Below are 288358 nucleotides of genomic sequence, written 5' to 3' on the forward strand. Positions count from 1 at the left end.
ACTAAAATTTTACCTCACATTAAAGCACTGCATTATCATGCACGCCTAATAAACACAACAAAACAGGTGGAAGCTAAATGAAGCATACCCAAGACAGCTGTCCCTAATGTATTAAAGAGAACATGAAGCTGATTGCAATCCCAGCAACATACTTTCCTGCAGTTTATAATGTTTAGTTTAATGGCAGTACTAAAGAAATTGTTGAAGTGGGATATTGTGCAGCTGAAAGAAATTATAATAGAAGTGCCTTGGGTTACATAGAAAAAAGCTAAATCAAAATGAGAAAACAATGAGTAATAACAGTATTTTTAAGAGAAACTATTATTGTGTGTGCTTTATGAAAAACAATGCAGTTTTTACCCCCAAATAACTCAGTATTCCACCTCAATTTGAAACGCTAAATTTGAATGGCGCCTCACCACTGCACCCCACTTACTGATCAAGAGCACTGAAGATCAACAGGTAACTGTTCCTGCTGTCAGTGGCCTCTCTTTACCCACTAACCCATCTTAGAAAGTGCAGAGCCTGAGAACGGTACAGCTGATCAGTCGTGGTTGCTGAAGTGCGGGAAGGTACAAGCGCTAAGCGACATTCTTTGATATCTCTGAAGGAGTGGAGTAGCCAATGCAGGAGTCCCCATTCTATACCTGCAACTTGACGTCAGGGACCCTGTGGCAGGGTAGGGCACTGCATGTAAGTTTTGTGGGGTATTTTGATGGTGGTTGGCAGGATGGGGTTAGTTTTCTATCCCTCTCAAAATATATGTGTTATTTTGTTCCTGGTTATCTTTTTTCATCGTGCTCATGACTTATTTTTGTTAAACCTTTTTAATTTGCTCTGTGAGCAGTGTTTTTGGATTCACTTTGTTTCATTAAAACGCGCAGCCACTCTTAAACTGCAGGCTTCCTTGTCTCCAAGTCTCTGTTCCTGCCAATACCACCTGGGCCCACAACGCTAGCCTGTCAGACCCTTTACATTCAATTTCAATAGTAAACTGAACAGACATACAGAGGGCCATGAACATTACCTCTGTGCTTAGTTAACACTGTCTTTTAACAAGCAAACAATTTATTGAAGTTAAAGAGCCACATAAATAATGTAAGAACATTGCTTCTTGATAGTGATGTACGATTTTCCGGTTTGTTCTTTTTATTTCACAAAAGTGCCATGTTAACTGTTTTGTAAATGTGACCCATGCTGCTTTGTTACTCCCCACTACCTTTGTATTGTTTCATTTAGTAGGTGACACAGTAATGTATTTTATAATGTGCATGATTTAAACACATTCAAAACCAACATGAAAATAATTAACAATAAGGGTTAACATACAGTCCGTGCTAAACTTTATCAGTGCCAAATACTGTATGTCTGTTTACCATGCAACAAAATATAGAATACTGTGACAATACTCACTCTGAAAACCAATACTGTTTCTTGCAAGTCAATAGGTTCATAGCTTTAAAGTCTAGTTATTATTTTATTTTATTATATATAAATAAATTTAGATTATGTTTCAAAGGTACAAAATCAATACCCCTTCTGTTAATATTTTCAGACATTGCAAATTGATGACATCCCATAATTTATCATTTGACAACCATAATCACCAGCCCGAGTACATTATTAGTTGTAAAGAATCAACACCAAGTTTAGCCTAGCACCAGCCCTTTTTTTCATGGAAAAATCAATGCTTTTCCATGCTTTTTAAAACCCTCTTAATCTTTTTTTTTTTTTTTTTTTTTTTTTTCAATTATAGTACTGCATTTGCAGAAGCTCATAAAGCTCTTAGTGCAATTCCAAAAATATCGACAGCAAAATGATTTTACATGATGGTTCTGGCTGTCCATTACAGAACATATATATTTATACTAAGTTAAGAGATAATCACATGGATTCAACATGCCAATTTATCATTTACAAATTGCAAAATAGACTTATAATTTTTTGTACACTGGCATGTATAAGGCAATTCATGCAAGGAGGGGCTGATAAACAGCAGGCCTTTCTGAAAATATTAGCTGAAGAAATGCAATGGTGTATATGATTTATTAATGTATTTGTTCACATCTGTTCCACCATGAAGTCTGTTTGTCTCGGTGGATGTGAGCCAAACCGACACAAGTAATCTGCAAATAATAGATAGGATTTCACGGTGTAAAACTCAGATGTATTCTTTGAAACAACGAGGAGCAGTAAAGGGTAACCTGATCATTTTATTTTAGTTGTATGCCATTTCTGCTTCTTTCTCTTCCTGCTTTTGTGTATACAAAGCAATGCTTATTTTCTGCAACCTCTTCCATAAAAAAAGCATCTGTGCTGTTTGCTTATAGGAATCACACCACCGTAGTATTACCAGAGAGTGGGTGACTATAAAGAATGTTCAGTTCAAAAATAACTGCAAACATCTCATATACTATCTATATGATGGTTCTTGCAACATCCATGTGGACCTCATGGAATCTTTATCAGATTACCATTTTAAGATGTATCGCATAATAGTGGTTATATCCCTGGTCCTGTGTATTGGTATATGACAATACATTAAATTGGTGTTACCTCAGCACCTGCAGTGGCCCTATGTTTACAATGTATCATTTCTGAAACAAAATCGGTTGTATTAATATACCTGCTAGCTTACTCAAGAGGAAAGCTTGCACATCATGTAGTACTCACCTACAATTCCAGGCACAATATCAATGCCCATTTGTAAGGCAGAGTTGGAAGAGGGTTTAGATGAGGCTATATAAATCAGAGATATTGATTACATTATTAATGATTTATCTAGAATCCCCTCTGGGTGGCTCATTCCCCACTTCACTTGCCATGACTGAAAGAATTAGGTTACTTAAGTTCACACAAGTTATGGTAATTGCATGACCACCAACATCTCTCACAAAATACATGGAAATACAGCATATAAGACACCAAGGAAAAATGCCTGGAATTAAGTTACCAATCTATCATCAAAACTGACAGTGGGTGTCTAAACCAACATTGTAAAACCTCACATCTTCTTTTCCCATGCTAAGTTTGGTAAAGGTTAATAATGGTGACAGGCTTATTTTGAGCCAGTTTTATAATGAATGTACACTGCACTATCATATTTAATAAGTCATGTCACTGTTTTACCTTTTTTCCCTTCCTCCTCTGCGATGTGCAGTTCAGTTTATTGCTTCAGTTAATATATTTATACTGTTACTGGGAAAAGTGCTTTGCTAGTTTTCCTTTTATCAAACCATTTAATGTCACAGTCCTGAATTTCTATCCACAATATACAACAGGATGTATGATGAATAGCATTGACTATGTATAAAAAAATAAATGATAATAAGTAAGAGGCCTACATTTAAAGGGATTGCCGCCTTTAGTGTGTTGTATACAACTGCAATCTCTATCACTTCTAATTAACACTGACAGTTTAAGAAATCACCAGAACAGACTGGTTAACAGTAGACTATTTAAATAATGTGTGTGTTAAAGCTGTGTGATCACATCCCATTGTTGCATACACTGGGATGTGATAGTTACTTGATTTGTCATTTGTAGGTTTTCTCTGTGAGTATGTTTTATCAAGTTCTAATGCCATGACCTTTTTTTTTTTTTTAAACCCTATCCTTTTTTTAATGGAATGCTATAAACCATTTCAGTTTTTGAGATAATTAGTTGACAAAAATAATATTTTTGTAATGACAAAGAACATGTTCCCATTATTTATTTATTTATTTATTTGTTTTTATTCTCAAGAATATTTCTTAGAAATGCACAGCATACAGTATTTATAAATATGTAAGCAAACACACAAGCTGAAATCAACAACATTTACAAGCAACTAAATGTAAGAAAGATGCACAATTATCACAGGGCATGTAGTATGTGTCTGGGGTTGTAACTGTCAAATAACCTTTGAGGAACTGACCTTTAAATCAAACTGTTTTCTTAATTACTGCAGGCTGAATTCAGTTCCCCATGTCATATTAGTCTATTCAAATAGGAGTCAGTGAGAGAAACTGCAGATATATATAGCAGGTGTGAGGTAATCCCAGAGTTATTGCCAACAGAAAGCTTTACAGCTTGCATTCAGAAATAAATTCTGTATGCTTCAGAAAAAAAAAAAAACACTTGTGCATAGAGCCATTGAAATGCAAGTTTAGCACCTTGGAGAGCGACACAGTCTGTTGCTGCTCTTTTAAGGTATAGCTGCTGTAAACTCAAGATTGGACTGCTAGTTTCATGGACCCTGCTTAGCACCCATTTTATCTGATGTTACCTTATGTAAGATAATCCAAAATTATTGATACTAGGGGTCTGTCAAACCAGCTGTTACAGTGTTTACTGTACTGTGGCTTAGTTTCAAGCACAATTAGTACAATACTTCACTTGCAATACTGTAGAAAGAGTATCACAAACAAATATAATGGTAATGAACTTGAGAAGTAAGACTTTAATTACCCCTTCAAGAAACCATTCCCCAGATTATCGTTTGCTGACAACTCTATAAACCGTCTATGCTGTGGAAATTTCAGCTCTAAACCACCTTCACTGATTGAACTTTCCCTACTGTTAAAAATACAAATACAAATCTAAACATTGTCATCTGTCACCTTTTATTCTTTATTGCAATGCTTTGATAGAGAGCCTCTGCTGTAGCACTGCTACAGTTTTGATTTATGCAAATTGGTTTTCATTAAAAGGAAATAAAAATGCTTTTAAATACCCAGGATCTTTAGCAATCCAGCCTCTCTGTACCCATTACTCAAAGCGTGCACAACAGAACAGTATTTATGTATCTACAAATGAGACACAGAGGAGCCAAAATGTCCATAATAAAAATCAAGCAGCATCTACTGTATTTATTTATTGCTGCCACTCCCATCATTGGAAAGTAATCTCAAGAACATATTTCACATTGAGTTCTAAGCATCATCAGAGAAGTCTTGAAATCTGTTTGACCTGCTTATAGTTTCCACAATGTACTGGGACCTGTGGGTGTTTCATAATCAGTAATACATCTGGTCTCATCTGGATCTTTTTCCTGTATGAACAGCATCAAGAAAACGGCAGACCACAGGTAATATAGATGTACACTATCTACCATTCATAAAGTCAACGTCTAAGTAATTTCTGACTCTGTATCTTGCCAATGAGATCCAATCCAAAAAGCAACTCTTGGCACAACTACAGGATGATTTAGTTGGTATATTGTATACTTGAACCCTGCCATGTATACTTATATACTAGGAAAATATATTTCAGCAAAATATTAATTTATACAATAAAAGAGTACCAAAGTGGAGAATTTATTTAAACACATAATTGACAGAACACCTTTCAAAATTAAAATGGATGCACTGATTGTGATTTGTATTTTCCTAGATTGAACACAACCCACAATGTATTTTTAAGATTCACCAATAAAGTGCACTAAAGTTAAAGTACATTTCGACTGCCCATTTTTCAAGCTGCTTAACCTCCTGTTTTTGCAGTTAGCTGTATGTCTCAATGTGTCCCTTCACATCATTTTCCCATCATCTTCCAGGCTTCAGTTTGTTTCTTATGCACGCCACATTTCTTTCCAGTAAGCTAAATAAAGTTCTCTTGTGTTATGACCTCATATTTTATTTATATTAGGTTGCATGCGAAATTACTTTTGGCTACAGAAAGCTATTTTAAGAATGAATGTTTTAACCTGCATTCACAGAGACTGTTAGGAATCAATGACTGGGCACTGTAAGTGAACATGTGTACCAGTGGAGGTAGAGGTAAAGCATTCTACAATGAAATCTTGTTTTAAGAGATTTTAGAATTACAATTACAATTTGGATTCCTCTGAGCCTGAAAGACTGGGGTAATCAATAGTCCTAGACTTCTATCTCCTACTTTATCATCTCAAATGCTATTTGTGAAAATCACTCGTCATGCAAAAATCATATGAAAAAAATAATAATCCTTTCTTTTGACTAACCAATGTAATTATTCAGGACTAGTGATTTTCTTTTCACACTTTCATCTTTTTTTTTCATTTGCGAGTCACTGTAGATGTTGTACTATCCTATCCCTTTATCCTAAAGTGTTATGTGAGGGAGTGAAGCTAAATTTGCCAAGCAGAACACTAGACAAAAAAAGAGAAATAAACTGTTATATCCTAGCATCTAATGACTTAATTTGTGTATATCACATTGTCTGGTTGCTGCAAGACCACTGGAGTGAAACTCAGCTACAACACAGGGTTTTGTTCCAGGAAATACTAATACAGATGGTGACTTCTCCCTCACATGGGGCAGAAGTTATAGGAAGGAAACTTGTATCTCCACTGCACCTAGAAACAAAACTTTCAATGAACCATGGCCAAAATCCTGACACATGGTCCAATCAAAACACTGAACTCACTAGATCAAACAGCTATCCTTTTTAAAGGAGTGTAAGCTGTGGGAGGAGTCAGGAACAAATTTAGACCCAAAACAGATGATTACAGTGCTGGGTTTCCCTTTAACCCTTAGCAGTCCATTTATTCAGCGCCTGTCAGGCACATCAGGTCCAATTTATTTTCACGCAAGCTGTTTATTTTACACACACTGTTTATTTATTTTTTTTTTCAGAGTAACGCAGGTTTAAAAGGCACTGAATCGCAAAAGGACACTCAGTACTGCAGCTCCAGCCAAGCCCCACCCCTTGTTCGCTGTATTTATTACATACCTCTTCATAGTTGTGCATACTGATAAATCATCTCCTAATCACTCTTTTAATCACCAAACTCCTCAATAATGCAATTTCAAAAAGATCTGCAAATGTCTGTGATATTCTTTGAGTGCTGGATGCGGAAGCAGCTACCTCCTTTGTTTGTGTCCTTGTTATCACTGTGGTGCAGCGGGCTATCAGTTATGCACTTTTTTTTTCAGCTTCATTCGGCTCCTATCGGTCTCACTCGGCCATTGAGAGGTTTTATCAGCTGACATAGGACTGCAAAGGGTTATGGTTGTGCCTGAAGCCTCAAGTCAGGCCCTTAGCTTATTCCACAGAATGTTTTATAACACATTATTTATTAGCCTGCTTTATATAATTAAAAGACAAGACCATTATAAAGGTCTGTTTATTTAATGAAAAATATAAGAATTATTGACAGGTTTAAAATGCAATTGAACAATTTATAGCCATTCAATCATTACCCTAGTTTCCCATTACCTGTAAGCATTGTGTATGTAGTTATTCACATTATTTTCCAGTCAGACTGCCATAATTATATGTATATCTCAACGCAAGGAGGTGTAGTCTGACTATAAAGGTGCAATATGTTATCTTCTTCAAACTAAACTTGGAGGTTGGATAAGCTGCATTAATTAATCATTTTCTATTCGAAAATAAATTGGAGCCAATGAAAGAGAGGTTATACAACCAGTTTAAAATTCTACAGCAGTAATGTTTAAATTGATAGGTGGAGACACTGAAACAGTCATATAGAGTGTGAGAGGTTAAAATAAAAGTTAATAATAATGCAGGCTGCAGGAAAGGACAGGTTATCTTAAGAGCCATTGAGATAACATCATATTGAATTATTTAGCAATCTAACCTTTAGTTAACTGTTAGTACAATTTATTTTGACCTGTATTCCACACCTCAGAATTACAGTCTGTAGATGGTCGTTTCAGCCTCTCACGTGACCTGTGTAATGTTGCAAAGGGGTATAGTCTGTGACGGTGATTAATAATATCACTTACATTATGACTTCAGAGCAAATCTCCAATGAGGCCTTTGTGAAAAAACAGGCTTGCCTGATATGAAAAAAATATAGAATTTGTGCTGCCAGTTCTCTTTAGAAGCAAGAGCAATATTTATCACAAAGGGAAACAGCAGCAAAAATAATTAAAAAAAAGCTATGCAGCTAAAAAAGGAATTCAAATCTCGTGGCATGAACCTCACAGGGGTCACAAGCTAAAGCGACTCAACCAGAATTAATAGAGTGCAGTCTGGGAGACTATACAGCCCTTATGCATCAATTTTAGTTTCAAGAATAAATCAATAATTAAACACAATAAAACTAAATAGACAAAAGTTGCCTACAGATAGACTTTATATATAAACTAAGCTCAATGTGCCAGAGCCTTGATACTCTTGGTTTCCTAGCTGGAGATAGCACACACTCACCCCCCTCTCCCCTATGTTCCTTCCTGAATATCTGCTCCATGTGTTTTCTAATCATGAGGACAGGTGAAATTAGAAATCAATTAACCAATTAAACCTGACCACCTGCCTCACCTGGCTTTCTTCAGGAATGTTTATCTTTAACTCAATCTCTGCAAAACTAAAAGAAAAAAAAAAAATATATATATATATATATATATATATATATATATATATATATATATATATATATATATATATATATATACAGTATAATCGTAAATCTCGAAAAACTACTCACTTCTAAATCTTTTGTAGTCATTTTTATATTACTTTAGTATAAATACATGTTAATTTGGATTCATATGTTGTTTTTTTCTGACTTTATGTGAACAAAAAGACACCCATTTGCCCGTTTTCCCATTGGAAATAGTGATATTTTGAAATATCACTGTCCTGGTCACAAAAGCAAAGTTTGTGGGGAATAATAACTATTTTCTATACTTTTGAGGCATAAGCAATTAGGAAATAACACTTACTACCCAGGAACAAAAAAAAAAAAAAAAAAAAAAAAAAAAAAATTGTTACACAGTGTTATCAGTAACCACTTCTTCCTATAGAGCGCTGAGGTGAGCCAAATCACCCAGGAATCGAATGAGGGACTCTGGAGCTGGGAGGCAGCAGCGCTAACCAGCGCGCCACTGTGCCGCCCACTAATACTAATACTAATACTAATACTAATAATACTAATAATAATAATAATAATAATGATGATGTTTTGGAGATTGCACACATGGAATATCAGTAAATGCTATGTTTTCTTCACCCCAGAAATACCCTATTCAAAAAAAATTCTGGTGAGTCGCTTCTCATTGAAATGGTCTGCAAGTAAGAGGGTTCATCTGTCATGCTGCCATTCTGCCATGGTATTTCCTAACTGCAGTTTTAATGTTTAATTTTTTGTTTGAAATCTGTTGAGAATAGAATAGAAACACTGGGAATTTCAGATCTCTTTATGTATTTCAGTTAATCGGAAGCACTAGACATAAATCAATCGACAATATCCACATGCATATTTGAAACTTTAGCTTGTTAGACTTAATTCAAAAATAACTAACTTGAGACCTAATGCAATAAAATGTAACAATCAAACACGCACATATATACTGTATATATTAGGGCTGTCACTTGATTAAACATTTTGAATGGTTAATTTATGGGCATTAGTTGATTAATTGGTAGATTGATCCATGCACATTTTTATTAAAGGCAATGATGTTATAGCGGCTGTCCTGCATAGTAATGCTAAAAAAAAAATAATCTAAAAAAAGGAAAGGATTGTTGAAAAGGATGTGTGATCCAAATTTACCACAAATAATGTTTTAATAAAGTATACATTCGGAATCAGTTCATATGTACGGATACTGAAATCTTCAATTGACCAATATTATAAGTTGACTGGTAATTCCATATGTTAAACACTCACTCATAATATCTCAATACAAATTCTTAGCCCCTAGAAAAGTTGTGGGCTTTCTGTCTTCCTCTGTAGTAAATGTCAGTATTTTTATCAATCCACACTTCTCAGGGACATTGACACCCAAGGCTGGCCAGGTCATCTGATATTTAATTTGTCCTAAAAGAAATCAAAGAAACCTTTCTACTGACCAGGTACATTATTTCTTGCAAAACTGTAGACAAAGATTTTTTTTTTTTTTTTTTTTTTATCCAGCAGGGAGATGAGAATATTACTATAAAGTACATTATTTTACACTTTGTAACAACCTTTCTAGCTATACTGCATACTGCGCTGAAATGTAACATGTTTAATAATGGCTTAGTTTTCAATTGAAGTATTCTATGAGCTCATTACATTTTTCTGTGGGATAACGCAGCCTTTTATACAATGCTCAGATGCCTCCAATGGCGCTAGTCCACATTAAAATCACCTTCAATGCAGCAATCTCCTCATTATAGCTTTCAACCTGCAGTGCTCTCACTAAGTGTGCTAAACTCCCAGTTCCCATCAACGGGTAGTAAATATTCTTCACTCTATATCTTGTATTAAAGGAATACAACATTTTGAAATACAGTTATCATGCGGTGCAGCTCGAAGTGTTATGCTAATGCTTCCTAATGCTTTTAGGAATGGTCTATATACCATTTGTAACAAGATGATTTCTGCTTAGGGTTTGTATGATACTCCCCTTCCTCTTGTGGTGCTTTAATAACCAACATACTTTCCCAGGCCCATATTAAATGCAAGCTGTTAGTTATTTATTTTTATTTTTGATCCTATTGTAGGAATGGGACAGGGTGTAAATACACATCTTTCATTGTTGTAAACACTAAACAAACATTTTGCTTGGGTTGCATTAATTTTGAACTTAATGAAAATTAAGCTAGAAAAAACATGCATTTTATCACACAAACAAAAGATGGGAAAATATGCTAAAACATTAGGTGTGAATATCTAATCTGTTTTCTTGATGTAAAACAGACATACAACGTGTGTTATATTTATAATGCATTTGGTTTGGTTTCAAAACCAAAGTTTTTTAAAGTTAATTTCAATTGCAATAATGTTTGTTTCTTGTAAAGGTATGGTGACATGACATTATGTGGTGTCTGCCCAGGATTTATATTGTATTAAGTTCTAAAGAAAATCAGGGGACTTTTCACAAATGTAGTAGATGCATGTTTAAAAAAGGAGTTTCTGTGGCAATGGACTGGTAGCTTGGGACTGTAGCACTCTCTTTAGAGTGTAGATTAAAGGTAACTGGCCTGACTGATAGTCAATTGGAAGTGTGAGGGAGCCCCTTTTTTGTTTTTAAATCAACACATTATGAATGGATTTCTAGAATAGCTGCTTGTAAATAATCAGATACGACAAAAAGAGAATGTTTGCTTCATGTTAGAGGAGATACATGTTACTCCAGGTAAAGCAGTACACCCTTTTCAGATAGGGGACTAAATCTCAATGGAAGTCCTAGCTATCTGTTTGATCACACAGGTTGAACTCTTGCGAACTATACAGGAGCCTACCATTAGGAACAAAGTAATTCAGAGTTATTGTTTTGTCGTCTGGTAGCAAAGACAAGTTTACAGTCTGTGACTGGGAATTATACCGAGGTGATGCTATGCTGGTCTTCCCTGCTATGCTTTTTAAACAAGCATGATGTAAGTGCACAGATTTGTGGGTCATGGGTCAATTCAATGCCTCCGCAAAGCATTCATTTTAAAAATCTAAGCAAGTTTGCTACATTCACTTTGAAATATACTGTAGGTCAGAAAAGGCTCAAATGATTTTAGCCTGCACTAGGCTCAAAATAAAAACAAAATGCAGCATTGCTTTTTTCCTTTTTTTAAAATCTGCAATCCGTCTTCAGATTTCTCAGAAACAATGCCAGACACATCACAACTCAAGCTCAGCAAACCTTAAAAGTATAAACATGAAACAATCTACCTTTATAAATAAAATTAAAAAAAAAACAGCATTTTGTCAGCGCTAAGGACATTTTGTTATTGTACATGCAGCCACATCCGAACCCCTTTTAAGCAAGAACACGCATTTTAAAATCTATAAAATATCAGATATTAGCAATCAAAAGAAAGACAATCAGTCAGCTATTTTATGGTCCTACAGCAGGGGTACTGATCGTCTCTATGCATGAGTCTGCAGCAATTCCTTGTTTTGCAAGGCACCACAGGCATCTTGTTAAGAATGGCAGCTGTCAGCTGCTTGAGCTGAGGAACTGTATTCAGGCTGAAAGGCAAAAGAATAATGAGTCTATGCAAGAACCAAAGTGTTTATAATTCAAAAACCGATTTCCTATTGAGATTTCAATGACAGGGGGTTGTCCTGCTATGATTTCTTGTTCCAGTTTCAACATTACTGTGAAAATAAAGTAAGTATAAATGCTATTATTGTTTTCCTTTTTATTTGCCCTACATTTACACAGACAATTGCTTCCTCTGTTTATCTGGGAAGCAAGAATCCAATTTAAGTTATATTAAAAGACTATTATTAAAAAGCATGGAATAGAATGGAGACAACAAAGGGGATGAAGCAGTGTGTGAGTGATATACAGTAGTGTTGTCTCATTCGTAAAGCGTACTATCTCTCTGGTTGTAAAACACTATTATCTGATTTGTTAAAATCAGCAAATGTATTGTACGCAACACTAATCATTTAGCTAAATTTCTGAGAAAAACAAACAATGAAAGTTAAACACTGCATCAAGCTCTATTTAGATTTTGAAAGGAATTCAGTAGCAATGATAGATGTAGAGATAGATTAACTGGAAAAATGTTTGCACTCAGTGTGACCACTGATAACAAAGTTTCAAAGTGCTGCTCACTGATTCATGAGAAGAACACATTACAGCTTTAATGTGCAAATTCACTGTAATTTAAATTAGTAATATAAATTAACATTAAAAAGGGAGATCTGCAGGGACATGATTCAATTGGCAAATGAGCAAAGAGTATGAGTTACTATTTAGAAAATGATTCAGTACCATCAGCCAATCAGCTTCCAGCTTCTATCAGACAGTAGCTGTCTGCTGAAACGTTACAATTTAAAATCAATCTGTGCATGTGCCGGCTCTTTCATTTTGACTTGCTGTAATGATCTATTGGACAACAAATACTAAGCAAAGACACAATTGGTCAAAATTAATTTTATTATCCACCAAATGCATGCAATGTACCAGCAACTGACGAGCCAGCCAATCACAGCCTATCAGCTCAACTGGAGCAACAACAACAAAGCGAGACATGAACAATTCAGTAATGTTATTGCTTCAATCAGATATCTGGCAGTGTCCAGATAAACTACAAGTTATCTGTTTAATAAAGTTATTTATTTGTTTCTCTTTCCGTATGTGAACCTTTATGAAAAAAACATGTCTGGACTATTTTCCTAAAACTTTTCTTTGCGGAAGGGTATCCTATGAATCGTTACAAGTTCCAGGTAAATTAAGGTTTTGAAGTGTTCTTTCTTTTAAAGAAAATAATGAGAAAAAATAATTTCCTATAGCAATAGTGCCCTCTCAATGAAGGCTGCAAGCAGTGGGCACTACTGCTTAATATAATCTGCGAACTTGTTTCAGTGTTATATGTGCAGGCTTGTTTGTACTGAACTGGATCAGAAATGATGGGCTATGTCATCTCAGTAGCTGGAATACTTTGTAGTTGTTCAATTACTGCATGTGCACGTGCAAAGAGGCAGTAAAGAAATTTCTCAGTCGTTATTTAAGAAGGTTTAGAGCGACCACAAAATATTTTCAATTTCCCTATGAGGGATATAACTTATTGGCACCTTTCATGACAAGATACTGCAAAAGCCAGCAAATATCAATACATTTACGTGACAGCAGGAGTGGGCTTGGTTGGTTTCTCCAGGTTCATTATGCAAACAAGGACACTAGGTGGGGGATTATGGTTAGAGTGCCTGTTATGTTGTATTAGTTGTCTTTCTCTGATGTCACCAGCTTTATCTCCTTACAGGATTGTGCCAGTAATATAACAACGTGTGTGTGTGTTTAACTTAAATTCAACTTTACAGTATATTACCATCTGGCAATCCGTCAAATGCGTAGCACGGGTGTGTGAGAAAAAAAAAAAAAAAAAAAAAAAAAGATACATGCCTGAATTAATTATCTGAACTTGCTTTTTACTTTTCTATTTGTTGCTTGGTTTCAAGGACTGTACCAAATTATGCTAATCGTGGTAGTTCTTCAAAGTGACATTTACAAGAATTTTAAGCAAGCCAATTTCACAGGCTGGGCTTTTTTGATCACTTGAATATTCACACGCTGCACATTCTTCAGACTGGAAGAAACAGGCTAATTGAGGGCACCGTTTTAACAATTGTTTCCTAATATAAAGTATGGCTGTTTTATAGTTACCATGACGTAAAATGCATACATTTTACATACATTATGCTTGAACAGGAAGCTAAATGTGTTTCAAAGTTTAAATATTATATTACCATACCGACATATTTATTTATTTATTAGATGTGGTACAGTACACCTATATATATATCACTTTGTTTTCTTGTTCTATTTCCTCATTACACAGAGTATTAAATAGGGATGTGCAGAAAATACTTGTCACTCATCCTTGTATTGTCTTTAAGAAGTATTTATTTATCACCAGGGTTCTATAAATCCAAAAAGTTTGTCTCCTTGAAATGTTCTCTCCGTAACCCAACGAGTCAGTGGGCTGTAACGCACAAGTCTGCTATCATACACTGGATAGTGCAGGTGCCTTGCTGCTAATACCTAACTCTCTACCCAATGTGTAAAATAGCATATCTGAGCTATTTCTGTATTTGACCTCTGCACTGTATCACTGTCAGCGGGAATAAATCTTGTATCAAGCAAACTGGTTCACTTACTTTTCAAATGTGTTATCACTTTCAGCAGTATCTACAGCTTTTAGAAACCTGTCAAAGAAAACAGTCTTTGAATGAGATGATACAGAACTAAAACTATTCATGTATATATGTATTTAAATCATGAAGATATGCACTTGTGTGTATGTATATGCAAATCAAACTGTTGAATTGGCTATGCAGTGCTGTGTTATGGTCTGTGTTAAAAGTTAATTGTCTATCTGTGCTACCAATGCACTTGCAAGCAGGCTTTCACCAGGTAACAGTATTTCACAAAATCTTTACTATCAGCTATAAAAAAAAGGTAAAATAGCAAAATCTTTTGAATTGGTTTAACTTTTCTGGGTACTGACATGAAAGGCAAACAGTTTAGTTGTTATTCCTTTTTTTTTTTTTTACTTACCACAGCACAGCTTACAAGCTCCAGTGCAGTACATTTAATATATAAGACTACACATGCCTCCTGTAGTGAGGAAACACAAAGAGACACAGAACAGCTGTACAAATCAATGGCAATACTAAGCATATCAAAACAACATTTTGGATTTACATAAAAAAAATTAATTCAACAACAAACAAACAAACAAAAAATGCTGCAGCAATGAAAAAATATCTGAAAAGTTTCCAGATTTCTGAAGTGCATCCTATTGTACAGATAAGGCTGTAATTGTGTAATTGTATCTTGAATTGTAGCTTCCCTGAACAGAAGCAGCAGGCTACCAGTCTTTCTCTTACTAAAGTGCTCAAGAGCCGTGTTTCGTGTTCGGAATAAACACATTACTAGGGGTGTCCTGAGTACCAGGTATTTGTTATGAGTATGCTGCTTTTTCCAAGTGCAAGTCTAATTAATCATATTGTTTTTTGAGCACTACTGGTTTTAGTCTTGCATGACAACTGTGGTAAAAATACACATACGTTCCAGTCTGATTTGCATATGACTTGAATGGAATGAGAAAGGGTGTTCCATACAGGCACAGTCCAAGCCAAGTAAAGAGGGATTTTAGAAAAACATTATGATAATTACATTTTGGAGATAAATATTTTAACATGACATTTGATGCTTCTTGCACTTTAAGAATTAACAGCACCACAGTTCTGTTGTGCACAAAAACAATAATTTAGTAAAATGATTTGTCAACACCTTATGGAGCAGTTGATTAAGCTCCATAAGGTGTTGAGTTTTTACCTCTGGGACATTGTGCCTCTTCAAAGTGTCGTGAATCTGTGTGTAAGTCATGAAGTAAAAAAGCACCGACTTGCAGGTCAATCTAACATCGCTGCATTTTTTGTGTTCTCTTTTATGTCCAGATTTCAGTTTGTTTCATCAAATAACATCCCATAGCAAAGCCTTCAAAGACTGCCAAAACACACTGTCTCACTTCAGTCCTTGTTTTGTTTCATCCCAAAAATATTTATTTTATAAAGGCAATAAATAATTCACAATCCATCCAATCATAGTTCACACTGCTGGTTAGAAACAAACAAACAAAAAAAGAAATGGGTGCATAGTTAGTCCTAGTTGCCATGTTGTGAATGACATACATATTCAAATTGGAGGCTTGCTGATGTTTAAGCAGGAGATAAAAAAAACACACCTTTTCTTACCACAGGTACTAATGGTTTGTCAATTCTATATAAGCTTACCTATTTTTATCCCTACTTCAACATGTTCATCTAGTTGGTTTTTGACTCCTCCATGGCTGTGCTTTGCTGCACAGAAGAATCAATACAGAAATTCAGGAATCCTTACAAGACTATTTTGCTGTGAAAATGAGTATTGGAATACCAGGGAGTAATAAGAATGCCATGTAGAGTACTGAAACATATAGGGAGTTTTTTCAGAAAAAAATGCATTTTGTACATTATGCAAGAAATATCCCAATCAGATATTAATAGGAAATCACACCCTCTCCGATGAATGCTGACACCCTTGACCACAGACATTAACAAAGAGTGCATCCCTCTTATTCTACAGAAACAACAACGACAAAAGTCTATGACAACAAAATGAACTGACTGACTCGGGAGCGGTGAAGGTGAACACACACTGTACTCTGAAGCGCGTGCTCTCAGCCAACTGTTACTTTTCACTCTGAACAAAGACATATCGCACCTCTGGTAAATGTCCAGAAGTTCTGCCAGAAATTGTTAAAAAATTGAGTTCAGAAATGCAAGCTTGGGGTTGTGCATCACACTTTGCTGAAATAAAAATGATGTAGATTTCAGCTTAATGGACAAACAGGCAGGAAACATTGCAAATGTTGTAATCCCCAGACATGCAGGATTTTTAATAATTGAAGACTGAACATCAGAATTCTGCTGAGCAAATGTTTCCTATGATCATTTGTGAGGACACATTTTCAGATACCTTTGCAACTGACTGGTTTAACCAATAGACAGGGTTAATCATACAACCCCAGGAGCCTCCTTCTCCCAATAGCAACCCCGGTTTGTTTCAATTGTTGTTGGCTCTATTGGTTTCAGTTTGAATGTCTCAGATTACACAAACATCAATTGAATCAAATTGATTTAGGGCACTGTGAGGGTTATCTAGCTCAAGTTCAAGCCAAATGAACTCAGCTATGAAAGATGCAGTGGTATTATTAATCTAATAAATAAACTCAATTAAAATACCTGGGTTCACAGAAAAAGAACTTGGAAGCAGCATTTTTTTTTAGATCACTATAGTTTAATATTGTTTTATAGAAAAGTGCATGATGCACTTGGAGAAACTTTCTAATTAAATTTAAATTTATAGATTATATTTCACACATTTTGTTCCATTTGACTGTGAGTGAATAATAATAAGTCAACTAATTTAAGTGAATCCAGTGTCCTTTTTTAGATGGGGTTAAAGTAAATCAGCTCAGTCTAATGCACCTTAAGTATAACTAACAGAGGTCTAATCTGTCTAGCCGCATTACCATATGGGTGGTTAATAGTCTATTTGGAAAGCAACTTGGTATAGGTCTTCTTTAGCACAATTTAAGTGTGATGTTCTGTAACAGAGTGGTAGCTAGGCGTGAACTGGCTACTGGCACATTCTTTATCACTATGCAAATAAGCCAGGCTCGCCTGCACATGTGGGTATAGGGCTTTCTAAATGAACTGAAGATAATTCAATGCTTGGTGGTGGTGATTGGTGCATCACATCCAATACTGTTGAACCTTTTCAACAGTACGAGAGGTATTTTGTTTTCAACAGAGCAGGTATTTTGTGATTCAGCATGTGGCATACTATATATTGTAAGTATATGTAGAGTGCATGTAAATACACACCGTATAGCAGAAGTTGTTTCTCAGTACATTGCAGCACTCAGTATACAGAAGATTTAAATAGTGTACTGTGTGGGTGGTGTATTTTACTTACATTTCTTATTATTATGCATTTATTGCTTTTAATGGAGTGAAGAGGCACAATAGAAAGCAAGGTTGAGAAAGCAGGGTGATGATATTGCACATCTTCAGCAAAGTAAAGCTTTTCCTGCTGCATCAGCACAAGTGAGCATTACATTCTCCATCTTGTCGCGTTCTGTCATTGTGGCTGTTTCTGAGCTGACACTGCAGAGGTGGATGGCAGTAAGCACAAACAGTATTGGTGAGCTGGTGATGTGGGTCCTTGTTTAGTTACACCTTTTGAATCCAGGCTTACCAGATGTGAGACGATAATGATTTTCAGTATTCATGACCAATTGGAGAAGAAACAGACAGCGTGTGGAATAAAGCATCAGGCAGAACACAGGGTACAGTCACTACAGTAGGTCAGTAGGTACAGATGTGTAGGGTAATCTCTCAGATCCTTCAAAATAACATTACTTTTAATGTTGTAAATGTGGTTTAAATATGCTGATGAAAACTCATATCAGATTTACACAGGATACATGGTAACACTTGACATTATTTGTCTTTAATTACTGTGTCTTTATTGTGCAGGTATTAGCAATAATAATAATATCTTTATATAGCACCTTTCATTGTGGAACACCATCACAAAGTGCTTTACAGATGTTGTCTCTGAACTGTGCATTTTATGCAGAGTCACTTACAATAGGACACTGATTTAACATCTCATCCACAGGATGGAGCACAAGGAGGTGAAGTGACTTGCTCAGGGTCACACAGTGAGTCAGTTAGTGGCAGAGGTGGGATTTGAACTGGTGACATTCTGGTTACAAGCCCAGGACTATAACCACTGGACCACACTGCCTCCTATTATCCTATTACCTACTATTACTATTTAATGGGCTATATTTTTTATTTATCTACACCAAAATGCATTGGCAGGTGCCTACAGCACTTATACTGTACCTGATAAAGGTCCTAAAGTCTGACTGAGTATGTTAATTTCCAGGCTTGATGCTGCAGAAAACAACCATTTTCAGATGTGTGTTTTTTTGATTGGCCATTAAAAGAAAACATAAATCTGGCAGGATCTTTATTTTAAGAATAATAGGTCGACAGGGTTTGCCTTGTGATTTTGATTACTCTGAAACCTATTGAAAGACTGTAATATTTGAACAGTACTTCTCGGGTATTATTCTTTGCTAAGTGTTTTCAAAAGGCTTTTGGTATTGTCACATTTATTGGAATTTGTTCTCTATTTTATTATTTTGTACTGTTTTGCAGCTTTCCCAATGCTCTCAAATAACACACATTGACAGTGGCCATCACTTTATCGAATGTATTGTTTTTTAGGGTTACACTTTACATTAAGTGTCTCTAATTACTATGTATTTACATAGCAGTAAAATAATTCACAGACATGTTAAACAAATAAGGTAATTACTTATCTGTGGCGGGGAGTGGGACAGGAGGATAAATCCTGGAGATAAAAATATAAAGTAGTCGTGTCCTCAGTTGTTTTGTTTTGCATCATAAATGCTGATGTTCATGTAAAAATTCAGGTACTAAAGACTCCCTAATGTTTTGTAAGTATTAGATCTGTATCATTCTGACACCAAAATGTCTGTTGATGGTAATATGGCAGCTGTATTTGTTAACACATCAGAGCAAAGGGTACTTTAGATTTTGTTCAAAGAAGGTCCATAACATTGATGGTAAAAGTTGAAATACAGTAAAAGTTGATATACAGGCAGCAGCTTCACATGTAACAACCATCCCTTGGGAAATAGCTCCACCTCAGTGGTTGAAAATGTTTATTTTAAATATAACATGTTATGTTATGCACGCACAATCATTTTAACTTACAAAAAGTGTAATACAAGCTACACTTATCAAATTGTCACAAAATGCCATTTGCTACATTCATTTAAACAAATAATTTTTGCTTCTGTACTCAGAAATTGTATTTTTTGCCTTTACCTGTTTCAGTTTCCAGTACATTTCAGAAACTTAAGCCCAAGGAGACCAAACCTACTTCAGCATGTTTGCACCCACGCTCGCTACGTTACATTTCGCTACGCTCATAAAAGTTCACTGGCAAATTAGAATGGTTTAGCTTTTTATACCTGAGGGTTTATGGATTTACTAGTTTGTAGAATGCTTCCGTGAGATACAGAGGTTTTCTTAGTTGTTCTATTTTTTTTGGAGATAAGAATCTATGCACTAATCCCCAAGGACTGCTTGCAACAAAACTAACAAAGCCTCAATTTACAAATGAACATTGAAGGCAGAGCTTATCACATTGCCCTGGGTGAAATAAAATGTATTAGTATAATAGCATGGAAATGCTGGTGCATTTGCGCCTTTAATAATTTCAATTACCCATGCTCTGTAATGGAAATTCAGTGCCACTGGTGAGTAACAGTTCAAGACATCTTTTATATGATGGCTCCCTGTTATTATTAATCATTATTATTGAAAAAAAAAAATCAGTCGCTTAGACTGTAAAAGCAAATTACAACTATACAAAAAAAGGGACAAATTGTACAGTACTTTTGTAAGTGGAATATTTTGTTGAAAGCATTGAACTTGCAAGTTTTTTTTTTTTTTCATTAAATGTTTTCATTATATTTGTAGAACAATGTATAATATCTGCAAAGATAACTCCAAATATTATTCCCATGCAAGTCTTCAGAAAGGGAGCATTGCTTTTGCCTTTGCCATTGGCTTTATATTATAACTTTCCAAAATGCAAAATAAATGTGAATCGAATGAAACAAATAAAATGCATGGTTTTAGCAGAAGCCTGTGGTAATTGGGTCCAGTTTCTGGGAAAAGCAGGCTCACTTTTACTAATGAAAGTCAATCAGAAATAGCGCCTAGGCGCTTTTATCTGAAATAAGGACTCAGGAGTTGTTTTAAATATTTCATATTTCAAAAAACAATTTGAATTTTAGTGGTACCCAGTAGAAACATAAGAACATATAAGCATACCAAATTTACGAACAAGAAGAGTCTTGTCTGGTTAACATGCCTACAGAGTGTATAAAATAAAGAATACATGTAGAGGTCTGTTGCATGTTTTTAAATAGACAGTGGACTCATTTGAATGAGGTGGGGAGTAGTTTCTTGTAAATACTGAAAAGCAATGGAACTGCAAACAGTATTTTCTGCAAGCTGGAGCCAGATGTGAGTGGTAATATCAGTCTATAATGTATTAAAATAACATTACCAAACTGGAAAACCTTTTCAAATGAAGCAGTGAAATGTGAACATCATTAACATGAATACATGTCATTTTACACTGGCTCTTCTGTAAAAAGACTGTCGTCACCACTTAAATAGTCAACTCACATTTCAGGAGGCGATTGGTTTATTATGTTGGTTCATAATCCTCATTAAATAACGTTTTTAATTTTTTTTTTCTTCTGGTCAGGGGTAGGGAAGAAACTGACGCAAAATTGCTAAAGCATGTTTGTTTGTTAATTGTTTATTTTTAGCAGCTTTTTCTAACTATTTATATTTTTAAATAGAGTACTTTAGAGACCTTGGGTTATCCTACTAGTCATACAGTACATACTAAATTAGTTATTCTGTATAATCTTCAAGTAAAAAAATAAAACGTGTCCCTACAGAATTGCAGAGCAGATGAGGAACTGCAGGGAGCAGACAATCTCATTATTACTGCTAAGATGCACTTTGTTTAAACAGTTAGCTGAGTATTATTGAAAAGCATGGTTGGTGAAGACGTTGACCTTGTGCAGTCAACTGCAAGGACTGCACGCTTTCAATAACAGTAATGCTGAAATGGTTCAGAGGACAGCGGGAAGAAAAAAAGACAAATATGTTAATTAGGCATAAGAAACTTGCCCAGATTATTTTAAATAAGAATCTTGTCTTGACATAGCATCTCATTGATTCCAACAGTTGTGTGCTGTCAATTCCACTGTCCAAATATTGATCACCCTCAACAACTATTTAATCCTATAAATATTTGGTTAAAAAATTAAAAGACAATTAAATGAAAAGAAAAAAATGTGTTGGCAAATGGTGAAGATTAACACTTGTAGGTCACTTTTGTCTAACACTCCTGGGAGTGGATGAGGCTGGGGGTATTTGGAATTAATACGCTGTTACTAAAGCATTAAAATACTCATCCAAAAATCATGTTTGTGTATAAAGACAATTTCATTATAACAACAAGGTTTTTTTTTGTTTTTTTTTTACTTTTTAACACCTGGATGTGCAGTCAAACTAAACCCTATGATTTAAGAACACAAACCTCATTTCGCTATTGAAATGTAACTATTAGGTTCTTATAGTGTTCCTGTGCATAAAACAAAAACAAATTATGCTAAATCAGAAATTGCTTTTGTTTTTCTCGTTGCACTGATATCCCATTATATTGTACTGTCTTCCTTATTGATGTATATGACTTCAAGAAGTGATCAGTGCTAAGACTGAGGAATGATTTGCCAGGTATAAAATGCACATAAGGTGCATCCAATTCAATTGCAATGTAAGTTTCATTCGGGACTGTAGTATATGTGCAGGGCTACAACTATGGTTGAGGGTGTAATTACATGTTAAAACTACACATTTAGCAGCATAACTGCATGGTTGAGGGTGTATTTACATGTGACAGTATGAAATGTGCTTTGACCAGTTGAGAAACACGCCCCACAATATAGCCATGCAATAACCATATCTATGCAATCACCTCTTGGAGAAGACCATGCAGTGAGTGCCCATTCTGTAACTCTCATAATAAATAAAACACTTAATTTTCCTTTGCAATCCACACAACATCTTTTGAAAGCATGTAATCCACTGCAGGTAGTGAAAACAGGATTTTAAATTGAAATTTAAATAGAAAAGGAACACTTGATGGAGCTAATCTACTCATTCAGCAGATGCATCCATCCAGAGGCAATTTCTAGCACAATGCAGTCAAATAAAATGGAATAAAATGCATATTGGATAGGATAGAGGAAATCTACATACTGTAGGCTAACTGCAGATCATTTAAGATATGTATATTTTGAACTAAATCTTGTTGTGTGGCAGGCATTCAGATACAAATTCTATAGAAGGAACGTGGAATGTAGCTAGTCCTAAAAATGCTTTCAAATTTTTATAGCATTTTTATATTAAGGGTTCCATAAAAATGATTTATAAACTATGTACCGTTTATGAGTATGTTAATGAAAATGCTCCCCATTAACAATTATGGTGTCATCTGTTCAAGGTTTATTAACTGCTGATTCAATGCAACATCTGATCTCTGCATTATTTGTGGGAAATAAATGATGTGTGTATTGTCTATTGATCATTTATATGGCACCCTTAATTGAACTAGTTGCATAATTGTTTAAAGGAAGCAGTAATAAAGATGATTACAGGATGCTTACTGAACCATACAAATCATATTACAGCTATTATTTTTGTGAAAATAATACTCAAATGATCATAATAACACTACTCTGTGTGTCTGTTTATGTAGCTAAATAACTCTTGTAGAATGCAATTCCATTACAAAGAACATCCTCGGAGGTAACTCACAAAAGGTATGATGCACTTTCAATTTGTGGAGAGCGTTATGATACCGCAAACATGGTTCTTACTCAAATGATGGCACACAGGTACTTATTCCCATGCCCCATCTTGTAAGTTGAATATGTAGCCACTGCAATAATGATACAGAAAGAATACTTGCAAGTACCAAACAAAAATATATTTCAGGATTGCCCCCCTATTCATTCATTTCCACAATAAACATGTACATACTGCCCTTCTTTATAATGCAACCTTTGAAACCCCAGCCTTCTACTTTTATAATGGGGGACTAAGCATCACATAAGTGATTTTAATAGGATTTAATGACACAGAGAGCCAAGGAAAGTAGCATTGTATTACTGTTAGCTCTCTGGCAGCAGGCAGAAAAAACAGAATTCTAAGCAAATGCATAAGAAATCTAAATCTAGCGCTAGTAACTTATGAAGATCACAGGTTTACGTGTCAACTATAAAAAATCCATTACAGAAAAGAACTCACCCAGACCACTTGCATTTGTCATTGTTATCCTTTGCTCATGCTAGCAGATATTAATGAAGGTAATTAAGTTCATTATGCCAGATCCCATTGCTGAATTATTCACTTCCTTACCCATGCATGTTTTAATAAAGCTACCGTTTTCCTAACATGCTCAATATTTAGTAACATGCATGTATGGTGGTGCATTATGAATAAATTAATAATTAATATTTTTTAAAAGATATTTAAAAAATACAGTCTATATTTACCCAGGTTTTCTCCCAATTTAAAATAGCCAATTATTATTAGGCTCAGGTTACTGCTACCACCCCCGTGCTGACTTGGGAGTGGAGAAGACGAATACACGCTGTGTGTGCTTTCAGCTGACCACTTCTTTTCTGCAGACCCACTGTGCAGCCAGCCCAGAGCTACAGCATCAGAGAAAGCAGCTCACATGCAGTCCACAGGATTATATTACTATATTAACCATATGGGTAACACTAACATATGGATAAGGTGCTACTTACTAATGTTTTATAAATATATAATCTATGCTTAATAACTATGTCACATAGTGTTAATAAAGCATTATAGATGGTTTATAACAAAGCAAAAGCCATAGAGGGAATACATGACTTATAAAGGGCACAGTTTTTAGCCACCTATTCTACTTTGGGATGTTTAATCGTAATTCCGTCTGTGACTATTGCATGGTTATAAACTAGGTACAATGCTTTATTAACACTCTGTAGCATAGTTATTATGCATCTGGTATATATTTATAACACATTTATAAAACATTAATAAGCAGCACCTTAATGTGCAGTGTTACCACTATATGTTTTTTATTAATTATCACCAACAGTTAGAACTACTGAATTATTTTATTTATTTATTTATTTTTTCCCAGATGCTGTTTTCGGTGAAAAATATTTGGGACTTTGAATAGAATACAAGATACAATATGTCTGGCAAACAATTACTGTATTGTAGCTGTGCCATTTTTAGAATTACTACCTTCATAATACATCACAAATCTAATGAGTCAGTTATAGAAGTATAAATAGAGACTTTAACCTGCAGGTAAAGTGCAGTATATTGAGATAAAGTGCTGTACCTGAACAAAAAACAAATGGGTAGTGGATGGATAATGACGTCAAAAGTATTTTAAGAGTAAGAATTGGGTATACAAAACTCAAAGTAAGATAACAGTGTCATTATTATGTGTAATGAAGAACTGGGGTGGGTGCTGGGGCTATTAGGAGACATTATCCAGTATTTCTATATAGAATCCACTTTTCCCACTCTTCTGTCATTGCTCATGACCTCTGAAGCATATCACCTTCATTCTCACTGAAAGTTAGAAAAGACATTTAAGTGGTGTCCTGGTATCCCATTAGAAAACAGCACACAAACACACACACACACACACACACACACACACACACACACACACACACACACACACACACACACACACACACACACACACACACACACACACACACACACACACCTGCAATGATTCTCTAAGTGGATTATAGGTCTATCAGTCACCTTCAGCACAGGCCATGTGTTAGAGTATGCATCGAGTATTCCAATACATCTGCAATGCATTGAATCAAGCTCACAGGGTGAGAGGGAGAGACAGGGCCTGAGATTAATCTGACCCCTTGCATAATGAGGTTGTTGTGCGCTTTCCCTGGTGAATAAAGAGCAATGCTGTTGTTTGTGCCACTTTGTATCCCAGGATATTCATTCCATGCAGGAATCTCATCTGCCAACTGACCAGTCTGTAAAAGTAAAATAAAGTGCCATTGAAGGAAGCCTATTTGAATTTATTTTCAAGGCCGCTGAACACAGTCCCATGGGTAGAGCTCTGAAATGACAATGCTCCCATCTTTCCTGACAGGGGTCATTTATCCGTACAGCAACATTTCAAAACAAAGAGATAATCCCAGTTAGCACAGCTCACTTTAATTCCAGACATTCTCTGGAATCCTCATCCGGTGAATTCTGTGTTACTGTAAGCTTCTGGAGCAATAGTCATCAGCAGGAATTCAATTTTCATGTCAGCAGCCTTGAGATAAGGATAAGCAGATACAGTAGGAAGGGTTGGCTTTTATAATGAACAATGCACTGAAGCCATTCTTTTCTCCCAGTGCAAATTAATCTAGCACTTTCAATCTCATCTCCCCTCCACACACACACAACTACTGTAAAAAAATTAAAAAACTACTGATAATTAAAAAAGGTGTTATTATAACTAATGAAATCCTGCTAGAACAATACCATGCACTTCCATTAAAAAACAGCATCCAATAAGTATGAGACGTAAAACCAAGGTCCTATTGTAAGTGACTCTGCATATTTCACCCCTTAGCCATGTACAGTAAATGCATATTAGAAAATATCTGACACCACACTAGGATTAAAGAAAGCTCACAGACAGCATTCAGGCTGTCTGTCTGTCTGTCTTCTACACATGAATGTTCTTGGTCAACACACTTCAGCAATGTGTTGAGATTCAAAGTATGTCACCATTAGAGGAAGCAGCTGGTTGGATAATGACTGGAATGGACTCAAAAGGAGACTTAAAGGTGTATAATGCATTTATCTCTCCAGGTGAAGTGACCTCGGAAGTTTCCAGTATAGCAGTCTGCCTGAGCTGGTATGGTCCCAGATATCATTTTTAAAAATGAAAACGCATGTTTGAAGTAACATTTTTGCAAAATTGCACCCACATATCAAATGGAAGAGCATGACAGGTCCGATTTAAGGAATCAGCTATAAGTAACCCCGTTAATACATCTTTACACATGTTAGTTAATATCGTGGATCTTGGTTTTGCTTCTTAAGAAGTTAATCCATTCAGTTAATAAAGATAAATAAAATGCATTTTATCATTACGTAAGAGGTTGAATTATAATTGCACATCATCTGTGTAATAACTGCAACTTAATGTGAAGTGCAACCTCTCTTTCCCTTCATAGCTTTAATGGTTTCTATTTTCAGTCAGTTACCACTGAGACAAAATGGAACGTCCATTGAAAGGAAGATTTGACTTGGCACCAAGTGTCTCAGAGGGCAAGACAGAATACCAAAATTCAGCTGTTTTCATTTTCAAATACAAATGTTGATTTTAAGTTGCAAAAGTTGTCTTGACAAAGGGGACACGATCAATGGAAAAAGGGAATTTATTTAGAAAACTGTCACCATATATAACATATACAGCTGTAGTCAAAGGTTTACATACCCCAGTGGAAATGTATAATTTCTAGAAATTTCTCAAAAACAAATAATTATAGAAAAAATCTTCAGTAGCAAAAGTTTTGCTTTTACAAATAATAGATGTCTACCGTTATTTATTGTACACAGCATTTTTTTTTTTTTTTTTAAACTCAAAAAATGCTAATTCAGAAGTATTCATGCCCTTTGATGCTATGATAGTATTGTCTGCAAGGTGCTAGAAATTTCAATATAATGACAATTCTAGAAAAGTCTAGAAAACTCTGGATTGTAGGAGAACATTCTTAGAGAGTATAAAAGGGTTAGGCATAGGATGGTTGCTGTCATTACCAATACTTCAATATGTGAAAAAGTAAAGACCTATCTGAAGAACTTAGGCAGCAAATTATTTATTGTAATAAAGCTGGAGAAGGATACAAGAAGATTTCCAATCATTTGAGTATCCCAATTTCAACTATTGTTTCTATTATCAAGAAGTACAAGACTTATGGTACTATCACAATGCTCCTGTGGTCTGGAAGAAAGAAGGTTCTTTCACCATGAACAAGTAGAAGAATTATGAGAAAAGTTAATAAAAATCAGATATTGACTGCCAAAAATATTCAGTGAATAGTCTGCAAGTGGAACTGGGGTTTCCATATATTGAAATGTCTAGTACCTTATAAACAATACTATCATAGCATCAAAGGGTTAACATTTTTTGAGTTTTGCAAAAAAAAAAAAAAAAAAAAAAAAATGCTGACTACAATATATTTCTTCTAACTGTTTTTCCTCATCCACAAAAGCAAAACTTTTGCTACAAAAGGTTTTCCTATAATTATTTGTTTTCGAGAAATTTCTAAAAACTATACATTTCCTTTGGGGTATGTAAACTTTTGTCTATAATTGTATATTTAATGGGCCAATGTCTCTTAGAAGCTATTTCTTTATAATGTATATACTCATGTGGCTCGATACAATATTGTATTACTAAATATCCATTTTATTTTCATAGCACTGAAATGCATGTATTTTAGTTAGAATTAACAGTTAGTACGGTGTAGTCAATTGATTAAAAAAAATTCAAATTTGTGCAACAAAGTTATGAAAATCAAACATGTGACAGTGCATGCAAATCTCTGTATTGCATTTTGGTTTGTAAAAAAAATAATAGTGAAATGCCAGAAAGGGTCCTTTCATATTGTATGGGGAAAAAATCAAACAGCATGCCGTCCGATGTACAAAAATACATTTATTTTCAACAATTTCAAAATGACAATCTCTTTACAATAGAAATATCCAAATAAACAAGAACCCCAAGAACAATATATATGAAGATGCATGCATTAATTGTTTGTGTGTACAATAATGTTGCAACTGTTTGCCCACAAGTCCCATTATTTCAACCATGAAGCTGTAGTAAAAGCAGGTGCTGAAAGTCTCTTTCATTACTGTAAAGTAATTGTGTTAAAATATTATTTAGCCTGTGGTTATTTTCTTTGTGGTGTTGTGCAATTCCCATTATAGATCTAAAACTGGAAAACCACAATGTATTGCACACTAACAATACATTGCTAGGGCTGTTTTTGTCAACACTTGTCAGTGTGATACATCAAAAACAGCAGGTTCACAGAACGAGGAAGAAAGCCAGCCAATGCAATATTCACAACCCAGTTAGTATCTTCAGTGCTAAAAGCTATTCGGAGTTTGTACTCAATGAAAGGTCAGATGGCATTATCTTACTGGCAACAGGTTTTTGTCATTTGAAATCAAGCATATTTTTACATTGAGGTTAGATTTAATATGGTAACATTTTAATGATGATAGTTCAGAAAAAGCTCAATTCTATTAATAAAAGAAGAAAAAAAGAAAAAAAAAAAACCATCAGTTTGACCTTTAACTCCAAACATAAGTTCAATACACATGTGCAAGACAGAGAGTAAGAGTGGATGCAACTTTTAATCTGACCCACACTTTAAGGTACATCTCGTCTCAGACCTCTCCTTTCTTTTGGTTCTGGTACCAATTGACCAGTCAATGAAATTAAAAAGGCCACCGTTTCGGGGGGAGATCTTTGACCACTGAGGAAAAAAGCAAGGCAGTTTTCCAAACAGACAGTTATCAGAGAATGAGATCTTCCACTGCATCTGAGACACAACATTTAATTGTGTGCCCATGAAGCTCACAACATTTCATTTCATTCAGTACTTTACAAGTAAATGTATTTATTTATTTATATTTAATTTTCTTTCAAAAATGTTGCAAACCCAGTCATCAAGAAGTGGACAGAAATGACTGGCTTTCAAGACATCTAAACTTATTTTGAGCAACCTGCCTTTCATTACATGTTTGGAATGTGAAAGCACTGGTATACAGAACGCTGCATACAAAGGATTCTAATACATCTTTAGATTCATTTAAAAAACAAATCTCTATTAAAATAGTAATCTGCTTTGATATCTGCTATGCCCTTCAAAACAGTTTCAGAAGAGTGAAACACAAACAACCTCAGGTGGGTATTTATAATTTTTTTTTTAATTTTGTGGCAGGGGGTGAGCATTTTTATTTACAGATGCAAAACAGCCATGAGAATCAGACTTTTCCACCTGCTATGCAGAGTGATCAGCAGATATAATTGGAGGTTGATTTCAAAGGTTGCTAAATGTCATTATAATGAGTTGCAATCTGGCAACGTCAAGGGTCCTTGGAAAGACGTAACTGGGATAAATTAAACATACAAGATCTTATTCTGAGTTCTGGTTAGCCGGTTGGCTTTTTGTAATTTATAAAATGTATGCAGACAGTTGCTAAAAAGGGGCACGCAACCAGCACTCAGGAATCATGACGGACGGATTGATTTTGCTTTTGTTCAGTAATGGAACTGCAATGGACACGTATATTTAATGCTAGGCTATGCTATTTCCTTTGCCTTTTCCCCCCAGCTAGCATATTACCAGACCTACTATTGTATTGCCTCCCTGTTACATCATTACCTGTCAGCAGTCAGTGTAATGACATTCTCCTTTCTTCTGCAAAAACACATCTGGTGCTTGCTGGTCCTAAGCAGACATATTATTCTGATTGCTTGCTGTTCTCACTTCATCCTGGTTGGATATTTTCAGCAAACATTGGTAGAATCTTGTTTCCCATTCTACTTTGCATATGTAATTAAATTGGAGTATCTTTATCCACTAATCATTCAGGCTCTTTTTAATGAAAAAAAAAAAACCATCAAAAATGACCCCCTAGCAAACAATTAGCAACTTTTTACAAGCAGCAGAAATGAACCATCTGAAACCTACTCTATAGGCTATGCAGCTAAACCATTAAAAGCAGCAATTGATCATTTTTGCTTGGCTTTCGAGTTGCCCTAAGGGTCCTGTATTTTCATTCTGAAATGAAGACATATTTATCACTGTATTATTTCTATGTGTGTATTATTTGTATATTTTATATTATGTATTAATTTTACTTCAATGAAAAATGTAGTTAAATATGCATTACAGGTTTATAAATAGAAACATAAAAACCAGTCAATCAACCTTGGGAGTCTTTGAAAGTTAATGCAGTTTACATAATGAATGAATGCTTTTATAATTAACTAGAGCTCCAAATAATTTTATAATAATACAAAATTAAAGCCAGGGCAAACAACTGAAACATCTTTAAAGATTAAATGTGTAAACTTCAGATAAAAGTCTTTTTTTTATTGTTGTTTTATTGTAAATGTATGTAACAGTTATCGTTTTTCAGAGAAATAATAATTGAAAAAATCTATATACAACAGACTTGTTTATCTACAGTATGCCATCTGTGTCCTCAGTCTTACCATGCACAAGTCCGGGACCTCATTTATAAATCTATTTCTAAGGTAATGTGGTGTTTTAACCCTGCAAAAACTGATTGTATACTGGTGTGCTCATTTGCCAAGATCACTATGGGGAAATTCAGTATTTACAGAGAAAACATAGGAATGAATATCTATCCATCATGTTCCATTACTTTAGACTAGGCGTTTGCTTATACAGTAAACAGCCCACTGTTTTACACTGGGGCATGGATATTATACAGAGCTGAAGCTCCTTTACTAATATAATGATTCCCTTATTAACACCACTGAAGACAATACAAGTGAAAGTGGAAATGCAGTAGAAAGAGGTCAAAGTTACATTGGTCTTTAGAGCATTAAAATAAACCAGAGTGAGCTGTGTTCTAGGCACAACAGGGAGGCTGCAGGTGTACAATTCAGCAATGCCTGGCCATTATGAGTCACAATTCTGCAGGTCAAAAAGAGTTTCAGTAGAATATATCTAGTGAACAAGTCACTCCCATGCAACGCTTTATAAATGAGGTCCTTAAAAAACTATTAACATTGACTGTGTATTTTAGAATTACAAAACAGAACTCCAAAATCTCAAAACTTCTGTACACGTTGATGCATCGTAGGTTTTTTAAACGCTGGTGCAGTTTGGAATTTCCCTTGTGCTTTCGCTCTCTCCATCTGTTGCAGTTCCTCCTGGAGAACAAAAAAACAAACAAAAAAGACCAGGAATAAGCAAGGGATGAGTCCAACTGCACAACATTCAAGATCCTCGCTGTTAATTAGGAAGGTACTGTAGTCTTCCTTCATTTACATCTCTCGCGATCTTTAAGAACTGGAAACCTGCATTAATTAATTCGACATAAACAAACAGTGCTTTATCATTTACATTTTAAATAGCTCTAAAATTTGAACAGAATACATGAATACATGAATTTGATGACACACTAAACCTCTGGCCTTCATTTGTTATATTTTTGAATTCCACACCTGGTTTTGTTCAATGATAAGGAACTGACTGCAGTCACTGGCAACTTGCAAGCTTGCTAAACTAGACTTAACAAAGGTGTCCCTGTATATTCAGGAAAAAAAGTATTTGCAACCCGTTTGTCACAAGGTCAGTCCACACATGTATAGATAAACACATCGGTCTTGCTCTTGGGGTGTAAGATATGTTCACACTATATGTTGAACCCAAAGGTTAGGGAAAATCAATTATATTTTTAGGGTAAGAAACATTTTCAGAAAAGAATGTAACACTCCTTAAATTCACCAAACTGTTAGTATCCTTTAGCTGGCTTTGTACCCTAACATGACAACTTAGACTGCACTAAAAATCAATCTGAGCAAATGGCTTTTAAAGGTCAGCAACACTAATCACGATTCCCAATGGTCCTGTCTATAGCTTGGAATGCTATAGAGAAATCATGGAGGCATAGATTGTTCTGTACACCACAAAATCTTATAATAACCAGACAGGCTGATTATTGAATAGTAGGATAATCTATTGATCTGCTCCTTCACCATAGCTTTCCTTTCCAATATCTGTGTCTTTCACTTTTAAATTCCCTGAAGGTGACCCTATGTTTATTTTGAAACTGCAACACTGCACACCGTATTTTAAGCATCATTATTATTTTCAAGGAAAAGCAATAAGAATATACACCTAGCCAAAAGTTTTGAGTCACCTAGAATTTTAAGATTGAGACATAATTTTAAAAAATAAATAAATAAAAAATAAAACTATACGAACATAATTCTAATCAAAGAAACCACAAAATTATATCACAAAAGTCTACCAGAAGCCATAATAGTTGTACAGCATTTCATGTTAGATTTTGAAATGTCTTTTTGTCATTTTTTGTCAGTTTACGGAAAACATCAAAGCAGTATGTAATTCAATATGATAACATAACATTATTCAACATGTTAGAATCAACTTTATGAAACCAAATTAGTTAATTCTATAGGGTTATATTTTAATGATATTAAGAGTGTATATGTGTACAGTATGTGTATGTACTGCATGTAAGCATATTAGTAAAGACAATGCTAATGATAACAATACACAAATAGTACCATACTTCTTGTAAGCAAGAAGTTCTACAAAAACCATAAAATATATAAAACCATTACCTATGACCCTGGTCTCTAGTTCCTTTTCCAGCTGTTGCTCGCGACTAGTGAACTCACTTAGTATAATTGTGGGCGTGGTCTCGCTGACAGAGCCAATCATCTCTTGTTCTTTTTCATGGTTGACCTCCGCAAATATATTTATCCAGGGGATTTTTCTGCTCAAAGGAAAGTTTCAAAATGGCTACCCATTACTTGAAGACACAGCAGTATGAAAATCAGATCAACTGGCCCTCTCTCTTTCAAAGCTGGGCCCTGCAGTGATATGAAAATCAGATCAACTGGCCCTCTCTCTTTCAAAGCTGGGCCCTGCAGTGATATGAAAATCAGATCAACTGGCCCTCTCTCTTTCAAAGCTGGGCCCTGTAATGGTTTAACCCCTTAAGGTACACAAGGAATTGAGAAGTTGTCCAAACATTTTCTTAAAATACATTTGGGAGTGACTGAGGTATCACGAGGAAACTGACAATTTGGATGAGCAGATCCAAACTGCCAGTACATTTCAAACCTTGTTTCGTGCACCTCATTGCAAAAATAAGAAAGTTAGAATCATTTTTATTGGTGAGACACATATGTCATTTGTACCTTAAAAGGTTAAAGCTATAGCAGTCAAAGTAAATACATTTTTTTTTAAATCACCACAATCTTTATCGAGATACGATTAAAATAATTGAGTTTTGCTCTTCTGGAAAGTCAAGTCACCAGAACTAAATCGAATTACAGCCTTACTATGGACAGTTATTAATGATTTTAACTGTGTTGGTTTCACGTACCTTTTAAACTTGTAGATTAAAAAAACTGCTAAACCCAGAAATACAACTGACAGCAACATCAACATGGCAGAACTGCTGAGTCTTGGACTGGAGTCGACAAGGGGAGCTGAAGAAACAGAAAGAGAAACAGAGGAATTAAACATATGACCTTGCTCAGCGTTCAGTTATGTAATGCTTACTGTTTTCTCCAAGAACAGTGGAACTCCAAGTTTACTTATTATTCTGCCTAGTGTACTTCAAATCAATTGTCGTTTTTTGCCATAGATCATAATATATATTATATCAGAATATTATTGGGCTGCTAGGCACAGTTAACGAATGCTTGTTAGCAGTAATTGAAAGGACTGTTATATACACACAGCATGTAGCAATATGAAATTTAGAAGACACAATGGATATATATATATTTTTTTTAATTTATTTTTCTGATTGCTAGCAGTGAAATTGCTTCTTCAACAATCAGCCAGTTTATTATTCTCGCGGGACAAAATATCACTAGCATGTTACATACCACACATGATGCTGCAAAAGCAAGTAGTGGGCATGTTGTGGAATTTAAGGGGTATCCATTTCAGAAAGAAGGCAAGCTTTTCTTATATAGGGTTCAACGGTAGGCAAGCTTGTTTTAGGTGTTTGATTAAACCAAGCCGTGTGGAGCTCTCCCACCTAATACCACGCTTGTTGATGCAGATGTAATTGTATTTGAATCTGCTTCCAGTTTTCAAAAGCTTTCAAAATGGAGAAGTAGTGAAATCACAATGTGCAGGGCACAATGTCCCTGAGCAACAAAGCTAAATAAGTTTTGTTCCAGTTCTTTTTGGATTTCTTCAATTTGGAAATAGCCTGCCAAAGAACAGAAGTTCCTGCAGAGTTAAATAAAAATCCATTAAAAACCTGGAAAATGAATTGATGTTTATATAGAAACTAGTTATATTTAATTATAGCAAAAACAAAACAAAAAAAACCCAAAGCACAGTATTTCTTTTTCCTCACAGTTGAAGTCAGTCACATTTGTCTTCTCCACATTACATGGCTGTTTGGGAATAAACATTAAAAAGAAAAAAGAATTGGTGAATTTAATAATATTATCTGTCAAGGGATAGTTTATGCATTTTCTTTGTTTTCTGTTGCTGTCTCCAGTAAATAAATGGCAGCCATACTGCAGGCTTTCTAAAAGTATAAGGAATTACTACCCATGGTGGTAGTCTTAGAATGCTGTACAAGCTGGCCAAGGGGCTTTAAAAATTCCTAATTTTAATAAGGCAGAGACTGGGTGCAATTCTAAGGTTCTAAAACAAATGCGACAGTATCTTAAATTACTGTGTTATTTTTATGTTTTCCATTCAATTTTGTTTAGTGCAGAACAAGAGATTAACTAAATTATTGATAAGTGATGTTCTAATTTCATGAAAACAAAGACAACCTTGTGAAACCCTGTTAGCACAACAATACAAAAATAAAAATAAAAACCTGTCAGAGTATTTCTTCCAAATGTTCCTAAAATGTATATAGGTTGCATTTGGAAGAGACATGCTAAATATATCATGCTTTTCTTTTGGTGGCCTGCATGCATCATTGCATTATTTATTAAAGTAGCACTAAGCTTAGCCAACTCTGTCAAGTATGGACCGAGAAACAAAAACACGAGGACCGATTAAGGGGAAGCCCTCTTATGGCTCAAGAGCTTTAATAAAACAGTCCTGGAAATGCAATTTAAGATCCGGCGCGTTTGAAATGCACTGCAGAGAAGGGTCAGGTCATTTACCAGCAGCTGTTTTTCCTCCATATAAGTTGTTTATGAAAAATGTAGTTATTCGTGAAGAGGCTGTATTATTAGAGTGCTAATGCGTATTGGTTGAGATGTTTTCTGACAGACTCTGGCAACACAAAATATGAGCTGCAAGTACCTTAAAGTCATACTTCAGTGTTTCTATAAATTGCTTCCAGCTTTGATTAAATGAGTTTTTGCTTCCCAGATCATTTGACTATTCTTCACTCAAATATTAATAACGCCAGAAAGTTTATTCATAATACATTTAATATTTTTTATTAAATGTTCATCTGGATTTGGACACCTGCTGGTGAGATGAACCTGGCTGTTTTGTGCCGCGATTAAGAAACCCGAGAGTACATGGTGGCTGGGTTCGTGGATGGCTTCAACCCTGTTACATTGGTGCCGTGACTCATATTCTCATCTGCTTCTTCAAATGAGTCTGGCTTGTGCAGCGGTTTAGGGAGCAAGTGTGTGTCGTTGTTTACAGCAGCCTCTGCCCTGTTACCCATGAACTGTTCATGTATGCTGATTTGAGCGTTTGATGGAGGCTCTTGAACTGCACTCATGAATGTTCATGTGGCATTGGGACTCCTGTCGAAACTTCTTAGGAGAAACACTAATTAGATTTATTTGGAATAGAAACAAAATTCTATGAGCCAAGTCTGCCAACTTTAGGAAATCAGCTCCAATTCGTTGTTGATTGGTGCACTTGAGTGCCAATGGCATTAGGTCTGAACTCATTTTATGTACAAGATCTGAAAAGCCATCTGATTAAAATAATGCCCAGCAAAGACAATTAGGAAAATAATAAGGACTGTGTGTGCTGCTTTCTAAAAACTAGGTGCAGAGATAATAAACAGACACAGTGGGATACAACCAGAACTAGATATTCAGTTTCCTGGAAGGCAAATCATGATGTGTCAGAAGGTGGGTGTCAAGGTGTATTACAGAAAAAGATGATTTATTTTCATTCTTTACACTTCGGTATCCCTGGGAGGCAGCCTACAGTATGAAATCACTGACCTTTCAAGAGGAGCTTAAAGCCTCTTAAGACCTTTCAGTATTGAAAAACAATCCCAGTGACACATGTACTAGCTTTAGCATCTAATGCACTTTTACACACTCTAAGTACCAGGCCTCTTCAGAGATAAAATTTAGCAAAATAAGTTGCCGATATGCAGGTTTAAAACTTAAATAAATTTGTTTGAAATATACAAAGGACAAGCCTAAGCTGATTCAGCTTTATTGCAGTCACAAATAAAAATGTACAAGAAAATCATACAACTAGAATTAGCTTCCAGTTTATTTCCCATGTTGAATTCTGTACAGGCGTAAGTTAACACAAATGCAGCCTAGATACCCTCATTTTCAACTTGAAGAACACAGAATTCGAAATCATTCTACAAGTTCAGCTACACATATTGCAATGGCAAATGGCAGACTTGTTAATAATCCACACAGTCTACGCACTGTGCATTATGGCTGTGAACCAGATGCAATGTCCCTTACCATTTCTGTATCACTCTTTAAACCACCTGGATGGAGCCCATATTTATATAATAAAGCTTGCATGAATGCTGAACATTTTGCTGTGTAAAAAGCTTTTTATTTTGTTTAAAAGGTACTCTATGAAGGCAATATAATGGCAACAAAGTGTTAGGTTTTGACTGAAAAGCAATAATGATCTCACTGCCAGATGGTGTGTTTGAAAAAAAAAAGTACAAACCAAGCGCTCAAAAGTACTAATAACTTGTTTGTTGTGTGAAAAAAAAAGTAGTAACACTTTACGTTAAATGCCTCTAATTACTGTGTATTTGCGTAGTAAATACGTGTGTGCTTACACATAAGTTCAATGCTATTATTATTTAGTCATTTAGCAGATGCTTCTATCCAAAACAACTAGGGGGTGAACTATGCATCGCAACTGCTGAGTCACTTGCAATAGGACTTTGGTTTTATGTCTTACTTGAAAGACAGAGAACAAGTGACTTGTACAAGGTCACATACAGTGAGGCAGTGGCTGGTTGGGCAGTGCGAATGACTGTGTTATGTTCTGGTTGGGCAGTGTGAATGGTTGTGTGATGTTTTGGGTGGGCAGTATGAATGGCTGTGTGATGTTCTGGTTGGGATGTTTTTAAGTGGAGAAAACACAACTACAAAACGTGCTTTCTCAGAACATCCCTATATGAAATGGTGCATTCCTCACAGCATCATGAAACTGTGTGGTTTTGATAGCTGGAGGTTTCTATGTTCCATAGAGGCGACACTGCAGCTAGTGTTGCCTCTGTGTGCTTGTGTACTCCTGGGATATCAGCCTGCCATCTTTCGTCCATGTGACCATGGGGGAGGGAGATCCTTTAACCTCACAGGACAGCAGAGGTGGCTGATTGACATTCGCCATGACCAATGAGGAGCCAGGCTTAATCACCAGTACAACGTGTATGCATAGTTACAATGTACTTAACGTGTAAATCTGTTGGTATGATACACTGTAACTCTAACCCTGATCCTTTACAATTGTGTACTTACATATATTGTGCAAAAAAGATTTACACTTTAAGTACATTGCAATTATGCATAGTAACATTGTAATTATGTGTAAGTACACATGCATTTACTTAGTAACTGCTATGTAAATACATAATAATTTGAGACGCTTAATATAAGGTATTGCCAAGTGAATAATTCACATGTCAGACACCACTAATAGAGAACATATGCTAATCTCAATCAATATTAAATAGTATGAGCAATGAGAACAAGGTAACTACTGAAACTGCACTTCAGTGTAGAAAACAAATGAGGAAGAAAGCTGAATCCAAGATGTTACAGATCAGGTTAATCCATATTAATATTTAAAACTTCACTCTGTGTAGGAAGAAAGGGCATAAATGGAAACATATTCAGAACAGAAGGTGAGACTTATTGTCATGCATAGAATAATAAATGTATGGAGTTATTTACAAGGTGAAGTTAAACACTGGGGTTAATTAAAAAACAAACTATCAAGTGCTGCCCTGTGGCTAATGTTAAACTAGCAAGGGACGGGCCTCGATGAGCCAATTTTTAGTCACATACTTGTTGTGTTCCTTTCTGAGACATTTAAGACAACCATACGTCTGTTGCCATTATTATCCTAGATTTTATTCCAATGGCTATTTTTTTTTTTAATGATCTACTTAGCGGCAGATCTTTAGCTCTGTAGTCCTGCTCATCTTTTTCACCCCCGTTATTCAACACTGTTTAGGCCATTCACTGTTTAGGTAATTTTAGGACTCACCTAAGGTGAGTTGTGTAATATAAACAATCACTCTAACTCCAGGCTTCAGCTCAAACTCCACCACATTTTGATTCAGGGCACTGACCAGAATTCTTGAAATCTGTTAGGAAGAAAAAGTCATTTAAATAATTGAACACATCCATGATATCATACACAATGCATTCAAGGTCGCTAGGAAACAAATGTGTAATGCAAAATCTCTTTAATACTGAATCTTTGTTGTCTTCAGATTAAGCTCTGTGTACAGCGATGGCCAAAAGTTTTACAACATCTAGAATTGTAGGATGGAGACATCTTTTTTTTTTTTTTTTTTTTTTTAACTATATGAACATAATTTAGATCTTTTATTTACCACCATGTAATCAAAGAAACAACAAAGTTGTCAGTTTTTCATTATGTATATGGAAAACTACAAAGCAGTATGTAAATCAATATTTATTCAGCAGTTTTCATTTGACTTTATGAAGCAAAATTAATTAATTATATAGGGTGATGTAAAACTTTTGGCCAGAACCTCCAAACGGGAAGCACTAGATGAAAACACCCAGAACCTCCAGATGGGAAGCACTAGATGAAAATACCCAGGAACTCCAAATGGAAAGCACTAGATGAAAACACCCAGAACCTCCAAACAGGAAGCACTAGATGAAAACACCCAGAACCTCCAGATGGGAAGCACTAGATGAAAACACCCAGAACCTCCAGATGGGAAGCACTAGATGAAAATACCCAGGAACTCCAAATGGAAAGCACTAGATGAAAACACCCAGAACCTCCAAACGGGAAGCACTAGATGAAAACACCCAGAACCTCCAGATGGGAAGCACTAGATGAAAACACCCAGAACCTCCAGATGGGAAGCACTAGATGAAAACACCCAGGACCTCCAAATGGAAAGCATGTGCTTACTTGCTCTAAGTCAGCCTCGTTCTTTTTCCTCTCCTCTGTCAGGTTGTTAAGTGGTAAAAGAAAAAGCTCAGCAACAGTGGGGATGCCTGGAAGCACAGCAACTAAAAGCTGCTCTTCTGGAAAATCAGACACCTGCAAAAACACAACAGGAACATCCTTCTAAGCCCTGTATATAATGTCATCTTCTCTATTTACTCCTTTCCTTCAGGAAGCACCAAACCTGAATAACAATACCTGCTGGGTGAGGCAAGATGGGAGCCATTGTGTTAAAAGCTGCTCCTTATTTAGTTGCATGCACTTACAGTCATTATCATTAGCTATCAATGTCCATGAAGTAGAATTACTAGTGTACCAACTAAACAGTTTTAAATGTTTTATTTTAGCCATACTTTATATCTTCATCCACTGGGACATATATATATATATATATATATATATATATATATATATATATATATATATATATATATATATATATATATATATATATATATATATATCAATGACAATATATAATACACACAATCAAATGCACATCAGGTTTCTTCATTAACATTTCTTAACATGTTAGTAAAATAATTTTCCTCATGTTCCTTAAATTGCTTTCATTATTGGCATATATGGATTATTCCCTTCACATGCAGGTGTAGTCCCCAGGTTTAAAGTCATCGCATTGTTTCAACAAAACCCTTATTTCTGTATACCAAATACCACAGCTGGTTAAAGGTATTTATTCAATTCAAGAACTTTTGGAAAAACTTCAAAGGTATTCTGAGTTATGTTGTTCTATTATAGCATGGGCCACTAAGCACATAACCTCTGAATGCCAAATGCATTTGACTCAAGTCTGATTTCATATCTGTCTTCTAGAGCTGGGACTATGTACCACTGGACACGTGTTAGATTTGAGTGACAAGTTTTAAATGTGAAAAGCACTATATTAGACTATTTGCATACTGTACTTATTTTCTATTATTCATCCAAATATTTTGAATTAAAAATAAACAACTAAATAAGTCTTAATGTTATGGAACTTTTTTTTTTAAAATAAATACAGTAGTCTTTGTATAGGAACACCTCCTAAGAGAACACTGTGCCTAAGAGAACACCCTTGTGGTGAAACTTTCAGAAGCTGGTACCACAGTATTGTAACATACAAGTCACAACCCTTGAGTCAGGCTGGACACTACTTCTTCTTTTTAAATGCCTTTAAACTGCAAGACGTTTATTTGTTTATTTTATTTTAATGTTGGCTGGCCTGGGAAGGAGACCATTAACATGACTTTAGCCAAATATTTCAAAGTTAACATGACACACGGCTTCAGAAGCGTTAATGTCAGCTCAAAAGCCTTGGGTGGAATGATTGAATTGCAATGTTTATTTCGTAAATTGCTCTTCACTGCATTGGCAATTATAAAATAAATCACCTCAGAGACGTGTAACTAACTTGAGGCCGAAGTACACTGCCACCTCAATGGAAACACTCAGATATTCCCATGATCAATATTGAAGATGGGGCCTGGACCGTAAAGGGTGCCCTGATCATTATTTATTTACTCCCTTGGTGTCTGCTGGTAAACATGCCAGGGAATGGGAATAATCACTGTAAAGAGAACCAAATTAATCTCAATTTGAGATGTGAAAAAGCATATACAATATAACCCAAGATGAAGTTATTTTATAAAATTTTATATTGGCTTGTGTTGATTTATTTATAAAAGAGAAGCCCATTCCACAATTAAAGTGAAAAAAAAAAAAAAAAAACATTACACACATTTGCAGCACACGAGACTCTGCATATGTTTGCAGTTTACAAGAAATACATGTGAACAGATCATTTAGAAAAATCCCAATTAATTATCATGAATAATTTCACTTCACCTGTAAACATAATGTACTTAAACACAGGTTTAGAATTTGGTTTAGAATTAGGTAGGGTTTATATTTGAAGTCTGTGTTAGGCTTCAGTATAGTTGATTATAAAATGGAAATAGTAAAGGTTTTTTATTTTATGTTTTACAGTAAATATCTTCCTAATTAATGCAGCTAATCTGTGTTTTCGCTACTCTGGATGCAAATATTTATTTTGTTCCATCATAGGACTAGAATTTCATGTTAGAACAATGAACCAGAATGAGTTGCATTCATGTAGCCAAATACACTTTTTGATATATTAATGCAAGCTTTCTGAGCAGCATTTACAATAGCTAGTGACTGTACAGTCCCAAAAAGAATAACATTTAGTTTGCACCCTGAAAAGAAACTACAACAGAGTGAATGTATACCCTCTTAATTTGAACATGCACTGGAACTGGAAAGGGACAGAGTGAAGCAGTTTATTGAACTAACATTTTCTGCTCTGGAAAACCTCCATTCTGAATGTGGTTTAGTTTGCCAGTGGGATGGACTGACCTCCTCACCCTTTCATGTAATAGGCTACTCTTCACAGCAGAATGTTCAGGTAGAGACCAGCAAAGGCAAACAAATATCCCTGAGCTGGTGTCCAGAACTGAGAATGCAGATAAAAGCCTTTCATGCAGGAGTTGCATCTCATAATTTTTTCATTTTAACGTTCAAAGCTATGCCTCGGGTATATAATACCTTGTGAAATCTGCTGCTTAGCACACTTACTTGTACAAGAGCCTTCTTAATGACTTTACTGACATCGTCTCTCCATTCTGGGATATCAGGGTTATACTCATCAAGATTGGGAGAAAAGGACAACAGCAGAGACTTGAAGAATTCTGTGGATTTAAAATGTGTGGTTTGAAAAGGGATTGATACCAGGAGGTTCTGTTTCAAATCGTAAAACGACTTAAAATCAAAACGTAAAAACAAGGTCCTATTGTAAGTGACTCTGCAGCAACAGTTGTTGAATCATAGTTCACTTTTTAGTTTATGTAGGTAACTTTGGATTAAAAAAGTGTCTTAAATGACTAATTAATAAAATAGTAATTACCTAATTAATTAAACTTGATAACAGAGGGTTTGAAACCCATTTACAATGTGTCTCTGCAACATTATCACTGGTCTGTGCTTGCTTGTTTATTTGTCTTGTTTGCTTTATTTCCACGGCGAGAATGAAGAGTGATAATCATTTTCTTACCTGTCAGTATCACTTTCAATATGTACACTAGCTCTCTTTGTCATCTGTTATAAATCTTTTTGTTTTGCTTGTATTTTATAGCTGTTAGACAACACTCCTGGTTCTAAATTGCTTCATGTCCTGCTATCAGGCCATGATGACCTACCACACAAAGTGATTAGTTACTTGTTTCATTTATATCTACACTATTGTACTTGAAAAATCTGTATTTCTTCAATATTTCTGTTTCGTAAAAACTATATATAACATTTAAATTTCAAAAGTTCGATTTCTGACCTTAACAGTTGCGTTTATGTACAAACATCATTATAATAATTAAAAACTAGTGCTACACTGTTGACTGTTGAGTAAAGATTATTTCAGGTGTGGATCATCTTGGCCATGAATCCTATTTAACAACATTGCTGTGAAATCAAGGGATTCAACTAGATCCCTATGTCTGCATTTAATTGCAAAAAGAATAAATAAAAAAATTAAAGTAACATTTGGACTAATCTTCCAACTCAATCAGTGAGACAAAATTAGCCAAGAAACCCTAATCCATTTACTTTATCAACCTCAGTATGTCAGGAGTATTGCACTTTATCGACCTACACCCATCAACACCCCCCCCCCCCCCCCCCCCCCCACCACCCCCACTAAAAACTGACTTCTATATTAGAAATTAGACTGTCTTTGTTCTGCAGCAATAATTACATTCTTTCTACTGCATAACCCAAATTCTTAAATTGACTCTTAAATTGCCAGTCAAATTATACAGATGTATTGGGTCTGAGACATCCAAATTATGAGTGACCAACTTTGTGATGGTATTTGTGCAAACCTTAATGGCAATGGATGCTACAATAGCTATCAGTTAATTGGTAGATTGGTATAGGATTTGCATGTTGAAGTGAATCCTCACCATGAACTGCGATTGTCTTTGAGTCCTGCAGTATTGCATCGCCAGCAGAGACTTGCACTGTGACAGTGTTCATCCCCTCCACCATGAAGGTATAGGATACACTTCCTTCCAGCGTGATCACTGGCTGGAATAGAAAGATCCAATGAAATTGGAACAGAAATGAAGCAAAATGATGGTTCTGGTAGGGAACAGTTTACCTTAGATCAAATCACGGAAATATCAAGCATGTGTTTCCAATGCCAGTGTCTTTTGGCCATTAACTTAAACTTATCGATAGCAAAACATAAACAGGAAGTTATTTGTTATGCAGGTTACTGATACGGGGGGGTGGGGGGTGGGGGGTGGGTCGGAGCTTCATTGTAGAACATGGAAGGGCAGCTATCCTGCCTTCCTTTCCTATGGCCAGCCTCTCTGCTTATCTGAGAGTGAATTTATGGGGAAGGGTAGAGTAAAATATGAATATTGTAGTAGTGCTGTCTACTCTGACTGGTGCAATCTGACACTAAACAGTGTGATAATTCATATAAAAAACAATTAGGAATAACAGCTTTTTTTTTTTAACCTGATAAAATACAATGGATTACTGGAGGTCCATGGGTTTTTGTTTAGAATTAGGACACAATCCTCACTATTATTAAGTAGGAATTCAAGTTATACAGCAATTGTTACCACATATAAGACGCATCAGTGGCAGCTTATTGGCATTCTAAAGAAGCTACTAACCTCAGTGCTGTTTTCAAACCACCAGAAATAAGTAATTGTTCTGGAATGACTGGGCCACACCATAGCAGTGAGGTTGACTTCTTTGTTCTTTATGACAACGATTGGGACAGAAAGATGAATGCGTTCCACTGGACCTGCAAAAATAATTATAAGACAAAAAAGTTACAAAACTAAACCATAAATAAACTGGGCTATTCCTGTGTCAAAGCCATTATTTGCTAACATATAAAGAATCAGGAGCAAATAGTTTGTCTAAAGCCCGTCTAACGAGCTTTTAGCGTAAGGTTTTAAAACGTGATATTCTTAGTCCTCGCTTTATCACAGAGCAATATTCATACGATCGGCAAAGAATTTTTATAATTGATATCTTGAATCACCTTTCAGGACAATATTTAACCACGTGGGGCAAACATTGGCTCCTCTCCTTTGTACTGTTCATCCTGTTTTACTGGAACTCCAGTATAAAATGTGGATCTTAACACATATTGCTAGAAATGTGTATACCTCTCTTTAAGACTTGTAGTTGTAGCAACATCAAACATTGTGTTAACCATGTAGACGAGCTAGACAAAGTGGTTCCAAGTTAATTTTAAGTATAATATATATATATCATATATATAAATATATAAATATTATATATAGATATATATATATATATATATATATATTATATATATATGGCAGTATATATATGGCAGTACATACATGTTATGTGCAGGTAAAGGGCGGCGCTGTCTGACCCCAGGCTGTTTTCTGCCAGAGCGCCCACTCGGAATATGCCAGAGGTCTTGTAAACGTGTTTGATCCCACCCTCTATGAGGCTGAGATTGGAGTAGGAAACTGCAATGCCATCTCCAAAATCTAACTGAATATTTGTCCTAAGAGAGTCGCCCTGGGGAAAGATAACAGCAGATATATTTAATGATTTAATGGCAGACTTATTATGATTCATTACTGAAAGCCTTTGGGATCACTAGGTGTTTGTCCTTCTTTGGAGGTGGTGTTTTATTTAGGTTGGACTGTGTAAAGTATACAGATACAGAGCTAGCACATCAGTACAGTCACTCACTGCATGAAGTTATTAAAGCAATGACTGCTAATGAATTCTTACAATGTGCAGACTTCCTTGGGGCTAAGTCTGCTAGCCGAGCACAAGCAGAGGAACTGGTGGTCACAGCTGGAATAGGCTGAAAAGCCTGACTCCTCTGAACCAGTTTGCAAATCTAAGTTTTCCTTCAAGCACACTGTAACACAATCTGATTGGGATATTAATTTGTGACACTGCACTATAACAAATGCAAATCTTATTTGTTTTAAACAAAATGCTGGCTTTCAAACACTACAGAGCATGAAAACATGACAATTGCCATGACTGGCTTTGAGACTTTTCATCCTATCTTTGTTAAAAAAAAAATTAAAAATATTAAAAAATAATCTCCAACAAGTATTATGGGAGCTTTAATCTTCACAAAACAGACTCAACCTGGGGTTAACCACATTGAAAGGAGGGCACTACCAACAGTACCCCAAACCCTAAAACGTCACCTCTGTTACTATCTTTCTCAAAGGTTAAGTGTGTGCTGCCTACTGTGCTGCCAACTTGAATCCATATAGAAGAAAAATGAAAAGAATCGACTAAGCATTTATTTATTTACTTTTGCTTAACATTACCTTACAAAGAACAGGACACATTCACTGACATGACACTAAAAAGGTTTTAAATATAAATGTTTCTGTTGAAAAATAAGACCTGCATTTCATTACTGATGTTACACTTTTTGATATAAAACTGCAGGACACAGCTGCTTTTTATCGCCTCTGCTTTCCTACTCAACTGCATGTACATTTTTAGAATCTGCCCTGCCAGACCCAACCGTGTAATAAATATTTAAGGCCATTAGCTCAGCCCACGTATTGCCACCATCTCTGGATTCATGAATATAAATGAAAGCTCAAATCAGCTGGAGAGTTTCCAGATGCATAGAACTGCAAGTGTGAGGACTATTAGTTTTTTATATCATGACACCCTTCTCTTTAGGAATGAAAGCTTCCTCATTCCCGTAACTCATCACGCAGTAATATGACAAACCTGCCACTGAGAGACCCCAAGAGGGAAACACTTACCTTGCACAGCACAGAAAGAGTACAGTCTGAGAGGTATTGCAACATCACTGGAATAGGTTCCTCTGGTTTAATTTAGAACAGCGTAGCACCACTTGGGAGCAGTATGCCCTGGCAATATGCAGCTCCTTTATTTAATAACAGGGTCCAGGTGGGAGGGCAAGTGATTCAAATAGTTTGGTGTGGGTGTTTCGACATGTCAGGCTATCAATTTCCAGCTTTTTGGAATGGAAGTTTGATATAATTTTGGAAATGATGTGCTGCTTATTACAACTTGCTTCAAATCACTAGAAGGCAATCTGCACTAAGAGTTCCCTGTCACAATACAAGTCAAGGGGTGGACATTAAGACTTCAAGGGCATTCATATGGTAGGTCTGTGGTATGCTTTTTTCATCTGTTAAATGACACTGCATTGATTCTGTCACTATTAGCGGTTCCTCATTGTGAGGAGTTTGTTGTGGCTCAATGTGTTAAACTGGACACTGGTGCGGTATATAACAAACAGGCAAGTAGACACATGTTTAGGCTAGTGCCTTCATCAGTGTAACTACACCAATAAATTACATTAACGGTTCTCTACTTGGCTTAAGAACTATACCTGTTGTCCAGAGACATCCTGTCACTAGATATCAGGGACATACTGTACGCCCACTGAACTGTAATGTCTATGAGTTTGAGCGAAAGTGATTTTTAAATTTGTCCTAGTTTTGGGTTTTTTCCATTTTTTGCATCTCCCAGTTTTGAGAAATGGAACTAGACAAATATGCTGTTTGGTTGATTTTTTATACAGTTAGGCCTACCTTCTATAACATGTTAGCCTGTTTCTCGTGCTGCACAAAATAAGCATTCTAGAATATAAATAGTTAATTTATGATACATAATCAATGTTCATTGTTTATCAATGTTTGCATGCTGAATGTAACTTTGTACCACTATCTTATGATTAAGAGTTAAATAAACCAAAATAAAAGTTTATGCTTGACTCACGTCTTCCAAAAAGACAAGGAAGGTAACATTGCTCCCCTGTGAAGAAATCAGCTTGCCATCGCTAGTGACAACATGCAGGCCCCGGGGAGCACGACGAGGGCACTGCTGCTTCCTGGCTGTGTAGATCTCCTTCACTCCTGCAGTGCAGTTATTGGACACCACCTTCCGGTACCTGCATTCAAGGTGTGTTGCTCAGCCTCCAATAATGGCAAATAGTGATTTACAGATAAAGCTTGAAGCTTTCCCTTAATCTGACCCACACGTAAGTTTTTGTTTTATTTTTTATTCCATAATAATCCCAATAATTAGATTGCACACTCAAAACTCTTTTTTTAAACTTTATTTTTAACTTGGTCTCCTGGTGCTGAAGTTGATGAGAGTAGTAGGCTTGTGAATAAATACAGGCTCAGCGATCACCAGTGTGCAACATGGTTCATGCAATTTACAATTTACCACTTCACCACTCTAGCGGTGTGCTGGCCAGTCCTTCTGCAAACATTTTAATCTATTCCAAGTCATTGAAGGTTGACAATATCAGAGCTATTTTACCAGTTTCTGTGTTTCTGAAAGTAATGTTTACGGTGTGCGTTATCAACACTTTTGAAGTTATACTTAGAAAACCTAAAGAGACAATTTCTGAAACTACTGGTGCTCATCTGTGCTTACCCAGTGCTGCTGAGATAACTCTGTCCAAGGCTGCAACTTCGGGATACAGTAGAGGGGTTGAACCAGAAGGCAGGCAAACACTTCCCATCTCCACGACGCTCATACCCATAATCACTGATTTGGACAATTGAAAAAGAGAATGCAATAATGTTAAAATAAATGTACTAACCTACTAATATACTATGGGTCTGATTCACTAAACAGTGGTAACGTGTTTTGCACACAGAAACCTCTTTACTGCTTGTTTTCTACACCTGCTCTATTGACTAACTAGTGGCAGGCAACTTAGCATGTGGAAATATGCCCATGGAAAAAGTACCATGTTCGAGTCATTTAAATACAATGAATAATGTTTACAGATTGAAATGAATGCAAATTACATCACTAAATACCACGAGGGAAGAATTTGATAGGCAGACCACATTCACTTGAGGGTGCTAACTTTATTAGGTGCATCTGCATGTGTTAAGTACCGCTTATTGAAGCCAGATGGTGTAATTACTAAGTCACATCATAAACAGGGCAGACCACTGGTGGTGCAGTGTGTGTGAAACAAGAAGGTGGCACTGTGTTACAGAACCAGGAGAAGAGCACAATGAGAGCAGAAGAGCTGCACAGGAGAGCGAGAAGAAGAGTCAGGAAGAGAGTATTCCTGACCAGGCAAACATTACTAGGGCTGTGTGAGGAGGAGATAATAACTAGATACAGATTGAGCACAGATCATACTAGTCTTATATGAGGAGATCAGATCTGATCTACAGCCAGTTACAGATAGGAGTCATGCATTGCCAGGTCTAGTGAAATTGCTGTGGACAGCCATACATAGCTTAGAAAGCTCGTATAGGGTCTCATTCACTAAACGGTGGTAAATGACCAGAATTACCGCGTGGTACGGGGAAGCCACACCACGTGCAAAAATGAAGCAGCAGCCGTTCTATTCACTAAGCTAATTATATGCACAAATAAAGCAAGCTAAACGATTAATTTGCAAGTTGTCACATCGCAAAAAAAGCTGAGTTCCCAGAAGAAATTTCATTGGGAAAAGTGCAAGATAAATTTTTTGGATTTAATTATAGGAATTGGGCTGATCTAATAATCTTGATTTCAGTCAATGTCACTAATGAAGGTTCATTCAGGAGAGCATGAGCGCGCTCTCAACAAAATTTTAGACAGATGGCTGACCAATTAGTGCATGGTAACCATGAATGAGCTACCAACCCAAATGCTTGGTGGGTTAACGGTGCCATTGTGAAGTACTGAAAATTCATAAAAATATCTAAACGCAATCATTTTAGTGTAGGTACTGACTCTTTAACAGCTTCCAAACCAAAAAGTACATGACAAAAATCACGACGGGCAGCTAATTAAGTTAGCGATCAAACAAACATGTCAAAGTTAATTATGTGCTAAATACAGGGGTCTACAGAACCCCTTCTTGCAAAACATACTTTAATTACTCTGAAAAGCCGGACTGTGGCGCAAATGTGTTAAAATCCAATCGATATTAATACTGGATATCATCCATATTCTAAAATTAATCTGCAAAACAGATTCTAACAACCTTGTTCTTGAAGGTAATGCCTAGCTCCCTGTGGATAGATCATTTCAATTATAATTGTACTATCCCCTGTGGAGCAGGCACTGGGGGGGTTTGACCATCCTAAGAAGGGAATTTAAATAAATCCACAGATTCTGGAGCGCAGTAGATCTGATTGAACACTATAATATGCCCTCACCCACAAAGGGAGGCAGAAAGTTCATTAATCCAAGGAGAACATACAAAAAGTACATTTGCATACAGAATAGAAATTCTGTGGAAAGTTAATGTTAGCAGCATGATTACACTTGGCATGGAACAATTACAAAATATCTAGGGACTGGACTCTATTTTTGTTTCTTTCACATTTGAAACAACCTTCCACTGTACACTATCTGGTTTACTTTAATTAATCCACTTCACTTTCATTTTATTTTTTTCAAAAAGGCTTTCAAATCAGACAGTTTTTTTGGGGGGTTGGAATTAAATATATCACAATTATTTAAAATAGAGATTTGACCTTGAGTGACATTTCTTGGTGTTTTGCAAGCTATTAAGAGCAATTGTGCAGATTATGCACATAAGGTTAACATATTAAACTTTTGACATTTTGACATTCACAATAAGAATATATTATAACTTCCGGTCATTTTATTAATGGAGTAATGGTAAATCCTACATATTGACAGCTTTGAAAAAAATGTAAAATTAAAATCAGTCAGTTATACCCTATTAGTAATCTATAAGGGACAGTTACAGAGCTTACCCTGATTCTAAATACTTAAATGCTTATGTATTAAATTACAAATCAATTCATCAGATGACTGAAAAAAAAAAAACCCACCCCCCCAAAAAAAAAACATTGCACTCCCATATAAAGTAGAAAGACTTTGCGTAAGACCCAAAGTAAGATCTGTGGTGGCATTTGCAGGATGGTAAGTGAAAACAATATATCACAAGACACAAGTCTAAGAAGGAGTACAAAGAGCAGCTGGCTTCATAACAGGGCATACTGCAACAGGCAAGAGGCCCTGCACATGTGAACAGTTTTGTATTTTTAGTTGTGTAAACAAAGTTTCAGATGTTTAGAATTTTAAATATGGCAGGGATTGGGTTAAAATCCCCCAGAAGGGGGTTCCGTGAAGACGCCGCCAAGCAGAGAAAGCGGAAACGAAAGAGAAAGAGAAAAAGAAAAACCAGCCTTGATAATACATAACCATTAAAACGAGTGATACAACTGTTCAGTTCACTGTGCACTGCATTGTGCAAAAAAATAAATGTTCAGTTCTCAAAATCCTTGAACCTGATGCTATGAGATAGGAATTGCTATGTTTGGCCATCCTGCTTTGTCAGTTGTCACATCAGTGAACCCACGTCTCAAATGCATGCATTATTTCTTTATCTGGTCACAGCAAGTTTGCATAGTTAGTCGCATATCCTATAAGGCAATGTGTTCATTCACTTACCATTCAAAATCAGAGGCAGCACAGATACATGGCTCTGAGGACAATATTCTGGAATAGTCCTTTCCCAGCATGCAGTGGTTTCCTGGCCTGCGCTTCATGTAGCTCTGCTTTTCTCCCATTACACAAGGTTCACCCTAGTAAAAAACACATGGTTGATGTTATGAATTGGCATACTGTTATAATGTGATGACAGTGATAACATTATGTGCCCTATTCACAAAACTTTAAGGTCTTTTTTAGGAAGGTTTTGTTAAGCTGTATTTTTGAAGAGCTGTTTTGTAGGGACACATTTTTGGGGGCTTCCTATTTGTTTATTTATTTATTTCCCTATGTTCAGAGGAATGTACAATATCTGCAGGTCAGTAAACTGAATAGAAGCAACAGCTCAGCAGACATGATCTTAGTAAAGGTGTAACTTTGTGATGTGAACAGAAACAGGTTTTTGGAACTTCTCCTTCCACCAAACAAGAGAAGGTTTGCCAGATCATATTGTTCACGTCTGTCCGGTCTTTTCAGTTTCACAAAATAATGGCTGCAATTTTGATTGGATGTCTCCGACACAACTTGCCTCCTTCTTATCTCATTGGCTCCAGGGTTTCCCAGTATTTTACAAAGTTCTACCATTAGAATTACACACAGGGGGTCAGACAACAGTACACTATACTATCCTCACCTGGTTGTTTAGATGCCAGGTCTGATAGTCTCCCTCCGTGCACCTCCTACTGAAGATGGACTTGTAGTCAATCTTAACGAGCTGCCACTCAGAGCGATGACTGAAGTGTCCAAAAAACCTAAAATAAAAGAGGGAAAACAACATGTATTTTTCTCTACCGAAGATACTGTGGCAATTAGACAGCTTCCGGACAGTGACTTACCAGCACATGAGATTTATTTGGTTTATAATAGCAAATCTGAACTGTAGCCATGGTCATTTATTATGCAGGTAATGACTGCTGCATTGCGTAATACTGCAATGCTTAATAAGTAAGTACTGCTATTCTATTTTCATGCAGAATATAATAATTCCACGTTATGATGTTTGTCAACCTATAATTAAACCAACAAACCCAGATCTGTTTTTCCCTAGATGTATGACAACTTTGGAACTCATCTAAGGAGATAAACTAGGGGTTTGTCAGAAAGTAGAATATTATTATCATTCAAAGCACACATACGTCATTATCTGACTCTCTATTCCAGGCTCCACCAGCACTCCATCTACAAACAGTGGGGCCAAGGTAAAGCTGTATTTGCTCCACTGTTTCCCCTCATCAAAGCTTATTCTGTTGGAAAAATAAAATAACTTTGTATTTTCAATCATTCAAGCACAAGTCAAAATATCAATTATGTGACATTGAACTGTCATCATCCAGTTGATTGTTAATTATTAGGGTACACACATAGGGACGGACACCTCCACTACACCCAAAATATATGAATTCCCAGCTGGATATAATAAAGACTGTATAATAAAGTCACAGCCCTAGTGTATTTGATCTTTGATCTTATACTTGTCTGAACTGAGAACAAATATATATATATATATAAACCATCTCCTGATCACTTGTTTTATCACCATACTCCTCAACAATGTGATCCAAGTCATTATTTTATTACTATAACATCTCAAAAAGCTGGGCAAATGTCTATGATATTCCTTGAGTGCTGAACGTGGAAGCAGCTATCTTGTTTGTTTATGTCCGTGTTATCTGTGATGTGTATTGTATCTGCCCCTTTTTTTTCAGCTTCTCTCAGCTCCTATCGGTCTCACTTGGCCACTGAAAATGACCAGAGACCTGTGGTTGACGTCTTTTTGATGATGTTGGACAGGGTCCAACATCGGACCGGAAAGGGAAAATTTTAATGTCAGATCTGGCGGTCGCAAAGGGTTAAACCCTGTATCATGCCCTTGTTCTTTGTCTTGTGTTTTTCATTTTTCCATTCTACCTTCCTCCTCCACTACGCTGCTCCACATCTGCAATGGTCTCCCCCTGGGGGCAAATGAAGCTCACTTCCCAGCATCAGAGGCCCAGTGGTGCTGGCCTCATCTGCCAGGAAGGTTCTCTGTGAGCCAGAGGAGACCCCTGGCCAAACCTATAATAATAATAATAATAATAATAATAATAATAATAAATAGTCTGTAAAATGTCCTTGAAACAAATCAAAAAGTTTTAGTACGAAAACAAATCACTAAAAAATGTAGAATATTCACCTTTATCTCCCAAAAAGAAAAGGTGGAACTGTCAAACTGCAAAGCGTTGACATTAATTATTTCACAGGATGTTAGGATTGAATACTTTGATGCTTAATTTGCTGGAGGATAGACAGCTCCTTTTCTAAGACATGTCACCTGAGCAAGCACCACAAAGTGCCCACAGCACTGCTCTTGAACTGTTAACAAGAAAGACTACAAACATTGCACTCCACTGTGAAAAACTCCAAGCCTACCAAACAACAGCACTGTTACTTTTCTGGCAATGGGTACCTTGCATTGAGAAAAGGGCATAAACTGACAGACAATAAAAAGCCTAGAAATGTCCAAACCTCTCTTTAAATTATAAAGAGTAATACAAATGCCATCTTTCTTTTAAGTTCATATAAAAAAAAAAAAAAAAAAAAAAAAATACACAAGAGCAAATTGCCATTGCGTTACACTGTATTTTGTGTAATAGTAAGTATTTAACTGTTATTCAACTACCCGTTTATTGAATTACAAATATACTGTAAGTCTGTTGTCTGTTTATTAACATGAATTTCAATAGAATGGATAATCCAAATGAAATACTTATTTATGACGTACAAAACAGTGCATTCATTCAAAAACAAGCAAACAAAGAGTGTGTGTGTGTGTGTGTGTGTGTGTGTGTGTGTGTGTGTGTGTGCGAGAGTGTATGTGTGTGTTCTCGTCTACCTATCTAAGTGGGGACTTAGGTGTGGTTACACATCCACCAAGTGGGGACAGAATTCAAGTCCACACTTGGCAAAGCCTTTAAATCCACTTAAAATGATGCCTAGACCCTCTAGTGAAGTATTTTTTAAATGACCAAGTGGTCACCTGGGGGGACCCCAAGTGTGTAAAGGTTTCTCAGTGCTGCCCCTGTAGGCTAGTTGTGGTAGTGCAGTGACTTACACACACATGTGGTTCACACACTCCGCCTTTGATGTTGATGGCTGAGAGCCTGAGCCAGCTGGAAAACCAGCTCATTAAGGCCCAGATTTATAAAAGGATTGTGCATGTTTTAGACCATAAAACGGATGCAGATGGTTCTGAATTCCTGGATGGGATTTATAAAGCAATGTCTGTGTTTGTGTGTGTGTGTGTGTGTGTGTGTGTGTGTGTGTGTGTGTGTGTGTGTGTGTGTGTGTATAGAAGTAGTGCATTATATACCAGGGTTTTTATATTCTATATAGTACACTGGTGTTTTTATTAGATAAATAGGTGCATGTTATACAAGACTGTAACCCAAGGCTACTCAATAATGCGTGTTAAACATGGAGTTCCGCATATATGTTGGATACACATGTTATACTTAAAATTACAGTACTTGAACAGCATTTGTCAGAATTAGCAAATACCATAACAAATCAAAATAAATGTGCTTATACTTACCTCATTAAATTCACTTTTTCTTTGAAAAAAATCAGAACACACTGTATTTATGTTGTTTGACATGCTACATTTAGACTTAACTTTTGCGGTTAACAAAACTAGAGCAAGTTATTATAGCCATATAGTTAAAGAGAAAATTTGATATAAAGTAGATAGCAGTAAAGCAAAAATGTTCCAAAAAAAACCCCAAAGTAGTCTTTACTCAAATGAGGACAATGGCATTTAATGGGTTAAAAGTAATTTAATGTAATGGTTCATGCAAGGAAATTATAGAACTTACGCCAGATGTCTGATAGGCAGTGATGTCTGTTTAATAGCAATCAGAGCTCCACCCTTATCCAGGAACCAGATACTGTGCTCTTCATCAAAAATCTAGGAGACACACAGGAACACTTTTCAGAAACTTCAACTTATGCAAAAGTACTAAATTAACAGGGAAGCTCAATGTATTGCTTGTATGAAGTGTTTGGAGTGCAGAAAGGCTGCTCAGGTGATTCTTCCTGTCATCATCTAATCAATAACATATAATAGAGAGTGAACTGTGTGAAGTGACCCATGATAATTGACCCTACAGTTCACTGTGTACTGCTTCCACATAAGCAGCACTGTCAGTTTAAACTCAAACAGCCTGCTACTGTCCTGTACACAACTAAAATCCATTAAAACATTCTACAGGAACCAGAGCATGCATTACCACCCAGATTACAAGATTACACATTTCTTTCTTTTTATGATGTAAAATGTCAACATCTATGTATGCCACCACTCTAGTTTGATATGTGTAATTCATCTGCTCAAGTTTAAATGAACACAATTTACAAATAGCGCTTATTTTATCAGCTATCTGGAGTTTATTTAGATGGTTAAATAAATATATGTTTAAGAAACATGCTTTATGTTTTCTAACCCTAAGGCTAGGTTATTAGTATTTAGTTATAACTATTTTCTTTTGTTATTGTTTTATGTAGTTAAAACTTTTTTTTTTTTTTTTTTTTTTTTATAAACCTAAAACTATAACACACTATAGTTCATATAGTATCTAAAAACTAAAACAAAAATATTGTTTCAAAGAAAAGAAACCCATGTGCAATTGTCAAGTACGAGAAAAGCAAACTATGTATTTTTTATCACACTGTTGATAAAATTATTTCCAATTTTCCAGGTTACAGATCCTCGTTCCAGAAAGATCTTAGCTTCCTATAATGATAAAAAACCCCAATTCTTACAGCAACCCCAGTCTTACCTGTCTCCAGCTGTTCCCCGCATCAGTGGATATGAACATTCCAACATCGTTGAAGGTAAGTTCAGTGCCTACATTACCTGTAGAAAACACACACAATGTATATACCCAGGGATTGCAGCGGAACCCAGATCCAGTACCCTTTTTTGTCTGACAGACGAAAATTAAACAATTTTCAAATGATGAAAAAAAAGAAAATGCTTTCCTGTTCCATGAATTGAATGACAAAAGTGTAATAATATATTTAGGATGCAAACGTTTAAGTTGTATTAAACCCCAAATGGCAAAACACCTAAAAACGAGTTTACACATGTTTTTATTTTGAGGTTCATTAAGGAGTAATGCTAAACATTCTTTTTAGTTAAGTGGAATTAATTATTAGCACAAACGCAGGGTCAAAAGACTATTCTCATTAAGAGTCACTATAATCAAATACTGCAGTACCATTCAAACAAAACAATATATCAAATAAGGAACTACATCTATAATAGCTTTTATATTCACACATTGGCATGTTTTTTTCTAGTCCTAAAACCTTTGAAACTGAACTGGCACACTGTGAATACAATCCACTGGTGGTCTCTTAAAGACATCATCCACATGAGCATTTGATCTGCACATAGCTGTTTTATATGGGAATGTGGAGTTAATACAGTGTATTACACTGTCATCTATGAAATGGGTCTCATTTCTCATGTGTGAAAGTTTCTGCATTTAAATTGAGCACTGTGATAAATGGTGGTAATTAAACACACTTTATTTGCATTTATGTCCAATTTAAATTATTCATATTAAATCTTTTTTTTTTTTTTTCCCCCCCACTAAAGTTTGTCCATCTGTTATTGTGACAGTGTTCAGAATGTTTGTAATATTCTGATTCTGGTGTGTTTTGTAGGATTGATCTTAAGAGCAGAGGTGGCAAGCATGTATAATATTGAAGAGGGGGATCGATGATATATAGATTACTGTACAGTATATAAATCACATTGACCTGCTAGTTCACCTCTTGCCTGGTTAAAACAAAGATTGGCAGGCATTACAGTTCCAATTTTGATGTACTTTAACACTGAATTGTGGAAGGCACAGACAGTCAATGTCTTCTGGAAATTGAGAGTTAATTTCACAATCACTTTATGAGAATCAATTTTTAGTCACGCAGTGATTTTATCTGTATTATATTTTTTTTGTTTGTTTGTTTCCAGCAACTAAATCAGGATGTTGCAAAGGAAAACAAATGCCCGAGCAGTCAGAGATTGTGAACACTATGTGCTCTGCCAGGTGGTGAATGTGTGAATATTAAGTTGTTATGCCCATAGATTTGTGTGATACATTTTGTCAGAATGACTCTGAAACAGATTATTAAATGAGACTCTTTGCTGAAGCTAAGGCATCCCTGATTCATCTCACCAAAACATCACAGGCATCGCTAAATAATGCTTTTATGTCTATCTAAAGGGAACTTTCATTAAAAAACAAAAAAAACATTGGCATGCATATGTCAATTATTTATATAGTTCTACACAGTGTAATGCAAAGCCTCTCATGACTACCTTTTTACACATTTAATATGATACAAAGTGTACATATTGTGGCATTTACCCACTTTCCAGGAATTACAAGATGCTTTAACCTTTAGGGAGTAAATTTACCCATCAAAGCCTTATAAAAATTCAGCTCAGCTGTCTTGTAAAATATATCAGTAATTTCACTTGAAAAATAAAAGAGCAGTTTGCAAATGAAATAAAGGGTTGTTTCTTTAGAAATCATTTGAAAAAATAAGCAGCTGAAAGGGTTTTTTTTTTTCGGTTATAAAAAAAGGGATGGAGAGACAAATATGTGTCAGTATATAAGAACAGGTCAGTTACCTGAAGCCACTATAATCCCAGGAGCAGACACCTTGCTTGAGATGCTTCCAGAAGTATATGGATTCTCTGAAACTTGCAAGTGTAGGTGCAGGGAACAAAATGGCTATGGAAAACAAAACAAAAAAAGCAATATATTTATATTCCACCACATGGGGTCCATGCATACAAGCAACACTGGAAGGCCGTTAAACATCATGACTTAGTAACAGTTTAGTTTAGGTATCCAATTATAAACAATCTAGAAACATGTTATTACTTATGCTATTTACAATTATAGAATATGATTAGAAATAATAAGACTATTATTGTACACTTATCCCATTGTTTTGTTGCTATTGTTTATAATCACTTATAACAGATATAGTTTTTCAGGTCTGTTTGTATATAGTCTGTCTGTTTGTCTTTATATGTCTGTCTCACCAATTTTATGGGGCTGCTTTGTTTTTGCAACCCTGTTGATCTGTCTATGACTTTCCTATTAAGGACACCCACGACAATAGTACTGAACATCTTCCTTTAAAAAAAACAAAACAAAAAAAAAACTCATCTGTAATTACAGTCAAATAAATGTATGATTACATACGTGACCTTTATTTCTTCTTTCCCAGCTCCAGTTGTCTCGTCAATTAGATTGGTTCTGTGCTATTAACCCTTCCAACCCTTCTAGATCTTACTGTTATCCATTACACACAATATCAATGAAAAGCTTTTAAAAGGGAAAAATGAACAACTGAAAGAAGGGGGTCTAAAGGGAGAAGCCCTCTAAATGGGGTGGCAGGTTAACAGGAGAAAGAACTAGATGAGCAGGTTGCTATGGCTGCCCATTTAAAAACACTGTGACACAATCTTTATTTGCTGGAAGTTCTCCTCCCTTAACCCTTTCAGTCCTGAATTATTTTTTGTCGAGCTGAAGAATGCAATATTAAGTTATACGGTATAATTGAAAAAGGCACTTGTTTATTGAGTATACATGAGATATATGACCATATATATACACACATACATTATTATTATTATTATTATTATTATTATTATTATTATTATTATTATTATTATTATTATTAGTTTTATTTTATTTTTTACATATATTTTGGTAAATGAAACTTTAATTTTCTTTCAATACTTTAAGAAATCTAAACGGCACTAAGATAGGGCTACTTGCAAAATCATACTCTACAGGATTTACTAAAAAATCAAACTTAATAAAGAGGGCTTTGAGTAGATGGGTATACTGTAAAGATGCAACATCATCTCCACAGCCTACCGTATTAGGTGATGATGTCCTAAGCTGCCTGATTGAGACAATAGTTCAATAGTACAGCACAGAGTTCTGTTGCCCAACACAGACGTAGTACAGGTAATCATGGTCAAGCCAAGACTGTTCTGAATTTGTTGTAAGAATTAAGATAAGATAATATGTACAGTAGCTTAGAAAAAGTTGCTCACCAGAACACAATGTATGGGGTTTCCTCTCAGGTCTGTGACAGGTGCCTTCAGCAAACGCCAGTCCCTCCCTTTATTGTATGTGATGTAAGTCTTCACTTGGCCTTCAAGCTTTTTGTTCGCAATGAACATTCCTTTTATCCCTGCTACCTAGGAAAAATTGACACAGTTAAATATATATATATATATATATATATATATATATATATATATATATATATATATATATATATATATATATATATATATATATACTGTATATGAGCCACTTTTTGTACAGCATTGTGAGATGGCTGTGAACACATACCTCATAGAGCTCAATCATGATGTTCCCCTCCAGTCCTCTGCTGGTCTTTACATGCTCCAGTGCAAGAGTGAAGTAGATCCCTCGGGTATCTGATATGTACAGGTTATAGGTGTCATTCTGGTACCACTCCTGCACAGCCGCAAACACCTGGTTCTCATCCGTACTGATAATGTGCATGTCCTGTCAAAGGAAGTGTGCGCTATCAATTGAATCAACTGGTTTAAAGTCAAGAGTAGTGTGGGAAAACGGACAAACAAGCAACCACTTAACCAAGGCATTAGAACTACTTGAGCATCAAGATGACAGGGCAGAGCAGAATACAATTCAATGAAATGACAAAGCTAGTATCACCGAAGCGACATTGTTAAGCAAATTGTTAACAGAACCAGACAATTCCTGGCTGACAATCTTTTTTTATTATTATTATTATTTTTATAAATTAACGATTAGTGTTACAGAATTCCAGTTACAGAATGATTCATGTTACTGCTCATATCAGTGTTAAAACAGTATAGTTAGAATGAACCAATAAATACAATTTAACATTGTCGTTACCTTTGGCAGTGCGTATTTTGGTAATTTGATTTGAATGAAAGTCTCTCTTCGATAGGACACATAGTAAGTGGCCCTCCCACCTGTTGTAACCTAGAAACAAAAGAGTTGGCAAGGTTGGATCATGTATAGAAAGATCAAGAGGCGCATGCAAGAACCAAATGATTGTTAATGGCAACTATAATCTTGAATGCATGTATCTGACAGTGCAGTTCCATAGTGTTATTCAGTTTATAAAGATGGATGTTCTGAATTCAGTGTACATATTCACCAGCAGTAAGAGGTACTGTAGGACTGCAACAGTTCCAGCAATTGATAGACACCTAGCTTTTCTTTCCTTGTCAAATATTAAGTAATATGAATTACTGTCCACAAGCGTATTCATTTTTATCCAGTCATACTGAACAGAAATACAGTTTTTCAAGTGGAAGACTTTCGCAGGACACTGGAGTCAACATTCTTCTTCTTTGTCAAACAAACTCTTTAACCCTACAAAGAGAAAGTCAAGTCTCATTTGAAGAACGTTACCATTGGTGACACAAAACATCTTACGGTGCTGGTGGAGTACACAGGACTGAGGGTTCACACCTGCCACAATTACTAAAATCATTAGTACACAACTCTATGTGTTCTTTCCCCACACACAAGGTGTTGTCTTCTAGATATCAATAGGGACACATTTATTTTCATTTCCTTTATTGTCTCCCTTATTTAAATGCTAAATCCACCTAGTAGAACAATATCAAGTCCCTGGCTTTGGAACATTCAGATAAAACAGGTTAATCATTTTATGTCTGATTTAGTTTAGTTTTTTAATGTGCTATTAATGTATTGCTCAATAACATGAGAGGAATGTAAGGCTGCTGTGTTTAACACTGCATAGTCTTCCACAATAACTCTGTCTACAATCGAGTGCAGAAGATAAAAATCAATGAGAACCAGAGGCATTGTGAGGATTGATTTTTCTTACAAGAATCTTTCAGCTGCAACCCAACGTAGTACAACCACCATGGTGCAAATGTACCCAATGTCATAACTCGAAAAGAAGATATGCACCCAAGATTGATTTGACTGATTAGTTATTATGTTTGACAGAAGGACCAAGAGAAACATTATACCTTTTGGTCCATGGTCTTGTCCATGTCCTGTGTGTTGGCTGACTGTGAGATAAATAATCTTGATGACAGCTATTGCCAGCAGGCAGGAAAAGTGGCACTCTGGGACAAGTTCCCCCACTCCACGCCCCCCACCCCAAGTGTGACTGTGGTGTAATGATTATTGACAGTTACTGTCAGCAGCAGGGCAAGTGGCAACTATAGCCAACAGGCAGTGAGAGGCAGCCTGGAAAAAGCATGCTGCAAGATGGAGGCAGGGGAGGAGGAGGATCCTAATAAATGACAAGGAGGCATAGACAAAGGGCTCTCTATAGGAATATTTTTATTGCGTATGTGATTAGCCCCTCCAAATCCTACCCTATGCCTCAATGTGGTCCAACCAGGCAGAGAAGGCACTAGACACCCAGTTAAATAGGGAGGTACCGGTCCTAGAGGCCCAGCAAGCCAAGGGCAGGTCAAGCATCAGCTACGACAGCGAAACAAATGGGCCCCAGTACCCTGCACGTCCCTGCGCCCGTTCTACGGCGGCGGAGCAATCAGGCCAAGGACGAGTGGCTGCTAAGAATCTCAGGTAGTAGGCCGTCTTCAGGAAACCGACCACGGAAACGGATCACCAACCTCGACATCGCCACCTTCAACGCCAGGACCATGTCGAGGGAAACCGACCTGGTAACCATCATCGCCGAAAAGGCCAACATCAGGTGCGACATCCTCGGCTTGTGCGAGATGAGGCGTCGAAAACTGCTGCACGTGCGCTGTGAAGACGGGTCGACAGTCGCTCTAGGCGCCGGCGAGGGGAACAGGACTGTCGGCGGCGTCGGTTTCATTGTCTCCAAGCGATGGGCGTCTGTCATAGACGAGGTCGACCTGACCAACTCCCAAGTCGGTGTGCTCACACTGCTGCTGCCCAACAAGACCACCATCCGCATCATGCAGGCCTACGCATCAACGGCAGCTGCAGACGACGACGACATTGAGCTGTTCTACGAGGCTGTCGAATCGGCCATCGCCCATCGAGCCACATACCACATCCTGATGGGCGACTTCAACGCCAAGGTGGGCCGAGGGCTGGACAATGAGCAGTTCATTGGCCCGTCCGGCAGCGACGACCGGATCGAACGGGGCGAGCGGCTGGCAGCAATGGTCGAGTCCAACCGGCTCTACATCGGCAACAGCTTCTTCCAGAAGCGCCTCGGCCGCCGCTGGACGTGGCTGTCGCCCAATGGGGCGACCAAGAACGAGATCGACTACATCCTCTGCAGCCACCGCCACATCCTCCAGGACGTCTCGGTCATCGGGAAGGCGTTCTGCACTGGCAGCGACCATCGACTGCTCAGGGCCAAACTGGCCATCGACGCCAGGGTGGAGAAGCGCGCATTGGCAGCCAGCAACAAGACACAGCGACAGCGGCAGTCCACCACCGACCCGACCGTCTTCAGGCACATCGTCAACAACACCAACTGGTCGCAGACCGACGATGACATCACCAACGACTACGACCAATTCGCGAACAAGCTCCGGTCAGCACGCGATGCAGCTGCAAAGCCGAGCACCAACAACCGAGCCAACCGAATATCGGACAACACCAAAGCCCTTCTTCAGAAAAGGCGGCAAATGCGGGCAGACGGCGCAGACCACGTCGAGTATGGCCTACTCTGCAAGCTGATCCGGGCGCGGCTCAAAACCAACATGGAGCAGTACAAGAACAAGCGCCTGCTAGCAGCCGCCGAAGAGCGAAAGAGCCTGAAGAAGTGTAGACAGCTGATGCATCAGAAACGCGGCCAGATTCCAGCATTGAAGACAGCCGACGGGCGGACGACCAGATCCCGATCGGGCATCGAGGCCGAATGCAGCCGCTTCTACTGCGACCTCTTCGCTAGCAAAGTCCCAGTCGACCCGCCCGACCTGCAACACGACACACTGCCAGCCATTCCACCGGTGCTTATCAGCGAGGTCCAATACGCGATCGAGAAGACCGAGAAGGACCGAGCGCCCGGGCTGGACGGCATCGAGATCGAGCTGTTCAAGGAGGGCGGACAGACGCTATGGGCAGCCTTGGCCAGCCGTTTCAGTCGCTACTTTGCACAAAGAAAGATCAGACCAGTGGAAGACGGCCAGGACAGTGCTGCTGTATAAGAAGGGTGACCGCGAGCAGCTCAGCAACTACCGGCCCATCTGGCTCCTGTGCACCACTTACAAGATCTTCACCAAGGTGCTGCTCAACCGACTGGCCAAGCAGTTAGACGAACAACAGCCACCCGAACAAGCCGGCTTCAGGGCTGGCTACAGCACCATGGACCACATCCATGTGCTGAACCAACTGCTGGAAAAGAGCCGCGAGTACAAGACCCCCTTGGTGTTCGCCTTCGTCGACTACGAAAAGGCCCTTGACACAGCCGAGATGAACGCCGTGCTAATCGCCCTCCAACAACAGGGCATCGGTAACGAGTATATAGCCCTCTTGCAGGAATTGAACAGTGGCTGCACCACCGACATCAACCTATTCGACCGACCACTGCGCATCACAGTCGGCAGTTGGTCAAGCAGGGTGACCCGATATCGCCCAAGCTTTTCACCGCCTGCCTGGAGCACGTATTCCGCCAGCTCAACTGGGACAACACCGGCATCAAGATCAACAGCCAATGGCTCAACCACCTGCGCTTTGCCGACGATATCGTGCTGATCGGCAGCTCGGTGGCCAACGTGCAGTAGCGACTGACTGAACTCAACCAGGCCGGTGCCACAGTCGGCCTCAAGATCAACATGGCCAAGACCAAGTGGATGCGAAACGCACAGGTCGTCGACAACACCATTCACATCGGCCAGAACCAAATCGAACAGGTCGACAGCTACATCTATCTGGGCCAAGAACTGACGATGGAGCACAAGAACAGCCGCGAGCTAGCGCGCAGACGGAAGGCTGCCTGGATCAGCTACGCCTCCATCGCCGAGGTGGTCAACAACATGGGCAACAACGTGACCCGGCGCGCCGAATTGTTCAACAGCACCGTGCTGCTGGCGATGCTTTACGGCGCAGAGACATGGTCGCTGACTGCGGCCGACCGGCTGAAACTGGCCGCCACCGAACGGGCGATCGAGCGCCGGATGGTTGGCGTCAAGCGGACGGACTGGATCAGCAACGAGCAGATGCGGCAGATGACCAAGGTCAAGGACGCGGTCGAGTTGGCCGACAAGTCGAAGAAGCGCTGGGCCGGCCACCTGGCAAGGAGGACCGACGGCCGATGGGCACTGGCCGTGACTGAATGGCTGCCACTCGACATCAAAAGACCGCTCGGTCGTCCAGCCACTCGGTGGAGAGACCAGCTCCGACAAGAAATGGGACGGAATTGGATGTGCCTGGCACGAGACCGAAAGGCTTGGGTACTCCGCTATGGTCTGCGTCGACCAGACTAATAGCTGGCGACGATTAACAGACCGATTGACATTGACGTTGATGTGATTAGAGGTGGATCCTCCTTTCAGAAACATAACATAGTTTCCATTCATTTACTATCAATGCAGAATGACTGGGTGAGATGTGTTCTTTATTTTGCACAACATAAAAGGTTTTAAAATGGTGACCGCCAAGGCTAGCACACATAAAACTGATTTCTTAAAAAGACTAAATCGTTTAAGTTGCTTTGGCATGTATTGATATAACTCATCATTGCATTCTAGGGAAATTACCAAACACACATGCTCTAAAGACTCCTAGAATAAGAAACAATATAAAATGAAGAATAGGCAGATTATTAATTACAGAAATTACATACAATGATGAGTAGAGCACTATTGTGTTTTATTCACATTAAAAACTTAATCTTTCAGTTCTCTGAAAATAAGGCCTGTCAGCAATCTAGCCTTGCACAATAAGCTAAAAAAGATTACTGAGCAAGCAGAGAATCAGGGGTTTACAATACAAAGTTCTTTTGATTGGTCTACACAGACAGTGAGATTATTTTGAGTAATTCAATAATAAGATGGTTCGGTATTTCTCCTAAGGAAGTGTTTAATAGCATTGCACCAGCTTCCAGCTGTGAACTTGTGTGAATAATATATCTGTTTGGTATATAAGTAAAGAATGCCAGTTAAAATGTGCTTATGATAGACAGTGATGACATATACCCAGAATGTAATTAATGTAATAATGTTCTGTGTATATTCAACTTACAGTGCCGAGATGAGCAGCTATACCTTGTTGAGTCTGTAGTAAATCAGTAAAGCCTGTCTTCCACGATGATATCATTTGTTTAGCCACATTTTTTATTATTATTATTATTATTATTATTATTATTATTATTATTATTATTATTATTATTATTATCTTACCTGAGCTAGATTCAAGCCCAGGCTTTCAGATGTGAAAGTCAGCTCTGCTTCCTCACCCCCGTTGCTTATATTTGTAACTCTGCTCAAGTGCAATACCTGAATGAACATATACTCATCCTGAACCACGAGGGAACTGCTGTCAATGTATCCAGGGAAAGGGTGGCTTCTGTCCAGCTCAGAACAGGCTTGAATCCTGCAGGTAATGTATCGAGCATCTGTTGTAAAAAAAAAAAAGAAAAAAAAAAAGATGAAAGAAAAAAGAAAAAAGAAAAGATTAAAACCACTACAGGCAATTAGAAATTCTCTCAATGCAATTGGAATTGATCAAAATAGCATCCTACCCATGTAAAGATAATTAATATGGGACAATTGTGTACCAAGGTTTGGGAAATTAAACATCTAACAGATGTGCAAATGTAATCAATGCCATTCAGTTAAATATATTATATCTATTGAACTATTCTTGAATAAAATATTATTATTATTATTATTATTATTATTATTATTATTATTATTATTATTATTATTAATTACACCACAAATAAATGGGAATCTGAGGATTTGACTAAAATAGATTGTGTTTCCTTAGCGTTATTGCTTTGGTTTCTTCATAAGTGCAGATGGCTATTCCCAAAATGAAACCTTATGGAATAGATGGGAAAACGAGGTTGTTCATAGATCGATCCCTATATCTTTATTTAAAGACAAAGGTTGAGATCCCTGGAAGCAGAAGGGAGCGGTAAGTAGGACAGAGTGCGGGCTAGAAAGGACCAGACCTAGGAAAGAAGAGCAGGCAAGGCCCACTCTAGTAACAGACCATCGAAGCTGGACATGGAAGCTTGGATAGAAGGCGGTTACTGACTGAGGGTGGCGATGCCGACACGAGCCCAGGGGCAGAGGACCTAGCAACCAAAATCGGATAGAAGGATGGTCACAGATTAAGGGCGGCGATGCCGACACGAGCCCAGGGGCGAAGGACCCAGCAACCGAAGACAGGAAACAGAAACATCTAACAGATGTGCAAATGTAATCAGTGCCATTCAGTTAAATATATTATATCTATCTATTCTTGAATAACAATTATTATTATTATTATTATTATTATTATTATTATTATTATTATTATTATATTATTATTAATTACTCCACAAATAAATGGGAATCCGAGGATTTGACTCAAATAGATTGTGTTTCCTTAGCGTTATTGCTTTGGTTTCTTCATAAGTGCAGATGGCTATCCCCAAAATGTAACCATATGGAATATATTATTTAAAGACAAAGGCTGAGATCTCTGGACAGCTTCCAGATGAAGTCAAGTCCTGCAACCGTACTGTACCTTTAAAGCCCCAAGAGACAACTGCTGATCCATCAGCTCATGGGATAAAGTTATAGGGTGGAGTTCTTCTCTAATTACAGCTGTTCACAGTGGGTTAAATTCAATCTGAACATTGCTGAATTTGGGAAATTCACTATTAAATTAAATACAAAGGAAAGCACATAAATCAGAATAAAATGTGCACTTTCAAAGTGTTTTTCTTAATAACGTGCATTTTCAAAGTGTTTTTCTTAATAAAATGTGCATATTCTAAGTGTTTTTCTTAATAAAATATGCACATTCTAAGTGTTTTTCTTCAGAATGACCATACTGTTCCATTGTTCTAAAGGAGGTCTTTGTTATCATTTCTGTGTCACTGTTTTGCTTTCAGCAGCTTTTAAATTACAAACATCAAAAATGCTTATTAAATCTGCTATAATATGGGGGAAAAAAGTATTTGAAAAAGCTAACGAATATGAATATGAATTTTCAAGTACAAATATCACAAAGCATTTTGTCTCCCAATCAGAGACATTAAAACTTTGGAATATGCTTGTTCTCCAATAGAAATAAGTGGGAGAAACACGTACAACAAATGGAGAAAAACCCAGCTGCCTAACTATAACAGTGCCTAATCACATTTTAGTGATCCACATTGCTCAACAGTTGTTTCAGAATTACTATTTTATAAAGGATCTCTAACCTACAGTTCACGGGGCGTGAGCTGGGGGGTAGGGATAGGGCAGAAGAAGCAGAAGGGAGCGATAAGTAGGACAGAGTGCTGGCTAGAAAGGAGACCAGTAGCAGACCAGCGAAGCTGGACATGGAAGCTAGGATAGAAGGTGGTCACAGATTGAGGGCGGAGATGCCGACACGAACTCAGGGGCCAAGGACCCAGCAACCGAAGACAGGATACAGAAAGTGGTCACTGACTGAGGGTGGCGATGCCGACACGACCCAGGGCCAAAGGACCTAGCAACCGAAAACACATATGAGGGTTATGACTTGGGGAGCCGTACCTCAGAGGAAGACAGTCCCGGAAGACCAGGACATGAAAGGAGATAGAGAGGGAGAGGTACCCAGCGTCTGAGACTTCTGTAAAGGGGCGCTTGTTAGACCCCAAATTGGCTGAGACTTCACGCTTTCTGGGACCTGAGATAGAGCAAGGCATAGAGGTTAGTACGGGACTCGAGCATGAGTAGCCATGTCCCGAACTGAGACAGAGTATAGAACAGAGCCTTGGGTGAGGCAAGATAAGCACAGGTCTGCGAAAGAACAAAGTGTGGCCGGGGGTCCGCTCTGACTCATATGGTGAGAACCCCCCTGAAGGTCAAGGGAGGCTGAAGCCTGCCCTGAGGTCGGGGAAGTGAGATCACTTGCCCCCCAGAGACGACCGATGCGAAGGCATGTATGAGAAGGTGGAGAAGGGGAGGAGGAGGAAAACGAAATGCTAGACAGCGAAGGTGCAAGTGATCAGGGCTTAAATAGAGAATAGGTACTAATTGACAGGAAATTGGAAGCCCCCTGCTTCACGCACCCTGAACTATGCAAGCTAACATTTAAATAATGCTGTTCTGCATATTCGTTGTATTATTTTCTTATTTTAATACTAACATAGTGAGTTACAGGATGCACTGTCTTGGGTGGTATAGTTGCATCCAGAGTGGAAGTAGCTCTAACGACATTGCTTTTTTGTCTCTTAAGTTTGCATCTCATTGATTTGCCCCAATAGATATTAGCAACATGACTCTTCTAGGGGTAACCCCCTCACCCCCCCTCCTCTCTGAATTATGTTAAGCACCCTACTTGAAAGCAGTGCAGCAGAAAGTGGGAAATGATGACAAAGGTTTCTGGCCCCTCTAGCGTGACACTAAGCTGTTTTGACAACTTTGCTTTCTCATCTGCAGCCAGTATATACTGGACTACTGGTCTTGTTTGAAAAAGGGCACGCCATAAGGAATTAACCATTCCCCACTGGATTTATAATTTGCATGGATGCTACATTCCAGGGTTACTATTACGTTTCTTCAATGCAATTTTAAAATGTTATTTTTTTTCTTTTAAGCGTTCTGTTTTGTTTAGCATCTTTCTAATCTTATAAAATTCCAATACAGTACATATATATTGTGTGGCTAACACTACTTACCCATTAAAGCCATTGTTTCCCTGAATAATCAATTGATGTACGTGAACCTGGTCGTAGTTGAGTACAATCATACTGAACAGAAGCTAACAGTATGGACACTGTTAATATGTAGGCAATTATTTCTGAAATGGATAGCCTTGCATATGACATACTGTACAGACCTTGATGGTACTGACATACTCCTTAGTCATACTGACACTTAAATATACAGTGTAAGGGACAATAAGAAAGAGACCATGTTAATCAACAATCAAGCAGTACATTTATCAGATGTCTTATCCAGTGCCATACCCTTGGGACACAGTTCATGCAGAATGGATTCTTAGTTTCCCTGTTTGACCTCTAATGCATTATGAAGAAAGCACTTTTAGAATTACTCACGCCCATCCGCAGTCCGTGCCTCCATGTGTATGAGATCTGACTCCTTGTCTAAGCCGATTACTGACCTGGGATGGAATTGAAGGAGAACAAACAATGAGACAAATAGGCTTTGGGGAATTGAGCCCCGGTAATTGACAACTTTATTTGTGTCCACTTGAACATATCTGCAAACACTTGACTTTCTAGCTGTTCTTGGTTAAATGTAATCTATACCTTCCACCTGGCAGCAATGTATCATAGATCCTCATTACACAGACACTCTTCGTGGGGGGGGGAACTGTAATTCTACTGAAGCATTAATTTTTTAATAAATTGTGGCAAACAAAGCAACCCTAAATTTGCTGTTTTTCTTTTAATAGTGGTGTTTCCTGCATCCAATTTAGCATTGTTCCATCAGGTACTCATTCATAATATTTTCATGAGTGTATCGATTTAAAGACGCTTGATTTGTATTTGATCAGTCTCAATTCCTTACATACCCTGGAAATGGTTGCTAGGATCATTATTTATAGAAGCATAAAAAACCAGCGGAAGATTAAACAAATACATATACAGTAATCTTCCAATCCGTGTGATCTTTAGGGGTTGTCTAATAAATAGTAAGCAATCAGCAATACCTGTCTTAAATATACCATGATATTTTTAGGTTGGTTGGTTCATATTAAACCTACAATGTATGTATGTATGTATGTATCAGCAATGGCAAAACAATAGATTTGGGACACAAATTGCACAATGTTCCCGAAATAGTCGTACTGATATGCTATCATGGTACTTAAATAGATTACTAGTGTAGTAGAGAAAAGCTTCAATCAGAGCAAAGTATTTAGCAGATTCTGCTCTTTACAAGAAAGAACTTGCACTGTTATATAACGCTGAAGCAATCCTGGAAAAATCCTGGAAAAATATCTAAAACAAGGAAGTGAAATATTCTGACATCAATGGAACAAGCAAAAGAGAAAAGCAAAAGACCCCAGAAGCCTTAGCTAAATGTACAATAATTTAGTCCATAGGGCAGTTACATATTTACTTTAAAATTTGCTTCAGCTGTGAGCAATTTACATCCAGATAACAGTCTGTCTCAAAGTGCATGTAGCTCAAAGGTGTCCCCTCACTTGAGAAACACAGCTATCACCTGCAGCTGCTGTATCTGTTCCTACTTCATGAGCAATAATGGGTTAGTAGAAAGTAGCAGGTACATAACTCTATATAACACACTGATGGGCTTTTTAATGTCCCTTATTCATTATTTATCATTTTTATTTTTTCCCTTCAACTCAGGATGTCTAAAGAGAAATATAATAAATTAAATATATTTCTCCAAGAGGATAACTTAAAGTCACGCTAAAGCAAGTGCCTGCAATTCTCTAGCAGTCATGGGGAGTTGAACTCCAGCCACTGGAATAATGAAAGATTGATGCACTTAGGCACAATGCATTGAGCCACTTCTGTAAAGTCTGATAAAAACCTGTCACCAGGGATGATGTCATAATCTGTAATAGAAGCCTGAGGGTCCATTGCCCAGGAGACCTTGGTAAAAACATTATAAATGCATTTAACATACCAAAAGCCTAGAGCAAGAAGAAGATGGTAGCATACTGGAAAGCACATTTATTATTGTGCCAACATAAAGACTATACACAAGTATATAGTGCTGTATTGTTCCACTTACTCATACTGGGATCTAGAGTAATCTAATTATGTGTCATTTAGATCATTTTCCTACCTCTGTTGCAAAAAAAAAAGGAAAAACCTCCCTTTGTGGGAAATGTTACAGCAATTTTATTCCTAAAAGACTATGACAGTTCCATGAGTGCTCGGTTAAGGGTTTTCCACTGTTGCTTGATGATCAACGCCATAGGGTGCCATCAGTATGCAGTTTTTAATAATACAGAATACATATATGGAGGGCACTGCACCATATCAGCACCAGATATCATGCATATTACCTTTAAAATGTGAAGATTATCTCCTCTGTCTACAAAATGACTCAACTCTTCCTCTGCTGTCCTAAATGTGAAGCATTCGTAATTACAGACTACAGTGCTTGCCTGTAACTGTGTCCTTCTATGCAAAAGGAGCATAGCACATGAAAGTCAGTTTTTATTCCATAAATGTCTTCAAATAATACATATCAGTGAATTAGTCAGCTTCCTTAATGCATAGCCTTCTGTATATCAAACTACTAAATGAATCCAAATAGAAACACACATTAAATAGCTTCTACTTTATAAATGTTTATTCTGCTACTAACATGAACTGGTAAGGAGCAGAGCTACAGGGTTCCTTCCAAGCTGCCGGGAGTTTGAGCACCAGTATTTTTTAAATGCCATTTCCCTGTGATGCTAATGCCTTTTGCTGTCAAAATTCACACACACACATACACACACACACACACACACACAAACACACACACACACACACACACACACACACACACACACACACACACACACACACACACACACACACACACACACACACACACACACACACACACACACACACATGCACGCACACACACACACGCACACACACACACACAGTTGAGTGGCTTTAACCCATCAGCATCCTCCCATCTGATGAACAGTTATGTTGTGCAAAGCACTGCAGGACTGCACCCTGTAAATCCTGTCAAAAAAGCTTTGCTTTTTGATTTAAAGAAAAAAAATGAAACCTTAAGAATGCACTTAAAAAATGTAATGCAAAACTTACCAGTAGAATCTGTTGGGGTTGACATTCTCATGTACCAGCTGCCATTTCCTTCCAAAATCTATAGAACTGTATAACTGAAGCAGGAGAAAAAAATATAATCAATTTAGACAAGTGAAACATTTGTAGGCAACCCAATTCCCAACTGGAGCTATTAAACTGATTTGTGAGTTTTGGTCCCTTAGTCATTTAGTTTCTATTCAAATAAAAATTCTATATGTTTTGCTTTGGAACAGAACCTATCACAAATAATGAATTATTGCTAGGCTTAGCTTAGTAGTGTTGATTTCTTATTATTTTAAGTAACAGGTTGATACAAAAGGTTACAAATATTTGAAATGATTGAAACACCTTAAAGTAAATTAATGAAATTGTATGCACATTAATAAAAACATCTGATTATTTTAAATGCATGTTGCTTATCAGTGTTCGAACCCAAGATACTGATAACACAAGCTCTGAATAGACCTCCAGACAGGAGCAATCAGACACTGTCAATTCAGTTTCCACACATCAGCAATTTTCATGTGTGACTCAGAATGTATACAAAACTGTCCTCAATTAAATTACTTTTGCTTGTAACTCACAGGCAAACTTATTACAATAACATTTTGATGTCAACAATGAGCATCTTGATGCACAGGCTTTTAATGGGCTTTCAAGGATGCAAATTGAAATCCAGACACAAAAGTTTAATGACCATGTTACGTGAAGCCTTATTGAAAAAGCAAAAGCAAGTTTTTAAAAATGCTTTCTGCTAACCATGCCTGCTAGACAGCACCTCCTATAGACGTTCAATGCTAGAAAGGTCTGGATTTAGCAAAGTAATGGCAAATGATCAATTATGAATAAACCTTGCAGTTGCTGAGTTAGGAACACATTGTTTACTATAGCGTTTGAAGTAAACCTGTCAAAAGGAAGTATGTCATGACAACCAGAAAAAATAGGAGCCTTCTCAAAGTAGGTGTAGATGATCCAATTTCAATACAGTTTTGTACAAATATGAAGCCCAAACATGGTTAATAATAGTTTTCAAGTCCTGGAGGGCCTTTAGCGTGGCTCAAGGTCTGATTTGTGTTTCAAAATTAATATCTCTTGCTTTGCCCCCTATAAAATTTAGATGTAAAAATCATTTATCACAACAGCGTCCTACTTCATCTCAGATTGTACCATTGTACCATGTTCACACTCAACAATGACAGATTGTGTTACTGAGTTACCTTACAACCTGATACTATTTGTCACAATTGTGACATCCTAAATTCCAAACTTCTTTGCTGTCATGGAGAACGTTATCTAGTTTCCTACTGTCTGCCACCCATACATCATAATTTGGAAAGTCAGGGAGAGAAACCCAAAAAACAGGACAAAAACAGATTATTAATTTTGGTTTAGAAAGGCATTATACAGTGTAGACGCAACACATATTTACACCCCCCCACCCCCCACCTTCCCACACACACACAATGCTATCCATTGTGCACTATGGCTACAGGCAAAGTTATACTGTATTAATAAGCCATTTTGTAGATCAAGTTATAATTGGCATGACCCTCAAGACACATATTGTTAAACATATTCATAATGTGGGTTTCCACTCTGGGTCTGTATTCTTCTATATACACAAAATACTAAAGCTTACTGAAGATAGAAAAACTACTGTTTAGAAAGGTAAGTGTTTCTCAGCTCCACAGATGGTCTGTAAAACACAGAGGTTATGCAATAGTCCCATTCATGGGCTGTGTTATACTGTACCTTACCCAACACCCTGCGTGGTGCTTGTGATAGTATGCAGGTGCTACAGTTTACAAGGTGTCTCATGCTAAATAAGGCTGGTTATGTACACATGAACGCATGATGGAGCAACAGCCTGGCAAAGTCCGTACCCCAGCACTTTGACTGACATGCAATTACACAATAACATGCCACCTTAATTATCTGTCTCTAACAGCCAGGCTCATAAGCATATACCTTTCAATCTCTTAGCCATAAAACTTTTTATAAAATCAATAGGTGCATTATGGGAATTGCATTCATTTTGAAAAAAAAAAAAAAAGCTGATCTGACAAAAGAATATGTATATATTTAAACATTTGCCAAAAAAAAAAAAAAAAAAAGTTTAAAATAGCAATATTTGTGATAAATGCAAAATCCTTGGTAGATATATATATATATATATATATATATATATTTAAAAAATAAATAAAGGTTATTTTGTAGGCAGTACAAACAGTTATTATCATTCCAAACATTCCTGCAAGTACAATAACTCTGGGAAATAGATTCTAAATGAGAAATAATTATCACATTATGCAATCAGATCTACACTCTTATCACTGGGCAAATAACCTATACTGTATACAGTACTAAAATGCATTAAGGCCCCCAAGACTAGAAATCAAATATTAAAAATAATTTTTCAAAAATATATTACAAGTGACATTATCATTCAGACCCCAGCTCCCAGCTTCCTCCAGAATGGTCCTTTTAGTCTTCCTCCTCCAGCTCGAAGGAGGTCCTCCAGGAAATGGTCCTTTTAGTCTGTATTTTTAGACCCCCCCCCCCCCCCCCCCCCCCCCCCCCCCCCTGTTGACCGGGAGGTGGTGATGTCTCCTATTGAGGGGATACAAGTTCACACAGAAACAGAATAAGGTCAAGTGCTTCTAGGGTTGCTAACCAAAGAAGAGCGAGGCAGAATAATCTGAGTCATTGCATTATTGTAAGTGTTATTCATCTACCTCTTGAAATGTGTTCTCCGTCTTTATTGAGGTTCAAGGTTTCGCTGTTTCAATTGCATTTCAAAAGTATTGCTCGTTTACGGTACAAAATTGACAGCAGTTGAAAATGATGTTTCATGATTTTAACCATAAAAAATATCCTCACTTTCCCACATGCTGTCCTAAGGGGAAAACCTTTTAACAGAATAAGAGGGTCTTTCTGTCTCCATGCCTATTACCTCCTTGGATTTGAGCAATTTCTAGCAAATTAACTGTCAAAAGATATTCCAGTGACCTGGTTTAAAAAAGAAAACAATTTTATTTTTATCTTTCTAATATCAGTTTCAGTTGTGGCATTTAGATTGCTGGAAGGCTCCATACAACCTTTTGAAAAGTTTCTTTTGTTAAGTCACTTTCAGTGGTAAAGCATATTTCTCTACCACTCAATGTCGCTAAGGTGAAGCCTCTTTTCATACAGTCGACTACACAAGAGCTCTGCACTGCATCTACTTGTAGCCTTTTTTTTAACTGAAAATGCTATGAAGTAAGGTTCCTTGCTAATCAAGCCGTCAGTTAAAATCTCCAATGAGCTGGATTGCGTGAAATTTCTGGATTAAAGGATCACCGATATTTACTATTCGAATGTTCATCTCGTCTTGAAATTAAAGCTGTATCTCATTTGCCTAATTTAAATTTATTGTTTAAGAAAAATGCACTTGACAAATTAAAGTTTATTTTTTTATTTTATTTTATTTTTTATTGTAGATGGTACAAAACACTCTGTGGTCCTGACTTATAAAAGGATTGTGCACGTTTTACAACATGCAATTAACATGTGATTTGCGGAGGCAATGTCTCTGTGCCCTTTAGCCCTTGATAGGTAGGTAATTCTGTATATGCATATGTACAAAACCACTAAAATTGGGAGGGGATTTTGTAAATGAGGTCTATAAAATATTCTGTTTAATTCATGAAAGCTGCTGGTAATTGTGGGCCTCGTATCTGCTTGATTATTTTAAGAACTCTGAAAAGCAGCCATTAATTTGCAGCAGTCAGGCAGGCTTTAAGCTATATACAAAGCAAGGTAATGTGGGAAACTTGTCTGCAGCAAGAAGGAGACATTGTTTTCAAGGACAAAGAAACATTTAATAACATTTCGCAAAGAGCTCATTTTTTAACCTTTCTGATCAAGTCAGTTTGTATATTATGGTTTAAAATACTGGTACTGTATTGTTTTGCAAACTCCAATTTTCAACACATGTTTCACAGCTTATATGACAAAACAGAAAGTCTGCAATAGAGAATATAGAATCCATGTAAAAAAGGTTCTTAGAAAAGCAAGGTTCTAACGAGACCCTTTACTTCTTATAGTGTAGGCATTATTAAAAGAATGGTGGAGGAGATTAAGAAAAGATGGAACGATACCACCTCCACCGTAATTTTAGTAATGCCTACAGAATTTATAATATGGCATGCTATTACCCTAATCATATCTCTAACCCTAACCCTAACTCTAAACCCAACCCTCATCCTAACCTTTAACATAGCCCGGCTCCAATTGTAATAACACAGTAAGAACTGGGAAATGCATTGATTTGCATTGGCCGTTTTATGCACAGTATTATTGTTGTTGTTGTTGCTGTAGTTGTTGTTGTTTATCAGTTTCAATTATGATGTAATCCAAATATGGGTGTGGTTAAAAAAAGAAAACACTTAGGCGCTATGTACAAAAACAACTAAACAATCCAGCACCAGAACCTATGCCACCTTGTGTCAAGGCTGTGGTTTGGACAAACAGTGGTCTGACCCAGTATGAGGTACAGATCTTAAAAGAAGTGTCCAGGCATTCTGCAGCATGCTCAAAACATGAGCACACACTGTCTCAGTTACATTTCCTTTTATAAACAAGGGTTGGCATGTATTTTCTTACACATGCTCTCACTGCTAGAATATTGATCACAAAGTTTGTGATGCGTGAGGATGTGTTTTTGGAGCGAATGTAAGATAAGCCTGGCTGGAGGGAGACATTTGTATTGAACCTTTTAAGGTGCAATCAATTTGTATGGGGAATAAAATACAAACAAAGTAAAGGAACACATTCATTTCCATAAGGAATTGACCTCTAAGCATCATTCGGGCATGACTTGAAGGGATGAAAGAGGTTAGAATTAAGATATTCCAATGGATGAAATGTGAAATATATTGCAATTCACTTCAGGAGCAGGAAAGATTCTTTAGAACAACAGTACAACTATGCACTTCTCCTTTTCTCTTTTTTTGTCTGTCTGGCTCTCATTTTCCTAAGATGTTTGAGCTCATAGCCTAAAACATGTCATGCCAATTATACCCCAACACTCAAAATCCTAATCCTAACACTTTTGCCTAAATGAAAGGAGAGCTAAATATTGAAAACGAAAAATTAATCTGTAAATTAAATATGTAAAATTGTTATAATATCAATAAAGGCAGCAACTCTGTACGTTGTGTCTCTAATTGCCGTGTATTTACATAGCAGTAGCTTAGTAAATGCACATATACTTATATATAATTACAATGTTATTATGCATAGTTACAATGCACTTAATGTGCAATTAAGCACAATATAGCTCTAACCCTAATTCTTTTCTGATACAATTGTGTACTTACATATATCGTGCAAAAAGATGTACAGGTTAAGTACATTGTATCTATGCACAATAACATTGTAATTATGTGTAAGTACACATGTATTTGCCAAGTAAATGCTATACACAGTAATTAGAGACACAATGTAAAGTGTTACAATAAAAGTTTACTGTTTTATAATCGCTTTAAAAACCTGATTATTGGGCATTGCCTTTAAAAGCTGATTATAGGGCCTTGGTGGTTGACCTTGTCTGTATGGTATCAAATACCAGGTGGTAATGTCCTCTAAGCAGGGTTTTATATCTTTAAAAAAGGACCACTTGGTACAATAGTTAAATTGTGTGTTTTATTTGAACATCATTGCGAAGTTGGCAATCAGTGTGTGTAACAAATTGCGTTAGAAATTGATACATTCATTTGCTACACAAGGTAATGGTTACAGGAATCAGCACTGGTATTTACATTTACTGGATCAAGGATGACCCAAGCCATAGTGCATTATTTGTCAGGAGGTTTTGTCAAATAAAGCTCTTAACACTGCAAAATTGAGACACAATTTATCTACAAAGCATTCAGAATGTGAAAAAAATAAACAATTTTAAACAGGAACTTTGTCATCAGCAGCTTTCAATGTGTAAAATGGCAACATTCCTTGCTGAGCTGGTAGTGAAGATTCAAGCCCAGGAATCTCATTAAGTCAGGTACGTTACATAAATACTTAACTCTCTGCAGGTACTTCTACATATACACATACAAGTTAGTTTCACAATGCTGTTGTGAAAAAATGTGTGGCAAGTGGTCTGTGGGAAAAATCCAAACCCCAAGGTGGTCCCTGCATTGAGAGAGGTTCCGAATTGCTGGGCTACAAGGTTCTACTGTAGTTCTTCTGTCGTGTCATAGACCCTTTTCCTGCTGTCTGTCCATGAACATTTAAGCAATGTAGGACTTATACCGCTTTCGGACTAGTCTCAACACCAAATGAATTACTTTGGAAGTAAAATAAATAAATTAATAGATAGATAAATAACATGGAAGTGTGTTTGAAGGCAGGTGCAGTGCGGCAGAAAGAGCCGTGGAACAGCATTGCAGTGCCAATGCTTTTTTAATTCAAACTATAACAGCTTCTAAAAACAAAGAAAACAATAAGAATACTCCAAACATGAGGGGTATTAAAACACCAGCGTTTGTATAGGTACAGCATACTGCATTACAAAGTCTAATTATCACATTTGTTTTTACCTGTTACTGTTATCATTACACGTTAGCATATATTGCACAGTATTTATCCTACGCCTTTCAAGAGAGAGCATGTGCTTGTATGCAAATTAAACACCAAAGCTTTGCATTGCGGTATTCAGGGCTCTAGTCTAATCAATTAGGCTAAGCCATAAGTTGTCAGTTACACCTGTACTCTCCTAATGGTATAACATGTCCTTAATTGCATTTTTATCCAAAAACTGAGCTACACATTTAGATTCCCGGTATTAAGAACTTGTGAAAGACTAGCACTGGCTTGAACAGGATAATGCTACTTTATTTAATAAAATCTGTCCCACTGACTTTTTCTGTCTTAAGCTCTTACTGGTATATAATATCACATAGGGTAATTATCTCCTAATCACCAACACAGTGACATTCAGAGATTCACAGCCTCACATATTTGGAACAGCTTATCTCTTTGAAAAAGAACCTTATGACAATTCTCAAGGTTCACTCGAAGCAGTATTTATTGTTTGCTGTCTGACATTGACATTGCGATAACTGTAATTCTGATTTTAATCTTTGCATACTTCGGATAGCAAAATCCAAGTGTTAGCTTGGTGATATGCTACTCCGATTAATTTGTAGCTACATTAGCACACAATATAAAGCTAATGTCATTCACATGCAAAGTGTCCAAAGCCTAGATGTTAAAACCAATATTATGCATTACTCATGAACTCATTCTTGGTGGGTGGGGGGGTAGGGAAGGCTAAAGATTAACATCCAAAACAGGCAGATTTTACTGTAATGTATATTTATCGATACCTTTTGTATCTGCAAATGAAGACAGCCTCTGTAAATGATAAAGGTATGTGTGGCTGGGAGTAGGAATCTCCAGTCCTGTTCAGGATGATGTTGTGGAATAAGGACCCAATTAGGCTTTACTGTTATTAAAAATATAAACACACGGCTGTAGCCTCACACCTAGTGCTGCTTCCACCTTGCATAAGGCTCCTTCAGGTGTAGGATGGCCAATGGTTTGGTCTGCTCTTCTTTCTGGTGTCATGTATGTTGTTTTATATTGGATGTTGTGGTTATTCACAGACGGTCTGGCCTTATATTCTTTAGGTTGCAGCCCTGGTCTGCCTTTAGAGTGCAATACTGTTTTTTTTAGCTGTTTTCAGACTATTATATAAAATTATGTTTGTGTTCTTGGTTTGGAAAACAACACATGGTTCAAAAAGTGAATTCTTGAAAAGCATGTATCCTGGCAGCTTGAATGCCAACAATAATCCTGCCCAATCTTGTGCAAAACAATGGAAAAAGTTCACAATTTAACATAGTTGACATTCAAATTACAGCTCAATCCTGATGAGGTCTCCTTTCAAATGAACAAATGACTGCTCAACAAACTAGAAATGCCAATCGGCTCCTGGGAGGATAAAGGGTATTTGACACATATCACCCTTTTGGGCCTTCTGCTCTCAGAAACATAAAAGGTCAGGTTCAAGGCAAAATACCACAGCGCTTGTGTAAGATTCCTCCTGGTCATTGTTAAAAACCCCACTGCTTTAGAAGACAGCTGGTATTAAAAATAATTGTAGCAAAATGTCACTCAAAATCAAAGTCCTCAACAATTGAAACCAAGTATTAGTTTATATTCTATCTTGTTAAATCAAGTTATAGTATGTTATATTTATTCTATATATTTAAAAATTTAAATTAATATATTAATTATCAATATATAAGTATATATTATATATATATATATATATATATATATATATATATATATATATATATATATATATATACACTGTGCAGTGAAAAGGGAAAGGGTAGAAAAAAAGGGGGAGGCTTACAATAATTGCAGAAGTGAGGCTCAGCCGACTACACTAATCCTACTGGCTCACCACTCCTATAATGGTCAAGCTAACCTTCCACTTTCTCCTCTCCAACCTCAACACTGGGTTTCACCTCTAACCGTTAATCATTCCAAACTACATGAAAGAAAGCTTTGGAGTGTCCTTTTATACATACATCTAATTTGTGATCCAATATTTAATTTAGGCAACACTTCACATTAGGTCTCTAATTGCTGTGCATTGCATAGTACAATGTTATTATGCGTAGGTACAATGTACTTAATGTGCACATCTTTGTGCACAACATGTAAGTGCACAATTGTATCTGAAAAGGGTTTTATCATGCAAAAAGATGTATGCATTAAGTACATTGTAATTGTTTAAGCACACGTATTTACTAAGTAACTACTGTGTAAACACACAGTAATTAGAGACACCTAGTGTAAAGTGTTTCTGTAATAAAGACAAATAGGCATAGGCCTTGTCCATCTAATTATTTCAATGTATTTGAATCAAACAGCTTTCTATTCAATTGTTATGTTTTCCATTCCTGGCGATGCCAAGCATGCATATCTGATTGAACTACACTGAGTTTGTGCTCTGTCCTTTTACAGCCTGGGTCTGTGATTCACACATCAAAACATGAGGAACGCTCTGCCTGGAGACGTTCCTCTTGAGATAGAGCAGCATAGTACATTTCAACTGAAGTGCTATGTATCAAGAGGGCCTAATAACTCATTTTAAACCGAGGGAGGTGTATTTATTCTCTGTTGTCTACACACAACAATATAAAGAGCACTGGACAGTAGTAATGTATTTTAGGGACATTTTCTACCTATCTACAACCTGTATTAATTTTACAAATCAAACACAGACCACTAAGAAATCAAAAACCTGTATTATCTGCAGGGGACTCAACCATGTTTGATGATGGTGTGGAGAAACTTGTCCCTGTTTTCCTAAAGCATATTCTCCATGAAGATGACTAATACCCTCTCGACCACAGTCAATCGTTTACAAACACTATGGATAGACATTAACATGACAGACATTGATAAAGAAACTTTCTAATTATTATTATTATTATTAATTAATTATTATTATTATTATTTATTATTATTATTATTATTATTATTATTATTGCTAAATTACTAAGCACCATGAAGAATGTTTACATTTGCTTCTTATAGGGAGCCACTCTGACATATCACATTTTCCTCTGGAATACAAGATTCTAAAATAGGAAAAATATTATCCTTCTCCAACAATGTACAATTCAGTACATTAAAGCTAGCTGGCAAGTACAGCATGTAACCTGGCTTATGTGGTTTAGTTCTTGAAAAGAATAACCCCTATTTGTTAAGAAAAAAAAAACAGACTGAAAGAAATCTGATACACCAAGTCCCAATAGTCCTTCGTGAAAGTAATAGGATTCAGCCAATAGTGTAAGCTATGGAAAAGTCTTCAGAGCTGCTGCCCTCTAAAAATTCTGACCCTCTCCTGTACAAATATGTCCAGAGCAATCAATTTCAGTGTGCCTGGACCAAATAGCTGTAGTACAACTTGGTACTGAAATGATGTTTTTACCACAGAGGCTGAAACCTTCTTAAAGAACTCCCACTGCAGAAACTAAATGCAGAAAAAAAGCATCAAAACAGTTCCACTGACTATGAAGGACCACACTACCAGCTGAGAGTACACACCATAACCCCCAGGCTGCAGATTGGAATACAGAAATGCAGATATGCAACTAGGAGTGTAATAAACAGACCTGAATGTATTGAAGGAGTCAAGAATAATTGAGTGTGTCAAGGGGAGACAAAGAGTTCCTGTCAATCTTTGCAATCCCTAGAGTCCCTGAAACAACTGAAATTAATTACTGTACATTTTAAATAGAGACCATTCCTTGAGGAAACCTTTTCTATTTACATTCAGTAGACATCAATCTCACATCTATTCTTCCTAGAACATTCATATTCACAAAAGAATAATCACAGCTTATTAAAATAAAGGAAGTCTATTTAACAGACTTTTGTTTTAAAGCATATAGCACAATGGTTAGTTGTTGTGTGCTTTGACTTGGAAACAACAACATTGCTTAATCAGCCTATAGTGGACAGGTTATAACCATATTGGCTTTCACAATATTCTCCAGATATAACTATCCTCACTAATATGCATGACCTTAGGCAGAAAGATGAGGGTTTGGGTTTAGAGGATACGTATATTTAAGTGATGACAAAGGTTTGGTTCAAATAAGGTCTAGGTTAGTCATGGTGTGGCAACATGCCCCAACGTTGGGCTATTTATTTGTGTTGTATGTTACGTGTAGTGTGTTAATGTTGGTGTATAGTCATTGGTACATGAAATAGAAATGGGTCTGTGTAACACGAGTGTATATTTGTATTTAGGCACGAGGATTGCACTTTTATTAATTCACGTGCAGTTGTACCAAGACTCCAATTGAATGATTGATTAGCAGTCGAGTCTCGGTACAGCTGCATAAAAGCAGCATGTTTTCACTCACTTGGGGTTGTGTGTTTAGTGAGTGGAGAACGGGTGAGGAGAGGAGAAAAGTAAAAACGTAAAGTAAATCTTAATTTAACTCAACGTGTTTGTCTGTGTAGTTCGTTTTGTTTGTCTCTTTATTTTGGCGAAAGTGCCGTGTCCTGTGTTTTGTTTGTCTTACAACCTTTTATTTTCTGTCTGTTTCATTATTAAATGCTGAGAGAAACAAATCGCTCAGCTTCACAAAACTCCACCTATCTGTTATTTATTTGTTGGTTCCTTGTTCTGGCCTGACGTCCCTCACCACAGCTGTCTTTGTGACACATGGTTATTCCCATTTCTATTTTACCCCATTAGTTAAAGGTTAACCCTCACCGACAAGGCTATTAAAGTCAAAATAACAAAACAACTGCTTCGGCTTTGTTTCACTCTTTTACTATTCATGCTGTGTATATGTGTCCTCAATAAAGGAATTGTGTATGTAAATATAATGCTTCAAACAGCTTTTTAATTATTACACTCAGAAAAAAAGTAAACTTTTCAAGATTCACACATTTTTTGCACACAGTTAGAAAGTGAAATATTTCAGCATACTAAATTTTACATGTGGTGTGCCCATAACTTGAACTGTAATCTGTAATAATTGTACTCATATTGTAAGAGTGCACAAATGCAGCTTATTTTCTTTTTCTTTTAATCATGTTCAAATTATATTTAAAGATGATTGGCTTTGGCTTGGCATTCAAGGGAGTAAGATCTCGAAATCTCCTGTAGCCGGTTTTTCAAAACTTCGGGAATTGGATTTCTACGTTTGATCTGGATTATATTGTGCAATTGGGTTTTTCAAAACATCGATATGCGATGGGGATTGCTGTGATCTGGATCTTGTTTTGGTAATCCGATCACACTTTTAATCACAATTAAATGTTGCAAATGGGTTTTTCAGAATTTAAAGCAGAGATTAGGATTACTTTGATCCAAAACAAAAGGATTATTGTGATCCTACTGCTGAGGTGGATTTAGCTTTTAAATGATCATAGAACAGTGATGTTTTGTTTGAATTGTCATAGCAAACACACACTATACATACAAATAGAGTGTTAGAATATAATATTTGCATATTTATTTAAGTTTTGTATCCATGCAAGCAAAAGGGAAAACATTTATTTAATGGTATAGCTTTAATTAAAAGACATAAGCATACTCCTCCTTTAAGCTTGTCTGAGAGATGCTGGACTCCCGACCGACGAGGAAGATGATGAAGATGTAGTTATTTCATTTCTGCTAAGTAGGCATAAATAAAATAACCATTATTTGCATGCATTATATCTGCACTAACAATAAAGTGATTTAGATTTTGTTAAAAAAAATATATATATATATAAAACAAAATAAATAAAGTTGTGTATTACTCATTAATACCACAATCTTATGTATTTTGTTAAATTAGGTTATATCATAAATAAGGTCTCTTTAAAAAAAATAATAATAATAAAAAAAATTAAAAACTAGCCTATTGAAAAACTGGATTTCGTTTTTGCAACCAGATAGGCGCTCCTATAAGCGGCGTGCTGGTCACAGAGAAGGCAAAATTACTGTACCAACAAATGTATCCAGCGAGGTAAGGCAGATTTCTAAGCAAGTACAGGCGATTTTACTAGGAATGTTTTAGTTTTAAACAAAGCACAGTTGCAAAGAAGCCAAGCTGCAGGGAAGCATTTTGTTCCTGGACGTTTAAATCTGTGTTTTTGCTAGTTACGATTTCAATGGTAACTTAAATGTAGCCTTTTTTACATGTATAATATTGTTTTAAAGACTTTAGAACCATAACAATTTGAGTATTGCATTATTGTACTGTATTCTTGTATTATTCGCCAGATTGAGGGTGTAGATAGCAGGTGTCCGCATTTAATAATTAGACAGTAAAGATCATACAAATGTTAACCCATTAATAACTTGAATAATATTCCCCATGTGTCTTCCATAAGGGAATCAATATATTCCACTTTCCTTTTCATGGCAGACTTTTTAAAATTTAGTACCCAATAGCAACTTGACAGTTCACCTTTTGGTCGTGGCTGTAAGACAGAATCCAGTCTTCATGTCTTGGATGAAACAGCAGGCTCAGAATGTAAAAGTTGAGACGGAATTTCTGATAGCTGGCCCCTTCATCTGAACTGATGAGTAGACTGCTTTCAATCTCTGGATCACTCAGAAGCATTATCTGTGGAAGACATGAATAACGGCTTTTGTTCACAACATTGGTTTGTCACACTGGTGAAACTCTGCTTCTTATTTTAGCAAGGAGAAAAAATGTAAATGTAAAATGGTATATAATCAGGAAGAAAAAAATTCAGAATGTGAACCCATGTTATCTTGCTAGTTCTATAATTTAAAAAAAAGTAAAATGTCATAATGTAATGTATTTGTAATAATAATAATAATAATAATAATAAATAATAATAATAGCATAATTCTGCTGTACAATCTTTCTATGACAGCATTGGGGTGCAGATGAGTATAACAAGCACAATGGGCTGAATTTACTTTTCTCAACAAGATTTGAATTAGAAAAACGGCAGCACATTTGTCACTCTCCTCTGTTTCTGGAGCAGCAGCAACAGATCCTCCCGGGCGGTGATTTAGATAAATCGTTTTTCATTAGGAGCCAATAAACAGGCTGCGGATTCAGAGGCAGTTTCCCTTGGCTGGGGCTTCCTATTTTGCCATTCATTATCACTATGGGGATGGCAGGAGTACCCCCTCCCCCCTCAATGTCTGTGGGACTTGTCAGATGTAATTTATTGGTTTTTAAGGTTAATCATTTTCCATAATATTGGAGTAAGTGACAGCATTTATTATGGAGGAAAATTACATTTCACCTTGCTTTTTTGCTTCTCTTGCCTCTGTTCCACACTAACACGTGGAAATCCTGCACAAAGTCCTTGAGAGTACACTAGAGAGTACAGTATAGACCAAATATATACCTGATGTGCCAAGTTGCCAGGTTGGGCATTAACTTGGCTTCTCAGTGGTTGCCCCTGAGCTTTAATTCTCTACTATGGTATCTCAAGAGACTCGGTCCAACATCTGACACTTATCTTTAGTTTACTCTAAAATGCATATTATTCCCATGTAGCAGGGAGAGATCTGTGCTGACTCTGCTGGCGTGTTCACGGGCTGCAGGAAGAGGGCGGCAGTCGTCCAACAACCGCCTGTGAGTCATGGCAGTGACACGGGGAGGTGGGAAAGTGGGTGTGTGGACTTTCCCCCTCTCTGAATGTCTGAGAGGCGAGTCTTGGGAGATTGTTGGTCCTATAAAATAACGCTCTGCTGTTTCCTCAGGTCTGCCCTTATAGACGCGCTGAGAGTGCGTAAACCAGCCGGGAGAGAAAAAGACACGAAAGTGTCACAGTGAGACAGTGAGAGCGGGGAACCCTTGGGCAGACCCCTTAAAAATATAACAGAGCAGGCTAGTTAGCCGGCAGCGTAGGACGGAGATCCGGGTCGCACAGGCAGCTGCGACCGGGATATTGCTGCAGAGTGCAGCACCTTTTATTTGTAGTTTTGTTATTGTGTTATTTTTTTCCCTTGTTATTTTTGCCTTCTGTTTTTCATTATTATTTCTTTGAGCACCTGCAAGGCGCCGGTATTGTGTACCATCGCTTGGTATGCCCGTGGTTCTGTTTACCATCGTTGGTAAATAAGACCACGGACCCACAGCGCCATCTGTTGGGTAAACTTAAAAATAGCACCCGAGAATAATACTGGGCACCTGTGCGGTGTTGCCAAATCCACCTGTCGGCGTCCTGTGTCAGTGATTTACCCACCACCCTTCCACACCCATGATACAACTATGTTGAGTTTTTGCAAATTACACTAGAAATGCTTGTTATACTTTAAGTATAAAACTAGATCAAGCACTTGACATCAATGTAACTCAAGAATGCACTAGAAGTTAATATGCCCTACCTGCTCTAAGAAACACCATCACAAGATTAAAATAATTGCCTCCTCGGATTTTGTCTTTGTTCTTCCATCAAAAGTGGTTTGTGAGGGTCAGATTAATTCCTGTGCAAATCCGAGGCTGGTATTCAAACCCAGCCACTTCTAATTGGTAGTCCAGTTCACAAATCTCCCATTCTTAAATTCTTACCAATACAAATTATTTACATTAGGCCATAATGGAGGTTAATCGCTTTAAAAACAAAAGGACAACATAAAACGTTGATTTACTTTCATTTATATTTGCTATCTTAAAATTACAGAATATAGCTTGTACATTAAACTTCCTCTTAATAATTCTTGTGTGTCACCTGAGTCTATGTTACAAACTATATTTAGGATTGCTTAGTTTTTCTTTGGACTTGACATGATGAAAAATGAGGCCTCTAAATAAAATGAGCTTGTATTGGTCTGTCTATCTGTATTATAAAGCTAGCAGGACCCTTGGGATCTACGCAGGCCTATGTCTTTACAATGGCAATACAATTGTCAGTCTCACAGTTCAGGAATAAATAGGTGTTCATGCTTCCACATGTCAGCCCATGTGGGATTTCAGGAAGACCAAAAAATTGTCCATTAAAAAAAAAATCAGCAGCCCTTTTTTGATGCCTGTGCACCCAGAGCCCTGTATTTAAAAAAAAAAAGGGCTGTCACTTAGAATTTCAAGTATTCCGAGGTGAACAATACACTGGTTGGGTAATAAACAAATGAAATAATATTTCCCAGTTCAGCTGTAACAAACTTCAATATGAAGCAGACTCTGGTCAAAGCATACATAAAGATAATTCCTTTGAAAAGCAAACCAGTTTATCACATATCCTTTGTCCTTTTCAGTTTTCTTTTTTTTTTTTTACTTTATTTTTTATGTTAAATATGTTGTTTTTTGTTGTTAATTTGGACTTTGTCTTTTGACATAGGGCTAAATTCAATTGACCTTTTTTAGCTACAGGGGGATGTTAAGTACATGCAATTAACATTTATTTGAATTCCATTAACACATTATCAATGTGGATTATAGTTTCCTTAATGTTTCCCCTCAGCTAAAAAAGACAATTGAGTTGAAACATTGATTCCAATGGTCCAAGCTGGTTACTAATTGTGATCTCATCTGGATGTATGGTACCTTTCTAAAGACTCACAATGCATGACATAGATCATGCCTTAAACTGAATTCCAAATATAAGATGGTGAGCTACTGGGCTTCCACTGAAAGTCTACAACTTATGCCAAACTCACTCATTATTTTTCTTAAGATTTAGTGACAAGGCCAGAGACTGGACTCAAAATGCTCTTAAAGAAAAGATGACACAGGGCCATTGGAGGGAATCTGCCTGCTCTTGGTATGCTGTGAGGGCCTTTGCTGAGTATAGTCAGATTATCCTATAAGCATGATTTTTCTTCTTGAGTCACTAACACCAGTAACACAGTAGTTCTGCAGTTTTCCCATGGTTGTATTGTATATTTACCATTGTTTAGCATTTATTTTGTCAATGCTTGATAATTGTTAAAAACAGGGTATTTGCGGAAAACCAAAATTTTTGCTGTAGCATTTCCCTGACAGTTGAAGAGAAATGTTTATTTAAGGAATAAGGGAATGAGTTAAGTGATAGTGGGAAATCAATATTGGTTTGAATAATGAGCTCTGGAGGTTACCAGCAGCATGTACCACTGGGATGGGTATGCAGAACTAATCTCCACTGAGAAACAAACTGCACACTCTCAGGTGGGAGGCTGGGATTGACTGCACAGGCTATTTAAAGACAAAGGCACTGGAAGCTTAATTGAAAATTAATCATGTCACAGCTGATTTAAGAAACAGGTCTCCTACAGCAGTCAAGAGGAATGTAAGAAGAAACATATACAGCATAACTGATTTTAATACGGTGTACAGAACACTTGTATGGTACATTTACATCTGGTACAGTTTGCAGGAGTTACTCTTGTCTACAATGTATTGTCATACAGGGTCCAGGAACATCAAATAATGCCACATAAAACAGTACCAGCCATTTTTTAGCAAGTAACTCCCTTGAATCGACATGTTATTACATTTCTAATAATTGGGTAGTTAATTTAATAACTACGAATGTGCAATGTGAACAGCGTTTTTACTGGATATAAGTACATGGTAACACCACAGCACAGACCAATTCCATGTAATACATTTATTCCAGCAGTAGTTACCATGTAAGCACTGGAAGAATTGCTAGTTGCCCAGTTATTACTATGTTGTTTCATGGTTGCCTAGTTACTGGTAATGTTCTAGTTATAATAATCTAAATTGCTACTGCATATTATGTTAAGGACTGTTTTTTTAGGGTCCGCGTTAAAAAATGGGGACACTTGTGGGCTAATCTGTCCACCTCTCTGTTACAATCCACATAATGAACACAATAACACTAACATGATTATGCACCAAAACTTTTATTTAAACATTTGTAATTTTATGAAACTATAAACTCTCCATTCTAAACACATATTTGTAACCCTCTGTATGTCCATGGACTGGTTAAAGCTAATTTTGATTTAAGAAACAGTTTCATAGAGGGTTAGAAGTGTATTCCCATTTCCACAGCATCTTTTAATACAAGAGAATTATAAACACTTTTCAAAATACATTCATTTTTTAATTTTTTATTTATTTATTTATTTGTTTTTTGAAGTCCTTAATTTTTTTTTTTTTTTTTTTTTAAATAGGGCCCATAATATAAATGTTTATAATATGAACTTATTAAATCTGGAGATGAAATAGGATTGTATATCTGCTTTCCAGTTAGAATCCTTTCATGTACACAATGATAATGGAGCCATTTATCATTGAATAGTTATTCACAGGTGTAAAGGCAGTTATTCAAAGTGCTATTGGCATTGCAGAGTCTTGAATTAAGAGCTGTTACTGATGGCATCTGTGATACAGAAGGATACTCTACCGAGGGATGGTTTGATATGCAAAGAGTGAGCGACCCATTGCTTTAGATAAAGTAAATAGAAATGTCCCTGAATGAAGACTGTGGTGATATTGTCAGCCACACTGACATTCGGCCCCCTCAGTCCTCGTGAATAGTATGTCTTGAGAATGTGTTTTTCAAAGTATCCAACTGACAACTAAAGGCAAGCTACTTCAGTGACCTGCTATTCTGTAATTACTAAATTTCCCTAAGAACTGATTGGAAAAGAGGGGATGAGGTGGGGGATGACTTTTATTCATTAACTGTCCAAACCTCTTTAAATCCCCCTTTTTGATTTATGGGATCAGATCACAACGAATGCATTAGCTGTTCTACTCTCACTTAACTATGTCATTATGTTCATTACTTACCAACTGACGGTCCAATCCATCTCCAGAATACCCATATGTACAAATTATATATAAATATATATGTAATTTGTATATGTATACCACAGTATGTTCCATATGAGAGCTGTTCAATGAAAAGTATATTTTTTTACATACTGATTATGGCAACTTGCATATAAAGGGAACATATGAAATGTATGTGTGCTTCACATAAGCATATGCAAAGCAGTTGATTTTGTCAAGGTTCTCACAATTTCACTTAAGTGAAAATTATACCTGTCCTTATATATTTCATACAAGCAAACTCAGGCTAGTATTATATATTTCATAAAAGCAAACTCAGGCTAGTATTATATGTTTCCTAAAAGCAAACTCAGGCTAGTATTATATGTTTCCTAAAAGCAAACTCATGCTAGTATTATATGTTTCCTAAAAGCAAACTCAGGCTAGTATTATATGTTTCCTAAAAGCAAACTCAGGCTAGTATTATATGTTTCATAAAAGCAAACTCAGGCTAGTATTATATGTTTCCTAAAAGCAAACTCAGGCTAGTATTATATATTTCATACAAGCAAACTCAGGCTAGTATTATATGTTTCCTAAAAGCAAACTCAGGCTAGTATTATATGTTTCCTTAAAGCAAACTCAGGCTAGTATTATATGTTTCCTAAAAGCAAACTCAGGCTAGTATTATATATTTCATACAAGCAAACTCAGGCTAGTATTATATGTTTCCTAAAAGCAAACTCAGGCTAGTATTATATGTTTCCTAAAAGCAAACTCAGGCTAGTATTATATATTTCATACAAGCAAACTCAGGCTAGTATTATATGTTTCCTAAAAGCAAACTCAGGCTAGTATTATATGTTTCCTAAAAGCAAACTCAGGCTAGTATTATATATTTCATACAAGCAAACTCAGGCTAGTATTATATATTTCATACAAGCAAACTCAGGCTAGTATTATATGTTTCCTAAAAGCAAACTCAGGCTAGTATTATATGTTTCCTAAAAGCAAACTCAGGCTAGTATTATATATTTCATACAAGCAAACTCAGGCTAGTATTATATATTTCATACAAGCAAACTCAGGCTAGTATTATATGTTTCCTAAAAGCAAACTCAGGCTAGTATTATATGTTTCCTAAAAGCAAACTCAGGCTAGTATTATATGTTTCCTAAAAGCAAACTCAGGCTAGTATTATATGTTTCCTAAAAGCAAACTCAGGCTAGTATTATATGTTTCCTAAAAGCAAACTCAGGCTAGTATTATATGTTTCCTAAAAGCAAACTCAGGCTAGTATTATATGTTTCCTAAAAGCAAACTCAGGCTAGTATTATATGTTTCATACAAGCAAACTCAGGCTAGTATTATATATTTCATACAAGCAAACTCAGGCTGGTATTACATGTTTCCTAAAAGCAAACTCAGGCTAGTATTATATGTTTCCTAAAAGCAAACTCAGGCTAGTATTATATGTTTCCTAAAAGCAAACTCAGGCTAGTATTATATGTTTCCTAAAAGCAAACTCAGGCTAGTATTATATGTTTCCTAAAAGCAAACTCAGGCTAGTATTATATGTTTCCTAAAAGCAAACTCAGGCTAGTATTATATGTTTCCTAAAAGCAAACTCAGGCTAGTATTATATGTTTCCTAAAAGCAAACTCAGGCTAGTATTATATGTTTCCTAAAAGCAAACTCAGGCTAGTATTATATGTTTCCTAAAAGCAAACTCAGGCTAGTATTATATGTTTCCTAAAAGCAAACTCAGGCTAGTATTATATGTTTCCTAAAAGCAAACTCAGGCTAGTATTATATGTTTCCTAAAAGCAAACTCAGGCTAGTATTATATGTTTCCTAAAAGCAAACTCAGGCTAGTATTATATGTTTCCTAAAAGCAAACTCAGGCTAGTATTATATATTTCATAAAAGCAAACTCAGGCTAGTATTATATGTTTCCTAAAAGCAAACTCAGGCTAGTATTATATGTTTCCTAAAAGCAAACTCAGGCTAGTATTATATATTTCATACAAGCAAACTCAGGCTAGTATTATATATTTCATACAAGCAAACTCAGGCTAGTATTATATGTTTCCTAAAAGCAAACTCAGGCTAGTATTATATGTTTCCTAAAAGCAAACTCAGGCTAGTATTATATGTTTCCTAAAAGCAAACTCAGGCTAGTATTATATATTTCATACAAGCAAACTCAGGCTAGTATTATATGTTTCCTAAAAGCAAACTCAGGCTAGTATTATATGTTTCCTAAAAGCAAACTCAGGCTAGTATTATATGTTTCCTAAAAGCAAACTCAGGCTAGTATTATATGTTTCCTAAAAGCAAACTCAGGCTAGTATTATATGTTTCCTAAAAGCAAACTCAGGCTAGTATTATATGTTTCCTAAAAGCAAACTCAGGCTAGTATTATATATTTCATACAAGCAAACTCAGGCTAGTATTATATGTTTCCTAAAAGCAAACTCAGGCTAGTATTATATGTTTCCTAAAAGCAAACTCAGGCTAGTATTATATGTTTCCTAAAAGCAAACTCAGGCTAGTATTATATGTTTCCTAAAAGCAAACTCAGGCTAGTATTATATGTTTCCTAAAAGCAAACTCAGGCTAGTATTATATATTTCATACAAGCAAACTCAGGCTAGTATTATATGTTTCCTAAAAGCAAACTCAGGCTAGTATTATATGTTTCCTAAAAGCAAACTCAGGCTAGTATTATATATTTCATACAAGCAAACTCAGGCTAGTATTATATATTTCATACAAGCAAACTCAGGCTAGTATTATATGTTTCCTAAAAGCAAACTCAGGCTAGTATTATATGTTTCCTAAAAGCAAACTCAGGCTAGTATTATATGTTTCCTAAAAGCAAACTCAGGCTAGTATTATATATTTCATACAAGCAAACTCAGGCTAGTATTATATGTTTCCTAAAAGCAAACTCAGGCTAGTATTATATGTTTCCTAAAAGCAAACTCAGGCTAGTATTATATGTTTCCTAAAAGCAAACTCAGGCTAGTATTATATGTTTCCTAAAAGCAAACTCAGGCTAGTATTATATGTTTCCTAAAAGCAAACTCAGGCTAGTATTCACAGACCACTGGTTTAGACTGTCCTGCTCATGTTATTAAAGGACTGGAATTTGGGGTAAATGTAGGAAGTAGCTGCTTCTGTAAAAAAGATCGTAGCTCAGCCCTGCCACTGATCTGAGACTGACACCCTACCTCATTTTGACTATTAAAACATATACTTCAAATATATGATTCATATAAGCAAAATTGTTTAAATCATATATGCACTGCAGGGCAAATAAGGCCAGTTTCTTATCCTTTCAGTTATACAAGACAGTACTGTTTGCATAGGAACCCTATAAGTATTGTGAAGAGAAAGGGCTATATGGATTAGTAAAATACATTTATTTTCAAATGCAACACTTACAAAGTTGTGGAAATTTGAGTACTTCATTATCATGACAGCGTACTCCTATTTTTGTTTTTAACAAATTAGAGACTCATTTTACAACTAAAATGCTTCCTTTTTATAAAATGATAGATTATTATTTTAAGTTTCCTAAACAAGGATTTTAATTGTTTATGCTTTTAATACATCTACAACTTGTGTTGCTTTTTTTTAAATAACAGGATAGGACCAAGAAAAAACATAATTTAAAACATTTTACTTGTGTTTTGTTTTCACTATAAAGTAAACTTTTGACCGTATTGACTCTCTTATGTGTCAGCAAATATGCATTACTTTGATAACGGAGACCAGTTTGTAGTTGTTTGTGCTGCATTTTAAAACAAATGTTAATATGAAATAATGATAAATGCATATTCTCTTTGAACCACTGCAAGTATACTGTGTTCTCATTAAAAATCCACAAAGTCATTTACATATCCTTATCATGGCTCCAGTAAGTATTTGTACACTTGGTATGCAAATCCTTATTGTATCCAGTATACCAGTATGAAAGTATGACAACTATACAAACTTCATACGATGTCCAGGTAAGCCCTAACATTAAGCAGTCATATATGAGTCAACATATAAAATCCAACGTGTCTGTCTTACATGTTGAATTTTTCCTTGTATGTGACAATGTTTATACTTGTATGATAAATTCACAACATATATGTTAAATACATTTTACATACATAACAAAGAAGAAGCTTGCATGATTTGTATATAATAAAATGCTACAGGAATCGTGTGAGACGTGTTAGAAGCTGTAAGATAATGAGTAACAGTTCACGTGTGAGTCATATGAGACATTTTTCAAAGCATTTACTCCAGTCTTAAATTACATTTTAGAAGGAGAAAAGAACTGTTAATACATGCCTACTCTATGTACAGTATCTAGATATTTTAGTATGCCATCATGCTATAGAGCTCGATAGAGTTGCTTAAGGACTTTAACTTAGGGTCACAAACCTGGGATGACAAGTAAGTGAATAATAAAACCCAAAAAAATAGAACCCTGACATCTGCTAAGGGAATGTAAACATCAGTCTCCATTGTATTATACTTATTAGAGAGGACAATAGCAATTGCACTATAACCTTCCCCATAATACTAATATGGAACTAGATGAATAAAAACAACACTCTCTGTGTAAGTGTCGGTGGGGGGTGGGGGCCAATAATTAATTCCACTTCAGCCTTTTTTTGGTATTACACAAAACTGAGATTTTAAATCCATGTTTAGCAAAGTGATGACTTTACACTCATTGCAAGTGTTATTGATGTATTATTCCTTTCATATAATTGAGCTCCAACATTTTACTTCCAGGAATTGCCTTCATTTGATTCTGAAACCCTGAAAAGCTAATGAGCTCAGGTGCAATTGCTGGAAGAAGCTGGATTATCTCTTGTTGCGGCCAAACCAGCTGTAGATTGTTCTGCAAGGTGATCTCTTTCAAGCATAGCCCACCATTCTTCCAGCAGAAATGCTGATGCACATGGAATAGCAGCACAGCACAGCAGTTTCAATTCATATTTGCATATAACAAGCAGAAACTGAAATTAATGGGGTCCCCCATAGAGAATGTGCAGACACTGAAAATGAACTCATGCACATTATTCCACCTAGCATATGAGACGCCAGAATTAATTGCAGGAAACAGTCTGACAAAAATCTTGATCAGCCCTCTGACCAGTCCCAACAGGGGGTTCCCAAGCCAAATTCAAAGGTTTCTGATTAATCAGCAGCTCTTTATGTTATCAGTCATAATAGCACAGTGCAATACCACCCTCCCCTCCCACCCCACCTCATTCCTTTGCATTGTGCTGTACAATAGGAATGCAATGTCTTCTGCTGTATAAATACTTTCTAAATGCAAAGGCAATGTGGTCACTTCCCTGGTCATGGCCTTAACAGGAAAAGGCAAACAAAGACAATTCAATGAGAGATCCTAACAGTTTAACAGCCATCTACTAAAAAGGGATCTCACAATAGAATTCACAGTGGGGATTCAAAATAGAATTCATGCTTTGACAGTACTCCTCCTGGCATTTTACAACAGAACCTCTTTTTTTTTAAATGAATATTTAGGTTTTCATCGATAAAACATAAAGAAAATGCCCATGGTTAAATTAGGGACTGGAATCAAATGTAAGGCTCCCAGAAAAGCTGACCTAGCAATGGGAGTTCACATTCATAATATTAGAAAGGTAGATGTTGATTTTAGAGTCAGAATTTCCCAGTAGATTTTCAGTTAGATATAAGCCTCTCACCTCTGGGGTGGCAGGTAAATTCTGGTCAGCATTATTAGAAATCAATTTCCCCAGATCGGTTCAGGTCAATTATCTGGAGGCTGGGTCAGCCTGGATACAAGGTTAAAGCTTTAAAGTTGGGTTCTTTAATAATTACAATTATATATATATATATATATATATATATATATATATATATATATATATATATATATATATATATATATATATATATATAAAACATGTTTCCAAGAAAAGCACAGTTCAGCACTAGCTCAGCATGCTCCTTTTTGAAGCTGCCTTAAAGACATCCAAGCTAGGAAAGTGCTTTCCATAATTCCATTTGTCATATTTCTTACAAAAAGAGTTTTATAAACCAATGGGAATAAATGCAGGCTTTCAGGGAAGAAGAAAGGCAAAAGTGTACACAAGACTTGAAATCAAAGCATTTTTTGTTTTAAGTGTACAGTACTACCAATGTTAAAAACAAGCATAATTTATGATTAAAATCACATTTGTGGTTCATCATAATTGAATTACCTTCAACACCTTTATGATCAAGGATCCTATATAGTATTATTATTATTATTATTATTATTATTATTATTATTATTATTATTATTATTATTGTGGGTATCTTACCTTCCTTTTATTGCTTGGGCAGACGTACAGATAGCTCAAGACAGTCTTCAGGCCCACTTTGTCGTTCAGCTTTTCATAAGTAGCTCCATAGTCAGTTGATCTATAAGTATAGATGGAACACAAAAATTGAAATGAGGTTACACCGCCTGAAGATACTGGCTGTGACTCAGTAATATTAGTAGCAGTACCTGGGTCATTGTAGCACTGTATATGTCATAATCCTAAAAAAGCATTCACAAAAGTTCAGCATCATAGGTAATTAGCATCAACATAGCATCATATTGTGTGGATTTTGTGGATTGCATGCCAGCAAGTGAATCTGGCTTGCAACCAACAATAAATAACTAATGGTGTTTAAACTTGCATCTACTGCAGTCACCATCTACCAGCAGGGGACAGAATACAAAATCCTCCTACTGTGTCTGAGATTAATCTTTATTGACTTTGCCTTTACTGTAATATTGACTTTTTAAAATGGTGGTGTGCAAACATCTGATTTGAATATTGATGCAGTGAGCAAGAGTGGTTCAGTGTTTCTCTTACAGGTTTAAAAATAGATTCATGAAAGCAGAAAGATATGGAAGACGCCATCAATTTTACAATTTTATAAAAGGAATATAAAATTTACATTGGACACAGCTTCGGAATATGGTGTTTAACGCAAGCGTTGCGAATCTTAAATAAATTGTAATGTCATGTCAGTGTTAATTGTTATGGTTAAACGGTTCTGCTGAGCCTTCACGGTAGTCTGCACTGTCAATGCTTCCTTGTCTTACTCTGCATACAATACCACAAAAATTGTAGTAGCTCCAATATGTAATATTAATTTCAATAGCAATGCATCTCTCAGATAAAACAGCAAACATAAACAGTCTTTGCAATAGAACTTGGTTTCAAGGGAGCTTTTTGTCCAAATGAGATTTGGTAGCTATATGCCTCTAATAAAGTAAGAGAAACTTGCAAATGAATAATATAATGAAAAGGTGTGCATTGTTTCAAGCACATACTCAAACCCCTTATTAGAACCCCAATCAGCTCTTGTGGCTGCAGCGAGTACTGGACTAGAAAAGGAAGCTGTGTGCTGTACATTGTTTGGTGACTGTGATTTAGTGGAAGAAACAGAACAGTCTGCCTCCCAGACTTCACAGAGCACGGACCATATACAAAATCATCTTAGCTGGTGGTTACAGCGATCTCCGGGAATTCGGATATCTGGCAAAACCAGCACCAAATTGTAATACAAATCCTCATTGATTCCATGCCCTGGTACCTACAGACTTTAAACAGTAGTAAATGATCGCCAAATAAATAAGATGTCCTTCCCTAGTTCTGTTCTGGCTACATTCACCGATTCATATTAAGAACTATATTTATGGTCTATAAACCAAAAAACTAGGTGGTATACAGTACATGGCTGTAAGTAATAGCTTCAGATTAAGCCTTGTTATTGTGAGGTGTCACTCTTGTTCTGTGACAGAAGATAGCATAGGAAAATGCTGTAATGAGAGCCTTGCTAAATCAAAATTGGCAATAGTTTCAGATAAATGTCTGCATTTACTGGCCTAGACGCTTTAGTCAGCTGGATTATATATGGATATTAAATTCAGAGAGTTTAGGGGTCCATGAAGAATGAATCCTCATAATCTGATTAGTTTTCCATTAAAATGTGCATCTCGTAACACACGCAGCCTTTATGTCCGATGAAGAATTTTACAATAGTACTGTACATTGATGTGCCAATGACATTTTCAAATATAAACAGAAGAAACTAGACATTGCAATGCGTTTGTTCTCTGGTCTAAATATAATGTATGTAAATATAATTTTAAGCTTTACTTTACAAACTGTGCATTTCCACCCCTTTTCATCTTGTATAATATGATACTGCAGTAACTACTCAGTTTATTTTTTTTTTAACTGTTTTTTTTTTCATATGAAATTACCACATATACTATAGGACCATATTTTTTAAGCACCTCTTTGATAAATTATAATTGATAAATGATATCAAACTGAGAAGCAAACAGCTTTAATGGGTAGAAAAGGCCATGAATAGCAGCTATACTTATGTTATTTGGTTCTAGTTTTATACAATTACCAGATTTTCTTCCTCCAAAAAATAAATAAAAATAGGAGTTAATTAAAGACACTGAAAAGCCCACAGTTTGTACTGTGCTACACCCTGTTTAGTGTATCCATTAGTACTTAGGCCTTTTCCACTTACTGACTTTCAAAACTTAGTGTCTGTCGCCCACCTAGTATGTGCTGCATGTCCATATCTGCTGCTGCTGTATCATAAGTGATTCTAACCAAATATGAACTGAAAGTAATGTGTTTAGTATTGTAATGTAATCCAATCCAATCTCAGTGGTATTTGCCCTGGCAAATCTCATCTCATTCCAGCATCCTAAGAAAAAGGGAAACCTTTAAAATTATTTACTAATGTAAAATATATACTTATATACTGTATAACCCCTCTCACATAACAGGTGAAGAATTCCATCTTTTATTTTTATTTCAGAGCAGCTGTAATGGTTTTTTTTTTTTTTTAAATCACATTATGATTTTACTCACTCAGGCTATTTCCCAATTGTGTCCCATTTAGTTTCTGAGAGCCCAGTGATTACAAAATATAATATAGATAGTAAGTGAATGCAGTCCGTGTTCAGTTTTCCTGGTGATATTACAGGAAAGCTGCAGCAGCAGTACAGACCAATCCTGATAAAACGTGAACCCTGTCTATTGTCCTGGGAATGTAGTGTGTCACTAAATGCCCTAATGGTGTTCACAGTATTATAACCAAAGTGTTCTTGGTAATAGTTTTCCTGGCAGGGGGAAACTACAAAAATAATTATGTAGAGCTGTTAATAGAAAAAGAGCTAAATCTGAAAACTGGATTGCAGCAGACTGAACTGCAAAACCAAAACACAACAGTTAATGTTATTAACCAGGAGTTAATAACCCTGTTTAAAGTTTGGGTTAAACAAAGGAAAAGTGTGTATAACATGTGCCCCTTGATTCTGAAGAGTTAGTTGACGACTTGTATGAAAGTCAACACAGAGCAGCTGATCTCGAACTCAGATATTGTGTAATTGTAATGTAGTGGGGCAGTTTCTCTAGACTTATTTCTTGACCTTTTCTGTACTTGAAAACAACAAACTCCTCATCCAGAAGAAGTATAATGCGACACAACACACTGGGCCTGATTTTCCACCAAGGACAAATTGCTCATGTAATACCTTTACTGTGGAGTGGGCAATTTTCCTCATATTTGCCCACAGTGGAAAATATAGGCTCATAAATGGCTGTAACCCTGTTGAAACCCTGTAACCCAAGGAGAGCAGCTGACATGTTTTGTCTATGAGTAAATTATAATGCTGTACTGTTTAACTACACTGTATATCCTTTATAATGTATAGTGTTGTATTGTTTAACTACACTGATTATCCTTTATAATGTATAGTGCTGTATTGTGTATTGCTCAGTTAAATAACACAGGGTTCAGTCCCAAAATAATAAACACAGTATAAACACACACAGAACACAAACACGGTCACAAGTCCAGAATAAGTGCTGTAGTGCTCATGGTAAAATACAATTTACTTGTGCACAACTGTGAAGTGTTATCCGGTATTAGTGCTGGCCTGTAGCGGCAGCTCCGGATCGTCCATAAACAAAGGAACTGATCATCTAGCTACATCCCCTATTTGACCCTTCAGTCACGCCCCCTTGGTTAGCGAGTGCAGCTGTTTCTCCTCCAATCCACGGCTGTCACATCGCTTTCCCTCTGGAGCTATGACTTAATGTACCGCAGCTGATCCTCCTTTCTAGATGGCCAAACACTCCTTTACAACCACAGAGTAGTTGCGCTCCTGGGGGAGCATATTCTTGTTTTATTATTAGTTTCACTTGTTTAGTTGTAGTTTATATAGTTTTTAGGGAAAGCTAAACAAGGCAAAGGGAGTGAAGTTGGTTTGGAGGATTTCGATACCAGCTACAGTGATGCTGACTTATCACTCAGGGATGATGATGAAGAGGATGTGGAGCCGAGAACAGTACAAACTGTACAAACAAAAGAGCATGCAGCTACTTTACAGGCAAGCCAGCTGCAAACGGGAAGCTGTTTGGTTTGAAATGGCAGTGCTGTGACGAAATACTATCAAAACACAGCACTGGGTACAGGCAATGCGGCAGCCAGAACCATCACAATGCCTGTGCAAAGCAGCTGTGTACACCATTTGTGACTATCCCTCCAACACAAAGGAAGCAAAGACTGCAACAAAGGTGCAGGGTCTGCTACGAAAATGAAAGCAAAAGAAAGAACACAAGAAAAATGTGCAGTGGTTGCAAAGGCAACCCCGGGTTCTGTTTTATTAAACATTTCAATAAATGTCACAGAGCAGGTCGATAATGGCACATGTTTTTATGTTGTTTGATTTTTATTTGATAATTACTGTTTAGTGATTATTATACTTATTAGCATTATTAGCAGCTTTTTGGTTTTCATTGTTCAAAAAAGCCTGTTTTTATCTCTATGTTGAATATGGGTGTATAGTACACAGCAGCATTCAGGGTAAATGAAAAACACAGTTTAGGTCATGTGTTTGTGTTTTATTCATCATATGTTAACATTTTATAGCAATTACAGGTTTGAAAACATTATTATTATTATTTTCTTGGTTTCATTTTTACATCTGGAGTTGAAGTGGTTAAACACTCAATTCAGAAAATTGAAAGTCTGCTACAGCACCTTTACATTCTGGAATGCAACTGCAGTCTAAATAAACACCTTCAAGAGCCTCTTCATGCAGGATGCCCATGGCAAATCAATGGATACCCAAGACATATTATTACCATATTACTACAGAACTTAATTAACCTTCTGGCTGCAGAGATTGTGCTAGAAGCTTTGGATTTGTTAAAGCTTATCTTCAGTCTGATGTGGATCTAGCATGCTGTCAAAAGAGATTACCAATATAATACTCTCAGAATTCACTAGCCAACCATCTACTACAGTGTACAGTATGCTGAGCACATATCTAGTCAAGCCATGACCTGAGTTTCACTAAAAGTTCGGAGGTAACTTGTTTTCAAAGATTTGAGTACATTTGTTCTTTAGTTTTTTTCTGTAATTTATAAAACCTTTAAGCTCAGTTAGACCTGGCAACAGGTGGAACACTATTTCAGGGGAGCACAGGTTCACGTCCTGGCTGTGGGAAGTCTCTGGTCTTTTCTGGGTATTTTGGAGGGAGTGTTGCATTGGCCTTGGTGCTCCCACAGGTTAGGGAGGCAAACCAGGGCTGGCAAACCAACAGGGCTGGCCTTTCTCCTCCAGATGCCAGTAGCTCGCTGGCATCCGCTCTTGAGTTCCTGGATGTAAAAGCGGAAGCTGGCTTGGTCATGGGATAGGAGGATGCTCACCGTCTGTGTTGTGTGAGAAATTATTGCAGTAAAGAAGGTAAAACAAATATTGAACATTCTAAATTGGGGAGAAAATCAGGGGTATAATAATTGGACACTTGATTAACAAAACAAAATAATAATGACAATAGAAACATGAGAGAATGTGTTCTACGTGTACATAGGTGTGTAGTAGCCTTCTGTATATAAAACATCCATAGTTCTTCAGCAGGGTACTTGCTATTTGGAAGATGTCACAATATTGGCTTTTCTGCGGTCACAATAATACAGAATAAAGAATAAGCTTGGTTCATGGCTCATTAAAAATATATACACACTCAAGGAACCTTGTGGTTTCTACTGCATATTTCATTCATGTTGGAGTGATATAGTCATGGCTGTCTATGATAATCTGAGCTCGTCAACATTATTTGAAAGCAGTGGCTTGACATACAGAATCAGGATCAAAGAATTTAACAATTCCAGTCTCATTCTCTGCCTTATGTTATAATAATAATAACAATTTTTATATAGAGCCTTTCAAAGTGGACCACCATCACAAAGCACTTTTCAAGATACAAGACTAGGATGTGTGAACAAAACATCAGCTGCAGAGTCACTTACAGCAACATCTCACCCGAAAAACGGATAAGTGATTTGCTCAGGATCACCCATTGAAGTCAGTGGCCAGGGACCTCCTAGTTATAAGCCTGTTTCTTTAACCACTGGACCGCACAGCCACCTAAATATAACATCCTTGGTAAAGAGCCCAACTGAGATGCCGTTTTTGGCCTTGGAAAGAGGTTCAATGAGGTTCCCAGTTTAATATAATAATTCAGTGGCTTATTCTGCTGTCAAGTATGATGGTTTCATAAAATCATTAACTTAAGCTTCATCACACTTTGAGATACATTTTTTCCATGTACTTTATGCCAATAAATGTGCACTGTATGTAAAACAATTGGTTCATTGTTTATTTGGGATAACCACAGTTTAAACACAGGTTAGACTGCAGTTCATATTATGCCATCAAGGGAGATTAAAAAAAAAATATGAATGCATACATAAATAATCCCGTAGGAACAGCAGCATCAGCGGTCTATACCAATTCTTTCATTCTTGAATTCATTATGCATGCAATTACTCATGGAATGCATCAAAATGTGCCCTCTGATGATGGGTGGAATGTTCTTCAAAAGAGTTTGAAATTAATTACTTTTGTATCCCGGTCTAATTTAGTCAAGCTATGTATGCATAAGGAATGTGATCATGTTGGCAGGGGTGCATTGTTTGCTGTTTACCACAAGCCTGTGCATGATGTTACAGTACAATCTCACTGCAGCTGTGGTTATATGATCTTAACCAACAAGGCCCTGAACAAGATCTGTTATAACTGTGCTGCATATTAGCTTCAGCCGGTCAGTGACTGGCTGTATTTTGATTAGCAGTATTTATGGTATCACTATGGTATTATCTAAGACACCTTTTTTTTTTTTTTTTTTTTTTTAGTTAAAACTCCCAACACTACTTTGACAATGTTTAAATCATATGATACAGTAGATATAAAAAATAATACAGAAAAGATATCCAAGAAACTTCTTTGCTTTATTCCAGCAGGAAAAGCTTTGTAGATAAGCATAACACAATAATTACTTCCCTCTGATCTCTCTCTCTCTCTCTCTCTCTCTCTCTCTCTCTCGTGGAGGATTGTGGGAAGGGCTTGCAGAGAGGTGGAACGCCGGTGCGGTAGGACCGGGAAATTTAAAACTTTATTTATTTATCTATTTATCTATTTATTTATTTATTTATTTATTTATTTTGTTTGTTTTTGATAGTTACTTAGTTGTTTTTTTTTTGTGTGTTTGTTTGTTCGTAGGTTAGTGGTGTGTGTGTGTGTGTTTGTTTGTTTGGAGGGTGTTTGGAGATCCCGTTATGGGGTCTCGTTCAGGAGGGCTGGGGGCTCTCACCCGCCGACACGGGGTCCGTTGCCTGCCTGACCCCGGGGTTTCGGTGGAGGAGTGCCTGCTGGCAGTAGGAGAGGTGGTGGGGTTTGAAAATATTATGTCGGCGTCAAGAATGAATAAAGCGCTAGTAATATTTTTAGTGGAGGTGTCTCTGGTACACAAGCTGGTAGAGGAAGGATTTACAGTGAAAGGTGAATTTGTTCAGGTTTCCCCTCTAGTAACCCCGGTTACGAAAGTTATTATTTCTAATGTGCCTCCGTTTTTAAAAAATGAGCAATTAGAAAAGAATTTAGCTCGTTTTGGTAAACTGGTGTCCCCGATTAAGGGAATCCCGCTGGGGTGCAAAAATAACAGTGTTAGGCACGTCATGTCGTTTAGAAGGCAGGCGTTTGTCTTACTAAATGATCCTAACCAAGTCATTAATGTTGCCTGGAATTTTAACGTGGAAGGGATGAATTGTGTAGTTTTTGTCAGTTCCGAAACGATGAGATGTTTTTACTGTGGAGAACAGGGACACCAGAGGAAAGCCTGCCCGAGAAAAGAGGCTAGAGCGGAGACAGGGCAGGATCAGGGCGATGCTGGCGGGGAGGAAGTCGGGGGTGTTGGGGGTGAGCGGGAGGAAGAGTCGGCTCCCCCAGCGCAGCCGCAGAGCGAGCCCGTGCTGACCGAGGAGGGGGCGATCCAGAGGGAAACCGGAGCAGAACCACCAACACCACGGCCTCGCACAAAGAGACCCAGCCGCAGCCTGTCACTGACGGGTTCGGAGGATAATACCGCTACTACTGAGAATGGTGAAGAATCATTCAAGGTAGTAGCGAAAAAGACACGAATTCAGCGGAAGGCTGCAGAGCTGCCGGATGGCAGAGCGCAGCCAGTGCAGAACTCCGAACCCGTGCAGACAGGGAGACTGCGGGCTCCAGGCGGGGCGTCAGTCCCTCCCAACGCGGAGGAAGAGAGCACAGCGCAGGGTGAGCCGGGCGCGGTGCAAGACTCTCCGCTAGCTGAATCTCAGCCGCCTGAAATAGTGCCGGCTGTGGCAGAGGCCGGTGTCGAGGAGTCGGAGGGAGCTGCGGAGGAACGGATTCTCGGGGGCGAGCGAGAGGACAGCGCGGGTGAGATGGAGGGGGAGCTCTCTGACTCCTCGCTTATCTCAGACATCCCTGATAGCCAACCCGTCAGTAAGAAAAAGTTATACACGCTTGAGCAGGTAAATGATTTTATGATAGAAACAAAAGGGAAAAGGGGAGTAGAAATAGAGAGTTTTTTCCCTGATCTAAGGTTATTTCTCCACTCCGCTCACGTTATAACAAGGAAAGCCACAATAGAAGAATTTGATCAGCCAAAACGTTATAGATTAAAAAAAATTGTTCAGAAAATTAAAAAGGATCTTAAAAGTGGTTCAAAATCTCTTGTTTAAAAATGGCTGTGTTTTATGAAACTTCTTTTATTACTTGTTTTAGTGTGTTAGTTTTTTTAGCTATGATGGAAAGGTGCGTTTTTGTTTCTTTTAATCTAAACGGCTGCAGACAGTCTTTTAAGAGGGCGCAGCTAGTCGGGTTTTTAGAGCAGAAGCAGGCGGGGGTGGTGTTTCTGCAGGAAACGCACTCGGATCAGGAGAATGAGGAGGCGTGGCGAGCGGAGTGGAAGGGGCTGTGCGTGATGAGTCACGGCGCTAGTACCAGTGCAGGAGTAGCCGTGCTTTTTAAACCCAGCCTGGGGGCAGTTTTACTAGATATGGATGAAATCGAGAAAGGGAGGATTTTAAAAGTAAGAGCTAGGCTGGGCAGTACAGTGTATGTTTTTATTAATATTTATGCCCCCAATAGAGGGGGCGAACGAATTTTATTTTTTAAGAAATTAAAGCAAGCTCTTTTTAATATTAATAATAATGATGTGGTGGTAGTAGGAGGAGATTTTAATTGTACTGTTAATTTTAATATTGATAGAAATAATGATGAACCACACCCTCAGTCCTCCAGAGAGTTGGCTGCATTGTTAGAGTCCAGTGACCTGGTTGACATATGGAGATGCCTGCACCCCAGTTCAAGACAATACACCTGGTCTCAGTATCACACAGACTGTGTATATAGAGCAAGACTAGACCGGTTTTATACTTCTAAAAACGATTTAAATAAATTTATCAAAGCAAGAATCATCCCCAGTAGTCTCTCTGACCACCACTGTCTATTAATTACAGTATTAATTCAATCAGAACCCCACAGAGCATCTTACTGGCATTTCAATGTAAAATTATTACAAGATGTAAAATTTAAGCAACAATTCAAACTTTTTTGGATAATTTGGAAAAAAGAAAAAGCACAATATAAAGATTTAAGACAGTGGTGGGACATTGGCAAAATACAAATTAAATGTTTTTGTCAACAATATACTATAAATGCAACCAGGTCACTGAACACAGCCGTGAGAGAACTGGAGTCCAAAATCCTCCTCCTAGAGGAAAGTTTAAATTCAGAATTTAAAGAACAGACCCTGGAGAACCTAAAGGAGCAGAAAATCGCGCTGGGGAGCTTGCTGAAGGAAAGAGTGAAGGGGGCGATTGTGCGTTCCAGATTCATGGAGTTGAGAGACATGGATGCCCCCACTAGTTTCTTCTTCAACCTGGAGAGGAAGAGAGCGGACAGTAGACAGCTGTGTTGTATCAGGACTCCTGGTGGGAAAGAACTGCACACCCGGGAGGAAATCAGCAGAGAGGCGGTGCGTTTTTACAAGGAACTTTATAATAAAGAACTGTGCAACATAGAGGACACTGAGCGGCTGCTCCAGGGGTTACCCAGCCTCAGTGAGAAGGAGCAGATTCAGCTGGACGCACCGCTGACCCACCAGGAGATGACCGCCGCTGTCAAGCAGCTCTCCAGCGGAAAGGTTCCCGGGATCGATGGACTGCCAGCAGAATTTTATAATAATTTCTGGGATATAATGGGGGAGGATTTGCTCCAGGTTCTGAGAGAGAGCCTCAGCCACAGGGAACTGCCTCTTAGCTGCCGTAGGGCAGTGGTTACACTGCTGCCCAAGAAGGGAGACCTATGCCAGCTTAAAAATTGGAGACCTGTGTCAATTTTATGTTCTGATTTAAAGATTTTATCCAAAACAATCGCTAATAGATTAAAAAGTGTTATTGGAACTGTAATACATATGGATCAAACATATTGTATACCGGGTCGCTCTATTTTTGATAACTTGTTTTTTATTCGAGATTTTTTAACTGTAAGTGATATTTGTGATTTTAATGTAGGAATGGTCTCCCTGGATCAAGAGAAGGCTTTCGACAGAGTCGACCACACCTACCTCTTTCATACACTGGAAGCCTTCGGGTTCGGTCCTGGTTTTATTTCTTATATTCGGCTTTTATATTCCAACATTTTTAGTATTTTAAAGATCAACAATGGGCTGAGTCAGCCCTTCCCAGTGTGCAGGGGTATAAGGCAGGGCTGTGCCCTGTCTGGTATGCTGTATTCACTGGTTATAGAGCCCCTGCTGCACCTGCTGAGGGTCAGGCTAGCTGGATGGACAGTGCCCTCCTCGCCCTCCACACCCTCCTCTGCCACAGTGAAGGTGTCTGCCTACGCAGACGATGTGACTGTGTTTGTGAGGGGGGATGCAGATGTCCAAGCGCTGCAGCAGACTCTAAATGAGTTCCAGAGAGCATCTTCTGCCAGAGTAAACTGGGCAAAATGTGACACCTTCCTGTCAGGCGGCTGGGATGAGGGCACCCCTCCTTTCCTGCCTGAGGGGCTGAAATGGAACAGAACAGGTATTAAAGTGTTGGGGGTGTACCTCGGAACAGAAAACTACATGAAAAAGAACTGGGAGGGTTTGTTGGATAGGGTGAGGGGGCGGCTGCAGAGGTGGAAGGGACTGCTGGCTCAACTGTCCTTCAAGGGCCGGGTGCTTGTTATTAATAATCTGGTGGCCTCTAGCTTGTGGCACAAGCTGGTATGCTTGGACCCACCCCAGGGCCTGGTGAAGGAGATCCAGAGAGTGTTGCTGGAGTTCTTTTGGAGCGGGAGACACAGTTTGAGGCCGGCAGTCCTCTACCTCCCTAGTGATGAGGGGGGGCAGGGGCTAGTCAGCATTGCCAGCAGGGTGGCAGCCTTCAGACTGCAGGCGGTTCAGAGACTCCTGTACACTGAGGAGGAGGCTCATTGGAAGAGGCTGGCCTGTTTCCTTCTCAATAGATTTGGGGGGCTGGGGTTAGGAAAACACCTGTTTTTAATTGAGAACACCAGTTTTAGTAAAGCAGGACTTCCTCCTTTTTATCAAAGTATTTTAAAAGCCTGGCAGCTGGTGAGGGTGGAAAGGGATGTGGAGTCCTTGACAGGGCAGGACCTGTTTGAGGAGCCCCTATTTTTTAATCCACTCTTTCCAGTTAAGTTCCTCCAGTCGATGACGCTCTGTGCCAGTTTTTTAAAAGCAGGTGTAACCAGGATGGTCCACCTGTTAAACCTTGAGCTCTCCTGCTGGCTAACTGCCTCCCAGCTAACTGCACAGCTAGGCTGGCACTCAGAGAGGCTTGCAGAAAGACTGATGGGTGAGTTGAGGGGCTGCCTCTCCCCGCGGCTCAAGGCAGTCCTGAGGGAGGAGTTGTCCAGAGGCACAGAGCAGAGACAGCTTTCCTTATTTCCAGGGATGATCGTGTCACCAGCAGTAGGTGAGGAAGGTGAGGGCGGTGGAGAGAATGGAGGGACTTTGCTTAAATTGCAGAATGTGGAGGAAATTATCTTTCACACAATGAATGGAAAACAGATATACAAATTGTGTGTTAAAGCCACAGAGTATAGTAGGCTAAGGGGTCTGGTAGACTCTAAGTGGCGAGCTTACTTGGCTGTAGAGGAGGGGCACAGGCCGGTGTGGAGGGTGCTGTACAAGCCGCCTCTCGCCAAGAGAGTGGGGGACCTGCAGTGGAAGATTCTACACTGCATTGTGTCCACAGGCAGGTTTCTCCATAGAGTGGACCCCAGCATCAGTGAGCAGTGTGCTTTTTGCTCAGCAGAGGAAACTCTCTTTCATGCCTACAGTGAGTGTGAGAGGCTGCGGCCACTTTTTAATTTACTGCAGGGAATCCTGAATAATTTAGGGGTCATTTTTAGTAAGGAGCTTTTTATTTTTGGGGTTCTATACAATTTTAAAATGAAAAACAGGTGTGTTCTTATTAATTTTTTAATTGGACAGGCAAAATTGGCTATTTTAAAGACAAGGAAAAATCAACTCTCTGGTTCTGGACTGACCAGTTTAGTGGTTCAGTTCAGGGTGCTCGTGGTCAGCCAGATCAGAGTAGAGTTTGAGTATTTTAAACTGGTCAGTAACCTGGAGGACTTTCAGGAGAGGTGGTGTGTGGGAGACGCCTTGTGTGCTGTGAGTGAGGAGGGGGAGCTCCAGTTTTTGTTCTAATTTTATTTAATTTTTGTTTGTTTTACAGTGTTTAAATTTTTGGCTTTTATCTGTTTTCAACTTTAAAGAATTTTAATGGAAAATAAAAAAAAAAAATGTTGTGTCTCACTCTTTAATATTCTATTTTTTATATGATCCTTTTATTTTGTTTATAAGGAGAACACGATATATTTTAGGATTTTTTAAATTTTGCTCAGGCAGTAGGAATCTTAACTTTTGTTGTGTTTTACCTTTATTTGAATTTTAATGGATTTTATTTGGAATATTTAAATAAAGGATCTTAAAAGTCAAAAGTCTCTCTCTCTCTCTCTCTCTCTCTCTCTCTATATATATATATATATATATATATATATATATATATATAATATATATATATATGCCATACAATTTGTATATGATTAATGTATATGATTAACAAGCAGTTGTAATGTATTGGGGCATGCAGTGTGACAAGCAAAAGAAGGGAACTAGAATTAGATAATTTAAAAGAACCTGTGCATTGACTAGACAGGAGTGTAATCACAAGATAAAAAGTATGATAAATAAAAAATTTACTGTAAACTTACTGAAGATTTAAATTGAGATTTAAAATGTTTGTTTGTTCTGCCAGGCAGTGTAAAAACATCAATATACTGTATCTCTGTGAACTTTCCCTTTATAGCCATCACATTGCAAAGAGGCCCTCTAAAAAGTCTGTCTTGACAATATATAGGAACTTGAGATAGACTTTCTACACAGATCGTTCGTGATTATCATGCTCACTCACATGGGAGTCTATTCAGCTGATATATTATTCAACTATACTGCTGTAGGTTAAGTGATTGAAGGGTTTGTGGGGCTTTGTGAACCCCGGCATCACTAACAGTGTGTATGAGTAACGTAAGTTAATTACCAAGCTTGGCAGCATTTTGATATTTAAACGGTGGCTGTAGTTAGATCAGACACTATTTAGACTGATTGAATAGATCTCATTGTTTGATCCGTTTGCTTTCAGACCCACATTTTAATGACAAATGGGATCATGTTTCAGCTCTGAATCAGAATTCGAGTCATGTACAGTATACACCACATTCTGAATGAAGCAGCATCATTTTCAACGCTACGATTCTTAAAATGCGACCAGAAATACCTTGTCTTGAAGACACTAGAGAAAGATGTTATTTGTTCTAGTTAATGTTATATCAAGATAAAAAGTATATAAGTGTTTAAAATGTAATACAGCATACACCAGCGTGCAATAAGGTCAGTGATGTTTTCAGTTAACTATCTCTGAAGTACAGTACCATGTCTTTTCAAATGTTTTTCATGAATGCAGAATTGGTCTTGCCTGTTCAAATAAGGTTGTATATGGCCAACTTCATGACTGTAATAAGCACAGCACCCTATGGATGTTCATGGAGTATTCTGCAATGTATGGTAAAGAATGTTTGTTTAGTATGACTAAACCTCAATTAAGCCACTCAATTTGGAGAATTACATTCCTTTGATCAAGCTCTGAATTTGCATAGAAAAGCGAAAGAACAGTCAAATTTGCATGGTAATTCTGTCTCTTGATTTGAAAAATGAAAGAAGATGATAAATTCAGACAAGAGACCACTCTGCAGAGTTCCATACATGTGATTCACAGCAGCCACATGTTATTATTACCTGTCTCATAAACAGGTGAGAGGGAAGGATGCCTGGAGGGTCAGGCTTGCACTGTAGCTAACCTTTATTGGTAACTGAGGAGCTTCAAGGAGCCATCCAGGCTGGCAGTGTCCTTGCATTCACATGCACAATCTATTTAGTTTGTGAAACAAGTTTTGTTCCTACATATAGAATACATTAATAGGAAAAGATTGTCTTGACTGTATGCACATGTCAAAATATAAGTTTGATGTACAAACAGAGTTGGATGGGCAGACAGACAGCCTCCCTGTCGCCTCATATTCTGATAGGCTCATTATTTTTTTTTCTAAAAAAAATCCACTCAAAGTTTCATCGCAACTGAACAAGCGGTTACCTAGACACATAAAAACATGCAAGTGACATACAACAGACAGTTAGAAGGACAGACAGACAGCATTTGTTAACCCCAATAGACTGAGCTGATTCAATTACTAGAGTGGCATACAGACAGGAGGACTCCATAACTGCTACAGTAGAGACACTGAAAACCTTGCTAATGGAAAGTCGGATATCCTCTATGCTGAACTCAAGTGTGAAATATGTTTATGTAACGATGGCATTCACTATATCACCTCTTGTTAGCAGGAAGACATTTCCCAAAATAAACCCTCCTTAGTAATTTTATTGTAAAATGTATGGACGGTAGATTTCCTCACATATACTATTCAATCTACGCTTGTTTGAGGTCACATGTTAAATCTGGAGCAAGGGTTACACATTACCTTGTAACTAGAGGTAAAATGTTCATGTTTTTCTTTTCTAATTTCGGTATCCTTGACACTGGCAGGTTTTAATTGGTTTCCACAGTAACTATTGAAATCTTTGCTGCATTCACTGATTTTTCCTCTTAACTGTAGAGATTGACTATAGAGATAGAGAACTGTACATGCAGTTTATATCTGCTATGCAGGTAAGCAAAACACAGTCTCGACACTATCATTACGTGCTCTTACTTCATCTTAAAACTGCAGTTGCATTCCATCTTTCAGCTTATCTTGCTAGCTGTAAGTTGAAAGAGTAGCTATCTTTACCCACAAGAAAAAGAAAAAAAAAACATTCATGCATTATCTTCATTCATCTTCTGTTTTCTCCTGAAAAATGAAATGCTAGTGTAGATGGGTTATCTAATAATAAATTACTTTGTGCCTTGCCAAACAGAGGCTGAAGATATATACTGTATATGTTTTCTGAACATTTTAACCCTCTTGTAACAATGTATACAAATGGAATCACAAATCTAAAATAATTGCATAATTAACAAAGATATGAAATTCTGCTAATACTGTATATGTCAGGGTTTTTTTATGGGGGGGGGGGGGGGGGGGGGGATGATAACCCTGCCACCACCTCAGTCCTGGGGAAGGACCTCTACCCTAACCCTGGAGCCCTCAAAACGAGCTTTCTTCCATGGAAAATACAGTTTTTAATTAGAAGAGGCACTGATAACCCCAGGCAGAAGCAGCAGTCCCATACACACACTTGACACCTAGCTGTCACTTTATTACATGCTTAATGCAAGCACAGACTATATCCCTTGTCAGTCTCCATGCTACTGCAGTTACCATTCCTCTAGGAACCCTATTGTTAAATATAATCACAGTGGCACTTAAACATTTAGACACTTGCAATAAGTAACTCTTATAAAGCAGTTTTTTTACCCTATTTACCCATGTGTATGTACCCCACTTGGAGTGGGGTTACTGGAGCTAATGGTGGTTTGCCTGAAGATCCTCTCCTTTCAGAAGCACTTCTGCAGAAAATAATCCCCAAATAGGATACTGGTCTTGTATTGTGTCCTATTTTTACCACAAACAGACTTGGCAAATATATATATATAATATATATATATATATATATATATATATATATATATATATATATATATATATATATATATATATATCAATATTTTCTACACCACATGTGAGTCTCAGTGTCATCATTTGGAAGCTTATATACAGAGGCAGATATATCAGTACCTGAACAGCAAGCACGAAAATAAAAATACAGTACAGCCAATGTCTCCGTGAAACAAGGCTGGGTGGGTTGATAATGGATAAATGATAATAATGGATACATGATAATAATGGATAAACGGTGTCATGCTGCAATGTAAAACACTCAATTTAAACTTCTCGACAAGATTGGTTGTGTGTCTGCTGACTTGGACATTAACCAATGGCCACCACATGTTGGTAAAGATATGTTGAAGCCATAGGAAACTTTATTTGTTCAACAAAAGGCTTCTAAATGTTATCCACTGACACTGTTGATTCATTATAGTGCATGTGCAATCCTAATCTGCCACTTAAAATAACTGTTTTCAGCCTCAATCAATTATCCATGCTGTTACTTCATACTTTCCTTAAGTGTTCAGATAATGATTAGTACTGTACAAATCTAATACAAACAGTAAATTGACCGTACAAAACTGAATTATGCTCACATATACCTCTATCACAACTAGGCATCCCATATGGGTAAACAAGGTTTGGATTTCAAGGAGACATGTTCTCTCTCTCTCTCTCTCTCTCTCTCTCTCTCTCTCTCTCTCTCTCTCTCTCTCTCTCTCTCTCTCTCTATATATATATATATATATATATATATATATATATATATATATATATAGATCAGGGATCAATACAGATTTCTAGAGAATGTTTAATTGTATTACTCTAGCATTGAAAAGAAGAAAAGAAAATATCCATTTGGGATCCAGACAACTGTGAAAGCATGGAGATGTGATTGTAGTCGGTTTGTATAGCTTGTTAACAGGGCTGTTGTTTTATTTGTATAAAGACTACACACATCACTCACATCAGTTGTTGCTTTAATCAGCATCCCAGTCTTACTGTTTCCACTGACCTGTAAAAGTCACATTGGCTTCAAGCACACAAAACATTTAATACAATCTGAAAGGATGTCATTCCACACCCTGGTAATGAACTTCTTTGGCAAGTTCCATGCATTGAAGGAATAGCAGGGGGCACTCCACTGATGCAGCTGGGTGCCCCACTCTTCCTGCGGGATCCCTCCCTGCCACCTTATTTCAGAAGGCATTACTCAAGCACTCACACAGACTGCAACACTAATGCTTTCTGACTCACCACTGCATTTTTTTCTTTTGTCAGCAGAAAACCCTGTCCCTTAAAATCAAGTTTACAAACTCTTATTATCATCCAAATAGCCACCTAGTGGTAGTACTTACATATAATTACAATGTTATTATGCATAATTGCAATGCACTTAACGTGTACATCTTTATGCATGATATATGTACACAATGGTATCAGAAAAGGATTAGGGTTAGGTTTAGAGTTTGGGTTAGAGTTATATCCCTGTTGATGAGAATAGGTAACATGCAAAGTGTTAGTCAAGCTCCACATTATTATATACAGTACAACATACTAGAAGCATATCATACACATATTATACACTACAATCACATACCATATATTAAACAGTAAGCCAAACATTACTTTAATGTACTGAATCATTCAAACACAATTTGTCACAGAAATAATATCGTTTCATTTACAATTTCTTCCCATTATATTAAAAATAGGCACATGTGAGTTGCAGCTGAGCGGCTGTAAGACACTGCCATTTACCCTATAATCAAATCAGTTTGCTCAAGTAGAAAGTAGTATGTGTTCAGTATGTCTAGCAATTTGGCGGCTTTCTAATTTATCAAAGTTGCATACGTCAATTATAAGTAGGGGTTTACTTAAATCACCGAGTAGGTTATGGAATAAAATTAGGATTTTGCTGACATTTCACGGACCTGTTTAAAGATTTCATAACCCTAAGTAGATAATATTTCAGAGCACTATAAAAGCTTAAAAATAGTGGTACTTGCTTCCTTACTAAAACTGAGTAAAATATCCCCTAGCAGTTGCTGGCAACATTCTCTGTTTCTGTGGTGTGAAGACTTGCCCATACATCGAGACTGCATGTCAATTGGTTGGAAGTGTAAGGCAAAGCTTAACCAGGTTATAAGATGCGGAAACCGATTAGAAACACTTCCAAAACTCGCTTACCCAAGGGCATCTGGCATTCTTTAATAAAGACCATATATTCAGCATGTTTGTTGTCATGTTGTTTGTCTCATCCAGGAATTTATTTTATTAGTACTGAGTACAGGTCTAAAATTCTTACCGCGTTTAAAAAGTAAGCAACAGTTTGAACCAAGGTGTCTGTGCAGGATCATACCTGTAGTATTGATTTAACTTGGCTACAACCAACAGGAATGCTTTTACTCTGCGCTGACTTCCAAGTTTCTGTTTCAGAAAGCTGTTGTCTGTTTTAACTTCTGTTTAGCAACCTCTATAGTAGCCTTTCATTTTATCTGTGATACTTAAGCTAAATAGCAATCAACCGTATTTTCTCCAAAGTCACATTACAAGATGTGCAAAACAATTTACCTCTATCTGCATGTAAAGTTTCTTTGGGAAGTGTCTTGACATGATCCTCAGCCAAAATATACTTTTTTGCTTTGTCGTCCATTTTTGGTATTTTGCCTCCATTGCTGAAAACTAGATTTTAGCAACTAAATCAAAATAACAATGCAACGCTGACTTTGTCCTACCTCCTATTGTACAGTACAGGTCACAGGTCAAAATGTAGTACAGACGCACTTATATGCTGATTTAAAAAAAGAAAGTTAATCGCTTTGGAGTATTTTTTTTTATAGCCAAATGAAGTGTTCACGTGTGGCAGCAATTCACTTGCGAAATTCAGGCAGTGACGTCAGCTCCCTAGCAACAAGCCTATGTTGGGAGTGGATTCTTGGATTGGTTTGTGCATTTGAGAAAGGAGAGGAAGACTCATGAAATGAGTTGGAGACTGAAATTGATGAGAAGCAAATTTTTCCGATGTACGAAAAAAAGGCGTGCTGATTTTTATACAAAAAATGAGAAAAAGCAGGTTGCGTAGAGGTATTTGTTATTAGCCAATTTGTTTTTCTATGGGTCTCTCACTATATCGAGGCCCTCGATATATAGCAGATTTATATTGGACCCCGACACCCGCGATATATCGAGTGGGTGTGTGTGTGTATATATATATATATATATATATATATATATATATATATATATATATATATATATATATATATATATATATAAATGACATTTTAACCAAAACCCTGAATTCAACATTCCTATATTAACAGCAGGCTCCTCAGAGGAGGAGTCTTCATTATGAACTCCTATCTGCTATTAACTACGGTACTAGCAATGACAGGTGACGTATTCTGAGCCCTGGTTTTAATTGGAAGAGCAATTCTTTCCGTCCCACCCCATGCTGAAGCTCTGTTTACCGTGTGCTCAGTATGAGTGAGGTGTTGAATAATGGAAATTACATAATTCGGTTTCATATTTCACTTTTCTGTAGGATATCTTTTAAGTGTGGCCAAATAGGACAGAAGGACAAATGTTAAAACTTGACAGAAAGTTGAATACAAAGCCACCATGCTGTTGACATGTGTGGAGGACGTGAGTTGTTGCTTTCATCCACATTTCAAAATGTACCAGATAAACTACTATTCCAGAAGACTTTAAACAAACACATCAAAAACATTAAAATGGAAGGTAACTTCAAATATATTGTATATTGCTGGGTTATTTTTTTTGATTGACCAGACTGCAGTGTTTTTTAAAAAATCAACACGTGCCCTAATGTACAGATGATTAGATTTCAATATGTTATCCAGTTTTTGTAATCATTAAAACTGAGAACGATAACTTATTACATGCATCACAACCATGAGTCTTACTTTGCTAGTTTCACACTCTCCTGCTGAATAACTCATGCAGTCTTTTGAGTATATAAAGCGCAGTGCAAAAACCTAATTTATTACGACCCTGTACTCATCTTCAAAGCTCCTCCTTCATTTGCATAACATCACGAGAAATATCATTCTGAATGCGAACTTGTCACAATGAATTGTAAACTACATGCACACTGTTTTCATCATGCTAATATGAAGCTTATCTCAAATTTAGTAATACAGCACAGCATGACAGTATTCGTATGATGAGTTCTCTACATTTAAACTGCACAATTGCACCCATGAGATACAGTATCAACCAACCACTGTGAGGAATTAGTAAAAAAAACATTGCAGTGCTCCTTATCTTGGGTATAGATGTCATCCCATGCATAGAATATATGACACAATGCCAAAGTTAAAAAATAAATCATTTTTAGGTTTAGCAGTGCAATCTTAATTGTACTACTAATCATAACACAAAGTCAGAATCAAATGTATTTTCCAGCTGTAAAAGGCAAGTAAAACAAAACCTAAATAATTTTTTTGGTATATCTTGCTTATAAATATCTTGATCTAAATTGTCAAATTTTCTGATTTATTATTATTATTATTATTATTATTATTATTATTATTATTATTATTATTATTATTATTATTATTATTATTATTATTATTATTATTAGTAGTAGTATTATATTTATTAAGTATTATTATTAATACTACTACTATAATAATAATAATAATAATAATAATAATAACCTGAAATTACCACAATTACTTTGACTGTAAATAAGTTCTGCCTCACAAAAATAACATGTTACATCTATCGCATCCAATAGCATGCCATATCTTCTGTAATGGATAACTCCAATGGCCTACATTAGAGTGCTGTATGGTGTACCATCTGGCCCATTCATTATTCTTTGATGTACTACATACAGAAGGCTAATTATACAAACTTTTCTAGTACACCAGGTAGACATGTGCATGATTCAGTGTCTATCGCTGCATAATTCCCAGGTTATTTTGCTAATAATGTCAAGTCCCAGATACAAGCATGTCATGCTGTTGCAAAATTTAGGTTGCAACTAGTTGACATGGAAACAGGAACTGATGTAATATCTGATGTTGACAAAGGCTGATTCTGAACATTTCCCCTAAAATTACATTTGATAACATATTTAAACACACAATGTGAGAAACAAATACAATGCAACTATTAACGCTTTCCTAGCAGAAAAGAAAGGAGCAATGTTTTATTCTATTTATAGCCACTTCCTGACATTTTGTTTTACACTTCTTTTCAAGAGTCTTACTCAACAGATGTACTCATTAAGTCTCACCTGTAATCCATTTTTGAAAAGCTTTGAAATGAGATGCACAAGATTTTTCACAGTAAGATCAAATGAAGTGTCTTTAATATGTAGCAAAGGAAAAAGGAGTACAAGTAGGTACAGGAAAGACAGACATAAACAAAAAAACGCTGTTTGTCGACTGCCACTGGGTGCTGTATCCTTTTCCACTCTGTAAGCAATTATGAGTTATTATTTTACATGTGCATTAGACTCACTCATCCCATTTGTAGTGTACTAAAAATGCTTTGTCCAGTCTTCGCTTTGTGTTTTTTACAATTATATTTCAACAAAAATAAGTAATGGCTGTTTGCATATAAAATGGCAGATGACAATGACAGTGTCTTGTCTGATAGACTAAAGGTCACGCAAGGTTCTAATGAGACGGCAGATAGAGGGAGTTGGGTGTAAATGGAGGACTCATGCTGGGTTTTTCCTTTCCTCCTTTATTATGTTATCGATGTAGAGGAGGTACACTAAACACTATATGTGTATAGGATTGATACTGCTACAGAAGGGACCTGAGTTATGTGTCGCTCATGAAACATAATAAAAGTCTTAAATTGAATTCCCTGAAACACTGCATCTCATCGAACCTGCAGTCTGTTGTATTAGGATTCGCGTGTCACTAGTTTTATATAAACCTTTATATTTTTCTACCTGTGCGTGCGTATGTGCTCCTTTGACTGAAAAAGACATGATACAACTGAATGAAATATATCAATCCTATACCAAACCACTTCTCGGTGAAGACAGTTACAAGCTCCCGGAGGTTCTTAGATATTTGTTTTTGGATTCATTGCTTCAGCTGAGGCTACAACTGTTGACCCTATTTATCCATCTGACCATCACCTGTCCTTGGAACGAGAATGCTTTGATTGACCCGTTCTGAAGTCAGTGTTTGTAGTTATTGTCTAAACTTATGCCAGAGAAGATAGAGGGGATATTGGATGGAAATCCCCTGTAACACAGGAAGTGAAAAGAGAAGATGCCAGCACTATCAACCCATATGTGTGCTGGCAGTTCAATGCTGGCTCTTAAGCAAGGCCTACTGCAAGGGTTAAATGTGAGCCCATTCCAGAATAGTGCTGTCCACGCAGTTAATTAAAGACTGCTATATATGATAACGACTCATCTGCTCATTTAATAAAAAGGCTTTTAGTTTCTGTTTGGATGAAGAAGCCAGTCCTCAATAAGCCTGCTTTAGGACATTTAAAGACACCTGACAATGGAGGAACCTGTGTTATTTAGCAAGGTAGCAAGCAGGCCAATAGAACCACGTCTTCAAATCACCATGCTAATTGCAATTATCTGTGACAAATCTCCAGTCTTTTGGGATTACATACAATGATATCATTATTTTAACAATGTAATCAGAATGTCACAGAAAACCTTTTTTTAAGGTTGTTGTTTATTCTGCAAAGCACAGTCTTGTAAAAAGGAAAACAAATCAGATAGATTATTAAATCTGAGGCTGATGAACAGAACATGTGCTTGTACCTGCTTGTGTTATGGTAGAGCTTCTTTGGCTAGATATACAATGATTCCCAATTATATCTTTATACCTCTCATAAGGTGTAACCTTATCTTATCAACAGTTAGATCATCTAAAGAAAATATTAATTCAAGCATCAGTTGTGCTACATTTTGATCAACTGCACAGCAGATATGAGTTTCATTAATATGATGTATATGATGTTTTAATCTGTTTTTAATCTTGCCCCCCACAAATATGAGACATTTACAGATCAGCATATCTGGAAGCACAGAGGGCACAATACAACTGAGAAGCTTTATTGAGTCAATACAAGCTGCAGTAATGACATAATAGAATACCTAGATTGTACCTGTCAAGGGATGTAACATTACAATGTACATATAGTACAATGTATATTAAATAAATAGCATGGAAACATGCTAATGTTACAGTTAAAGTTTTAAAGATTTAAAAGTTTTAAAAAACAGTAAAGTTGCAGATCTTGTCTGGGAAACCAAAAGGAGAGCTACATTGTCCCTTTCACTCCCATAGGCTACGCAGATAAATCATCTTGGGTTGGTTTAACTAACAGCACCACAGTAACCTCTGCAGATAAATTGGAGACCAGTCAAGCTGAACTTCAGCCTCCAAGGCTCAGCAGCTTGGCACCATCCGTTGCTTAGGTTTTCCCTTGCAGCATCTATGGGACGCTCTTTTTGTGTTATAAGTATAAGGATTTACAGTGCCTTTCCGAGGGCCAGACCTGCTGTAGAGTATTTGTTAGGACCTGTGCCTAAGCTTAGTCATCTTGTGCTAGGAGTGGAACCGGGTTTGCTCATTCTAAATTGTCTTTGGTAGATAAGGCACACAGATGCAATGCTGGGAAATTAAAATGTCCTACTTTCAGTTGTTGTTTCAGTGACTGCCTATGGTTGTTCTTTTGATTGCCAAATTGTGGAAAGACTTGAAGAATAATAACATTTCAATATTCAAAACTGCTTTTGTGCTTTTGAAGATACCGTCAGTCTGCCAAACCAAGTGACAGTCTACAACACTTATTGAGAGGCCTAGTGATCACAATAAACTAATAAAAAGTTATTTACGACTGTGCCATTAAAACAAGAGCTATGGAGTGAAAAGTATATGCTAATTAGAAATAAACTAGACAAATCCCATGTAAACTGCAATTAGGGTCTTGTATCTGCTAGAACCCAATTCTGTTTTGCAGTGGTACTGCTTTAATAAATCAACAATCTAATGTATAATCTAATACTTTTTTACCAAGGTACACTGTTTACTCATACCTTTTGAAAAATAAGCTATAATAATGAATTTTGAGGATGATTAGATGAAAAATCCAACAATCAACAGCAAATGTGTTCAGACACCACAAGGCTTGGGTATATATATATATATATATATATATATATATATATATATATATATATATATATATATATATATATCTTGCCATTTTAAATAGAGTTCTGATTTTTAGTAATGAATATTTAAATTAATATATATGAGTGATGTCTTTCTGTCTGTCCAGACAGACAGGACAAACACACATTGCCAGCTTGCTAAACAAGCAGTGGGATTCATATAACCCTGTTGACCCCAAGCAGCATGATAACTCTAAGATTGAGTGAGTGACTGAGCATGTAGAATGAATTCATTTGATCTTGCCTCTGTCCAGACTAGAAAAAAAAAATCATAGCACTGGGTATGGTGCCAATATGGACCTGAGCCCTGTCAAATCCTGCTTAATAACCTTATTATTGATCTGCATGTCAACTCTGCTTTGAAAAGTTTTCAAAAGATGCAATTCTTTGATGTATGAAAAAGCATCCAGAGGTCTGAAATATACTTTACCTTGAGCGCTTATCTTTCAGTCCAGTGCACATGGGTGGAATTAAACATTACAATATTTATTTATTCACTTTATCGTTTAAAGGCAGGGGCATTGATCTATAATAAGACAGAGACGATTTGTTTCTAACCCGACAACAATGATTTGCTAAGACTGCTAATGAAGGTTGGGCTTGGTTATAGCTTTGAATGCAAGCCTCGAAGGAATATGACGTGCTGTAGAAGAGGGTGGTTGTGTCGGGTGCACTCGTCTGTTAAGTAAAAAATAATGTATTGTATAAGTGACACTGAACTGCTGGGTATGCATTATGGGCTGTACCTTCAATAATTCAGTTCCATAGGCATTTTACAATTCTGCATATCACGATGCATTGCAATGTTACTCTGCTTGTAAGATATGTTTTAAAACCCTTTTAAAAAGCTACAACAGATGTTGAAGCCATACCGAGTGCCACCTTTGATAGGACCTGCGTTGTCTGTGACGGTTTAAAAATCTACTGATCGTGCAAGATCTAATGATCAAGCAAGATTGAACAAGATCTAATGTACAAGCAAGATTTAGCAAGATCTAATGTACAAGCAAGATCTAACAATCAAGCAAGATTGAACAAGATCTAATGTACTAGCAAGATTAAGCAAGATCTAATGTACAAGCAAGATCTAACAATCAAGCAAGATCTAATGATCAAGTAGGATTAAACAAGATCTAATGTACAAGCAAGATCTAACGATCAAGCAAGATTGAACAAGATCTAATGTACAAGCAAGATTAAGCAAGATCTAATGTACAAGCAAGATCTAACGATCAAGCAAGATCTAATGATCAAGCAAGATTAATGTGCTATTGCACTTGCTAGACTTTCATCTTACCTCCACAAAGAGCTCTCAGTGACACTTCCCAGGTTAAAGTCATAGAGCTTCGTCAGGATGAGAATCACCTGCAAAACAGGAAAAGAACTACACTTAGTAATGAGGCAGTGTCCCTGCACTGAACCAAAAGATAACTCAAGGCTGTCACATATCAGGAAGCAATGGTAGATCACAAAAATCACAGACATTTTGGGCCTTAAATCTGTTCTGAAATTCTGAAAACTGAAATCATTTTGGAGAGTGTTTGAAACAGCATTTATTTTTTTAATAAATACATTAAAAAACCACAGAAAGGGTGTTTCAGGAGTCTAGCTATAAAATTATTAGCATACTGCAGATTCCAAGGGGTAGATCAAAAGAGACTCCCAAATATCTCCCTACATAAATAAATCAATTTTTACAGTCACATTCACAGCACAAATTCAGGCTTCAGAAGTTTGTTTTTTTAGATTTCTTTTAAGCCTTACATTGCACGGCATTGAATTCTGGAGTAGTTACAATAACACCCTTTTGTCAAAACATTTCACATGAGTGCTGTTCCATCAGAACCCAGGACCCATTTTGAAGCCAGCGCAATAATTGAACTGCTCCTTCCAGCTATGACTTGCTAATCCTTTGCTGTTAAAATTGTTTTATTCCACTAACAAAGTTTGCTTTTACCTTCATACTTAGCAAAATATACCCCATATTAAATAGTGTTGTGAGTATTGGTGTTGTTATATGAGAGTTCATACTACAAATAACATGTAATACAGTAATAAGGAAGGTAAAATCGTTTATAGAAGACTGATTCTCTGTTCTATTGCTGCACCTACTGTATATTTGGAAAATTAATGAAAAGTTTATGAAGTTTTGAAAGGCCTCCACATTGGGCTCCCGGGAAAAATATTATCAAGAAAAGCAATATGTGGAAACTGCCAGCAACATGCCACACAGACACACATCTGAGAACCATCTCATCCCAGGAGAAATCAAAACTCCATCACAACTGGAGAGTTTGTGATACTTTATTGAAAGGTAACTAGCAGATTCTTTTTTATGGTCTTGTATTGTTGCTTGTATATGGAATACAACAGACAATCACTAATGACTGTAGTTATTTCTTTCTCTTTATAATTGTAATCTATCCTGGTAACCCCTGCATTGAGGTTTCAAATCAGCCAGTAATTCCAGAATGATGTAGTGTCAAAAGAGAAGGGTTTTTTTGTTTGTTTGTTTTTTGTTTAAGGTATGTCACCTAGTCTTTTGAAATCACACATGCTTGTTTTTTTTTACACTTAGCTCAATCATTGACTGCTCCTTTGTGCTGTATCTATAACAACATGAAGAGGTAAATATTTTAAATAGTTCCTTAATCACCGTTATGTTTTCAAAGGGTGCTTGCAAAAGTAATGTTATGGAAATGATCTCTTTGCTGCTCTGTTGCCATATTAAAGGGCATTTTCCTCACATACTGCATCTTCCCTTAGGCTGTACACACTTCAACCAGCCCACACGTTTATGTATCCCTATAGCAGACTCAGGGCTCCCTGAAAGGAAGCTGACCCCAACACGGGGGAAGATGGGGTCAAAGCCTAGGGCTTTGAATAGCAGATGGTCTGGACCACTTTAGAGGCTGCTGGCGGGGGGTGGGTAACGAATGGAGTGTAGTCATGGAAACTGAACTTATATCAAAAGTGTACATTGTTATGCATGATAAGTTTATTAGTCTGGGGTTTCATATGATCTGCAATACAGTAGATGAAAACAGCACAAGAATACAGTTCAGTTTATGTAACCGCAATGCCCGACGGGGTGCAAAATATGTTATGAATTCACTTTCTTCTGTGTCCTTTAAGATGTTCAAAGTGAAACTATAGCCCATAATACAACAGCAATGCACTTTTTGTGAAGAAGCTCAATACTCATTCGTTTTTTGACAGCTCAAGGATGCCTTTTTCAAAGGTGTACCAGGGGGCTCCAGTGGTTTAAATTGTTCATACATTGCACAACGACGAGCCATGTGGTGACATTGCAGTATAAATCTGCAATGTGAGTTATACGGCTGGTTTCACAAACCCCGATTAGCCCTAACTTTGACCTACAATAGCATCAGGAAGTCTCATCTAGGCCTGTGAATAGCGAATAGGCAAGAGCAATCCGTTTCTGTAGTTCAAATTGCTTGGCCCCAGAAGGAACTTTTTGCAGACAAAAAACAGTTTGTGTTAAAATCACAAAATGAAAATGACATGTTAAGACCAGGGTAGCCATCTTGGGCTACAAATTATGAGTCTGCTGGCTGTGATCACTGAAACACTGTGAACACATCACCACTATTTACCAATAGAGGGAGCTGATCACACCTTATAACACAGTCCTGCACAGGTTCGATTTTTATGACCGTCTTCCCACCCTGACCCACTACTACAGGACCCGACTCGAACCCGCAACCTGTTGCACACTGTCTTCTTACCTGCAACCCGACATGAACCAGTGTTTGTCCTTTGCCTACTGCTTGAGTCGACTGACTCTCACATTCACACACAGATATCTCTACCATTCTCCACAGATTTAGTTTATACAATAGGCTATACAGCGTGGTAGCTTTCTCTAGTGGTCTGGATATATGACTCCTCCCTAATCGCCTCCTGCTTTAGTGCAGGAAGTACCGGTAAATTTACCCTATAATATGTTATTTGGGAAAGCGTTACAGACGAGTACGCAGAAAGGACAGAAAACAGTCAAGTCTTCCGCTATCCTTCCAGTGTTTGTTTATAGTGTCACAAATGTTCTTAGCAACAGCACTTAAGACTAAGGAGCCAGTGTAAGGAATCATGTAAAGTGATTTGCGGCTGCAAAACACCCATATTGCTGCCAAAAAACGTGTTTAGCTGGTTTAAGTGGGACTTAGCGGTCACTAAAAATGCAACGTATATAAAGAATGATTTTCACTGGCGCTCTGCACCTGCTTTCAAATGAGCACTTTGCCACCATGAATCGTTTTTAAGGATATTGAAATGTATTCAAATGAAGAAAAGAACATGGAATTCAGCAGGGATCTGGACTACTAAGCAAGTGCAAACATTATAATGAGATGCAAGGATTTAGCCTTGCATTTGGGCAGTTGCTGACCCTTCAAAAACTTTGCACCTCATCTGACAAGGTGCAAACCATTGTAGAAGTGAGTTATTAAAAGCTGTATAAAACCATACACCTTCAGAGACCTGTCATTGGCCTCAGGATGGCTGCTGTGGTGCACTTCATGATGTGGCGATGTTTGGCTCTTGTTGAGGTCAGGCAGGAAAACCTGCAGAGGAGAAGGGCAAGATGGAGAAGACCTAGTATATTCAAGCCAGGGTCACTTTATTTGGAATGGATTGTCCTCTCTGCTTGCCTCTCCAGTGGTGTCAGCTGTGATGTGGATGTGCTCCACGAATCTCATTCAGTGCCTGCTTTAGAGTAAGTCACGACGTGAAAAGACTGATGACTGACCGATGCTATCACCTAGCGACACTGGCTACGATAGTCCGTATTGGACAGCGTGTTATGCTTTTTGATGTGATTTTACAGGATGTGCACAATCGAAAAATTAACACGCTCGCAGAGTAACCAAAATGTGCTAAAGTCAGCCGAGCGTCTCTGAAATTTTTGTCTCAAATTATAAAACGCAACCACTAAGGGACAGATGTTTAGCGTTGGTTAACTGGAGAGTGACATATGTCTATTCTCTCTTTGTATATATATATATATATATATATATATATATATATATATATATATATATATATATATATATATATATATTTATAATTCTTTCTACAAAGCCTCTTTCAGAAAAAAAACAATTCTATTGATGCTGCATGCATTGAACTTTTTTCATATAAACAAGAGCCTACAGACACTGTAAAACTCTCATTAATGAAGATGTTCCACCTTGGTGAACAAGAAATCTATATTCCACATGATCACCAAGCCCTTTCTCCCCAAGCGTAGGTTTTAAGCCATCTTGAATCCACAAGATGCTTGAGAATTGCTACAGAATGATGATGTGGTTTTCCGAAAATACATATCTTAAGAGTTATGCACTAGAATTGCACGCACAAGCTTCCAGAATCTATTTTTCTCTTTCAGGTTTGGTTTGACATGGATGTAGCAGTTTATTATCAGCAAGTTTTGTTGCTTCATTTAGTTATATGAGTATCAGTTATGTTTATATCTCAGGTCCTCAAGAGACACATTCTTATAAAGTTGAAACGAATATTAAACAAAAGACTAGATCATCCACCTTCTCTATCTGTATGGGTAGGCAGACTAAGAGGTCTGTTTTTCCGGCATTCCCAGGTTAGGGTTGTGTCAACTGTCAAGTGGGAGTGTTTGTCTGGTGTCAGAGGTTCATGTCATACTTACTGAGTAATATTGAAAGTGAACCCTTAAACCCTTGTACACCTAGATTATGCAATTATTAATTGCTCTAATGAGACAAAAATAATGGTTTTGTGTAGGTTTAATGTTTACCTTGAAATCTGGTTCCTAAAACTTAGCAGTTAGAACTTAAGAGCATCAAGAAAAGGTAATTGATTGTGCTCCAATATTGATTAAACTATTAGAGAAGCCATTAGTTCTTTAGAGATACACTAACTGATTTTGAAATCATTAAATCTAGTCTCCTATAAATTAAGAACTCCTTTACGTTATCAGATTGCTCTCTTTTTAGTGCTTTAATCCTGGAGGAATGTTGGGAGCACAGTCTCTGGACTTATTTTCAAGCGAAATTGCTTTACTTAGGAAAACAAGAAGAAGATTTTTCTTTGTTTTTTAAAATTGAGTCAATCTTTGTACAAACTATGGCTGTCACGATTTCTCCCTCATTTCCACAATCTTTGTCAGTGTGCCTTGGGTTATAATTAAATTGACAAAGAAAGGTCTAAAAAAATGTTTCTAAATGTATGGTTTTGTGTATTTTATGGCTATGTATGAAGTAAAGCTCATAATGGTACACATGGTTGAGCGAATAAATAAGTGAAGCACATTCAGTAAATGTGTACATGATAATGTAAATGACTTACAACAGAGAATTATTCATCTTGATGGAATGCTTTATCCTGTTGTGTATTCATCTTATAACAAAGTGTCCCCAATTCCCTTTCTATACTGGGACTGAGGCCCACGCATTTGTATATAGTGTGTAGTGTGTTTTCCACTCTGTCGGCAGATTACCCACAACCTCCTATCACAAGAATGTAATTATTTACATGCTTGTCAAGGCTGTATTGTGTATAACAGTTAATTAACACGCTGGATAATGTCTTTACTTAAAGCCTTGAAGTTGCATTAACAGTATGTATCTCACCTCTTGCACTGTCTTAAGAGTCTAATGCTCTTTATCTCTTCTGGAAGAGAAGCTTCTCAGTCCTCAGTGACAGAAAGTTCAGCCGCAAACTGTTACTATAGCAACAGAAGAGCAGGCTTTGAAAATACAGTTTTCTGTTGTAGGCAGACATTTCATCTAAATGCACTGATCCCACACAGCTCCTGCCTATTCCATTAAACAAAGAACAGGTATTGGTGGTGGCATGAATAACAAACAGGTTCCCGGTCTCCAAGTCAAACACCTCCATCTTTCTACCTGCCACACTGTATGTATTTGATACAGCTCTTTCTTGAAACAGGTCCTCTCAATGATAGGTTTCATTCAACGTTATGCAAATGTTGGATTTCAAATGATAATGTATGTTCTGATGCTGACACTTTAATCTCTGTTTATTCCACATAAAGATTGATGGGCGATGAAACAATCCATCTCTGCATGTAATAATACAAGTGAAAAGCACTTTAAGATAAACACATGTAACATGATGTGGAAAGCACCTTAATTTATATGATTACTCATTATACAGTCATACCCTTTATTTGTTGCAATAGCTTTTTTATTTTGAGTCAATTTCCAAGATATAAGTTATCATAAAAATAGGTTTCATAAGCTTACTGTTTATTCTCTCAATTAATCCAAAAACTAACCAACCTTTTCAATTATGGATAATATAAATATTATTATTATATTTTAAAAACACCTAATTTATATTGTATTGTTATTTTATTAAGTCAAATACATGTTTATATTGATTTATTGATTCATTTATAATACATTACAGAAGGCTATCGAATGCAGGACAACATATATTTTTAATTAGAGAGAAAATTACATTTACCAGAAAAAAATTACAAAAGAACCCCAATTTCAGAAATGTGTTTTAAAGCACACATTTCTATATGCAGTCAAGAAGAAATAAAGCCCAACTGTCTAGAACTCATCAAGATACCTTCTGTTATCAAGAAAAGGAAAATAACCATCCTAACCTCTGAAGCTATCCCCATCTAAATGCAATCTCCGGTCTTCATATGCTATGCTGTTTACACTGCCTTGGTTTATAACAAACCTCGGGTGAAATGCTACATTCAATATAGATGGTCTTGCGGAAACTCTTCACTTGGCTCTTTTGTTGTTATTTTGTCTAGAAAGCACTAAATTAAACCATCTTTAACTCTCATCCCTGTGCTTCCTGGCTCACAGTCACTTCAGACCTGCTAAAAGTTACAGAATCCCAAATACCAGGCTCATAATTAGTTCTCATTTGAGATTTAGCAGAGTCATTAGGGCATTATAATGTGGAAAAAAAGCACAATTTGCAAATAAATCTGTGTTAATTAAACATAAATTATGGACTAGGGTAAAACTATGGAAGATTTCCAAAAAAATTATTTCAAGACCAGTAACAAATAGGATGAACACATTTCCTGAGGAAAAAGCCAAACTTTTTATCCAAAAGCTGATTGTTTTAAAACAAACATCCTAAACTACATTTCTGTGGGATAAATCCCAAGCTTCCTTGTCTTTTTTCCTTAAAATCACAGCCTGTGTTCAAGGATGCGGTGTAGTGTTGTGTTGTGTGCCGCTGAGATGAAATACAAGCACTACTCAGCCTCTACCATGTTACACCCACCTATATCACAGTGTAATAGTGCTGTAAGAATGATCTGTATTTGTTTTTAATTGGATTCACTCTCATCTTCCTAACCGGTGGTATCTGCAGTAGGATTAAGCTCTACGGCCAACAAGACACCTAAAAAGTAGGGCATGACTGTAATAGGCTTGTCCCCTGTTCTATAGGCTAAATGAAAACCAGCATTTGTCAAGGTTTGTATACAATCTCTCTCATTTGGTTCCACTTGTATATAATGGGATGTACAGGGATTTACTGTCAGATGTACTGCCTTATCAAATGAGAGAATGACCGAGAATTGTATAATTCATTTTCATATACCATCTGTGCTGCTCTGACCAGCTCAAATGTTGCTGATTATCTGAGCACTAGAAATGATTAGCATCAAAGCCCAAATTGCCCTGAGGCATTATTACATCTTAACAAAGTTTACATTTAACAAAGTCTTTTTTTCATCTACATTATTACTATGTAAATTCTACATTTCCCTTAGGATGAACCAACATTTATCACTTTCATATGGCCATATGCTATTGACCATAACTTCTGGTGTGAAGCAGTGACAGAAGGACTGGTGATTATCTCAGCGCACTATCTGGAACTCTTAATTAAGTTTGAGGAGCCTTCTGTCAGTGGAGGATAACTAAGAAAATAGCTTTTTGAATTGAACATTGTAGTGCAAATAGCATACTGCAGCTTAATTCACAACCAGATGCAATTAAAAATGCAATATGTTGTCTCTTAAGTGCTGTGAGATATGGCTCCTCCCTGCAAAAAGACACCAGGCAGCATTCACAATTCGGCTTTAGCTGCATGATCCATGAGTTCTGAATGATGAATCCAAACAGTTATGTACAGTGTGACTCTGAGGTGATCTCCATTAATACCTGACAAGAATGTGTCAGTGGTAAAGGTTACAGTTCAGATCCCAGATGTTATCTATTGTATGGCAACTTGATTAATTGTGGGCAATCTTCATCCCAGTGGGTTTACAAAACATGCTTTTGTTTTTTCTACTCGTGCAATTAAAATAGCTGAACTTAAACAGTAAAGAAAAGCTTAACCTATCCTGCAGATAGACAGGAGCTTCAGCTAGCCTATCCTGGGAATTGAAGCTGCCCAGGCTTAAATCAAAACAAGCTAGTACATTCCCAGCAGGATCTCCAAATGAGTTACAAGACTGTATAAAAATGAGACCAAATGATAACGACAGATTCAGATCCTTGCTTGGCCAATTCCATAAATGTGAAACATTTAACTCATGAGTTATTTTTATTAATAAAATACAGTTTGATATTCACAAAACTGTTCTATGTTTATATTGTTGTTGATCATTATAAATCACATTCCAGATGTCAGTAGTTCTAGTATTACTTTTACAGGAAACAACACAAGAGTTATTACATCGGGGTATATCAGATAAAAGTTCTTGTAAATATACAGTGTAAAACTGTATGTATATATATATATTTTGTGGCACTACATATTAAAGAGTACAAGTTATACAAGTGATGGTTTGGACACAGCAGAAGTGCTGGAAGCTTACCTCAGCACTAAGTCAGCTTCGTCTCCCACCTGTAATGAGTTCTACGCATGCCAGCTTCCTGTCACTACCTCAGCTAACTCATGCACATGTCCTTGTAACCCCCTTCCAGTAATCTATCACATGGGAACTCAGGTACATCCTCACTTGGAGAGTCAGTGCTGTTCAGTTGGATGGCTCACTGAGTTCTGTTGAGTCAGAAACTAACCTGAGAAATAGGGAGCTACTGGCAATTAATGACTTCATGGTTGGCAGGCTCCAATCTGCCTCATAAGAACATTATCTAATTTGTCCACCCAAAAGACCTAAAAACAGTTTTAGCGTCTGTCAAATGTTAGTGTTTAAACCGTCTCCAAGGATCAGTTATATATTATGATTCTTAGAATGTCAGCTGGTTCATTTTCCCTTTATAATGTCCAGTCTCAAGCATGTATTGGTGCACTTTAAGTTCAAACTAAACTCTGGGGCTCTGCTTCAATGGAACCTTTTAAACAAAAAAGAAAAACCCTCAACAAGCTGTTTTATGGCTGTGGACTTCCATATAGTACTAGGGTAGTCATGACAGGCAAGGTATAGTTAATTCTAATGTGATGTCTATTTAATATGACAGTATGCCCTTTGTTTCAAAGCTAATGTTACTTCAACAGGAGGTAGATTTTACAGTGTGGGGTTAAGTTACTTTGAAGGAGGATCCTGATTTCACTATTGCCCACAATACACCTGGCCTTCAGAACCTAATTTCCATCAGTTTGCCCATGATATATTGTACTCCATCCAAATACAATACAATAAAACAGCAAAAAATAGAACAGCTAAAAAAGCAACTGTATATTGAACAGACATTTGACATGAACATTGTTAGCATGGAATATATGGGCTGTAAAGCCCATTCCAAGGCAACAGTGAAGGAACACAGTACGAATGAACAGATCTATTATAAAAAAGTGCTTGTATAAAGTTACAAAAATGATTTGTTACAAAAATGATTTCCTTATCTTCTTAAAATATATAAATATATATATATATATATATATATATACTATGTCATCGTATATATATATATATATATATATTATATATATATATATATATAATTATATATATGTAAGCTATCATTGTAGACTGACCTGAGGAGATGTAACCTCGCATTATCAGTGTGTTACTGCTTATCCCAACTTTTCCAGTTTGTGGGACTGAAGTCACTGCAGGTCGTGTAAGAATTGAGATTTGTTCTAGCCATTAGACCTCATTAACAATTGCTGCCTGACATTCTGCCTCCCCAAAAATGCTCTCTTCCCTAAGTCACTGCTTCTGTTCTGTCTTTCATTAACAAGTAAACAGCACCACAGGTTTATCTCAGGAACTCCCAAACTCTGTTTCAAATTTAAAATTCAGATTAGCTTTTTGCCCAGACTGGAGCCCTCAAGTAAATCTCTGCAAGCCTTCTAGTGGCGCTCAATAGAAGAAAAAAAAAAAAAACGGTCCCATAGATAAACTTCCACCTCCTCGTGATTGCTTAATGAGCCAAAATGATTCACAATCTGAAGTGTTCACTGCTCCAGACTACACCAGGGACCTGTGCATAAAGAAAATGCTGGAATTAATTTTTTTTTTTAAATTATAGAATTACACCCCTACCCTATTTGTATCCCCTGTTTGCATTGCATAATTTAAACAGCCCAAAGAAAAATTAAATGTATATCTTAACAGTAAAGGTAATATTTACCTTGTTAAAGTATTTTAGCACCACTGTGAATATATGCAACACAGAAGGTCAATTTCACAAGGACAAGCACTTAACAGACAGCAATCATTACCACACCAAATACAAGCGACAGCACATTTATGCATCAAGAACACTTTAAATAAAATGGACAACGTGCAAAGCAAACACAGACTCTGCTGTAGCCCCAGGTAGCCTTTTCAGTGAAGTCCTACTGGCTAGCCCTGACATTGTGTAAATAGGAACCTGACAGGGGTTAATAAAGCTGTCAGAATGCACATTAAAGAATGGCTGTTATAATAGCGTGTGTATCCATTTAAATAATTCATCATTCCGGCTGAGGGCTCATTATCATGAGGGGAGTACATTACGTCTCGCCTCTCTGGAAATACCTTAAGGTCAGGTGTAATGTGAATGAGCACGAGTGTGGTGCCTGGCCAATTAGAAGAATACGCTTCATTCTGAATTCCAATTCTTTTCTTTTAAAGATGAAAACTTATTCCATGTTTAGGCACGTAGTGAGAGATAAAATATACACAATAACCAATCTATGATATGTGCTTTTCAGTATTATACTTAGGGGTAGATGTGTTGCGTCTGTCAAACCATATGCAAACCAGTTTGAAGTGTAGCGTGAAATGTGCTAAACAAATGCAAGCTGTTAGCGTCATGTTAACGAATGCTTTGCAGCCGCAGTTCTTATTTGCGCTTTAGCCTTAAATGAATATGTAATTCTGGGCGTTCCTGCATAAATTTGCAAAAGGGGGTAGAGATTGTAAGAGCGCAATTGAGCGATAAAAAATATTGTAATGAGATAAGCTGCTGACAAGTGCCACACTTACAGTTGCATCAGTGTATTACACCCAAGTGCCCGTCTGCATAGGACCATGATCTATTGTGTGTTCATTGCCTAGGCTACTAATTAGACCAAGTTAAAAATAATAATTAAAATAAAATAAAAAAACCATGACATTAATTAAGTTTCAATTAAAAATTATATTTTATTTGCATTGTACTCTAATGTGTACAATGCAGCTGCATGATTTATTTTATATTATCAGTAGGCTAAATTAAAAAAAAAAAAAAAATAGTATTCATAGGGTTTTACATTTGATTTTACTACTGTATGTATGTATAGTATATATATATATATATATATATATATATATATATATATATATATATATATATATATATATATATATATATAATATACGCACAGCTCCTCTTGCATATATATATATATATATATATATATATATATATATATATATATATATATATATATATATATATATACAGTGAAAAAGTAATTTTCCCCTGTCTGATTTTCTGCATTTTTGCATATTTTTGACACTGAATGTTATCAGATCTTCAACCAAAATCTAATATTAAATAAAAGGGACCCTGAATGAAGAATTAACACAACATTTTGCAACCAAATGATTCCTGTAGTTATTGATCAGTCTCTCACAGTTCCATGGAGGAATTATGGCCCACCCTTTCATGCAGAACTGCTTCAACTCAATGACATTTGTGGGTTTTCGAGCATAAACTGCTCCCTTCAGGTCCTGCCACAACATCTCAGTAGGGTTTAGGTCTGGACTTTCACTAGGACATTCCAAAACTTAAAATTTCTTGTTCTTCAACCATTCTGATATAGACTTGCTTGTGTGTTTTAAATCATTGTCTTGCTTCAGATCATGGATGGATGGCCTAACATTCTCCTGTAGAATTCTCTGATACAGAGCAGAATTCATGGTTCCTTCAATGATGTCAAGTCGTCCAGGTCTTGATGCAGCAAAGCATCCGCAAATCATGACGGTTCTTACTGTGGAATGCAGTGTTTGGTTTTCGCCAGACAGGACGGGGCACATGTTGGCCAAAAAGTTCCACTTTTGACTCATCTGTCCATAGAACATTATTCTATAACTGTTGAGGATCATCCAGGTGCTTTTTGGCAAACTTGAGACGAGCATTTATGTTCTTCTTAGTGAGCAGTGGTTTTCGCCTTGCTACTCTGCCATGAATCCCATTTTTGCCCAGTGTCTTTCTGATGGTGGAGTCATGAACACTAGCCTTAGCCAAGGCAAGAGAGGCCTGCAGATCCCTGGATGTTGTTCTACGGTTCTTTGTGACTTTCTCAACGATTTTACGCCTTGCTTTTTGAGAGATTTTGGTAGAGATTTTTGAGACTCTTGGGAAGATTCACTACTGTCCCAAACTTTCTCCATTTGGACAATATGGCTCTGATTGTGGTTTGGTGGAGCCCCAGAGCCTTTGAAATGGCTGTGTAACCTTTTCCAGACTGAAAAACCTTTTTTTTCCATCGGTCTTCAGGAATTTCTTTTGATCGTGGCATGATATGCCTCTAGAACCTGTGTGCTGACAACTTCACTCTGATGGTAAGGGCCAAAGTTAGTCAGATTTATATTGGGCAGAGCTGGCCCAAATTAGGCCTGATTGTTAACCAAAGTATTCAAACAGCCGACCCTAATTATCCCTTTAATTGGGTTGAGTTAACTAGAGGGGGCAATAACTTTTTCACACCTGAAGATTGCATGTTTGATTACCTTGCACACCAAACAAATGAAATAAGCATCAAACTTTGGTGTCATTTTTTTTTTTCTCTCAGACTCCCTCTGTATAATACTACAACCCACAAAAAAATCTAATCAAATTCAATATTAAAAATGTGCAAAAATGCAGAACTTTGCCGTGTGTGTATATATAAATATATATATATATATATATATATATATATATATATATATATATATATATATATATATATATACACACACACACACACACACACACACACACACACACACACACATACACACACACACATATACAGTACACATACAGTACACCCTTGCTATAACACCTTCATTATAATGAACCTTCAGCTATAGAATCTGGCCCCTGGACCCCAAATTTAAAAAAACAGAAAAGAAAACACACACAGTCGATATCCCGGTCTGCACACATGGGATGCCACCTCCGCAGTGAAGTCAACTCTTTTGTCATAATAAAAAGCATCCTCTGTGTAACTGCCTCCAAAACGAAAATCATTTTATGTTGCAACAAAGCTGGACTACATTGATCGTTTTGAAAAAAGGAGTAGCACAGGCATATCTCTGTCATGAATATAGGTTGTCAAAAAGCACTCTGTTATTTGGCTTGATCAGCCACTATGAACAAAGCAAAATTGATAATAAATAAATAAATACACTTTAAAAATGGAAGATCTGTCTCGCCCCAGGTTTGGCTGTTGGAGCAGGGCTGGAGCGAAGCTGAAGCATCTCATCTCCCGGAGAAAGCCTCAGCTCCTCTTGCAGTAAATACATTAGGAAAGATAACCACGTAATAGGCCTAATATTTATTTATAAAATTAATGCTGAATAAGATGTCTGTGTTATAAAGTGCCAGCGCAGCTTTTCTTCAGTTCAGATACTGTATCAAAAGGGAGAGACAGAAACGGAAGATGTTCACAGTTTGAACACCAGTACTGTATTTACTGTAGAAATGCTGCATGAATCACTATAGGGAATTGGAGGACATGCTGTAGGAACTTTCTATCCGAGGCGCATTAGAAACTAGAGTCTTATAGCGAGGGAGCACCGCAATTATTTTTTCTACACATTGATGCGTTTCTAAGTCATACCCCGCTGGAAAGTACTGGATGAGTTCCATTCATTGATCTCACAGCAGTTCATTTTGCTGAAATTTTAAATTCAGACCAGTTCGCAGTAAACAGACCCTCGCTGGAGGCATCAAAAGTTCAGCTTGTTTTACATAAATTATTAATATAAGAAATCTTAACTCCTTATCTTAAATCCCTTCAAGTCTTAGGTTAGTATGTTTAACCTTCAAAGTTGATTAGGGGAGGGCAGTGCCCCGCCTCCAGCACCACTGCAAGTTAAGCAGTTACTGTAAAGTTATCTTTGCTTTTGCACCTGCTACCAATAATAGTTGGTTAGATTTTTTTGAAGGTCAATTCAAGTTTTGGTGTTGACTATTGCATTCGTCTAGTTTCACGAGTGTTTTACAATTCTGTTTAAAAAAAACACTCTGCCGTACTTATATTCTGTACAAAGAATTTGTTTTTGGCAAAATATCAACTACTAATTGTAACTTTCCTAGATCAACCCAACACAATATTGGCACAGAGCATAATAAGAAAAAAAGCTCTTCACAATTAGTTTTGTCATGAATAAGCCTAAAAAAAAAAGAGTCAGTAGCCAAGTCCTTTGCATATACTGTATTTTGGGAACAGGTCAAAAATATCCTTCTGCAAGCTTAGTGCTAGTTGGTTCTTATGCAGAGCTCATATAATCCCTGGGTGAGTGGCAACCCTCCATATTTACATGCTATTCTCACCATATAATTATCAAAGAAAGTCCTTCTGGGACTATTTACATCATTGTGTAAACATTCCAGATGGCCACATATTTCAGAAAACAGCAGTTTTCGAACACACTATTCACCAGTTCCCTACATGTGAACAGACCCCCACACCTTCAACAGCACACACAACTACACTACAGTACAAAAGCACCACAGACCTACACACCTTCAATAGCACACACAAACTGATATTTTCATTTAGGTGTTTATTTATTATTTACATGTACAAATGTAATTTCAGGATTGACAAAGGCAGAGCAGGTAAGGAGGAAGGTAGAGAGGCAGCACTTCTGCATGATGCACCATCTGTGCCAAACACTGGTGCCATATACAGTTAGAGGAAGATTATTAAAGGATTGATTAAATATTCTTCCTGCTGAAAACATTTTCTATTTTTACGTTTATGTTCCTTTAGTTGTATTTTATTCCCAGGATTAACTTCTGTTTCTGTCCACAGGTGTCCCAGGTAAGTATTTAATACTGGCCACTACAGGTGAGTGAAGAGTACTGCCAGTGATTTTCTGTTTCCAGCCTCCTTTATTTATTAAAGGTTCTGGCGCCACCTTTTGGCCACTACTATTTAAACATCATGTCCATGTTAATAAATAGGTTTTGAAAACACGATTTGTCGTGCGTCATTTGTTAGAGTCCGTTTTGCACACAAAACGGGTAAACACAACAACAAGTTTAAAAGTGAATTCACATTTGCAATTTTAGAAAATAGCTCTTCGCATGTGCACCTCAATGCGAACACAGCAATATCCCCGTGCTTTGCAATCTTTGGGTTCCCGCGTACTGAGGCCACAGTGGCAGTATTTGAATCTGCGTTTAAACTGATATGTTTTCTCAGCCATAAAAACATGTAAAACACACACAATAAAATGGGAGTTTGTATTCTTTGTCACAGTGACACTTGCACTGTATTAGACTACACAACTTTCTTAATCTTAAAACTGTTCAAACTAACTCACATTGTTAGGTCTTTCTTTCTTTCTTTCTTTCTTTCTTTCTTTCTTTCTTTCTTTCTTTCACTACCAGAGAAACACTTCACTTTGTATCCTCGAATTTCCCGTTGTAGCAGGTCAGCCTGTGCTAGGAAATATGGGACATGTAGTTTTTACTCACAGAGGCCATTTCACACAGTGATGCTATTTACAAATTTGAATACAATATAGCTACTCCCTTTTTATACTGTGATAAATAATACAGCTATTGTTGTCCTATACTAGAAACCCCCACTGTTTCTATACAGATTAATACTCGATAGCTGTCTATTTGTCACACCTCATATAGGGGTTAACATTAGGTTGAGGGTTAAGGATAGAGTTAGACCTTTTCAGTTATTCACATGCACATTATATATATATATATATATATATATATATATATATATATATATATATATATATATATATATATATATATATATATATATTAGCATTTTGAGCTAGTAATAAACAGCATTTGTTGAAAGCAGCAGCTGAACCATGCATTAACAAAAGCACACAAAGAGGGCTGCTCTCACTTATTCCAGCTGTACAGCAAATCCACCTAGTGGTTCACCATTGAGCACAGAGCAGTGACATTTTTATATTAGTGAACACTGATTTCCCATTTTATGTTAAAACTGAATGAGCTTTACATTCTAAAACTGACTGCTATCTGTAAAATTGTTGCCATTGAACAAGACTTTTGTGGGCAGGACAACACTAACACTTAGATAGTAACTTACAGTGAATAAGGTTTTGGCATGCAATCATGTTCTACATATATAACAATCAAATGTTAAGGATTTAAACATCTGGGTATAAATACAATAACATAAATGAAGTATTACAGAGCTCTGAAAGCAGTGTATGTATGCACTCTAATGTTTTATTAATGCAGAGTTTTGCCTTTAGGGGATCTGTAGAAATCATTTTAGCTGTGTCCTTTTTATGCAGGGTATCAATCATTTTCACACGCTAATAGCTCTGTATTAACGCAGGGAAATCATATTTCTCAGTGCATTTCCCTCACAACAGCTGGGTCAAAGCCACAAATAAGTAAAAGGATATCCACAATGTATATTAAAACCTTAATCATTTTGACTAACCCAGTTCACTCTGGTAATCCATTTGCCACTTAATTTTATTATGCATTGTTTTAAAACATAACTCTTCTCCCTTTTTCTAGCTAACAGGCACAATTGATTAGCACAGTACCTTTCTATAATACTGCATACCTTCAAGCAGATAGTACTTTTATTGTTTCTTATTCTAGCTAATTGGGTTCAGCTGAGTTCAGATTTGTTTTTTCTCAACTTGTTAACTGTTAACTTTTATTTCTGACCACTGGTGTTGACTTGCATAGGAATGATATTGTTATAAATGTACTTGAGTTAACACCTTGCACAGCACTTTTTTGGTATTAACTTACAAATGAGAGAGACAGTTCAATCTCAACCCCATTAGTCTGTCCAGTGGTTTCGTCTGTTAAAGTAATATACAGAGCTCTGCTCTCCCTCGATAATGCTAAACTCTGGAGACGTATTAGTTATGAGGCTTTATAACTAGAATGAAAGTGCAAGAGGGCAAATGGGAGCCACAACCAGGCGTCTTTATATTGGTTCTGCAATTTACACGTCGACTTTGCATTAGTTATTCCATTTATTCTAACTTCACAGACAGAAAGTTCATTCCATACCATATTAGTAAAAGTGATAGGAAGAAATGCAGTATTAAAAAAATCAGGAGTGGGGTTTTGGAAGAGAGAATGCTATCCACTTACTTTATTTCATTTTCCAGTTGGGCACATTTCTAAATGTCTCAAGGAGGAAAAGCAAACTTTCAAATCACAAAACACCGATAATCCCTTTTAGAAGCTGCAAGAAGAAAGACTAATTACCTTTGCTTTTACAAATGCTTGTATACACACTCATATAGTTTATAAGAAGCAAGAAGCAAGAACATTTTATAAATGGCTAATTCAAACTGATATTCTGGCTAGAATACCATGGGAATAAAATGTTGTTTTTATGATGCCTAGCGTTAGTGGCGATGGAACAAGCTACATTTATTTTTGGAAGACGATTCTAATTTTGAGGTGACCACTGGCGTTCTAAGATTAGTCCGTCTGCAACTTTGCTAGGTATAATATCTCATTTTACAGGAATCATAGACCAATTCCAACATATTATTAGGAGGCAGTGTGGTCCAGTGGTTAAGGTCCAGGGCTTGTAACTCAAAAGTCATTGGTTCAAATCCCACCTCTGCCACTGACTGACACACTGTGTGACTTTCAGCAAGTCGCTCAACTTCCTTGTCCGGCAGATGAGATGTTAAATCAATGTCCTAGTGACTCTGCATATAGTTCACAGCCTCTCTCTGAAAAAGTGCTTTGTGATGATGGTCCACTATGAATGGTGCTATATAAAAATAAAGTTATTATATTATTATTAATGAAGCCTTAAGCATCGCATCCACTATACACCGTGTCAATCTTTTCAATATCTTTGTAGGGGGTGTGGTGGATTGTATTTTTTTAAATAAAAATTTGATCACAAAAAAAGAATCAGCATCAGCATCGCATCAGATTATCCTTTTTGTACTGCAGCCTGAATTACGTCCCTCTGTCTCTCTAGCTCGCCCTCTCTCTGTTTATCGACAGTTCAGTATTGTTAGGGCTTGGACTTTTGGGGTTTTATTTTCCAAATCCCTTCCTCCCTTTAAATGTTAATTAATGGTTGTTAAGATGTCTCTGCATCTTAATAAAGAGAAAACTATTCATTACAGAGTGGGTTTAAGATCATTCTGCTGCAAATCATGGAGATTTTACTGTGTATTTCATGCTGAAAAGACAAACTGTCAGGACAACTCTGTCAAACGAGTGAAAATAACAAAAGCACAATGATAAACGAGGCGACTGCAAAAATGAAATGCAATTAGGATCAGCCATGAGCAAGTCACGTAATTTGTCACCTCTGTTTGAAATAAAAATAAAGCAAAACAGAATCAGACTTAGTCATAACCTGAAGGTAAAAATAAGTGACATTGTTTCAGGCATTAACAGAGTTTAATTTGGAAACAGAATCGTCTCAGAATAAGTTTAAGGGGTGTTGTGATCAGAAATAAAACCTGAAAATTTCAAGCCCTAAGTATTATCCAGGTTTTGGCTTGAGCCACATCTATCTCAACAGAAATACATTTATTACAATTGGAGATAATGAGATTTTCTTTACATATGTCTTTAATTTAAACACATTTTTTATCTGATTTGACATTATGAACATATAAAGTACTCTAACTGGTTTAGCATATGTACTGCAAGCTAACACAGGGGATATAATTACTGCTGTGATCTTATTTCAAGGCCTTTATTACTGTTTTGTTTTTTTTGTTTGTTTAAGTCTCAACCAGCACATAATTCCACTATCCATCCACACTTGAAGATTTTTTTTTTTCCCCCCAGATGTTTGATTACGGCATATTTTAAAGTCTAGTTAGCAAATGGGTTAGTACATAGGATGTAATTATGTAATTAAAATACTGTCAAGTTTCATAATAGCACACACACTTCTGATTACATTTGATCAATTTGATTTCACATGACATTTGTTTTAATTAGATGTACACCTGGCAAGGTACTTACTTATCTGATGCTGAGAGGCTAATGCATGCCTTTGTTTCATCTAGAATTGATTATTGTAATTCACTTTTTTCTGGTGTCCCAAAACGTGTGGTATCCCGCTTGCAGCTTGTTCAGAATAACGTCGCTAGAATTCTGACTAAAACCAGGAAAAGTGAACATGTTACCCCTGTTTTGGCCTCTTTACACAGGCTCCCTGTGCACAATAAAATTGGTTCTAGAAAATATTTTGCTGTTAACTTGCACGGCCTTGAATGGATTAGCACTTAGTTATTTGCAGGAGTTATTGACCCTGTGTCTTCCAAACCGCACTCAGATCACAGGATGCGGGGCTGCTGGTTATTCCCGGGGTCAACAAAAGCAGCATGGGAGGAGGGAGGGCTTTTTCTTGTAGAGCTCCTAAATTATGGAATGCTCTGCCTTTGTTTGTCAGAGAAGCTGGGACTAAAAACACACTTTTATAAAATGTCTTTCTTATCTTAGTGGGTAAGAATGTAACTTTAAAATTGCTGCTTTTGTATTATGTGTATACTGTTATTTAAATATGTTAATTTTAATATAATTAACCAATTTTATCCAGAATATTGGGTAGTTGGTATTATTACTAAACAAGAATACATGTCCTTCATGGTGATTTGAGGTAGATATCTTTAGTAGGCCCTGACAAAGTCTTGTGTAACAGAAGGGGGGCTTTGGAATGTTGTTTAGGTGAGTTCTTAGACTAAGAGGAGAATGTATATATGGAGGTACTTGGAGGTAGTGCCCTCAATTTTCATTACTATATGTGTATATTGTATCATATACGAGTAACAAATAACTCTCTGATACAAGGTTTTCAAGTGTAAAACATTTTGGCGGTGTTTTGTTTTACGGGTTTATTGCCAGACATGAAGGTTCTTCTTAAGTTTGAAAAGCCCATGTTCTTATAGAGATTTCTTTAAAGAATGCCATTTAAACTAAACATCAACAAAAACACTCTGGTGCTAAGCCTGGCTAGGTAAGTATGAAACTTTACTGCTGAACTTAACGAAAACCAACACATAAAATAAATAACAACTATAATTAAAGTAAATCAAGCCTGTTCATAATTAGAATGCAGTAATTAATATGTCTCATTATGTTTGTAACAGTAAGAGACATTCAGTTGTCTCTTACTGCTATAAATGTATTCACATAATTCATTTGTGGGTAGTTGGACACCGAGCTCAGCAATAATTTGTATTTTTATGAGGTTTACTTTTGCAGGCAAGTGGGTAGGTAAAGCCACGCTCCCTTGTCAAATTTACCAATCACAATGCTATGGTAAGTTTTATTTTGGCATAACAAATAATGAAAAATGGCTTTACTCTTTATTTCATATAAGAACCATCCATAAGGCTGAAAACAGATTATGCTTTGAAATAGTATTATTTTGTTCAAAAACAAAGCACTTTTAATTAGTTAACTAATAATTTGTTTCTTATTTTATTTAATTTAAAAAAAATAATAATGTCAATCCCTTTATGTACGCCACCCCTTTTACTTAGGCAAGCTCAAAGTGGGATGCTTGCTGTTGATATATTTTCCTGAGAGGCTGATAAACAACATGTAATATAGAAGAAATCTCCTGTCTGTGTGAAAAAAAGGTCGAAGTTGGCCCTAGGCAAAGCTGTTAGTACATTTCTTCATGCTTCAACAACTTGGAAACAGTGCTTCACAAAGCTTTGACCTTGTAAAGGATGCTAAAGGATTTTTTTTATTTTTTTTTTTATCATATTTTGTAATGGCTTTGTAAAGGCACATTTTTAATTACTAGTCAAAATATAGTTAGAATATCCTTTATGTGTTATTTAGGGGTTTTATGTGGGCTTGAGTCTGTGGTGACACTGTATATTACTGTATTCCAGGGATCATAGCCACTACCCTATTGATAGTGCAAGGATGGTATAAAGAATATAATGACAGCTGGGGTATGCATTACTGTGGGGTTGGTTCAAAGCTGCCAATCTTTCTAACATAAATAGTAGGGACTTTTTATTGTTATTATTTTGTATTACTATTACTTTTGGTAGAAATTTCTTCTGAGTCAATTTTAAAGCAAAACAAAAAAAATAAGGACATCCCAGCTCTTCCTCATGGTAAATTATAATAGCTGATAGGGGAACAAGGGAAGGTTAAAATGGAGAGCTGACTGTCCATGTTAAGTAGACACAGCCACTTTAAATCCAAAGCTTGATGCTATGGAATTTCTGCACCCATGTTCAGGTACACTTTTTCTTGAATATCCCTACCCACAATGCAGTGCTCAGTAGATATTGGCATGACCAGGGGTCAGCACCATATTAAGTGTGACAGACATATATTAAAAAAAAAAAAAAAAAACATCTTGGCAACGGACAAACAAAACAGTAGTTCTATACAATTAGCTGCGTGTGTGTAATAATAATAATAATAATAATAATAATAATAATAATAATAATAATAATAATAGTAACTATTATTATTATTATTATTATTATTATTATTATTATTATTTAACACATTTGTTTTCATATCATCATAGAAGGTAAAATTGCTAGGAAACGTTCTGGTTCAGTGAAGGTAAAAAGCAAACATTTGAAATATTCATTATGAATTATTTCTACTTGGAAAAACTCAGTACAGATCCAAAGAGACAGCTCTCATGGAGAGATTTTGAATGCATATTTTATACCACGTTTCTTTATTACAGGCATATGAGCAGAATACACATTAACATTAAGATGTTATATGTTATTAACGAAGAAGGAACTGTCATTTGATGGATTGTGTTTCTGGTAATATTCAACCAGCTCAGATTTCAAGGCACCTACTAAAAAGGAAGCAGAACATTTGTGGAGTCCCAAATCAGAATTGGTATACATTAGGTGTTCTGTTTAGGTTAGCTAAAGTGTGCCAAATAAAGGCATTAGCAAGTTCCGTCACAATTGGCCTAGCTGATCTCAAGATATATGCAAGCTCTAATGTGTAACATGTGTGCAGTATGCACAGTGCACAAGCCCATCTATACATTAGCTCTCTGTAGATATGCAACACTAGTGGGAGATAACAATTGTCTTTTTTAAGGCTTAGCTGAGAACTACTGCTTTCTAGTTGTATTTTACAGGAATTTTACATTTGTGTACAATTGTACTGAAATTACACCTTCAATCAATGGATCGAACCAATGTCTGAGATAAAAAGCAGCCTTTTAAATATAGTCTTCATATAGCTGGATACCTTCCCAATTCAGCACCAGTTTTTTTTTTGTTGTGCCCCCAGATAAGAAAGAAGTAAGGCCATGACAATTCTATATCCATTCCCCCCAAAATTGATGAGGCATCAGTGTGGTCCTTTAAATGGATTGGGTATTTTTAAAAATCCCATTTCACATCACAAATGGAAAATGGGGTTCACTGTTTGTATTTGGTGAAATAGCACTTGTGTTGTAAAAATACAGCTTCACATACGATTACATCTGTGAAACATCCTTAATGAACCCTATGAGCTGGAATTGTTTCAAAGCTCTGTAAGAAGACCTCCCCCCACAGCAGTCAACTGGTTTAATTAATTTATTTTAAAAGCTACTGTACTGCATATAATAGAAGAATATCAGATCCTATGACATCTGACAAGGCTGTGGGTTTATTGGTCTAAAGGTTTTCTTTTACTTTCCCTGACTAGTCTACAGCCTAATCTTATTTTATCATCTATCAAGATGCATCTTACCTTTACTTGTGCCATAAATGAAAGGGTTAATTAGCATTTACTCACCTTTCTAAATCATTACTTAGCATCTTTTACATCCCATGAGGGCCCAAACAAAAACAGGTGGCATACACGCACGCACGCACGCTCGCACCTTAATCACATGATGGGCATGGCGCATCCATAGCAAGTTGCATCACTATTGTATAAGCAGCTCTCTCCGAATGTATGAGTTAGATATGGGAATCTTGACCCGGGACAAGCCTGCCAGCCAAACAGATGGCTGATGTGAGTTCACGTTCATAATGTGCAACATTGTAGTCCCCAGTCGTGGAATCCCACACAGCCAGCTTGGTAATGTCTGTACAATGAAAAATAATGTGTAGAACAAACTGCAGCATCCACATGAAAGTTTACATTTGATAAAAATGCAGAGATTTGGTTTATTAGCTGATCAGGTATTATTTTAGGCATCTAAGTGCATGAAACTTCTGGGCCACAGACCCTTTCTTCCTCATTTCTAATGTTCTGTTATCATTTTAAAAATGTATTTTATCTTTGTGCATTGCATCTTAACTGAATAAATACATTTCCCTGGCTCTCTCTCTCTCATCCTCCTCTCTTCTCTAATATGTATGTCTTCATCTTACAGCAGTATTATTAAATGATTTCACCTCTTAGGTCACACTCCCAGTGTATATGCTGTATGCTTGGATTCATCTGAAGTCATTTTTCTCCTACATTTATTTTATTTTTAAGCTTCTTCAAACTGTTTTTTGTGTTCCTCTGGGTGTGCTTCTTGCCATTTGTAATACAATGTACTTATTGTTTTATCTTTTCAGACTATAAATTATTGGAATCAAAGAGCAGTTCCCTAAAATTTGTTTTCCACTGTCCATAGATTAGAATGTAACTAAAGGGTTTACTTGATTAAACTATATTTAGCAGGTTAACCACAGTTACATTGTTTAACCCTTTAAGGTACAAGGGACTAACAAATACAAATTATTGTAACTTTCTTATTTTTGCAATGAGGTGCACAGGGTTTCAAATTTACTGACAGGTTGGATCTGGTCATCCAAAGTTTACTTGTAATACTTGAGTCACCCTTGTGTACCTTAAGAGGTTACAGTACAGGGGAATCACCCTGGATTGCATCAAGCAGCTCCCCGTGGTTATCCTGGGATAAACTTCTAAAAATATGTGGATTCTCTGGTTCTGTAAAATGCTATAAAGAATCCAGCTGTGAATTATGTAAGGTATACACACGCTTGGGTGGTGATTAGGGCCATAGTGAAGCCAAGGCTTCTTAACCACCCAGAAGTTTATGTCTTACATAAGTTTGGGGGATGAAAAATAATTAAAACCCTTTTTAAACCAAAAAAATAAATACACTTTTATCATGTGTACATCCGTAGTGTTATATAGACCCAAAGGACAAAAACATTCGATTTGCATTCAATAATTCGTTGTAAGTTTTACTTGTTAAAAATAAATTGCACATTCCATTTATTGTGAATTTCTGCATCTCATAAGTAGAGGGCTGTATACAAGCCGGTGAAGGGTTTTTCTGGGCGGAGTTTCTTGAAACTAAGGAAGGAAATGGCTCAGCCGCAATGGAGTTTGGATTAGAGGTGAGTTGGAGTATAGAATTGAACTTTGCTGTTTTCTGTTTTGAAGTGTTGGGGTCCAGTAGCTTAGCAAACTGCTTTCAGATCGATGTTCAATTACAAACATTTCAACAAAACATGAATTCCAGACAGGGGGATGCAAAAGTAGTTCTGTGGGGCAGGCAGTGTTGAACTGATGGTTAAGAACTGAGGGCAAACTACACGTTTCTACTTTCACTCTGATAAATTGTTTTAGAAGCAGGAACTAAGATAATTTAAATGCCCCATGAACCTGGGTAATTGGGCAATTGGGGAATGTGGTGTATACACATAAAAGCTGCATCTCGTTTCTCCCCGGATGTGATAACTGGTGATTCCTCACAATTCCACCCTATAGGGTTTATCTAGGGAGAAGGGAGTGGAACACATGGTGACTTTTATAATCATACACCCACAGGTTTCTTTTCTTTCTTCATCATCAAAACAAATCTTATTTTTTTTAGAATTAACAATGGACTGCATTCTGATCTTAATGACAAATAATATGTCCTTAGATGAGTGTCTGCTTATATTTATGCCATTCAAATCTACCTTGATAAAATACTCAGGAATAATTGACTAGGCTTAGCTTTATCTGAATCGATGTTAGGATTAGGTTTTTGGAAAGGATTTCTTGAGAATTAGTGTCTACCAGGTAAGCACAGGAAAGTGTAATCCATGCATTCTTCCAACAATTTAAAATGCATGTATTTGTAATCTAGTAATCTATTCATAATACAATCAAAATCCTGTAACAGATGGCGAATGTGTTTTTGACTTCATTGTAATCAGATTTTGTAGCACGTGCTATGATGAGGTATTAATTTTGTATACAAAAAGTAAGTACTTGTACTTCTATAGTTATGGATTATTAAATGGAGCAATATATTTGATAATAATGAAATATAAGAAAGACCATATATTTCCAGCAATATGGCAAATGTGTTCCTTTAACTGTAAAACTGGTTCATTGTCATATGAGTCAGAGAGCCTGGGTGGTAACTGGCTACCTCACAGTCCCAACGCAAGCACTTAAACCCTGGTACAACAGCGGTGGCATATCTCACTAACTCCCCTCTCCTGTAGAGGGCAGCAGTAACATTATAGCAGTACACCTATCACAAAACAGAGCACTGTCTGTTGAATCTACAGTCATTTTTTTCCCAAAAATACCGTTGGTTGCTGTAAAGCTTTATTCATTTATTATACACCAGTGGGGTACTGAGACTAGTCCAGTTCCAGATAGCCTTAAAATACCTAGCAGGGTAATGCTTTCCTTAAAATAAAAGCCCCCCCCCCCCCCCCGAAGGAAATGATGCTGAAACTATTCAACAGAAAATTGTGTAAAGTCTTTTACAAACACTCCTTCTGTTAACCAGCTACCCTATTTCAAAATATCAGCTGATGCCAATTATCAAGGGCAGAGCTTGAGGATTGTTAATCTACATGACAGCCTCAGGGCACCCCTGAGAATGATCATTTATTACCGTTTCAGAGAAGCGAGACTTGCATCCCTTCTTTACAATTGCAGAGATCTGTGTCCCGTTTTTGCTGAGCCTGTAATCACAGTCTTGTGAGATTCGAGCCGCTCAGCTGAGTCCTAAGATTGTTGTGCTTGCCAAAGCCTTATTAACCAGCCTTGGATATTCAATATAAAAGGGAAAGATGTTTGAATAAATGAATGGCTTTTGTAGGGAGAAAAAGAAAACAAATGGAAACATTTGAAAGTATGGTAGAAGCTGCTGTCACAAGGGTTTGTATCCAATCGATCTAGAATAATTCAATGTTGTCTTCCCAACTATGCACACAAAGTTTTTACTTTAATAATATGAAGCAGAGTACAAATAGTTAAACCAAAAAACTGCTTAAACTAATTTCATAATTGTCTAATCTTGCCTAAATCCCCATATTGGTTTTACCTTTTCTTTCTACGTATATTTAGACTTAGAAATAGATTGTGATGTGTTCTGTATTCGCAGTATGAAACATTCAGGTACATTTTTTAAAGAAACGGTACAGAAGTTGTAAATAAAGGGCTGCTTTTTGTGCCATATTATTAAAGACTGTCATACTTGAATATACAGCGATACATGCTTTATACAATTTAAAGAAAGATTGCAACTACCCATTTGTAATTACTATTTCACATAGAGTGTAGGTTATTCTTTATAAATAATTCTGAATATATTTTCCCAGCTGGCAACATTTTCTACAGATGTTTTTTTTGTTTTTTAATAGGGGAGAGAAAAGCACCCCAGACAATAAAAAAAAAATTCAAAATGCTGCCAGGGTTTTAACCCCACACTTAGTGGACCATATAAATATAAACTGCTTTGAAAATGTACACTTGATACATAATCAGTTAATATAGAATTACAACATGGATTCATTTTGGCATGTTGGTATCCATATATTAATATGAACATTTTGGTTGGCTTAGCAATATGACAATTGTCACATATTAATGGATTATATATTTGAAGAATGTCGTGGGGCAGAACAATCCAGGTTTTCAATGTTTAATTAAGTTCGTTTTATCAAAATAAATGATATTGGGAGTGTGATTGGTCAGCTAGAAAATGCAACTGATCATCTTAAATTAAAAAATATTAGATAAGACAAAGGAAATGTTATGGAGAATATATTTTAATATCAGCCACCTGTGTATCAAAACATAACATTACAGCAATACACATCAGCAGTTTTTATTGAATTTAATTTGTTACTGTTTTTAACATATATCAACTTTAAAGCACATGCACAATGCATTTCCCCCTTGTTGAATGCTGCATGCCACAGCGACAGCAAGCTCCACATGCAGTGTGTAAGGGTCCTTCACTATAGTGCTCCCTCATTATTTCACTATCAGTGGAAGTCATATAGTGGAACTATGAATCCCATATGAGAAAATCAGTTAATCATTGTTAAGGATTTGTCAATGTCACAGATGCACAGAGTTAAAAAAATAGCCCTTTTGAATGTTTATTGGTAGTTCCTGGGCACACTCTTTGGTGTTAACTTTAAGCAGCCAGTTTTGCTTTGCAGTCCATTCATTGCAAACTGCATGTTTGACATATATCGTTAACTAATTGAACTAATTTATTGTTTCCTCATTTGAATTTGTATTACTTTTTATCTCTTGTTCAGGCACTAACTGCAATAATGCCATGCCATAAAAATATTGCCCATTTTTTATTGAGGATTCCAATTTTTAGGAGAACAATGATAGGTTAAAATAAATCTCAGTAATATCACAGCAAGCTCCCAGTTTGTGTGTGGTATAATTAATACATGGCAAGTTAATAACCTCCATTTATCTATAATATATACAATATAAAAAAGCCATCCAAGTAAACTGTACTCCTCTTGGTGTAGAGAACATTAATTGAATTGCAGGCAAACTGTGTCAGCTGCCAAAGACGTCCTGGAAACCTTATTATTAATTAAAAACAAAGAGCTTTTTTATCTTCACCTCATTTGTATAAAAAATGACAACCTTGGTGAACCACTGGCAGCTTCCAAGAAAAGTTGAACAAGTGTGGCGTCAGGCCAGATCATTGATTAATTACATGACTGGTGTGAAAGCGTGTCTCTAAGCATCACGTACTGTTCACTTGGACCCCTCTCAACATCCCAAGCCCCGCAACAGCAGTGTGTGCAGCGGCAAGTCTCCCCACATGGCTTTTCCAAGGCTATAGAAAAGGTTCATCTTCTCTATGAGCCTCTTCTGAGCCTAGACTGCCGACAAGCTGAGCAAGCTATGTGGTCGTTGTGTGACATTGAAAACAGTTAGCTGAGGATCGGACTGAGATGAAGGAACACAACTTTAAATCTGTACCGTAGCATTAAGCTGAATCAATAAGTGGTCCTCAAGGTATCATGCTGGGCAGCACACTGTTAATTCAACCGTGACATCATTCACTTCATTTATGTGTGCTATAACAAAGCCTTAAAATACTGTACTGACTTTTTGTTGTCATTAATTATTTCTATTTGCATGTGAACAATTCAGCTCAGCTGTTCAGACCCATGGATACCACAGTGCAGTGAAGTTCATAAAGGGAGACTCTCTATGTAGGCTTGGGTAAATATTTAAACCAGGGGTTGCCCAGATATGAAGCTCTGGGGATGAACAGAGGTGACACTCAGGCTAGAAGCATTGCCCTGTAAATCACTGGTAATGGGGCGGGTCATTCGCAGAGCCCTGCTTTCTATTTGGGGATTTCTATAGAATTTATAGAATTTATAAGAAAGACATAATGCAAAGCACTTCTAGAAACAGAAAATCCACAGTACTGTGTGTATAATAAACTGCCATGACAAAGAAAAAGTGGATAAGAAATGTTCGTGAACAATTGACATTCTAAGGCCCTTCGAAATACCTATTCAAATAATAACATGTATTCATGACACACACCACTCCTCTCTATGGTAAACCCGGAATTGAAATGAGTTTATCATTCATAGGGACTTGTTTTAGGGGCGCCAGTACCACCTTTTTCATCTGAAGTCAGACCCGTATGTTATAACCAGCAGCAGACTGATTAAGTGACTTTCTATTCAGACCATGTGCCCCAGGTAGTATTGTCCAGTATAATGATCTGCTGCTACTGTTTGTTTCCATCAGCAGGAGATTGTGATAAAACAAAATCAATTGGGACTCCCCATGGAAGTTACAAAGGAAACTAGACAATATATAAACCTTGGACAGAAAAGACTTGTAGCAGAATGGAGGACTAAAGCAATAAAGAACATTGGAGTGTACATTACGTGATGATTTGAGGATTGTACAAAGCACTGTGGGACAAGACTGCAAGTCCTTCAATGCCCTCAAATCCCACACAATGAGTACTTTGGTGATATGTATTGCTGTTCAATCATTTGACACTCAGCGACACACAGATAGAGTCCCTATCTAAACACACACACACACACACACACACCTAATCTTTTTGCTGTGCAAGTTTGTCTCTACTAAGGGAGCCCAGCAGTTAAATTCAAACCCACGAGGCCCGCTTCTAAATAACAATCAAATGTAGTACCTGTCCACTGTGCTGCCCTTCATGCTAAGTACAGAATATAGAACTGCACTGTTTAAACACAGTAAATAGCATCGTGACATTCGTTTTAAAGTTTGAATTAGGTAGAATCGGGGTCCAAAACAGAACAAAAACAAGGAAAAAAAAGAAAAAAAAAGTTTGTCTGCTTTGTTATAGGTCATTTTATGAGGTACCAGGTTTATTCTAAAAGTATATTTAAATATTTATTGGATGTTTTAAAAAGATTTTTCGAACCTAAAACTGTTATTGCCCTTCAAGCTCACTATTGATATTAAAGAGATTACTAGGAACAGAGGACTCTGAGTTGGTGAGCTCCATCTGTTTCCTGATGGAACAATTCACACACCATTGGACAGCCTCTGTCACGCTGCTGCAGAGCAGCAGAGAAAGCGATGATGCTCCCAGGCCCCAGTGTATTCAAATGTTTAAAATGCATTCATCAGCCTCTTCCCAGCTTGCCTCCACTTCTTTCTGATTGCTCCTTTTCGTTGAGACAGCTGGTAGCAAGAGGGCAGTTCAATACTTTTTTGTTATCATTCTGTTCCCAGACTGGCTTTAAAGAATGCAATGCTAGCGATGTTAAGCTGTACTCCTGTCCAGGTCTTTAATTGACATTGCGTTGTTCAGTACTTCAAGAATGTTAACGTTTTTTCAGCAAACTTAAACTGCAGTCTCACTACTCTCAATTATGTATCTCGGGTTAATGCACTTTCATTTCAGTTTAAAGGAGCACATGAGCCAGCACGATTCATCAATATGTTGAAGAGCAGGACGTTCAAATAGAAATCTCTAGCTCCTTCACATCCAGAGATATTGCATTGACATGATCCTCCCACATTACGGTTATGGAATATTGGGCAGAGTCAGTTAGATAGTTACTAAAGAAAGTCCTTAGCAAGCTTTATCACACATGTAAAAGCAGTTCTCCAGACACCAGAATATGCAAAACTCCCAAATACATGGCTGCACTGTATCTCTATCTGCAATGATAACCTGTCTCCTGCATACACATTCAAAACCACACAAACTTTAAACGTAGAGGAAACGTACTAAAAACCACACAAACTGCAAAAACATATAGGAAACAAAGTTTTCAAATTAAGTTGTATAAAAAAATGATTGTGAAACAAATATAAGCACTTTATTTATTTATTTATTTATTTTTTAAATGATAGTTGTGTTACTCTGTTGAGAATACTCCCAGAAGATAAAATGGAAAGTTCGACAAGCTAACAGCAACACATGCTTCTACAAGAAGCATAGACTTCTCCTCCTTTTCAATGTGTTTCTTAATCGCAAGACTCCCTCTAGTGTTTAGAAAAGGCTCATGCCAAAAGTAACTTACTGTGAGCCTATGAAGGCACGTTGCAATCCTTAGATACTAATATTGACCTCAGGTTTCCTGTTTCAGATAAATGAATTCTCAATTAGCCCTTTTATGGGGCAGTCCTATCCATTTCTAATTCATACAGCACAGCATATAGATGTGACATGTATAAGTACAGGTAGAGAAGGCAAGGCTTGTCCTTATAATTGCTTTCGTGGTCTGAGCACAGAGAAAGAAACTGTCAGTTAAATCAATATGCAATCAGTGATAGGTTATATATTTTCTTGGCAGAGCTAGTACTAGTTTTAAATGCTAAGCATATGTTAATGTGTGACTGCTAGTGCTGGATATATGTTATGGTATATTTCATGTAACTTTAAAAGTTCTACTTTTGTATTATTATGTGTATAAGGTTATCTAAATATGTTAAATGGTCTGTCTGTGGCAGTTGTATGGGTGACATGCTATACAAATGTATTGTGGTTTGTTCTTTTTTTTGTTATGTACTGTGCAGTGCTTTGCGATACTTTTGTATAAAAAGTGTTATATAAATGCAATATTTAAATCAATAAAATATAATGATTTTGTGGAAAGATCTCGAAAGACAACATATTTTTGGAGATTATAATCACTTAGAGAGACTTCCATTAATAACTGAACATAGAAAATACTAACAAAGAACTAATATATGGATCTATGTGGATTTCAATTTTCAAAGTATCCCTGTCTCAAATGTAATTGACTTGTTGAAAGATTGGCCTGTATTATATAGCAATAAGCAAGGGTTTATTGATTTGCTAGGCTATATGAAAGTTGTCAGAAAATTAATTAAAGTGGGAAAGAGTCATTATTAAATGCTCTTCACAGCCACACATAGGCATGGAATGTGAGGTGAGACAGACCATTTACATTTCAGAATATTTCTGTTCACAACCACTGAAACCACTGAAATGTTAATAATGCAAGCCTGCAATATCTCTTTGCTCTGCACCATAGAATAGACACATACACAGGCTTTCAGGTTTAAAAGTACACCAATAACAACCACTTACCAAAATATCTTTTGACCTATCTTTTTTTACTGTCTAGAGCAGACCATTAAAATTCTGGAAATCGCTTGATAGCAAACACATAATCCTAATATATGTTGTATGTAACTGTCTTAGTTTTGATAAAGGTTATACAACAATTGATTCCATTCCATTGCTATTTTAAACAATCTTGCTGATTTGGAACTTAAAGGCTTACTTTTGAAGTTCAACTTTAGTTTCCTATAGCTAAGCAAATTCTAAATACGTGGCTATGTTATCGTGGATGCCTCATTGAGTGTTTTTTTTTTTGTTTTTTTTTAAGTATAACTCCAATTAACATGTCTGTGCTGCCAAGAACCACATGTGCATACCTGCAAACTGAGTGAAATCTAGCCTTAGCAGCATTCTATCGAAACGCCAGCACTGATTTGAGGGGCAAGAGAACAAACAAGTTCAACGACACTTTAGTCAATGCTACATACAAAAAAACAGCATTTTTTGACTGTCAATCAATTCAAATATTACCCAGTGATCCTTAAAGAGCCGACTTTGATGGCTGGAATTGTATTCCCAGGAGCTAAATTGAAAATGTATGAAGGAATCGCTCGGGTAAGCCAGAAGGAGGCGGGTCTCTCCAAAATTGGAAAACGGGAAAACACAGCTTGTTCCGGTAAGGAGTTTACAATTGAAAAAGAAGGCATGTACAACACAATAAAGGTCACACTATTACACTGGATCTTTCAAACATTACAGCTCACATAAATAAATAGGAAATACCTGCTGCACAAGTATCACATTTTCAACATCAGAAGAAGAAGAAGAAGAAGAAGAAGAAGAAGAAGAAGAAGAAGAAGAAGAAGAAGAAGAAGAAGAAGAAGAAGAAGAAGAAGAAACTAAGGGACACCTTTTGGAAGTTCTTACAATAAAGCATATTTTTGATGTACAGTCTAGTGCACTGCAGGTCTTTTACAGACAGGTTGTTTTAATAATTCAGAAGACTCATTGCAGATGTTGTGCTCCACATTGTATCATTATGCTTAAGTACAGCATCCTTAAAATCCTTGACAATGGCATCAATAATTCAAATGCAATTCAACAAAAACAATGTGTTTGCTTAGTAACTGAATGTTATCATTGCAGCAGGTAATATATTTCAATGTTTTAATCTGGCAGACATGACCATGCCCTTATTTACAATGTATTTCAGGAGACTGTGCCCCTCTGTTCAGATTTCTGCTGAAAACATATTTAAGAAGTAAACACATTGTAGGTACAAGAAGTGGACAGCCACAGGCACCAATTTGCTATTCTTTTGAATGTACAGAAGGATTAAAATGAAGTTGCTTACTCAGTGGTTTTGTCCGTGGAAGGGGGGGGGGGGGGGGGGGGGGGGGTGGAAGGGGGGGGGGGGGGGGGGGGGATAAATTGATGGAATTAAATGTGTCAACAATGCATATACATAAGAAACAGTGCTTGTTAAATGAGCATACTGGAACATCATTTTTTTGAGTGTAGGAATCCACCAATGCCACGCCCTGTCCGGAATCCTAAGTGAAGAGCAGCGACTTTGCACTGCCATGCTTTTACACAGTGAGCTCCTGAGGAACCCCTACTCTTTCATTTATAATATATTTTGACCTGCCTTTTCTGGGGCCATATATTAGTTGAATGTCCTGTATTCCATTCATTTTTTTTTTTTTTAATTTGTTTCTGATTTGACGATAGATTATTCTTTTCTAATCTTGGGTGGCTAACCAAGGCAAATGCATCAGCGCTTAGAAGCTCTGATTTTAGAAGCCACACTGGATGCTCATGACAAAAAGCTCTATTTTTCTTTAATACAAGAAGTTTCAGGAGTGTTTTTCTCTCTGCACTGTTGGGCCCAATACCTAAGACTTAGTTGAGTTTCATCTCCCTGCAGCTAAGTGTGAAAAGACAGAGACAAACAAAGGGCTTGTCAGTTTATCCTTTCAAAGATGGTTCTCAATGGCTGCTATTTGAACCTTGGGCTCTCAGTAAAGAACCTTGCAGTGTAATTGATACATTGGAAGGGGTCCCTTTTGATATCTGGTACAGCAGATGTTCCTGGATGCTTAGTGCAGGACTAGGTATTGGCAACAGCTTTCATACAATCGTATAACATAAACAGTGGGATCCATTTTATATTAAACACGGCAAATGCTTCAGGACTGATTTACTTAGAAAGTCCTCCTGATCTGTGTACAAAGGTTTGTATTTATGGCTTAAATCAGTGTTACATAAAAACCCTAAAAAGAAATCCTGGATCACATAAACCAACTAAGTGCATCCTCAGTTATCCCTGGATTATCCCTAAAAATAGGTGGGAGATGAAATCCGGGGGGATTTTCCAGTGCTGTGACAATAAAATCCTGGGGAGACATTCCATTGGGATATAAATTGATGAAATCAACCTCTGTATTCTTTGATGTATACTGTTAGATCTTTCAAAGCAATAAGAGGATGCGTCTCTTGAGGATACGATCTCTGTGTCACCAATTCAACTGCAGCCAGGTTGGTCAATACCATCTTACAACAACTTTGGAACCCTATATTAAATGAGTTGGCTCTGCTTCCTATTGTAAGACATCACTTCACCACTATCACTATTGACATTGATTGGCCTTGCTGAAAGCAGTCACACAAGAGAGGTCAATGACTCAATGAGAACAGCAGCTAAACCCATCTTCTTGTTCCCCCAGGAGAGTGGTCCCTCCAGCCAGCCGAAGAGATCCATTTTGCACGGCAGTGTTCAGAAAAGCAACTCTATTCCCTGATTCCTCTCAGATAAACAGTGGACTTTCAGGGTCCATCGCACCAATCACAAGCAATTAATACATCACAAATCCAATTAAGATAAAATGCTACATCAGGAACAAAGGTTGGTCTGCAAGCTCCTTATGAGACTAAAGCACAAATCTAATGGTGGGTGCATGTGTTTTGCCTCACAAGGAGATCAGTGCCGCACCACAGAAGCCTCCCCAAAAAGTATAATGAGAGCTAATGTGCCAACAACTGAGTGAGACCATTTCAAATGAATTTTTGGAAGTAGATTGGTAACTCATAATACATGACAGTATTATGAGTTACCAACCTATACCGTGCAAATGTGACAGTTCAGTGAAGATAGGTAAACAATTTAATGAGGCTGTTTCACATGGAAGACAAGAGGACAGGTAATTGTTTTTTTAATGTAGGATATCTGAAATTTATTGGGCAGACGACTCATATTATGAATCCCCTTCAGAGTTTATTCAATCGCAAGAAATGTCAAGCATATTACAATAAATCAGGAGCCAGACATCCATAAACTGCTCTTTAATATTTTCATTAATTAACTATTTCAAAAGAATAGATGTTGTAGTAGTAAAAAAATATGTGACAGTTGTTTTGGCTGAACCCTTTGCTGTACACTTTATTCAAATTGCTTTAATAATTTCCAATTTCGAATTCCTTCCTGATTCAACAACCATGTTGTCAATAATATGGTGCAAGAAATAAAAGAGTGCATTTAAAAACTGACACATCTTGCTTGAAAAGTACAGTGCAACCCCAAAGCACTGCAACACAGTCATTTGAACTTGTTATTGTAACATGAGAACATCTGAATATTTCCTGGAAACGCAATGTTAAATGTATTAAACCCACTGCGGGCATCAATTCAATCAATAGCAATTAATATTATAAAATACAAAATACTATCACATTTAAAACAGAAAAAAGGAAGCTTTAAAAAAGGACTGATTGTACTCTGATTGTCTTGAATTGATCTCAAATTACAAGATGGTTGAGTTCCAGACAATAGAAGACACAGTTCAATGTTAATATCACCTGCCTCTAGTGTCATAGTTATGAGCACTGTGACAACCAACCCCAGTCTTCCCTACCCATATTACAAATGTGTTACTATATGTTTAAAATACTGCATTGCATCGCAGGTTTTACTAGTAGTTTGTGCTTGAAAAATGACCATTTAAATTGGAACATAATGTAGAAATAAAACATCATACTGTAGTGTTACCTGTTCAAAACCCCAGTTCCCTGGAATAAACGTGCAACAAATCTACCAGTTTGTTATTGCTCAAATGAACGGTGTAAATGACATCATGTATTCGAACATCGCCCTTTTTTATAACAAGCATGTTATTAAAAGCATATAATGTAATCTAATGCATTGTATAAGGAAAAGAAAACGACATATATATTCTCAACTGTATCTTGAGTCAGCTTTTATTGATTTAACATGTAAAAAAAAAAAAAAAGAAGATCCTCAGGCAAGTTGAGATTGGATTGAAATGGAGCATTGTTTTAGGCGCGCTTGGGGTGTTTCTCTCGCAAAGCGCTTCCTATTGCAAATCCTCTAATGCCAAGCCTTTTTATTTCAGTTTCATCCATAGGGTACTTAAGGGGGAGATTACAGTCGTTTCAGTTAAAAAAAAAAAAAAAAAAAAAACTGCTCCACCTTTTGGTAAAACAGTGTATTTACAATGCAAAACCATGTCAATAATAAACAGGGGAACTATACTGTGTATGTTGTTTATTGCAATTACGCCTTTCCTGCTTGAGAAACGTTAAAAATGAAGAGGATGTATCATTAGAATCAACTATATTTGCCCAGGACAGCAATCAGAATTAACCTTCCGAGTTTGCTTTTCAGAAAGTGTCCTGTTGATTACTCAAAATGTGTTTGAAACAAATCACTGCTGTGTTAGGACTATGCTGCTACACTATAAAATTGTAGAATTGCTACAAAAGCCCATCATGCCTGTGAAACCATCGCAGATACGTGGAATACACTTTTAATTGTATTGCAGTAGCCATTTGGATACATTTGTTAGAAAGGAATACATTATTCCAGAAACAACATTAAAATGATTCATCTTTAAACATTCGTTTTACTCGAAAGTAATTTGTCTTTAAATGCCGCCATGAAAAAAGCAATAAACAAATTTTTGTTTAATAAATAATCATATATATACCCCATATACTATATATAAGATATATATATATATATATATATATATATATATACTTTTCATTTAAGTAAGCATAGTGAACATTATAGTATACCGCAGAAGGCTGGACTCTAACGTTTGACTTCTAATGATCTTACTGTATGCTCGAGTACCTACCGATTTGTCAGAAAATAGTGGCAATCAATCAAAGAGTGTTTTGGACTGTTTTTTGGTAACTGATCGATTTTCTCTGTTAGTCCTTCCTTACTTTTTTGAAAATAAAAGCGAGAACGTACCAATATAATACCAATATAATATTTAATACTGATTACTAGTCTGGTACATTTATTAGGGTAGTGCATTAGAAGTTAATCTGTCAGCATCAGTTTGACAGCCCACACACAAGTCTATTGCTTTCGTTTAGCAGCCCACACACAAGTCTATTGCCTTCGGTTTAGCACTTGTCGTCGTCATTATACTTATCAGACAAGGTAACTGCTAAAACACAGTCATTAGTCAACAGAGTCAATTACCCATTGTCTATTCCCTGCTTGACCGTTACCGTGGCTGAGAACTGCGGAGCCCGAGCTCTGCACTCATTCAATACAAAACAGTTTTCATGGAAAATGAACGATCTTTACAAGTTTGTGGACAGACATTGTTGGTTTTTAATAGAGCCAATCTGTACAGTGAGGGCATTTTCACTGTTCCACTTACCTTTTTAATTTCCATATAGTGTTTTCTCAATTACTATATTTCCACGATACTATTATATATATATATATATATATATAAGATATATATATATAATATATATTATATATATAATAATATATATATATATATATATATATAATAATTTTGTCAGTTGCCAGTGAATCTCGCTAAAGCATACTGACACAGTGTCCTGTTTATAGAGAAATTGCATTTGTCCTTATTCTGGTATTCTGCTGCTGAAGGGCATAATTTGATTCTTGAATTAGTTAGAGAAGGGACTGCCAGCAGAGCCAACTATATTGCAATAAATAAGCATTGCTTGGCGGCTCAAACAAAATGTGTAGCAAACACAGAACACATACCATAAAATATAGAATGCGCATAAACCATCACCTGTTCCAAACTCCCAACAACAACAATGTTTTAAGGTACATTAGTGTGTCGTTTCAATGGGATGTTAAGAAAACACACGCACTGTGCAAGGGAAAAAAAACTACTTAGATGAAATTAGGTATTTCATGAATTGTTAACAAAAGTGATCCATGTTATAGAAATATTACATTTATGATTAGTATCAAATGGTTGAACTTACACTGCTGTTGTGTCCTGACCAGTGCACCATGGCTTGGTTATGAGCAGAATCCCCGGTCAATGCAAAGGTGGTGCTGGTAAGTTTCAACTCCTCCTGCTTGGAGTTGGTCACTTTCCCGTCATCTCTGGTCCATTTCAACTCTGCTCTGCTTAGTCTTTGTCCGTCCAATGTGCTGGATCGGCTCCGCTTTGCCCTCAGCAAGTTGTCACCGTATATCACATTCTTGCCATCTGTGTGTATAAATGTGCCCCTATCTGAAACTGCTTCCCCACCATTCTGCCCTAAATCAACCGGTTTCTCCGCATCCATGGTCATCTCTCTCCCCCTGACCACATTTTTCTTGCCCCCGGCCTCTTCTATACCAGGACCTGTCACTTTGGAACTAGCTAGGGACTGGGGTATTACCACGCCAGTGTCCACTGACTTTACATTACCGGGAACACCCGTTACATCCGAAGCAACCGAAACTCCTAGCCCCGAATAATAAGGCTCCACAGACCTTTCCAAATGCTTCGTTAGAAATCTTGTCCCGGACTTCCCCGCGTCCATCTGCAGGTCCAATAACACACCCCTCCGGTGCGGTTTCGCCGGCGATGGGCACGATGTGCAAGTTATCTCACCCTTGGCAACAATCAGAAAACAAGCAGAGAGCAGAAAGCAGGTCCATAGAGCCGAGTGTAAGCCTGGGCAGAAGCCAGCCCCCCTCTCCATCGCTTATTAGGAATTGGGGGTTATTCTTTGCAATACCCACTTAACGTTTTGGGAGCCCACAACTCTTTGGAAGTTAGGGAGATTGTTGTCGTTGCTGCTGTAGTCTTGATTTTTTTTTTTAAAAAAATGCTTTTCAGCGAAACTGTTCACGTTCAAGGATTTGATCAAGTGAGCTGCCACACGGGGGAGGAGCTGAGGTGATGCCAAGCTGCCAGAGAGAGCGAGAGAGAGAGCGAGAGAGAGAGAGCGAGAGAGAGAGAGAGAATGAATGTAGGAGCAGTTTTGTAACTAATCGCGCAACGATGCTGCATTTGAATAATAATTGCTTGGTTAATACTATTTTCTTACGAATAATCAGTACCCCTATTCATTCAAGTTTTGTCAGCTTGAAACCAATTACAAAGCATTACTTAGGGCGAATGTTACAGTCTAGTAACTATGTATACTACATGTAGGATACTCTAAACAACTAATAATAATAATAATAATAATAATAATAATAATAATAATAATAATAATAATAGACAGACAGACGGCACCCTAAATTGCACAGCTGTGTGTTTACTAGATATTTGTGCCAGTAAGCAAAAGTATTTATTTATTTTAAGATATTTAATGCGTATTGATCACAGATAATAGATAGTTGTGTACACTGACGTAGTTAAGCAAAGATACACAGCAGTAGTCAGTTAAAAACAGATTAGAAATGATTACTAGGTAGGGTATTGTTGATTGTCTAGAGATGGTATTCACAATGCAGTGGATGTGAGGGCTGAAATAGTTAATGTCTGTCTGCTGCAATCTTGTTAGGAATACTCATTAGCTGCTTTCTTACACACTGAGCTACAGCAGAGGCTTTTTTCAAGTAAGATTAAGGAGCGGGGAGTAAACGTTTTAGTTTTAAAAAAAACGATGCCTATGGAAGTTGTAGTGAAATACAAGCTGTAATGCCGTAACGACTGCAAGTGAGGATTACGATCTCTTTCTTCAGCCTTTTAGTATGACAGCTATCCACACATTTGCAATGGATATAGGTTCCTGAGCTAAGGATTCCTCATTTCCAGATGCGAAGTTTACCCATCCTAATGTTTTTAAGCCTTTTCTAAAATATTGGCTACAAAGCTAAAGATACAGCCTGGCCAGTGACACCTGTCGGATGAAAGACATCAAAAGGCATAATGTCTTTTTTTTTTTTTTTTTTAAAGGCTTTTTAAATTATTTTTTTAAAGTACTGTAGCAACCCTGCCCTGCTGTTCCGATCACTGGCTTTGTGAAGCACGGTCCTTTTAAAAAGCTCTTGAGATCTGCTGGCTGCGACACTATCTTAGGGTTCAATAATGTAGACTATACATTTTCTCAGTAAAATAGGACTACGGTGTATCGATTTAGGTCTCCCGAGACCAATTGAAAATATGAAGCTTGTACAGTCGGTGGAACGACTCGCACATTAAAAAGACTTTTAACTAGTGATAATTAGTAGTGTCTTCTTCCTGGTGATGTAATTATAATTCTGTATTTCATAGGTATGGGGAAAAAACCAATGGGTTAATTTGTGTTCTAAAACCTGCCAGCTACACTGGTACAGGCAAGCTATACAATTGCCTCCCCAATGCTAGCGCAAGCTGTTCTGTGTGGTTCACGGTAGCCAACAGAGCGTGGGTTGTTTGTGTGTGTGTGTGTGTGTGTGTGTGTGTGTGTGTGTGTGTGTTGTGAGTGCGGCTGATTTTTTTTTTTCTGTAGTGCCATAGAAGGAATTTTAGAGTTGCAACGTTTGGTGGTAGGCTCTAGCGAATGACGAGTGTATATTAGAAACACAGCCACAAAAAAACATTCACTTTCTGTGGCAAAGTTAATGAAAACTAAACAAATAACCAACACATAGCTATGATTGTCTATTTTATGTATGTGTCTTGTCATCACACATAGAGAATAAAATTAAGAAAACAGTACAAAGTAGACCAATCTCTTTAATTTGCTGTACACTCTTTCAAATGGGTTATGGGAATGGGTTGAACAAACAGTGGTAAGCATTGACCCTCTCTATTCATTTCAATATTATTATTCCCCTGACTATTATACCTGTAAATTTTACCATAGTCAGACTATAGCTCTGAAACCAGTTGAACTTTGCTGGCTGGAGTTAAAGAGAAGACAGTCATGAACAGTTGAAACGTATCTGTTGAGAAGAGCAACAAGAGCCACTTTGTGAAAAAGCTTGTGCACACTATGACAAGACATCTAGAAGCTGTGACAATTCAGTACTTCTGAGCACCACCTCCCTCACATAATATTGTTCATTTTTACTTTGCTCTAATATTGATATATATTGTGTACTCAACGGGCACCTAACATGTTTTATTTATTTTTTTGTAAAGCAATGCAGGCTTGATCTAGCTGTAGTTTATATACAATATTAATCAATAATGTCCTTTTTAAAGGCGTTTTACAGGGTTCTGTAGTTTAGTCTGTTTGGCAGATGAAACGATGGAATTGATTTGTCAATTAGAATGGAGGCTTTTTATTGATTTTTAATTTTGACTGGTTGTGGGCTGCCCTGTTACAGTAACATTTGATATAGACATTTTAACTAACTCTCTGTTATACGTTGTTTATGGCAGCAGTAAGCACAACCACAGCATCGCCCTATGGCTTCACTAGCATCTGCTTGCCAGCACAGCTTCACTCACTGATATTTGTGCATTTGCCAGTAGGGATCAATAGCTTAACCCTCTGCCATAATCAATCAAATGAATCCATTGGTATTGTTTGACCCCTGAACATAATAACATGCTTTCTCTAATCAATTGAGCAGATTGCTCACAGCTAGCAGCTGAAATGTTTTCACTCTGTCGAACTTTCATTCTACTTCTGCAGGTCACCAGATAAGCATTTAGGCTGAGCAGGACCTGGATACTTGACTTAGACCAGCCTCTCACAGAATGATCATATTGATCTACTCTCCAGAAAATTGCAAGGTTAGAGACTAAGAAGAATAGTCTATTTTACTAAAACATGGCTGTTTGAAGAGTTGATTTTAAATTTTCCAGTTGTTTATTAACACAGTTGAATGACAACACTGTACAACTGGGTCTGTTGAAATTCAAAAGTCAAAAATTTTCAGACTTAAAAAAGCATTTATTCAATTATGCATAACATATATTCTTTATTTTTATACAGTGCCTTTCATAAGATCTTTACAAGATATGAAATTAGGGTGTGTGAACTATGCATCAGCTGCCAAGTCACTTTCAAGAATGTCTCAACTGAAAGATGGAGCACATTAAGTGACTTGCTTGGGGTCAAACAATAAGTCAATGGCTGAGCTGGGATTTGAACCAGGGACCTTCTCATTCCAAAGCTGTTTCTTTAACCACTGGACCACACAGCCTCTTATAAATATATCAAATAAAATAGATCCAACCATTTCCCCTGTGATGCTGTTTACGGTCAGTTTTTTTCTCAAAATACATCATCACTCTGAACATCCTTCCCCTTTTCACACAACAAAGAAAAATGGTGCGCAAGAGAAAATCAATTACAAAATATACTACAAAACAAAGATGCTGCAAACACTAAAATCAGCATGAAAAGTTTGCTTTGAGTGTTTTCTGACTTACTAAAATTCAAATAAATCCAACCCGACAATGTAAATACATACGACGTTCGCAAACCCAATGGACTCCTCCGAGAATTCTATGCCGCAGAGAGAAAGTCAGATAGACAGTTCTAGGACAAATAAACTTTAATAACTGCACTGTGGATTTAAACAACATGACTTTCTTGACTGATTCATAAAACAAATGTTTGTAACTTTAGCTCTTCCCTTGGGGGCCATAGTTTCGAACTACACGCCTCCTCTCCAGTTCATATAATAAAAGTCACATCATGGAGTCAAAATAGGGCATGCATTTAAAAAGTTGAATCAATGTTGAATCATTGAAAAATAAATGCAAAACATAATCTCCTTTTGAATTTCATACCAGATAATACTTTTAAATGAATATAGAAATCTGTAAAGGAAACAAGCAAATAAAGAATGGTTCAGCAGTTTAGCCTTTCAGGTGAATTTTGTCTTTATTTGTCATTTATCATTATTTGACTATATTACTGACAAAATCAATGTAAATCAATTTAACTCCACGAAATGCAATGTGGAAACAATGGTCTTTCATTCATGTATCTCATGAAATCAATGTCTGTCATTGCCATTTAAGTACTGAATTTGTGAAGTACCAGTATTTGTTATGAACTTCCTCCTCTGAGCCTGTTACAGGGACACGTTTCATTGTACATGTACATGCTGGCAATACACAAAGAAACCCTTGAAAACCACAATGTAGGCAAGACAAATTGACTGTTAAATCTTGAATGGGTTTCTGTTGAACAGAGTGCCTGTCTAGTCCAGTCATTTGGTAGACATTAGTATAATGTCACACTGTCTCTCAAGCTACTGTCATGCATTGTCCCTATTTCTTTTTAGGAAGTTTGTATTCATACAGGACGGGAGATGATCAAATCGAGGTCTGATTGCACTAAGGTGTCAGATTTCACTAATGGGGCCACATGTTATTTTTACAGTCTAGTATAATAATTTAGTTTTACCAGAAATGCATTTTAGCTAATAGTTTCTCAAGTAACATCACTATATAAAGGAAATGGCTGAAATGGCTGTGAGATGAGTGGTGAATGAATGAATTGTTAAAGACATTTAAAAAGCATGAGTAATGTGATTAAGGTAATACTTTTTGTGCACCTGCTGTATGTGTTACAGGTAAAATATAATTCTTAGTGCCTACAACAATTTCTCAATCAAATGCAAACCTAGTCTGTTTAAAGCATATTTCTTCTTAAATAGGTCTTGACTCACCCTCTGGCATATGCCTATTATTAGTTTTGTTAGTTATTATTATAGTGTCATTTTAGATGTGTTTTTATATTGTACATTCCTTCTCAGCGATTTATGTTGACAATTAGCCATGACACACAAATGAAAGGGAGGGGGGGTTATAGTACTAGCTGATAAAGTTGTTTGTTTGGACCGTAGTCTATTTATACTGCAGTTGGATGGTTGTGCTTTTGGAAACAAGTGTTCTTTGGAAGTATCCCTCAGCTGGGATGTATTAAATCACATACCATGAGGCAACCTTGTCACTGCATCCATTGATTTATTTCTCCTTTTTAAATTTTATACAGTGGTTTTGAAGTTATTACTAAAACCCCAGGAATAAACTCCATCACAGATTGCATTTACCATCGTCACTGTGCTCCCCTGCTGCATAAAGCAAGGCAGAGTGGTCAAAGTAATACCATAATTAAGCCACACTTAAACAAAATCAGGTTTGCACAACAGAAGGAAAGAGGAGTATGGCGAGTAGCAGGTATGTTGAATATTATATGAATTCTGAGCACAGGCAGTCTTAGGGGTAGTTTGCGTTGGTCCATTCTGACTCAAGCATTGTTCTATTAACAGGTTTCCTTGCCAGAGGCTGGCTGGCATCTTTATACTCTGATACCAATATCCATCTTTTCACCTCTGGGTCTCAGAGGGCCATATTTCTAAATGATGGGGATGTAGGCTTATTGAATTAAATTTGGAAGCAGCATCCCAAAATGTTCAAACCAGGACCTCCTATTTACCTCAACTAATATATAAATAATATATATTAAATATACTATTCAGTCTTTTTTATAGGTCATTATTGTCTGGAGGCAGATTTTCCTCTTCAATCGACACATTTAATTTTAGTACACAGGTAACTATTTATTTTTTCTAGGCACTGCTACAATGGATTTTATCATTTATATTTATACTGTACATTTTCTCATGTTTTTGTACTGAAATAGATTACAGTTCTTCCCCTTTAGACCCCAACACTAACACTTCTGATATAGAAATGTTTAATGGAAGCCATTTCAGACGTCATGTCAGAATGTTTAATGGAAGCCGTTTCAGACATCATGTCAGAATGTTTAATGGAAGCCGTTTCAGACGTCATGTCAGAATGTTTAATGGAAGCCGTTTCAGACGTCATGTCAGAATGTTTAATGGAAGCGGTTTCAGACGTCATGTCAGAATGTTTAATGGAAGTGTTTCAGAATTCATGTCAGAATGTTTAATGGAAGCTGTTTCAGACGTCATGTCAGAATGTTTAATGGAAGCCGTTTCAGACGTCATGTCAGAATGTTTAATGGAAGCGGTTTCAGACATCATGTCAGAATGCTTTGGTCATCAGAAGCTTCTTTTTTTCAGGTCTTGGAATAACTGTAGAAAAAAACCCTGCTGTATAGTCTATACTTTAGTATAGTTGATTATAGTAATTTATTTTCTGGTGGTCAACGGAAATATGGGTCATGCAATTGGGAACTTGCTTGTTTCAAATACCAGTGGTGCCGAGTTGTTAATGTTGGCTAGAAACCCATAAGGAGCATGGAATGGAAATGGTTTGCCTCACTGCTTATCTACAATACTGCTATCCCTGTGTGTGGATCTACAACGGTGCAGTCCATAGGATTATAAATTACACTGCTCGACTTCTTCCTTCCTACCTGACAGCACACAGCCTTGAATCTGTACCAAATCTCAGAGGTACACTATTTTTCACACAAATTCAGAGTGCTACAAGCACCAGGCAGTTGGGTGACTGTCTTGCTAGGTAGTGTATGAACTAAGCTTTTACACAGGAGTTAGAACAGGCATTTCATCATAGTACACACAAATATCATAGTATTGTATTTCTTTTAATCCCCAGCAAAACACTGAACTGTGTACTGTTCATGTGTGTGTGTGTGTGTGTGTGTGTGTGTGTGTGTGTGTAGTGCTTCAATATACTATTGTGTATGCTTCAATCAGCTTTCTTTTATTATGTTAATTGTATTTTGTTTAACTATGTTGACTGTATTGTAGATGACAATATAAAAGCTGAATAACTGTGTGGCAAAGTGGGGCGTGTATACAGGTGAGTGCAGTGCAGAGCGGATTAATCACAGACAATAATTAACAGGTGCAAGGGTGTTATTGAAATGACGTCAATGTCCAGAGCCTTATGGCAAACACCTGTAAATAATAAATGGAAGCGAGTACATCGGCATGTTTCACTTTGTTTGTAAAAATCCCACGAGTTTGACCCGCAACCAAAAGTCCAGTTTAACACACCAACACTAAACACAAACACAGTTCTTAGTGACAGTGAATAAGTGCTCGTGGTGTATTACAGTTCTCCGTGAAATGCAGGGGTGAAAGTGATGTCCGGGTTTATGCTGGCTTTCGCTATAGCTCTGGATCGTGCTACTGGTAGTCTATTAAAAAAAAACAGACAACAGTTCACAGAAGACAAAACTCACGGTTCACAATACGGCAGCACAGACTCCTTCTAAGTTTTAAACACTAACCATTTACCAAAAAACAGTCGCTTACACTACACCTCGCTCATGACCCCTAGGTCAACAAGCTCATCCACTCCTCCAATCCTCGGATGCCACGCCGTCTCTCGTCCGAGTCATTAAACTTGGTGCTGTAGCTCAGCCCCCTTCCTAAATGACCGACTTCCTCCTACCCTAAGGAATAAATTGTCATGCCATTTGATTAAGGGTACTCTGTTCCTTTTACATAGTGCCTTCACAGGTCGGGAGGGAGATCTAACAACAAGAGTCATTCGATCTGTGTCACAAACTGTAATGTGTCACACTTCAAATCTTGTAATTTTTTATTATTGAGACATGGATGTTTGGTTATGTAAAGTAGAGCACTGAAACCTACACTTCGTAGAGAACTCTGTTTAAATGTTAATACAGTTTAATGTATTGAGTCATGCATGAAACACACTGGCAATGTAACTGTATCCTAACTGTACAATCAATTTTGATCATTTGCTGGCATTAATGTCCTTCAAATAAGTTAACACTATTTACCCCACAGCTGCATTCGCTTCTGTACAGGTCAGATACTGTATTGAAAGCAATAACTGCCTTTTACCATAATGAGGAATAATTCTGGGATTAAGTGGTGGATTTATCCCAAGTGGAATTAAAGGATTAGTCAATGTATGTGTTTAAGAGTAGTGTATTGATGAGTGTATTGATATAGATATCCTGGAATTACTAGTGTAATGCAGGAAGCTAAGCAAATATGTAAACCTGTGGTACTGGGATCACTGCATTTTGTATTGCTCTATACTGCTGTCAGTTTGGATAGGTAATGGAGAAGAATTGTTATTGTATTTGAATTGATTGCACCACACCATGGCTAATTTAACATAAAGTGACAGGGGAATGAGATTAAATGATTTGCCATAGAAAGTAAGAGTCTTCTCAGGGTACTCTTAGCAGGTTTTATTGGTTTTGTGTACACAACAAAGAGGCGAGACTGTATTTAACACCACAGCCCCTTAGTCTTTTTGTGGACAGTGATAAATGGTAACACTGTCAGTGACTTCATTAAAGTGGAAGATACCTGCTTAAATTGAAGTCCCAGAAGTGTTGGTACCTGGAACCCTTCACAACATCACTACAGCATGGTGGCCTTTTCACCATTCCCTTAATTGGGTAAGGCAACCTTTTAAAACTTAGATTAGTTTTCCAGTGCTGGACCAATAACACTTTGTAATGGAGAAAGCTCTGTTTTATTTTATTTTTTTTATTTCACACAGGAGTTGAAGCTCGGCTCGGCTCAACGGGAGTATGTCAGGTCATTGGACATTGTCTTTATTTCTGGTTTTCTAAGTTGCTCAGTATAGAAGTATGTGCATCTTTGGTTCATAATTCCAAATGTGATTCTGTCTGTATCCTCATTTTCAGTAGCTCCAGCTATCAGGTACGTAGCAGAGACAATGCATCTTTAAGTATATTAAATATAATCTAACATCATATTTTTGTTCTTTTAAGAGTTTTCTTCCTCAACAATAGAAGACTGGTGCAACCGACTGGTAACTCAGAGTAAAAGTAAAGTAATTGTAGCTAACAAAATATTTCCATAATTCTTGCCTGTTTTGCAATTGCAGTAACCAGGTAGGCTCTTATATGTTTTTATACAGTGGCAATAAAAGATGCATTAAACACCAACACGAAGTTAATGAGGTTATGAGCACAGCACTAAAGCTAGTCTTTTAAGCTGTAAAACCTTTCTGAATGAACACATATGCTAACAGGAGACTTAATACACAACTAGCGCTTAAAACATAAAAGAAACTGACAAACATTTACTGTATGCTCTGTAAATTGTGCCTTATGTGTTTTAAAGTATAAGAGATTTTATAACGCTGTTCATGTTATGTATTTATTCATTCCTCAACTCTGTAAAAACATTACATCACCCAGTGACTGAACTATTATAAATGATAACAATGACCATTCTGGTTTTTGTCACTTCACTTGCACAGTACCAGTGATAACCCTGGACACATCAATAACCCTATTCCTGCAGAGCTATACAGACATGGTCGCTGCATCAAGGCAATTGTCTGGCTGCCTCCTGAGACCCACCAGTTCTTTATAGATGGCAGCTGTAAATTGTTCAGGTTGGCTTTTGTAGAATCTTTGGGAACACTTTTAAAAAGGTGTCTGCTGATTTGAATAAGTGCAAAACAAATTCTTGCTTCAAAATACAGACGCTCTATAGAGTTCTAATATGCTGAGGATTTGGATTCACCTCAACTCTAGTGGATTGTACCCTTTAGTAATGTGGGAAGGCTTACTTTGTAAGTGAAGGTGTTTTGTGATGGACACCTACCCCTTATCACAAACAACACTTGGTGAGAGGTTCTGTAAACACAAGGGAGACAAACGCAGAAGGTGTTCTAATCAATTTGCAGGAAGATATACTGTATGCCTTGGTTGATAGCAATTTATAGCAATATATTATGTTTTTTTATGATTGATAAAAACATACCTTAGGCTAAATGCAATGGATATTATTGTGAGGAGTGGAAAGCGGTTTTAATCCAGTTTTCCAGACAGGCAAAATTTGATTCATGTTTCTACTACCATCCCTGTTATAAGGTTTTATTTTCTTACAACCCTGTATGAAGAATACATTCGATATTTGGAATGATTTTCATGGACAAAGGAACATAAACTAATTACATTTTCACTTTTATGTAACAAATAGTGGGTGCAGCCATGCGTACCTGTACCATTGTCCCATCTACTGAAGCATGATGGGGACTATGTCACTACCATGTGGGTGGACTGCACTGCCACAGGTTTACAGATTAGATTATGGGTTTAGAACTCAGATTCCAGGTTTAGAACTTGGATTCCACATATAGAACCCCTGACACTTAAGGCCTTCAGAGTCTATAGATAAGGAGCGCTGTGACTGTAATATAACAAGAGGTGACACTCTGATTGGTGTGCCAACAAATAAAGCCGTGGGCCAAACAGTCTTGTTAATATTGTGTGCTGTTCAAATTAAATAATGTCAAAATCTATTTGCTTCAGTGGGAGTCTCATTTTTTAATATGTGAAAAATGTAATAAAATATTTTTTTAAAAGATTAGTCTCTTTTAGCAAAGCTAAAGGTATACCAAAATGCTGTTTCTAAATCTTATTCATTGTGATATTTTTGTAATCTTTTTTTTTTTTTTAATCACTGTCTTTGCATTGCATAATCTAAACAGAATCTCACTGAATTTAAACCGTAGTCTAACATGAAGTCTGGAAAGTGTTCACTTTAAGAAAAATCTGCCCTTTTAGAGATTCAGTAAAGCCCGGTCCACAACTGAGCGTTCAGTTGCACAACTTGGTTGCGTGAAACTGAACTGCTTCTATGTGGACGTTTCTGCAACCAGTTGCAAGCAATTGTGCAACTGATTGCTTACAGTGGAGACAAGCTCTACTTTCAAGCGATCTGCAGAGCTTTTTGTAGTGATGTTATTTATTCGAAATATGATTGGGTGTTACAATCTCCTGACTGTTTTTTACTTTCTTGTGGTAAAGAGGCGATAAATTTAAAAAGATGTCAACCATATTCCCCATGTTTCTGATGACGCCTCAGCCAAGGTCTTGTCCAGCATTTATGTGGCTTCGCTTCTGCTTTTAATATTAAAATAACTACAGATGAGACACCTGTAACAGCCAGTTCTTCACCGGTAATTAGTTAAGACATTGTTTACTAAAGATAAGACTGAAAGAAAGAACTGACCAGCAGGGTCAGCGTAATTAGCAGAAAAAAAAAAACTACACACACTTCTAAATGCAGGAAACTTGTTACGCAACTAGTGGCTCAGGTGTGAACAAAGCAGGTGCAGACAATTAAGTTGAGCAATTTCGAGAGCGATTTGATTGTGCAACTGATCGCTCATGTGCAACCTGGCTTTAAAGCATTAAGGAATGACTGTAAAATACCATCAGGTGTACTAAAATGTAGTCTATTTAATGTGTGGTGAATCCTTCTATCTCAATCTAGGCTAGAAAAACACATTTTTCATGTTTTCATGTTTGTGCATTTTCTCAGGTTAACTATTTGCCCAATGTGGTCTTTAAGAGAAGATGTACAGTTGAATCTATAGGATTCTCCGGGTCCCTAATTTGTGTTTTAATGGCTAATACAATGTTATCACATCATACCCTCTGCCTTAGCAATTTTGTTTCCAACTGCACAATTCACTGCTCAGTACAATTAGAACACAAACAAAACAGTTTTCAGTTCCTCTGCGTTAAACCTGGCTCAGGGGGTTTTCATGTGGTTTTCATTTTACGGTTGTTGTGTATGTCTGAGATGTGAATTAGGCAAACTTAAGTATAAAGTGGTTTTGTCTTAGTTTATATTTGGAACCATCTGATTAGCATAATCATGCCACCAAAACATGGTATCTATTGAAACTGGTGCTGCACATGGCAAATTGGCTATACTTTTTTTGTTTTGTTTTTACAGCAGATGGGAATAAAAGTTATTGTATAAAGTTACTGTTCAGTATAATTTAAAGAGAAAATGGATAAGTAAAAAAAACCTATTAAAAAAACAGCTAGGTAAATTGCATAAATTAATACTATGTATAGGTATTTTCCGTCAGATTGATTTGATTGAACATAGTTTGAGAAATAACATTCAAGGTCATTTACCAGAGATTAGGGACCTCATATTAACGAATAAGTTTAAAGGAAATCTCTGATCCATTTTTTAATTTAATTTAACATCTGCTTCCTACACCTCAGTTCTTTATTGCTGGCTTCTACACTTGATTTTTTTAAATTTTCAATGTAAACTAGTGCAAACAGAAAGGAAGTTTTGTAACACATATAGGATCGCCCCTTTAAGGATATAGAATTAGCATTAGAATTAGCAAGGTAATGATGAAATTAAGACCCTCATCAGCTCAAGAACCTGAAAAGAATATTCATATTGCTCTGAACCCAGCTTGCAGATGTGTAGCAGTTGCAGGGCATTCACTTCGGATCCCAAGTGTCCCGTGAACTGTTTGAACCAGAGCTTGTTAGCTTCTACACTTCAATGAACCTCACTGAAGGAAATCCACTTGGCAGTGCCAATGCCTTTAATGACCACTGGATAGAAAGGAAAAGATAGAAACAAGAGGCAGGGGCACATGAGATGTCACTTTTAAAAAAAAGGTCTACCTGTCTGTTGCACAGCTTTAACTGTCAATGGAGGCATACAATTTAAGAGGGCAGAAAGGGTCACATGTTCAAGCTCTTGTGTATTTTTATTAGTTTGAACTTGCCCTCTTAAATACAGGTGAACACAGAATTGTAAGAAACTGTAACAGTAAATTAAGAGGTTTGCACCAAGCAGGTTTGCTGATCTACAGCAAAGCTCATTACAGTAAAGCAAAGACTGGCCATCAAAAAGGAACGGAATTTAATACATGGTTATCGTGCAATCCCCCAGGACTGGGCCATTATTTTACTTTGGAATCTGCTTTCAGCTCAAGGTGTGATCTTTTAGCTTTGTAGCACATAGAATACTCCCTATGGAACCTCCCCATTCCCTTTAACAAACAAAAAAATCTATAATTTTGTACCTTTGGCTTAACTGTTGCAGATCCTATTTTAAAGCAGTACTCTGGCAGTGAGCCCAGCCTGTCTTTTCAGGTAATGCTGAAAGCAATGTCTACTCTTCACTCTCCTGCGCTTTGGCTTAAAGGAAGGCAAGCCATCCCATAGTGCTGACAGGCATCTCACACCACTGCTAGGAAAGGATCACACTTTTTAATGGACTGGCAAGGATGCAGATAGAGCAGGAATCATGAGCCACGACAGAGCTGCAGTGAGTTGTTAAGCCAAGAACCAGCATGTGGACAGACACATTTAGTATGATTGTATTTTTTGATAAGGGGTGCAGGTTTAAATTTTATAGGCTGAGGTTTTACTAACTGAGGATTAAAGAAAAAAGTAACACAATTGCCTGGTTTACCTAACTAATTTTACATTAGAACCTAATACCTAATTATGAATTAATTAGTACATTCATAATTAGGTATTAGAAAAGCAGTATACCTGACAATTATTTTTAATATTCAAAATGACTGATATATACTAAATGACTGATATACTGTAGGAAATCTAATGAAACATGAATTGCTTTTATTTTATTTTAAGTGTCCCTGTTCTGACATGCAGAAAAAAATGAAATTCATATATGTAATACTGTAGGTCGTAATATATATATATAATATATATATATATTATATAATATATATATATATATATATATAATTTAGCGTTACGTGATTTATATGAGTAGCTATTTAAGTGAAATAATTAAATTCAAAAAAGTAAATGAAACTTCACTCATGGTACAGTAATAATTAAATTTCAAATCAGGACAAAATGTGTCCATTTGGGTTTAAAAATCCTCAGTGGGGCTACCCTTTTGCCATAGCAGTTCATTTTTACTCCCACTAGCTTGGTCATTTTTCTTCAGACCTGAGGCACTTACCATATTACTTGCATAGCTTGTGCAAGACTTGCTACTCCTGTCACTCAAGGCTGCAGCCTGCTAGATGGATCAACCTTTTCTGACACTGAAGTCTCCTCTCAATGGGGTTCAGTGGAGGTCTGGAGCACCTTGGTTTTTAATATCTAGCTTGTGTAAGTCTCAGGAGTGGTTGTTTAGCAAGCATGAGCCATTTGGAAGGGAATTATTACAATTTGTTTTGCTGTTATTGTAATTAAGATAATAAATAAAAACATCACACACTAAATGGCTGCTAAAATAAAAACATTAAACTGTAAACCATAATGTTTATTATTTTTTGCTGGGCACTCAAGATCACGTATTTTTTAAGTAACTCAATGGATACCGTTCCTTCTTAATGGTATAAAATGAGAAACAGACCTTACAAAACACTAAATTATAATATTTAGATATTTGCCTCTATTTTTGTTAAATGAATAATGTTTTTTATCACTCAGAGTGGGCCTTGTTTTTGAAGATGGTAAATAAAAGGCACATTTGAACACTCTAAAACTAGCAGGAAACTACTCTGAAGATGTAACTGTCCCTTCTCCAACTGCAATAAGTTGTAACTTGATAGTTGTGTATTGTTACAAATGTATTTTCTTTGAATAACCTATTTGTCACTGTTAATTTGATGTATAATGCCATGTAACACGCTTCTCTAGTGGATGAGTAAAACGGGCGTCTGCTTGTCTCTTGGGATATATATTACCGTCAATTTAATGAGAAAAAATAAAGAACTTGAATGAAAATGTATATTTATTTTTAATGAAAGTTTGCAATTGTATTGTTGCAATTTCCTTAGGATTAAACTTCACATTCCATATGGAAATTAATACATTTTAAAAGCCAGACCTTGGAATGCAGTGATGTCCTTTGTGTTGAGGATTGCCCTGTGTGTACTTTGTCTGAAGAAGGGTCAATTAATTCCAAAAGTATGTTATTCACTGGGGTTGAATAAACTGTAGGAGTAACTGCAGAACCATCAAAGGTACTCTGATCTGCTATCATTCTTGTTGGGTATATGCCAAACAACTCTGCACTGCATGCTTCTAGATACAATGGAAGGGTCTAACGTTCTGAGAAATTAATATAAAAAAGGTTACAGCTGTTACTTAAAGAATGCAGGGTATAAGACTTTTTTGACAAACAACAAACACAAATACGTTAGTGGCACACATCCTTAAACTGAAGTATAACACAAAAAGCATTGTAAATTTAGCCCAACGTGTTCAAGTTGGACCTTTATTTCTTCTATTACCTCTTTGATCAATCTAAATTCCTTTTCAGTTACTTAAAACAGAAGTCAGATTTTAGTTGGTACTAATATTTATATAAGCCAAACATAATTCTGAGTTTTAGTTTCTCCCTGTTTGGAAGGTTGGTAAAAAAACAAAAATGTCTTTTATCTTTTTAAGAAAGACAGATGTTCCAATCAAGACAGTTGTTGGAGTTCAAGACATGATGGGAGACGGAATAAATATCATATTATATCAGAAACATCACAAACTAAGCAGGAATATATTGGCTTTTAACCCAAACAAAGAACGAAAAAGCAACATCAGCTGAGTTGTAATGCCACTGTACAGGAACACCCAGCTTTCTTCCCAAAGCTTTATTAGTAAGATGTGTCAAAAATCTAAACTTGAAGACTGTGAGAGAAAATCCTTTGTGAATTTGGATATCCGAAGCAGAAGAGCGTTAGCATTTCCAAATACCTGGAGGCTGTTTCCGATTTAGCCAAAGCATCTTGGTAATAATGTTTTTAAAGTGTAAAATAAACACACACACACACACACACACACATCAGCATGTGAGCTGTAAAGTGATTATTTCTTTTGTAATGAAAATCTAAACTTTTTTTATGCTAAAATCATTCTGATAACTACAACAGAGATTAATTTAATTTGACAGACACAGCTGGATGACAGGGAGGGCTTTATGCTGGTATCTTCCCACTATGCTTGAGGCTGAAACCTCCCCCTGTAAAGTGTGGTCCATCTGTCTGCTGAGGTTGAATTAAAGGTGGTCCCACTTGAGTCAAGCTCCTCTCTTTTTCCCTGCAGAAACACAATGATAAAAAAAAAATGTTGCTTTTTATTTTCTGACAGTTTTAGAAACATTGATGTTTCTTTTATATATATATATATATATATATATATATATATATATATATATATATATATATATATATATATATATATATATATATATATAATAGAAACATCAATATATATAAGGCACTAAATATGCTGACTCCAAGATCTCCAATATGTCCAGAGATATGTGAACTATACTTTAATCACCCTCCATTTAAATTACTTTTGACACCACCATCAACTCAAACTAGCCACCCAACCAATTCTAACTAAACATTAATTAGACTAACATTTTAGTAACTTCTTCTACCCTTTTCAGCATCAAACCAAACTATCCTTTAGATGCTCAAGTCTAAAATATCTGTTCCTGATTACTGCGCAAATTAAAAATTTGATGTTGAAGGTCAAGTAAATTACTTTCTTTTTTAGTAGGCTACTGTTTATTGTATAATTATGTAAAAAGCCTCATTACAGTATAATTGGCTATATGCTGCTAGATTGTGAAAACGTAGTTACGCCTTTGGTTTCAAAAGTTAGCCCATGAGTATAAGCAACCTTATGGGTAAAGACAAGTGCAAATGCAAGATGTGGTGGACAAGATGTTTATGGAGCCACATTGTGCTACAAAATTAACACACTCCACTATAATTACTATATATATATATATATATATATATATATATATATATATATATATATATATATATATATATATATATGTGTGTGTGTGTGTGTGTGTGTGTGTGTGTGTGTGTGTGTATATATATATATATATATATATATATATTTCAAAGTAACATTGATTAAATTGTAGTTGCTACATGTTTGAGTTATAGTACTTTCTGTAAGAAAACAATAATAATAACATTCAATGGCATATATGTTGTGGGGGAAAAAGGCTAATGAAAAACTTTACAAAGGCATACTAACTCAATCATTAAATACAGTGCTTTTTATTTGTACATAATGTTTGCATGGCAAATGTAGTGCATGTTTGTGATCAAGTTGCTGTCTCCATGCTACAGTATTGCTCATGAAAGTTTGCTGGCAGAATCAGCATAAAGGTAGAAAGAAAGCCCTCATACAAAGCATTAGGACCAATAGATGTGTCCTTTTATTCTAGAAATGAAACAAACTGCCTTCATTGCTTTGCCATGCACTGATACTCGTTATCAGATAGAAAAAGATGACAGCCCTCAGATCTATAAATGCCCTGTCAACTCACTTGCATGTCAGATCAGTGGATGCAAGCAATCAATCAGCCAATAAAAGGGACTTAAACATGGGATGCACTCATGCATCTTTCATTTACACTTCTTAAACTCACTTTAGAACTCTTAACTTTATCTGTGAAATGATCCTTACTTTTCAGTGAATTATTCAAGGGTAGGTGATCCAGAATCAATTGCTGAACAGTCTTTCCCAATAGGTGGGATAAAACCTTTAAGCCTATTTAAATACCTATTGAAGGACAGGGAATGTCAAGTTTAGACAAATCAGAAAGCCTAATTTTCGTAATGGTCAGGTATTAGGTCCTTGCTCATTCAGAAATTCTATGATTAAATTGTACATTGCTAATACGGTTCTTAGTACTCATTTTGTAAGCAGTAACATTCAAGAATCTTTCATATTTTTAAGTTATACAAAATGTATTATGTAAGGTACTTAAAATTTAAATCAACTGAAGCGCATACAGGTTTAACCTTTAAAATCTGCATGTTCAATACTTTTTTTTTTTTTTTTTTAATAAAGACTGTAAAAACACATTTTTAAGTTTACTTACTATGCAAAACTTACATCTAATTCTTGTTATTTTTTCATTATTATTTAAATCAGTACTCATTTTTTGGTGATGGTAAGTAACCCCTATCAATACATTGTATCCATGGCACCTCTAACCTTATAGTGTGTGTGTGTGTGTGTGTGTATCTATCTATCTATCTATCTATCTATCTATCTATCTATCTATCTATCTATCTATCTATATAGATAGATAATAATAGATAGGATAGATAGATGATATATAGATAATATATATATATATAATATATATTAGATATATATATATAATATACAGAACAAACAACAACAGTAATAATGGTGGTTGTGGCTATTTTATTCAATGTTAGCAGTAAATAATTGCACAGTTATCATAGCTGTTGATATTTGCTACTTAGATTCCCAGATTAAGTCTCTGTGTTTAACATACAGTAAATGATGAAATGATGTGTAGTTGGCTGGCTTGATCACACTCCCTCTGTTTGACCATGTTGTTTAAAGTACACTGTCTAAAGATGACAGGTACATGTAGCAAAAATGATCCTTCAGCACAGAGCTGTGAATCAAGTTATGCTTGGTCACCTCTTGCTACATTTGTTTTTTCAGCAAAGCTTTCAGAAATAAAGTCAGAAGCAGAAAATATTAAATGGGCCTGCACTATTTATTTTACAATAAGTTGCAATATTTTTAAAAAATGACTTGTCAAGTTTACCCATATGGAAAGAAACTATAGGCATGATTTTTCAGTATGCAATGTTTTACTTGGACAGGGTTGAAAGTCATTACCTTTCTAATTGCCCTCACCAGTTTTTCACTTCCAAAACCTTGTGGTTAGGCAGAGTTGTGCCTTAAGCAGGAATAATTAAAAACTGTAGAAACAGACTATTTAATAATTCTTGGATATACACTGTCTCACTAAATGTAAGAAATGTTACTATTAAAAGGGCCCACGAGCAATGGTCTTCTACAGTTATGTTTAACTCCTGGTTGACGGATGCAGGTTACTGATACTATGTAACATTATCTACACAAATACCCTGTATTGAAACCTCTAACCAGACACCAATAAGGTTAGCCAAAGAACATAATTTAGTTTGCGTTAAAGCACTCTCACCTTTCCTGCTGCTCCTTGCGTTTTTGAATGAGATACTTCTTCTTGACATTTTGTAGCTCGTGGGCCAATCTCTCAATCTCATATTTATAATCCTGCGTTTGAGACTCATACATGTTCAGCTCTGATGATAAAACCTAAAAAAAACATACAAAAAAACAGCAGTGTGATAGACATAGCATTAGCGATATATGTATGTCCGTCCCCCCCAAGCATAATCCCTATATATACCCCAGTCAATCTAATCATTCCAGTTTCTAGGTGACAGATGGCCATTTTTGAATGCAGCAAATAAACAACAAAAATGAATATAAGTTTATATTTAAAACACGTTATTGAACTATAGTTACTGAATATTACAAAACATAATATGTCACATTTATGACTGTAAATGATATATATATATATACCCCAATGGAAATGTTTAATTTCTAGAGATTTCTCAAAAACAAATAATTATAGGAAAAAATCTTTTATAGCAAAAGTATGAGATTCTTCTTTAATCATTCTGAACTAGATTTTGATGTTAGCTTTGGATCGTTGTTGTGTTGGAACGTTTCATCACTCCACAAAAACACTGATCAGAACTCATATCCATCATTCAAATTCTGTTTTGCAAACTTTAAGCGATTGTCCTTGTGATATTTTCTTAACAGTGGCTTTTTCCTTGGCCTTGCCACCACTGAGACCTTCACTACGCAACACTGCAGAAAATTCACTTCGAACATCTTTGGCAGTCAATCTCGGATTGTTATTAACCTTCCTCACAATTCTTCTACTTGCTCTTGGTGAAAGAACCTTCTTTCTCACAAACTAAGGAAGCGTTGTGACAGTACCATGAGTCTTGTACTTCTTGATAACAGAAATAGTTGAAGTTGGGATACTCAAATGCTTGGAAATCTTCTTGTATCCTTCTCTAGCTTTATGACAAGAAATAATTTACTGCCTAAGGTCTTCCGATAATTCTTTACTTTTTCCCATATTGACTTATTGGTAAGGGCAGCAATCATCCTATGCCTAACCATTTTATACTCTTTAAGAATGTTCACCTGCAATCTAGCATTTTCTAGACTTTTCTAGAATTAGGTTCTGCATTATCGTATTGAAATTTCTATCACCTTGTAGACAATACTATCATAACATCACTCATAGACTTGTGCTCCACAATTTACTGCTAATGTGGCAGCAGTAAATAATGCTTTACTGTAAGTGCTGGCTATCTATCACCTATCAGGGAAGACACTAAATACAGAGCTGAATCTTAAAGAAAGCATGCGATAAGAAACACAACAAACCTTGAGTTGCTTGGTCTTTTCCCTCAGTGTCTGCTGGTAAATCTGTAACTGCTCTGCTGCTTCAGGTCCAGGCTGCCGGGCCAGGATGTGCTTCAATTCCACATACAGCTTCTCTTTTTCCTGTGAAAATACACGTAGACAGGGCAGGGTTAAATACAAACCTGTGTTAACTGGAAATGTGGAGCACAGCAACTCTTCTAAGTTATAAAACTTTTCCCCCATAACTACCAACAGTCCTTGACTGCCACTTACCTCATACAAAGAAATATGAGATAAATGTCATCTTCTTCCTGAATGTGTTCATGCCAAGGACAATCAGATACCAATGACCACATCTCATTAGCCTTAAGCACTGCACAACTCTTATGCAAACACATTATTAACATTGTCCTAGCAGTTTTAATTGTGGAATAATTTGTCATTTAGCCCGATCTAATGCCAGAGTTACCAATGTATACAGAGAGGTTGTGTTACCCATCTCTGGAATTCCATGGTGCATGGTCAGAAAATATATACATTCATATCATGGTGCAATATCTCATGTTAATGGCCATGGGTAATTTTGGCAAACCAAAAAGGGAGATGTCATTCCTGCAGTACTGATATATGTTTTAGCAAAGCCACATGTTTGGATGTTTAAAAAACCTAGTAGATAAAAAAAAAAAAATAAAATAAAAGTATTGTGTGAGTACTCCTGTGTACAACCTGGTCAGCATATATCATTTAAAAATATCTACATGTGTGGGTCTTTTTCATTGTTTACAGGAATAGTTTATATGTTAAGAATACTGTGTGAAGGGTATCACATTGACACAATAATGACTTTGTGTCAATTTGATCATCGGTGCTTCAAATGCAAATGTTTTCTTGCTCTAAGAATTGTGAGAACATACATACATACATTACTATATCTATAATTTTACAAGTGTAAAATGGTTTCGTTTGAGGGAGCAACATTAACCATGTCCTTGTTGACAATATAAGAATACAGGATTCAGTAGCATACATTGGTGGTAAACCATTTGTTTCACCATGTAAAGAAATGTCTATCTAGCCAAGATAAATTCTCAAATCATATAAAACAAGAACATGGCAAGGCATCCGTACACTGTGAACCAAGGGTGGACTGCCACTCACAGCAATTAAAAAATACAATACAAATGCTAAAATGCAGTAGATGCTGTCAAAATATAGCTCTATTCTGTTATACTATATTGAATCAGAAAGCAGAAACATTGAACTTCAAGCAGTCTGTAAACAACAGATTAGGCTTAATGGAATTGTGAGATCAATAAAATGTACTTTGAGGTTAGTCTTTGAGGCAAATTTTGCTTCCTTCTGGTCTTCTTCCTAGTCTTTCCCAGTGCTGTTGTTTTAATTGCTAGACGAAAGCAGCCCCCAGAGTGGTCTTACCTTCAATTGTATCCTAATTTTTAAAATACATCTTCTGTTCAGCAGCATCTGAAATGATTCATCACTCACAACAGTGTCTTTGTTTGAGATATAATGCAATTGCCTGCAGGTTCAGTAAGAGGTAAACTGTTCTACAGAGGATATTCAGTGCTTGAAATCTGTTCTATGACTCAATAATCCATTTACATGCTATCACCTGGAGTCAGATAAGGCACTTCTTGGACTGAAAACACCTTCTTCAACAATGTATTTCTCATACGGACACATCATGGTGATGATGCTTTGATCATTACATAATCATTACTGTTATAAGTGAGTGTTGAGGAGACTGTGATTAACATGAGAGTGGAATGAACACTTGTATCAAAGCCTTAATGTCCGTTTTAAAAGTCTGAATCAGCACATACTGTTCACTCTAATACTGAATCCAGATGTAAAAGTCACGAGTATCCAATAGCCTAATTAGCCTTTTTATAGTATAAATACTCAAAACATAAAAAAATTATAGTTAATAATTTAAACATTGAAAGGGAGGGTGGTTAATTCCTGTCATTTATTATTATATATGGATTAATATACCTAATATATATATATATATATATATATATATATATATATATATATATATATATATATACAGATTGTTCGGATATCTGCTATACGATATTCATTGCTGTCATGAATTAAATATTCCAACAACCGTTCCATCATACGGTATAAACACTTTCTAAAAACTAGTAACACCCACAGGGAGGCCTGTATAAAGATATTATATTACATCTAACCAGGTACACTCTGTAAACTCCTGAAGCAAATGAAACTATGGAAAATCTTTAGCTTCCCAACACAGACTGAAAGGCAGCACTTATCTGCCAACTACAAAAGCAATTTACACCTTACAAGATCTACAGAATACATTTCTATTTGTTCAGTGATTTCTTTTTTGTTTCGCATTTCTGGCAGAGTTTTAAATCATACTGAAGGTTACATAGCAAAAAAAATCTACATAAAAAAAAAAAACAGTATGCATACTTACCAATGAATTCCGCTAGTCAGATTTGATTCATTGCTGGATCACAGAAAGAAATACAGGGCTTTTCAATGTTATTTTATTTTATTTTTTTCATTTGTTGAGAAAAAAAGCCACATATCCTATTTAATTTAAAATGTAATTTGGTGCACAAAAAATGAAAACAACTCTTAGTTCCCGCAGTCTGATTATCTAGTGCCATCTGCAGATTTTATTTAGCAGTATATATGTATGGATAACTTTCAAAAGCACGATTTGCAAAGGTTTTCAAAGTGCCATTTACCATCTGATGTGATTTACTCACTCGTATGAAATCAGATTGATTTGGTGTGACGCTTAACCAGTATGTAAATGTTTAACAGAAAAAATACAAATAATAAAAAAAATAATGTTATAACCTATTTTTTTTTATTTATTTATTTTTTAAAATATGGTTCACTGGACTAGGGGCAAGCAGACAAATCAGGGTTTTAGATGACATCTGAGAATACCATGGTTCAAGGCTAGGTGGGGGCTAGGAAGGTGAGAGTGGGTGAGTAATAGGGAGTCACATCAAGACATTTGAGGGAGGATGGCAACTAAGTATTCAGATGCAATAAATACCCTGGAACAGGATTTTTTGTATTTTTACTTTTTATATTAATAAGCCTTCATCTTCAGAAGTCTCCCTCTTTGAAACTGTTGAAACTGACCTTATTGATATTGAACTTAAATCTTACACCTTGTCCTACTTGCCTACTTGAGTACATTGAACAAACAACCCATCTCCAGGGAATATAGATCAGTGGGAAACATTTAACAAGCCACAAAGCACTTCCAGAAGATCTTAAATCAAGACTGACAATGAAAAAATTGGTTTTCTCAACATGTTTGGTTAAGCAATTCTAGATAGTTTGTGTACTGCAAAAAAAGAAAAAAGAAAATCAACCCAAGATCATTAAGAAATTGGTCTGCAACAACTTCTGCACAGTGCGTCTTTATTATTCTAGCTACAGTAAGTGCTGCAGTGTTGCATTATTTACAGAACAGTATTTTTGAACATGCTGAAGCATTAATGTCAAAAGGAGTAGCGGTTTAGGTTCAGCATATTAATTTTGCAGAAAAAATCCTATGCTTTAAACAACGTTAAAAGCTCAGAGCAGTACTGCTGTGGAACTCTCAGCCTAGAGCGAGGGGCACTAACCATTTTAAAAGCCTCATTGAAAACTCTTTGATTAAACAATTGCTAACTAACTACACTGAGATTGTTGTGTTGCCTTCTGTATAGCAACCTGTGATGTCTGCAATGAAGAAACAAGCCATCAACCCTGGGATGCACCAGTCATAGTCTAAGTTTGCCTTGTCGTTAAAAAAAAAAAAAAACATTCACTTAGTTTTAAATTTGGGTGTACAGTATGTGGAATGGACAAAATTTCTGGGGTTGAAAGAACCAGAAAGATTACAGATTCCTAAGCTGAGAAAACCCCAGGGGAAACAAGTCTAATACTGCATATAGCACCAGACAGATGTAACTCAGTACAGTGTTTACCTGTAATAGTAGCTCTTTTTCCACAACCTCCTCGGTCTTTGTAATCAGTCTCTTCTGTAAGGTGTGAATCTTTTGGATTAGCTCATAAGTGCTCGGGTCACTGGCCTAAGGAAAGTAATTTAAAGTTGTTAATACAAATGAGGGAGGGAAAATCAACTTACTGACTTGCTAAGGATAGCAAGTTTTGCTACATCTGAGCAGGGTGAAATATACTAAACACAAAGAAAAGGCTGATAAAGATAATTCTTCCTGAATGTGTTTGTGCCAAGGACAATCAGATACCAATGATTAAATCTCATTCGCCTTAAGCACTTAAGGAAAACATCTCTTAGCATATACTTTATTTAAAGTAAGTAAAATATTGCTGTGTATATGTGGTGTGTGAAACAGGAACAGAGAAAGATATAGATGAATTACTTTAAAATAAGTTTAACACACAAAAATAACACCTTCTCTCCTTAGTTGACGTCCTACAGAACTTCAGGGTACATGTTTAGAATTGCAATGCAATAAATACTCAGGGATGGTTTACCTCTAGTTTTCTCCATCTATGTACGTTCATGGGGTTTTCAAGCTCTTCCTCCAGAGCCCTGCACCTGGTCCGTTCTTTCAGAAGTTCCCTTTGCATGTGGTAAACCTCCCGTCTGCAACAAAACCAAAATAGCCTGGTTATCTATTACCCTTATATCACAGCCAGAGTCAAAAAAGGTGGCTGATATTCCAAACCATTCATCTGCAGAATGTTAGGGTTGACCTTTTCAAACAAATTCATGAATTTATACAATCTCAGGTATGAAAAACACTATTAGAAAATTGATCCGTTTTCCTTTAACCTGACTGATCAATATGATGTGTCTAATTAAACAATAGAACCTGAAGAAGAGGATATACCGTCTGGAAAGGCCCATCTTGTGCAGTTAAATGTCCCGAGCCAAATGGAGTGAAAAATATGGTTATGTATGAAATTAGAAGCCTTACCAAACAGATGCATCCTCACATTTTACAGGGAGTGTCACGAGTTTAAATGACCTATACAGTACAATTTCTACAAAGTTTTCATTGTTTACCTTGATAAGTAGATTTTATCAAACTGCTTTTAATATACTGGCAAATCAGCAATACAGTCATGCTGGAATTTACAAACAAAGTTAAAAAAGCAAAATCTCACAGACTTTTTTTTCCATTCAGGTTTTAAGCATTAAAATTCAGAGGAAGACATTGCACAAAACCAAGCATATATTTCAAAACTATTGCATTAACAGTTAATACTGCGTAAAAAATCTAGCAAACATTCTAATACCTGAAACACTACATAATGTTTATTTATCTATTTATTAATTAATTATTGCTTTTATTTTCTGTCAGGGGTACACGTTTACCTTTTGCGGGCACACCAGGAATTAAAAATACAGTACTGTGGCATTGTGTACAATACAGTACCTTAGTTAGCTGACACTGAAGTTAGCGATTAAACATATATAGCAAAACATAAATGTAAAGTCACAGCACCTGTGTGGTCCATGCCCTTTCAGATGCCTTCCACTTATTAGGTCAACTAATCAAATTACTCTGCAGGATTTGAAATGCTCAGAGAAGTTAGATACATAAATAAACAAATAACGCACAGGTATTTCATACACATTCTCCAATGCTGCCATTTCACTAAGTCTGAGCCACTGTAGTGCTGTGTAAGTGATGATTTCACACACAGCCCTCTCAGCTATATTCTCTATTTCTGAACTTGCAGTTTTGTGTAAGTACTATACTGAAACACCGGCACTTGCAACTTCATACTTGTACATTAAATCTCCTGCAAGGTTCCAAAATTCTCTAAAGTGAGTCACTTTAGGTCAGTTAGCTAGTTGCAGCACAGTGCTTTTACCCAAAAACACCATCCTATTGGGAGGTGCAGATTTAATGTCCACATGCTTGATTAATGTAAATACCTTTAAATTGCAGTAGGTATTTAGGAGAAAGTCTAAAAATAAGTCAACAAGTAAATCTATAGGTCCTGCTGGGGAAGATACAGGGTTTGTCATAAGTATGATATAATAGACAATCTGCACTGCAAAGATTTTTTCTTGGCAATAATAATAATAATAATAATAATAATAATAATAATAATAATAATAATAATAATAATAATAATAATACATTTGTCAAATCAGAAAAAGTAGATTTTAAACAAATGTTGTGTCTGTTTATCATATTGAATGTTTCACTAAATTCAGTTTTTTCAGGACTTTAAAAACTCAGTCATTATATATTGACCATTCTTATTTCTAACTAAGTTTGGAAACTGTAAGGGTCACAAACATTTACTTAATACCAACTACCTAAGAAACAGTGTGGTTAAAATATGTTAGAAACTGAGTTAGATGGTTATTAATAGAAATACATTATTTACAAAAAAGAAATACAAAAAAAACTCAGAATGCAATTATAATCAGTTCATAACACAACATGATGCTTTCTAGTAGAAGTGTGTATAGGCTATTTTTTGTGTAATAGCCACATGCCAGAAACCTTGGTGATAATGACATTGTAATTCCTGGTTAAAATCATCAAGACTTAAACATTGACATGTGAACTAAAATGACTGAACAAAGCTGTATATATGTAAGGATGTATGTAGCAGCAGAGGCAAATTGTTACCTGAGATCCTCCACATTAGCCACAGTCTTGGTCAAGATGCCCTTCTCTCGCCTCAGCTTCTTGATCTCCAGCTTGAGCAGGCGAATGTCCTCTACCCTCTGGTTATACTGGACCTCCCCCTTGTTCAGCATGGACTGCTGGATTTTAATCCTCTCGTAGAGCAGGGCCAGCTCATCATTGCGACGCACCAGCTGTGTGCCCAGAATGTCCCGCTCACTAATTACCTACAAAGAGAACATAACCAAGCTCTCAACCTGCTATTGCCATTTGCACATTTACTGGAAGGTAGCACAGCTCCACATCTATAGGCTCCAGCTGCCTCATTACCCTACTGACAGAATCTCTTTGTGCTGTGATCAATTTATTTCCAAAACTTATGGTGTATAAGCAAACTAGCCAGTGTTTTAGCCATTTAAGACCTGTTCTGATGATCCACCATATGAACTGAAAACCGCAGTGATCATTTAAAAGCCCTACTACTTTTTATTTGCACGACAGGGGATAATGCCAAGAACATTATCTTAATATCAGATAACTGCTGTGACTTAACATCACACTACTGTGCAATCTTGTTAATGCATCAAGCTGTACCACTGCTTTCCAAATATGATAGGATCGTGGATCAAACTACAACTGAATTATTTGGACCAAACCAGATTCGTAATAATCAAAATAATGTATGCTCACAGAAAATGCTAAGTGAATATGGTCCCAGTTAAAGTTAAGTGTCTTGAAGAAATCATCTGAAGGCAGGCTTGCCTTTGAGTTTAATGAACTTGGAATCAAACCAAGCTGTGCCCTTTTGTCTTCCTGTAAACAGTGATCTAATTGAAACAGGAACCCATTTCCGTACCTGATCCAATTCCTTCTTTTGTCTGAGTCTTTCAGTATCAGCATCAGCAATGATCTTGAGCAGCTTTCTCTCCTCTACCTCCTGATTGTCAATGAACTGCTTAGTCTCCTGAGCTTGCTGTTTCATCTTCTGCAGCTCAGCCTAAAGAAAGAAAATACATGTGGCCTAAAGTGCTTTACAGGAGCAAAGGTGGAGAGCACTTTTTTTTTTTTTTCCTCTGCAGGGAGAATTCATACCGTAGCGCTTTCTTACTTTGAAAGCTCATAATGGCTACAATTGTTCGTGGCCAGTTCATTTGACTCTTTCTATTTGGTTACAGTCAGTTTAAAGACTGGTGAAATGTGCCACGTTGATAATAACTGGAGGCTGAAGTTTCACATACAGGTCAGGTACATCCAAGCTGGCTTTACTCCCAGTATACCCCATAATGCTCTACTATTATGGGTTTGTTGACATTTTAACACAATGACATCCACACATAATGTATTTACTGGTAACTGATATTTCAGTGAGCAAAAATGTGTCACTACGTCCTCATGTTGTTTATTTACTAAACAAAACTATGAGGAACCACTGTTTCTTCTGCATAGTATGAAAGAAGTGGGTGGGTTTTTTCTCACTAAGCATATTGTAATGTTAACAGCATGCTCTTCTTTTCAACTATTCACCACTGTAATAAACTATGAATTAGTATTGATATGAAACGTTTTATTTCCCCATCTTAACTAGGAAACCAGTCAACTAAAGCAGGACAAAAGACTGTGCTAAGACAGACTTCCTACATGTTTTAATCCCTAAAGGGGAAATTCATTAGTATCCTAAAGCAAGATTGTATTTATTCAATAACAAACCCATCGAGGCAACCAATGAAGCATGTAATAAGATTGTGTCACAATCAATGTTGGTTCGTTGCCCTGTAACAATCAGCCAAACCTCTATGATGGGAACCCAAAGAAACCAAAGAAACTATTGTTATTAAACATGGCCATGTTTTGTATGATTGGGGTTTTGTATGGCATTCATTAAAAAAAATGTAAAAAAACGATTATTGAAAAGCCAACTAGATTTTTGTTGTGTTCTGTTTTACTAAAGAAAAACTTCAAATCAGAACAAGCTTTAATTATTATTATTACTTTTATTAAAATTTGTGTTTTTCCATTCAGATGCATTTATTTATTTATTTTTATTTGAAGTAACATTGTTTAAGAATCTTGCCCTCTTTTTTGGGTCTAAAATGCCCTACCAAAAATCCAGTTCTGGGTTCTAAGTTTTCTTTATTGCAAATACAGTACATTTCTGTACTAAAACCACAAGACAGTAGCAGAAAAAAAGAGTGTGCTACTGTTTTTGCAATGAGTGAAGCCTTACATCTGAAAAACAGTAGTGCTTGTACTATCCTATCTTCAGAATAGCTATTAGTAGCTGCTACTGAATTCACTTTCAGCACCATCAGCAACCTCATTTGATGATTCATTTATTTTGTATAAGGTTACTGTGATAGCCAGTACTGGTAACACATTTCTAGTTTATAGGAAATAAACTATGTAAGACACACCAAAAGGAACCTCATTACCAAGCTTCTACTGTGCTAACATTTATCAATACTGTTATATTTTCACCAAGTTCTTGTCAGCCAACATCCTGCCCTTCTATGCCAGAGGCAACACTTTTAATTTTTTTTTCAAAAAATGTCCTTCCAGATTTAAAAAAATGAATGTAATGAGTAGGTGGCAATAATAATCGCTAATCATCAACTGTATATAACATATCAGTATACATGCATATACTGTATACAATTTGATGTTTAAATTAATATAGTCCGCACATCAACATCTGCTGAGCACAGAAGTTTGGAAAATTGTAAATGGGGGTCATTCTTTTTTGTTGACAGGGAAAGTGGGTGCATCTAGATTAAACCTAAACTATACCTTCACTAAAAGCTCAAGCATTAAATAAGCAGTGAATATAGATGCTATTAATTATCTCCCAAAATATACCTTGATTAGGTAGTGGTGTTCCAGCTAGATGCCCTGCAATGAAGAATATGACAAAACTGTGAGAGACTAGATGTGAACAGTACATTTATTAAAAACTAAAAATATGTTCCAGCTTCATTCATCCAAGACTCAGTAATCCTTTAGTAACAGAAAACAACAAGGCTTGCCAGAAAATGTAAGATCTACAGTTCCTGACAGATTTCACATTCATCTAGTGAGTGGTTAATCCTGTACTGCCATTAATCCAGGGGAGGTTCATCCTTATTCAAAGTGTAATACCGGTAGTGTATATAACCCAGATTTATTACAGTGGCTTCCTGTCATAAATCTGGTTCTTTTCAGGCTTAAAGCTAGCAAGTAACTCCAGACTCACAAGTATTTGTTTGTGGCTTGTAACTGGATATTCTGGATTTCAGTCATTTGATCTTTAAAATCTTTTGGATAGGTAATGTACATGTTTTTACCTAGACTGCTGTAAAAGTTGGTCCCCCCAAGTTTAGGGAATAACCCAAACTGTTTTTTTCAATTTTTAAAATTTTTTTATCTCCCCAATTTTGTGTGCCCAATTATTATCTGTATCCTCGGCTCACCACTCGTCAACCCCCCTGCTGACTTGGGGAACGGAGGCTGGAACACGCGTCCTGCGAAACGTGCTCCTGCCAATCTGTCATTTTTCACACTGCGGATCCACAGCAAGGCCACCAGACCTATACTGCCGGAGGACAACACAGATGTGGCAACTCCAATGCAGAACCACTGGTGCCCTATTGACCACAGGGGCCACTGATGTGCGAGAACCGTGGATTTCCCGGCCGACCTAAGCCCTTCCTACCCCAATTGGCTGAGCACCGCCCCCTAGGAACCCCCAGTCAAGGTTGGCTGTGACATAGCCTGGATTAGAACCTGTGACCTCCAGGCTATAGAGCACATCCTGCGTCCACGCGGAGAGTACTTTTACTGGATGCGTCAGTAAGAAGCCCCCCCACCCAGAGTGTTATAGAATAGAATATCTGTATTGTGTTGACTTCATGTTCGTACCTGTTACTGCTGACAGATAATGCTTGTAAATGTGATCTTAAAATATACAGTACTCATATTTTACAAAGAATAACATCTCATTCAGTATTCCATAGCTAGTTCAAAGTTAAGAACACCAAATTAAACCATTAATCAATTTTTCAGGGATGTACAGACTGTTGTCCTCTTCAACTGATTTTAAGAAAACAAAAATAGCAAAAATCTTTCCAGCAATCAGTCAAAATGCAATTGTTTGAGTCGAAGGCTGCCATGCTACAATATGGTGCGACTATCACTTCAACCTGTGGGGTAACCTTGTTTTGTAAGAACTGAATGAGAGTAGATGATGCTAAAGGAATGTGACAGAATGAAGAGAGTACACTGAAAATTAGATAGTAAAAGGATCGTCTAAGGATGATATGACAGCTTTGCGTCAGGTCAGTAGACAAGCCCACATTTGTCACCATTTTCCCAAGGAGCTATTGACATCCTGTCATATCCTAATATGCTGATAATGGCTAAATACTGGAGAAGCTGGCAGAGCATATCTGGAAAATTAATGGAAACAACTGTTAAGGAACTAGCAGTCATTTTTCTTTAAAGCTCAGTCAAGAGAGGGATGACCTTTTAAAGACAATATTTTTCATACTTTGGATTCCTATTGTCTCCATTCGGTCCTTCTTAGCTGCATTTCAAATTCACTAAACAAGTGTTTAGGTGGGCTTGCCAGAGTGGGATGCCTTAGAAGTTCTACTTCAGTGGCACTCAAAGCCAATACTTTCCATAAATCTCTCTCACCCTGGTTTTCATGATGACATGCTTTTTTGGCACCCAGATAAAAGTCTAGCATGGTGAATATGCACAGTAACATTTGGTGCTTACAAGGCTTTTTACCATTCTCATTTTGTGTATGTACTGAGATACTGGTTTTTACTATACCTCTTTGAGATTTACTTTCACTATGCTTTACTAAACTTACCATGGTATTCTGCAGCAAACTTAGAGCAGCATCATATATCATGAAATCCATGAAGAAATTGAATGGTTTGTAAAGACAAAACTATGGGTTCAGTACAGTAGTGGTCATGCAGCAGCGATGTCTTGTGTTCTGCAAGATTACTGTCGATGAAGACATTCAATTAGCTCTTCAACCAAGAGAGACAGATGGAGGGACAGGTGTTAAATGGGAGAGATGCATGAAGACCATCTCATGGCTGAAATAAGAAATGTACTGTAGGATAAGATAGCTATTAAATTAGCTTCAAGGTTTATTAAGGCATGTGTGTGCCAATAGTGTTTGACCTGTAAAGCCGTTCTGTAACAATAGTGGTTGATGTAGCGTACAGCACGTGAAACTGTTTATAGTAAAATGGTAAGGCACATGAATGGCCTGTCGCTTAGGATACTTGCATTTATATAACCAGCTAGGTTATGAGTGATGGGGCTAAATAGCAGTATTAAGACAATGGATGGGTAGTCAACTAGATTAATATATGCTATATTTTAGTTACAACGTCATTAACTATATTTTAAATATATATATATATATATATATATATATATATATATATATATATATATATATATATATATATATATATATATATATATACTGTATAGTACTGTGCAAAAGTTTTAGGCAGGTGTGAAAAAGTAAGAATGCTTTCAAAAATAGACATGTTAATAGATTATATTTATCAATTAACTAAATGCAAAGTGAGTGAACAGAAGAAAAATCTAAATCAAATCCATATTTGGTGTGACCACCCTTTGCCTTCAAAACAGCATCAATTCTTCTAGGTACACTTGCACAAAGTCAGGGATTTTGTAGGCATATAGTCAGGTGTATGATTAAACAATTATACCAAACAGGTGCTAATGATCATCAATTCAATATGTAAGTTGAAACACAATCATTAACTGAAACAGAAACAGCTGTATAGGAGGAATAAAACTGGGTGAGGAACAGCCAAACTCAGATAACAAGGTGAGGTTGCTGAAGACAGTTTACTGTCAAAAGTCATAAACCATGGCAAGACTGAGCACAGCAATAAGACACAAGGTAGTTATACTGCATCAGCAAGGTCTCTCCCAGGCAGAAATTTCAATGCAGATGGGGGTTTCCAGATGTGTGTCCAAGCTCTTTTGAAGAAGCACAAAGAAACGGGCAACGTTGAGGACCGTAGACGCAGTGGTCGGCCAAGGAAACTTACTGCAGCAGATGAAAAACACATCATGCTTACTTCCCTTCGCAATCGGAAGGTGTCCAGCAGTGCCATCAGCTCAGAATTGGCAGAAAACAGTGGGACCCTGGTACACCCATCTACTGTCTGGAGAAGTCTGGTCAGAAGTGGCCTTCATGGAAGACTTGCGGCCAAAAAGCTATACCTCCGACAGGGAAACAAGGCCAAGCGACTCAACTATGCATGAAAACGCAGGAACGGGGGTGCAGAAAAATGGCAGCAGGTGCTCTGGACTGATGAGTCAAAATTTGAAATATTTGGCTGTAGTAGAAGGCAGTTTGTTCGCCGAAGGGCTGGAGAGAGGTACAAGAATGAGTGTCTGCAGGCAACAGTGAAGCATGGTGGAGGTTACTTGCAAGTTTGGGGCTGCATTTCTACAAATGGAGTTGGAGTCAGAATTAATGGTCTCCTCAATGCTGAGAAGTACAGGCAGATACTTATCCATCATGCAACACCATCAGGGAGGCATCTGATTGGCCCCAAATGTATTCTGCAGCATGACAACAACCCCAAACATACAGCGAAAGTCATTAAGAACTATCTTCAGCGAACTATGTTCACTCACTTTGCATTTTGTTAATTGATAAATATAAACTATTAACATTACATTATTTTTGAAAGCATTCTTACTTTATAGCATTTCTTCACACCTGCCTAAAACTTTTTCACAGTACTGTATATATATGTATATATGTATGTATGTATGTATATATATAAGACAAAATACATAAGTTGAGCTTCCCATTAACTGGGATGTCCTGTCTTGGGGTATAATTGATAAAGAGCTTAAGCCTGCACACAAATATACTCAAATGTGCAGTGACAAGACAGATATAGAGTGACTCGATCTGGCAGATGACAAAAAGACAGAAAGGAAAATTGATGCTTTTGACGTAAAAATGTTTTAGCATTATAACAAAGGTGAATTACCAACAAAAGAAAGAGAAGCTGGTCTATGTAGTCCAGTTGTGAATGTTCTTTAAAACCCCTTCGCTGCTAAGGGTTTTTCCACCCCAGTGCTAGAGGTTTTTCTTGAATCTGGGACTGAATTGTTTAAAAGTCAAATTTCTCACAGGTCTCTAAAGGAAACATAGGAAACTTATATATTGTTTTTTTACAGCACAATGTGAACTTTTCAATGATATAATAATATATAAATTACTTGGGCATATTTACTCAACTGATTGAGACATTGCAGAACTGATTGAGATATTGCAGATTAAATGAAAAATTGAAAAATTACAATTTCTGTGCCTCTTTAAAGCCCTAAAAAAGTAATTTCCTAACATGGTAATTAGACAGCTTGCATGTGTCTTGCATTGCTAATATGTTAACTATCGATGGAGAAAAAAAAAAGCAGCTAGTATCTTTCTGTCATGGCTGTGTTAACATTTGTATTAATAAATAATAATAATAATAATAATAATAATAATAATAATAATAATAATAATAATAATTTAATACAGAACATCGTCAGGTCAATATGTAAACTATACATATTTTTAAATGTAGACAAAAACTAAATTCAAAATCTAATTTTGAAAGACTAAACCCCGCTACACATGTGCTAATGTTTTGTAAGCGATTACTCACTCGCAGCCTTCAGGGCACCGACACATTTTATAATAATATTATTACTGCGGATGGTGCAGCATAGCCTGGGACAGTATACAGCAATCAATAACGACTGATCAGTTCTGAAAATAGCTGTTGAAAATAAAATTAAATTTGACAAAAATATTCCGCATCCGCCATTGAATAACATGGAGAAATTGTATACTGGACAGTTTACACGTCAATCATGCACTTTTTAAATGATGTGACCAATAAGCCATTCACATATTCTGAGAGACTAAACCCTTCTACACACTCTGGAAAAAAATGAAATGATCAGATGCCCACAGTTGGCACTACAGTGAGATTTATTTTAGGATGTACGCCGTACGCCCGCTGGCACTGAAAGAGTTAAAATATGATGCCTTCTTTCTCCCTGGAATATTAAACTTAGATTTTTTTAAACTCCAAAATAAGAGTGTGCAAAAAATAATTAATTAAATAAATAAATAAATAAATTGTCAACTTGTCAAGGCTCTTCTTTTCAGTCTATCGTTTTTTACTGCTGTATACCAATAAACATTTGTGGGTTTTACAAAAGACAATTTTTTTTTTTGACCACTCAGGTATATGGAAATACTAACTATATTTAGAAAAGACAAAATTTTACATAGACTGTTGTTAAATTTCATAACCTCACATGTAATAGCTGTTTTTGGGTTCAATTTAAGTTCAACAGTGAAGCACATTACATTCTGTTTATCATCTGTTGGCTCCCATAGGTCTGGTTCCCCAATAGTATACCTGATATTTACTCATAAAGCTTTGGAATTAATTATTTGCACTGTTTTTTGTTTTGTTTTTTTAAACACTGATACATGTCCTGAAAATGTTAGACAAAATAAAAAAGTAAAAGAAAAAAGAAAACAAAGGACTTTAAACATAGCTTGTCCGATCTTTGATCATCATGAAGGAGAAAGCAAGCACTCTATCTTTCTAGGGGAAAAGAAACTCATTATTGTCATTATCAGGAGAGTCAAAGAAGTCTAATTAACTTGGAATTATAGGCAGTAAAACAGAAGCCTTAAATATAGCCTAATATAATGTCTAAATTGTGTTTTAGGAAGAGATGGATCAATGCCCTACTTAAAAATTCTTTGGTTTTCCATGTTCCAATGTTTTAAAATAAAGCCTTAACTGGAAATATGTTTTTTTTTTTTTTCTTTAAATGGCAACATAATCTTGTTAACTGGAGCTTCCATTGACTCAATGCCAAAGTGAAATGACAATACACACTGCAGCTATGGCTCCAGGCACTGCTACCCAAGCACTATGGGCTCACGTCAACACTGGCACTTTTTTCAGTTACTCATTACTAATTTATTTATTACGCACTTCATGAATAGATTTGATTTCACCCAACACTAATTTTTAAATACACGGCTGCACCTTGAATAACAAGAAAGCGCATGGGGGAAAGGCAATATTCTCCATAAAGAAATCCATAAACTCTATACTAAATACTTTCCAGCCTTTTGGTATGGTTACTTTCTCAAAGCTGTGCTCAAAAACACAACAGAGGTATTTTTAGACGCCTCATGCATGGTCTATCCACTCAGGGGAGGCACTCTGTCTTTGTCATACTCTTTATGCTTTCTAAGGACTTGATTACTCCAGAAGAGTGGGTAGATGTTATTGCTCTAGAAATCAGTAAAGGGAGTTGCTTTTGTCTATAAATAGTGATGTGGTACTACATTTATACAGCGTGTGTGTAATATATATATATATATATATATATATATATATATATATATATATATATATATATATATATATATATATATATATATATATATATATATATATATATATATATATATATACATACACACACACACACACACACACACACACACACACACACACACACATTTATGTGTACATCCCCGGGGCCTGATTTTGTGTAAGTTTTTTGCATGCAACTGCATTTTTCAAAAAGCTCTGCTGAGTGCCTTGCTCTGGGGACATCTCAATGCATGTCACTGTGTACACTCTAAAAGCAGAAGGTTCGAAGAACTGTTTCAAGATTCGCACTTACCAGTATTTCTAAAAATGTAACCAGTTCATGTTGTATGCATCGATGATAAAATAAATTTGGGAGGACAAATCCCTGATTGATATTTCACCAGGCAGTTCCACCATATGTGGCTACCACGTAATTATCCTGGAGTGTAAAATCAGCAGTATTAAGAAAATACATGGCTAGTTTAGAAGGGGCATGTAGGATACAGACTGCTTATTAATAAAATAATGTTTTGGAAGGGACCCTAGTGGATCGCCTAGTAAATGCACATCTGCTTGGAGAGCAGGTTGAGCCATGCAAGCTTGAATTCTGCTTATGCCAAGTTGTTCATCTCGGCTGGGAATGTGCAGGGAGCGCATCAATGGCCACTGCACCATTGTAGGGTTAGTGTGGAAAATCAGCTGAGGATAGTTTGCCTGTAGTATTTTGCATGATGAATTGTAGGGTACTGTATTTATGCTGGTCTACTTATTTTGTTTTCAATGTGTCATTGTTTTGAAACCACTACATGTGTCTTTCCAGAGTACTCTTGGGTTTATATATATGTATCTCAAATTAAACATTTATTCTGTTTATCCAAATAAATGGCTTTTCATTGTTGTGAAAGGAACCCAGATATGAATGTGTACCTTGAGTGCCTCTTTCTCCTTCTCCACACGCTGGTGCTCCATATGTTCCTTCACCAGGGCTGCCTCCTTCCCGCTAATCTCCTCTTTCATCTGGTCAATCTGGTGGTTCATTATCTTCAACTTCCTTTTCATTTCTGTAATCTCATCCTGAAAGAAACCAAAACAAAAAAACAGTGGCCCAGATTCAGCCACACTTTCAGACAGGGCAACCAATATTTAAACCATGAAACTGAAAAAGTGAATGTAGCTTCAACGACCAGTGATAGATTATAGAAAATATAAAATAATACTGAAATATCAAACCAACAAAAAAAAATCAGTACTAAACAGAAAATAAAAGCCTACCTGTGCTTCAATGAGGTTCTTGCTGTACAGGTTCCTGTCAGATCTCACTGCCTCATAAAGGTTCTGTTGCTGCTTCAGCTTTGTGTCTGCCTCAGCAATTTTCTTTTTATAATCGAAGATCTGCATTTCCCTCACTTTAATATCTTCCATGTGCTGGAGGACCTGCAGATGGAGATTCTATTAAAAACCTTGTGGTATTCACAACTGTATGTTATCTCAATGCTTTATTTTTCATATGATATATTATTTATGTGATGCTATTGCTTTGTATACTCAGGTATGCATACCACACACACACACACATACACACACACACACACACACACACACACACACACACACACACACACACACACACACACACACACACACACACACACACACACACACACATACAGAACTTGCATCCCATTGCTACATTGTTTTTACAAATCTGTTCAATAAAATCCTTTTCTACTTAATGTTTGTCTTTCATTTCTGAGCTTATTCCTTAGTTAAGGAATGCGTTAACCTTGTAGACATGCCTTGGTGGGCAAAAAGTAGCTCTGTGGGCACTGAAGTGGGAGTCTAATTAATTAATCCCCTTCCCTGCTACATTGAAAAAACATTGGAGATTGATTGGCTCTAATTGTAGAAAGTTTAAATACAGTGTTTAGTAAAACATGCCGGTGTGTATTTCAGAACGGAGCAGCCAGTATATAAATCGGCTTACCAAGCAATACCAACGCAACTGCACAGAGTCTAATCTGCTGTTAAAAAAACAAGCTGTCCATATTAACAAGTGGAATGAAAAAGCAATGCATAATACTTAAAACTACAGCTTGGCAACATTAACAAAAAAAGTATTACACAGATGTAGTGATTCCTTAACTGTGCAGTAGCTTTTAATTTATTGTCTATTACTTGTTCTTTGAATATGTACATGATAATTCTTTGCATGGTAGTTACTTGACCTCATATTGGTAGCTGTACAGAATATGCTGAGGGTGCAAAGATATGAACGTTCCTGTTCTGACATGTGCAATTTTAAAATCCACAAACCAATGAAAATGTGTGTTATATTAACTATCACCTAAAGAAGTATCAATCATTAATGGTTAATCATCTGTCTCAGATACTTTAGAGTTATTGATCAAAACCCTACTTGGTCGCTATATGCATGACATCTTGTTTCAGTTTTAGTTAGCACTATCAGTACCTCTGGACTATGTAGCCAAAATTAGCTGTTGTTTTACCCCAAAAAGTCTGCAAATGTTTTAGCAACTTGATATGGTTTCAGTTCATGCAAGCCACCTCATTAGCAACTTTTATTCAATGTATTCTGATAATGAAATGTTTTGTGGACTGCCTGCCTTACCTTCTGTGTTAGTTCACTCGCTTCGTTAATGTAGCGGTCCCTCTCCTTCTCTAGCTGGTAAATGATCTTCCTCTGTTTCTGGGCCTCCTCCTTGTAGTTCTGGATCTCCTGGTCCAGGTTCTTCTTAGTTTGCTCGTGGAGCTTCACTAGGTTTAACTGCTTCTGGGTGGCACCTGCAGCCTTCAGCATGTTCTATAGAGGAATGAATCCCAGAGGGAGAGAACAGTTAAACAAATAGTTTTTTGGAGGTTTTTTTCAGTAAAAATTTTTTTTTTTTTTTTTTTAATGAAATTTGAAATATTGCAGGGTCTATTTCATATTATAACAGAAACATCAACTCTGGTACTTAGAATGTTACGCTTTAAATGGGAATTTTAATAAATGTGCAATATTGTAAATATGTATTTACAGGTAGATAAAGACAAATACCACAAGCCTACCTTGTTTAAGAGGTCTCTTTCTCGCACCAGTTCTTCTATTGCTTTCTTATCAGTCTCTGCTTGTTTCTTCTTGGACTCCAATTCTAAAACATAAAACATGCTTTAAAGAGATTTTTTTTTTTTTTTAGCCTAGAGGCAAATGGCTTTTAATGGCTTATTAACATAATTTCAATAATTAGAGGACCCTTACCAGCATTTACTAATATTAACAGACATTAAACAGTGAAGGGTTCCCATGCACTTCTTTGATGTTTGAATTGCACAGCCCTGGAACCCAAACAGCCCTATTTGAACGATCTAAACAGCGATGATATTTAGGTTTGACGCTGCTCAGATCAATTAAATAGACCCCTTTGTGTTCATTTAAACATCTGTGTTAATTTTAAGCAGTTTCAAAGGGGAAATTGGTTCAGATAAATGACAGTTTTATCAGAGTTTTGGTGGGAAAGCGGTATGGAATAAATACAGATCTCCTTGCCTCTCTCCAGCCCAGTGATCTGGTTTTTCAGCATGTCCCTTAGCTGTTCCACATCTAATTTCTGATCTTCTATCTGGCGTAACCTCCTTTGGGTGCCCTCTCTCATCTTGGTCAGTTTGGCTATCTCGTGCCGCATGTGAGTCACCTCCTCTTCTTTCATCTGTTCGAAAATAATGGTATGTTTGTTTAACTTTTTTTTTTTTTTTCCAGGCATTTTTTTTCTTTGCAATCAAAGATGCAACAGGATATAGGTATTGTTTGTTTGTTTGTCTGTGTTGAGCTGCAAGCTAGGTGTTAAAGCTTCTTTTCAACACAGTACTTTAGCTTCACTATTGCTGCAGTACTTTGTTGTGTTACTGTTTCATTGTAATTTTGTATGCTTAGTCTACAAATATAGATTTGTGACAGTTACCCTGAGGTGCGTTACAAGTAAAAATGTTCTACACATAATGCCTCTGCCCTTTCAAATCCAATGATTATACTTAACATTCTTCTTTTTTTTTCCACAGAACTATTTTGTATTACTATTATTGTTAATGTAAAACATGTGTGCCTATTATATGTAAATCCATAATACATAAACTGGCATAACCTCCAGGATGTATTATAAAATTAATAAAAACCAACAAAACTTTGACAGATGCTACAATTGTAATTTTAATGAATGAAGTAATTGGATGTACTTTTGCTCTGTAAGTCGGCACTATAGTTGTATACTGTATAGTTGTTTACCGACTGACAGTGAGATTTCAGTAGAGAAGGGATCTCATGACAATCCCGTTATCTTTCAATAATTCCTTTGCATCTGTGAGCCAGTATCTCAACAAACAACATAATAGGATACTTTAAATGTAAGTTGTAAACTAAATAATGGTATTGCAGGTCCCTGCTTCAAACTATTATACTTGTATAATAGAATCCTGAACTACTAACAAACCTTAACTTTTTTGTATGTTTATAGACCCGGGGTATATATTTTCAAAACAAGGGTTATAAATTTCTTATGAGGAATTTTAACCGGGATGAGGTGTAAAACTTTATTTTCAAAATGCAATTGCAAACAGTTCACACATTTTAAACATTGGAGATGCATCCAGGATCAACACAAACAAATGTGATTTTTATTGTGATTCAGTTTAGCTAAATTAATTTTAGTAATAGAAGTTTATTTTTTTCCACCTCTGATCAGGACAGCACAGGTGGTAGATTAAGTCTGCTGCAACTGCTTTTGAAAAAAATTGTGCTAAGGAAAACTAAATAATATTTGAGCATTTTTGTCTGTCGGTGCTCCCGTGTCCATCTACTGCCCCCTAGTGGACATGACAACAGTTGCAGTCGACTAAAATGTACTACTTATTCACACATATTAACTACAATGTAATTTTATACATTGAAAGATATACATGTATATAAAAAACATTCTAATCCATTTACGACTGCGCCAATATTTAATATCTATTTATCTATAGATAATAAACTCTGTGAAAGGTTTGATGTACAGTACTTCTTACCCTGACATTATATTTTGAAACAGCATTGCTCCGTTTCTTACTTTAGTTCTTACACTAGTATTTCAAAAGGTTATTCGTACCTTAAGATCTGATGCCTGTTGTTGATTCTCTTGAGCCAGTTGGTCCAAGCTTATGCCATTCTGATCATTCTCCTGTTGGATTTTGGTGTTTCTGATCTGCAGTTGTTCTAGCTCCTTTGAGGCCCTTTCATTTAGAATCTGTTAGAAAATTGAAAATAAATAAATTAATTAATTAATTAATATATTAACATTTTGAGAGAATTACAGTACCCACTTTTGAAAATGAGGTCATCTGCAATAACCAGATACAGTGCCAGACTTACCCACTTTAATTTCACTCTGGGAGATCAATCAACTCTACACGTGATGACAAATTGAGTCACCATAACAATCCATTCCATGGCTGGCTTGGTTTTCAGATTATTATTATCATTTTTTTTTTTTTCAGAACTGCTTGGGACGCCACGGAGGTGCTGTGTGCAGAAAGACCAGGGTCTCGGGTTCTCAATGTACCTTTTGTTCCCGCAGCTGCTGCTCCATCTTCTGCTGCTCCTCTTTGCCCCGCTGGTTGTGCAGAGTCAGCGTTTTGATCTCTGCCTGTTTACTGTCCAGTTCAGCTTGCAACTGCTTTATCTCCTTTTCCAGTTTTTCCTTTCTCCGAGTCTCACGGGAACATTCATTCTGGCTCAGCTGGATGTCCTGCTGGAGCTGCGAAAAGGAAAAGAAAGACAAATTGAACCCTGGAGCATCTGAGATACATTAAACACTCAATTACAAAATCCAGTGTGTCTCCCTTATGCAAAATAAAGTTTACAATGGGAACGCAACATTTATTACTTACACCATGGTGGTTGTGCTGTCTCTTAACACTAGCCCTATCCTAAAACAAGAAAGCTGACTGAAACATATATATATTAGATTATACACTATGACAACCATTTAACCAAGCTTAGTTCTAGTATGTTATGTCATTTTAATAGAGTAAAATATATCTTGTCTGAGTTGAAAAAAAAGTACACTACTGCAGAAAAGAGCAATTTAAAGGAGTTATCTGAGTATCTGAGTGGAGAATAGCTCACTTAAAGTAACTGTGTGATGATGGGGATAAACAAAGTCTACAATAAAGAACATGGCTTTATTAGAATTTTTAATGTTTATCTCCTCATACACAACATTTAAAAACAAATTATCGCTCAAGTATGCATTGCTGTGTGGTATAGTATTGTGGCACAGTAGGCATAGACTGCATTTTTACTGGTCTGTACAGTTTTGGTTTGTTCAGTATTACCTGGGTCATATTCTCAGACACTTCTTCTTTCCAAGCCTCAATCTCTTGTTGCTTTGCTGTAGCCTGGGTCAGACCATCTCTTAAGTTCACTACTTCAGTTAGCAACTCATCTCTTTCCTTTGTTAGATCCTCTTTGACTTTCAGTAAGTCCTTCACACTTGAAAATAGAGTTCAATGTTACTTGTAAATGACAGATATAAATATATAGAGAGATATAGATATGGACACATATTGAGTGAACATGATTCGACTTGAAACCCCAGAAATCGTGTCTTATATGTCCACAGGTTATATAACTGCCCTGCTTTGGCAGGCAAGTTGACTGAGATACGCTACTGATACAATCATAGACAACATAAATTGTACATTATTAACTTAATCAAAAAGCATCTTTGGGTAAAAAAGGAGAACATTTAGATTTTGTTAACTGTTTTATGTTTGTCCTCATTTTGTTTTTGTATTTTTAATCTTGCACAAGAAGACACAAACTATATGTAGTCAGAATCCTTGTGAAGCAGGCTTCTTTATTGGCTGGGAGGAGCAGTAAATTTACCTGTGTTCTTGGCCCACAGACAAGCCTGCCCCATGCTCCACCAGCTTTGTCAGGTTAGCAATCTCCTGTTTCAGGGCATGAATGGTCTCTTTAGCACGTTGTTCCTTTTCATGAGCTGCATCCACCATTTTCCAAGCTTTTTCTATCTCCTGTTAAAATATCAGGAATTCAATTTAGGCTTATTCATAATTATTTTGCAAACATTACATACTGATTTGTGCCACTGTTTAGATCACTAGAATAGGACCAAGTGCAGTGGATATAAAAAAAAAAGTGTGTGTGTGTGTGTATCATAAATACCTTTTTCAGTGACGCAATTGTTGTCTGGTCTTCTTGTGATAATTTCAACGCTGTTGCTACTTTGACTGAATTGGATACTATTTCGGAATTTAGTTCCCTACATTTTGACATGAGTCTTTTTTCGCTTTCATGGGATTTCTTCAAGGCTTTGTGGAGCTTCTCATACTCAACCCGAAACTTCTCCAGGCTTTTATCGCCTGTAAGCTCGTGGAGAACTTCCTGGAAATCCCTTTCCAGGGTCTCAAAGGCATTTTCTTCAACATCTGTCTTTTGGGCCTTTTCCTGAGAGCAGACAAATTCAGACATACATCTGCATTATATCCATATCTTATTAAATCCATGTGTTATGAGTAGAGTACATCTCTAGATGACTAGGTTGGTACAGTAACATATTCTTATATTATTATTTAATGTGTTTTCTCTTTCAAATATAATTCCCTAAACAGTTAACAGCAACGTCAATTAGTGCAAGTAGTATAACATTCCAAAGGGTATGTTTGAATAGTATAGTTAGTGCACAAGGTAGTAATAACATTACTACTGCAATATAATGAAATAATCATTTACTTTCCCTTTTTTAACACCTTACCTCCGTCATCATTCTTTTTTGTTGGTTTCTAATTTCAGGTTAAAAAAAAAAAAAAAAAAAAACACTACACGATGAAGGTACAGTGAAAGTACGCTAGTCGTAATATTCACCGGACTGCTTTGCAAAATCTAGATATCTGTTCAATTGAAACATAGCTTTTTCACACAATGTATGAGTTTCCTCGTTGGGTTGTTGGTGTGGGCTCCTAGAAACACAGCGCGTCTGTCAGGTATCCTAGCGACGACGCAGCACTCGGCACTTGCGGCATTGCGTCACTCGCGCGCGCGCACACAGAGTTGTGCGTGCGTAACCCAAACTAGACAGTAAGACCCAGGGTTGGGTTTATACTAAACTGTTGCAGATACTGTACCTTTGCTTTGTATGTGAAAACGGATGCTGCTTTTTTTTTTTTTTTTTTTTAAAGCAAAACGAGGTATGGAAGAGTCGCATGTGATCCCCGTTCCCCAATGACATGCTCAATAACAGTACCCCGTTTACACGGCAACGAGCCGGACCGTGAGGGCAGTGACTGTAATCCGGGCATACCAAAGCTATTCTAATACGCGTTTGTAACCCGCTCCTTAATTCTACAAAGTAACTGTCGCGAAGCTGACCCGATACTAATTAAGGAACAAAAAAAATTATATTAATAATCAAATTTTAATATCACAAAGACTATCATCAAATTTTATATATATATATACTCTATATATATATATATCTATATATAATACTATAATCTTATATATATATATGCGTTCTCCAATGCGAAAGGAGTTGCCTCCTAACAATGACTACATTTTAACTAGTGGAAACTTGACCCAGTTAGAGACTTAGTATCCTAGGGTTATTTCAACACTGACACCGATCAAAATGTAACACATACAGCGGTGTGATCCTCAGACTGCTAAAATTATACTGTGCTGGTGGCTGTTGTCTGACAGTTTGGTTTCTTGAATTGATTCTTGCTGAGATATAGAGCACAGGACATTCTGTAAACATTCTTTAGATCTTTCAATAAGAAGTGAAACAGAACGAAGGCTCCCACAGTGTAGCTCTCGCAGGGTAGTGCTGCATGCACAACTTGTAATAGACGTCATCATTGTATGCTACAGCCCGATCAGATGATAAGAGTGATACATTTGAAAGGGTGACAAGGTTATTTCATAACAATAACCTAACCCTAAACCTAAGATCCCTGGAGGTATTATTGTCACGTCGTAAGGGTGTTGAGCACTATCTAAATTACGAGTTGCACCCGCAGCACTACCCTGTGTGAGCTACACTGTGGGAGCCTCTCTCTCTCTCTCTCTCTCTCTCTCTCTCTCTCTCTCTCTCTCTCTCTCTCTCTCTCTCTCTCTCTCTCTCTCTAGCTGTAGAAAAAGATACATGTGCTTTGTAATATAGCAAAGAGATACTAAAATATTTAGGAAAATGACTGAATTATTAAACGCAATGGGAAATTATTTGAATTGTAAGACTCTTTTTGTATTTAATGATATATTTAGGATAATAGTAGATGACAGTGGTGCATCATATTTAAAATCACTAGCTTTGAAGACCTCTAAAATCTCTTCATTGAGTGTGGAATCAGAAATCCTAACTATATGGAAATTCAGGTCATTCCTGCAACACATTGCACAGCAGCATTCATCATTTCTGGACCAGAGTCTTAAATGTGTTTTATTAAATTAAGTCAGTAGTCGGGTTCAGTTTGCTAAGCTATTACGCTGCTGCTGATTTTATGCTGGTATTTTGCACTGATTAAGTCATCTACTTTACATAATAGTAAGATACCATTGAAATGATTTACTACACAAACCCAGAATAAGACAATGTGACAATCAACACAGTATTCAGGAAGACAATGCATATTGTGGGAGGTATCAGGATATTGTGTCACAGGCTAGTGGTTATGGGTAATAGAAGTTGATTAGCATGTGTGGCTCATGAATGACTGAAACCACATATTATATTGTTCTATATCTAAATAATAAAGATGACTGAATTAATCATCAGTTTCATCTTTGTATAAGACACACATTAACACAGGAGGGTGTATTATCCAATGCACGAGAACATTATTGCTCTTCCATTTGGAAATCTGCTGAAGTCGAAGATACTCCTCAGGAATCTCATGACCTTTCAGCATTTGTCACCGAAATAGTTCCACTTCCAGCCTCACTTCTGACAACACTTTCCGATAGGAAGCACTCAGAGGGTCTGGACGGGTGGTATCCCAATTCTTAATCACCCCTAGGGCAGCCTCACTGTGGCCTTTTTCAATTCAAAGACTCGCATCTTCCCTCGGTATCTGTCAACTATATAGAGATTTGAACTAAATTGTAGGCAAAGTGCACCTTCATAAGCTTTTGGGATGAAAAATGGTAATTTAGACTAAATGCTTACTAAATGGGAAGCACCGTAAAACCTTAAATTCTTGAGCTACAGTCCAGAAGCTTCTCTTACTCATGTGAATTATGGCAGCAGAGTATATACTATAATATATCATTTATTACCAATACTGATACTGAAACAAATCATTGAGGTTTATATAAAATGCACGGTTAGCTTTCATCATTTTGTATAACACAACTGCTCTTAGAAAGATTGAAGGAAGGGCTGTTGTGTTCTCTGACTTACATAACTGGAATGAATTGCCTGGTAACTATAAATCAAATGTCAAGAAATAATAAGAAAAGAAAAGAACAACTGAGGACATGCATACTCAACTTTATTGTGATACTGAATAACTAGAAGTGAGCACAACCTACCATGTCTCACTCTGTATCTGATGCCAGAGTTATAAAACTTACCTGGAGAGATTTACACTTAATAACAAAACAACAACAACAAAAAAACAATCTTCTTACTAGTCAGCTCTAATTCAAAGTGAAGGTACACATGCTGGAAAACTGCACTCAGCATTCAGACATAGCTACAGTAGGTAGGTTTTAAATGAGTGCAGATTTGTCCACTATGCATCATTATAATGCATGCTTATCTGCTGCAACCTTTTGAGACAGATTTGCAGTAAACTGAACTTGAAAACAGGAAGGCCTTTAACAGCATGTAGCCTAGGCAGCCAGGTACTGGAGCTTTATACCAGCTGACTTCATCTCCTTTTCAAAGTGCTTGACTCCCTGCAGTCTCACAGTAGTATAGCTTCACTTGTACTCCAAAGTGACAGTCTACAGCGTTCTATATTTTTTTTTTAAATCGCTAGAGGGCGCCTTAATCGTTTTTTAAAAATAACCTCTCTCTGGTTCACTTGTTGATGAACAGTTGAACTTTGCCTTTTATGTTGTCCTTGATTAAATATATTCTGTAAATATAGAGTACATTTAAAATAATTAACAAGAATAAAGCTAATAAAAGTTATACACATAGCAGGAAACGATTGCATACTGTTGAATGCCTGACATCATGTTTGAGAGAGACGTGAGATTATGGGATGAGCTGCGTCTCCTGGCAACCTATTGAACATGCTGTGTTTGGCTGTGTGCTCTAGGAGCCAGTTTAAATTAGAATTGTTTATAGGGAAAGAACATATTAACACTGCATCTTTAACCCCAAACTTGGTGGGAATTTAATAACCACTAATTTCTCACAGTGGAGCTGTAAAGTTATATTGCCCTGTTCTGCCTGATCTAATGAGTTATGTATTTTCAAAATGACTACGCATGCTGTAAATCAAAATGGATCTACAAGTAATTCAACACATCCCTCAACCCACGCCCCCATGGCAAGCTGACGTGGTTGGGGTTGGGTTAAATAATTAACGTTGAACTGTCACCATAGCAACTAAAATGATTACATAAGACGCAGTAGAGACAGCAGTCAGGAGCCTCAATATGAGTCAAAGACAAAACGAGTCTTTTAAATTCAGACAGTTACCGTTCGATGGGGTACTTGAAGATGTAACAGCTGCTGAAGAAAGCTAGCTATCGTAGCAAAGCAAGCAGGTTTAAAGGTTGACTCTGCACTGGAGAGCAAGAACATAATCATAATTGCAGAACATAATTATACTCATAAGTGCATAAAAAAGTGTTTGAGTAATATGTCACACTGACTGGCAGCATAGGTTCAGTTTAGGTGTTTAAAATGCAATTAGAAAATAAATACTTGATCAAATAAATAGTGAATCTGCGGTGTGTGCTGCTGTGTTTGCATGCACAGAATAAGAAAAAAAAACAGTGCCTATACAATAGTTTTGTTTTTTCGTCATTCAGAACACTGATGCTCGAACAGGTTGTGATAAAGCTCGAGGGGAGGATATCTAGAATAGACACAGGGACGAGAAAGAGAACAGAGACTTACCAGAGAACACCCCTGATATAATTAGGAAAGCGGGGATTAGAAGTGAACAGAAACAAAGCGCGTCTGTGAGCTAGGGGGGTACGAGCAGCAGTCGAAGAGGAGATCGCGCATCTGGAACATCTTTTCGTGAAGTCATGGGCAACAGCGTCTCGAGTATCCCGACTTTACAAAGAGGGCACCAGAACAGATTCCACAGGCTATCGAATCAGCAAAAAGGTTATTTATTTATTTATTTATTTATTTACAGATGTGTAAATATTATATCCTACTTTATTTTTTAGCATTTTTTAACATATGTAATATTATGTTCTATGCATCACAGTTCTGTATTCAACAAGTGTTAATTACCTCACTTCAATAATTCCTTGTTTGAACAAAAATTGCCATGCATAATTCTATAGCAGTACACCTGTTTTACGTGTAGTAAGGGTTTTTAACATCCATTATAAATACAAGTGTCTGGCACCTTTGCGGCTCGTGATTGGAGTCCATGATATGTGTATTTTGCAACGGTGTGTCTTTATTGTTGATATTATAATAACAGTTCAGAAAATTAAAGCGCAGACGGGTACGGCTTTTTACATTAACAAATAAACAGCGCATTAATAGATTTTCAGCTGTTGTTTAGATGCTGTAATCCCTATGACATAGCTAGGTTACGTTTCTAAAAGTGAAAAAGCATTAATACAGTTGTTCTATTATTTATGAGTACTGCAGGCCGACCCATTCGTTTTTCTCCTTCTTTTAGCCAGTTAGACATGTGAAACCAAGGCAGGTCATAAAGGGACATTGGTATTCTTGATGTACAACACTTGTTTTCCCTTTAAGGTTGAATAATGTAGAGTTGTATATTATATTGTGTTGCGGTAATTAAATCCCGTCTAAACTGGTACAAATCCTACTCTACTGATAGAACTGGCTGTGGTGCTGAAAGGACAGCGCCTTTAACAATCAACACGACACGCTGTCTGACAATTTTAGAAATGATGGCACTAACGTGCGGTACCTTTTTTTAAACGAATGCTGTGTTTCACATTATTAAACTAATAATAATTTTTTGCATGGATTTGAAGAGATCTCTGTTAAACGGCATGAAAGCTTGTGATTAATTATTGTTTAGTTAGCCCAATAAAAAAAGGTATCACATCTCCTTCTCTTTGTCTATCACAGTTAGAAATTTGAGAAGTGTACAAGTTTGCTCCTTTTCTGGTGATCAATGCTAGTGAATACTGCTGAATACTTGGCACAGAATACTCTTATACAGTAATACTCGGCTTGAAATCATCTCTTTAGCTGATGTAATCCTGCCAAAATACCTCGACAACCCTCATGCATGTTCATTGTGTGTTATATTGTATGTATTGTTGGCTAGCTGCATAACTGGGTTTTAAGTTTTAAATCCTTTACATGGCCTTTGTTAAACCATGAGTGCTGTTAAATATAGAGGTGGTGCTGCTTTGGGTCGCTTAACTACTGGTTTAATCTACAATGCAGTGCAATGAATTGCATTTCAAGTTACCCCAGCAGCTCAATTTTAAAGTGTTAGCTGTAACTGGACCATACTGCTTTAGTTTCAGTAAAGCAGATACAATGCATTTGCAAGAAACAAGACCCTTCACACAGAAGGTTCTCTAAATAGCCTCTACAGTGTTTCACTCAGTGATGCAGAGTAATTAACAAGGACATAGGTATCAGGATGCTTCCAGTGCAGATATCAAAGCAACTTTAAATGAAAATGTTATTTACGCAAATCCTTAAGGTACAGTCACCCAGATCAGCTTTGTTCCTAGTATACGTTGGTCATTTTAAATACATACCAATATTATACAAAGAGAATATATTTAATTTCGACTTATTTTAGAGCAGCTGCTGGTTTTCATTCCAGCCCAGCTCTCAGTTACTTAACTAGACCCTTAATTGAACTGATAATTTACTTAATTAGACCTTTTTAGCTTTCTCAGCTCTTGAACAGTTGCATATTTCAAGTTAACTGTAACATTTTGTAAGTAACTTGAACTGCAACTGTTTAAGAGCAGAAAACAAGTAAAAAGGTCTAATTATGCAAATTATCAGTTAAGCGTCTAGTTAAGTAATTGAGAGCTCGGTTGGAATGAAAACCAGCAGCCTCAGGGGGTCCCCAGGACCGAGTTTGAGAAGTCGTGTTTTAGATGATACTTTCACTAAGACCAAATTGTGTTTCAAGCTTGTTTACTTACTTACAAGTTAAAAGCCAGGTTGCTGTCTCCCTGGAGGCAAAGTGATATTGATCTTTAAGTTAATATGCCCTAAGCACAAGATATTAAACATCTTTCATTATAGAAATTCAGTATCTTTTACAGTAGTGTGTTTTTATTAATTACAATCCTTAGTATTTCAACATTGTTCTTGAAAAAAGGTCTTTTTATACTGCTGGGTAATTGTATACAGTCATCTTTATTTTAAAGTCAAATTGTTTTTTAGTTTATTTGTTTGTGTGTGTGTGTGTGTGTGTGTGTGTGTGTGTGTGTGTGTGTGTGTGTGTGTGTGTGTGTGTATGTGTGTATGTATGTGTGTGTGTGTATATATCGTTTTTTACGTTGTATTGTAGACAACCAGACAGTGCTCACCCACTGTTTTCTGTTGAGGTCAGCTGTTCTTACTCAGTTATGGAGAAGTTGACCCTAATTGACGACACCTGTCCTAAAACCACAGCTTACGTCACAGCAACACTCGTTCACTGCTCTTTCACTGAACATTGTTTGCTTAAGTTTTTGTTGACCAAAGTATTGTTTCACCAATGTGTAAATGTTGGTTCAGCAGCATCACAGGTGAAAATGTTGCTTTGATGGAATTTACTTTCCTAAAAGAAATTATTGAAAACTCAATTTGTTAATTTCAAGCAGTAGACTCTAAAACATGGATTACTTATGATGAGAAAGAATATAGTTCTTGAAAATATTTGGGGATCATGAAACAATAAGGGAGAGAGCTGCTAGCTGTATGTATTTTGGATCTGAATACAAATACAACTGAAATACCACCATCTTGATAAAATAACTTGAATGTAGCTTTTCAGACTGCATTAACATTTCACATGCTGATTTGGTGTTAAACTCCTATGTAGTTCTTTTAATATGAATGCAGGTATGCATCCAATTTAGTCTTCATTTTTATTTTTTTTATAGTAATCTGCATCAGAAATGCCAAAACAGTAAAAGCTCATTTGGGAAAACAATGATGAATAATTAATTTATCTGCAAACGTGTACTGCTGGAGCGCACATGAGTTGTATGAATGTTTCCCAATGGAAGTTAATGAGTTTGGTTTCTGACAGACTTACCTGGTGTTGTCATCATGTTGGATTTAGGGCAGGGTTTTTCTCAAAAAGCCCTTCCTAGTGAAACTCACATCCAATACATCATTCAGGCAACTCAATGCACTGGATGTCAATGGCAAAACTATAGTCTAATTCAGTTTCCACAGCAATAGGGGAAGTGGTACCACCGGATGTTTCAAATCCCCACAAGCAACTTGGCCCTCTTACACAAACCTGTAAAATCCTGCGTATGAGCCATATGGCACAAAGCTCTGATCACAACTGCCACAACCATAGATTTATTGTACATATAGTAAAATACATGAATGCTCTGGGCTATGGATCTGGGGCCTATATGTTATTTCATTTGTTCAGATATACTTAGACAATATCCAGCATCTGCTGACATAAACTGTCTAGATTTAGTATTCATACCATTTGGTTTAATCAAATATGATTTTTCCTGGAGATGTCCAATGAACATGTTCATTATGTGAAGAGAACAATTAATTAATGCTACATACTTTGATTCCAGCACAAAATTTCTCCCTCAAGGAGAACTGTACATACTTTAAAGTAACTATCGGTTCTAAACACATTTTGTTCATCATGTTGAAATGTTTTTTACTCACTACAATTTCTGCCAAAATGTTCAGATTTAGATTTATTTCCTTTAACTTTTTATTTTTCGTACCATATTATGGTGCTTTGAACTTTAAAAGAAGGGTCTGTATGTGCAATGATGCACACTTACACCAGTGTTCATAGCATTGTGATACCATTGGTATGTCAAAAGATGAACATATTACCTATGGCCCTTTGATACAGAATCATTGTGTTTAAATTGTAGTGCCATTTGATTGCCATTATTGGGGGGGGGGGGGGGGGGGGGGGGGGGGGGGGGGGGGGGGGGGGGGGGCTCTTAATCAGTGCACTTAGGCAGAAATTGTTTTAAAGCAATCAGTGAAAATGTGCTGAAAAGGTGCTAAAATGGTAATTTTATGTAGTTTGTTACCTGTGTAGCAGGATTTTTGTGTGTGTGTGTGTGTGTGTGTGTGTGTGTGTGTGTGTGTGTGTGTGTGTATATATATATATATATATATATATAAGTAAAAGTAATAATCCACTGTAAATGTGTTACTGTACATTATATATATCCAGAGACTGAGTAATTATTTTTTGCTTACTACTTATATTCCGTATCTAGAATGCACAGTATTCATCATACTTTAAAGCCCAGTGTGCACATTAAACTGTGTGTCTTTAATGCCTTGCAAGAGGGAACAGTAGTAAAAAGACTTTACAGGAACCTTTTCTCAAACGCTGTAAACTCTGTGTGTTAGTTCTGTGACTAATACATGCTATAAAGAGGTGTAATGGTCACAGGGCCACAGCAAATCAAATACAGTTATTCAAGACTTGTGGAGAACTGTCTGATTCAGCTGTGTCTCCTAGGCAACAGAACATGAAATGTAAATGGTTTCTATGGTAATTCTTCCTGAGTGCTATCAGCAGAAGGGAGCATATTAATAGCAAAAGGTGGATTTAAATGACTGTCAACAGACAAACAAGCAGGATAAAATAATTATGTTTTCAATTTCCCTCTGACATTTAATTATTATTATTATTATTATTATTATTATTATTATTATTATTATTATTATTAGTAGTAGTAGTAGTAGTAGTAGTAGTAGTAGTAGTAGTAGTAGTAGTATTTCAATAAGCTGATATTATTGTTAGCCTAAAAGGGCTTACTGTGTGATAATGTCTTTGACACAATACAACCCTAGACAGACCCTCATGTCTTTTTTTAATATCTGGATCTGCATGAATACAGATTTATGTTTAAATTAGGCTGTTAGCTGAAAATATAAAAAAAAATGCCCCATCTATGCTAGATCACATACTGTAAAGATTACTATTGTCTGCATTGCATTTGAGCACATCTTCCTTCTACTTTAAGTCAGGGCCTCCCTGAAGACCTTTGCGAGAGGTGTCACTAAGTGCACACTAATAATTACAAAAGCACTGTGGTATGGAATTACCTAAAACATGTACTGTTTGGAATAGTAAAATATTCATAACTCATATATCGCTGTAAGGTAAGCATCATGCTGTGTCAGGTGACCTTTCCTACAAACCTCAATTCACAGAATATTACCACTGATTTCTTGAGCAGCTCCCGGCATAAATACAGAATTAGCGTCTTAACATTAAAATCTCTTCCTGGCAGTATCTGAATTGTAATAACTTGTACTTACACTAACTAGCTGAACAACCCTCTATGAGCCTGCATGCCTTATTGAAAGAACTACTGTAAATCATAAACATGTAAGAATGCTTAGAGAATTCAGCCATGCAACTAGAAAAAAAAGATTCATTTTAAACATGTTGTAATGTTAGATAAAGCTGGTAATTTGTGGAAACACTTGATATTTCAATGTGAATGCAAAGTTGAGAGTTTTGCGTCCTCCTGCATATCCACCTCCCACTCCCAGATTTTTGCGGGTCAGAGTAATGAAACTAGATGTTGGGAAGAAATTGCCTTTATAGTACTTTTTCAGGTTTTATCTTTGTACACAGCTAAATTGGCACCCTTCATAAAGTGTTAGTTATAACAGTTAAGTAATAAAACAAAACAGCCAGTCTAGGTTTACAGCAAATGTAGTCAGCTCATATGTTTCAAATGGGTCTATTTACTCTGTAATTTTATACTCTATTGTAAACACAATAATGTATGTTTTGATTGTTTAAACATTGATTTTACTTTTCATGTATATATTGTGGGAGGAGACAAGGGGAGGAGAGATGTAGTCCAGGGGTTTGCTGCAGGACTATATCCCCCAGAATGCCATAGGATTGAGGTAGAGCCAGAAGTGGAATCACCTAACTCTAATTTAATGAGGGGCATCTGCCTGGGATTAAGCAGGCAGCTGTGTAAATCAGGTCAATATCTCTGTTAGCTGAGTGTGTGTTAAAGTTAAGTTCTAAGAGGAGACCTGTGGGGAACCTTAAAGAAAGGTATGTGTAAAGTATTGGTATTGGTAATGGTATTGGTAATGGCATTGGTATTGGTATTGGTATTGATATTGATATTGATATTGTTATTGTTATTGGTATTGGTATTGGTATTGGTAATGGTATTGGTATTGGTATTGGTTTTGGTATTGGTAATGGTAGTGGTATTGGTATTGGTATTGGTATTGGTAATGGTAGTGGTATTGGTATTGGTATTGGTATTGGTATTGGTATTGGTGGTATTGGTATTGGTATTGGTATTGGTATTGGTATTGGTATTGGTATTGGTATTGGTATTGTTATTGGTATTGGTATTGGTAATGGTAATGGTAATGGTATTGGTATTGGTATTGGTATTGGTATTGGTATTGGTATTGGTATTGGTATTGGTATTGGTATTGGTATTGGTATTGGTATTGGTATTGGTATTGGTAATGGTAATGGTAATGGTAATGGTATTGGTATTGGTATTGGTATTGGTATTGGTATTGGTATTGGTATTGGTATTGGTATTGGTATTGGTATTGGTATTGGTATTGGTATTGGTATTGGTATTGGTATTGGTATTGGTATTGGTATTGGTATTGGTATTGGTATTGGTATTGGTATTGGTATTGGTATTGGTATTGGTATTGGTATTGGTATTGGTATTGGTATTGGTATTGGTATTGGTATTGGTATTGGTATTGGTATTGGTATTGGTATTGGTATTGGTATTGGTATTGGTATTGGTATTGGTATTGGTATTGGTATTGGTATTGGTATTGGTATTGGTATTGGTATTGGTATTGGTATTGGTATTGGTATTGGTATTGGTATTGGTATTGGTATTGGTATTGGTATTGGTATTGGTATTGGTATTGGTATTGGTATTGGTATTGGTATTGGTATTGGTATTGGTATTGGTATTGGTATTGGTATTGGTATTGGTATTGGTATTGGTATTGGTATTGGTATTGGTATTGGTATTGGTATTGGTATTGGTATTGGTATTGGTATTGGTATTGGTATTGGTATTGGTATTGGTATTGGTATTGGTATTGGTATTGGTATTGGTATTGGTATTGGTATTGGTATTGGTATTGGTATTGGTATTGGTATTGGTATTGGTATTGGTATTGGTATTGGTATTGGTATTGGTATTGGTATTGGTATTGGTATTGGTATTGGTATTGGTATTGGTATTGGTATTGGTATTGGTATTGGTATTGGTATTGGTATTGGTATTGGTATTGGTATTGGTAATGGTTGGTATTGGTATTGGTATTGGTATTGGTATTGGTATTGGTATTGGTATTGGTATTGGTATTGGTATTGGTATTGGTATTGGTATTGGTATTGGTATTGGTATTGGTATTGGTATTGGTATTGGTATTGGTATTGGTATTGGTATTGGTATTGGTATTGGTATTGGTATTGGTATTGGTATTGGTATTGGTATTGGTATTGGTATTGGTATTGGTATTGGTATTGGTATTGGTATTGGTATTGGTATTGGTATTGGTATTGGTATTGGTATTGGTATTGGTATTGGTATTGGTATTGGTATTGGTATTGGTATTGGTATTGGTATTGGTATTGGTATTGGTAATGGTATTGGTATTGGTATTGGTATTGGTATTGGTATTGGTATTGGTATTGGTATTGGTATTGGTATTGGTATTGGTATTGGTATTGGTAATGGTATTGGTATTGGTATTGGTATTGGTATTGGTATTGGTATTGGTATTGGTATTGGTATTGGTATTGGTATTGGTATTGGTATTGGTATTGGTATTGGTATTGGTATTGGTATTGGTATTGGTATTGGTATTGGTATTGGTATTGGTATTGGTATTGGTATTGGTATTGGTATTGGTATTGGTATTGGTATTGGTATTGGTATTGGTATTGGTATTGGTATTGGTATTGGTATTGGTATTGGTATTGGTATTGGTATTGGTATTGGTATTGGTATTGGTATTGGTATTGGTATTGGTATTGGTATTGGTATTGGTATTGGTATTGGTATTGGTATTGGTATTGGTATTGGTATTGGTATTGGTATTGGTATTGGTATTGGTATTGGTATTGGTATTGGTATTGGTATTGGTATTGGTATTGGTATTGGTATTGGTATTGGTATTGGTATTGGTATTGGTATTGGTATTGGTATTGGTATTGGTATTGGTATTGGTATTGGTATTGGTATTGGTATTGGTATTGGTATTGGTATTGGTATTGGTATTGGTATTGGTATTGGTATTGGTATTGGTATTGGTATTGGTATTGGTATTGGTATTGGTATTGGTATTGGTATTGGTATTGGTATTGGTATTGGTATTGGTATTGGTATTGGTATTGGTATTGGTATTGGTAATGGTATTGGTATTGGTATTGGTATTGGTATTGGTATTGGTATTGGTATTGGTATTGGTATTGGTATTGGTATTGGTATTGGTATTGGTATTGGTATTGGTATTGGTATTGGTATTGGTATTGGTATTGGTATTGGTATTGGTATTGGTATTGGTATTGGTATTGGTATTGGTATTGGTATTGGTATTGGTATTGGTATTGGTATTGGTATTGGTATTGGTATTGGTATTGGTATTGGTATTGGTATTGGTATTGGTATTGGTATTGGTATTGGTATTGGTATTGGTATTGGTATTGGTATTGGTATTGGTATTGGTATTGGTATTGGTATTGGTATTGGTATTGGTATTGGTATTGGTATTGGTATTGGTATTGGTATTGGTATTGGTATTGATATTGGTATTGGTATTGGTATTGGTATTGGTATTGGTATTGGTATTGGTATTGGTATTGGTATTGGTATTGGTATTGGTATTGGTATTGGTATTGGTATTGGTATTGGTATTGGTATTGTTATTGGTATTGGTATTGGTATTGGTATTGGTATTGGTATTGGTATTGGTATTGGTATTGGTATTGGTATTGGTATTGGTAATGGTATTGGTATTGGTATTGGTATTGGTATTGGTATTGGTATTGGTATTGGTATTGGTATTGGTATTGGTATTGGTAATGGTATTGGTATTGGTATTGGTATTGGTATTGGTATTGGTATTGGTATTGGTATTGGTATTGGTATTGGTATTGGTATTGGTATTGGTATTGGTATTGGTATTGGTATTGGTATTGGTATTGGTATTGGTATTGGTATTGTTATTGGTATTGGTATTGGTATTGGTATTGGTATTGGTATTGGTATTGGTATTGGTATTGGTATTGGTATTGGTGTTGGTATTGGTATTGGTATTGGTATTGGTATTGGTATTGATATTGGTAATGGTATTGGTATTGGTATTGGTATTGGTATTGGTTTTGGTTACTGGTAAACGGCGAGCTGTCCAGTTGAGTAGTTAGAACTTGGGAACAGTATTGTTAGTACTACTGGAAGGAGTTAGGTTTTGTTTTGTTTTTGTAAAACATCAATATATATATATACAGGCACCATCCTGTTTAATTTCACCTTTTTACACATGAGGACAGTGTTAAAAGTCCCAAAAAGATTGACTGATATTGTAACACAAAGTTTTTGAAATTGCAATTAAAAACATTTTACTGTGTCTAAAAGATGTACTGTAAATGTTTTATAAAGGACGAGTTCTGATTTGGCATTGGCAGGTACAGGGACGGTTACATAAGTTGATGTAAAAGATCTGACATGAAGACAGGGAATGAAGAATAACTGCCTAGTAGATTTCAAGCCCCAAAACTACTACTGCTAGTTTAAAAGGGTTATTTTAAGCACAAAAACAAGGGCATGTTAAAGTATTGGCTCTGATCAGAATGGCCTGGTTTTAAGAGACACCCCCCTCCTCAGTACAATGATTATTCATATGAAATGGTAATGGAGAACTGTGGGATTTGTGTTGAAGTCCTAGTACATTATTCCATTAGAGTGGCACACTGTCTCATTCAATACAATATCACGTGATCACATCAATGATGATTCACATAGAAATGTACTGTTTGGTTTAATAAGAGGCCTTTCAATTTTCAAGAAGGTTTTCTCATTGAAGAAGGAGAGGAAGCATTGTATTTACCCAGTCTCTTAATACAAATCGCCTCTTCATGGTAAATAAAGGGAACGACTGAACTTAGACCACTGATTAAAAAAAGTACAGCAAAAATAAATAAAAAAAAAAAAAAAAAATAGTAAGTTTGGATTTATTACTGTTTTCAATGCATTCCTCAGTGTGTAAAAAAAAAAAAAAAAGCAGTACAGGTCTTTCAAGCAAAGCCTGATTTGCCTTAAATGCTGCCTCTGTTTGTATTTAGAATTAAAACAGATTGAGGCTTTCCTGTAATCAGACCCGTAAAAATATTCTTTTTAACTCCTGCATTCTGTGATCATGAGGTCCCATGTAGCTAAGTTTGCCCTGGGGCAGGGCTGTTTCCACAGGATAGAAGCAACTCCGTAAAACAGAATGAAAGAAAATAAAAATGTAGTGAATAATGCACATTCATTTCTGATGTTAACTAGCCAGATGAGACTTTGGGGCTGCTCACATTCCATTGCTGTGCTATACTTGCAGTTCCATTGCATAAACAGAGCCATACAGACTTAAACACAGATAAATTAGTTACATCTTTATTACAATAAATCAACTCAAACACTACCCTCTCTGGGTTTATGAGAATCCATATGTTCTACTGACATTAGCCAGCACAATGTTTCTATGAAAGAGATACTGTCCTTGCCAAAATAGTTACAAAATCCGGAAAAAAATGTCAGCTTTCATGAAATTTTCTGTATGATAGCACTTTTTGTCATGTACCTAGCTAAGGCAAATGACTGTGCTGTATTTGTATAGTACTAAGAAAGGACATTAAAAACTGCTTTCAAACAGAACCTTGGCCCATATTCCTCTTCAGACCTGGGTATTGGATTTGCTAGGATTGAAGCATTAAGAGGCATTTTTAGCTCCAAGTGAATCACATCCCAGTTTGAAACAAGAGTTTGGCAAAGTGGCAAAAGTAAGCCTGCTTAATTTCACATTTACACCGCACATGGCAAAGAAATGGCTACTTTAACATACAGATTAATGGAAAGGAGTGAAGACTGGAAGCATGCCTGTGATATTACTGTACCAAACATGTGAGGAAGGAGACAGCTTTACCGATACATTGAGGGGTCTGCTCTTCATTTCACTTCTGGAAAAGGGGCTCAATTAATGAGAATAATAGCACAATGTTGTGATGTGTAATATAATTATCAAATACAACATCAGTAATTATTCTGTTCATGTAAACTGTGTCATATCTAAATGCTGCCACTGGTTAAATTAACTGAATAGAGAGACCATACTAATTTAAATATAGAACATAGTCTTAGCAGAAATTTCCCCTCAAGTTGATGAACACATTTGGCACTGTTATTCACAGTATTTTTACCTACTGTATGTAATTGGTTATAATGCACAATAATTTCTCATCCAAGTAATGTATATCCTTCAAGGGCTATTTTAGGATCAATTTTGATTAACCCTTTGTATGAATAATAAGTCATACATTTTGTAATAAATAAAATCTCAAAAGTACATAGAAAAAAGTCCATAACCTAAACTTACAGTAAGCTAAATCTGTCCTTTAATTACATGTGATTGTTAGAAGCTTAGGCTGGCATTTGGTGAGGAATATTTGAATGACTGCTGGATTACGATTACTGATGATTGCTCTCTCAATTATATTATTGAATGATTGCTCTTTCATTAGGATTATTGATGATTGCTCTCTCATTAAAATTATTGAATGATTGCTCGGATTATTGAATAATTGCTCTCTCGTTAGGACTATTGAACAATTGCCCGAATCAGAGCACTTCCTTGCATGTTATATAAATCTCAGGTAAACTCACCTGGGCATTGTCATCACAATCCCAGTTGTAATCCTACAACTGTGCTGCTGATTATAAAAATAGACCCCTTTTGTCGTTGTATTTCTGCGGTCTGTGCTTCCCAATGTGTCGTCAGGCTTTTGCTTACATTGTTATTTTTCTGTGCTGAACACACAGACACATGGACATACACACTGAGAATGCACTGAACACACATGAACACACAGGCACATGGACATACACACTGAGAATGCACTGAACACACAGGCACATGGACATACACACTGAGAATGTACTGAACACACAGGCACATGGACATACACACTGAGAATGCACTGAACACACAGACACATGGACATACACACTGAGAATGCACTGAACACACAGGCACATGGACATACACACTGAGAATGCACTGAACACACAGGCACATGGACATACACACTGAGAATGCACTGAACACACAGGCACATGGACATACACACTGAGAATGCACTGAACACACAGGCACATGGACATACACACTGAGAATGCACTGAACACACAGGCACACGGACATACACACTGAGAATGCACTGAACACACAGGCACATGGACATACACACTGAGAATGCACTGAACACACAGGCACATGGACATACACACTGAGAATGCACTGAACACACACGAACACACAGGCACATGGACATACACACTGAGAATGCACTGAACACACAGGCACATGGACATACACACTGAGAATGCACTGAACACACAGGCACATGGGCATACACACTGAGAATGCACTGAACACACAGACACATGGACATACACACTGAGAATGCACTGAACACACAGGCACATGGACATACACACTGAGAATGCACTGAACACACAGGCACATGGGCATACACACTGAGAATGCACTGAATACACAGGCACATGGACATACACACTGAGAATGCACTGAACACACAGGCACATGGACATACACACTGAGAATGCACTGAACACACAGGCACATGGGCATACACACTGAGAATGCACTGAATACACAGGCACATTGGCATACACACTGAGAATGCACTGAACACACAGGCACATGGACATACACACTGATAATGCAGTGAATACACAGACACATGGACATACACACTGAGAATGCACTGAACACACAGGCACATGGACATACACACTGAGAATGCACTGAACACACAGGCACATGGGCATACACACTGAGAATGCACTGAACACACAGGCACATGGGCATACACACTGAGAATGCACTGAACACACACGAACACACAAGCACATGGACATACACACTGAGAATGCACTGAACACACAGGCACATGGGCATACACACTGAGAATGCACTGAACACACAGGCACATGGACATACACACTGAGAATGCACTGAACACACAGGCACATGGGCATACACACTAAGAATGCACTGAATACACAGGCACATGGGCATACACACTGAGAATGCACTGAACACACAGGCACATGGACATACACACTGAGAATGCACTGAACACACAGGCACATGGACATACGCACAGCCACCAATACTCAGGAGCAGTGAAGGGATAATCTGTTTTGCAGTGGCAGTGTGGAGCGGATTACATATTTGTTCAAGGAATTGTATCTGCCATCTGTCACATGGATCCTGCGTCCGCAGGGGAAATAGATTGTACAAAGGAAGGTGCCACTCTTCCTTGCCAAAGGCACGGATCACTTGTACAGAAATGGACACCTGCCGTTTCTCCCACCCTAGTTCCTCTTATTCAGTGAAGCTGCCACACGTTCCCCTCACTATGATGGATGTACCCATCGTGTGTTTTACAGATCATGCAAAGAGGAATGCACCATTTCTTTATCTTAATACAATACATTTTTTCTCCCAATTTGACTCAATAGCTTTTATTTTCCTCCCACACAAAACCACTCTTCCCTGGGAGAGCTGCTAGTCAAGGTCATCCCCTCGTAGTGGAGGTGTAAGTGTGACCAGGTAAAGGCAACAGTCCTTCGGGGCTATTTCTATCTACTGGACCTCCAACCCACATAAATCATGATAACTGTAAAATATATATTTTTTTAATTGGTATCAAGCAATGTCATTAAAAGCTGTAGAGAAATCTAAGATTCTGCTATTCACTAAACTGCTCTGCCAGTCGTGTGTATAATGGATAGGTGTTGAAATGTAACTGTATGTGTAAATAAATAGAGGGTATAAAGCGAATGATAAGACTGCCACTCATTGATGGCACATTTTGAATGCATTAGGCACCAACAATTTCTCAGTTCATTATTGCCATTTAAAACTGACAAATCTTGCCTTAAAAAAAAGTTATTTCCAATACTATGCGTCTCACTATATATATATACACACACACACACATATGGGATAAAATCATCCAGAAATTAAAATTTGGTCTTTGTTTTTGTTTTGTTTTTTAATCCTGCAAATATGGCTTGAGGTGTTATGAAACTATGAAGAGTATTTATTTCTAGGATCTTTGTTTACAGCAGTTTCTAAAGAGGCATTGTAATCAGACCATGATTACAGTATTACATAACAATGACAGGACCCAGATGTAATTCTCAGTTCAACTGTCTAAAGAAGCATATATTTTCAAATGAGAATAAATAGATATATGATGAGTCACTTTTAGCAGTTTATTTAAAGACCATTGGAGTCTATGCAATACTGTATGTTCTGCTCCCGAGAGGCCCCTATAAGAATCTATAAGCGCTTGAAAGTGCTTTAAGTGTTTTCCCATGTACTGTACGTGATTACCAGGGACAGATTTAGACCTCCAGAGTGTGTCCCACTGTCAAACTTCTGTATCTGGAGCATGTGTATACTGTATCTGGAGCATGTATATTCTGTATCTGATGCATGTGTATTCTGTATCTGGAGCATGTGTATTCTGTATCTGGTGCATGTGTATTCTGTATCTGGAGCATGTGTATTCTGTATCTGGAGCATGTATATTCTGTATCTGATGCATGTGTATTGTATATCTGGTGCAATGTGTATTCTGTATCTGGTGCATGTGTATTCTGTATCTGGAGCATGTGTATTCTGTATCTGGAGCATGTATATTCTGTATCTGATGCATGTGTATTGTATATCTGGTGCAATGTGTATTCTGTATCTGGTGCATGTGTATTCTGTATCTGGAGCATGTGTATTCTGTATCTGGTGCATGTGTATTCTCTATCTGGAGCATGTGTATTCTGTATCTGGTTCATGTGTATTCTGTATCTGGAGCATGTATATTCTGTATCTGGTGCATGTGTATTCTATATCTGGTGCATGTGTATTCTGTATCTGGAGCATGTGTATTCTGTATCTGGTGCATGTGTATTCTGTATCTGGAGCATGTGTATTCTGAACCTGGTGCATGTGTATTCTATATATGGTTCATGTGTAGTCTGTATATGGTGCAATGTATTTTGTATATGGTGCAGCTGAAATATTTGTATGTTATGGCCCAGATCCAATATACAGTCCTGCCCCAGTGGCTACCATGTAAGGCAATTCCCTTTGTTTGAGTCCTGACTGTTGATCTCAAGGGGATATTTATTTCTACAATCTTCACAAGATCACATTATATTTCAATTGCTTGTTGTGCTCTCTGTTTGCTCTCTGTTTGAAGTCGGAATTCTGGACATCATCAGACCCCCAGATCCACGGCTTAGTCATTGTGTTACTATTTCAGTGGATTTAAAAACAAACAAGTAATGGTCCATTTGATTTGGGATTATATGAATGATTATTAACAAAAAAATAAATACAAAATACATACTACAAAAAGTAACAAAATGCCATATTTGTATGATGGCTTACTCGTTCATATTCAGGGTGAACAAGGTATTTAGTAAACCATCTGTCTGAATAAGTTTAAACAGTCAACAAATGCCCCTCCATTCAGCACCACAAACCAGCACAGGATTTCATATTGCGGTTATATACACTTTTTTAACACTACACAATTGAATATTTTCGAATTGCATTTTAATTACAAGTGACTTAGTGACAGGTGTAACTTCTTTAGTCCAGACCCGCCATTCTCTTGACATTCTTTATTTTTTTCTCACTGCCATATACTTTGGCTGCACGGCTTTATTGATATTTAACTGTCTTTCTCTGTCTTGTATCAAATGATGTTCTTATGTTACTTGCTAATGTTTTACACATGGCTTGAGGGCTTCAGTCCAACTCTGAGCTGAATGGACTTTTTGTTAGCCGTCAGTGCTCAAAGCAGACACACGGTTCTATCAAACAATACCATCAAGACCTTCACAGAGACCTGCTGCCAGTGCAACCCCCTTGGCAGCGAGGTTGTTATTTTTGTTTCACAAATAATAAAGAAAAAGGTGGCAAATGTGTTGCCAGATTCAGAAACATGACTGCTTTAGTATGTAGGACTGCAGCTCTCTTTCCCTTATCACCGTGATTTGTTTTCTTATATGGTCTTTAATTAACCTGCTGGGCCTTTATTCTACTACCATTATGCACTGAAGTCATTAGCATGCTCAGACCAAGTATAAGAGTAGAAAAGAGAATCTGGTCCATAAAGCAGTACACAGGTAGTGAGAAGAATGATCTTGAAATTTATGGGAATAGCATGCTTACATTATACAGCCACTAAGGACTCTCCGGGTCTGTTCAATCAAGAATTCGTATTTCTTCTAATCTGTTGATAGCATCATCTGCAATGTTATTTTGTTCTTCATATATGCTGTGATTGTGTTGCCCATCTCTAGAATAAATTGAAAAATAATCTACAAATAGGTTTTCATTTAACTAGTTTTACATGAATAGAAAAAAAAAACACAATAAATGTTAGCATCCTACAAATTATTTGCATCAAAGTATGTAATCATCCTGAGCTCTTTTTAAATGACGCATATGGGTTAGATGCATTAGGGCCCAGCACCTTGACATTCCATCCATTTCAATATAATAAAGCAGTATGACTAATGCAGGCTCATTTTACTGAGCTGACACAAGCCCACACACTAAAAGTTCCTCCTCTTTCTATTGTCACTTAAACAGCCTACGCATCCTTGTGCACACAAATAATAATAATAATAATAATAATAATAATAATAATAATAATAATAATAATACAAACTAAAAAATACATATTTTCTGAGGCAGAAGTACAATACCTAATTATTAGTACTGTTGCTATTTTGAAGTAATTGAACGTGTCTGTATTGTGTCCGTTTCTAGTCCACACACGCCTTGGCTTCCCCTCAGGATAGCTGTGTGGTAATAAATGTTCAGTATTATGCAAATGCAAGCAAGCACGCCTACGCTGTGCATTCCAGCTTAGAAACCCACAGGGCAACTGGATGGCTGTGTAGGTTTGCAATGGGGTTTGAAGTCTTTCTCCTCTAGAACCCTGTCTCAGTATCAGCCCCTGAAGTGAGCTAAGCATGTAGCAGAGGGATGGTCTATGTCAAATTGTGATGATCACTGCCAAGTTTCTAATGGACAGGTGTCAAAACCTCCCTCACAGTTTGGTATTTAAACAGAGTGGTGCTGTTGCTGGCTATCTCTCTAAAGGACACTGAAGTTGTTTGAAGCTGGACACTTAAGTGTGTGGCATCATATTTTCTATGTTTATTTTTCCCTGAGAGTGTAGCTCAAAGACTGGATTACATTAATTTAAGCTCATACCCCTTCTTAGTCAGTGGTCACTCTTAGCTTAGCCCACACCCCTTCTTAAATAGGTGGTCACTCCAGGGCAGTTATATTGAAAGGGGCACCTGCCTAGAAGTCAGTAGTCATCCGAGCTTCCTGTGTTGAACTTTTCACAATAAAATGAATCAAATAAGAAACATGACATCAAGCCAATACATTCATTCAATTAACATATAAAGGGGTTTTGTCATTCAAATTGCCAGAAATTGTTTTGATCCTGACATGAAACTCATAAGTAGTTGGTAGTTATATAACTCCAACACAGCTATGTTACGGTATATATTCCTCCTGTCTATGGGGGACAATTCTATGTCGCTCAGAGGGAGAAGAACTTTTTTCTTTCTTTTTGGAACAGCACTTGTCAATATAGCACCTGAGGGGAGTGGATGGATGCAATCTGTTATTATAGCAGTGATGTGGTGAACTAGATCCTACAAAAAGCTGTTTCATTTGCACTTCTCATTTTAAAGTGGAAACACAAGATCTGTATAACTCCCTAAATTTTGCGTATGATTCTGTGTATCCTTGTAAGGATGTATTCCTGGAAACCTCCAATTCTGATGAGCATTTACACGCAATATTAAGAGAGGGAATAAGCAGACAAGACAATTGTGCAGTTCAACGGCAGAAGCAAAACGACTTTGATTTTAATATGGTGGTTATAGATTGTCCAGGCCTTTGCCTACATCAACCGACACAGACAGGAACCATCAAACGCTTTAGGACATGATTACTCATACTCTGGGATGTCAACAACATTGCCCACTGTTTTCAATAGACAGATCATATGGCTACATGACACATTGCATCACCAGTGGAAGCTAGTCAGTTCATCTGCAGTGCTTCGGGCTAACTGTCCTGCCAACGGCATTGTTTCTTCCTATAAATGATTCATTATTTTTTTTAATGCAAAGCTGTGTAGAAACTTCTGTCATAAAATGAGCCATAATGTTATAATGACAGATAGTCTACATTTCAGGAAATACTTTTTTCTGTTCCATGTTAGATCCAAATGCCCGGGGTACTGGAAACATCTCCCCCACATAAATACCATTCAGCGATTGTCAAGACACTGGGGATGCATTAGTTGAACTTTACTAAGGAGTGATTTTGGTAAAATAATATAATGTGGATTCTTAGAGTGCCTCTTACTTATGAATTAATTAAAAGTTAATAAAACTATAAAGGTGAGAATGGATAGGTTTAATGAATATTGTGCAAAGCACTATGAAAAGAAACTAAACACTTGACATAACACCAGGAGATGAGAAGACAGTTCGTGTATGGATGTGGTATTTGCAAGGATGTGGTATTGTGTATGGATGTTGTATTGTGTATGGGTGTTGTGTTGTGTATGGATGTTGTATTTTGTATGGATGATGTATTGTGTATGGATGTTGTATTGTGTATGGGTATTGTATTGTACATGGGCGTTGTATTGTAGATGGATGTTGTATTGTACATGGATGTGGTATTGTGTATGGGTGTTGTATTGTACATGGGTGTTGTATTGTACATGGATGTGATATGTGCATGGATGTGGTATTGTGTATGGATGCTGTATTGTGGATGGATGTTGTATTGTGTATGGGTGTGGTATTGTGCATGGATGTTGTATTGTGGATGGATGTGGTATTGTGTATGGGTGTAGTATTGTGGATGGATGTTGTATTGTGCATGGATGTTGTATTGTGGATGGATGTGGTATTGTGTATGGATGTGGTATTGTACTCCATGATTGCTTAGCCTTTTTCAAACATAAACATCATTCCCTTGATGACTGTCTCATGAGATATAATTATAAAATGGCTTTGTAACTCTAACCGCTTACTGTTTAGTATAGTTCACATTTATAATAGCATCTTTGTTTAAATACTATGGTATACAGTAAGTCTGTATTTTAAATAAATACCGAATTGGGCAAAAATCAAAAGTTTTGTTGTTGTGGTAAATGCAAGTTCCATTCTACTGTCTTTTTGGAAAAAAGTTCTACTATTTACACAGAAAAAAAATGTTACACCAATGCTAATGCTAATACAAAAGTGCACTAATACTAGAACTGTTTTTTCTACATTTTGACAGTGAGATACCAATCTTCTACACTGCCTATTGGCCTGCCACTTTATTGAACTCCACCCCTATTTGGCTTACAGAATGTACTGTAGGTCAGAGCCTTGTTTATGATATGTGGTTATATATATATGTATGTTGCACAATAATGCACAATAACCCCCCCCCCCCCCCCCCCCCCCCCGTTCAATTGTGTATAATTTGATCGGATTATGCAGCAATGCTTTCACACAGGGCTATGTTGTTTTGGCCCAGTTACTTTCGCAAAAAGCTTTTGTTTTTCAATAGTTGTTTGTTCTATGTTCTATCAGATCAGAAGATATATATATACACATGGCCTTCGGGAAAAGAAACTGCAGTGTCGGCAAGTTTTCATTTGACCGCTCAGTGTTTTGGAAGTGCTGGGATCTGTTTAATAGATTGTAAATGTGCGCTACAATAAACTTGGTACTTATGTCTTTTATTATCCAGTATTAACATCTCACTTGCTGGGAATTTATTTTACTAGCAATTGTTTATTTTGATTAATCTCTTTAAAATCTAAATCCAGGAAGCTCTCTTTAGATCAACATCTATTTCCCACAAGGCCCTGGAGTCTGAGCTGGTATTAGCAGATAGAGCTCACTGGAGACACCCAGCAGTCTTCCTTTGTGGTATCAGTTAACACATTTTAAAGAGTGTATAAAGATCGGGTTTAATGTGTTTATTATTTCTTACCTTTACATATCAGAATCAGTATTTCATTAGAACATATCAACACAATTGGATCATTGGGATATGCAGTTCAGTGTAATACCTAAAGTGCCCGGTACGTACAATCCCATTAAACCTTGGAAAGACCAATCAAATGCATGGTCCATAAAAGGCAACTGGGACCATGCATTTTGGTAGTGTGGAATGCTGATGGGTGAACAAAAGAAGTTGTCTGTAAAAAATAGTTTCTGATGTAGCTTGTTATCTATTCTTCATTTTTTAAAAGCATTCAGAGAATTAAATAATGTAGATGCAGTACAGTAAAAACATACAACTGAAACATTTAATCTCTAGATTCCACATCAACAAAACTCCTACTTCGAAACATCTACCCCTGTATGCCAGTGTCACCTAAATGTAAAGGAGCTTGCAGTTTATCCAACCCACTTAAACACCCCCTCTGAGCTTTATTAGAGAGAGTTAGAATCCTACTTAGGAAAAGCAGGGCCCATATACTACCTGTCTGACTTCGCTGTAGCTCAGACCCGGCCTTCTGATGCAGAGCTCAGCTTTAGCAAGTCCCTAGAGGTTAAGGCTCTCTGCTTCTGCTTGTGGCATTTCTCCATTCTGTGACAAAGCTGTTGCACAGCCATTGCTGTCAGAAGGCATCAACATTATTTGTGAATAATTATCACTGTAGCTCACTCCAAATGTGTTCCCCATGTGTGCCAGGACTCCAAACTAACCTTGGTGTGGGGATTTTGTTTTGTTTTTTTCTCTGTGAAATGCTTGCAAATCTTAATGTGGGGTGAAAATGTACCAGGTGTGATTTCTAATTTTCAGCTAGAAGATCATGCCTTTAGGTTGCTGACGCATATTACTTTTATGGATAGCATGCAATTTTGTAATATGGCCCCCTTGGTCTTCAGGTATATTTTATATATAAATTAAAACTTTGAGTTTAAGGTTAGGATAAGCATTAAGCCATTTTAAACCACTATAAACCCCCAGCCATTGTTGTACAATACTACAGGTTCTGCATGCCATGCAATAAAAGATAGGTATTCACGTCACAAAGCCTCCATAGTGACTATGTTGGTTTATGTTTATAACTGGAAAACCGCAAATATTCTGGCTGACAAGGAATGGCTGTACACAGGGTCACAGCAGGTAAAGTTGAAATCAAAGTAAAAACACATTCATCATCTGTTTCATCATCATGCATTCAAACTAGTGTCAATTGCACTGGATTCAAACGTTGCTGGGAAGCTTTTTCCACTGTGGTGTGCTCCATCTCAAATAGGTGAACCCTATTTGGACATGCAGAACACTGAGGGTTAACCAGAGCTGCCAGGTTGCCATGCTAAGTGTGCACAGGTAACGTTAAACTTGTGGGCTTTTCACAGTTGCTTATTTTGTCTGTACAGAGGCAAAGTCGTGATAATTGAATGGCTGTGAGGAAGTGTGCCAAAAGTATTTGCACAAACTGTATCTGCCAGCTGCCAGTGCTTGTTTTTCAAAAGTACATTTAAAAATAAGGAAATGAAACAAAGCAACTGCCACATAGCAGCATAAAAGCAGTTGGCATGTTGGCTCTGTTCCACTCATTTACAGCCGTCGTTATCGGAGAAGTAGCCCTGTCCTGAGCACAGCATGCAAATACAACCATACAGCAGTGATGGCAATGATATCTTTAGAAAGCAAGGGATCGGAGTGGGGTTTGATGGAGGATAGTGATTGTGCCTGGAGACATGTGGTTTTAACACAGCAACTAATAAGCAATTATAATACAGTGGGAGTATGGTTTAGATAAGGAGCACTGGGTATGAAAATGCATTCATAAATACATTCGTCAGATTGTGTGATTGTATCCAGTTTTACTAAATTTATAGGGACAGGAAAGGAAACCATTTAAGATATTGGGTTGAGAATATTTGTAGCTGTACATATTTTAAAGCATTCACATTCATCACTTGGATAGCTGTTAAATCCATCCAGTCCTGACCTTAGTACTGCTAAGTGGCGATGTATAATGAGCATCTTTGCTTCACTTGTAGCTATACAATCCAGGTATCCAGAGTTCAGTAAAAAGCAGAACTGAGGCAAGACCTGGTTGCTTCACATATCTATTTTCACATTGTAAAATAAATACTGTAGTTCATGCTTTTGAAACTGATGAAAATGTTTAATGAATATCCAGGTTTAAGACCATGACGTCATCTCTCAACACACTAATAGTTTTTTAATACTGCATCCACCTGTCCTGTCCTTCGTGCCAGTCTGCAAGTGCGGTTGTACTGTGTTACTGGTTGCGACCACTAGAGGGAGATCCGAATGGTGAAGAAGTGGAGGTAAAGTGTTACCTTGCTTTCTAAAGAAACACAATTGCTGCAATGTTACAAGCAACATTGTAACCGTTTAAACACAACTGAAGAAAATATAACATATGCATGCCATTAATTAAAATCTCGACAAACAAAAGGTAAACTTTCAAAAGTAGTAATGATTGTATTTGCATTTTGTGATCATAACAACCACATTCCCGAAGAGAGCATAAGAGAACAACGTGTTAAGTACGGGTGTGTGTGTGTTTAATTTTATTTCAAAGTAACTAATAATAATAATAATAATAATAATAATAATAATAATAATAATAATAATAATAATAATAAGCAATGTTCAGCTGTTTGCACGGGGTTAGTACGCTAATGGACTGGGTTATGAGAAAACTAACTTTGCATTAAGATAACAAATTCTATTAAAAACGACTTGTGAAACCTGATAGTTGGTTTATTTAACGTTTCGCTTCACCCACGGGCCACTGTGACTGGGTTAAACTGCGTTGTGGCACTGGCGGTGTTACAGTGCTGCATTTAGCTCCACCTTTATTCTATTTTAATATGTTGGTGTTGTCTCGCAGTGTCTGGCTGTGAAGGCGGAGAGTGAATAAAGATTAAACAGCTGCTGTCAGACTCGTTGTGTGTGTGCGCGCTTGTGTGTGTGTGTGCGCGCTGTGTGTGTGTGTGCGCGCTTGTGTGTGTGTGCGCGCTTGTGTGTGTGTGTGTGTGTGTGTGTGTGTGTGTTTTTAGAAAGAACCGAAACCCGAGAACGTGCGATACTATAATGTTGCCCGTGCACAAAGCTGCTCAATAGCAAGTTGAGAAAAACCGTGGACAGGAAAGGCAATCACCTTGAACTGCTGTGCCATGGGAGGGCAAATAACCCGAAATACCTTGTACGGTAAGAATATATCATATACACCTCTAGGAAATGTAGTGTGTGTACCTTCATGAACAACAAGATTTACATCCGCAGCAGCTGGAGCGACATTTTATACTACTACTACTACTACTACTACTACTACTACTACTACTACTACTAATAATAATAATAATAAATAATAATACTATAATAATATATACTAATAATAATAATTGAAATTTATGTACCTACAATTTACAACTGTGTATATATATATATATATATATATATATATATATATATATATATAATTATATATATATATATATATAAAATTACATTTAGATTGTTAATTGAAATGTGGTATCATTATCCAAATATTGCTCACTATTATGGCAATTGAAAAGTCCAATCCCATCAATACAATGTTCTGTAAATGCTGTCTAGTGATTTGGCTTCATGCTTTACACCCTTCACACAAAACAGATGTGATCCAAAAAGCCAGCAGTGATGAATGAATCAGATGTGCATTTGTACCACCAGTTATTGAAAGAATGATTGGTTTCCAATACGTACCTTTAGCAGTTATTTCAGATTGTATACTGTTGTTGCAGTAATGATAAATAAATACATTCCATTCCATCACCCTTACTGTAGACAGAGTACGGAGTGACTTTTTTTATAATCTTATTCAGTCCTCTCGAATTTACCTTGCATGTGTTTTATTGCATACAAAATTGGCTTCCATATTTTAATTCATGTTTATGTTTTTCTTCTGTATTTTGGAGTGTCTTTCCTTTTGTTCGGTTACATTGGGAGGTGTTGAGTGATGTCATACAGGCATGACATGTCATACAGACAATGGCATTTTTATACGCTGATCGTGTCAGACCGTCTGTCTGCCTGTCTGCCCGTCCATCTGGCTGTCACACTCTACGGGGTGAACAGAATAACTGCCTTGAGTTTGCACCAATGTTAGTTCTTCTCCAGACTTGAATGCTACACACTCATGGCCTCCTACAGACGTGTCGGATTGCATTTGCCTATAAACCGACACATATTGAATTGCACTTGAATATTTTAACCCTATACATGCATCATTCACTTTTGTAAGCAGCCCAAAAGCATTACATCATCACTTTAGTCCATACCCGCCCATGCGCTCTGCTTCATTTATAGCAAGTCCATGCCTGTGAGCATAATGAAGTGTAATCCGCGATCTGTAAAGTATCTTGTATGATTTATGTTAAGTGGTACAACACATGTAGTTATGCATGTCATGTAACTATGTAACTGCCTGTCTGTCACACTCTATATATAGTAGACATGATAACTACATCAGTTTTGCATCCACTCTTCATCAAACATTTATGTTTATTCAACCCTACCCTCCTATGGGGAGCTTGCATGTGACTATAACCTTCCACTTGCTGTGCACTTATTGTGAGATTATGAGGATCCTTCTTATGCAGCTGAACTGGTTTTGAAGGTTATTATTGTCAATTTCATTCTTTATTGTACTTAATTTTAACTATATTTTACTGTCACAAAATTCACAAGAATTGGAGCCCTGTTTGCTTATGAAATGCACAGGTTTATGCTTGATTGTGAAAATATAGGGTTATCAATAAAAGTACCCAGTGTATCATTTAATTATCATTACATAGCTATACATGACACACTGGTTATTTGTTTCTTTTTAGCTGCATATTATATGTGTTTTCTGTGTGATATGCTAATTCACACAATGAAAGTGTTTTGTTAAGCAGGGTGCTCCAGTTTAACGGTACTATTTATAGCAGCTGAACATTAACATAGAAATACATGCATATCACAGGGGAAGCAACCCTATAAAATACAGTCATAAAAGAGTAAAATTGCAACATGTAATTAATTAATTAAAATCATATTCCGATTTGTAAAAACAAATATATATTTTTAAGTACTAGTAATGTACTGTGTTAATAAAATTCTATTTCCATATTATTTTTCAAAAGGTACTGTAATGTAAATCTGTCCTGTTGGTTCAAAAGCGCCCCTAGTGGCAAATTGGAAGTATCTACATTGGAATCAGTACAAGGCAATGTGAGCAATTGTAATGACTTTTATTTTCTATCTTCACTGAATGGAAACACATTTGTCTAATGATTACCACGCCCATTATTACACATGCAGAGATGCATATCCTAGATGACAGAGGGGCAGTGGAGTGGCTGGTACACCACATCTACAGAGAACTGCTCATCCAGTTGTAATGAAAGTTCTTATTCATCACAGTGTAGGTTACAGCGATTTACTTTCATTCACAAGTGATCTTTGGATCAACGAAGGCTATGTCCTGGAAACCAGCTGTCTCAATGTCATTAAAAATGTTGTCTGCAGTACAATAATATATTATATCCATTGAGAATCATTGAATGTGTTTACTCACTGCACATTACATTACATAATTTTTAACCCCCATTTAAATGAATTTTAGATTAATACACAGTGTTGTATGTATACATAGTTGTTATAGTTTGTTTTGTTTTGGATATTTCCCAATGATAACTAACTGCAAAAAAAAAAGGAAGAACATTTCCGTTAGTAAATCATGATAAACATATCCTGAAAAAGATTGAAGACTTCAAATAAAACAATATAAACAATTGTTTACACATGTTTAGAACTGCTATTTGTACACGCAAATACAGTACCATTAATCAGAGTGATTCATGATATTGCTGGAAATAAAATCAAAACCTGTCCTGTAATGCCCCTTTTCACTATTTCAAAAGGTCATTGCTTGTTGTTATAAGCCTGTGAAACATTAACAAACTTTCAAGCACATTTTATAGCAACCAGTTGTAAGGCTGATTTTTTTTTAACATTTTTCTTATAGAGCAACAACTTCACAACAATTTTGATTTAAGGAACTTGGAAATATATTTACCAGTTGCTACAAGGTTTTTTTCTGTTTCACAGCCTTTCTAACCCTTGCAGGTGTTTTTAAGCTTTGTCTTTTGATGCAAAACTAAATAAAGAAAACAAACTAAAGAATTCAGCAGCTTTTGAGGTTGATGTTCTTTCAGGACCCTGGACAGAGATCGGGGTTCTCTACTCCCATGCTCTTGGTTGGGTTGGTAGAGAAGGGAGGTTACATTAACCTTCTAATTATGTCGTAGGGTTCCAATCTGGAATCCCATACCACCTAATACAGTAGCTAAACATTCTATATCATTTAAAGTCTGGGTGGCAAAATGTTGGCATCACATATTGAAAGAGTAATCTCAATTCAACACACAAGGATGTTAACCATTTTTCTGTTTTAGGTTGAAATCTGACCATGCAAAATACATTGTTTGAAAAAACTGCCATCATGAAACATTATATAGCAGACCTTCTGTTGTATTTAGTTATTTAATAATGTCACACTCAATAAGGGGAGACTTCAAAATAATTAATATCTAGATGAGAGAACCCGATGACATTTTCGTTCCAGTAATTTTCATTAGATTCACTGCATGTGTTGATACACCATTTTACATAGTAGGCAGTTACAATAAGCAGCTTCTTCAGAACTTCTGAATTGTGGAAAATATGCATAGGGTTCAAAGTTAGACAAAAACTCCTTAATGAATGGATATTTGCTGTTAATAGTATGGTCAAGTAATAGTCGGGGGTTCCCAGTCCACCAGCATTCATGATCTTATTCTGAAACTGTAGGTATGAAATCAGTTTGTATGCACTAAGTGGCTAGAGTTTCTCGTGTTTATTAACACCAGCAGGAAGTATGTGCTGCATGTGGCTGACAGAATAAGTGAGCCTTGAAGTTTATGGAGCTGCCTTGTAAAGCAAAGTCACGCTGCTAAGCAGAGATAATGCTGCTGGGAACGGGGATATACAGTTTACTCCATTCTGATACAACCTTGATAGGGATTCTTTGGTTAAGAAAGCAGTACAGTGCACTGGTTTTATAAGGGTATAAACTTACATCTTCCCTGGTTGGTGGGTATTTTTGATGAAGCGTAACAGGTGCTTTATGTAACCCCTAGGGCTTATTTTGCCTTTTCTGTATCTGTTATGAGGAGGTATGGTGCTAAGATCATATCTATGTTGTTTATGAAATTTGCTAATCTTCGTGTGTTCACTAGTGAGAATGGAATTTGCACACACAATCCAGATCTGAACTGAGATAAACCGAGCACTGGGAATGCATGTATTTCATTTTAAATAGAGACACTGCTGATTTTATTGGCTTTCCGGCTGTAAACTCAGGGTGATGTTTGCTAAATAATCTGCAGAGCGCATTAGCTTCTTGACAGTTATTGGGTGAATGGTGGAAATTCTTGTCCTTTTAAATGCAAGGGAATGTGTGTTTTCACTCTCAATTAATTTGCTGTGAATGAAGATCTCGTCATTAATCCAGGCTCCTCTGTCATTGATCTTGCATAATGTTCACATCAGGAAAATAATAATAGAAGAAAAACAGAAATGATTGGTTGGAAAATTGCACTTGGTAAGTGACGGGATCAGAAACGATGGGGAACTCTGCCAGAGTGTGACACAACATGTATTCAGTCTTAAAGATTGATTATTAATGTTGGACTAACCGTAGACAAATTATGAGCAGAAAAATCTTTCAGATGATTAACAACAGATGAGCATGTCATCAAAACTGAAATACATGGGTGGCCTTGTCAGATACATTGCAAAATAAGTTTGTGGGCAGAAAAATAAAATACAACTGACATCTATGTGTGGAGGAATGAAAAGGGTCTTCTGGAAGGTATGTGAGCTTCCTTTGATAAGATATTGTTGTGAAGCATGATTCATCCTATGCTATTTAAACAAACTAACTTTAGGTAAGCAAACATTTCAACAGAATTGTCATTTTTAACGGTTTTTGTTGCTGTGCAGTCCATTGTGAAGGTGTGTGACTGTAAACTCTACATATCCTTGAATGGGAGAGTCATACTGATATAAAAGTACAAGAATAAAGACGAGCATAGCAGTTGGACAACAGTGTGCCAAGCTTCATACTGAAAAGCAAATATAATTTAACTCCATCTTAAAGAAATACCATATTATTGCAGGTAATAAAATGTGCACAGCCAAGGGGCTGATAATGGGTGGGTCACCACCTGCCTGCTGTGTGGGGTGTTACCAGTCTTAATGTTCTCAATATGTTTCCGCTGTAAATTTCTAAGGATATCAGTTATGGTTCTAACACAAGCTGTTTGCTAAGTTGCCTAAGCAGTTCTGTGCCAGGCATCCACAAGCCTACTTTCCTTCCTTCGTCTTAATAAATAGCTTGTTAAGAGATCAAACTCCAAAGGTGTTCTTTTTACTACTACTACTACTACATATGTCTCATCACAATCATGAACAAAAAACACTAATATTATCCCTGGGCATTTGTTATGTTAAGGAAAATACCCCCAAATCTCTTCTAAACACCTGAAGCTATTTTTATAGGTAACAATATGTAAATTGTACACATTTCATATTATTATCAACCTGGCCGATTAACTTCTACCCACAATAAAGCAGTTTTTTTATTTTATTTTATTAATTTCTTTACCCTAGATAACCTTGGCACTGTTCAACTAAGACAAAACTAGATTACATATAAATTTTATAAAAGATAAAGCCTATGTCTTCAAATATCTAATTTCAATATCTCGGTCCTGCTCATTTTCCTCTATTTGTATGTGTTGGATGGAGGCATGTGGAAGGGAAGTGACTTGCTCAAGGTCACACAATGACTGAGACAAGATATGAACCCAAGCTGTCACAGAGCTTGATCCTCTTAGCTCTAACTGCTGAGGTTGCTCATATTTACACCTTAGGGAGATAAACTTGCACAGATATAGTCAGTTCTTTACTCATACAGGATCTCTTGTTGCCTGGAATCCCAAAACATATAGTACCAGGCTGAAGCCCTACCTACAGGTTTCTGAAGTCATTTTACTGTACCTTGATGCATCATGACTGATATTGTATACTGTAGTACTGATAATAAAGGTACCTACACCGATTTGCTTTATTGTCATGGGTGAGATGAGGAAAGTGTTTAAAAAGCAAGTACCATCTCTCTATTTCACTGTGTGTATTCTTTTTAAAGCATCTATCTTGATGGTCTGTTATGTCTTTATGCTCATTTTCTGGTTTTGAATGTCTGTTTTCCAGACTTGTAAATTCATCCCATTTGGACAGATCAAATCCCAATATAAGCAGCAAGACCTTTTATTTAGTGTACATCCTTAATATGCTAGCTTTTCAAACGAAACATATGAATTAGAGACAAATGCGTGAGTGACTCTCACAAGTCAGGAAAATTGTGCTTTGGAGAGTTTCTATGAAAAATGAGTCCAAAAAAAGACGGCGAGCAGAAAACTATTAGCTGACATTTTAAAAGGAGGGATGGGAAAGGCTACAGGGACTCACCAAGTCTGCACCTTGCCTTGGAGCTTGGGAACAGAACTACAGGGCTGGGAGTGTAACCCTTCTTTTTATATACCACGTTTGGGAAGCATAGCCAGTGATGGCACAGCAGTGGCTACTTGCATTAACCAATTAGAAGGCACAAACTGTGCATGCTAGTCTCACTGACAGCCAGGAGCTTGAGTGACAAATTGCTAGATACAAGCTATTAGGAAAGTTTTTATCATTTCCACCAAAGTGAAGTGATTGAATCGCAATGACCGCCAGCGGCTCTTGACGCCACTGTTTAAACTCTGGTTTAAAGAAGCAGCACTCGCAGCACAGCCTACTCATCCTCTGTGGTTAATGTGCCAGTGCAGGCCTCAGTTAGACCTCAGGAAGGGAGTGAGTGCCAGACCCCCCCTCCCCCACTGCTCAACCATACAGACGTTCAGAGCAGCAAGCAAAAGCCTGGCTCTTTGGCTGTGCAGTCAGATATAAAATAACAAGCTGGCACAGAGCCGGAAGGATCTGGTATAAAATCTATTTAATGAACAGAAGGTTCCTAGTTTATTATTATTAGTACCCTTGGTTTTAATTTCCAAGTTGAGCTACCTGGTACATTTAAGAATAAAAGTAGCTACACTGTAACAGGGTTTTTTTTTTTTTTTTTTTTTTTTTTTACAGATATGCTCTAAAATTATAGAACCACTTACTTTGGAGACATGTAAATCTTTGTGCATTAATAATACTGTCTGATACATATATTTTTCAAATTCTGTGATGAAGATAATTAGAAGTAACAAGTATGTGTTGACTCAGTTGCCAGCCTCTTTCTGAGAGAGACATGCGATTATTCTGTTCTGTTCGCATCACCAATTCTCTGATACCAAAGTCAGTCATACAGTTACAATAAGTTACTTCTGTTCATTAAACAGACTGAGGGTATTCCCCCAGTGCTGAGCTATTAAGGCAAAGCTTTCTGCTCTATTCTCTTAGCAGTAGAGACATGACTATGCAGTATCCCTGTGCTATTATTGATTGTCAGAGCAGCATGCATGTCATTTGTATAAGGATAATAGACAGACATATGATTCTTGGATATATTTCAGCTAATGATTGAATGTATAGAACATGTTTAGCATTGTACATGTTTGGCTATTTTTAACATCTGTAATGTCAGAAAATAGCTTGTATAGATTCCAGAAAAAAAAAAAAAAACATTAATGACTTTTTTATAACAACCATAAGTTATTTTTTCCACTGTATAATAGAACATGAGAGAGTTGTGGATATAATTCCTCATACATTTAGCTTTAATATGAAAAAAAAATAAATAAATAAAATACCTTGGGTAGATCTGGCTGTAAGAAATGTATATGACTACTGTCTAACATGAGCATAGAAACTTTTATGTTGAGGAGAGCAGAGTACAAGAACAGCACTTGTACCCATGGTTAGAGAAGTATTGAAGATCTCACTACTTCAAACATTGCTGAACAAATAAATGCAGCCACCTATTACACTCCCTATACTGTACTGTAGCTGCACTGAGAACCTCTGCTCAGGTCGCCAGTGCTTGCACTTGCCCCTGGTAGAGGCACAATATTTACTCACCCATTTAGAGCCATGCCTGTTGGTGGCAGACAGATGGGAGCGGTAGAAGGATAAGCACTAATGTGCCTGACCTACATAACAGCCATCTAACTTTAAACTCGGAGATGCTGAAAAAGAATTGAAAGCCCCAGCAAGTCTTTTGCAGAGCTGCTTGGTTGCTTTCATGAATGATGTGAAAATTGGAAACCTTGTGTCTCCATCCCTCTTCCATCCATCTATAAAACACTGAAAGATCAATTAGGGTATTTTATCTTAGGACATGGGGGCAGTAATGCACTCAAACCTTTTATTTTATTTTTTTTTAACTCACTTGTCCCAGTCCTGTTCAAGTCAAGGTCACCTTTTTATGAATGATTTTGACTTATGTTGCTCAAACTTTCCCCATATAGCTTTTCATCTAAATTCTGTACATTAGATGCTAACTTAGATTTCCTATCACCAAAAGGTCTTGTCAGGTTCATGTTAGCTATGTTTGCTCCATACTAAACTATACATTTGAAGGTTCTCTCATAACCTGCTGGAATGGTAATGGGCAGGAAATTAACCATCCACTGTGTTCAGTTAATTCAACAGAACACCAACTTGGACTTAAATTAGCAAGAATTGGATTTAAGCTCTCCAAAAAGGCCTGATTCTAGCTTTTGATGCAACAACGTATAATCTGTGCCTCCGTTTCTTTCCAGATTCCCTTGGTGGGTCATTCCCAGCCACCTCACACCGATGTCATCACAAGCCCAAGCGCTGCCCACCGATCCAGCAGCGCGGGGGGTTCCCTGTCAACCCTCTGCTCTTCCACCCCAATGCCAAGGGCTCGCAGATCACCATGGACCTGTCCCTGAAGACTGTCAAGAGGCAGGCAAGCTTCTGTAATGCCATCACCTTCAGCAACCGACCCGTGGTGCTTTATGAGCAGGTCAGACTCAAGGTATGGAAAGGTTTCATTAAAAACAATCATACCTGTAAAATCCTATTGTCTTTGTACCCATCTGTTGTACATAGTGAGGACACATAGGCTGCTGCTACAAGTTGCAATAAAATGAAAGCTTCCAAACAGTGGAGCCAATGAATTACACAATATAAAGTGGAAACAGAACCCTGGTGTTTTTAAAACACTTCAAGATCAAATAAAAATCAGGTTTGATGTTTGGTGCAGTGCTGTTTGCTGTGTTTGTTTCAGTTTCTTGGCTTTGAAATAGCCACAGTTCACAAAAGTAATATTTTCCATACGATTTCTGTGGTTGCAGAGTAATGATTTGAACCACAAGACACTGAGCGGGTGCTAAAAGTACAGCTTCCATGAACAACCCTGTTCTGTTACCCATGCTTTTGTCTTTTCCTTCTGGCAGATCACCAAGAAGCAATTATGCTGGAGCGGGGCTTTGAGACTGGGATTCACTGCCAAGGACCCATCTCGGATTAACCCGGACACTCTTCCTAAATACGCCTGCCCAGACCTGGTGTCCCAGAGTGGCTTCTGGGCCAAGGCCCTGCCTGAGGAGTTTGCCAACGAGGGCAATGTCGTCGGTTTCTGGGTGGACAAGAAGGGCCGGGTTTTCTACCGGGTCAACGACTCCAGTCCCATGCTCTTCTTCAGTGGAGTCCGGACCACCGATCCACTCTGGGCGCTAATAGATGTATATGGGCTGACTCGAGGGGTGCAGCTGCTTGGTAAGTAGGACAGAAAACAAATCACAACTGTGGGAACACAGGGCTTTAATAACCCTCTTTATTTGTTTATTCTAATTTACTGTATAGCTTCCAAATACAATGGAGTTCAAGGGGGTTGTTTTATTATGAAATTGGTGACAATGGGATGCTGATAATGTTGATGATAATCTGAAGTATCGCAGTAAGAGTGTAGTTGATTACATACACACTGTGCCATGTACTATACACAGTGCTGAAGGCATTAAAAAAAACTGCTTGCTTTTTTCATGTCGCAGTTGTCGAGAATCCCAATTTGCCCTAAAAACTTGGCAGCAGTAGCTACACTGACAGATGAGCATGGGAAAATGTTGATAAGAAAGCAAAATTAGGGTTCCATGTGTAAAGTAAAGCGTTCAGGGCAAAGCAGAGCCAAGTCAGGCCTTACATTTAGTTGTGACTCATGGGAATAATTGAATTTGCTTTGATCACAAACACTAAAATATGTTCTTTTACACAGATAGGACTTCTTAATGAGAAACTATCAGTAATCTACACAGGGAATGCTGGCTGTGATGACGATACAGAGGCAGTGCCTCTCAGTAATCTACACAGGGAATGCTGGCTGTGATGACGATACAGAGGCAGTGCCTCTCAGTAATCTACACAGGGAATGCTGGCTGTGATTACGATACAGAGGCAGTGCATATTGTACAGCAGGCTTTGCTATTGTTTTGGCACAGTCAGTGTTATGCTGGGAAAAAATCACTGAGTCTTTGCTATGTTCTTCAGCAACCTACGCTGGCAAGAAGCTAAACACACTGCATTCTTCTCGTTGTTTGAAATGACTTGAAATAATTGCATTATCTTTTAAAAGTTCCGTCTTTAAGAAGGCAGAAAATTGGGAGAACACATCGCAGCATCCATTTTTAAGAGAGCTGCACTGAAGCATCCTTTCTTCGGTCCTGGCAAGCAATTATGTTCGATATAAACAGTAAGATAATATTAAAGGATTCAGCACAGGAACATGTTTTAGCCTAATCCCCTCAGTCATGGTTGGCAGAACCTTAAAAAAGTAGACAGCAGTCCTTCCGTGTAATAGAGGAGATGCATCATCCCTTACAGGTCCCACACACATCAATGTATATATAAGGCAATCTGTGTGTTCATATATTATATATATATATATATATATATATATATATATATATATATATATATATATATATATATATATATATATATTGTTTTTGTTTTTATTGTTGTTTTTTTTTTTTTGTTTGTTTGTTTGATTTTTTTCCCAAAAAATTGTTAACTTGTTATGATATATTCAGAAAAAAAGGGATGCAAATTTAGGACTGGAGTTTCAGTTTAAGAAACTCGTCTCAGTGTGTCAGTAAACGAACACTGTGCACTTAACTATATACCTGGCAGTAAAACTGTTGTATTGTGTGGCATGCAATATTTTAAGCAATTAGTAGCCTTTTAAATATCCTAGAGAAATAAGCTAAAGGGTTTTATAGTCATAGGCTTTGATAAAATTATTTGTTTAATAACAGTTTATGGAGGTTCACCTTGGTTTAGCCAGCCATATAGCAAGAAGCAACATATACAAGTTTACCACAATATTTTTGCCTGCCATTTTTGCAGTTTTACAATGCCCATGGTTATACTATGCATTTACCATAGTTTATCTTGTTTTATTATTAATATCCTTCACTATAATTCTTCACAGTGCTTAACCTTGCTTTAACTATACTTTGCTATGCTTTTACTATTTTAAACTTGTATAAAGGTATCTTCCCTTCAGCTGTGGAAACTTAGTGTATACCAGGATCAGCTATCACAAAATAAACTGCACTGTAGCTGTATGTTTGTGTGTGTGTGTGTGTGTGTGTGTGTGTGTGTGTGTGTGTGTGTGTGTGTGTGTGCGAGTTGCACATGATTGGGAATTTCTGCCAGCGAATTTCAAGGAACTGTCACAGGGATTTAATCACGGAATCTGGGAAGCATTGTTGTAGTCTCTCTCAGTAATGTAGTAAGAGTCACATGTTCTGTACATAGCTTTACTTAACCTCATTTCATGCTGTGCCAGTGGCTTCTCCCAAATCTCTCGAAGGATATGTTGTGTGCAATTCATTAGGTGCTGAGTTTAACTATCTAAAGGTCACTGCCCTTGCAGGCTGAAGCGGTGACACACTGTTTTGTTCCTAGAATGTCTATTAGAAATTATAGATGAATGCTTGCAACATTGCAAAACAACTCAAATTTACATGTAATAAAGTATGAGGTGCAATACACGTGACAGACAGGGTAAGGGTGCTACACTGTCTGTGGTTTTCTCTCTGTTAGGCTGTTTCTATAGCTGCTAATGGTAAATATATGCATAGAGTGAGTGTTTTGATTACAGATACAGTTCTGGTTTAATCAATACCTCAGCCAGTTACAGCCACATCTAATTATTACAAACATGCATGCTGAAAAGTGAATGTTACTCTTATTCAACAGATACCTGGGTCACTAGTTTGCCATAGTGCTTAGACATTTATACAGTACAGTGTGTGAATGCTTTCCAAAGAGACCCTGCCCCATCCTTGATGGACTATAACTGCAGTTAATGTGTATTCAATTGAAAGCAATCACTGCAGTTAGACTGAAGTTTTACTGTATTGTAATTGTAGAATAAAGCATATACAGTAGTTATAGTTATAATGCTGTTGTTCTATACTCATGACAGTAACAGTGTTTTCAAGTTGGTGCATGCATGTTTTATGTTGGCGTAGCCTTTCCTACCATTACACTGTTTTGAAGTAAAAAAGAGGGTTTCTTTTTATCTAGCTTATTTCCAGAGTTAGCAAACCTGATTATGAATGCTGGAGGTGCATCTTTATTACAACTTCAAGTAGTATGTCATTTTGTGACGAGTCCTGCTGTAGTGTAAATTGGGTAAAACACCACACACTTGTAGGTTCCAAAATCCCATTGGATATTACTGCAGTATATTTTCAGAACCATTTTCATGTGCATGTTACGTCATGCAGTTGTTTTGCCATGTTTGCTTCATTCTAATCAGAGCTAATGCCTGCCAGTTTGTTTCAGACCATGCTGCCAAACCTGATCTGCTGTTTCACGCACCTGTAAAGATTTTCCATAAACAACCCGCAGCTCAGCCTTCGCTTCCTATTCGCATCAAAGCTTTATAAGCCCTGCTTGGTACGATGTGACTCTATTACCTTACTGATTTGCCTAATGTAATCCCAGTTCTGGTTCTGCTATGCTTGGTAGCATTCCTTTCGGCGTAGATTTCCCCTTTCCCTTCTTCAGTTGTGTTAAAAATGTCTATTCGGTCTATTTCACTGGTAAATGGGTCTTGCAATGTGGTTTAACAGTAAAATCTAAATTAAATTAGCCAGGTCTATTTTACAGTATAGTGGGGAAAGGGTCCAAAGTTGGTTACAATCTGAAACAACCTTACTCTGACTAAGTTACAATTTAAGATAATATCAATCACCAGATTCAACTAGTTGCCTATTTTAAGGAAGCGCAGGCAAACAAACATAAAATGTAATAAATGGGAATTGAACCATTGACCTTGAGAAGTATTCTCAAGTGTGCTTCCAAGCAGACAGAAGGAGCATCCCTCTTAATACATGGATTAATATAGCACATACTGTATTTTGCAGGGTCATCATATTCTCTCCTCACATAGACCATGAAAGCAGACAGATGTCAGCAAACAGCTTGCAGGCTGCTGAGATCAAAGACATTCCTCCAGGCATATTGATTTACATTTCTGGGTTTGGAAGTGACCCCAGCATCAGGACAGATCCTCCTTAAATTACTTGTGTATCCAACTTAAATTACTGGTGAATCTAGGATAGTTTTAAAAGACGTTTACCTTATAAGCCCACATTGAAAATATCCTCTTTGTAGGTTTTTCCCCAAAAAGCTAAAACTGCTTTTTAGGAATGAAAATCAAAATAATTTCCTAAACAAATACTTGTTCATTATGTAGGGTGTGTTTTGGCTTTTTTAATTTTTTTTTTTTAAATTATGTTTCAGAGATGCAGTATTATATTTGTCATACCTGTTAAATCTTAGGATCTAGCTGCTGTTGCTGGAATCATTCCATTGAGGTGGGATTACAGTCCATAGCTCTTATTATTTTCCACCCACACATGAAAGATTATTTTGTGTTTTGCTGTATTGAAGTTTGTGTCACTTTCCAGCAGTAGATGTCTCAGGGTGCTTTGCATTCTCCTAAGGGTGGCCCCTGAATGTGGTCTGGGATTAATCTGAAGCCGGGGCTGGTGCTGCTGGTGAAGTATAGGCAGAGAAACGATGTGCCGCTATATAAAAGGGATCACTAAATGAATCTGAGCTAAATTAAAATGCCCCCGGAGATTGAAAGCCATCAATGCAACAGAGCAATTAAACAATCATTAAATTACTGCCTGCTATCTGCCACATGTTGCAAATGGCAATGTTGTGCAGCTTAGTTTTTTCTAGAATGACGCTTACTGGTCTTAAGGGTGCTAGTTTTAGACAGGAATATTCCACAAAAACAATAACAACAACAAGCAGAACAGAATGGGATTGTTTGCATTGATATTATAGTGGCTTTCTATTACTATTTTCAGTTCACAAGCCAAAACATTAAAAAATAAATAAATAAATAAACATCTGAAGGGCAGTGAAAGCTCATTAAAAACATGTTTTGAGATCAGTTCATAATATTTATATTATTTATATAGATATGTTTTGCTTTTAATTTCTGCTTACCTAGCTCCCTAAATGTGAAATGTGCCCATATCATTTAATGTTTGTACTATGACCAAAAGGAGATTTTTTTTCTTAAATCAGTATTTTCAATTGTCATTCCTTTTTTGCCAGTTGTCTTTACTGGCAGTTTCTACTGTTTATTTATAAGGGAAATAAAAATGATTGTGGAATGTAGTTTCTTGTAGGTGTACCAGTTTTTCTCCATGGACATGTTTTCATGTAAATGTCATAGCGGGGCAAGGACTGATGGATGAGAGGCTGTGGAGTTTGTTTATGTCTTTCTGGAGATTACCTTGGAGACAGCTTTGTCATAACAATGCATCAGTTCAGCTGTGGTGCTGTCAATTATGGCGCTAAAGAAAGTGTTAATTTCATGTAAAGGGAATGTAAACATGTCAAAAGAATATAAAACATATGGTCTCAATCAAGGGCATGGCTATGAATCGATGAAACCAGGCTGACAGATACATACAGTGTTTTAATATGATATCCATTATGCACGGTACAGGCAAGAGGCGCGTCTCACAAGCTAAACAAGGTGAGTATGTGATAGTGTTTGATTTGTATTTATTGTTCAGATTCAATTAAGGTTTTTATTATTTCATAAACATGGTCTATAACGGGTCAGATCAATCTGGCTGACAATGTCACTATGTCTCTGGAAGGATAGGAGTATGTTGCTGTAAAAGCTTAGCAATACTACAGTAGTGTACAGGAGAGATAGGGAGTGTATCTGCTGTAACCACAAAGGCAATGATGTTATTGCATGACTGTGTGCAGCCTTGCACTTCATTGTCACTCCCGATAAAGCACCTTATCTGTGATAAATGAAGACAGTGGCCACCAGCTGATTCCTTAAATTCTCCTGTGAATTTAAAGAATGTCTGGGTTGGTAAATTTGCTAAATAATGAGATAGTAAACTAGCATTTTTGATAAGGCAATGTAATTTAAACTGATAAAAAATATGGGACTTTAATTGGAAATATCCTACATTTAAATATGTATTATATGCTGTATATTACAAATCACGTAGGAATGTTACTGGTTACTGGTTCATGGCTAATGCATCTGAAAATATTCTGCCCTTTAATATTCTTGCCAGGATAGAAACATTTTGCTTGAGGCCAGATGCTATCAGTAAGTTTACAATAGCAGAGTAACCAATCACTTTTGGCAAACCAAGAAATAGTTACTGGTACTCATTTATTGCAATTACTGTAATTATAATAATATAAAAACAAACAGAGTCCAATGTCTTACACAATTTCAGGAATATTTCCTTAGAATGCATTGACATTCTTGGATACACCCAAGGTCAATTAAGGCTTTTTTTTTTTTTTTATCTACTGTACATTTCAATTGGATCAGCCTGTTCCTGGAATTCAGAGAGTAATAAACCCACATAGGTTGGCAGTGGTTGAATTTGAAGCAGCGACCTTGCAATACCAAGAGTAGGCATCTTGGTGCTTGAGCTTGAGCAGGGTTGTGTCTTGTATGGGAGTATTGGTTTCTCCAGCATGGTGGTAGAGGCAGAGTCACTGGGCTATTGGACAGCATGGCGGTAGAGGCAGAGTCACTGGGCTATTGGATAGCATAGTGGTAGCGGTGGAGTCACTGGCCTATTGGACAGCATGGCAATAGAGGCGGAGTCACTGGGCTATTGGACAGCATGGTGGTAGAGGCAGAGTCACTGGGCTATTGGATAGCATGTGGTAGAGGTGGAGTCACTGGCCTATTGGACAGCATGGCAGTAGAGGCGGAGTCACTGGGCTATTGGACATCACTGGCCTATAGGAGACATTGCAGACCCTTGACCAACTTTTAATAAAGGTCACAGATTCTGGCCAGGCTTAATATAGCCTCCTCTGCCTGATTTCATTAAAGGAGGATTAATGTATTCAATTACTCGTCTGATAGGACATACCAGGGAAAGAGATTGCTTCTCAGCAGACCTACCCCTCATTATAAATACGCCCACCCCTTGTTATATCACCCCTCGCTATACTGCAGATTCGGATATATCACGCTCCTGGAGTTGACTCCCCATTTTTACTGTCTAACTGCGTATGTCTTAGCTGCAATATACATAGGCACTTAGAATTACTGTTCGTTTTATTTTGTATTGCACATCACAAACAACAATATACAATACAATTATAAACAAAGCATTAATATCATACTGTTATCATATACACACATATTGCACAATAACACAAAGCAAATTAAATATCTACTTGCTGAAGTGATTTTTATTTTTATACATATAAGGATTGACTCAGTTTTGTTCATTAAGCATTAAGGTTAAGCCAGAAGAATTTTACATATTTCAAAGTAAATGTTTCTGCTAAAAGAAGTATTAGAAAGGAGGCAGAGAATAGACTTCCTGAGCGGTATTGTATGAATAAAAAATAGAATATCAGGTGGATGGATGGATTTATATACAGTTTTTTAAACTTGAGTTTTCAGTCCGCTGAGAAATAGCTACGTCTTGTTCAGTTTTACATAACATGAACTTATTATCTACAAATGACAATGGATTTGTTGAATTGTGCCAGTTTATATGGATGAGCCAAAATCCCTGAACGTTCGACACATTTCAGCAGAACATTTGTGTTATTCTTTAAAAAGTAAGCTCTCTTGTTCCTGCCATTATGTTTGATCAATGATGCTGTTTGATGAGCTTGGAAGTTGAACTTTACAAAAATAAGCAACTTCCAGCTAATGCTGCTAATTAAAGAACCAGGGCTTTGTTTCATAGCTTCCAAACAAAACAAACTGGAACAGCAGATAGTTCTGCCAACATGTCAGGGCATCTGTAAAAAAGAAAAATTATTGGGCTGGGAAAACATGTTTCTGGTAGCAGAGACAGGAAAGGCCTAAAGTTTTTCAATATTATGCGTATTCCCAGGGCTAATATTTAAAAACAGAAGTTGTTAGCTGTAGAAATTCCATTTAGCTGGCGATCACTGTTCAGGGACAAGGCTGCCTGAACAAACTTATTATATCAATGCATACTATTTCTGCTAGGAATATGATTTGGCGACTGGATTTTAATTGTACTCATTATGTTATAATCTCCTGTTCTCTGTAATGTTTACTGCTTGACTATATATATATTTTTTAATATTCACTGTCTACCTACTGTACTGCTGCTGCCTGTATTTGAGAGCTTTCAGTGGGTCTGGCTTGGGTATTCTTCAATTAGGCAACACAGCAGTACAGGATGTATGTCGTTGTGAAACACTGACACACACTCTGGAGTGCCATTTTGCGATTATACAATAGCTTTGAGGTAATTTGAAATGATAAACAACAACTAAAGTTAGGTTAAGAGAACCATGATGAAGCACAGCCTTTGCAATGAATAGGAGAATGACCCTTGCCATGTTTAATAAATAATATTACCTGCCTCCACTCAAGCTGTCTTGGGAAAACTATTCCATTTGTCCTATAATTGCAAACATCCCCCAAGCTGCAGTTTTCTCTGTTCAACAGCATAGATTGAAAAGTATTGTTATTTGAAGTGTGGCAATTCTTTATGTTCAGAAGGCAAATGGAGATTTGATCCTGAGTCAGTTCAGGTGGTGTGCAGTGAAACTGCTTTGGGAGCAATCCTCCAGTCAACCCAGTCATTAGAAATACCACAAACAGCCGTGATAGTGTTTGAAAAGACATTGCTGAAGTGTAATACACAACAGGCAGTCAAAGTAATTGGTGATAATCTTTATAAAATAAAAGTGTTAAGGACATTTTAAGGTGTTACTGATTGTCGCATTATAAAGTTGAATCCATATGAACGTCTCCAGTCTAGTCTGGTTACTTCTGATGATTGCAATCGAGACCTGCAGATTTCCAGCTATGTCTTTTATCTGAAGCAATGTTAACATTTTCTTAACATTCTACTGGCAGTGAAGTTGTGTATTTGTCAAAGGTTTAATATGGCTGACCCCAGCATGTTTAACTGAATAACACACTTCCCATCTACCATGATTGCAGCAGTTCGGTGATATCTTATAGAAACACAATTAAATAATCATTAAAATCATTAAACCTCCTGTCAGCCAGGAGTCAAGCGAGTCAATGGTAATTTCTGGGTATAGGTAATGAATCAAGCCAATTGTTTTCAGATGGTTGAAATATGCACTATCAATTGAACTCTCAGCGGGCAGGTTCTTTCAGAGGAAGGAATTTCACTTGGCACTTAATTGACCAGAACACAGAATTATTGTATGTTCAAACTGTTTTACAGGAATCACAATAAAATCACAAATACAATAAGCTGTGCTAATTGTCTATTTACACCAGTGGCTGAACCTACAGCTATCCACCTTACAGGGTTTCTTTGACAAACAGCATTTGGCCCATTTCACATACATGTGTTACAACAGTAAAGACATTTTTAACATTTGAATCAAGAACATGTTCCTTTAGGAAACTTTTGACTATATAACTTTAAAACTATGAGTTACGCCAAGTTTTCAGTCTACATTAAAATGCAGGGGGCTGAGCTCCAAACTATAAGACACATGCAAATATATCTCTACAATGGGAAAAGAAAATGAGTATGCAGATCATTCTTGATTAATTACATTTTGGTTATTTGTCTACCTTTAGCTTAGACATCTAGTATATGTATCTGTTGCTCATATGGCAGGTGCTGTGGTCAAGACTGGTCCATGCTGTAGGAGCTTCAACAATACATACACTACTTCCTCTTGTGAGTCCTGTCTCATCAGTATGTGTAGCCACAGCATCTGACCTTCTCATAGTGACAGGGCAGTGATCGCGTTGAAAATCAAATGTGAGGCTTTGAGGCTGTATCTGTGAGCAGTCCAAGCTGTTCTGTTGGAAACAGGCAATCATGAATGTCTTCAGTTCCCTTTGGTGCTTTTTTTTAAAACTAGCGTGCATGCTCAAATACATACCCCCCTATATGAATAGAAGCATGTGGAATTAAATGTTACTGCAAGTTTCGCTTTATACCTTTCTGCTGATGTGCTCCTCGATTGATTTTGAAGAATTGAGAGGAACGGCAGTTCCTCACACCAAGTTATCAGCAAGAACTGCCAGAGACTCTCTATACAGCAAGGATAGTTTATGTGTTTTCAAAACTTTCACTTTTAATTTGTAGTTCCAAACACTCTTAGGTGAAATGTAGAAAAAAGTCAATACCTGTCATACAGTAAGAGAAATAAGTCACCAAAGGAAGGTAAAAATGTCCTTCTCCTTCTTCTTTTTCTCCCAACATTCGAGTTTAATGACAATGAACTTGTATTGTCAACATGGAAATACACTATAGAACACACTTATGTGATATTTATATTGAACATTTGCCTGCAAAAAAAGATATCTATTATATAAATATAACAGAAGGTCTGGCATGCATGGGATTTGAAACTATAACCTTCAGTTTGCAAGCATGTTGTGTACTCTCAGTGCTACACAATTGGTTGAAAAAACAACCAGTATTTTGAAAGATGAAGTCAACCAGCTGATAATTCTCGGGACATTTTGGTGAGTTTTTTCAGTCATCTCATCATTTTGAGATCATGATCTTGAGCTCTGAAAAATGTTGGTTTCCTGTCAGTGTAACGTTCATTGTGGTCCCTATTGCCGCAAGGAAGTACGGTTTTGATGAGAGTAACGATATTTGTGGTCCCCATTGGACAAAATGGAATGCTAATTACATTAGTAAATATTGAAATAAATGAATATATAAATCAATACATAGACATTTCTTTCTTTCTGTATCTATCTATTGATATTTCTTTCTTTTTCACTATCACATATAAACACTGCCATTTAATACTGTATAAAATGAAAATAAATACTCAACAGTTCTGGTTCATTTGTATATTAGTGAAGATTTTTGCACATAAAGGTCATTATGCTTTCATATATTTTTACTTTCAAATAAAGAAAATATATATTGTAACGACCCAGACAATTGCTTTGTTGCAGAACTTGTTGTCTGTTCAGTTTGTCTCGACTGTCTTTTATGTTACATGTAATGTAAGGGGAACGGGTCACGCCATTACTGAGCTTGGGCAGGGGGAGTGAGTGGGAAGAATGTGTGTTGCTGTTTTCGGGGGTTGCAGGGCATGGATGTGACTGGTTGATGAGCCAGACAGCAACAGGAAACAATGGGAGGTTATATAATAAGGGGGAGCATGAGCCTGGGGGCTTGAATGAGAAACTGTGGGTGTGACTGAGCGAGCGCATGACCGGAGAGAATATGCAGTGAAAGTACCAAGACTAAAACGTGGGGTTATTATTTTGGTGCCGTGAATTCCGGCCCCTGACAGCAATTCTCTGTAGTTTCAAATAAAACAAACATTTTGAGAATTCAACACCATCTCCCTGAGTACTACAGGCACAACTCTACAACAGGCACAACTGTAAAACCGCTGGGGGCCAAGGTTGGCCCAATTGTTTCTTCTAACTTAGATTGTGTTTGTGATACAAGTTAGAAGAAACAATTGGGGAAACCTTGGCCAACGTGGGTTTTCCAATTGTGCCTGTTTGCTTTGTGCTGGGCAAGGTTGCCCCAATGGTTTCTTGAAACTTGGCTTGTGTTTACATTTTATTATTTTTTTACATTTCCAATGTGTTTTTGTTTCAGCTTTCACTTATTTTTTTCACTTATCTTTATCTATCACACCCTATTGCAGTCCCTTCTTTCTATATCTTTACCAACTGACATGGTTCCAATGGTTCTCTTTTATGATTAAATATCTTAATTCCACCATAATTATGACGGGCAATCGTGCTAAACATATTCACAATCTTTTAACATGTCTGAAGATACAAAACTATAGTTCAGTCATCTTCCATCTTTGGTATTTTTCATTTTAGTCATTTTTTATTGGACTGATCAGTACTTTCTGTACTGAACTGAAGTCCCTTTGAAAGCATGTGCTTTAGAGACTTGAGGAGAGAGACATTCAATAGTGAAGCAATGAAAACGGTACTGAAGCAAAGAATGGAAAATGCCATTTAAAACCTTTTAAACCTAGATGTGTTTATGCACACTGTGCCGTCTGAGCTGTTTGGCATCAAGAATTCTGACTAAAAAGAATCTTAGCAACATGGACAGTGACAGTCGTACAGTTTCCTGGACCTAGAAAGCAGGTGTTTCTTTATTAAAATATTAGTTTTATTGCTCCACTGAGCTAAACATCACCATGTGTTATCATTTGCTTAATTGGCGCAGTATATTTGATAAAATGAAGCATTTGTTTTTTTGTTTTTTTTTATTTCAGCTTATTGAAGCGAGCATGGTTTTTTCAGAGACATGTTGGAATGTGATTTCACTCTTGCTGGTAGTCATGAGAATTTTTGCAATTATCGTTGGGAAAGATAATGGAACAGTGCAGTTTTGGCTTTAAACAAAATAATAAAATACTTTAATAATGGTCATTTTCAGTCTGATACTTTGGGGTTTTATAATTGCTTTGCTAAATGTCAAGCTATTTGGATTCTACATATAGGGCAGTAAATGTGGCAGAACAAAAAATAGAACAGGAGCCCAGTGAGTAGTCAGTCCTGGGATTAGATCAAATTAGAGTGCAGACCGTGTTTAAGCTTTGGCATGGCTGCAGAGACTGAGGCGAAGACAGGCTGTCCAGATATTATCATATCATTTTATGATGTTGTCGAGTGGTTCATTATATTTCATCATTACATTTCTCTCATAATACCAGTAAATTGTGTATAACTGGTAAACTGATGTAAGGTTCAGCATGAGAATGCCTTATTTTATGTGTGTCCCAAGTGTCAAGAGTGTGCAAAACAATATGTGGACCAGCTCTACAGGGAATGTGACAGAAGGCAAGCCTGCACCTGCCTGTGTGGGACAAGCCGCCTAATAGAGAAACACAGTTAAACATTAGACTGTCATGCATGATTCAACACGTCTCTTATCTCTTGACTGAAGCAAATTTTCTGGATTTCATCTTCTTCTAAAGGGTTGAATGTATTGGGTGGGAAGGATCTAGATGAAAATAATATTATTATTAAAAAATAAATTGTATTTAATAACGAGGAAGGTCATTTGGCATTATCTGCTGCCCTTTGTGTCTGTCCTTAACTCCAAGCAACCATAATGTTTGTCAATAATAGCTTATAGATTTTAAATTGTCCTGTATCAATGTTAATTATAACATATTTATCAGAATAACGTAAGAACACTATGCACTATAGTGTTGTACATATGTCCTGAACTGGAAAAGGTATTTATATTTCTATAATAAAAACTCGAAGCGCTTCCCAGCAATCATCCATTCACTTGTGTGAGTCGGATGAGTTGGAATGGAGGTTGGAGTACAGGGGGTAGAATATCTCTTCAGTGGCACTCCCAGCGCAGGCCTCGGGTTTTGTTGTGTTTGTTAACCCCTAGCCTCTGTTTCTGAGCTCTGCCAAGCAGGCTCCAGTGGCAGGCTAATTATAGAGCATCATGGGAGCTGGGATTCCAGATTTAGAGTGTGAAAATATTCATGAGGGACTCCTTTATGCCAGTGATGCTCCCACAGTGGTAGTAGTTTTGCACTCACCCCACGCTCCATATCCCCAATTCAGCTCAGATAATCAAGTTTAAGCCAGCTATACATTGCAAAGAGAAAGGGGACACTGTGCTACCACTATATGGGCTGAATAATCCTGGGCTATATTTAAACTCCAGTAATAAACATGTGTCAGGCAGCTGAATCACACAAGAACAACTATCATAGATTGGGTCTTCTGATTCTGATTAATGTCACTTTGGTGTTTGTCTGTCTGTCTTTATATGTTGCGTATATATCAACTGTTTCTGTTGCCTTTCTTAATTGTTTATCTAATCTATGTCATTCACAAAAAAAAAAAAAAAAACTGTTCTTGTATTACACCTTGAATATTTTTATTACAGGAATACCTGCTGAATAATGTTATGTTAACATATTGAATTAGATACCGCTTTGTAGTTTTCTGTTATGGCTTCAGGTAGACTTGTGAGATATAATTTTGTAGTTCCTACATTACATGATAAATAAAAGATTTAAATTACCTTCAAATGTTTTCAGTGTTTTTTTTTGTTTTTTTTAAATATCTCAATTCTAAAATTCTAGGTGATGTCATAGCTGTAGGTGACGACCTTTATTTTTAGGAGATTGACTTTTCCTTTCCCTTACAGACAGTGAGATTGTACCCCCTGACTGCCTGCGCCCTAGGTCCTTTACTGCTGTACGGAGACCCTCGCTGCGCAGAGAGACAGACGATGCTCGTCTCTCGGTCAGCCTCTGTGACCTCAACCTGCAAGAAGAAAACCTCCATCTCATCTCAGCTGCGTGCCCCATTCCACAGAACTCTCTGAACTCCCAGCAGTCACACCTACTGCCCTCCCACCTGGACAGTGACCTGCACTTCCACCAGCTGAGGGGGGCGCACATCAAGACGCTGGACGAGCAGACGGTGGGCCGTTCCGAGCACGCACGCGAGGAGAGAACATTGGTGTTCACCAACCGGCCCCTCCGAATCGGGGAGACAATTTTCATCAAAATAAACAAGTCCAACACCGGCCGCTCGGCCTCCCTGTCTTATGGAGTGACCTCCTGTGATCCCAGCGTGCTGCGGCCCAGTGACCTGCCCTACAACCCGGAGTCTCTGGTGGACCGCAAGGAATTCTGGGCAGTGTGCAGGGTGCCCACTCCCCTCCAGAGTGGGGACATCCTGGGCTTTTTGGTCAACCAGGAAGGTGAACTTCTTTTAAGCCACAACGGAATGAATGCTGGGATGCAGGTCTGTGTGGATAACTCCCGCCCACTATGGATGTTCTTTGGGCTGCATGGGGCATTGGCACAGCTAAGAATTTTGGGTAAGTTTGGCTTTTTTGTGTGTCTGTCCTTCCGGCTGTATCTTGACCATAATGGAAAAAGATTCAAACACAATTTATAACTTAAAAATTGTCAAATTGTTTTTAGTTGAGTTCATATTTATTTCGAACCATTTTTTAAAAAAAATGTTGTCTGAATATAGCAATGAAAAATACAAACAAATTAAAGTAGTAAAAATAAAAAAAATCCATCAGTGCCTAACTTTATTGCTAATTTCACTTAAGTGAACTATTTTCTTTCATAGGAAGCTTTTTAAAATATTTCTCTGATTACTTTAATAGTACTGACAGATTTTAAATGATTTTATCAGACAAACTGTTTAACATTTTTGTTTGGAAAATATAAGGATGTTAAATGATAAACAGATGCATTTGATCGTGCTAAGTGCTGGATTAACAGGGTTTAACTGTCTGAACTTTTAAAAACATTTTATTGAAATTCTACAGCTTTTCTAACACAGCATAGATGAGTAATGCATACAAAGAGCACCCCAAAGCCCCTTCCTGCAGATGATTGATATAACTGATAAGTAGCTGAAGTAGGCAAACCATTTACAGTTATTAACATCTTCCTCTCCAGTGGTGCCATGTGAACGCATTACAGATCTTTGAGTCGACTGATCTTTCTGTTTACGTCACTTTCAACTCAGTGACTCCTCATTGCCAATACCATCAATACCATCATTACCATCAATTTCACACTGAATTGGGCAGCTTACAGGCAAGCCCGCAGGTGCCTGGCCAGACTACAGGGGTCGCTGGTGAGCAGTGAGCCAAGGACACGCTGGCAGACCTAGGCTCTTTCCCCGACCCAATTGTGCGCTACCCCCTGGGAACTCCCGTCTATGGTCGGCGACGTCCAGGCTATAGGGCGCATCTTGCAATCCACGCGGAGCGCCTTTACCGGATGCACCACTCAGGAGCTCCCTCAAACTAAATTCTGATTGGGATATTGACAGTGTAGCACCAATGGCAACAAATGCTAATAAAAAAATGAAAACAAAATGTTCATGTTTAATGCACAAAAAAGCTCAAAGCTCTGGAAGGGGGCGGGGGGGGAGCTACAGCTTGTTCACAGTAAATCTCTGTTAATGAAGCTCTGAACCTTACTGCAATTACAACCAACTTACCAGTCATTACAAGGTACTACATACTGTACATTACTGGCATAAAGTCATTCACTGCTGAATGGACCGGCCCTGGCTACAACTAATGTTCAGAAAATGCTGGCTTTCCAGCAGTCGCAAGATTCCAGTTAAACAGGTGTGCCAGGGCGTCAGTAGTCATGCTCCAGAACTCTGGAATTCTCTTCCCTGTGTCATCCAAAGGGCAGAGATAGTCAGCATTTGGCTAGACTAAACACTTTTTTTTTTTTTATCAGGATTTTGTTTAACTACTACCATAGAGCTTGATTTATAAACTGCCGGAATGCTTCTATATGAAATACGCTATATAAGTGTCATTTGTATACAACAGAATGGAATGGAAAACACAGCAGAATTGAACTTGGTAACTGAAGCAACACTGTTAAATAAAAAAAGCCATTTTGCTCTTCCAATGTAATATTTTACTACTGGGCATTTTAATTTGGCTTTGTGACAATTTCCAAGACCCCTGGCATGGTAAAGAGAGCACTTCCCTCACTGCACAGATGGCAGGGCTTTTCTTTTGCTGGCTAAGCATTGAAATCCCTTCATTCTAAAGCTACCACAATTGTTTCCAACTCCCTAAGGATGTGGTTTCAGAGCAGAAAAAAAAGGGTTTTGGGATGCTGATTAAAATTTAGCAACCTGGCATAAAGGAAGCAGGCTGTTTGTTAACCCTCGATGATTTTCCAATGTTATCGACAGACTGTCTGCTTTTGAATGTACTAAGTCCTATACAAGTGCAGTATATACCATAGTTCCTTTTGCCATTTTGCCACATGCCATTGACTCTATTCTTGAACCAGTCTGTTAATGCTGTATAAATTCAGCTTATTGAATTTCACTTATTGCATTGCTTATATCATTCCTTTGATGTCTGAAACGACCCCAGTTTGGTACCAGGTTTTATAAAGATATACAGGATCCAAGGGAGAGCTGTGTCAGATTATTGCAATGGTCTGAGTCTTTCTTCATCTCATGACTTTGAGCTCTCAGATTTATTTTGGTATTGCGGGGGCAGGCAGTAGACTCATTATTGCATGATTTCTTTTCAGTTGCATTATATATTCCATTAAAGTGACATTATTTCACGCTTAACTGAACAGTTTTCCACCTACTGCGCCAAATCTTAGTGCTGCTTAATCACAGCCTTCAGTATCACGTCCTTCGCCCACAGTTTCTCTGCACAGCTGGGGGCAAGAGAGCATGCAGTCCTGTATTGGCACACTCCCGGTTATTGCTGACTAAATGGTCTGGGGCTTGGAGTGGTGTATTGACATGGCATGTATACAGGGCAGGAGATGGTTCTATGTGGGTAACAAGTAATAAGTCAGCTAAAATATGACAACTGGTGTAAAGTCTTTTTTTGTGTGAACCAGGCAGAACTATCTGTGTTTATTATTGAAAACTAATATCTGTTTTTTCTTTAAAACATATTCTAAAAAATGCTTCTTGGAATACTTCCATCTTCACATCATGAAAGCACTGTCACAGTCATAACTGTCAGTCTCTCAAAGAGGCCAAGGATTAGATGGCCATAGAGAAAATGCCTTAAAATCAATGGCAATGTGTGCATGTATTTTCATGTGTTGACATTTGTAAAGCTTTCTTTTTCTAAAACAATGAGATAACCTTAGTTAAGAAATTGTCAGTTAAACAATTATGAATTTGGAAATGTGTCGTCACCATTTTATTTTGAATACATCGATCGAATACGAATGGCTTTTGCTGGCATTCAAGGAGTTATAGTGGCTGGAATATAGGACCCAGAGTCTTACAGATATGCTTGGCTCCACAGTACAATACCAACTGCTGAAGAGGAATGGAGCAACTTTGCACCCATAGTAATAATGTATTATTGTAATGCTAGAGCAGTCATCAATAACCGTCATGGCACATGTGGCAGAGGGAGAACTCTGCCTGTAAATAATTGCTGTTTTTTTGTTTGTGTTTTGATGGCGGTTGGCAGGGATCAGGTTACTTCCAGTCCCTGCCAAAAACATACAAGAATGTGACTACTCCTTAATGAAATAATTAGTGTTAATTGGGAGCAGCCACATCCTTTAAGCAGAGCCCAGGGCTGCATTAAGGAGGAAGGAGTTTGGCGAGTTTGTGTTCTGTGATTTGCTGGGTATGTAAAGATCTGTTCAGTGAAGGCGAATGCCCAGCCTGACAGCATTTTTTTGTTTGTTTGTTTTTGTTTTGTTAAACCTTTTGTTTCAGTCCTTGTGCCTTTTGATTTCTGTTTTAGATTATTGTTTTGTTAATTAAAAGTGCGCATCAGGGCTTAAATCTAGTTTTCCCTGTGTCTGAGCGTCCTTCCCTGCCGGTCACACCTGGGCCCACAGCTCTATCCTGTCACAGTGACAGCAAGTCAGTCTGGTTCTGTGTTAGAGCAACACATTTCAACCAAAATGAAGATTATCACAATGAGAGAAGAACAAAGCATCTCCCATCCATTTTTTACAACAGGGACATTAGCCACCTAGGTGTCTGTGATGAATGTACTATACCACCTCAAAAAAAGCAGCGCTGGGGGACTCTTAACCTTTTGACTATTTGCTGTAATAATAATAATAATAATAATAATAATAATAATAATAATAATAATAATAATAATAATACCTTTATTTTTATGTAGCACCTTTCATAGTGGACCACCATCACAAAGTGCTTTACAGAGGTAGGCTGTGAACTGTGCATTATATGCAGAGTCACTTACAATAGGACATTGATTTAACATCTCATCTGCAGGTTGGAGCACAAGGAGGTGAAGTGACTTGCACAGTGAGTGAGTCAGTGGCAGAGGTGGGATTTGAACCAGTGCTCTCCTGGTTACAAGCCCTGGACTGTAACTACTGGACAACACTGCCTCCTCAAGGCATTTACTACCTTGTACTTTTAAAGCCATGCTGCAATATTTGCATCTGTGCTACTGATTGTGATCTGTTCAAAAGCGTGCAGTGTTAACAATCCACAGCCCCTTATCAGGTCATTTGTTACCATGGTAAATGTGGAGCGCATGACATCTGCTACGATGTGTGACTGATAGCATCAGCTGTAATAAAATGGAGTGTTTATGGTACTGCAGTGTAAAAGTGATAAACCACGGCTAAGGCATTCTGTATCAACTGTTATTGTTGCACCATATCCAAATACAGGGCACACCCAAGCAGAATCCTGAAAACAATCTCAGAATATAGAAGCATTGGAGCTTTTTAGGGGATTTATATATATATATATATATATATATATATATATATATATCGATCGTATTCCTTTGAATTAAGATGCAATTTTTAAACCAATTTATTCTTCTCAAGCATGTCCTGCATCTTATATTCGAGTACAGCGAAGCTTGTATTAAAAATCATCAACAAAAGATATGACTGCCCGAGTACACAAACAGGAACATGACTGACTGCTGAGAAAAGACAAAAAAAAACCTTACTGTCCGATATCGAATCATCCATGACATGCAGGCAGCCATTATCAAAGAAGCGGGACTCATTGTCTGGGAGATATCAAGTAATAAAGAGGACTCTTCCAACTCAAATAATGGTGACTAGGAGGGTACAGGCATGTTCATTTAACAATATAACAATATGCATTACTAATATGCCTAATAGACAAGTGTTTCTTTGTATAAATTGCTCTTATATGTGTTAATATTTCTATTTGATGTTTTACATTTTCTTCACATTAAAGGTGAGAAGTTTGGGCTGCAATAATTAAGGACGTATTCGATTTATAATATGATTTTATATATATATTATCTATATAAGTTATATATATAATATATATAATATATATATACATGTACTATGTATGTGAACTGTACTTACTCAATTGCATGCACATTGCTGTAAAAATAATAAACTTCTATTTTGAATTTTTAGGCTCCACTCATCTTCCAGAACCCCGTGGCCTCACAGCTCCCTGCTCCCCCGTCTCCACCCCCAACACTCCCACAGTCCTCTGCAACGAGGACTCTGACCCCACACTCCACGCCAGCAGCTCCGCCGGGGGTAAATACAACTACATCTACTTACTGCCACATGAGGGTGGATTCAAGCAAAAAGTACTGTGCCTTTTGCTGACCAATATTATCTTCTTGCTCTATGACTCTGTTCAATCAAATTTCCAATCATATCTGGACATGGCCCAAACCGTTTGATTGAATGGGTCATAGAACAGGAAGGATGGATTAGCTGTATAGTTACCTTTAAGTGTGCATGCACGATGCTATAAATGACCCCGCTACTTCTTTGTGCTGCTTGTCTGTTTCTAAATGGCTCGTTCATTTCTTTACCTTTACAGGTACAACTCCAAATTCTCCCATCAGCTTACCTGAGTCCCCCACCTTCCTTGCAGCCTGTGGTTCTTGGAGTGACGAGTGTACCATCTGCTATGAGAACATGGTGGACTCTGTGATCTACGCATGTGGGCACATGTGTCTGTGCTACACCTGTGGCCTGAAACTGAAGAAAATGACCAACGCATGCTGCCCGATATGTAGAAGGACCATCAAAGACATAATAAAAACCTACCGCAGCACGTAGACACAGGGATCCCATCTTAACCGTGGAATTGGGGAGCTCTTTTGTAAGGAAACATTAATGTGGCGCAGAGCAGCCCAACTCTGAAAATGGATTCACTATTGTTAAGATTATATCTAGGTTCAAAAAGTCCACGATTTGAAGGTTTTTTTCACAAACTTATTTTTCCAATTGTTTTTATACTACCAGGGAGAACTGCCGTCCTAGCCATCGTTTGGTCACTGGGGCGCCAGGTTGTTTAAAGAGACTAAAAATAAAGAGAGACATGTTTGAAGGTTCAGAAGTTGCCTCTTGCATTGGAGGCAGCTTGGTCCAATGAAACTGAAGTTCAAGTGAAGGAGCAAAAGAAAAGCGACTTGTTAGTTAAACAGGCCCCTCCATGGTTAGAGAAATCATGTTGAGAAAAGCTGGTAGCCCAGTTGGGCTTCCCATCAACTTGAAGCACTGCAACTTTAACACAACTGTTGTCTGTGCGGCACACCAACCCAAGCAGATATAAAGCTGACCTGCGTATTTGCAACTGCAGAAAATGTAAAACAATGCATGCGCATGGGGTAAACTAGCCATAAAGTCCTGCAGATGTTTCATACTCAACTTTAACATTTCATCAATGCAAATATAAACGACTGAGGCATCTTTCTAGTGCCACCCATGCACGGTGATTGACACCTGTTTTTCATGAGGGGGTGAGCATTCAGCATGTCACAAGACGACCGTTACAGTTGGTAGAGTAACATATGTCAAACTTTAAATGGATACTATGCCAAGCTGTGTATAATATATATATATATATATATATATATATAGATATATATATATAATATATATATATATATATATATATACCCTTTAAACCCATTCAACCCTTTAACCCATTCAAAAGACTGGACAATGTAATGATTTGACCCCAGACCCCATATTCTGTCCTAGAGGGTGCAGGTAGTTGTGATGCAAAGTGAGTGATGAAGCCTTGTGTGATCAGTTTGGTTAAGGATGACAGGCCCTGTGTTCTGGCTCTAGAACCGTTCATATACACCAGGTACCACAGGGTTCCACATATACTGGACCACGTTGAATTTTTTTTTTATTTTTTTTTATTTTTTTTTTTAATGTATTATGGCCAGTATACAGAATATTCCAAAGAAAATTAAAAGGTAGAACTATTGTCCACTAGACTGTCCATAGTTCTAGGTCACCTGAATACAGGACTCCTTTCTGTACTTGGACACATCCAATTGATTAATACATAAGGATCAGTACTGTGCATAGACACAGTGGACGGGTTGAGCTGGCTTCATGAGTGGATGTTTAAAGCAATCGAAACTGTTGTGCTTCAGCACACGACTTGCTAAAAAGTCAACAGTTCCACCATACAGGAAATGGAATTTTGTTGTAATCTATAAAGGTACAGAGAAATGAAGATGTGTTTTTAGTTTTTCACAGGGTACACACCGATCTAAAAGGTTTTGTAAATACCTGAGAGTGCCCTTCATTTCTGACCTATGGCCAAATACCGATATGGTGGTCATGTGACTTTTGTTTCTGTTTCAGACGATTAAGATTGACTGTATTGGATGATTTCCTGTCCCGTTGATTATAGGCATCATGCAAGGAAAATGAACAGTTTTATGGCTGTATTTTACAAAGCAGCTGCCACCACACTGCCTGGGCCTTTACATTGACCTCAGATCCAATATGGGTGGTTCCCACAGGAGTGAGGCAGAACATTTTGAGATATTGTTTTCAGTTTTAGTACAAAGCTGTAATCTAGAGTTTTCTCAATTAAGCTACATTACTGGTGTTTAAATGAATGGTTTCATTGCCACATCATTTCTCATGTCTGGCCATATTAATGATACAGACCACAGGCTTTGCCTTCATATTTGGTACGATGTTGCCTTTTATGATTAGTTTTGAAAGTGGTCATTGGCCATTACAAATCTATTTGGCGGAACATTATTTGTTATTCCAGTCTCAGAAAACATTTGAGATTCATATTAAATATTTCATACAAATGTGGCAATGACCTTGGGCTTGACCTCTGATTGCCCCCAGAGGATAATTCAATTCAGGTCAGTATTATATGATTGAATATGGAAACCGTGAGTAAACATCAGTAATGTAAAAATAACAATGAAAGATTAACACAAGTATTTAGCAAAATCAAGTGAGCCAGGTATGGGTTTCATTCCCACAAACCCAGTTCACTTTTGTGTTGTGCTAATAACTGGTTAATATACAGGTCTTAGCACCACAGTTTTAAAATATTAGTGCTTATGTAAAAAACAATGTGGGATTCTATATTTTAGGGCATCCGTAGCTATCCATAGGTGACGGCTTTGGCTTGATTGTTTTTTTTTTATTTTTTTGTGTGTGCTGTTGAAAAGCTTTACAATCCCAGTTCCATTGATGTTCCTTCAACAGAGAAGTCCTGTAGACAGAACTGCATTCGTTTTCAGTGTGTATATGTGGCGGTTGTTAAACTATTAATTTTAAATCATCATAATTATAACAGTTTAATAGTGGAGACTAAATTATTCATTGTGATTACATTTTTTTTTTTTAATTCTAAATCAGTTTTTGCTTTGAAGCAGCAGCAGCAAATGTCTGTTCTGTAAACGTTTCTGTTTTCTTGTTTGTGTATTATTTGTAAAGGTTTAGTTAGACTATGTTGTTATAACAGTATATTACTGTTTTATAAAGCTTCAAAAAATCTAATCATCTCATACCTCCTTTTACAAAACTGAAACTGTGGTCTTTTGCTTTTAGATTGTAAAGAGGGGAGCTGTTTTTTTATATAAATATTGTGCCTTTGGGCAGGTTTTTAAGCTTTGATTGGTACAGGAAGTGTTCTAGAACGTTCTATAATCCACTGAAAATGATGTTGGAAACACTGGGACTCGTCATTCCATTTGCAGTAACTTCAAAAAAATGTTTCAGTAGAAAACAAGTTTCATGTATTTTTCTTTCTTTTTCTGTTGTCTCCAGTGTATATTCCAGTCAACATGAATTAAAGGCTATTTTTTCATTATTAGCCACAAAGAGGCTTTACATGTCACTTTCGTGCCCAAAGACACTGTATGAAGCTCTTATTTTTATAATATAGCGTTTGCGTTACAAAGGAATATTCCACACCGCATTTCTGAGGCAGACTGAGTGCAGGTTACTGAAGCAAAGTAACCCAGCTTTGTCCCCCAAAAAAGAGCAGAGAGTCCCTTTGAGAAATGCCACTGGGGCTGTGCGTCGTAAGTAACATTGAGATCCCCTAGCATTTACACACTTAGTGCATAGTAACTACAGTATGTCAGGTTCAGTTTCCTATCTGGTGAGAAATGGATCAAATTTGTAATTGGTTCACTAACGTGCACATTTTATGAAAATACGCTTAGAAATTACCAGGAAGCCACTGCAGTGATGTTCAATGAATACAGAATACCGATTTTTACAACCTATTCTTTGTTTCTGTTGTATTTTAGTGTTTCTGAAACCTGTTCCTTTTAAAGAAGTGACATTTAGAGTCAGCTTTTATGAATGTTTTATAGGACGCAACTGGATTGTGTTCTCTTGTAAGATAGAATCCTGTGATATATCAAAGTTGTTGTAACGCCTGTTGAAAGCGTTGTGAGCTTGACAATCTCCTCTGAGCACCTAACTATCTAACAGCGTTGTGATGACCCGCACAGCGGTTTATCTTGTGCTAATTATACACTCAACCACTAATAAGGAACAGGGGGACCAAAAGAGGATAAAGCCACCACTGAAGATGAAGATTCAGATTTGTATTGTTCTTTTAAAGATTTTAAATCGGGAAATCAAGGCATTCTTTTCTCCAGTGTCTCTTACATTTCAAAATACAGTTCATGGTGTGTTTTTATTTATTATCAGTTTTCATTGCTTCGTTTGTAGACGCTCTGTTTGCTGTGTGAGTCAAATGATCATAGGGCTGTCAATAAAGTTTTCAAATGTGTTTCAGAGATGCTGGTGTTATTTGAATTATTTCATTTGATATGATTTTACAGTGATGGAAAGGGCCATTATAGCTAGTTGGTTACTATAGCAATTGCAGTGTTACAGACAGGATACAGCAGGATATGAAGGTGTCACTTTAATATTGTTTGCAAAGTCAGTGTCATTGATTCTTGGCACTGAAGCATTTAGCAGGCAAAGAGTAGGGGGTTGTGAATGTTAAGGGAAACAGAAAACATGTGATAGTGTGTTCATTTCAATCTAAAAGAGGAAAAGATAAAGATGAACATAATTGATAGTCATGCTTTTTTTGACCAAAGGTACAGTAAGCTAAAAAAGTTCAAGAAAAGGCTCAAAGTGCCATCTAGTGGGTGAAAAGGGTCTCTGCAATAAAAATCCTGCCTTGTGAGACCTGTAGTAATATCTGCGATGACAGTAATTATGTTTACAGGGCCTTACTATGGCTAAAAATACTTAAATATCTGAGATTTACTGTACCATATGACCACGTTCTGTTACTGTTTCACTTTCTAGTTCATTCCTGGGGCGGGGGGGGGGGGGGGGGGGTCAAAGCATGTCAACCAGAAGCTGGCAGGAAAGAAGGCTTTGATGACTAATGAAGAGCAAGACTTCTTGAAAAGCAAGACTTATAAACAGAGAGATTTCTTTACCCTAGTATAGAGCCAGATCTCATGTTTTAAAATGAAAATATATGCTGTATAATATGTTTATTTCCAAACTGCACATTTTAGAATAATATAACATACTGAAGTGCACAACAGATAAAACTTATGAAAAAATTGTGCTATAACCACTTTAAGGGTAAAATAACATGTCAGTTGCTCTAAATAGAAAGTACAATTCCTACACAAAGCTTTATCAGCGAGTTTGCTCATACAGAATAGTAGTGAAGGCATTCATGTGTTCACACCTATTCTGTTCATGGAGTTAGTGACCTTGAAACCCCAGTGAGAATGGAGTTGTTTTTAGAAGAATTGTACAATAGAGATCTTATAAAACATAGTGAGCTCATTCTTCCAGACTGACTCCCTACAAGATTAAAGTCATCACACTCTTTAGAAGCTTTCAAAAACTAAGGAGTCAACCTGATAAAAATGTAACAGTCAGCTAGTGAGTCTGAGAACCAGCACTGCAGCTCATCAAAGAAGGAAGCAAGGGGAAATGGGGGTCTTGACTTTAAACAGACTGGAGGGACTTTAAGACAAGGATCTATTTGTCTTCACTAAATCTAAGCTGTTTAAAACAAAATGGATTTAGGAGCAAAGCTTCAAACACTGTCTCTAAACGAGACAGGAGGACATAGAAGCAGTACTGTAAGTTCTTCTCTATAAAGTACAGCCTGACTGCTTGGCATATACCATGCTCCAGCCTAATGACCTGTCTGCCCCAAAACACAGCTGTCAATGATTACAGCACAAAATGAACAACTTGAGAAATATGTGGGGTGAATTTTCTTTAAAAAAGTTATATCAGATTGTCACACTCAGGCTATATGCACACATGCTTTGGCTTAGGGGTTAAGGGTTAGGGGTTGGGGTTAAGGGTTTGGCGTTAAGGGTTGGGGTTAAGGGGTTGTGGTTAAGGTTATGGGTTAGGGGTTTGGGGTTAAGGGTTGGGGTTAGGGGTTGTGGTTAAGGTTATGGGTTAGGGGTTTGGGGTTAAGGTTAGGAGTTAGGGGTTGTGGTTAAGGTTATGGGTTAGGGGTTTGGGGTTAAGGTTAGGAGTTAGGGGTTGTGGTTTGGGGTTATGGTTATGGGTTAAGGGTTAGGGTTAAGGGTTAAGGGTTAAGGATTAGGGGATGGGGTTAAGGGTTTGGGGTTAAGGTTAAGGGTTAGGGGTTGGGGTTAGGATTTAAGGTTAAGGGTTAGGGGTTGGGGTTAGGAGTTGGGGGTTTGGGGTTAAGGTTAGGGTTAGGGTTAGGGTTAGGGTTAGGGTTAGGGTTAGGGTTAGGGTTAGGGTTAGGGGTTGGGGTTAAGGGTTTGTGCTTAAGGTTATGGGTTAGGGGTTTAGGGTTTGGGGTTAGGGTTAGGGTTAGGGTTTGGGTTTGGGTTTGGGGTTAGGGTTAGGGGTTAGGGTTGGGGTTAGGGGTTGGGGTTGGGGTTAAGGGTTAAGGGTTAGGGGTTGGGGTTAGGAGTTGGGGGTTTGGGGTTAAGTTTAGGGGTTAGGGTTAATGTTGGTATAGAACACGTCAAGGGGAACACAAGGACACATTATCACATGGTTAATAAATTAGTATTAACATCACAGAATGATACAATGCTGAATGAATGAGCTGATTACAGCTCATTATAGCTTTATACAGTAGTTTCTCAGAGTCATATGCACACATGGGCTTCAACTAGCATGGGTGTACAATATGTCCCATAACCAAATTAAAACAATTATATTCAAATAATATTATTAAACTGACAAATAGAGCATACAGTACCTGTAACTACTGCTATTCACATAACCTCCATACCAATCAAAGTCTTATAGTCAAGAAGTACAGAACTAAAACAAATGGGAGAACACTTACTACAAATAGTATACATTTTATTGTGGTTTTCTTTAGGGCAATGCAAGATACAATGTAAACATTTAGCAATATATAAAAAGAATTCAAAACATAACAAAACAAAAATGTTGAAAGTATATAAGCAATTCAAATATGCAGTGTCCTGTTATCAAATGAAAACATGAATCAAGCTTTTCAATGCACAGAGCAGGTTACAGTTCTAAAACTGCTTCAGTATACTACTGTGAACATGAGCAGTTATTATAGAACCCCTCATGATGCAGTCATTGTTCAGTGTCGTTGAATTATATCTTATGGGGTTCTATGTTATTGTTTGTTTGTTTGTTTGTTTTATTTAAGCACTCATTATATCAGAATTTTTCTGAAGATTACAAAATTGCCCTGAAACTTGAACGTTCTGTGCCTGGTCCTCCGTATATATCCTCACCAACTAAAACCAGCCTCAATTTCCTTTCTTTTTCTTGCTTTGCCAACAGGAACTGCATCTTCTAAAAGCAGAGTTGCATAAGCATAGACAGGAAGTTAAATCGCTTCTTTTCATACAAGATCGTTAGCAGCACATTGCGCCGACTCAAGTCACGCTGCTTGACCTTACAGAGATGACTGGGAGCAGATAACCTTGACAATGAAAGCTTTTTGTTGAAGTCTTACAGGTAGAGGCCTCGGTTTATCAACATTGAGTTCATTCTTTTTTTAAGAAGATATTGTCCAAGAGTCGTCTATTTTGTGTAAGCAGCACGGTGTGTATTATAAAATGCATAGTACCTTTGTATTTCCAAACTGTGGAACTATCTACAACATCAAACAGCAAGCAGTTAACACTTGAAATAGCTAGCCAAGTGAATTGCTGGGAGACATCTCCCAATGGCAAGCGTGTACCCGTTTACTCAATGAAAGGTACGGTGTGTGTCAAGCTAACATGTTGACTACCCATTGTTCAGCATTAAACACTATTCAACCACACTGTTTTAAATCCAAGACTAGTATTCTTTTAAACATTATTTTTGCTTTCTTTCTCAATTCTTTCTAAAATGTACTTTTTTCCTTCAACAAAAATTAAAAACCTGCAAATTCCCCCTCACTCTTCCATTACCCCCTCACACAGACACACACACACACACACACACACATCCTACTATCTCTCACACGACATTTCTGGAGGCGAGTGTGAACACTATAACCCTTCAGACGCACAGCGTCCCTCTTAAAGCGCTCTCATTCTTTGCACTTGCCAAGCTCTCTTCAGCCAGGCGAATCCCTGCTAAGAGTCCTCGCTCCCAACAGAGGACAAAAACTTTATTTCCCTGTTATTCAAACGCATCTTTTTAACTTCTCCTTTCTCATTTATAACCAACTCACGAACCACCACAACACACTCTCGGACCCTTGTCTCTTGCACAGCCACTGACACTCTCATCAGACCAATAAAAGTTCAAAGTCTCGGTTCATTTCGCTGTGGATTCTTGCTGGAATGGTATTACAAAATAAAATGGCAGTTATGCATGCAGTAGTGTTACATCATCAATGGCAGACGTTCAGGGACTGTAATGTATGTTGAATTCAAGACATCTAACTATGGCAAAACGTGCACGCTCCTAAAAAAAATCTACGACCAATTTACAACTGCTAACGGACAAACATGCTCTAGGCTTCTAAATTAAAGTACTGAATATGATACAGTATAAAAAATACCTGCATTGATATTGTAAAGGTTAATCTAAACTGCTAATAGTATACGTTTCTAGACTCCATGTGCAGAAGCAGTATAACTGTATGCTGATTTTCTCTTTTTGTAATTCATGTTGCTTTTTGACCGTGCTGTTTCAGGCTGGTCTGTTAAACCAGTTTCACAGCTGACCTGCTGTGTACTTCCAGCACAATGGAGAATGAAACCGTTGCCTCTCAGATGCTAAGACTTCACTTTTGTCAATAAAGGCCTACTCAGTGCCACTGTGATGCCAAGAAAGAAGATATTTAATCAAACAGCAAGGGGCTCTCACCATGGTCTAGCACTGGCGTGCCTTGAGTACGGTACACATGAGCTGGCTATTGATTGTAAGATATACCTGTTTTTTCAATCAAGGACAAGGACCCACAGTTGTTGCATGATCAAGATTTAACATTTTCTTGTAGTTTTGCATGTTTTTAGTTTGAAGTATTAGCACACTTTAAAATGCATAGGACTGCGCTGCATTTAATATTCTTCTGGTGCATTGAGAATATCACCTCCACGCCTTTAACACCGCAAACTAAACACGTCGTATCAGCATCACTAAACACAGGTTTATTGCTTGTGTCACAGACCCGATGAGCATTGATCCTGGACTGCATCATGTAAGACAATGTAGTTCATAGGTGCTTGTTGTTGGTCTGTGGCACACGCAATAAGAGTCTATTTAGAGATACAGCTGTATTTGTATTGTAGGGCACTGGCGCTACCTGCTTCAGTTCAGATACATTGTAAGTATTGGACATGCTTAGGGCACTGACGCGACCTGCTGCAGCTCAGACACATTGTAAGTATCTCATAAAATACTTTCAGTTAACGGTTTCGATGATAGCATCAAAACCAGTGTTCAGAGCAGCTTTCCTCTGGATTTTGAAGCGAAAGACACAAGCCACTGTATTCATGCCAAACAGTTCATTAAACTCCCTTTCCAGAAACCAGTGCTGGTATTTGTGGTGAGAAGCCAACTCTCTATTGCACATGTCCTCATTATTATGTCTTGTGGAGTATTCAAAACACTGAGAAAAAAAAAAATAATAACATAATTATAGAGATAATGCAACGGGGGGAATATGAATATATTAAAAAAAACTACCAAAAAAACAAAAAAACTCTATCTAGTATGAAAAAGTCTAGTATGACTGTAATATTACAATTCCCTTGTGTTCTTATCAATGCAGACAAGCAGTGTAAATTCTAAATATCAACAAAAGCAATTTAATTACCATTAATATTTGCTGTACTAAAAAGTAAAAGAGTGATTCAACACTTTTTATATAATGCCTTCGTCATAACATGGGAAAGGGTACAGGTGAAGGAACAATGGGTTACAACCCTTTTTAATTTTGCTTATTTTTGAAGTCCTCCTTGTACTTTATGTCCTAATCTGCTGAACTGTTAATAGAAAACAGACAGGGGGCTCTATTCAATAACCGTTTTAACAAGCAAAAAAAAACATTTCAGGAATGAATCGAAGTGTGAGGCTGAAGAGCAGGAGTAACAACCCAATATAAACAGTGCTCCACAGCTCTCTTTTTATTTTGTGGTTTTTCTAAATGCTTTTTCCCAGTTAAAAACGTGCATAAGTTCCAATATGAAACAAAAATAAAGGGCTTCTTTTTCAGTTCATTTGAGGTTGAGAACATTATTTGTCTTTTTATAAATCTAAAAAGTATTGTCTAAAATGTCAAAATACCAAATTAATGTAAAGGGGGTTGTTTTGTTCCTAAAAAAAAAACAAACAAACAAAAAAACATATTTCAAGCATTATATAAGTCCCAATAATGACATAGGAAGTGCCCAGTATTGTTAAAGTTGCAGTATACAGCGTCAGAACAAACATCTCACATTTAAAAAAAAACTATTATTTTAAGCAAAAAATTTGGTTATCAAATTTGTAAAACTTCTATTTGAATTGCTTTTTTAAAATTGTTATATTCAATTTATTTACAGGGATTTTTGTTTTGTTTTGTCTTCAGTAATAGAAGCACCATGATGTAAAAGCTGCAGAAACAGCTGTCCACCACAAGAGGGCGCTCAGAATGTTATTTCAGCAAGATTGGATCAAAACATTGAATTGAGGCATTTTTTTTAGGAGAGCGCTGAACGTGCAACACTTGCTTTTAATATATATTGACATTATATCTGAGCCCTAATGAAAACTCCTACACACTAATGCTCTACAAGAACGCACAATACTCTTGTGACGGAGAGTGCTTAAATACGTAACAAGTTAACAAAAATACATTTATTTAAATAATTATAAATAAAAGATGATTTGTAATTCAATAAATAATGTGCTGAAGGTTTTATTTAAAAATTATTATACTGCATCTTTAAGTAATGCACTTCATTTAAAAAAAAAAAAAAAAAGGTTTTAAAGTGCATTAATTCACAAATAATGAACCACTTCATTCATCATTATTGTTCCCGTGCAATCACACTACAAACTACGTTCTGGCAATATAATATAACTGCAATCTAGCAGGTATTCCATCTAAAACTATATTTAATACTGTCCAGCAGAACACATACAAACAAACAAAGTTAGTGTTCAACCCGGTTTTTGAACTCGTTCATTAGAAAAATATTTCAGCAGTCTTGGACATCAGCCATTTGAAGTAGTCATTGAGGTTTTGTACCTCAGCAAAAGGCAAGTCACTGATAGAAAGGAAAGTAGCTCTGTATGCCAGCTCTCCATCTGCTGGCTTTCAATGGGATTCTGTAGAAACACCAGTGAAACCAGCAGTTCTCCAGTTGATACCAGTATATGTCCAGTTTAAACCAGCATCTACTGGGGTCTACTGGATGTGTTTTCATCTCACAAATACGGGTGGGACCTGATCAAGAATATGCATTACTCCTAGATTACTGCCATTGTGCCATAAATACTTCATACTTTGGTCGTTCCAGATACCTTTCCTTAACATTGCACACAACACTATTTACTGCTCAATAACTTGAGTAGACTTGAATCTAATCCTGTCTCGCAATATGTGTTTCTAGCTTTAAACATTAGAAGGGTTTTTTTGTTTGTATTTTTGTACCCAAGTGGGTGTTTATCAATGTTTGATGTTTGCCAATTCAAAGCTGCAAAACTGAAATTACATCTTCAGTTCAATCACATTTTGGGGTTTAATGCAACACAAAATCCCTGGGTTATGGTGGTCGTTGTCAAGCCTTTTTTCCAGTACAATTGTGTGTTTCCATTCCCAGTTACAAGTGAGGGGAACACACAAAAAATCAATATATACAAAGTATTTATCCTGGAATTACTAGTAAAAAAAAAAATGACAGTCTTTTACATATTGTGAACAAATAGAGGATTTGCAGTACCGGGGGGCTGGTAGAATGTGATGACTTAAAAACATTGGAGGGAAAAGTGAATAACATTTAAAAACTTTTACAATGATTAAAACATTTAATAAAAGTGTATCCCGTTTTTAAAACAGGTTCAGCAATTTGCTTTTTAAAATGTTCCTTTTTTAAAATAACACATTCAGTTGCAACTGGGAATAGATTAATGCCATTCAGATAATTGAAAGTCAAGTAAAAAGAAATGCATACATTTGCACTGGAAAACAAGGGCTTAACACTCAAAACCTGAGCCAATTAAACTATTTACCAATTCATAAAAGCAAAAACCTGCCAGAGGGCTAATGACTTCAAATTACAGGCTGATAGTGCAGTGTGGTGTCACAAGACTAGATCAGAAATACATCTCCAAAGAAGTCAAGAAAGATACAAACAAAAGTTTAAAATACAAGATGTCTCAAGAGAGGTGAGTGTCCTAGCTTCCATTGTGCCACCTTTACCCTTTTTGTTTTCAAAGTCCTCAGCACGTAGGCCTGACATTTTCTTTATTTGGATGTTTCAGCTTCTAAACTCATTTCTTCTGTTTGAGAGATTATATTTTTTTCTTGACACGAGGGAGGTGAAAAAGAAAATTGGGCGGTGTTCAGCACACAAAGGCCTTTGGCACAAATCAAAACAATTACTCAGTATATATGTGTAAAGCTCTCAGCTTTCTTCTGTTCCAGAAAAGGCACCCATTTTGATATCTGAACTTATTTTGTGAGCAAGGTTGGAAGATTTCATAAACTTCCTCCGAAATGTTATTCATTTTCTTTTCCTCTTTCATGAAACAATTATTTTTCCTTTCCATTACCAAAATCAAAAAGGACTTCCAAGAAGGTTTCCATTCCTCTAGTCCCAGTTTGAGACAATGGGGTGGCCACCCCTTAGCCTGCTTGCCATCCTTTTTTATTAATAATATATGAATGACTATTTATACAGTTTTAAAGTATACATTGTTTTTTTAGTAAACCAGTACTAAAAGTGTCTTTTTTCTTATACTATGTCGTGTAATCCAATGTCTTTAAAAAATGTACATGTTATGTATAAATAGATACACTGTTAGTTCTTTTTTTCTAAATAATTGGAAGGCACCCAGCCTTTCTGGGGATATCCACCACTGTCCAGGACTTGGCAGTACCACCACCCATTGGGATTACGTTCCAGAACTTCCAAGCATGTCCCTTCTGGGAATCCCATAGTCTCCTCATCCCCGTGGTAATCTGATATGGAAACGTAAACATCTTTGAGATTGTTCTGTATGAGCTGGCACTTCTCAACAGGCTTGGGTTTGGCAGAGGAGACGGGGATTCCATTTCTTTGAGAGGCTCTTCCCAGGGCATCGGTGCTGCCCGTGCCCACCTTGTCGGTTTGCTTTATGGCACTGAAGGAGGAGTTCCGTCTGACTGGCACGCCAGACCTGAGCTGGTCAGTGGAGTTCAGGGACTCGTTTCTCCGCAGGGACCACGAAAGGAGGTTGGTTTCCTTGGCAGGAGCGGAAACAAACACTGATTGAGGTCTCACTGCCAACTGGCGAACCCCGTTTCTCATTTTGACCGAACCATTCACCAAGCTTGTTGGTTTGGAAAAACCTCCTGGTGGTTTGGATGGAATGGGTGGGATGGCCTTCTTCATGCTTTGATTGATGTTGTTCAGGGCCTGAACCCTCTTCTCGTTTTTTTCCAGGCTGTTGGACTTGCTTATGCTACCCTGTTTGGTAGGAGTACCTTCAGACTCTGACCCTGCAGCATCTGCCTTGTTGTTCACAGGCTCCAAGAAGTATGCAGGAGCCCATCCTTCAGCTTCTTCACACCGGATATACCACCACCCACTTTCCTGCTTGTCCACAACCTCTACCTCCACTCCTGCAGCAAAGCTTATTTCAGACTCTTGCACCTTATCGTAGCGGTCAGTGGTTCTGTAAATGGGCTCAAAGTCTGAGTCACCTCTGCTTCCTTTGGAATAGGTGCTTGATAGGTCAGAAGTGCTTCTAGAATATACAGAGTCTTCTGAGGAGATCACTGATGCAGTTTCTAAATCCTCGCCTTTAGATGCTTTGAGCTGGAGCTGCCCTGTACGGCGCAGCTGATGCCTCAGGGTGCTAATATCCATTTTCTCTGAGCCCTGACTCTCTGATTTGGCAAGCAGAGGTTTAGGCCTGACCAGCGGCTTGGGTTTGGTGGAAGGGCTCTGACCAATCTTCTGTTCCACGTCCTTCCATGCCCCAATCTTCACTGCTCCCCGAGTGCTGGCATCTGAAGCTGTTCGAGGCTTGCTCTCCTCATGTTTGGGAAGCGACTGGCTTCTTGCTAGCTCTGGCTGGATGTTTTTCACAACTCTTCCGCTTCCAAGTGAAGATCTGGTGGAGGAGGCCTTGCGGAGCATGGACAGCGAGTTGCTTTTCTGAGAATCCGAATCCCCGCTGGATTCTTTGCTGGAGGCTGTGTCTTCATAATGTCTGAAGCCATCATTTTCGTAGATAGTCTCCTCCTCCTGAGCAACATCCTCATAGGACTCGCCAACCTTAAATCTGGCTTTCTGGAGAGAGGAAGCAGGACTGGGATTGGATGACAGAAGGGAACTCTTCCCAGAGATCACATTTTCATTCTTTACCTCAGGTGGCTTATCTCTCTTTAAAGAGCCAGACTCAGGCTCTAGATCACAACCAATGGCAGGGATGTCATACTCTGGTTCCTCGTACACAGGTTTTTGTGGGGAATCTGGGGCCTTGCCTTGTGAGTTGCTGCTGGAAGGGGCGGTTTCCTCAGGTTCCTGCTTTTTGACTGGTGGAGCTGGGGGAGGGATCGTTGGCCTAGTCAGGGTGCTGGTTCTCCTGTTCAGGTTGGGTTTCTTTCTTTTGTCGATGTAGGAACAGGGCGCCCAGCCTTCCTTTTCCCCAATCTGAACATACCACCAGCCGCCCGAGTTCTTCTCTATAACCTAAAAAGAGAACAAATGTAAAAAGCCATTAGAATCTCATTGTGGAACCAACCAGGGGTCTTTGTTAGTACTACAACAATACAAGCCAAAAATCAAAGGCATTCCTGAGTTACTGCTGTAGACAAACCAAAACGGTCAGTTTCTCCTGACATCGTAATGTCTGTAATGAGAAATCTGTTGCAAAGTCATCTTTGCATTCTTAACATTTTGTAATGAGAAACAAGAACACATTTGTACCTTAATCCCTACTTATATAGGCTTGAAACACTACAGATTGTACAAGCAAATTCTTAAAAGTATGACATTTTGAAACACTTACTGCAGCCTTCTGTCCTCCACGGAAGCTGATGCCATCAGATATACAAGACTGAAACTCGGCTATGGTGTAATACTCTACTTCAACAGTAGGGGGCTCTGGTGGCTTTGGTAACTGGAATCCCTGAGAAGAACACATGCAAATTAAAACATGAATCAATATTCTTCTGACAATAGTTTCTATCTAGTAATTTAGCAAGCTATTTATTTATATTATGGGTAACTTCATTTAAAAAAACATGTAACCAAGGAAATCATTTAATACCAATGACAGCAACATCATGCTGTACAATTACATTACACATGTCTGTGTTTCATACTAAATACCTTTATTTACAGATAAAGTGCTTGCTTAGAAAAACTGTTTAAATGGTAAATCAATTGACCAATAATTAGTAAGAATTAGGAGCAGGTGTACCCCTCTTTATGTACACCCGATGTTATGTTATGTATTATCAGAGAATCAGAAGGCAATATAAATGCATTACTGGTAAACTTACACTGAGGTGATGCAAAGAATGGAAGGTTTAAAATGGCTTCTCAGGTGAATAAATGTGAAAGCAGGAATACTAACCAGACTGGCTTCTCTTCTTGGTGGGGGCTTCTGCCTTAGGTTTGGTGAACCTTGGGGGAGAGACAGAAGTGATGTTCAGCCATGTGAGTACAATATTAGCAATGGCAGCGTGTGTATGTGCACTGGGATCCCAAGGCACTTTTAAGATTTATTTTTACACTGCAATTTTAAACCACCAGGTGTCAGTGTAACTTCAGGGACAATGAAGAGGCAAACCACTGGAGAATGCTGGAATCACAATCTTAATGCAGATGTGCCTGCGCGGTCCAATTACAGAATAGTTAGACCCTGTTACATCACATCACTCTGCTGCAGACTATCACTCAATCCACTACTAGTTGTAATGGAATCAGACTCATATAAAAACATTCCATCACAATGGTAACCATGGAAAGTATAAGAGAGAAAGAAAACTTGATTAATTCTTAAGAGGCGTGTGTTAAGTATTTCCTTAAAAGTTAGTGCCCCAAATGTATATACAAATTAATGAAGGTCCTTATTTTTGTTAGGATCCCAAGATGAAAAAATGCCTCTTCTATTTGGGGTTAACATTGGAAAATTAAAACAGCCTAACCCTATCCCTAACCCTCACCCTAACCTTAACCACAGGCTGATAGGATAAATAAATAAGGAACCCAGTTTTGACATTTGTAGCGGGCGTTCTGAAATGCAAGCAAATCACAAAGTGACTCCCCCTTTCTCCCTCTGAGTGTTTGTACTCACTGATCTCAACTCTTTGAGGAGCGATGCGGGCCACAGCTGGGGATCCCTGGACAGTCCTGCTGCCCTGTTTGTCCTGCAGGGCGGTGATTCTGCAGCTGGTGTCCTCGCAGGGGATGGGGGGGCTGATCTCCTTCTTGGTGACTGGGGGCTCCTCCGCGTCAGTGTCTGTCTGCACGTCCTTCTCGCTCACCTGCTTCTTGTTCAGGAGGTTGCTGATCTCCATGATGTTTCCGATGATCTCCACAGGGCCAGTCAGAGTTTTCTTCCGTGGGGAAAGATCATCCTTCATCTTTTTCAGGTATGATGCGGGAGCCCAGCCTTCTTTGCCAAGGTGCCTGATGGAGAGTAAAAGGGATTGATGGGATCCACTAGCCCCAGTACTGTGTTAATGTAGAACATTACTGCGTGGGGCTGCCATATGCAATGCTGCAGGTTTGGGTTCAGGAGAAAGGAAAGTCCTACAGAGATGTGCATTAATAATAAGCACTGTTTTGTAATCACCCCATTAGGAAGTGAAGTGAATTTTTGAACCAGGATACATTTAACATCATTAACTCACCAGTAGGTGGGGGGAGGGGGGAGGAAACAGGACTCAATGCAGCCACAGTATTGGACAGTGTAGGGAAAGACCATTATGCTAAAAGGACTATACCTTTTAAGGTCGTACAGTAGATCATTGAAACCATTTTCTTAAACATAACATATTAACCAATACAAGCAACTACAGTAAAATAAAACACCGTATACCTCCTGTCTATCTGCTTTAGTTTTTGCAGCAAGGAAGAGTGCTGATATTAGTCTACTGATTCTGCAAGAATAATCAGTTAATCAACTAATCAGTTTTTTCAGATGGTAAAAGTCTTTACATGTGGATTATTATTATTATTATTATTATTATTATTATTATTATTATTATTATTATTATTATTATTATTATTCAGCCAATAGATATTAGACATTTATGTTGCAAAGAAAAGTCTAAAAAGGTGCCTTTGTTGAGTGGTATAGCGCTCTTAAGAGTTCAGATCTTTAGCTAGCAGTTTGATGTCACAAACTACTGCAGGCAAAATGAAAGGTGTTATCAATTAGCAGTTTAAATGTTTCCTAGTCGCCTCTCACCTGATATACCACCACCCTTCCAGGTTCCTCTGGATGACCTCCACAGTGACCCCTTTCTCAAACCCGATCTCGTCCTTGCTCTGACTGGTATACGGCAGCACTGTGATATATTTCTCCTCTAGTACGCAGAACAGAAAGGGGAACAACGTTTATTGCTGAAAGGTGAAATGATTGTTCTTTTCAATATTAACCTGGCTATATTTTTTTAATATATATCTCAAATGTCTGTTTTACTTTATCTTCCTACTGAGTAATTATTCGTTCCACTGAAGGAAAATGTAGCTACTTTGACTTTATGAGCCAGTTAGAAATGATCTGCAAGAGGGTTTGCCTAAACTGATGGAAAAATGAAAAACACTAGGATAATAAAAAAAAAAAATGAACTGAATTGCCTCCAGCAATCATAAAAAACAAACATTATAATCTTTTCCTGTATTTTGGAGAAATGATCAATACAGTACACTTAAGCTCTTACATCTATAACAGCAAAATGTGGACCAAGGAAAGGATCAATAATAGTTGCGTTTTCTGAACACTTTGTGCTGAAGCCTAATCTTGATAAGCTTTAAGGAGTGCTGTGATGTTGAAACTCCCCGAAGACTAGGCCAACCCAATATTTCTCCACCTGTCATACTAAATGATCTTATGTTTTTCGTGTTATGTTGAAAAACATAAGCTGTCCACATTGCAATGCAGGAGGGCTTTGAATGGTATGTTTGCTTAAAATTATACAGCAAAAATGGGTCATCTCATATCAGCCTGGTGGATAAAGAAATATGGCTTGTTCCAGCAAGTTAATTCAATTACAAGCATGTCACAGATCTAGGGTAGCGGTGGAGCTGCAGTGCTGAAAAATACTTTATTACCATGCATACATGCAACAAGCTGTTAAAAAGAGAAGATAGACTGTGTGTGATCTCATTGCAAGACCTGGAGATCCAGTCCTGCAACCATTTACAGACCTACATGTTGTGCTTACCTCACACTAGGCAAGGTATTGGGTAATTCAATGAAAAAGATCTGAAGCATTTCTTGAGAAAAACAGGCCTCATACTTAGTTTATTCTTGGCAAGTTGCTTTAGCGGTGAAGCCCATATTACACTTTCAGTAAAGCCAAGCAGAGACTGACTTGTATTTCAACATGAAGCACAATTACCAGCTTACTAACACAATTCCAAGTCTGTGCAGGGGTGTGTGGTGTGAAAACAGCTGGAACGTTATAGAGTTTATTTTGCTCAGTGCAGATACACTTGGCGTCTTTGTCTTGTGTGTTTGACAATTATCTGATATCCCAGTTTACAAGTGTATGAGACAGACATATTTTGCCAGTCTGGTTTCTGTGACACTATCTACAGGCAGGAAATGTTCCGAGAACAAAGAGCCAGTGAAGGATTATTAACACTTTGTATGCTGATTACTCTTTAGAGCTTCAGAGTAGAGCTTGAGGAGGGAGCACATGGCTTTCGATGCATGTTTTAATATCAAATATCCACAAAGGGAGCTAGACCCACCCAGGCATCACCCAAAACAAATGCGTCTTTTTATTATAAGCTGAGACGCTGCTAATGTTTTTGGTACCAGCAGAACAAACGGTCCCTCAAATACATATTGATACTGTAACAGTAAACCTCATAATTAGGTTTAAGAAGTTCATCTGTGGGCACTGTGCTTTTAATCTATCATTGTCCTTTGCTGGCCTTAGCAAACATTCAGCTGGTCTTTACTAATTTCATATATGTTCTTGTTTATGCACAGAGATAAATGGCAGACATACTGTGATGGTTTAACAAGAGGCGGACGATCTCACAATGAGTCTTAAATTCATTCAGATGAATGCTGCAGCATTCAGATTTTAAACATGAATGGAGCTCCTTGAGTGTGTCTCCAAAAAGGTTCTCCCTGCATAGAGTGGAGACAGAAGGTTCTCCCTACATACAGTGGAAACAGAAGATTCTCTATGCATAGAGTGGAGACAGAAGATTCTCTCTGCATAGAGTGAAGACAGAAAGTTTCAGCTGAGAAGTTGGAAACAGGCCTTAAAATGCCATATTCAATAGAAAAAGATCAGACTGGTTTAATCTGACAGCTCCACCCGTCAGTATTCAAGACAATTGGCTGATGATACTTATAGACGATAGCCTAAGGCTTCAGGTTCTGGCTAAATGTGTTTGCACCTGTTTAATTACCATGCTTACTTTTTTTTTTAAAAGAGCAAAATCAGAATGAAAGTTTGCACAGCTGCCAAGCTGTTGCAGAACATCCTGCATCACTTTTTCTGACCACCGTTTCCCAGACAGGCATGACCACTGTGCATCTGGCACCATTGCAGTAAACACTGCCCAGACATCTATACTAAATAGGGCTTAAGAAGAGACTGCTGGTTTCTAATAAGGTTCATTTTGATGTTTGCAGATCAATCAGGGGTCAATAGAGGATCACGTTTTCAAATCCCTGTGTGTTTTCTGCACCCCTCTTAGTTTGAGGCAAAGCGAAATTCTGAGCAGAATTTTTGTGTTAAACAAAACATGCATAGCCTGGGAAACAGGGGCTTCTGCATCTTCCAGACCACAATACAGAAGAAAGAAATAACTTTTATAAATCATTTTCCTTCAGTCAGCAGTATTTTCTATACTGGAAAATGTCTCTCCCTTCCAGAAGACATTAGTTTCATACGCTGTGGTCATAGCTGCCAGCAGCTCCACATAGCTGGATCCCAGCCTCCTCTCACTCCTCTGACTGTTCCAACAGCCTCCCTGCAAAAACTGTTACTTTACAACTTGGCAACAAGCTGCGGAATGCTTATAAATAAATCACTAAACTATCTCCATTTTGTATGGCATTTAACACCTAAATATATCAGAATGCACACAGCTTTCAAAAATCTTTAGCTCTGGAGAGGGTTTTTATGACTAATAGTTAAATGAGCGTGCTCGTTAGACAGCTGAACAGCTGTTTCTCTCAGATATGTGCCCGATGAAGACATTTTAAATTAGTTTCAGCACACCAGAATGTTGCACAAGCTGATTGTTTCATTTTGTTTGTGTGTTTGTTTGTTTTTTTTTCCATGGTACCAAGTATGTTCTATAAAGAGGTGGAACAGGTCTAAGTGCAACTTTTAAAAAATCAAACAAGCCGGTAAAATTGATTTAAGGAGTGTTGTGATGGGTTTTTAGGGTTTTTTCTTTCTTTGCTGATGAAAGCATTCAAGGCTGTGTGCCAGATGTTCCTGAAAAAAACTTGTGCCCTTTTCTCTTCGCCAGACTTAATTCAACAGCAACATAGTCACAGAATGACGAATGCAAGGGGCTGCTGTTCCTGTTTACTCTAAAGGTAAATGGACAGTTAAAGCGTTAAAGCAAACAATGCTTGATTTTTATAACATTCTAGGAGCTGTTTAGCATGCAACAAGATGAACTACTCTAGGGTGTTTCTTGGACTCCAAACCAATTAGTAATGTTTGCTGCACACTGGCAAGGCCCTCCTACCAAAGAAATACAAATAAATGTCCTAAAATCACTCAGTTGTCCAAAGCAAACTTTAGCAGCAAGGAGAGGCAATTCGATAATAGTAGGGGGTGGGGGTGGGGGGCATGTTTAATGTCCATGATACTCTGGAACAGTTGAATCGGTACCACAACAGGGGTACTGTTAGCCTGGTGAACAGCATCTTAACAATGCAGGCCTTCATTTAAGCAAACCATTATAGAGCTATGGAGCAAACAAATAATACGTGTCAATAGCATCAAAATGGCTATTGTTGTTCTGTGATTTTGGCAACACAGTAAGTAGTGAAAGGATGAACAAAGCCACTGTAACCCGGTGCTTAGTCTCTACTATAAGTACTGCACATGTTTGATGTAGCATGGACATTCTTTATCTGAAGCCATGCAAAGCACCCCTTAAAGCAGCCACAAAGGATGAGTGTTAGAGGCACCAGCATGGCTCTGCAGAGAGGCAGGCACTTGCTCTCTCTTCACCTCGACTCTGCTGTCGGTTGACTATCCCGCCCAGCGTCCATCGCCGGTCCAGGCGCTTCTGGTGAGCCTTGCGTCTCTTAGTGACTAGTGAGCATGAATGGAGATGGAAAATAAAACAAAAATGAGAACATGAAAAAAGACAGGGGAGAACATAAATACATACTCACATGGGTACAAGAAAATGTTAGCACGCAAACATGACAAGAAAAACACAGGGAAGAGGAGAGACAGCAATATCTCTGTTAACCCGTTGAGCTCCAAAAGACTTTTTTCATTTGAACATATTTAGTTGTAAAAATTTGAATATTTTTGGTTGACATCGCGCCACATAAAAAAAAAAAAAATTAAAAATAAAAACTTTTTCAAATTCAAAATTTTTAACAAAAATGTAAATCAGTCAACTGTGTAGATAATACTGGTTGAAGCAATGGCAGATGTTACTTTTTACTTCACATGTTTTATCAAAACTCTAACGCAATGATATAATATATATTAGCATATATCTATTACTCTGTACCTGTTACAACTCAGTCAAATGGGCAGGATCTCAAAGGGCTCTCATCACTCCTCTGTAGTTAAAGATTACATAAAATTACATGTCACGTCACGTTATTATGACGTTCTGATGTGGGGATTTCTGTTATGGTAATTTGGGGGGTGGGGGGGTGTGTGTGTGGGGGGGGGGGGGGGTTGGTTAGGGGGGCCATTTGCTGCATACTCTTTACAAAGCTTTGCAAGCCTCGGCAACAACTACTATCATTTGAATTTGCAATTGTACTAGAGGTGGTGTTATTGCAGCAATTCATATTTTATATTCATATAGCATGGAGTGTTTTTTGTTACATACAGTAGCTACTTTTCAATAGGCGGTATTGTCATACATTATCAATGTACTTTTTATTTTTATCAGTTCAATATATCTTGTTGAGCAATGGCTGTCTGCAGACACAGTATATTAAGAGAAATTGTGTTTTACTGTACAAACACAAACCAAGATCTAACTTTGGACTCATCTGGAAAGGGACTCAAAGTGCTTGTGAGTGTGTAAATCTCGGGGGTTTAGAGGCGAGTGGGTAATTTAGACCACGGATTTTGGAACCCCTCCATTTTAGGCATGGTTATGTGGTACAGCGTGTTCCAAGAAGAAGTGAATGATTAGGTGCAAACTGTAGTACAAATTCTAAGGGCTGTTTATCAAGTTTGTATGTATGTATCATAAAACGGACAGTTTAAGTTTTGGAATTTGTGATGACTTGACTATAAGCTATATAGTACAGATGAAAACTGTACCAGGAGCATAGGAAACACAGCGCTCTGATATTTTCCTCAGAAATGAAGCCTACCAATAGAAATGGCAGTTGAAACTGTATCTGTTTACATAATAAATGTGACGGATATTAAATACATCTTGCTGTTTAAGTAATAATATTGCGATCTGAGCTGTGGAAAAGGGCTAAGGGGAAAATGGACTAGCTGTGGAAAAGGGCAAGATGTTCAACAGGAATTTAGAGTAGAGTTTGTCAAATATACAAAATAAATATATGGTGGTACGAACCCCTGAGGGAAACCCACTTCACTAATTCATTGTTAAGAAGTTTCTTCTGTGGATAAAAACAATGGTTCCCAAATGCAAAACCACTGAGCCCCATTGCTCTAGCCATTGCTAGATGGAAAACTGAATGATGTTAGAAACTGAATGACACAGAAATATGAATGCAGAGGGAATTAAAACAAAAAAGAACTGTAATGTAGGAGGATGAAATGAACCAATTTTCAGTTATGTCCATAATTGATATATCAGATATAACAAACCACGGGCGAAAATGTTCCTTAATGATAAAAACAGACATTCCTCTTGGGTATCTTAACTTACAGTCCAGTATATTACAGCAAACAAATAAATACCAAGGGTTTAAATACAGTTAAATGCATGCAGACTGGACACATAAGCGCTAGAGTAAAGAGATTCCTCGATATAAAACAGGGTGAACCACTATGGAAAGGGTATGTGGTGGGAAACCACAAGGAATTAAAGGAAAAGCTTTTTCCAATAGCAGGTTTCAGCTGCAGGAGTTTCTGAGCCTGGTGCTATGAAGGAGTTTGATACCGTAGGTCTTCCTTCATGCCTGGCTCTTGATCAGTTAAATCATTTTCCTGAATTTCTCACGCACACGAGTTTAACCCTTTCATGAATCGCAACCTTCTCTTCTCGTTTTTACACGAGGAGGTATGGAAGATGCAAATGCATGATTGCCTCATGTGACAATGCCACTTTTCCCTCATATAAAGCAATGGAAAAAAATTGAAACCATTTTCAATTAAAAATATATTTATTATTTTCAATATTTAATGATAAAAGGGTTAAAATGCAGCTCCTTAATTACATCAGCCTCCCCTGTGTTACTGGAAATATGCAGCCTATTTAACCTTATAGACAAAGAGGTAGACATTAGTCACACACTGTAATGAAGTTCTACAGCGTCATGCCATTCATGTGCACCTGGTTCTTATAGTTATGGTGGTAGCCCAAATGTTAGCAGTCCTTAAAAGCTGTAACAAATGGTTAGTTTCCAATCAACACACTTAACTAAAAGATACAGACCTAGAAACAAATAAATGGGATCTAAATAATCCAGAGTCATGTACGTGGAAACTCAACTGTTAATAAACAGATCTAGCAGAAGTGTATTAAAATATCACATTCCCTGTTTATTGATATATTAACAGACTTAATAATTAGCTGCAAGTAAAGGTGGAAAATACTAAAACAGCTAGAGTTACACTTGGTTCAAATCACTCGATTACCACATACTATACAGTATCATACACATCTATAACATGTTGCATTGTGTTGTACTGGAAAAATCAAAAGAAGAGTTGAGCCTCTGGCCTGGAGGACTTCCGTTAGTGTCTGATGGGAGACATTAATGGCCTGTCTCTGATATGAGGCGATTTTATCTGTCATTTTTGCAGCAGATGTTGTTTTTCTGTATCAGCCTGCAGGAAAAGGGACCCAAAGTGTCAAGCCCTGTCCAGAAACTATTGCTTATGACAAAATCCAGGCAGTGCTGGAATGTTTTAACACCAGCATTGCTCAGGGACAATTTGACTGGC

General features: G+C 37.0%; 4 protein-coding genes across 9 annotated transcripts in view; 1 reads left to right on the top strand and 3 right to left on the bottom strand.

Annotated features, from left to right (window-relative positions):
- Window positions 1-28449: 28449 nt before the first annotated feature.
- On the bottom strand, window positions 28450-161909 carry LOC121325192 (VPS10 domain-containing receptor SorCS3-like). Its single transcript, XM_041267524.1, has 27 exons — window positions 161050-161909; window positions 122711-122778; window positions 96926-97025; window positions 85320-85478; window positions 72340-72413; window positions 69625-69689; window positions 65879-65997; window positions 60342-60431; window positions 59787-59966; window positions 59483-59629; window positions 58037-58139; window positions 56175-56251; window positions 55212-55303; window positions 52497-52604; window positions 51995-52112; window positions 51322-51455; window positions 48319-48432; window positions 47653-47824; window positions 45249-45435; window positions 44544-44677; window positions 43821-43944; window positions 42442-42554; window positions 39811-39942; window positions 38902-39001; window positions 33848-33953; window positions 33078-33232; window positions 28450-31637 (listed from the first exon to the last, which is right to left on the bottom strand). The coding sequence occupies exons 1-27, from the start codon at window positions 161758-161760 to the stop codon at window positions 31573-31575; spliced, it is 3747 nt and encodes a 1248-aa protein (XP_041123458.1). The 5' UTR covers window positions 161761-161909; the 3' UTR covers window positions 28450-31572.
- Window positions 161910-175978: 14069 nt separating this feature from the next.
- On the bottom strand, window positions 175979-206086 carry cfap58 (cilia and flagella associated protein 58). The gene is made up of 18 exons (XM_041267850.1): window positions 205840-206086; window positions 205251-205532; window positions 204951-205099; window positions 204398-204554; window positions 203623-203817; window positions 203170-203307; window positions 201579-201738; window positions 201101-201183; window positions 200661-200852; window positions 199304-199465; window positions 198959-199105; window positions 189436-189576; window positions 188583-188806; window positions 186460-186571; window positions 185928-186032; window positions 181957-182076; window positions 180665-180798; window positions 175979-177732 (listed from the first exon to the last, which is right to left on the bottom strand). The coding sequence occupies exons 1-18, from the start codon at window positions 205849-205851 to the stop codon at window positions 177612-177614; spliced, it is 2634 nt and encodes an 877-aa protein (XP_041123784.1). The 5' UTR covers window positions 205852-206086; the 3' UTR covers window positions 175979-177611.
- Window positions 206087-209709: 3623 nt separating this feature from the next.
- LOC121325445 (E3 ubiquitin-protein ligase NEURL1-like) lies at window positions 209710-264663 on the top strand. Of its 2 annotated transcripts, none has more exons than XM_041267920.1 (6): window positions 209710-210375; window positions 242697-242938; window positions 243360-243681; window positions 257610-258290; window positions 263353-263481; window positions 263774-264663. In XM_041267920.1, the coding sequence occupies exons 1-6, from the start codon at window positions 210294-210296 to the stop codon at window positions 264013-264015; spliced, it is 1698 nt and encodes a 565-aa protein (XP_041123854.1). In that variant the 5' UTR covers window positions 209710-210293; the 3' UTR covers window positions 264016-264663. The 2 variants fall into 2 exon arrangements, with proteins under 2 accessions (XP_041123854.1, XP_041123855.1); XM_041267921.1 differs by lacking the exon at window positions 209710-210375 and adding an exon at window positions 233900-234030.
- A 9885-nt stretch (window positions 264664-274548) lies between these two features.
- Window positions 274549-288358, bottom strand: part of LOC121325539 (SH3 and PX domain-containing protein 2A-like) — a 64527-nt gene continuing 50717 nt past the window's right edge. For 3 of the 5 annotated variants that reach the window (XM_041268182.1, XM_041268181.1, XM_041268180.1), the window contains 5 exons: window positions 281269-281386; window positions 280150-280484; window positions 279427-279476; window positions 278857-278976; window positions 274549-278537 (listed from right to left, as the gene is read on the bottom strand). In XM_041268182.1, coding sequence (XP_041124116.1) covers window positions 276660-278537; window positions 278857-278976; window positions 279427-279476; window positions 280150-280484; window positions 281269-281386 — 2501 coding nt within the window. In that variant the 3' untranslated portion in view covers window positions 274549-276659. Of the gene's footprint in view, window positions 278538-278856; window positions 278977-279426; window positions 279477-280149; window positions 280485-281268; window positions 281387-285244; window positions 285329-288358 lie in introns of all 5 variants that reach the window. The other 2 variants (XM_041268178.1, XM_041268177.1) reach the window with 1 other exon arrangement.

Source organism: Polyodon spathula, chromosome 13, assembly GCF_017654505.1.
Source record: "Polyodon spathula isolate WHYD16114869_AA chromosome 13, ASM1765450v1, whole genome shotgun sequence".
In the NCBI taxonomy this organism is placed as follows: domain Eukaryota; kingdom Metazoa; phylum Chordata; class Actinopteri; order Acipenseriformes; family Polyodontidae; genus Polyodon; species Polyodon spathula.

Coding starts and splice junctions, on each gene's coding strand:
- LOC121325192 (XM_041267524.1), bottom strand. CDS start 161,760: ATGGAGAGGGGGGCTGGCTTCTGCCCAGGCTTACACTCGGCTCTATGG. Junction 33,233..33,847: donor TTAATCTACAAGTTTAAAAG/GTACGTGAAACC, acceptor TCCTTTGAGCAG/AAAAATCCCCTGGATAAATA. Junction 31,638..33,077: donor ACTAGAGACCAGGGTCATAG/GTAATGGTTTTA, acceptor TTTGTTCTCCAG/GAGGAACTGCAACAGATGGA.
- LOC121325445 (XM_041267920.1), top strand. CDS start 210,294: ATGGGCAACAGCGTCTCGAGTATCCCGACTTTACAAAGAGGGCACCAG. Junction 210,376..242,696: donor GCTATCGAATCAGCAAAAAG/GTTATTTATTTA, acceptor GTTTCTTTCCAG/ATTCCCTTGGTGGGTCATTC. Junction 263,482..263,773: donor CGCCAGCAGCTCCGCCGGGG/GTAAATACAACT, acceptor TTACCTTTACAG/GTACAACTCCAAATTCTCCC.
- cfap58 (XM_041267850.1), bottom strand. Junction 200,853..201,100: donor AAAGAGACCTCTTAAACAAG/GTAGGCTTGTGG, acceptor ATTCCTCTATAG/AACATGCTGAAGGCTGCAGG. Junction 189,577..198,958: donor AGGAGAAAGAGGCACTCAAG/GTACACATTCAT, acceptor TTCTTTCTTTAG/GCTGAGCTGCAGAAGATGAA.